This window comes from Peromyscus californicus, unplaced genomic scaffold, assembly GCF_007827085.1.
Source record: "Peromyscus californicus insignis strain IS unplaced genomic scaffold, ASM782708v3 Scaffold_15__1_contigs__length_86483966, whole genome shotgun sequence".
In the NCBI taxonomy this organism is placed as follows: Eukaryota; Metazoa; Chordata; class Mammalia; order Rodentia; family Cricetidae; genus Peromyscus; species Peromyscus californicus.
In genome coordinates this window covers 82,260,365-82,548,722 of record NW_026294447.1, presented here as the reverse complement: position 1 = coordinate 82,548,722, position 288,358 = coordinate 82,260,365, and the positions used below count along the sequence as shown (strand labels likewise).

The window sequence follows — 288,358 nt, the reverse complement described above, 5'->3', positions numbered from 1 at the left end:
TCTCCAGACCCCAGGGAAGGAATTTGGAAAGACTAAATAAACTCATTTTGTCCCTTCTTTCTTGCTCTTTTGCCTACCCACTTTTGTATCCTTTATTTATTCTTTCCCCCTTGGTAATGAGTAGCTCTGGAGGATTGGTATGATTTTGCTCACATTTCCTGCCCTGTTCTAACCATCACTAACTGTGGACCACTCTTTATCCCATGAAAAAAAATGCACCTGATCTTCCCTAACTCACTAGTGTTTGACCTTAGCTGTGTCTGCAAAGCCCCCGGTACTGATGGTGTGGTCACTAGCCTTTGGTACTATTGAAGGGAGGCAAACCCAGTGAAAGGAAGTTGGGTAATGTGAGAGTGCTTGCAGGGATTTGGGGGACCCTGCCCCTTTCTTTGCTGTAGCTGGAAGTTTTCCTGTGTCCCTCCTGGGCCCTGTGGACAGTGTGAATCTCTCCCATCTGCATCCCACAGCTGCTTGGTCCCAAATAAAAACACAGAGCCTTATAATATTTTAAAACTATATGGCCTAATGGCTCAGGCTTCTCACTAGCTAGCTCTTACATCTTAAATTAACCCATTTCTATGAATCTATACTTTGCCGCGTGGCTTGTGGCTTCCCGGTACTTTTACATCTTGCTTCTCCTAGCGGCGGCTAGCAGCGTCTGCCCCGCTCTCCTTTCTCCTCTCTCTATCTCCCTTGGATTTTCCCACTTGGCTCCATCCTGCCCTGCCATAGGCCAAAACAGCTTTATTTATCAACCAATCAGAGTGACATATATTCACAGCATGCAGGAAGACACCCCACAGCACTTTGCCTTTGTTTACTGGCCACCACAAGGGAAGCAGCCTTTTGTACTCTCCACTATGACATTCTGCCTTGTCACAGGTCCAGGACAGAGGCCGTGAGACTATGAAAGGAATAAGTATTTCCTCCTTCTAAGTTGTTTATCTTAGATATTTTTGCCACAGTGATGGAAACCTGACCAACTCACTGGCAGAAATCCTGCAGACATTCTAATAGAATCACACTGCAGGAATCATGCTGAGAGCCTCACACACACACACACAAAAATGAATTAGAAAAATCAAAAGCACTTCTTTGGGGAGGGTGGGTTTTTTCAAGATAAGGTTTCTCTGTATAGCCCTGGCTGTCCTTGAACTCACTCTGTAGACCAGGCTGGTCTCGAACTCAGAGGTCCGCCTGCCTCTGCCTCCCGAGTGCTAGGATTAAAGATGTACACCACTGCCACACATCCAAAGATACTCCTTTCAACATTTCTGTGTAGTGACAATCATAGACTGATCTGCAAAGCTAAGAGGCAATTTGGATTATCTGTAAGTGGAGAGAGATCATGTAGCGAAAGAACATGGAGGAAAGCTCCAAGTGTCAAAACAGGGGCAGCCTTTGCAGCACTAGACTGCCTTCCTTCCCCAGTGAAAACCAGAGGGGTGGGGACCAGAGATGGAGCTCGGCTGACAGAGTGCTTGCTTAGCATGTGCAGTGTCCTAGGTTGAATCCCAACACCCCAGATATGGTAGCACATGCCTATAATCTCATCACTTGGGAGACAGAGGCAGGAGAATCAGAGGGTCAAGGTTATCCTCAGCTACATAGTGAGATCAAAGACCAGCCTAGGATACAAGAAATACTAACCCCTCCAGCTCCTCCCCCCCAAAAAAAAACAGTAGGGAGCTAGGGGGTGGTTCAGTGGTTAAGAGCATATACTGCTCTTGCAGAGGACCTGAGTTCAATTCCTAGCATCCCCATTGCGGGACTCATAACCTCCTGGCACTCCAGTTCCAGGGAATCCCAGGCTTTCTTCTGGACTCTACGGTCACCTGTATTCACGTGCACATGCCCACACACATATATACATACATACACATCATTTTAAAAATAATTCTTAAAATCTTAAAAAAAAAAAAAAAAAAGTAGGGCTTGCAAAATGGCTCAGCAGGTAAAGGTACCTGCCTGCCACCAAACCTGTTGACCTAAATTCAGTCTCTGAGATCTACAGAGTGGAAGAAGAGAACCAACTCCCACAAGATGTCCTTGGTTCCCTGTCCGTGTGCCATGGCACACAACGTATACACAGACCAAATATACATGCAAAAAATAAATGTTATAAAAATGTTCGAAACAACACCAAAAACATCATTATCTGCAGGGCGTTTACCCACCAACCCCACAGTTCCCCAGTTTTCTTGAGTGTGAGCAGCAGGAAATATTAGATAGAAGGATTTAGATTGTGGAGATAAACAGATAGAAAATAAAGGATAGCTTCGAGAGGGCCTGGAACCTAGTCCAAGGGGTCCTGACTGTCTCTGCTGCAGGGTATTTATAGAAATGCCAAGGGGTGGAGCAAAAAACCTCCCCCTAGCACAGCCAAGTGCAGACCATCTCAGACACCTGCACTCAGGCCCGTGGTCCTAATCATCCTCTCTATGCAGATCTGCTGGGTAAAGCCACGAGGAACCTGAAAATGGGCTCCCACAGTTATCCAAAGGATTCTCTGGGAACTGAAGCAAAACCAAACCAAAAGTGAGCATCTAACCCCAGAACGAATGTTTCCCAAAGGTTCTCAAGGAATTACAACTGCAGTCTTTTAAGAAAACAAAACATAGCTAGACTTGAGGGTATAGGCCGGAAATTCCAGCACTTGGGAGGCTGAGGCAGGAGGATTGTGAGTTCAAGACCAACCCTATCTACATAGTGAATTCCAATGCAGCTTGAGCTAGGGAGAGGGAGAACAAGCAGAGAAGGGAATCCTTTCTTGAGACAGAGTCTTACACTGGAGTCCAGACTAACCTTGAATCCTCAGCAATCCCTCTGCCTCAGCCTCTCCAGTGCTGGGATGACTGTCATGGGCCGCCGTATGTAGCCTAAATAATTTCTAGAAGCAACATCTCACATGTTTTGCTGAATTAGCACCCTTATAACCACGCTTCTTCTGCCATGCTCCCCACATTCTAGTCCATAATTCTAATCTAAATGAATGCATTCCGACCTGAAGATAACTTTAAGATAACCACTCTCTGGTGGTCATCTCTAACAGAGCAGGGATGGTATTTCTGGCTCGAGCCTGCTGGATTTTAAGTTCTGAGCACTCCCCTTCAACGTAAGTTCATCTAATTAATAACTGGCAAGTTCCCACCATGAGAAGCGTACACAGTAATCACAGCAAAATAATGACATACAAGTCTTTGGCTACCACCAGAATCTGTCCACATTTGCAATAAGAAATAAAAATCAATAGAAAAGTAACTGTTTTCCTGTTTTTGTTTTTGTTTTTTTTTTTTTTAAAGCCTGCTCATTTGTGAAACAAATAAAACTTTCTATGGGCTTATGTGGTTCCTTGCTCTCGTGGGTGATACAGCTGTGACAGCCCTAGGAAGAATCCAATGGGGTCTACTTTTTTTGTATTGAACTAGTAGACGCACTATTTTCTCATCTGAGACCTAAACTGGTGACATCACTTCTTATGTGACTCAAAGACGCTTACAACTTAAAGTCACCATTCCCCCAAACGAAACTACTGTTTCTTCCACTCCTCGAAACTTGGCCCTGTTCCAGCAATCTCAGAGTGCGTTCTTCCACATCCCTTCAGTTCAACAATTCTGAACCCTGTGTATGTTTAGCCTCGCCCTCTCACACGCTACATTCAATATCACCAGACCCTGTTCATTTACCTCTTAGTGTCCCTCCAGCCAGCTGCCCAACTCTACCTCCACCCCTCCTACCACCCCAACCTGCTGTCTCTCCCACGCATGGCAACAGTGGCCTCCAAACAATCAGACCACACCCACTCTGGCTCCATCAGACAGCTTTCCACACTTCAAATTAGTCACCATTTCGGAACACAAGGCCGACTGTGTCACACACATATCTTGTTTAAAACCCCTTTGTCTTTGCTTTGGGGTTCAGAACAAAACCTCTTGGCATAGTCCGAGACATTCCAACAGTCTGGTTCCTGTTCACCTCCGCAGCCTCAGTTCACATGCTCTGCACTTGCTAGGAAGAGAGAGGAGAGAGCACACACATCAGGGTGTGATCTCCCGAAGTGACAACTTCCCGGCCATCTTCTTTCAGGAAATGTGCTGACAAGAGCCATGATGGCTGCTGTTGATGAAAAGAGCCCAGCAGACAGAGTGTGCGCTGTTGAAAGCCCCGCACAAGCACCTCTGGGAGCCGCCAGCACACTTCTGCTTTTGCTGTCCCTGTCCCAGCCACACCCACTCCCTTCTCAGGGAGTCAAACCATGACTTGTGTGACTTCTAAGAGAGTGCACTTTTTACCATTTCTCCTTGTCAAGAACTGTTTCTCCATGTGAATTTGGGCAGAAAAACGGAAAATCCTAGACATAATTAAGCCTCAGTACTGGAGAAAAGCTGGAAAATGTGTCTTACACTCTGTTTTTTTTTTTTATGAAGTTTCAAACACACATCAGAATAGAGAGCATACACAGTGAACTGCCATATATACAGCATCTATACTTCATCTCCGACAATTTGTCATTTTATCTATTCCTTTTTCTTTAGATTTTCTTTGCTGAGGAACTTTTTAAAGAAAATATGAGACAACATATGACTTTATCCTTACCTGCCTCAATGAATGTGCCCAAAACTGTAGACATTTTTTATGTAACCACAAATCCATTAGTACATTTAACAAAACTAACAATAATTTTATATGTATTTTAATTGTATTCATTTCTTTTGTTTGTATGTATGTTTTGCCTGCATATGTGTCTATGCACCACATCTGTGTTTGGTGCTAGAGGAGTCCAGGAGAGGGTGTCCGATCTCCTGGAGCTAGAGTTACAGATAATTGTGAGCTGCCATGTAGGTGCTAGGAATCAAACCCAGGTCCTTGGAAGAGCAATGTTGTGGAATAATGCTGTTGTACACTGGTTTAATAAAACACTGATTGGTCAGTAGCCAGGCAGGAAGTATAGGCGGGGCAACAGACTAAAGGAATTCTGGAAGGAGAAAGAACAGAGTCAAAAGTCGCCAGCCAGACACAGAGAAAACAAGATATAAAGACAGAACTAACAAAAGGGAACCAAGGCACAATGGCTAAACATAGATAAAAATTATGGGTTAATTTAAATGTAAGAGCTAGTCAGTCATAAGCCTGAGCAAAGGGCCAAACAGTTATAAATAATATTAAGCCTCTGAATGATTATTTTATAAGCGGCTACAGGACCACGCGTGAGAGAGATTTGTCTGGACCGTGCTGGGCCAGGCGGGACACAAAAAAATATCCAGCTACAGAGCAACAAGTGCCCTTAACCTCTGAGCCACCTCTCCAGCTCCAAACAGTAAAATGTTAATATCATTTATGAAGAATTAATTAACTTATTATCAGTTGTCAACTTGACAGTGTCTAGAATCAGCTAAAAGACGATTCTTTTTTTTTTTTTTTTGGTTTTTCGAGACAGGGTTTCTCTGTGTAGCTTTGCGCCTTTCCTGGGACTCACTTGGTAGCCCAGGCTGGCCTCGAACTCACAGAGATCCGCCTGGCTCTGCCTCCCAAGTGCTGGGATTAAAGGCGTGCGCCACCACCGCCCGGCTAAAAGACGATTCTTTAGACACGACTGCTGGGTTAGTTGAGGCTGAGAAAACAATTCTTTGGACATGCCTGCTGGGTTAGCTGAGGTTGGAAGACTCACACTAAATGGGGTAGCATGGTTCCACGGGTCCTGGACTAAGTTAGAAGGAAAAGTCAAACTGAGCATGCGCACTCATCACTCTCTGCCTCACATTCCCGCCACCGTGACGCCCCACCATGACGGACCATATGGACCCTCTATCTATGAGCCACATAAATCCTTTCTTCCTTAAATAGCTTTCATCAGGTATTTTGCTGTAGGAACAAGTAACTAACACATCATCCAATTCCACGCTATAATCAAATTTCCATCATCGTTTTTTAAAATATACTTATAGGTAGTGTATCTAAACCACAAGCCCAAATGTGAAGTAATTGTCTCTTAAACATCTCCGTTTCCCCACTACCAGGTCAGGGTGCACAAATGTGCACGCCATAGTATGATGTAGAGGTCAGAGGACAACTGCACCATATGGGTCCTGGAGTTAGCACTCAGGTCATCAGGCTTGATGGCAAGCACCTTTACCCAATGAGCCATCCTGCGGCCTGGCTTTGTAAGTCGTATTATGAACTTCAAATGGCTTCTTATCAGGAAAATCACAGGGCTCATTGCCCCACGTCTAATGATACTTAGTATTGTTTTGTTGTTTTGTTTTGTTTTTTTTGGTTTTTCGAGACAGGGTTTCTCTGTGTAGCTTTGCGCCTTTCCTGGGACTCACTTGGTAGCCCAGGCTGGCCTCGAACTCACAGAGATCCGCCTGGCTCTGCCTCCCGAGTGCTGGGATTAAAGTTGTGCGCCACCACCGCCCGGCATTAGTATTGCTTTTCTTAAGCCATTTCTTACGAAGAGTCATAAACTGAACAAAAAATAAGTACCTGCATAAGCTAGGTTCCTTTCCAGGTTCTCAGCCTAAGGAAAAAAACAAGAGCACAGATTCCTACTTTGACAATGCTTCTCTATGTTATGATTTCGTTATCATCTTACTGATTGCACTACATGCTCTGTAATGCTACTGTTCCTTTAGAGTTTATATTTAAACAGTCTGCAGCCAGGCAGTGGTGGCACACACCTTTGATCCTAGCACTCAGGAGGCAGAGGCAAGTGGATCTCTATGAGTTCAAGGTCAGCCTGGTCTCCACAGCAAGTAGTTGGGACAGCCAGGGCTACACAGAGAGACCCTGTCTCAAAAAACTAATAAATAAAATAGTTTGCATATAAAATTTCTATATTTGCTTACATATGTGTAGGAACACAGAATTTAGGTCCTCCTCAGTGAGAACTTCTTTCTTCATGCATTTGTATTAAAACGTCTTCATTGTTAAGAATGTAGCTCAGTGACGGAGCACTTAGCTGACATGTGCAGGACCTGGACTTGATGCGAAGCACCACAACAAATTTTTTTAATACTCGGGGTCAGTAAGACGTCTCAGCAGGTAAAGATGCTTATTGCCAAATTTGACAACCTGAGTTTCATCCAAGACCCACATATGAAGACATCAGACTCACGCAGGCTGCCCACCTCCATATCTCTGTCTGTCTATCTGTCTCTCTGTCTCTCTTTCCTTCTCTTCTTCTCTCTCCATCTCTCCCTCCATATATCTCTCTCCCTCCTCATTCCCATCTCTCTCCCTCTCTCTTTCTCTCCCTCCCTCCCTCCTTCCTCCTCTCTCTCTCTCTTTCCATCTCTCTCCTCTTCTCTCTCCGTCTCTCTCTCTCTCTCCTTCCTCCTCCTCTCTCTCTCTATCTCTGTCTCCCTCTTCCCTATGAGTAGAGACACTGCAAAAAGGTAGAAAAGTGGCCTGGGTTCTAGCAATTTCCTAACCTCTGGTTCTTTCCTTTCTTCAAAAACTAACTTTTAATTTCTCCTTGCATTTCATAATCTAATTTTTATTATTCCCAATTACTTTCTGTACCTGGCAAAACAAGCAAACAAAGCCCACTTTAGTTAAAGTATAGAGTAGAACCAAACATGAACAAAAAGATCACATCATTGTCAAATAATTTATTTTTTTTAAAAATTGTTGATTTTTATTTTATGTATATGTGTCTGTCTGCCTGCTTGTCTTTATATATACCACATGAGTGTGGTACCTGTAGAGACCAGAAGCAGGCAGTGGATTCCCTGGAACTGAAGCTACAGATGATTGTGGCTGACTGATGTGGATGCTGGAAGCGGAGCTAGCTCCTCTGCAAGAGCAGCGATTGCTCTTAATGACTGAGCCGCCGTCACTCAAGGCCCTGGACAGACTTTCTCAACACCACGAACATGAGTCTCTGCCCAGCACTGCATGCACATGGAGTAATCTGCAAGTCACCAAGCCAACTGGTGATTACTACAATCAAGGCCACACCCACCAAAATGCCCCTACCACAGCCGCCAGGATGTCTCCATTCCTCCAACTATAAATCCTCATCCCTCAGTCATGTTTTGATAGAATAACAAAGATAGAGGCATTATCTTTAGATATCAGTTAGTGTTACCATCCAAAGGAAGGGACTTTTCAAGTCACCAAACTCCCTCTACATTTCTTAAATCTTGAGTACCAGGCCAATAACTTTTTCATGAGAAGTGGGAAGACGGAGAGGGAAAGTGTGTATGTTAGTTACTTTTTGTGTGGCAAATAAGGAAGATTTTGACTCATGGGTTTAGGGATGGCAGCAGTGTGAGACAGCTGGTCACATCACATGTGAAGTCAGGAAGCAGGAAGAGATGAATGCTGGGGCTCAGCCCACATTTTGGGGTATAACTTCCACATCAGTTACACCTCTCTGGAAATGCCTTCATGAATGCCCAAAGGTGTGTCTCCTAGGCAAATCTAAACCCTATCAAGGTGACCATCAGGATTAAAAATCACAAGATGTCTGCAACAAAAGAGTAAGGTATAAAATTTGTCTGCCCATATCTGTTAGGAAACTGATGCTCACTGAGTTGAAGTAAGAGCATTCAAGGATTTGAAAATTATCTATTGTTTTTCTGCCTCATCAGTTCCCCTTCCTTTCTCAAGAGACTGAGTATGTTGCCATCAATCACCAGAGTTTGGTTCTCCCACACAAGGGGTGCCACTGGGAGATGCATGGAGAGGAGGAAGTGGAAAGAGAAGGAGGAAAAAACAAAATGAAACACAAAACAATGAGGAAGGAGAGGGGGAAATTAGGGGTTTCTAAAAATTCTTTTCTGCTGTTTTGTGACAGATACTCCCTGAACGCTCACTCTGTGGTCTTCCCTTCTCAACCCCCCAAATAGCTGGGATTACAGGGGTGCACCACAAGCCTGGCTTGTGAAGACATTTATACTAGAGGGATCAGGCTCACAATACCCAAGCATACCAATCAGCTTTAACCACTAGAAGCCAGGCATCCTAACACCATGTGCCTTAGAATGTGATATAATCAGGAAGCCCATGGTAACACCCGAATCTACCAAATTCTCCAGCTAGAACTATCATTTTACAGGAAACCTAGGAGGTAGAAAAACCATTGATTATAAGACCATGCTATAAGAAAACCATCAACCAAATCCTGGCTATCAAATACTCTACTGACTGAATGACTTGATTGTAGAACTAAGTGTTAAACAGTCTTATTAATAAAAAAAAAAAACCCGGAGCCAGATATCAGGGTTAAAAATTAAGATATTAGAGGAATGGTAAAAGCCACAGCTAACCTCACCTCACCAACATCGCAGCATCCAAAGAGAGCTACTTCCTGTATATCCACGCCTATATGCCTTTCTGTTCTGCCAACTCATTTCCTCTCTCCACCCAGCTATATTACTTCCTCTTCCTGCCCAGCTCTGTCACTTCCTGTCTGTACAGACCTCCAGACCTTTAGGATTAGTGCTGGGATTAAAGGGATGTACCACCACGCCTGGCTCTGTTCCCAGTGTGGTTCTGAACTCACAGAGATCCAGACAGATCCCTGCCTCCCACGTGATAGGATAAGAGGCGTGTGCTACCACTGCTGGATCTCTATGTTTACTATAGTGGCTGGCTTTTTCCTCTGATCCTCAGATAAACCCTATGGGGGGACACAGATAAAATATCACCACACCTGGTATCTTAGCGTTCTCTGGAAAATCACTTCTGAGACAGAAAATCACGTGCAGGGGAAGTTATTAGTGATACAAGAGGGGAAACGTCCACAAGGGAGTGAGACAAGTGTGATGGGCAAAGAAAGATTAAACTGAGTGAAGAACTCAACCAATCTGCCTGGGAATGCCGATCCTTCAAAACTAACTTGTGCAGGGGTCAGAAGAATAGCCACGCTGTGCAGGAAAGGGGCCAGGGCATCATTGCAAGGGTACACTCTGACCAACTCCCTGCAACTTATCTGTGTCCTCTCACCCATGTGTTCTGAGTCCCAGACAATGCCCTGATGATTAGTCTTAATTATCGAATTGATCGGATTAAAAGGCACCTAGGGGATTAGTTGCTTAAGCCTCTGGGTCCGCCAGCGGTGAAGACTTCTCTGGAGACAATTAGATGATGAAGACATTGTCTTGAGAGTGATTTGATCTATTTGGGGATTCAGATTTTGGCTAGAGGACTGGGGAGGTGGTGGAAGGATAGAAGGCAGGGCCTTGTTGGAAGACGTAGGACCTGAAGGTCTTGTCTCTGGCCCCTCTCTGTTCCTGTGCTCCTCTTCTTGTCCACGTGTGACGAACAGCTTCCTCCTCCACTGGCTTGCTCTCTCTGCTGTAACGTTTTACCTCACTGTGCAGGCTAATGTTATGTCATCTTGACACAGGCTGGAGTCATCTCAAAGGAGGAAACTCTAGTGAGAAAATGCCTCCAGAAGATCCAGCTCTAAAGCCTTTTCTTCATTAGTGATTGAAGAGAGAGAGCCCAGCCCATTGTGGGTGGGGCCATCCCTGGGCTGGTGTTCCTGGGTTCTATAAGAAAGCAGGCTGAGCAAGCCATGGGGAGCAAGCCAGTAAGCAGCACCCCTCCATGGCCTTTGCATCAGCTCCTGCCTCCAGGTTCCTGCCTTGTTTGAGTTCCTGCCCTGACTTCCCTCAGTGATAGACCGTTACCTGGAAGTGTAAGCTGAAATAAACCCTTTCCTCCCCAAGTTCCTTTGGTCATGGTGTTTCATCATAGCAACAGTAACCCTGACCAGGACTTACACCATCAGCCCAGTATCCACTGAGTCAAAGGCCATGGACTAACACCTCAGAAACCATAAGCAAAACCAATTTTCTGCCTGTATGCTGCTCCCTTCAAGTATTTCAGTCATCATTGTGCAAAAATACCTAACACATGCTGCCACTGTGTTATAGTGGATTGCTGTGGGATGATGCTCTCGTACACTGTAAAGATTTGTCACTCCTACTGGTTTAATAAAATGCTGACTGGCCAGTAGCCAGGCAGGAAGTATAGTCAGAGTGAGCAGATGAGGAGAAGGCTGGGAAGAGGAAAGATAGAGAAGGAGTGGCCAGCCAGACGCAGAGGAATTAACATGAGAATGCTGGACTGAGAAAAGGTACCAAGCCAAGTGGCTAAACATAGACAAGAATTATGGGTTAATTTAAGCATAAGAGCTAGTTAGTTATAAGCCTGAGCAATAGGCCAAACAGTTTATAATTAATAAAGTTAACAGTTTATAACTAATACAATATAAATAATATAAGTGTTTATTTGGGACTAAACGGCTAGGGGACCGGGAGGGTCAGAAATTTCCATCTACAGTGGATTGCTTTGTACCCTACCAATTGATCTCATAACTTGATAATCCTGACAAAACTCAGCTCTGGCACAAGATCATTAGATAACCCAACACTGCAGGGCCTGGGAACTTAGAAGTGGCTGTTTTATGAATGATATATCATGCTCTGCTACAATGAACAGAGCCTTGAGCCAGAACCCTAGAGACATGTGCTGTGATTTTTTTTTTTTCCTGAGAGTTTGCCATACATTCTTTGCGACATCTTTTCCTATTTTCAGCACTTCCCACACTGTGGGTACAGGGCATATGCCCCAAACAGGGCTGCTTTTCCTAATCTGAACAATGCTGCAGATTCCCTCTACTCTCAGAGCCACAAACAAGCCAGGAAACCTCCGTGTTATTCAGCAAATGGATCAAAGCAGTGTTTCTACACATAGACTATCTGTTCCCAAGAACCTAATTGACCTATTAAATGTTTTGCTTCTTTCTTAGCAGGAAGAAGATTAAAATGCTATCATTTGTCCATCACCTGGGGAAGTGGGGGGATGTGCTAGCATACTCCTGATTTCTGGACATTTCTTTGAAACGGTAGACCCTTGGATATTTGTAGGGATTATCTTCTATCTGCCGGAAAGCAGGTGTCTTAAGCAAAGTCCATAAGAACTTGTCATTTATTGATCGTTCAGTCCAATTAACGTGTCTCTGATAAATTGTTGATATGCATTCTGAAGAATTCCTAGTTGGTCCTTGTCCCCTCAAGCTATGTAAGAGAAGTTACTTCTGTAAACAAGGGGAGACTTAGCTGTAATAGAAGGAAAATGATCGTTTCTTTAGGGCCAGCCAGCTCAGGGGAACCTGGAGATTTCCTTTCTCCGGCGCATTCATTCAGACACAGGTGCCTCCAGCCCCAGTCACAGGGAGCAACTTCTTTCCAGCCTGGGTCTGACCTCTACACCACAAACTTGCCAAGGTGACACCCCAGTCTTTCTCAGACTCATACTACCCTTCCATTTAAGTCCTAGATCTGATAGCCATTTCTGCCCCCTGGCTACAGGAGATAAGAAACCCTTTACCTGCAACCAAGGAAGCCCCCTGGTGACTGATCAATCAGCCTCAGATTTCCACTGTGTCGTCCCCCCCATTCCCCCCCTTTCCCCCCTCTCCACTGCATCAATAGCTCCCAGCCAAAGCCATCCAAAGTGCCACCTTTGTCATGCTTCCTATTTCCCTCTACCAACCGCCGCCGAGGCAGTCCTTACCAGCGCATCCCCTTCCACGGTGCCCTGTGACAGTTTGTCCTCGTTTGAACTTTAAAAACAGGACCCCTGTGCCCTACCTGAGCTGCCAGGATTCCACCTACCAGCAGTGGCATTCGTACTGCCAGTTGTCGGGTGGACTACCCCACTCCAAAATCCCATTTTTGGATTCTGCTTGCTAGAATCACTCCTGGCAGGCACTCAACTAGGAAATAAACTCTGTCCCCAAGACTTGTGGTCAGGAGTTCTCTGAGAAGGAGCCTCGGGAAGATGTCCCAAGGGGAGTGAAGGAAACAGGACCAGGAGGGGGAAGAAAGCCAACTGATGCAGTCATCTCTGACATCTCAAGTCACCTTGCAGAGGGCTTGGGAGTTAAGCTGTCCTTTCTGAGTTGTTTCAAACTGAGGCAAGAAGGCCCGGCGTTTTTACCCTCTGAACAACTTCTTGTTCAATGTATGAGACCTAAGGAGCCCACACTTCAGGCAGCTGCAGAGAAGAGCACACTGGTCATGAGGAAGAGACCACATTGTAGCAAACCACAGCTCCCAATGGTTTAGAGGGAAGAGAGGGCAGGGCTGAGATCATAGAATAAGAGCAGTGAGAACAGATCAACCAGAGGTAGTGCGTTGGTTTGGCTGTGATCCCGGCCCATACAAGCCAGCCTTAAAAAGGAATCTTGGAGATAGAGAAAAGTTCACGCAGACTTCGTGTTGGCTTCTATTACAGAACCGTCGTTACTTTGGTTATAGGTTATAATGGCAGAGGAGCTATGTAAATCAGCCTTTGCCCAGTTGGAATGCATACTGAAATGTAGGTGAAAAGGCATGATGTCTTAAGATGTTTCTGGGAAATACTGGAGGGAAAGATGTTTAAAGATTGATTTAGGGGCTGGAGAGATGGTTAAGAGCATGTACTGTTACTGCAGAGGACCCACACTCAGTTCCCAACATCCACATCAAGCAGCTCACAATGCCTATAACTCCAGTTCCAGAGGATCCATTGACTTTGGCCTCCTCAGGCAATTGCACTCATGTCCACACAGCCACACACTGGTACACACACACACACACACACACACACACACACACACACACACACCCCACAGGATAGGGGGTAAAAATAAAATAAATCTTTTTTAAATATTAAGTATTGATAATTACTGATGTTGAATGACAAGTAGTAAACATTTATTGCGACATCTTTATTTTTTCTTAAAATTTCTCTACAAAAATAACCAGGTATGGTGGTTTACACCTGTAACCCACATACCTGAGAGGCTAAAGAAGGAGGATTCTAAGTTCAAGGGCAGCCCTGGTTACATACTGAGACCATGTCTCAAAACAATTTTTTTAACTTAAAGATGAAGACTAGATAGTTATAATTTTCCTTAGTTATGATAAAAATAAATTAGATATGAAACTTTAGAGTCACAAAGATAAAATAGATGACAGAGTATTTTCTTTAATTTTGCTAAATACAAATAGACTAAATATTGTAACTGCAATTCTTGTTTGATAATTGTTTTGTTATATGTAATTTTACTATGTTAAAATGAAAACCTTCCTTTTTGATTAGACAGAAAAGGGGAAGTGCTGTGGGGTGGTCTTTCTGTATGCTGTGAAAATGTGTTGCTACCATTGATTAATAAATAAGCTGCTATGGCCCATGGCAAGGCAGAACAGAGCCAGGCGGGGAACCCAAGCAGAGATACAAGGAGAAGAAGACAGAGTCGGGGAAATGCTGAGTGCTCCTGGGGAAGCAAGATGTAATGGAACATGGGTAACGCCATGAAGCCCCATGGCAAAACATAGATTAATAGAAATGTGTTGAATTAAGCTGTAAGAGCTAGATAATGAGAAGCCTGAGCCATAAGCCAAACAGTCTGTAATTAATATAAGCCTCTGTGTGTTTACTTGGGACTGAGCAGCTACTGGACCAAGTGGGACAGAAACTTCCGTCAACATAAAGACATATGATTGGCCAGGCCTGGTGGTGCAGGCCTTTAATCCAAGTACTCTGTAGGCAGAGGCAAGTGAATCTCTGTGAGTTCGAGGCCAGGCTGGTCTACATACTGAGTTCCAGGATAGCCAGGGCTGTAGAGAGAGATCCTATCTCAAACAATAATAATAACATAATAATGATGATGATGACACATGATTACTAATTGTGGCATGTCACTAGTCATTCCTTATAAGCGTCACAAAGCCTATTGCTGCCACTCAAGTCCCAGGTTCCCTTTCCATGGTGTTTCCAAAGATAGAAAACTAAATCCCAATTTAAAACACTAGAAATTAATTTCAGGGAGAAGCCAACTTTTTAAAATGCAGCTGGAACACTGAAAAGCTGTCTAAAGGCAGACATCTTTTTGTTTATGCTCAATAAATTATACTCAGAGCCTAGCACATGATTTAGCTCAGGGTAAATGATGAATAAATGTTTGTGGAAATTAAAATGACAGAAATATTCCCTGGGCTCCCCTTCTTTGTCACCGTCCACCACTCCCTTAGTTGATTCCTACGCTTTAGGTTCCCTAGATTCTGCTTGGGCTCTGTACCCAGTGGACCAGGGTCATGTGTTTCCCCAGCTTGTTTTTGGCCCTGTGTGAGCACGGGTGCTTGGTGTGTAGCTATTATTCTTATTGCTATTATCAATATGATGCGCTCCCCTTAAAACAGCCCCTCCCCCCGAAGTGGGCGCTCCACAGCAGAGAAGAACGTGATATGTAAAATGTGCTTCAGAGAAAGCAGGAAGTTGAGGAGGGAAAGCTGAGCTCCAGGGCAACAGGGTAGAGAAACAGGGTGGGAGGAAGTGAAGGGAATCAAGCCGATCCAAAAACCCCGAGGACTCGTGGGAAAAAGTGTCAGACTTCTGGCCAGGAACTGAAATGTGTGTCTGAGAAATATGGAGAGCTGCGCCACTGACCACTTCAACCTCCCAACATCCTCTCCCTGGGCCCCTTAAGAGCTGTCCTCCTACATCCCGCCCCTGCCCCTTCCCCCAGTAAAGTCCAAAATCAGCAATCAGTGTTGACATCAATGGCAAAGGGCTTACAGCCCCAGGTAAAACAAAAGACGCCTGCAAAAAAAAAAAAAAAAAAAAAAAAAAAAAGGCAAATGAGAAAAGAACCCAAAGAAAGATCACGATGGAAAAATAAACACAGGCAAGACAAACATCCACAGAGAGGAGAAAGAGGGAAACCAAAGAGACAAGATCAGCCAGAAAAAATAAGAACAAAAACAAGGAGAAAGGCCAAGAACGGGGGAGGGGCGAAGGGGCCGACTAAAATAAAATACAGACCATAATCCTCTGTACAGAACCCGAGAGAAGGACAGAGAGAGCGCCCGCCGGGCACAGGCCTCAGCACTTCCGCATACACCGCCTCGGTTAATGTTCGCATCAAGGCCCCAAAGTAGATAATGCTACCCATTTTCCAGGGTGAAAACAGAGGTTTACTAAGTTATAGTATAGGACGAAATGGTAGGGCAGAGTCTAAACACAGCTCTGCAGGATTCCCAAATGCACTGTCTCTTGCAGTCTACCCTAGATTTGAAAAACGGGGTAAATATGATTTCTAGTCTTAGTTGATTATGTTCTTTAATACTAATAATCATATGCACAACTATTTCTTAATTTTGTAATGTGTTGATGAGATCAAACCCAGGGTCTCATGCATGCTAAGCACGTATTATTCCACTGAGTCACACACTTGATCAATAATTTGGATAATCTCTTAAACTTAATCCTGAATGCTTTCATTTCATTACTATTATTATTATTATTATTATTATTATTATTATTATTACTATTTTATGTGTATGGGAGTTTTGCCTGCATGTATGTCTATGTGCCTGGTGCCCATGGAGGCCAGAAGAGGGCGTCAGATCTCCTAGAACTAGAGTTACTGGTGGTTATTAGCCACCATGTGGGTGCTGAGAACCAAACCCAGGTCCTCTGCAAGAACAGCCAGGACTGGGAACCACTGAGCTACCTTTCCAGTTCCGGTTTTATTTCTTTAAAATCACTATCCTCCTCATCAAGCTCGACGACCTCCCACTGTGAATCTCTTCTATGTGGACATGCCACCTAGCTACATCTAAGCAGCTAAAGGAAAGAGAGAGAACACTAGCCACCTACTCAGGCGATTCTGAGGTTACCAAATACATATATTAAAAATATTATATATATATATATGTATATGTATATATATAAACATTAAAACAAAAACATTTCCTGATTTGAAAGAGTACAAGGTACCATGTAAGGGAGACTACCTCCAGTATGAAAATATCTCTATAGGGCTGGAGACGTGGTTTAGCGATTAAGAGCACTGGCTGCTCTTCCAGAGGACCTGGGTTCAATTCCCAGCAACCACAGGCAGTGACAACTGTCCATAACTATACATTGGAGCCAATGCCCTCTTCTAGTGTGCAGACATACATACAGACAAAACACCCACATACGTTAAATAAATGAATCGAGAGAGAGAGAGAGAGAGAGAGAGAGAGAGAGAGAGAGAGAGAGAGAGAGAGAGAGAGAGAGAAAGGAAGGAAGGAAGTATATCGTGTGTCTGGTGTGTGTTGAGGGCCCTGAGTGGCATATCTCTTATATCTGGATTAAATCATAAGCTCCAAGTGGGCAGAGACCACATACTACATGTTTATCTTGTACAAAATAACACACTATCTTAAATCCGGGTCTGATTACCGTGTGAGTTAGGGTTATGGTAAAATACTTCCTTTTCTGCCAGGCGGTGGTGGCACACGCCTTCAATCTCAGCATTTGGGAGGCAGAGGCAGAGGCAGGTGGATCTCTGAGTTAGAGGCCAGCCTGGTCGATAGATCGAGTTCCAGGACAGCCAGGGCTACACAGAGAAACCCTGTCTGGCGGGTGGGGTTGGGGACGCTCCTTTTCTTGAGCTAGGAATGTAGGTTCAATGGTAAAGTGCCTGTCTACCAAGTATGAGGGCCCGGTTAGATTTTTGGCATCAAAAGAGAAAGAAAGAGGAAAAGAGAGAAATCAGAGTGAGACAGCCAAGTTCCAGAGCTAAACTTTTCCGGCAAGGGAGGTGCCAGATGCTTCGGAGCAATCAGAGAGAAGCACTAACCTCTCGGCTACCAGCACCCCGCCCCGCGGCCCCGCCCCTGTGGCTTTGGGGCATCATCTCTTAGGTCTCTTCTCTAGGAATGGTTTGGGTTTCCCACCTCCTAGATTCTACACTTAGCTGTACGGCCTGCATGTTCCTGTTGGAGTTCCTCAGCCCGTGGCTGTTCGGATACAGAGAAGTCCTTCCCCTTCAACATGACTTTACAGGCCCCTCCGGTTTACTGGCTGGGTTCTGAACACCGTGTTGATCTTCCTGGTTCATAAAGCCAAGCAGGGTGTCTGCTTGCCAGACAGGTGTGTTTGTTTTTTGAATGATAAGGATACTCTCTTGTGCTGTTTAGGTTAATAATAAGCACTTCAGAAATCCTTCTAAGTCTGAAAGCGGAAAGAATTAAAAAAAAAAAAAAAAGAAAGAAAACAGAAAACCACTTCAGCAGCGAAGTCTGTTAATGGAGTCCTTGTCTTCAGAGAACATAGGGTCTCGGGCCAACGCTGGGTGCTTGCTGGCTGACCCTGCTGGCAAGCAAACCCCATGAAATATTGCCTTTGAAAGCCCTCTTCCATCAAAAGAACCCTCAAATTATGTTTAATGGGTAGTTCCACAGTAAGGAGAAAACAAATAATAAACACAAGTGTGGTGGCCCCAAAGAGACCAGAGGAGTCTGCAGCAGGAGGGAGGTCCTTCCTCCTTCAGCCTAGTGGCCTCTGGGAGGGGACGCTCGCTGAAACCTAAACAGCAGCCAGGAACAACAAGTATGGCGAAGGGCTGTTCCAAAGAGCTGCCGAGAACAGTCTCCACTGTCCTTGAAGCCTCCTAAGACCCAATGTTGCAAAAGAGAAAGCTTATAATAGGACCTGCCTGCAAGTCGCTTTCACAGCCCTCCGCCTTGGTTACCAAAGCTGTGGCGGATGACTTCCAGGGTCAAGTTGTCACAGCACTGAAAGAAGGGGTCCAGCAGCCCGAAGGCAGTCCCCCCCCCCCCCCGGGCAGGGATGATGTCATCCCCCCTGGACTCACCTTGAGGGAGCTTATGCCTCTAGTCTCAGATCCCCCCTTAATTCTTAATCAAGTTCATTGTTATTGTCTCCACCACCACACAGAGGATTCAGTCGGATGAGCCTCCAAGTCACTAGCTGCAAGTTGACCCTTCTGAGCTCTTGTGCTGAGATTATCTTCGTGGAAGAGGCACCAGCTCGGCCCCACTGCTCCTCCGTGGCCTCCCGAGATGTCTGAGATTGGCACTCAGGACTGGCCTGCAGTGATGATTCAGCTCCTTTATCAAGTAAAACTCGTGAAACTTTGACACCCAACACACACAGATACACACACATACACAGCTAATACACACACATCAGCTCTTTCTCCGAGACAAGCATGAGAGAGTTATCTGGTCTCTTAGTTAAGGTTATCACGGCAGTGATGAAACCCCAGGACCAAAAGCAACTTGGGCAGGAAAGGGTTTATTTCACTCACATTTCCATAGAACAGTTCATCATTGAAAGCAGTGAGGGCAGGAACTCATACAGGGCAAGAGCCTGGAGGCAGGAGCTGATGCAGAGGCCGTGGAAGAGTATTGCTCCTCGTGGCTTGCTTGGTCTGCTTTCCTATAAGATCCAGGACCACCCTCTCAGGGATGGCCCCACCCACAGTGGGCTGGGCCCTCCTCCATTAATCATTAATGAAGAAAACGCCCCATAGGCCTGTCTGCCTATAGCTGGATATTAGGGAGGCATTCTCCCAACCGGGATTCCCTTCTCTCAGATGACGCTGGCTTGCGTCAAGTTGACATAGAAACTAGCCAGCACAGCTTGCTTTGTTTCTCTTTGTGTGTCTTCCTCTTCAGGTTTTTGGAGTCTCTACAAATCAAACCAACCCTTCTGTCCCCAGTGGTTTGAATTTGTGTTTGGAGACAGGCCTCACTTCATAGTCAGGAAATCACAATCCATCTGTCCCCACCTCTCTAGTGCTGGGACAACTGGCGAGTGCCACCATACCTGTCTTATGTGGTGTCCTCTTTAAGGATGCTTATGTAATTGTTCCCTGCCTCATAGATTCCTCTTGCTTAGATTTCTCTATAAATCATCACTTTTTCCCCCAGGGTTTCTTTAAACCATGTGATGGTCCAATCAAACATCTAAAAACGCTCAAATATTGAGGGGCAAGAGATTGCCACCTACTTAAATAGCTCAGAGTCACAGATAAATAACATATATGTGTGTATATATATATATATATACACACATATATATATACACACATGTGGATACATCATACACATAATTATATGACTTTGGTTATCTAAAAGATAAGATAAAATGAGTAAACTTTTAAACTTAACGAGAAGTGTACATAGTCATTATTTCACCCTTTGTATGCTGAAACTTTTCATAATTAAAAAATTGAAAAAAAAAAAAAAATTGAAAGAACAAATCAGAGAAAAAAAAGAGATCAAAAGAACAGAAGGAAGGAAGGAGAGAAGGAGAGAAAGAAGACGAGTTACTGGCACAGGCCTGTAACCCCAGCACTTGGAAGTTGGAGGCAGGAGGCTCAGTTGTTAAAGACAAGCCTGAGCTGTAAGGGAGGGATCGGAGGAGGGACTGCTTCCTTAAGACAGACAGCCCTGAAATACGTAGTGTTTAACCTATTTACTTCTTCTAAGGCTGCTAATGGTCATAGTTGACAATAGCCTACATTTTCCTTGAGGACAGGATCTCACTGTGTATCCCAGGCTTTCATGGAACTCTGTATGTACACCAAGCTGGCCTCGAATTCATGGATATCCTTCTGCCCCTGCTGGGATTAAAGGTGTGCATCACCATGACAACAACATTACATTGTATTCACTTATTTATTTTATGAGTTTGGGTGTTTTGTCTGCATGTCTGTGCATCACTTGTGTGCCTGGTGCCCACAGAGGTCAGAGGGGTGTGTTGGATGCCTCAGAACTGGAGTTACCCATGGTTGTGAGCCACCCATGTGGGTGCTGGGACTCAAACCTGGGTCCTCTGGAAGAGCAGCCCGTGCTCTTAAGCACTGAGTTATTTCTCCATCCCAAAGCAACATTACCTACTAAAAGGCTCGTGTACAGTTATTGTCTGTGACACAACTGGGCTGGGAAATCTAACTCCAGTCTCACCGGACCTTCACCGAGAACCTTTCTTAGGAGCATTCCCTGAAATTTAGCTGTGACATGCTTGTGGCCATGCTTACGTCTGGCTTACAGCGGAGATCTTGCCTTGGCGTGAGCATGTGAAGTTGTAGGGTGCTGTGGATGAGCTAGTTAAGGCAGGCTTTGCTTTTTACATTTTTTTTATTTACTCCTTTGTGTGTGTACGTATCATGGCATGGGGGAGGAAGGGGTCAGAGGACAACTTGGGAGAGTCGCCTTGGGAGTCAGGGGGATGAAACTCAGGTGGCCAGGCTTAGATGCAATGCCTGTGCCTGCTGAACCACCTCTCCAGCCCACACAGGATACAGGAATTTCTGACTGGATGCTCCCACTTGGCCACCCAGCCCTCATCATCCTGTGGGAAGCATTTGTTCTTACAGTTCCAGCCATTATATACTACGTGTGACAACTTGGCAGTTTGCTGACTGTGTTATCTGGATAAATTCTGATTTTTTTTTTCCTCCTCAAATGAACGCTTCCTGTTAAGCCTTCATCCTCTATCTTTCTCTTTCTATTGCCGGGGATCAAACCCAGGGCCTCACGGCACTAGGGAAGTGTTCACCACTGAGTTATATCTCAAGCCCCTGCCTGTGGTGATATTGTGTTCCCCAAAATATTGTGCACCCTAATAAACTTATCTGGGGTCAGAGAACAGAACAGCCACTAGATACAGAGGCCAGAAAATGGTGGCATACACGCCTTTAATCCTATCACTTGGGAGGCAGAGATCCATCTGGATCTCTGTGAGTTCAAGGCCACACTGGAAACAGTCAAGCATGGTGACTCACACCTTTAATTCCAGGAAGTGATGGCAGAAAGCAAAAAAGTATATAAGGCGTGAGGACCAGGAACTAAGCCTGTAAGCTTTTAGGCTTTTGAGCAACAGTTCAGCTGAGATCCGTTTGGATGAGGACTCAGAGGCTTCCAGTTTGAGGAAACAGGATCAGCTGAGGAACTGGCAAGGCGAGGTGGCTGTGGCTTCTTCTGCTTCTCTGATCTTCCAGCATTCACCCCAATACCTGGCTCCAGGTTTGTTTTCATTAATAAGAACTTATAAGATTTGTGCTACACCTGCCCACTGACATTTAGTGCCTTTTCCTTCTGTCTTGAAGGCAGGCGTGAGGTCTAGAGCTGTAGCGGCCATTTCCAAAAGAAGAATAACATCGAAGCAAGTTCTGTGTTCCTGATCGGAAGGCCTGTTGAGATGAACACGGTAAGGCCAGAACCACGTAGAAGAGCTTTGACCAAAGCGTAGCTAAAGCATAGCCAACTGATACGGACTTTGCCAACGTCTGAAAGGCACGGTCCTGGTATAACAAGTGTCAGCATCACACCAAGCATGGATGAATTGATACTACCCACAAACTATTGAGGGCGTGAGCGTCTCACATGTCACCTTTCCCAAACTGCATTGGCAAATGACTGTTTCTTTTGTTTTCTTCAAATCCTTAATACTACCAACAAACAGACTAAATAAATAAATAAACAATAAGATGTTTTCACGGGTTTGGGGTTTATTTACTGATTTTAGGTCACTGGGTGATGTCCAGTTCCTTCAAACTAGGCAATATTTACCTCTAGAGAGTAACCCAAATATTGGACCAAAAGAATTGAATATTGCTTATGAATCCTAGTAATCACAGCCATGAAAATTTTCAAGAAATAAATCTTCCCGTGGTCTGTAGAAATGTCTAGAGACTCTGGGAGAAAGAATGCTGGCCTTCGTACCAGACAGAGAGACGGAGAAAAGAACATGATTTGTTCTTCCCAACGTCCCAAGAACAGTTTAAGTAAAAAGTGTTTCAGCCGGTAACTCTGTAGATAAAAATCCTTCGCCTTTGGCGCTGTTGAAGTGCACACCAAGACAGAATCAATTTCCACTACCCCTAGTCCCCAGGCCTCAGCTTTGTACTGGGCCCCAAAATAGTTGTGTTTTGGAAACCCCGAACCATGCAAAACTCAACAGGCCTGGTGTTTGAACGTATGAGTAAAGCAAGCCAAGTTTCCGTCTGACCTTGGCTGACCTTGAAACCAATCGTTCTTCCAGTGCTAGCCCAGTCAAGAGTGGAGCTTGTGGTTTCATCTCGGTTTTACCACAAGACTTCGTGATGAAACACTCAAAACCCACTGAGATTTCTGCTTCCAGGCCTGTCTTGTTTCAAGCTCTTTTTACAGAACCCGGTGAGTCCTCAGGTCTACGACCACAGAGCTCTGTGATTTCTGTTCCACAGAAGAGAAACAAATTTCTGCTCAGTGATGAAAACACCAGAGAATAACAGCCAGGCTTGGTGGTCCACGCTTGTAATTCCAGCCCTTGGGAGGCAGAAACAGGAGGATTACGTTGTGAGTATGAGGCCAGCCTGGGATAAATAGAGAGGCCTTGCCTCAACACCTCCCCCACCACACACAAAAGGAAATGCAGATAGTATTACTAAAATCCATTCAGTATAAAAATCACAGATCCAACACAAATCTACATAATAATATTATTAGGCCAGACGAAACAGGAACTCAAATAATTTAAAAGACACGGTGTGAAAAATTGCTGGGGGTTTGGTCTTCTGAGTAGAAGATCTAGGGGAAGGAAATGCAAGAATGGACAGTTTCACCCCAGAGTAGAAGCACAGGAAATATTAAGTGAGGATAGCAGCCTAGAGAGGCCGGAGACAAAGAGCAAGTGAGGAGTTAGCCTTCTGTGGACTAGCTAGCTCCCTGTTCCCAACTCTGGAATAAAGGAAGAGTATTTGCTTTATCCCAGCGGAGGTTTTTGTGAATTATGCGTTATGTTTTTCGGGAACGGGAAGTCATAGCAGGAAAAGGCACACCGCCAGTTACAAGAACATTCTAGAAGCAGAAAATTAGTCTCATCATGTTAAACGTGTGATAGACAGCCTTCACATCGGTGGTGGTGTAGGGAACAACTCCTAGAACTTTAGATTGTCTGCAAAAATGGCCAAGAGTGACCCAAAGAATGGGTGGGGAAGGCAGAGAGACGTTCCCTAGCATGCGCAAGGAAAAGCCCATGTCTGTTCCCTAGTACCAAAGGGAAAGAGAGAGAGTGATGTCAGTATTCAGGAGGCTGAGGAAGTAGGATGGATGTCTTCGGGTTTCTACTGCTGTGAAGAGACACATGACCACGGCAACTCTCATGAAGGGAAACATTGCATTGGGGTGGCTTACAGTTCAGAGGTTTGGTCCATTATCATCATGGCAGGAAGCAAGGCAGCATGCAGGCAGACATGGTGCTAGAGAAGGAGCTGAGTTCTCACATCTTAACTCACAGGCAACAGGAAGTGGTCTGTTTCATTGGGCACAGCTTGAGCATATAGGAGACCTCAAGGCCCACCTCCACAGTGACACACTTCCTCCAACAGGCCATACCTACTCCAACAAAGCCACACCTCCTAATAGTGCCACACCTTATTAGTTAATGGGGAGGCCAATTATATTCAAACTACCACCATGGGCATAGAGCTCAAAGCTAGCCTGAGGCACATAGCAAGACTTTATCAAAAGCAACACAAAATGAACAAACAAATAAACAAAAACACCAGCAAAACAAGGAGAAAACTGAAGACTGCCCTTTACCAGGGCCCACCTGGTGTTACACATTTTTTCACTGATCTGGTAGACTATGAAGCTGTTTTTTTGTTTGTTTGGGTTTTTGTTTGTTTGTTTTTTGAGACAGGGTTTCTCTGTATAGTTTTGGTGGCTGTCCTAAATCTCACTCTGTAGACCAGGCTGGCCTCAAACTCATAGAGATCTGCCTGGCTCTGGCTCCTGAGTGCTGGGATTAAAGGTGTGTGTCACCACCACCCAGCCTTCATGAAACTCTTTTTTTTTTGGAGCTGAGGATCGAACCCAGGGCCTTGCACTTGCTAAGCAAGTGCTCTACCACTGAGCTAAATCCCCGACACATGAAGCTCTTAATAAAGCAAAACATATACTAATTTCCCTTACAGTCCATTTCTTCCTTCTTGGCCTCAATGGAAGTTTGGAGTTGACCAGTGATCCTTGATTCCTGTGTCAACTGGATTGCCCATAGTCCACAGGGGATGTCATCTCTTCAGAGCTCACGGTAATGGTACACACCTTCCCTAAGCACCAGCTGGGACCTGTGGCTCCAAAACCAAGATTCTAAGGCAAGATTACATATTTGGCTTTGAAGCCAACACATGGTCACATAAAAAGGGGCCACTAATTTTCTACTCTTCTGTAAAACACATATTCAGGCTCCCTATGGTAAGCAGCCACCCACTAACGGCCTATGTCACTAATATATAAAACCCAGTGAGCTCGTAAGATAAATAGAGGACTAGTTACCAGCTCCACGGCACTAGTGCAGTTATAAACAATTGCTCAGTGGAATAGTTTTGCATTTGAGTTTGTTTTCTGAGTATGTTTTTATTATAAATCTGCACACTTAGCCAAAGACCACATTATTCACTAGGATTTACTGCTGTCCTTGTGACCTGTCACTTGGGCACTTCCCATTAAAAAGTGCCCATTGGAGCTGCAGTAGAGGTCCTGTGTATCCAGCAGGGGGCACTCACAGGCAAGGTTACGGGCCACTTCCACTGTTCACAAAACTTGGTTCATGAAGGCTCTGTGAAGAGTGGATGTCCTCTTTGCTGGGGGAAAAGATGAACTTTATTCTTAGTGTCTTAAGTGGAGTTTTGATACTAGATAGGAGTAAGACTTTTTCCCCCTTAATGTAATCCAAAAGTGGAGAAATTCCATACCGAAAATATGGTTTTTATGAGCAATGGCAATCAGGCTAAGAAATATACCTATGTCTGTTACATCTTTCCCAATTGGGCAATATTTGGAATTGGATTAAGAGCTCACACAAAACCCACCTCACAGGTGAGAGCTAGGGATAAAACCCATCAGCTTCACCTAGGATGTCTAGGGTGAGCAAGGCCTTAGATCCCATCCCCAGCCCTGCAAAAACCAAACAGGAAACTCACATATTGGGGCTGGAGAGATGGCTCAGTAGTTAGGACTATTTGCTGCTCTTGCAGAGGACCCAGGCTTAGTTCCTAGCATCCGCATGGTGGCTCCCAACCCTCCATAACTCCAGTTCCAAGTGATCTGATGCCCTCTTCTAACCTCTTCGGGTTCCAGGTATACATGTAACACACATATACATGCAGACAAAACACTCATACACCCAAATTTCTTCAGATCTTTCTCTAAAAACCTCACATGTTAATTTGAATATTTTGAAAGCAAGCCAAAACTATTTTGGATAAGACTAACTTGAGCAGAGAAAAGAAGCCAAAAAGGAATCCTTTTGTGAAGAAGCTTCCTCCTTTTTTCTTTCTTCTTTTTTTAAATTTTTGTTTTGTTTTGGCAGTTGGGTTGGTGGGGGAGACAGGCGAACAGGATCTCCTCATGTAGTCTAGGCTGATATGGAATCGAAATCCTCCTGCTTTTACCGCTGAGATCTGGGTTTACAGGCATGGAGCATAACATTAGGCTAAGGCTATCTTAATAGATAGTAGCCACCGTTTTTAATTAATAGTTCATAAAGGCCCACAAGGTATTTTGTAAAAGGGGTGACAATCTCATAACCAGTAGGCTGTAACTAGAATTTACCCTTGAGTCAAATGTACTAATTATTATTAATAATCCATGCGCCTTGAACAAGAAAAATCAATCATTCTATTATTTTAGTAAAGTACATGGAAATACAATAAGATTTTATTGGCTATATAAGACCATGCAAGCTAATAATGGCTGACTCTGCCATTTACTGAGCACTTAGATACCATACGATGAGAAAAATCTGCAACATACAGCAATTTCATCATTACGACAATCCTTTAGGGAAGGTAGTCCAGTTAACTCCGCCTTACCAAGAAAGGAAAATGAAGTTTAGAGGCAAGTTTGAAAATATATATATATATACACCTCATCACCTCATTATCTGGGTATGAATAACAGTGAAAATGTGACTTCGGCTTATGAGAATTGTCCCTACAAAGCACGTGGACTATATTTTCTTTTCACTGTGACCAAATAGAAGACATGGAGCGACTTGGAGGAGGAGGGATTTATTCAGGCTCATGACTGGAGTGGGTACGGCCAGACAGGGCAGCGAAAGCACAGCACTGAGGAAGGACTCCAGTCTGTGGTGCCAGGAGCCACCTGCTGCTTGCCCACACCTCTAAAGAGAGACCAGGGGTGGGGCTCAGTGACTAAGAGCCCTGGCTGCTCTTCCAGAGGTCCTGAGTTCAACTCCCAGTAGCCACATGGTGGCTCACAATACAGTAGGATCTGATAACCTCTTTCCCATAAAGTTGTACATGCAAATAGAGCACTCATATACATAAATAAATTATTTAAAAGAGAGAGAGAGAGAGAGACCAAGGGCAGTCAGGAAGCTGGGGGGCTATAGAGCCCCAAGGTCTACCCCTTAGTAACCCACTTCCTCCAGTGAAGTTCCACTTCCGGTTTCCAGACCTCCCCAAACAGCACCACCTCGCTAGGGGCCAAGTCTTCAAACATGTGAGCCTGTGGGGGCAGTATCACTCAAATCCCCACAGGCAAGTGAACATAAATCTTGCATGATTATGATTACAGTTACTGTTGCTACAGGGCTTTCTAAGAGTGTTTATTATTATTGTTACTATTTTGAGGCTCTTTGCTCAGGATCACAGACAGCACATTACAAAGTCAGAATACGAATTAATGCCTATATGATTTCAAACCTTCAACTCACAGCCAGTAAATGATGCTTTCAACTGACTAAACCGCGGAGACCCTATCCCGAAACTAGAAACATGGAAATCCTCTTCCTATTATTGGAAGAACACACAAGAATAGTCTTCAAGCCACAGAAACCGTCTCTTCCTCTTCCTTACAAACCCAAATACACATATGAACGAAGGTTTCCCCGCCCATCTTGTGGGTAAGATGACCTTTTATCTACTTGAACAAATATGTTATCTTAATGGTCATAAAATTGCATCCCTCTCAAGAGAAGAGGGAAAAGAACTAAAATTCCTGGGGTGAGCAAGAACTCCAGCCTTGAGCCAGTGTAACCACACCACAGAACGGAGAGCCAAGTCTTTAGCCTGGCTTACCCAGTATCGGTGACATGACGTGGTGCAAACCGTCGTCTGGGATCACAATGATCTTGACATACGGCATTAAAAGAAGTGTCTCTGAACAAAAGCCTTAATAAGACAGGGTGACAGTAAGTATTTTGGATATGCTCTTTCAAGTTCATCCATCTGGTCGATTTTACTCCTGTACTATTCCTTGAACTACTAGGATGTTCATGTGTGAAACCGTGTGCTAATAAACCCCATGAAACCTCATTCCCAGTTTTTTCAGTGAGTTGATTAAGTATTTTGGGTTTCTGATGCTCAAGATTTCTCTGTGTGTCTTTTTTTTTAAGCTATGATTTATTGAACACCTATTATGGGCCAGACACTATGCTTATATGTCATGTAATTGAATCTTTAAAAAAATTTTTTTTTTTTTTTTAGTTTTGTTGTATTTGGGATCGAACCTAGGACCTCTTGCCTGTGAGGTGAGAACTCTTGTCTCAGTCTCGTTTTACTTCCTGTTTTGAGTCTCAGTAAGTTGCCTGGATTGACTGAAGTTTGCAGTCCTTCCTCAGTCTCCAAGTAGCTGGGATTATAGACCTGCACCACTGACCCCATCATTCTTAGAACATTTACTCATCAAATGATTCTTCTAGACCAGGCATGGGAACCCAGGATGTAGGTGAGAGTATCTATGCATTAGATGAGGGGAAAACTCCACGCATACTTTAGTTAACCTCCCCAAAAAAGTAACATTTTTTTTTCTATCAATGAAGCCAGCAAACCAAATGCTATTCATAAAACTTGTACTTTGCCACGGACAGAAATTGAAGATGTTTTCAAGTCACAGTTTTAAAAATCATCTCAAAGTATCTTTTATGCCCATCACTATTCAAAAATAACTCTTCATGCCTATGAATCCCATCAGTATTATTAAAATCTAGTTGTGTGGGATGTTGGTGACACCCTCCTTTAATCCCAGCACCTGAAAGGAAGAGACAGGCAGATCTCTGTGAGTTTGAGGCCAGCCTGGTCTACAGAGCGAGTTCCAGGACACCTAGAGCTGTTACAGAGAAACCCTGTCTCGAAAAACCAACCAACCAACAAACAAACAAAACACATAAAAAAAAAATCTAGTTGTAATCAATAAAAGACAGCATATATTACCAAATTAAGTAATTTTGGTAAGTCTGGCGCTTTATAGTTGATTCCAGTGGCTTTTTTTGTTTTGTTTTGTTTTGTTTTTCGAGACAGGGTTTCTCTGTGTAGCTTTGCGCCTTTTCCTGGAACTCACTTGGTAGCCCAGGCTGGCCTCGAACTCACAGAGATCCGCCTGGCTCTGCCTCCCGAGTGCTGGGATTAAAGGCGTGCGCCACCACCGCCCGGCTTCCAGTGGCTTTTTAAATGTTATATTTATTTATTTGTCTGTCTGTCTGTCTGTTTGTTTGTTTTACATCCCAACTGCAATCTCCCCTCCCTTCTCTCCTCTTATTCCCTCCTCCCAGATTCCAGTGGTTTAAGGCTAAAACATTACTCTGGGGAGGCTCTGGATTTTTACAAAACTGTCCAAGGCACACGAAGTATGAAATAGAACAGGAACCTGTAGTCGGGATCAATAACAACAACCCCCTCCCCGCCACTGACTGGTGTATGGGACTCCATTCTAGCCAACGAGACATGAAAAGTCTGCTAGAGCGGGGGCCTCTGGGAAGACTTCTTCCCTCAGGGAACGCCAAGAAGTTACTTCTATCCCTCTGCATGCAGCTGAAACTCGATGCGGTGCCTGGAACGGCTACAGCAGGCTTGCAGCCAACCTGAGGATGACATCAACACAGAGAACGTCTTAGCCTTCAGCAGGCTGCCTGATGGGTAACACCGAGAGCCAGCTCCCTGTCCTATCTAGTTTGGATTATGGTTTCAGAATCACCTCTACCCAATGCTGCTATACTTAGGCCTTAGAGAAACGTTCTCCCCGAGAACTTAACCCTTCAGCTAGGCCAGGAGAGAGCAGGGTGATTGTAAGAGTCAGAGGAAAACTGGCCTGGAAAGTCCTTGAAGAGTGAAGGACTTCAATCTGTCTAAAGAACTTTTTTCAAACTTTGGCAGACATTGTGGCGTGCACTTTTTTTTTTTTTTTTTTTTTTGGTTTTTCGAGACAGGGTTTCTCTGTGTAGCTTTGCGCCTTTCCTGGAACTCGCTTTGGAGACCAGGCTGGCCTCGAACTCACAGAGATCCGCCTGGCTCTGCCTCCCGAGTGCTGGGATTAAAGGCGTGCGCCACCACTGCCCGGCGTGGCGTGCACTTTTAATCGCAGCACAGGCAGGTGGATCTCTGAGTTCAAGGCCAGTCTGGTCTCATTGGACTGAAGTGGAGCATGAAATAAGACAAGAAATAGATCCTTGTGAGAAGTTTACCCTAAATTCTAATGTAATGGGAAGTTATTGGAGAATTTAAAACACGTAAGCAGGTAAGTATGACCCAAGGCACAACACGGTCCGTGGCTCACTCTGGCTGTTGCTCTGTGGAGGTTTCACAAGAGAGAGGTAGTATAACCGTGGGGGACACAAATGGCGATTGTAGGAATCCAGATAAACCACGAGGCCTGTCCCCATCATTCGTTGAGCCTTGTGTTTCCAAACTTCATTCTTTTATCCCTTTAGACAGCCCTCAGGAAACACTGCCTAGGAGCTAGGCACTGAGCTGGGCACTACTCACACCAAACCGAATAAAAACAGTTTCCATACCATTGGTGCTTATCTGTTTCCTCTCTCTTCCCATAGATGCCACCCATGATACATAGCTTAACACGGATGGAGAAAGGCAGGAATACAAAGAGAAATTGGGTTCTGTAGGAAACAGTTGCAGGAGAATGCTCAGGAAGACCAGCCAAGTACAGAGCACATACCTGTAATCCCAGGCCCCCGGAAGTGGAGGCTGGCAGATCGTGACATGAAGGCCAGCCTGGGCTACTAGGAGGACACTAAATAAAAAAAAAACTTTGGCCGGGCGGTGGTGGCGCACGCCTTTAATCCCAGCACTCGGGAGGCAGAGCCAGGCGGATCTCTGTGAGTTCGAGGCCAGCCTGGACTACAGAGTGAGTTCCAGGAAAGGCGCAAAGCTACACAGAGAAACCCTGTCTCGAAAAACCAAAAAAAAAAAAAAAAACTTTTAAATAACAAAACACCAGAGCTGGGTGTGGTGGTGCATACCTCTAACTTCAATCCCAGCACTTGAGAGGCAGAGGCTGGGGGATCGCTATGTATTCAAGGCCAGCCTGGTCTACATAGTGAGTTCCAGGACAGTCTATGTAGAGAAATTCTGTCTTGAAAAAAAACAAAAGAAAAGAAAAAGAATACAACGCCAGAAAATACGAGGCTGATAACACCCTCCTCAGGTCCTCCAGGACGAATGGTTCCCTTCCCTGAACCTTAATGAACAGTTGGCCCCTGTTTCAGAACCTCGGGCAATTCAAGAGAACTCCAGGAATGTTGATTAAATACTCAGAAAAGAAAACTGCTTGTCTAGTTGTTTACAAACCTCTGGGATTGAGGATTTCTCCCCGAGAAAAAGAAGGACAAGAAACTGATGGCATCTTCTGAAGCTGACCAAGGCAATGGTCCAAAGCATCACACACCGATCCCATCTGACGTGAGGACCATTTAAGAATCTTGAGATACTATTCGGTTTCAGCCTGGGCCCTCGCCCTTTGAGGTTTAATTAATGTGCTCAACCAAAAACTTATCTGCACCCGTCCTGAATTAGACTCGAAGGGTTTTATAGAGAGAATAATAGCTCCTTTTGTAAGTAACACTAGAAAGTCTTTTCTAAAGGCTAAACATGATAGTTCTGAGTGGGCCTGGGAGCTGGCAATAAGTTTTATACATATCTGCATAAACCCTTTTTAAACAACTGTAATTCAGCAGGCAACTTGGGCTGTCCTCATGGGTTACCTAGAACATCAAATGTGGACTCCCTGCTCCCCCAACCCCTAGTCACTCCAAACTTCTAACAAGAAAATAAAAAATATATATTAGATGGTTGTAATAAAAGAAATTAATGACAGTTTAAACTAACTTTGCCAAGGTATTGGGCACAGCAAGGCTTTTAGGCTGCTAAAATACGTGTTGGCAAATCTTTGAGGAAGACATGGTTCTGATTAAGAATATAAAATATGGCCAACAAATTAACTCCATGGGCAAAGACACTTGCCTCCAAGCCTGACCGCCAGAGTTCAAGGCCTGGGACCCACATGGTGGACAACAGAAGCAACTCCACAAAATGACTTGACTCCACATGCCTGCCGTGTGGCATATGTACATGCACACACACACACACACACACACACACACACACACACACACACACACCACACAAATAAATATAAGCAAAATCTTTTAAATATACATAAAATGGAATTTTTCATAACAAAATATAGAAAGAAGCCACTGTGGTCCGAGAGTGTTAGTGTGCCTTAGAAAATATCTGATTCACTGGAAAGAAGGCATCTGAAGCTGTCTGCCTACTTTAAATTTACAAACTAAGTCTGAAGTGGTGGTGCGTGCTTATTAATCCCAGCATCTGGGACGCAGGCAGATCTCTGTGAGTTCAAGGCCAGTCTGATCTACAGAGAGAGTTCCAGGACATCCCCAGGGCTACACAGAGAAACCCTGTCTAGGAAAAAAAAATTACAAACTATTTATAAGATTGGAACATGCATAAAGCACAAAACAGTTTCACTGTACTCAGGTAGTGTTTTATGGAACCATAACGCTCCTTTTATGTAGGCACAGCCTTAGGCACTTGGAAGAATCTGATATGACTTTCCTGGTTTAACATAGAGTAAAACACCAGTAAATTCACTGGATCAGATTAGATCTGATCTCTCTTTCATTACTTCACAAATATTTCCTATGGCTAACACCTTTCCTGGGGCACTCAGACACCGTTTTTGTTTGGAGTGTTTTAATGCACACTGTGCCTTGCAAACGTCTAACTCTCTAACATAAATACCCTCTTTTTAAGACTTTTACGCTAAAAAACATTGATCATCCTCAAACATAAATGATAGTCTTATTATGTGTCACTCAGTGAAGCCAGCCTGCATCTTCCTTATAAAAATGTGTGATGCTTGCTGGACTGTGCTTCCCATTTCTCTAAGGCTGCCTGAACAGTTTTCAGTTTCTACCAGCACGATATTGTCAAGATGGTCAGGAAGACAAGGCTACCCCATATACAGTTATAACTGAAGTCCATGGCCAAATTCTCACTGCTGCGTCTACTTTTGACCCAAGAACCATTTTGTGGAATACTCTTGATTAATTTTTTTGTTTTGTTTTGTTTTTCAAGACAGGGTTTCTCTGTGTAGCTTTGGTGCCTGTCCTGGATCTCGCTCTGTAGACCAGGCTGGCCTCGAACTCACAGAGATCTGCCTGGCTCTGCCTTCCGAGTGCTGGGATCAAAGACATGCACTACCACCACCTGGCTGATGAATATTTTTTCAACTATAATTCCTCACTCATGTTTGTTTGTTTGAAGACTTCTTTCTTTATACTCAACTGGTCTACTCTTTAACATGGGTATAACCTCAGCTTTAACTCTGTGAATTAGTGAGTGACCACAGGCAGATTCCTTCTGAGACAACCAGCTTAAATCATACAACCAGGGGGACAAAGAGGCCTTTCAAAATCATGGCTTTCTAACCATTGTCAAACTCTCAAGGTAGAAAAAAACGTTCCCATAAGAGCTAAACAAGCCCTGGATATAGCTTAGTACAACGTACTTGCCTAGGCTGGGCGATGGTGGCAAGTTCCTTTAATCCCAGCACTCAGGAGGCAGAGGCAGGTGGATCTCTGTGAGTTCGGGGCCAGCCTGGTCTACACAGTGAGTTCCAGGACAGCCAGGGCTGTTACACAGAGAAACCTTGTCTGGGGTTAAGGTGGGGTAAGTACTTGCCTAGTATGTTCAAGGCCCTGGGCTGGATTGCCTGCACCCTAAAAATGGAAAGGGGTAGGATAAAAGGAACCAAAGATACACTCCTTCCTTTTCCTCACATTTATCACGAAGACAGTACTGAGTCTAAATTTTCCCGAGACGCTTCCTGATGTTTCCTGACATTTCTTGCACATACATGGCCAGCAATTTCACTTTTCTTGAACTTTCATTCTTGGCAAAATGTCTAATTTAAATGCAACACTAAGAACATATCTAAATATTTGGATTCATTCCTGGTGAAAACAAAAGGCACAGAAGTTTAGCAGAGATCTCTGTGCCGGCATGTCTAGGGTTGGGGAGAGGGGTGTTTTGTTATGTTTTGTTTTTCTTTCTGACATGTCTGCTTCCCACATGCAAAGCCATCAGTTCAAGCAGGCAGGACAAGCTCACTCAATCATCTAATCCCTTCTAGCATTACATTTTGCCTTTTTCAAATCCTTGGCTCATTATAAGCACAGCTTTATCAGGAAAAGAGAAAATATTTGCTTTTATGCGCTTTAATCCAACTTCATTACCAACTCTAATGTTGCCTCCCGCTAGGCTTGGTTTAGCTACCCACTACTGATGAATGAATCAATCATTCAATAAAGATGGAGTCTGAAAGACAATTGCATCCATTCTACCTCTCACAAGTCATTAGAATGTGTCCAATAGAAAGATAACAATCAAATAAGGGATATAGAGTGTTAGGAGAAGATTTGATGGGTCAAACTGCTGAGGAAATAGGGACCTCTCTCATTTGCCTGCTTTCCAAAACTGTATTCCTTAGGAACTCACTGCTCATCGGATTGACTGTCTCTAAATAACCGGTTTAAAATAAGACTTTCCTTTGACATTAAGCTGACCTATCTACAAGTTCTACAGAGATGGTCCTTCATCTTTCATAACCCACTGGTTTATACAAAATCCAATCATTGATTTTTTTTTAACTAAAGTTTTACTAAAAACATTAACCAATAGTCACAAAGACACGTAGTAGGTAAAATGACATTAGTACCAGAGTCTCAATAATTCACCCAAATTTATTAAATACCATATTTTCTCTAATGGAGATATTCATGCGATAATTTTTATTTACTCTTTAAAAGTTATGCCAAGGAAATATATCAAAAATAGACTGTCTTCCATGATCAGCCATTAGGGTGACAGCCTGCCCCCAGCCCAGCCCACTAAAGTCTAGAATAGGAAGTAAAAAAATACTACTTCTAGTTACAATTGGAACATAAGTGAACACATGCAAGGTTTTACTCTTAAATTCCAACCGGGATATCAGATTTATTGATATCTCTGTCAAGAGAATAAAGAAACTACAGGGAATTGTCTCATCAGGAATTGAGCTTTTATCTCTCAGCTAAGAAATATGACCAGCTACAACTCCCTTAGTCTATAAAGAACTATAATTCTAGCTTTTACCAGTCAGTGTACTGGGTCAGAAAGGGCCAAAGATGAATTTACAAGTAATGTCCAATATGAAATTAGTCAATACAATATAGACTGTCCTGATAACCAAGGAGCTACAAATCCTGCTCTGGACCTCCTCCTCCTTCTTCTTCTTCTTTCTCACTCTACCAAACAGGGCAAGCAACCACCAAAAGCATTTCCCACAGGAAACCACAAACCCCAGTGCCCCTGGTACCACCTGCAGCCCTCCTGTACAATGCTTGGCCCACCCCAATTCTCTTTAATTCTCCAGAGCCAACGGGTATACAACTGCACCAAACCACTGCATTTCACAATGTAACCTGAGACAAACTGAATCTGAAAGGCTATTTTATGGGTATTTTGCCTCCACTCCTGCGGGTAATACAATCCATAGTACACCCACTGGCTTGCAGTGTTTGACTCTCCTAATCCTCATTACCATACTTCCCTTGGTTTCCCCTCTCAAAGGAAGTATGGCTGAGAGGACCAGCTAGGAAAATTAGTCTTTCTTCATCATTGTGTTGTTCATAATGGAACATAATGGAGGACTAGATCGATCTTTAATTTTATTTGTGAGTTTTACCTCAATCTTCACCAAAAAGAATGGCTCTTTTGTTTTTAATGCATTTTCATCGATTCTTAAGTAATTGTTTAAATCAAAGTCTTCATTATCTTGAAGTTGTTCATGATCTGTTAGTAAGAAGGAGGGTGGTCTCAAATCATAGCATTTGTCAAGTGAATCTTTTGACTGCAATTTTGCCACTACCTGGATACTGAAAGTTCAAAATCTGAAAAATAAAATTTGGGCTTCATATCTGACTTTGCTCAGCTGACTAAAATTGAAATTTTGGACTTGTCATGAAACTGTGATATTCGTCTGTCATTTTTTGGTCTTAATCAGAAGGAGGGGGGAATACAATCAGTAGCTGAAGGACTACAGGATTATCTGCAATTGACCCATAATTAAAATGATAAAATGCCATGCATGAAATATGCTGAAGGCAGCTTTGTTATCTTGTAAGCGTTCCATGAGGGCTATTTCATTTTCTTTATAAGCAATTTCCAGTAAGAAGAGAGTGACTATATTTCTGAGCATATCGACAAAAAAGTCTTTCAGTTTCATGACAGCTGACTGATTGAGCAGGAACTTCCAGCCTTGGCAGTCATGGGCAAGTCCTTTAGTCTGAAAAGGGGGCCTAGATTGCCACATTCACTTTATTTCACTACGATGCATCTGCAGAGTGGAAACAAACTCCCAGCTTTATCCAGCCTTCAAGTTCAGTCATATATTTTCTATTTGAAATGAACTGATCCTGATTTAGAGCGGACATGCCTTTTGGAATGCCCTAAGGCCTTTCGTTTCTTGAATGATATGCTAAGGCTTGGAATCTACCCAAACCTCCCTGAAGCACCCTCTGCAAAGTTTAATCTAATTTAAATGAACTTATTCCTCAACACAAATGATCTTTCTTGTTTCTCCTTGTTTTTTCAGTGAGCACAAGGACATATTTTTGTGTTTCTAAACATGTGGATGCTGAAACAATTCAGAAAGAGAAAAAAATGCTACATATTTCTTTACTCCAGTCATGTTAAGAGCAGTGGCAGAAAAACATAATTCTAAAAACTCTTGGCCCTGGCACTGTGCAAATTATTTCACAATATGCAAAGGATTAAGCAGCAATATACTCATAGTTCCTGTCAAATGTTTCTCTAGTATAAGTAATTCCGTAAATTCTGATAGCTCACTTTATCTTTTACTTATTTCTGTACAGTGTTTACATCCACATCTTTACAAATAAAAGTAACATTACAACATGCCCAGATATGCATGCATGTAGATAAATGTAATCATATATGCACAAGACACCATATAGGTTTTGATATATTTAAAAATATTCATCTCTACAAGGAATATGGGAGTATAACATAGAATTTCATAAGCAAACAGAAAAGAAGTGTTGAATTCTTCTGAACACATACAGGGTGTCTGGTTGTAAATTTGATTTTCTAAACCAAAAATTCGAACATTTACAGTTTTTAGTTGACCAGGATTCTTTTGAAGGAATGAAGATACTGGAGAGGGGGGAAATGTAATGTTTAAAGAAGAGATACAAAAAGTTCCTTCTAGTAAAAACAATGATGTAATTGTGAAAGATCACTGTGCAAGAGGCTCCTCCTTAAGGTCAACTCTCTCTCTCTCTCTCTCTCCTCTCTCTCTCTCTCTCTCTCTCTCTCTCTCTCTCTTTCTCTCTCTCTCCTTCCCTGCCTCCCCTTTCTCCTTTTTTCTTCAAGCAATTTTCAGCTAAGTATTTTGCTTTCAGTAACACAGGGGATGAGAAAGTCCTTGACATCAGAGAAGGTGTGTTTTATATGTTGAAATGAGCTATTCATCTCCGTTGATCATTAGAAAATGTCACCAGAGAAGAAATGTACCCAAGAGGGCCTTGCAAAACTCCAGCTCTGGGAATTCTGTTCTATCTGAAGACTTTCCATCGTCTCTCAGCAGTCCATTCATTTACTCAAAAAATATTTATCAGGTACCATGATACCCAGCACTGTGTTAACATCAGCAAGGCATTAAATCTTCAAAGTAGTTTCTTATTCTACACTTATGTTGACATATTTAGGTGGGGCCTTAAATTCTCTATTCAGCTGAATGCCTTAGTTCCCCTTCTAAGTAATTTGTCATCTAAGGCACCTTGAAGAGGGTTTCATTTTTCACCAATGGAATTCTACTATGTATGATGGTATCGACGTAGGAGTTCAAATCATAAAGAATATAGATCGCAAATCCAAGTACTACAGATTAAGTATCATTCCAGGGTTGGGTTACTGGAATTCGACCTCTAGATTCTGCACTTAGAGCTTCAAGAAATATTTCAGTTTTGACGATCCTCAAAAAAAAAAAAAAAGCCTAATCAAACCTTAGTTCACTATAAAATAATTTGTTTCTTCCATTGTTCTAAACAAAAGGAGGAATGACTATAATCTGCCTTCACTGGAAACTCTAGCATCATGGGAATTTTCCCAGGCAGCTTTGTGGCAATCCAAGGAGGCTTCAAGGATCTTATGATTATAGCTACTATTCATTATATGTCTATTGTGCTGGGCATTTTATATTCAATACTCCGGCTTATTTTAGGCTTCCTTCCCCCACAGTGTATCATAATTCCTGTTTTCCCAAGGAGGAAATCAAGGCTCGGAGAAATTAGCTAACTTTCCCCAAGCCCCACAGTGCGTGCCAGAGAGGGATCTCTGACTGCGCTCTTCTGCTTCCTGGATCAGTATCAGTTCTCTGGGGCGTGTTTCTGCGCTGAAGGGGGAGAGAGGACCTCGCCATCACCGTGAAGATTCAGGAGATGAAGACTGATAATGCTGTCTGGGGAAGATTTCTTGGTGCAGAGCAGGAAAAAGAAAAAGGAGAAGAAGAAGAAGAAGAAAAACAAAATCGGGGGTGAAGGGAACAGTCGCAGCTGTTGAATTAAGAAGGAAAACTCCCCCTAGAGGGGCCCTGGCTCTGTTTCCTCCCACCTCCCCGGAGCTCGAGCCCACTCCGGGCACGGTGATTGACAGGCTCCTAGGAGCCACCGACGGAGGACCGCGTGGGGGTCGGAGCAAGCGTTCACTTCTCGGCTTCGCTTCTCCCGTTACCTCCCGCCCCCCCTCCTCCAGGCCCCCGCTGGAAGCTTCCACCGCCAGGGCCGCGAGGCCCAGAGGCAGATGGAGGCCGCTGACTGATGAGGGCGGCCGGGGCGGGAGGGTGCTGAGTGAGGCCTAGGCGTTGGTTCGCGCCTCTCGGCCTGGGGACCCAGGCTGCGGCCCCCCGCCTGCGGGGCCAGCTCGGAAGGGACGCTCAGGCCCAAGGCTTGCCCTAGGGTGCTGGAACCGTGTCCCCCGCCCCGTGCAAACGGGCATGGCAGAGGTGAGGCCTGGGCCTGCGCCATGGCCACGGGGCCTCGGAGATCGCCAGGCCTCAGGACGGAGGTGGTAAGGCTCAGGTTCTCCTCCCACCGGGGGTTGACCCTGAAGACGGATTTCACCGCGTGGCTGGCTGCAAGGAGCAGCCCACGAAGGCTGATGGGACGCAGCAGAAGTGCAGGCCCTAGGGCTGGCGGTGCAGGCCTCGGGCGCCCAGCCGCCCTGCTGGCCGCCGCCGCCGCCGCCTCCTCCTCCTCCTCGGGCTCCGGGCAAGCTTGCCAGCCTAGGCCCCAGCCTACCACCACCACCCCTCCTCCCTCCCTGCGAGCTGGGCTCCGCTTTCCCTCCATCGACTCCAGGCCGAATTCAATCCGAGAAGGCTCCTTTGAGCTTTTGTGTTGGCTGGGGGAGATGTGGGCGCAGGGGGGGATCGCGTTACAACTTTCATTTCCTGAAATGTTTGAGGGAACATCCAGGGTTTTTATCCCCACATCAGGCCCGGCCATGGGCTCGGGTTTCAGGCCTTGTCACTCAGCTGTCACCAAACAAACGAGGCTCTCAGAGCCCAGGAGAAGGAGAGCTACCTGCTATTCATGACCCCTGGAGCAGGTGATCGCTCATGGGAAAAAAACAGGTAGAATTAATCATAGGGCTGGGCTCTGCTTCCTCTCCTTTTTGGCAGACCTGGCCACCGTGTGAAACCCATCAGAAATCAAATTAACTCTTTCTTGTCGTTCTCACCCCCCCGCCCCCCTTACCCACCCTCACCCCGCGGGAACAGAAAAGACTTTTCAGAAAACTCAACATACACAAAACACCCAATGATGATAGAATGTGAGGCAACACCTTGCATCCCACCCTCCTTGGCATTTTCTTAGCCCCTAGTGTTCCCTGGATTGGGGGTAGAGTGAGACGTCTCCATGTCGCCTATTAAAACTCCTACCTATTAGAAGCCATGGGTATAACCCCTAACCTCAGGTAGATTCCATTGTCTTGTCTACCTGGATGCCATTGCTTGCTTGTACTAAAAGGGGGAAACCTCCAAGAAGAGTTTCTAAGAAATATCTGTGAGTAGATTCCGCCCCCCCCCCCCCCCCGCGTCTTTCTTCCCTCAGCCATCAGTATGTAGAGTATCCACACTGAGCTCCGTGTAAGACCAACCTCTCAAATTCTCCCCATCATTTTCTTATTAATTTATCATTTGGGAATTTCATACATGTATGTAATGTGTTTCGATCAAATTTACTCCACTTCTTCTCCCCAACGCCTCTCATCTTCCCCCCAACCCCCACCCTAGCTTCATGTACTTTATTTTTAAAAAGCCCACTCAGTGCTGCTAGTATGCCCATGGGTGTAGGGTCACCCATGGGAGCCTGAGCAACCTACTAGGTGCTGCATCCCTAAAGAAGAGTGAATCTCCCTCCCCCCCCCCCCCCATGCATTTTAATTCTGATTTGATTCTTGCTTTAGCTGGACCAAAGCAGAAAGGTCTAACATTCTTGTGCTCTTTGCAGATAATTTTTTTTTTGCTTTAAAACTGTAGTATGAATTTTAAATCATGCTATTTTATGTTTTGTTGTCTTTTTTTTTTCTACACTCCTTCCTCTCTCTAGGGGGAAATTTTTTTAGAGGGAAAATAGAAATGCATTCAGCTTTTTTTCTAGGCTATATTAATATTGGAAGAGCTAACCAGGAACTGTTAAAACAGACTGGTTTCAGGTAGAAATAGTAAGGAGTCTGTTATTATCATTCTGCCTGTTAGTTCTTCCACACAAAAGTTTTTTTTTTTTTTTGTGGGAAACCAGGAGATATACAGCATGTAAAATAATCCTCCTGATCTTTTTTTATGAAGATTTTTGTCTGTTTATTTTGAAAATAGCCATTGGTTCCAGATTCCCAGAACTGATTTTCTTAGATTAGTGATTTGTACTTAGAGGTAGAGCCCTGAGCAATATTATTCTTCAATTAAAATGTAAAAAGAAAAAAGAAAGAAAGAAAGAAAGAAAGAAAGAAAGAAAGAAAAAAGAAAAAGAAAAGGAAGGAAGGAAAAAAAGAAGAAAGAAAAAAACCTTGCCTTGGCTTCAGGGGAAGCATGTCATGTTTATATAGCATCAGCAATGCATAGAAGATATTCACCACACGTATCTGAAGGCAGACAAAGGTCCAATTGTGTAAATGTTCTCTTCACCTTATAGACACTAAGGAGTGCTGACATTCTATCTAGCTCAACCTTTAAAACATGGCTGCCCCGACTTCCACCTTTAAAGCGTTCTAAATCAATTCAGAACTAGTTCTGTGGTCCCTGTACTGACTAGGCTTAGAGGTACAATGAACTCTGCACAGTATTGCAGAGTATGCCATCTCACTCTCCAAGTGCTCATTTCTCTGTAAGCTTGTTTCCATCCACTACCACCCCCTCCCCATACCAGTCCCCACTACTGCCACACAGAAGCAGCACCAAGAGGAGCGCTGTCACAGACAAGCGCTTGCAGTAATACACGATTGGTGTGAGAGCCAACCAAAGATGTCACACTTATGTGGGCTTGATGTGTTGGATTGTTTTGTTCTTGGGTGAGGCAGAGGTCACAATCTCATTGTCTTTTTCAAGTACTTAAAACACTTAGGTGATGGGAAAGCCAAATTAGAAATTTTAGCAAAGCAGCTAAAGCCTTGCCCGAGGGCAAGAGGAAAAAGGTGTGTTTGGAGAGGGGTGGGGGGGTAGTCGAGTTTGTGAAAATACTTAAATGTCCATGGAACACCTAAAAAGTCAATTTCACAGACATGCTGCCTGGAATCTATAGATTACCAAGGACATTGGCTCCCTCTATGAGATGTATTCTCTAAGAATCTCAAGACAGGATGTCTTGTGCCAGTAAAGCTATGTAACCTGGGACTGTTGTTTAAATTCCACATGGACATCAGCTCAGATCCTGAACCACCACTTATCTCCCCCCTCCCCCTCCAAAGTCGTTTCTATTATGAATGAGTCATGGCATTTTAAAAGTCATAATCCATTTAAAGTCCCAAATTAAACTAACTTGTATGGCATATTAAAGTAAAATTGGCTGCATCAGTCCATGGTGTTCCTGTTTGATTTGACCTGTGTCAGTCTTATAAAGTATTTGGGTTTTTGTTTTAATATATCTAACTTTGAGGGAAGGTCAGAAAAGGGACCAGATAGATGTAGGTGGTATAATTTGCAGGCAGTGTTATTATATAAAGGTCCAGAATCTCTCTACTTACTCTTCTTTTCATGGCAGTCACTGATGATAAGGAAGAAGAGTGCTCAGTATCTTTCCACATTTTTAATTACAATTGAGTGATCACGTCAGGCACACTGAAGTATATATAAAATCTATTTCCCCTTTCAATAATAAGGCTTGGTTTTGATGTTCGGTTTTCCGTTTCTTTCCTACCTAGTTCTGTTCGACCCTGGAGAATATTTTCGCATCCGGTAACAGAGAATAGTGAGTACCTTTCTTTCCTAAAGGCAGTGTGGGCTTGTATTCTAACTGCTGAGAACCCGGGTCTCAGCTGTCCATTAACAAGTTAAAAGGAGATCAGAGGATTGGAGAACGGGCGCTTTCCACGCGCCTCCAGCGTCTCCTTTTCTTTGTTTTTAAATGCTACTGCGGTGTTGTTTCTCACTGTCTGAAAGGACCGCAGCGTCTAAAACCCCGATTGTCGTCCTCAGTAGGAGGACAGGTTTCCAATTTCATCAGCTGGAACGAAGTTGTGTGTGTGTGTGTGTGTGTGTGTGTGTGTGTGTGTGTGTGTGTGTGTTTTCTGAGTTTAAAACTCGAAAGAAAATGAGGCCTTTTCAGGGCAGCGCTTTTTCTGGGTAGAAGAAAAGCCAACATTTCGTACCTAATTGTTTTATAGTTTTTGTTCCCGGCTGGTTCACCTACCTCTTACCTAACCCATCCCCCTCTTAGAGACGTTTCCAGTTGGATTTTCTGGACCCAGTCAGACCTGCGAAGAAGTCTCTATGAGCGTGGGGTGCTCAAAAGTCCCCACTGGACTAAAGTAACCCAGCATGCCTATGGAACTAAGTCCTCGCTGGGGTCCCCTCAGTGCTAAACGCTCCTGGTGGCCACAGACACTGGTTCCTCTGGTTTTTGGACCGTTGGAGGAGGTGGTCTAGGAGTTTTTTAGAGCCTTCTGGGAGAAAGCTTTGGAAAAGGACTAACACACCCTGTGCCTGTCAATACCACCCATCTCTATAAAAATCTGGGTAGAGTTTGTGCTTCAACAGCCAGAACCAAGAATGCTGCGCAGCTGGGTTGGTTCTTTCCCACTGGGTCTGGGACTGGACAGAGGGAATAAGTAGCTGCCCCCCCCGCGCCCCCCCGCCCGCGACCCGGGCTTCACTGGAAGCAAGGCTACTGCCCTGCACTAAAGGATATACTTTAGAAGCCAGGTACCGCTCACTCCCCAGCCCTAGTTGACACTGCTTGGACAGCATTTGCGTCAGGCGTTTAAGCCTCAGAGCCAAAGCCGAGGTCCAGTCTAGTGGGAAGGGCCGCTGGGGAATGGACTGCGGGAGCCGAGGTCGCATAAAGCCTGAGAGCGCTGGGACACCTGCGCTGGGAGCCGCGGGCAGCCAGGAGACAAACCCCCACTTCAAGGCCAGATGCCACCCTGCCATGGAGCGTCCTGTGCCACTCGCGTGCGGCAGGAACTGATCAGAGAGGTCGAGCCTTGAGTTTGGGAGATGACCCAGGACGCCCAGGATGTGCGTTGTCCCACAAGGCTCAGCCCAAGGCCTTGTGTTCTCACCCTGAGGCCAGCCTGGCCTCCTCTGCTGTCAGGGACTTCGCAGAGGGCCACAGGACCCTGCACCTGGAGCTACCACAAAATCCGGGTCCGGGGACAGGTGCGATTCTCTTTGGAAGTCACAGGGAGCAGAGAGCTGCGCTCCAGGACCCGCCCTGGCCTCCTCAGTGCTGAGTGCCACCAACGGCCTCCGAGTGGACAGATGACAGACGCTCGCCCCGTTCTCTGCAGCCGAAGAAGCACAGGCCACGAGCTTCTTGATCCTGGGTCTGGAGTCCTGCCCGTGGGCCCCGCGGAAGACTTTCAGGCGTGGGAGGCCGTTACGAAGGCGCCTCTGCAAGCGCACGGTGCAGAGCCAGAGGGCCACTGCGCTGGGGTGCGGTGCCTGGCTCTCAGAGGGCCCTGGCGGAGGCCTGCAGGAAAGGCAACCTGACCCGGGAGTCAATGCTTGGCAAATTTGGAGCTAGCCACCCAGCACGGTCCCACTGGGAGCTTCCATCCTATCTCGAGATGAAGACTAAGCTGTCCTTGCCTAGAAAATAGTTTTCAATACCCAAGGCGACCAACTCCAGTGGTCTTGAGTCCAGGTTCTTGAATCCCTACCTGCTAAGCCAAAGACTCAGGAACTGCTGGCCAAACACCTTGGCCTCAGAACACTTAGGAAGCTTCTTTCTCAGCCAAGGGGTCACCAGCGTCCTTGTAGTGAGATTAAAGACGTTTTAGAAATCATCACTCGATTTGGTGGGTTTTTTTTTTTTTAATCTCACTTGGCAAATGCTGTGAAGTTTCGTCCTAAAACCACTTTATAAGAGGCTGCACAATTATTTTTGGCTATCGCTATGAAATCTGTGGAGGACAAACGAAAAGTGGCTCGCATTTGGTTGAACTTTGACTCCGAGAAGGTAAATTGGATGCCTCTCAACAGCTGGTTCTCGAAGATTTCCTCGAGGGAAAAAATATAGTTAGCCCCCCACCCCAACCCCCTGCCCCAATGATTGCTCTAAAATGATTGCCAAGAAAACTCAGCAATATCCAGCTTTCTTGCCTCCTCCTGCTTGTCCTGCTCTTGGGCAGACTGAGCCGAGGAGGAGAGAGGCAGATTGTGCAATTTCTTATTAAACACATCTGGAATATGCACATTCTGGATCGAGTGCCAGGGATTTTACAAAGAGTTTATGGCTATGACAGAAAACTGTCCTTTTAACGAGTTTACAAGCAGTAATCACGGGGGCTTTTACAGGACCCGCCGTCTTAGCTGCTAGCCAGACCTGCAGACTTTTCCAAGATCCACCAACCAACCCTGCAGGAAGTGGGCCGGCGCGCCCTGGGAGACAGAACTTCCACGACTCTAAAATTATGCCAAGAGGAGCTGCAAGAGTGGGGGGTAGTTGGAGTAGGAAGCGAGGGCATGTAAGAAATTAAAGTAATTGGCCCTTCCTTATTTTCCAGAGAGATTTCCGCGGTCTCTTTTGAAGCCTGTCAGGGTCACTGAAAGCTATCTTGGTGCCTGGTGTTTGTTTTGGGGAGTGAATGTGAAGAATGTGTGGCGATTCCCTGTGAGAGCCCCTCCTGCAGAGGGTGGCATTTCTCCGTGGCCCAAGACGTGGAGAATAAACACCCTAGTGACTTAAATAAACACCGACTTAATGATCCAAAACACTAACAAGGGAGATTGGGACCCGGAGCTCCCAGCCCAAAGGATGGTCTCTGAGCGGCTGTGTGCACATCTGTCCATCACCAAGGGAAAATGACTTTATAAGTAAAAGTGACGGTATTTAAAAGCACAGTGACCATCTCTTTTTTAAACACAAAACAATTTGACGGTAAAAAAAAAACAAAAAACTCATGACAGGGAGGCCTTAATTTCACACACATACGCACCTCATTCCACTCAGGTCAAGAACAATGGGGAAAGGTAAGAAAGAAATATATTAATGTTGACATTTATAGATGAGGAAAAATCAAAATTATGAAACTGTCATGTCAGGAAATAAATAGACTCTCCCTGGGGAACAATATTTTACAAAGCACAAGCCAGCCAATCCCGTTATCCTGAGTAGAATTTTAATAAATAACGCCGTTTGTTTCACTAGCCTTAAAAGCTGAATACAGAAGATACATCATTTTGCCCCAGGCATAAAAAGAACATGGAGCCTTCATGATTACTGGGATTTTTCTGGACACTATCTGAGAAAAGAGCTCCTGGTGGGCCTGCTTTTTATTTGTACAGATCAATTCATAATTTTAAATCTGTGTTCGAGTTCCCTTTTCAAAACAAAAAAAAAAAGCAGATAAATTATTTTTACTTTCACAGTCTTTTCATACGTGGTTAACAGAGAAGAGCCGAGTTAACATATGAACGCCGTGGAGAAGGAATAGTGGTAAACAAAACTGCATTTCTAAATAATAAGAAATAAATAAATACCCAAGGCTAAAGTTCTTCTCTTTTGTCCTATCATTAACCTAGTTGATATCCTTGGTTTCAGGTGATAGACTTCAAAAAAAGACCCTGCAATTCATAACTGCTACTAAGTAAGCAAGAAAACTTGTTTTTAAATAGACCCCGTGACAGCAATGCACGACTCACCTTTTTGAGAAACAGAACCGAACTCCTGGTGGTCTACTGAGTTTTAATTTAGACTGGTGTGAGTACAATAGAAAAGAAGCCTAGAAACACATGCTGTTTTAGTAACAAATACCAGGTCGCCGCCAGGATTGTTGGCACCCTTTTGCAAGGAGAACGTAGGACTGGAGGAGTCCCCTTTGCAGAGGCAGCCTGACCATAGGAAGTCCTGAGGGCAGAAGTGAGGACATTTTGGAAAGTGGGTTCCCTCCCTTGTTGGTACACTTTTAGAGTTTGTCACAAGAGGAAAAAGAAAGAAAACAATCACCAAAAACCCCCACTAAATTTGACAAAAATAGTTGTATTCCTAATGTCACTTCTATTTCTAAGGGCCTCACAGAGAGCATTAAGACATTTAGGCACTTCTTTTCCCACTAATACTGTTCTTTCATTTTAATCTACATAAAATTATTTAACACTAAATATGAAAAATGTAAACTTAATTTTCCCATCAAAACCAGCTATGATTATATTTATTTTTTTTCCTATTCATCTTAAGAATGCAGCCAGCTCCTCTCAGCCTGGAGGGTTTCTGCTTTCGTTATTTTTGACATGTCTCTCTTTCCCTTACCTTTTCCTCTTCCCTAAACCATTCCTCCATAAATAAATTAAAAGGAAATAATTAAAATCCAGTTGATTTGTATTTTTTATCTTCACTAAAAGAAAACGAAGAAGAGGAGGAGAAGGAAGACGAGCAAGACGAGAAAGAGGAGGTGGAGGGAGAGGCTACCGAAATGGATGCCTGGGTTGCCCAGGACCAAGACGAGGTGCTTTTGTCTCCTGACCTTTCTTTCAGTGGGAGGGGAAGTGCGAAGAGCATTAAGAGAGAGGAGGGGGCCTATGCTGGACTGAGATCGCTCTCGGTTGTAATTTTTAAAAAGACGTTTGTGAAAAGCCCGTCATTCCTTTATGCGCAAAGAACCCCAGAAACAAGCTGCGAAGCTGTTCCTGACTTCTATGTACAAGTGTCCCCAGTTGCCGCCACCCCCCTCCAAGGCCCCAGTACCTCCCCACTTAGGAACCCAAGTCCACCAGACTGGAGGTGAGTGGGCCCAGTAGAGAGTCCTGGAGCTGGTGCTGATGAGCCTGCAGGCCGTGGCTGGGCTGGGAGGCCGGGAGGCCTGGGAGAGAATAGTTTGAGCTCCTGGCGTGGCCCATATTGCTCTGTAGCAGAAGGACCGAGTTCTGGTCTGGACTTTGGGGAGGTGAGAATTCCTCTTCTGAGCTGGACATGAGCGGCTTGCCCCCTTCCAGAGGAGACAGTTGATTCTGTTTGTTGGAGGAGGAGTTACTGTTTTCAGTGTTCTCCCTGAGAAATAGAGGACAACACCATATGGTTAAAAAAAAAAAAAAGTGTGAGGTGAAGGGGGGACGTGGGGGGGGGGGGGGCTGGAAGGAGGAAAGGGCGTTGTGCAATCTGTCACCAACCCAAATGGAGGAGCTCTGCCTCCCACCCATCCCCAAGGGTCATGGGGGAGGTGAAGAGGCCGACTGGAGAAAGGGGAGTCTGCTGCTTGGAGACAGCCCGGTTTCTTCTGTACTCCTCAAAGTCGGATGAGCCGTGTTTATTTAAAATAATAATAACAATAAAAAAAAGTGTTTTTCAGTTTGTTCAAACAGCTATGGTTAAGTACCTATCAACTAGCCCCGTACTCCCAAGTAACTGTTTGGAAGCCCTCGGACAAATGGTTGTCTCGATAAAGAAATGACCAGGGGACAAACTGCCCAATGCACACATGCTTGCGGTGACCCAAGTCAGTGGCCTGCCACCATCTGAGGAAACAATTATATGACCAGTTTCCCGGCCCCGGTCCGGAGACTGGGGTTCCAGAGACCTAGGACAGGTCATGGGAAGCCGTGCCCAGAGCGGCCCAGTGACCTGAGTAAACACAGGGAGCTTAGCCAGTCTCTCGGATTTCATCCAGGAGTGGGCCCTCGCTTGGCTTCGGGGACCGGCCGTTTTGTAAACTTAAAGGCTAGCTGGAACCGAGCAACCTCTGGGTCGTCGCTCCAAGTTCGTTTCTCAGCCCCTGCTGCCCTCCTCTCCAGCTGCTCGCCAGCAATCCATAGCCTCCCACCCTTTCTCAGCAGGGAGAACTTCGCCGCCCCGCCCCGGCTGGGCGCCGGTCGGTCCGGGCACGGCCGTGGGTCAGTCCCCGCACCCGGTCCCGGTCAACTTCAGGACTTCGCTGCACGCCGCCGCTTCCGCTTTGCAAGCGCCGGCAGCCACCCCTCGCGGCGCGTTGGCCGGTCTGCACTCCCGGTTCCCGGCAAGGTCACTCTGGGAGAGCCCTTTTCGGTGGAATTTGGGCAGGCTCTGTGGTTTCCCACCCAGAAGGGAACTTGGAAACCAGATCTGGGGACCCGGGGCTGCTAGCGAACAAAGGACAGCCTGCGGGGGCCCCTGCGCCCCGCTCCCCAAGACCAGCAGCTCTGCTCGGCGCTGCGCTCGCCGCCGCCTGCCCTGCGCGCCTCCGAACCTCGGCTAGAAGCTCCGCTGAGAACCTCCCCGGCCTAGCAGCCGCCGTGGCTGCGCGAGGAGGGAGAAGCAGAGACTCCCCACACCCTACAACCCCCCCCCCAAAAAAAGCCTTGCTTCGGAGCTCCAGGACGCGAGAAGCCAGCGACTGGAGCCCCTCTCCTCGCCCGCGGCGGCGGCGGCGGGGCCGGAGAAAGCAACCCGGCCACGCACCGGGGAGCGCGGCAGGCGGCAGTCTTCTCCCGGCTTGGGGCCTCGGATGGGACACCCGGTAGCGACTCCCCCAGCTCTCTCTTTGCAGGGTATTTCTTCACAAGACTCCTCCCTTTGTCCAACTCAGGCGGAATGAACTCTCATCCATACGCTAGCCCGAGAGAGAGCGAGAAAAGAGCCCCGGAGGCATCGGGGGCTGGTGCTGACGTTTCAGACCAACTTCAAGCCGGAGTGAAAGGGCGGAGGTTCGGGACCCTCCGCCGCACCGAACGGCTTCCCTCGCGTACACCGAACCATACACCCGCTTCCCTCCCACCGACAAACTCCCTGGCCCACCCCCTCTCTTCGCCGCAGCCAGCCAGGCAGGCAGGAAAAACAAACCCAGAGCCAACGGTTCCCGACACTCTTCCCCCGCCAAAGAACCCCACGCGCGGGTGCTCAACGCAAACGCGGCCGGGTCCCTAGGCAAGCAACCTCGAGAGTTCGTGAACTTTCACGGCAGCGCCGCCGAGGCCGGGGCGCCACCCCCACGGACCTCTGCTCGCAGCCGGCGGGTACCGACCCGGTAGCGATGCCTGCCGAGGAGGGTGGGAGGGGGGCCGAGAGGAGCGAAGGGTGAGACTCCCCGGGGTCGCCCGAGCCTGGGCAAGCACGCCGCGTACCTTTCCTTGGCCTCGGCGGCCCGGTCTCTTTGCCTCCGGTTCTTAAACCAGTTGCTGACCTGGGTGGTGGTGAGGCCGGTGGCCTCGGCCAGCTCCCGCTTCTCCCGCGGCGAGGGGTAGGGGTTATGCGCGTACCACTCCCGCAGCACGCCCCGCGACTTCTCCTTGAAACAGTAGCTGGTCTCCTCGCCATCCCAGATGGTTCGCGGCAGCGGGAATTTTCGGCGTACCCGATATTTGCCCACGGCACCCAGGGGTCGGCCGCGAAGTTTCTCGGCCTCCACGTAGTGCGCTTTCAGCCACAGCTGCTGCAGTTTGGGGTGGTTGTGGGGCGAGAACTGGTGGCTCTCCAGGATCTTGTAGAGCTCGCGGAAGTTGCCGCGGTGGAAGGCGACTACCGCCTTGGCCTTGAGCACGCTCTCGTTCTTATGCAAGTGATCGCAGGCGGGCAGCGACCACAAGAACCTGCCCAGGCGTTCCAGGTTCCCGCCTTGCTGCAGAACCTCGCACACGCACGCCACTTGCTCTTGCGTAAAACCAAACGACGGCAGCATCGACATGGCTGGCGCTGCCGGGGCGCACCGGCCCGGGCGCACGCGGCGGAGAGAGGATCTGAGAAAGCAGGGGGGAGCGGGGGGGGGGGGAGGCCGCCGCGGGGAGGGGGGGCGCGGCTGCTCCTAACCCCCTCCCAGGTTTGGCACTGGCGAAGAGACCAGTCGGACCTTGCGGGTGGGAGGCGTAGGAAGACGAAGAGAAGTAAGGGGCGCGCTGGACTCCGAGTAGCCGGCGCACTCCGCAGCCTTCCGGGCCTCGCTGGCTCCCGCCTGCCGCCGGGTGGATGCTGCTGGTTGCCGGGGAACTTGGTTTCTGTTCTCCCGGCAGCGGCCTTAAAGCGCGCAGCGTCCCCGGCACGCTGATTGGCTGCGGGCGGCGCCTATCCGAAGCTGGCCAGCCTGCGCGCCGCCCGGCCGGGCAGCAAAGCCGCGCCGCCCAGCCGCCCCGCGTGGGGAGGGCGAAGCTGGCGAGCTAGGGGGAGATGAGGAGTGGTGGGAGGGAGAAGAACCTGGAGAGGTGGGAAGTGGGGTGGGGTCAGGAGGAGGGAACTAGGGTGCTGGAAAGGGTAGCGAGCAAGTCCGGACCTCGCAAAGCGGCGCCTTCTTTGGTGTCGCCTAAGGAAGGGGAGCCTCGCGCGTCTCTACACAAATCAATGACTGTAGACGTTCTGATGACCCTCTTCGCCATACCCCTATCCCTGTCCCTTGCAGTCCTGGCATTTCCCGGTGAGCTCATATTTAATTACCTTAATGTTGAGATGAATAAATAATGGATTGATGAATAGCTTATGGAACGCGATAAATAATACAAGAGCAGACTAGGGTTTTGGGCTGCGGGCACTCAGAGTGGCTTCTCCCAGGTTTGGCATCAGCTCCAGGAGCCAAAACTAATTTCTTCCCCTTTTTCCCTTCCTAACCCCCAATGCCTCCCAAAGGGCGCAAACACTCTGATACGGGCAACATTCCCCTCATTCTCAAAGGGCCTCTGGACGTGGCATCAGGAGAAGGGTTGGCCCTGGCACAAAGGCCGAGTGGATGGAGACAACCCGTGCTTCATTTGCAGTTTAGTATCTTGACGTTGTCGACAGACTTCTGGACTCAGTTTCCCTATTTGCACGGTTGAGTTTTTCAGCGCCACCTCTGTTGCCGATGAATGCCAAAAAGCTTTACTTGCCATTTAGCAGACATGTATTGGGAACCTCACGCAAAAGGCTCTGGATGGGGTGTAAATTAAATAAAACTGTGCCCAGCTCCAATAACCGTGGGGCTGTAACATAATCCTTGCCCTGCTCTGAGAGGGACACTGCCCTCAAAGCTAGAAGCACCGTGGCTCCAAGAAGATTAAATAAAGTGCGTGTGTGTGTGTGTGTGTGTGTGTGTGTGTGTGTGTGTGTGTGTGTGTGTTGCAAGGCTGGCCTATTTTGCTCCCAGAGAATGAGAGGCGTCCTGCAAGTTAAGTCCCATCATCTGCTATTTTCTTTCTGTGTGGAGAATGCTTAGTAAAACTACACAAACAAATGGAGCCGTAATTATCTTAAGCCTCATTTGCACACCTTGTTCCAAAGCAATTATTAAAAAGATTTTGAAAACAATTAGCCTCTCTAAATAAAGATAATCTATTGTCGGTAACTAAGACTAGCAGCAGATAAGAACAATGTGTGGAGATAAGGGAAGCCAAATGGTGGTTGGAGAGTGACTTTATGACTATACTTATCTCTGATTAGATAAGTTCAAAACAGAATTTTAAGTACACTTCAAAAATGCTTTTGATTTCAGGGTGCCCTCTTAGAGAATGGCCAGGAGCAAACTCTGGGCTCTTTAAACTTGCTTGTCTTCTTTCAGTGTTTTGATTTCATCAGCCAAAGAGACTGCACCACAGAACCTTTTGCATTCTGAGGTCTAAGTGAGAGAAGGGTTCCCCTTTGTATTATTTATGCGGTTTTAAAATAATGCACCCAGTCCAATGCGCCCCGTAACGTGCATTTCACACTCATAAAGGGTTCCCACCTCGAGGTTGCTTCCCCCGAGAGATTGCAAGTAGACAGGAAGGCTCTCCTCTGATGAGCTCCCACACAACGCTTTCTGCCTCCTTGAAACTCGGTCTATCCCATGCAATTAAACCTTGGAAGCAGATGCTGATACATCATTACATTTAGGCTTTTTTTTTTCTTTTAAAAAAATGCGTTTAATGGGTGTGTATTATTTCAAAAGAGCTGCTGCCGCATGGTATGCCCAGTGGCTTACTTTCTAAACTGAAGCCTGGCACTGCTGAGCCCTAGGCTACGCGCCTGGTAATTTTCCCTCCCTGTCTTATTTTAGTGCTCATGACGTTTCAGATGAAGTCTTAAGGAACGGCAGTGTCCTGCCAAGAGGAATGTCTCTGCTTAGAACAGTCCTTATTGACATGGCAGCTGTGTGAGGACCGGAACAAGTGTGCACCATTAAAATGAGAGGAGAGTTATAAGCACAGTCATGTCTTTTAAAAGACAAAGGGTTCGTGGAGTGGCCCATGTACTTTGTAATTAACGGTCTTTGTAGAGAAGGGAGGTATAAGGCACCGCTAACTACAGGTATACATTTACAGAGGATCACAGGAGAGAGATGGCAGTGTATGGCCACCATTTCCCTGGCATTCTCCAGATCCCCCTGGCCATTTTTTTTTTTTTTAAATCTCTGTTCAAAAGGAATCAGGACTGTACCAGACGCTGGTGACAACTGGAAAGAGGGGTGGGGTAAGTTCTGTGATAACCCGCACCCAGGTAAATGAGAGGTACTTCTCTCCCAGAGGCAGAGACACGACGGTCTCTCCCGCCCCCATTTAATCCAATAGATCACTTAACTGAAAAGGAAAAAAAGTGCTATGCACTTTGTACCAAGGAGCCTACCTGCTCTTTGGATCCCTCGGTGAAGGGAACCAATTGTTATAAATGATAATTATTGGCTTGGATATATAAGGTTTCCCCAAATGGAACCTTTCACTGAAAACCACTAAAAGAGGTAAAATGACATGAATTTACAAACCACATAAACCAAATGATCCATTTTAAATCGCGCACAGAAAGGTTTGAGTTGTTCTGTAATATAAAACCTTTGCTGCCAATGCAAATCGCATGAAAAGCAGAGATGCGTCGGGAATTTAAAGGAAACCCAACAACTCAGCCGGCTCCCTGCTGCCCTGGCAGCTTCCGGACTTGGTAGGGTGACGCTGGCGGAGAGGCTCCGGGTGCCTCTGCAGTGCGGGTAATGGTCGGGCACACAAGCAGTGGGCCAAAAGGCCACGGCGAAAACATGAGGAGCTGCTGGACTGACTTAGGCCTTTGGATCAAAATCCTGTCAGATACAAGACCTACTTGTTTTTCTCCTGGCTTGAAGCAAGATGCCTTGAGTCTCCTAGCTGGGTTTCTTGGAGTTCCCTTACCTCAAGAAGAACTTGGGGCTTCCTACCCTACCTACAGATTTGGAAGTCAAGGGCATCCTCAGTGAAACTAGGGTCATCTCAGTGCAGCCTTGCAGAGACTCGGATCCCAGCCGAGGCAACAGTGTTCATCTTTTCCCTCTGCTTTGACGGAAGCGGCTCCCGCCCGAGGGTCCTTGGGAACCCGGTTCAGATTCTGGGCGACGCACACGGGAGCTGCCGCCCACCTGCCTTGTGCTGGACGCCATAGCCTGCGAGGGCTGACTAGGCCAAGGGATCAGGAAGGGAGATTTGCGGACCCAGGGAGGAGAAACTCAAAACCAGTCCATTAGTAAATGAGTTTTGTGTTGTCAAGGTTCTTTCCCATCCACTTGCTGTTCTGAAAAATAGATCACGTTTCGTTATCTTTAGTGGGAATCTGCAACGCGACACCGGATCCGCGCGGCCCCCGCCTCCCTCCCTCCCACCCATCCTCTCTGCCTGGTTCTGCCTCGCTGAGGGGAGCCGTCCGGCCTCCTCGGCTTATTTCTGAACAATGAGGATTTGTCTGTAGCCCTAATGTATTTATGTATGGAAGTAGGGGGTGGTAGTGGCTTTCTCCTGGAAGCGGGAAGCGTGGGGACAGAGGCTTCTGCTTCCGCGGTGCGAAAAGGCCAGGCTAGTCCAGGACGGCAGCCGACCGCCGCCCCCTCCCACACCTGGACAAACAGAACCAGCTGGAGTCCTACGCCTGAAACCCTGTCCCCTGACCACCGCCGCCGGCAGCTCCAGAAAATGCCATCTCAATCTCCAAACCGTCCCGGGAAACACAGAGGGACAGACAGACATTGACACCTCCAAACACATACATCCTAAACGCTGTTCTCCACCAATCTGAGCTCCTAGCCCAGTCCCCTCCTCTCCCTATACTGAAAACACAGAGGGGAAAGGGAAGGGGTGCATGACCGCTGTGGTTGGGGGGTGTTATGGCCTGTCTCCCTGTGTGTCTCGGTCTCATTCTCTGAGCTACTCAAGGAAAAAAAAGGCTAATTTTGTCCACACCTGAGTTGTCACTCACTCCGTCCGTCACTCTCCATTCTTGCTGTCTCCCGTTCCACCACTACTCAGCATTTACCTTTCACTCCACCCCCACCCCCACTCTGCTGGCTTCTTCCTGTTCCCTCAGCTGTGCTCTGAGGAAGCTCAGCCTCGGGACACCAATGGCTTGAGTCTGAACCATAAGCTCCCATTCAACATGAGGTGGCAAATCACCTTTCTGGAAAATGAGGCGTCACAGTCACTTCTTATGAATGTAGGACACACGGGCCCCTTTCCCCTTAAATGCTACCTTGGAGCAAGTTCACAAAAGGAGAGCTCTGGAGAGTGCTTATCTTCCATTGGATTTTCACTCAGCTTTCTCCTCCCTCTCTCTCTCTCTCTCTCTCTCTCTCTCTCTCTCTCTCTCTCTCTCTCTCTCTCTCTCAACTAATGTACATCCTGAGTACCACATCTGTCTAAGCTAAGAAGAATTTCCTTTTGGGAGGTGAAAGCCTGCAGCTCCTCCTGTTCAGAGGAAAGTGCTAGTGATGGTAATGCAGGGTGACATTAAATAAACAGTTAGGGTGGACTGGCAAGATGGAGTTAATTATCCAGTGAGCTGCCTTGCAGCCCAGACCATCAGGGGCTGATTTGTTTTGGCTCTTACCCCGAGGAAGGAGACAAGCCACTCTTCTGCACATCTCTTTGGGATCCTGATCATTCAAATCTCGAACAAACAAAACAAAAACCGCTATCCGGGCACCACTGCTTCCATTACAACTCGTTTTATTACTCTTCTACAGACTGAAAAAAAATGTATATTTTGTTACCTCACTGCCCTAGAGAGAAAAATGCAAACACATTCATTCCTACGAGAGGAAGAAAACAGGGTAGTTAGAGACCAATTTATTTATTTATATTTTTTTAGAGTTCCAGTTGTAAGGAAAGCAGATAGCTTGTGCCTCTCCCCATCTCTTCTCTTTGGATCTTTACAATCAATTTATAAATCTACATGCTTATTTTTTCAAAGTAAAATGTTAGCCTGCCATATATATATATATATATATATATATATATATATATATATATATATTCATTCTCTCTCTCTTTCTCTCTCTCTTTCTCTCTCAAATCAGACTTCGTGAAATTTTAGATGCAATTAGATTTATTGTTTGTGTGATTCCCTGACTATCCGGTTCCCTCAGGTAAGCCTGTACTTATATATAAATCCCAGTAACTTAAAACGTCTCCCTCCCGAGTTTGCTCCACCACCCCCCTACACACACACACACACACACACACACACACACACACACACACACACACACACACACACATTCTGATATTAATAATCCCCGGCTGCCCCTCTTTCCGGGTCATTACGGTACTGCTGGTCTCTAATCAATCCTAATGCGATGGCAATTGGAGTCCCTGATGACTGCGGCTCGGATTTCTTGTAATGGCTCTACCACATTTTCCTGGACCTCTTTCTTCAACCTGAGATGCCAGGGGGACGAGTCCCTTCTCTGCTGCTGATTACTTCAAGATGTGGGGGCTGGTTTGAACAGAAGGAGAAAGGCGCACACAGTGTGGCCGACACAGCCTGCAGGGATGAACAGACGTCTGCATCCCAGCAAAAGCTCCCGAGTGCCTCTCACTGTTCTTTCCGGTGTCCATTGCCCAGGCCCAATTCACCCTGGAGGACCGAAATGTAGACTTTTAGACCATCTCCCTACCCGCGGCGCCTCCTCGTGTGCAGAAACCGAGCGGTCTCGGGGCTTCTCTAGCTCTAGCTGAATCTCACCTTGGCAGCGCGCTCTTTGGCTCCCGGGCCCCTAGCCAGGCCTGCCTTTTACTGCTCCCCAGCCCTCAGAACCCGCTCCCCTTTCCTCCACTTCCTCCCCAGACTCGGTATGGTTTCCCAGAAGGGACCAGATTCTCCAACACTAGTTCTCTCTAGAAGAGTTGACCTCTCTTCGGCTCCTCGTCCTGGTGTTGTCTGAAGTTCTCAACCTGCTACAGACTCAAAACCAGCTCTCAGTTTGGCCTGGTCATGTCAGGACACGAGCCTTTCTCCCCCTGAACTCTGAGGGTCCGTTGCTGGGAGACCTGAACCTTTACCGGCAAAGGACCAACTCTTCTTCTCCCTGGGGGAAAGACAGAGCCACCAGCAAGCAACCCTGTGCGTGGTCTCCTTCTCCCTGGCCGAAAGTTCCTCGAGCTGCTCCCCCATGCCTTGTCCAGGCTCAGCCCCGAGGCGATCGACACGTTCGTCGCATTTGTATTCTTCCATTTCGCAGTCTAAAGCCATTTAGAGTAACCCGAGCCCAGGATAATTGCCACGTCTCTGCCGCGATACTTTTTAAAAAACAGGGTAATGCTTCTGAACTGCGGAAGAAAGTGCTGCGGACAAATTGGGCGCTGAGCCGCCGAGATAGATGGCTTTGTTAGGAACGGCCAGTGGTTTGTGACTCAATTAGTTCTTTGCTGGGAGCCGCCTGTGTGTTCGACAGAGAGAGAGGTCACCTCGAGACGAACTCCCGCCCCCCCCCTCCATCGCTCCAGGGAACGAGAAGGAGTTCCAGGGTGTGGGATCATTTTAGGCCTGTGCATCTGTGGATGAATGCCCATGTCGTAGGAAATCTGTTAGCCATTGTTGTTTTCCTCCATTCCTACAAGAGTCGAGTTTTGGTTTTCACCGGCAGAACTGGGATGCCCTCTGTTTCTGCATGGGCCGCGCAGCATTGGTTTGTCTGCAGCCCTCTGGGCACTGGGAAAGAAAATACTGGGCAGACGGTACTGGAAAGGTATCTACCCGCCCATATCTTTCTGGGAGTCTCACCCACCCGCCTGTACTTCGACTTTGCAACACCGTTGCAGTTCTTGGCAAAGGCCTTCTGGAAGCCAGCAGGGGTAAGGCTGCCGGGAAGCACAGTGAACCTCGAGGGACGCGTTTAGGACTTGGAAGAAGGCTGTAAGATGTTTTTTTTAATCACCACCACCCCCCTCACCCACCAACACACACACACACCTCTACCCAAGTTCAGTCGCCACCCCCACCCATCACTCCTCGAGCAGGCTGGGTCCTGCATTAGGTGCTCAATTAGGTGCGCACCCCGCGTGTTTCCATCGGGACTCGCAGAGCCTGGCCTCACCGCAGACCCGGGCACCGCTGCCGTGCGGGGACGCTTCCGCCCGGTTGTGCAGACCGGGATCGGGCGCTCTAGCCCGGCGGCCGGGGGACCCCGACCCAGGCGGGCTCTCAGGTCGCTGCTCTCCGGGATTGATGGGCAATTAGTAGTAGGGCGGATCGCGGTACGGGCAGGAGGAAGGAGGAGACCCAGAGCGGGAGGGCGGGGACCAGAGGGAGGCGCCCCGAGGTCAGCCGAGCAGGGAGGGGGCGCAGGCCCACAGACTGGCGGGCGGAGAGAGAGGGCGCTGTCTTCCTGGCCAAGCAGCCTTCGGCCTGCAGGAATCGAAACAAAAAAGGAACCCTGAGGGCGGAGCGGGGAGATGGAGGAGCAGGGACCAGGGTGGCAGAGCAGATTCTCAGCCGCGAGCCACGGAGCCTGGGCGAGGGGTCTTAGAAGGTAGAAGGCCTTCCTCCCTTTATCCTTTTCAACTTCAGGCATACCTCTCCCGGGACCTGCAAGCAGGAAACCGCGATTTCTCGAAGCACCTCAGCAAATGGTCTCACCTAGTTTGGCGGCTCCTTGCCCAGGAAGAACGAAGACCGGGGTGTGGGTGTGGGTGTGTGTGTGTGTGTGTGTGTGTGTGTGTGTGTGTGTGTGTGTGTGTGTGTGTGTAGGGGATCTCTACTTTAACATCTGCTGTTGGCCCGGGCGCGCTGGTAAACATCAGAAACACCCCACATCCAGCTATCAATCACTCTCTGTCCAGAGCCATAAATATGAAAATTAGGTTGATAAATTGATAGTTTTCTGTCCCCAAAGTCCATACTTCTCTACCACCTACCGAGGACAATGTGTTCTTGTCTTCTCATAAGCATAATAAACCAAGCAAAGCAGAAGAGCAGGATCCCAGAACCAAACAGATCCCGCTTTTCAGTGAGCTCTCTTAAAAGGTCCTTCTAGGTGAGTAGATGTAAAGGACCTCCTGGTTTGGGCACAGACAACAGAACCCGTCTTTCCACCAGAGCATCTCAAGTTGCAGACTCCATTTCGATTTCCAGAGGAGACCCGACTCTTCGGTAGCCCCTCCAGCAGAATCCAGGTGGCCTTGTAGTTCCGCCTTTGGCTGGAGAGCTAATTCCTAGCAGTAACTGGGTGGGCCGCCGTCGGCCTGACTCTTCACATTGACAAACGCTTCTCTTGTGGGAACGTCTGTTTCTATTCATCCGATTTTCTAATTTCTTTGATCAGACTAAATATTTTCTTGGCAAACGGAAATTGACCGTGCCATGAATATGATAACAACCCGCTTGGAAAAGAGCTATTTTGTTTCCAAGCAGCAGGAACAAGGGGGGAATGGGGTTGGGGGTGGGGTGGGGGCTGGCTCCTAGAAATGCCTGTAACAGATTCCAGAACACACATCTTTTTTTCCCAGCCTCTGTGAAAACTGCCTCTTCCTCCTGGTATAGCGCCTTCTCTTTCTCCCCTCCCTTCAGGTAAACACACACCTGGCCTTGTAAGAGACTCTTTGATACTCTTTATTAAAAAATAGAACTTCAATGGATGCCTCTGGAAATTTTCCCTTTAAAACGCAGATGAAAGGCAAGGTTAATACAATGTTCTCTTAATCCCCTTTGCCTTCTGAGTCAAAATAAATATTTTCTTCTGCATGCGATTGTACATCCTGCCATTTGGCTGTGGCTGTGAGCGAACCAACTGGTAATAAAAGTATTTTTTTGAGGCTGTATATTAAATGCGATTGTCTTGAAATCAAGGGGGGAGGGGGAGGGGAGGAGCCTGACTTCACAGGCATGAGTTGGTGGCTTTCTGAAAAAGCTGCAAGAAAAGGACCTTTCACCTCTCATTAGTGATGCCATCAGTGCTCAGGCAGAGTGGGGCTGAGGTCATGTTACATATGGCACACAGTCTGCTCAGCACTCGAAACGTCAGCTTTGAAATTTCAGAGAGGGGAAAGGTCATCTTTAATAAGCTAAAGTCTGGAGTTCCCTTTGCCCTCGCTGCCTACTGGGTGGGTGTCCATATGCTTCAGACCCTCTGCTCAAGTTTTTTTTTTCTTTCTTAAGTTTGAATTTTAGGCTGATTTGGTTTCACATCTTCGGTTAAGTCCTAATGTTTTCAGCTATCAATACACCAAAAGGCCTCTCGTTTTTATAACAGCTCTGTCGTCTTCCCGTTTCTTTTTATGCAACCATAAAACTGTCCATTCTGAGTGATGGCTTTTTAGAAATCTAAGTTCCCAGGAGAAATGAAGTATATCTGTCCATCTGCATACATAGATCCAGACATGTGGGCTATAGGGTTACCCCTCTGAGTGGGTAATTTACCTTTCACTCCTGTACACTGCTACATAATTTACTGAACTTTACAACTTCTATGTCATGTGAAAGCTTTTATTTCTGAAAACTTCCTGAGTACTCCTAAAATGTTTCAGGCCAGTTATTGAAATTTCATTTTATTTTTACCATGTGGGAAAAAATGCTCAAATTAAAATACACTGATTCCTCTACAAGGCATAAAATGAAGGCTAATGGAAAGACGGTATGATGGTGCATTCAGGACTGAGCGAAAGTGCTAACATCCTTCTTCCTCCTTCAGGAGATATTAGGAACATTTGTGAGTGTTTAATCCTTAAATTTGTTCAAGAAGTGAAGTCAGCCGAACTCGGACAACTAAACTACCCCAGATCTCTTTGTAGCCATTCTAAAGGTGGATAAAAATAGTTTTCTGTCATAAAACTCTGCAAGGGAGTTCTCAATATGATTATTCAGTTTACCCAGTTCCAGAAACTTCTCCACATGAACCTACTGCCTGCAGCCCTCAGACGCTGTACAAGAATCACTCACTTATAGTTTTTCTTTATAATTGTTAACTCCGTTATCCATTTCTCTCTGTATACCAAATTTGGGGTATTTTTCCTGCCTTTCCTTCCCTTCCATAATAATTACCAATTTTGCTCATAAAATAAACTTTAAAAAGAAGACAACAATGAGGATAACCAACTCTAAACAAATATATTCAATGGTATTTCAGAAATCTTTCTTCCACTCTGTTGTTGAAAACACTGGAGTGGTCTTTAGGCATCCTCTTGAGCCAATCAGGAGCTGTTCCTTTGTAAAGACTGTAACAATTGTAACATGTAGAGAGCTTTGGGGTTTTCTTTATAACTATTTAGAATCTCAGAAATCCTTACTGTTGAATAAGCAAAATTTTAAAAGAGGGGTTTGTGCATAATAACAACTGAAACAAAGGATGAGCCAAATGATTTCACAACCAAGAACGACATCAAGTAAATAATTTATTTCTAATCACTCTCCTACATTAGGGTTTACTGCTAATGAGCTAGTGGACTTTGTGATACTTTAGCTAACCCAAAGCGCAAAGAAAGCACTTGAGGCTTCGATGACCCAAATGGTTTGGTAAGTTCAATCAATCTAGTCAATAAAAAGTGAAAATAAAGACGCACACTATAATCAGAGAGAGAGAGAGAGAGAGAGAGAGAGAGAGAGAGAGAGAGAGAGAAAAGACAGGGAGGGAGGGAGAATGCATGTGTTTGTGATATATATATATGCATATATATGTATGTTTGGAAAAGAGGTAATGTTGCTTGTTTTATTTAATTTTATTAAATTTTAAAGTCTCCTTCTCCCCAAAACTCTCAGGATAGTTTATGTCTCTCCAGTAATCCTGAAAAAACAAGGAGTGATTTATTTCACGCAACAGATTAATCAATGACAGGTTGACAACTCATTAAAGGCCTGTAAAAGGAATAGTAATAATTTTCTCCTCTTACAGCATCCCTCACTGAAGAACCCTTCACATTTTACAAGCCTGCGCCCATCCATCGTCTCAGATCTTTGGGGAGTATTATGTCTACTACAAAGGATGATTATACCTATTATTGGAACACGGCCGAACGGAGCATGGCAGCACATGTCTGTAATCCTAGCATTTGGGAGGCTGAGGTAGGAGCTTCAAGAGTCCGAGGCCAGCCTGGGCTACCTAGTGAGACCTTGACTAAGAAAACAAAAACATGGCAGTGAGTATATACAATTTTCCAATGGTGGTATAATTGAAAGGCAGTTTGGGGACAAGTGCTATGAATTCCAGAGTCTTCCTAATGCATCAATTCATTTGTTGTGGTCTCGAGAATAAATCCAGGGTCTCCCAAATGCTAGCCAAGTGCTCTAATTCCTGAACTTATGCTTCCAGGCCCCTCCTTGTTTAAAAAAGCAGTTTTCCATACAGAAATAAATGATTAACATTGCTTTTGCCTATTGGGCTCATGGCCGTAGCACCAGATTCAGTTTCTAACACTAAAAAACAAAAACAACAATAATAAAAAATAAATCTTATAAAATGCCTTTCTTCTGAAAGTAGACTCTGTAATACAGGGTCAAGATACCTGAGACATTTCATAAATGCTTTTAAATTGCCAGGAAGAAAAGAAGTAGCATGAAGTAGAATCGTCCCACATAGTTCTTCCATCCTGCCAGGAAATTGCTGTCGTCTTGGTGCAAATGTCACGTGGGAGACCGAGATTATGGGGCCATGAACTGTCCCACAGAGAAGTTACTACGTGTTCACAAACAGGGTCACGATAGAGAACATTTCCTTGACAAGGTCTGGTCTATTTTTGAATTGCATATTTGACTTATTGGAGAGAAAAAAATAGTGAAAGTTCTACAAAATTAAGAATCGGGTTACTTCTAGGGCAGTGCTTCTGGAACTTTGAATATGCAAATGAGACACTGATGAGAATTCAGCTTCCGGGACCCGCCCTTCCGGGGGCCCGTCCTTCCGTCCTTCCGGTGGCCAGTTCCTCATGTTTAAAGAAGGGTCCTGGACTTGTCACTTGAGCAAACACTCTAGGTAACTTGGATGCAGCTGGTTGGGGATCAATATCTTGAGGAAAAAAAAAATATATCATTCTCCTATAGTCAGAGCAAAATAAAAGAAAGGACCTCTCAAGGAGAATAAAGCTAAACTTCCCAATTTTTATTAACCCAATTTTTTCACACCATTTTGAAGAAAATTAGGTTCGATTTGTGTGTGTGTGTGTGTGTGTGTGTGTGTGTGTGTGTGTGTGTGTGTGAGAGAGAGAGAGAGAGAGATGGGGGGGGAAGACTGGGTTCCCGAATAATTCTGCAGAAATGAGAAGCTGAGCAGCTAATGGTTACATTAGTCAGTCACTGTCCTCCATCAATGATTATTCTGGGGCTGGGGGAGCCGGGTATGCTCTGGGATCGAACTCTTGTCGAGCATGTGCTTAGGCACTGACCTACAGCCTCAGAACCACAGTAGAGCTAAATGAAAATAAATGACTATTCTTGCTGAATGAGTTACTACGACTAACAACAGACCAGCAGCCACAAGAGACAAAAGGTCTCTGAGGAAAATCAAAGCATGTCTCATTATCTAAGGGACAGTGCAGTATCAGTGTCGTTTCCTAAACATGAGCATAAAACCTGAGGGGTTTTTTTGTTTGTTTGGTTTGGTTTTGGTTTTCATTTTTATTTTTTTGAGACAGGGTCTCACTGTGTAGCTTCGGCTGTTGTGGAACTCACTATGTAGACCAGGCTGGCCTCGAAGTACTCGAAGAGATATCCACCTGCTTCTCAGATGCTGGGATTAAAGACATGATGGATCATGTCTGGCAAAGCCAAAGGGTTTTGTTTGTTTGCTTGTTGTTTGTTTTGTTTTGTTTTTCTCTTTAGCACATCTGTCTGTTGTGCCTGAGTATTATAGAAGAGCATAGCTCAGTTGGACTTTGCTTCTACATATGCTAGAAATAGAGATGCTCTGGAAGGTTCTATATGACAAACTGAGTGGCAGACAGGATCTTCCAGGAAGTTAAATGTCACCTACACTGCATATGGTAACCCTTTGTTACTTATAAATGAATTTTAAATTATTTGCTATTTTTATTTATGTGTGTGTGCATATGTGTCTATGTGTGTGTGTGTGTATGTGTATGTGTGTTACTGAGCCCAGAATGCAGGGCTTCTCAAATGGTAGACAGCAGTTCTATCATTGAGATAAGCCTTTTTTTTTCTTTCTTTTTTTTTTTTTTTTTTTTTAAGACAAGGTCTTGCTAAAAAGTCCAGTTTGGCTTTGACCCATTATCTTCCGGCTCAATATGGCCTGTGCTGAGGTTACAGGGATACACTACCATGATGGGGTATACTTGCCCATCTTAGAAGAATCTGTACAAAAACATTCTTAATTCTGTTTAAAGCACTCCCATGGGGGCAGCGAGATGGCTCCGTGATTGAGAACCCTGGGTGCTCTTACAAAGGTCCTTAGCTCGATTCCCAGCACCCACATGCTGGCTCACAACCACCTGTAACTCCAGTTCCAGGAAAGCCAACGTCCTCTTCTGATTCCTCAGGCACCAGGCTTGCAAGTGGTGCACAGACATACATGCAGGCCAAACACCCAAATGCACAAAGTAAAATAAAAAAGAAACACTATCATGTTGGACAACTCATTACTTTGCATCTGTCTTGTATGCTTCCAGATTCGCCAAGACAAGAAAGATACACGTAGTGACGGCAAGTCACGTGCATCTTTGAGCCTACAGAAACTAGACAAGATGTGAGAATAGCGTGTGAGGGGGTTCCTCCAATTCCCTGTTGGTGAACTAGAAAGTTGGAGTGAACACCACTAGCTAAACCACTCTCTCAAGTTTCCATTTCAGGTCTTTCTACTGTTTGCCCACTGCCTACTAGGCTGCACCCTCACTATAGGAAAAGTAAATATTGTCATTTCAAATAAAGAACTGTTTATTATATAACAGACAGGCCGCCTTCTATTTTTGAGTCTCTGGTGAGTTAATTGGGGACAGTCGGCGAAGCAGCTGCCGGGGAGACAGTGTTTTGCAGCAGCCGCAGTGTCTTTAATGCTGACTGAGTGCGTGTTTGTAAAATGGTAATTGCGTTGCTCTTTTCACCGAAATCTCGCATGGCTTCTGCTGGGGTTGAACAAACTTACTACCTTACCATCCTATGTGACTCACATCACAAGGGCAAACCAGAAGCCAAAACAGATCAAACCCAGCCCGAAGCCTGGTGACTGTGAGTGGGAGTCAGCCCAGATTCTTCTCAATAAAAGAAACAAGGGAGGTGGGGGGGGGGGGTATAGTTCATGATTAGAGCACTCGCTTAGCAGGCACGAAGCCCTGGGTTCAATCCTTAGCAACATACAAACAAAAAAGGGAGCGAGCAAAGCAAGCAAGCAAGCCGGCTGGGAAGATGGTTCCACAGGTGAAAATGCTTGCTTTGCCAGCACGAAGAGCAGGGCTTAGGTCTCCGGCATCTACAGGACCGCCATGTCCTCCTGAGTGCATCTGCAACCCCCGTGCTAAAGGACAGAGACAGTGGGTTCCCTAGCAAACTGCTGAGTCCTAGGTTCAGCGAGAAATCCTGCCTCAAAAGGGAAGGTGGGAAGCATTAGAGGAAGATGCCTATTGCCGGACTCTAGCCTTCACATATATCCACAAGAAGGAGCACATATGTATACAGGGCCAGGGGCCAAGGAAGGAGGAGGAGGAGGAGGGTGAGGAGGAAAAGTAAATCTGGTTTAAAAGTACCTATGTTTGGGGGCTGGAGAGATGGCTCAGTGGTTAAGAGCACTGACTGCTCTTCCAAAGGACCCTAGGTCCAATTCCCAGCATCCACAAGGCAGCTCACAATTGTCTGTAACTCCAGTTCCAGGGGACCTGAAACCCACAGCAAAATTCTAATGCACATAAAATAAAATTAATTAATTAAAAAAGGAGTAGCTATATTTTGATTAGTAAAAGAATGCTATTTTGTGAATAAGTTATACCTCTATAGAAATTTTTTTTATGTTAAGACAGGAGCTTACTCTGTAGCCATAACTGGCCTAGAGCTTACTATGTAGACTCAGAGATCCACCTGCCTCTGTCTCCTAAGGGCTGGGAACAAAAGGGTGTATCACCATACCTGGATGAACTTTTTATTTATTTTTTAAGATGTACTTATTTTATTTATGTATATGAGTATTTTGCCTGCATGCACAGATATCTGTACCACTTGCAGGCCTGGTTCTACAGACCCCTTGGAACTGGAGTTACAGACAATTGTGAACTGCCCTGGGTGCTGGAAATTGAACCCAGGTCCTCTAGAGGAGCAGCCAGTGCTCTTTCTTAACCACTGAGCCATCTCTCCAGCCCCAAACTTTTTGATTTTTTAAAGGGCTTCTTACACTTGATGCTCATTTGTGAGATGGATGAGAAGGACTAATATTATTAACTTCACTTTATAAATAAATGGATACAAAGAACGGCTAAGTGGTTACCTATGGTGCCAGAAGCCAGAGGCATGCCACGTTTGTTTACATAGTTAGTTAATAGTCTTGTTTTTAATAGGACAAAGTATGTAGATGTACCTGAAGCTTTTCAATGGCTCTAAGATGCTGTGGGATGGTCTGTATGTCAAATGTGTTGCTGATTGGTCAATAAATAAATCACTGATTGGTCAGTGGCCAGGCAGGAAGTATAGGCGGGACAAGGAGGAGAATAAAGCTGGGAAGTGGAAGGCTGAGTCAGAGAGACACTGCCAGCCGCCCTGATGACAAACAACAGGTAAAGATGCCGGTAAGCCACGAGCCATGTGGCAAGGTATAGATTAATAGAAATGGATTAACTTAAGCTATAAGAACAGTTAGCAAGAAGCCTGTCACGGCCATACAGTTTGTAACCAATATAAGTCTCTGTGTTTACATGGTCGGGTCTGAATGGCTGTGGGACTGGCGGGTGTCAGAGATTTGTCCTGACTGTGGGCCAGGCAGGAAAATTCTAGTTACACTAAGATATTTCATGAATACTATTTTTTTTGCCTACAATGAACATTTTCCCCCTAGCCTTTTTATATTATAAATGAGTCTATAACTGTATTTTTTAAATGTATCTTTGAGTATGATTATTGTATAAGGATAAAAATGCTGAAAGTTAAGTTGCTAAGTCAAAGATTTCATATGTTAGATTTTTAAAAGGTATGTGTATGTGTGTAAGCCTGAGCATATGTTTATGTACCACATACAAGAAAGTACCCTCAGAGATCAGAAAAGGGAACCAGACTCAGTAGAACTGGAGTTACAGGCCATTGTGAACTTCCCAATGTGGGTGTTGGGAACTGAACTTGGTCCTCTGAAAGGGCAGTATGTGTTCTTAACTGCTGAGCTGTCTCTCCAACCCCTCACATTTTAATTCTCATATTTGTTGATAAATTGTTCTTTTTTTTTTTTGGTTTTTCAAGACAGGGTTTCTCTGTGTAGCTTTGCGCCCTTCCTGGAGCTCGCTTTGGAGATCAGGCTGGCCTCGAACTCAGAGATTCGCCTGCTTCTGCCTCCCGAGTGCTGGGATTAAAGGCGTGCGCCACCACCGCCTGACGATAAATTATTCTTAAAGAGTTTGTACCATTATGAATTTGTCTTGATGGTATACAAAACTATTTTCCCCTACATGTCTATTCACATTTTGTTGCTGTTGTCTTGAGACCTGGTCAAATTATGTAGCTCTTGATGAGCTGGAAAGTCAGTATGGAGAGCAGTCTGGCTTTGAACTTGTAGAAAAAGTTCCTCTGGCTCTTGAGTGCTCTAAATGTCTCCTTAATCTCTGCCAGTTCAATTAGAAAGATGTGATTGATTTAAACGTTTCCATTTTTATGACTGTGCAGTTTAACACCTTTTTGAACTGTGTCTAAAGTAGATACCGTGATTTAGGGAAGCGTATGATTCTAAAGAGAGCACACCACTTTGTGGCTCTTTACATCTGAATGACCATCTAAAACATGTCCATCACCCCAGGAAGCAGCCCACTTTCCCTGGCTTGCCAAGAGTTATCACTCTTCTCATATCAACATTTACCCATCTAACCTGCTCTTGAACTTCATATAAGTGAAATCAAGCTGTCTTATCATGTCTTCCCTCTCTTCTGAACATCTGAAGGATTCATCCATGCAGTTTTGTGTGAGTCAATAGTTCATATTGTTGTTATACAGGTATAAAATTCTCAAGAGTAAGGAAAAACATTTTTTAATTGTTAAGAATAGATCTTAAATGTTCTCAACACATGCACAGATAATTAAGTCATGTAGAAGATGTGTTAAGTTACTTGTAATTGCTTGACAATGTGTTCATATAGCAGTATATCATATTATATACTATAATATATATGGTTTTTGTCAGCTGAAGCTCAACACAGCTAGTGAAAAGATCGCCAAGTCCTGGAGTAGGCATTTTTTGGGGGTTTTGTTTGTTTGTTTGTTTTGTTTTCAAATACACTTATTTAGTGCCTGTGTGCCCCAGTGCTTGTGTGGGGGTCAGAGGAAAACTTTTTGGAGTCCATTCTCTCTTCTTACCATGTGAGTTCCCCGGGCTTGAACTCAGGTCACTAGGCTTGGCAGAAAATGTGTTTACTCACTGAGCAGTCTCACTGGCTCTGTACTTTTAGATTTCATAGATACTTTCAAGCGGTTGTCCAAAGTCCCACCAATCGTACAGACTCCGTTGCTGCACGTGCTTCCCGCTTTGGTACTTCCAGTCTTTTAAAAGTAGACTTTCTCGCCGGGCGGTGGTGGCACACGCCTTTAATCCCAGCACTCGGGAGGCAGAGGCAGGCGGATCTCTGTGAGTTCGAGGCCAGCCTGGTCTACAGCACGAGATCCAGGAAAGGCGCAAAGCTACACAGAGAAACCCTGTCTCGAAAAACCAAAAAAAAAAAAAAAAAAAAAAAAAAAGTAGACTTTCTCATAGATAGCCAATGTTACCTTGTGGTTTGGATTAACTGCCCCGGTGAATAACCACATGACTTCTTTTCTTTTTCTTTTTTTTTTTTTTGTTTGTTATCTTGTTTTTTGAAACAAAGTCTTTTTGTGTAGTCCTGGCTGCCTAGAACTCTCCTTGTAGACCAGGCTGGCTTCAAACTCACAGAGATCTGCCTGTCTCTGCCCCCCACCCCAAGTGCTGGGATTAACGGTGTGTGCTATGTGATGTGGCCCAACATGACTTCATAGGTTCACTGGCCACTTGGATGCTAACCTTTATGTAGTACTTATTCATGTCTTGTGACCGTTCTTTTAAAATTGTGGGTATCTTAGTCAATGTTCTATTGCTATGAAGAGACACCATAACCACGGCAACTTTCTATAAAGGAAAGCATTTAATTGGGGGCTTGCTTACAGTTTCAGAGGTTGAGTCCGATATCAGCTGGCCAAAAGCATGGGGGAAGCATGGCAGCACACAGACAGATACAGTGCTGGAGTTGCTGAGAGCTCTACATCAGGATCCTCTGGCAACAGGAAGACTCTGAGCTTGTCATAGGGTTCTGAAACCTGAATGCGCCCTACCCCCACCTCCCACCTCCTGTGACACACTTCCTCTAACAAGGCCACACCTCCTAATCCTTTCAAATAGTGCCACTCCCTGCTGACCAAGCATTCAAATCTATGAGCCCATGGAGACCAGCTGTCCTGGATCTCGCTTTGTAGACCAGGCTGGCCTCGAACTCACAGAGATCCGCCTGCCTCAGCCTCCCAAGTGCTGGGATTAAAGGCATGCACCACCACCACCTGGTTACCATGGGGACCATTCTTATTCAAATCGCCATAGTGGGCAAACACTCATACATGTAAAATAAAAAAACCCAAAATGTTATCTTATTTATTTACTTCATTATTTTATGTGCAAAATGCTTGCCTGCATGTATGTCTGTGCACCATGTGTTTGCCTCATTCCCAGAAAGTCCAGAAGAAGGCACTTGATCCCTTGGAACTGGACTCACAAACAGTTGTGACCTGCCATGTGGGTTCTGGGAATCAAACCCAGGTCTTCTGGAAGAGCATCCTGAAGGGACTCTAGCCAGCTCAAGCATGGCAAACATGGCAGGCCTTGCCTTCTCCCCCATTCCCTCTGCCTTGCTAAAAACCATTAGGTTACATTCCTAAAGCTCGCCACCAAGGTCCATTCCCTTATTTGGCCACTTCCTCCTCCTGAGGCTGACTACAAGGTCCAGCTATCAAAAGTATTGAAGCCCACCAATCAAAAGGCCCCTTTGGCTTACCTAATTAACGTGCCCAATTAAAATTAAACACCTCATCTTAACACTGGGTTTCCCCTTTTACCTTTATAAAGGCCATTTGCCTATGGGCCACGACTATCCTTCTATCCTTCCTCCCTCTGGGGACAAACATCCCTCCCCCTCTCTCTCTTGTTCCCTTCCCCTTCTCCTTCATCATCTATCACCTGTCTTTGTCTTTTATTCCCTGCCCTCTGTCCCTCTGGGGCAAATAAATCTCTTTTGCGCTGAGAACTTAGTCTTGGAGATCCTGATCACTTCACATCCAAGGCTTTTAACCACTGAGCCAACTCTCCAGCCCAACAAAATCTCAAATAAATAAACAAAATGACATAAATTGTTGAAGTTGGGCATGGTGGCACATGCCTTTAATCCCAGTATTTGGGAGGCAGAGGCAGGTGGATCTCTGAGTTCGAGGCCAGCCTGGTCTACAGAGTGAGTTCCAAGATAGCCAGAGCTACACAGAGAAACTCTGTCTCAAAACAAAATAAAACAGAAAGGAAGAAATTGTTGGGGCTAGAGAGATGTCCTCGTGGTTAAGAGGATCTGAGTTCAGTTCCTAGCACTCAAGTGGCTGAAGTTACAGGCAGTCATGAGCCGCTTATGTGACTTCCGAGAAGGGAACTCGGGTCCTCTCGGAGTTGGTTGTGTAGCAGTTTCCTCTGAGATTGAAATATTCGGTCCAGGAGGGAAGTTCCTTAAGTCAGAAGGTACACAACTCAAAGCAGCTTCAGGAATTCCCTGAAACTGACCAGATTCTCTAGGCGCCCCCTCTCAAGAGTAAACAAGGCAAGTTGCAAAGAAGACTCCAGACCAGACCACCTTCCTGGAAGAAGCAGAAGCTAACAGCGGCACCTGTGGAAGAGGCTTAGACCAACGGACTTACTTGGAAGGGACACTCTCCAGCAGTTGAGCTGCCTTCCGGCAGTGCCCTGTGCTCCAGGTTCCCAGCTTTTGTGAGCTGTCACCCATGCTGAGGTGGGCTTTGGTGATACATCTGTCTTGGAGTCATTTCTGCCCCTGTAACTAACCCCAGTAAAACTCTTCTGCTCTCCAAGCTGAGCTTTGGTGGTATCCACACTTTGGTCAGTTGTGGGTTCCCTATCTGGGGTGAGTGTGTGCTGCGTGTCCCCACAGGGAAAGGCTTGTCACACAACAGAGCTACAAGTACTCTTAATCACTGAACCTTTTCCCTAGCTCCCCGTTACTCTGTTTAAAGAACAAGTTTTGGGTTTTGAAGATGACTCTGTGCTGTACAGGTACTGTCTGTACCACTGATGATTGTACTTTATTATTTCCTTTCTCTGCTTCCAATTTTGTTTGCTCTTCTTTTTCATAGCTTCATGAGATGAAAACTTTTCTAATGTATTCAGTAAATAAAGGTCACGGATTTCCTTCTAAGCAGTTTTCGCTTTGGCTATGGTGTTCCATAAACATCCACCAAGTCAAGTTACTTATTAGTGTTTGACTTTTTTTGTCTTCCTCTTAATAATTGCTGAAAGATATACATTAAAATTTCCAATTAAGATTGTAGATCTGAAAAAAAAAAAAGATTGTCGATCTGGCTGGGCAGTGGCGGCACATGCTTTTAGTCCCAGCACTCAGGAGGCAGAGGCAGGCAAATCTTTGTGTGTTCAAGGCTAGCCTGGTCTACAAAGCGAGTTCTAGGATAGCCAGCACTACACAGAGAAACCCTGTTTTGAAAAACAAAAAAGATTGTCGATGGATTTGTTCACTATTCCCTTTGGCTTAGTTCATTTTGACTTAATGAATTCTATTTTACTTATTTACAATTTTTTGAGATTTTTGCTTATTTTTATTTTATGTGTATGGGTGTTTTCCCTGAATGTATGTCTGTGTAGCATGTACATACAGTGCCATTGGGCTCCAGAAGAGGACACTGGATCCTTTGGGACCAGAGTTACAGATTGTTGGGAGCTGCCTTGTGGGTGCTGGGAATTGAACCCGGGTCCTCTGTAAGAGGACGTTTTCATGCCGACCTCTTGTAGTTCTCTAAAATTATCCACGTCTTTGTTGCCAGAATGTTTCTAATGAACAAAGTATAATTTAGTCTTTGACCTCTTGTAGTTCTCTAAAATTATCCATGTCTTTGCTTCCAGAATGTTTCTAATGAACAAAGTATAATTTAGTCTTATATAAAAACCCTGAAATATATTTATAGAATGAGCTTTTTGATATGACTTAGTGTAAATGAATTTTCTATCTTTTTTTTTAATTGGTTTCTACTTCGCCATGTTCCTTCCCTACCTATGGAGGTGAGGAACCATAGGCAGCTCCTCATATCATGGGAAGCAGGACACAGACAATGGGGCCTGGCTGAAAGTTACAAAGGCTGGTCCCCAGTGACCTAACTCTACCAGCAGTACTTAAGTCCCAAAAGTCCCACAACCTCCCCAAACAGTGCCACCATCTAGAGGTCACTTGTTCAAATGTGTGAATCTGTAGAGGTACCTTTCAAGTCGTGGCAATCTTGATCTGATTTTATTTTAAATACGCATTGGTGTTTTGCCTGCATGTGTATCTGTGTGAACATGTCAGAATTCCTGGAGCTGGAGTTACAGACACTGGTGAGCTGCCATGTGAGTGCTGGGAATTGAACTTGGGTCCTCTGGAAGAGCAGCCAGTGCTTTTAACCACTGAGCCATCTCTCCAGCACTTGATCTGATTTTTATTATTCTTTTAGTATCATTCTTTTAGCGATTACAAAATGGTTTATCTAAAATAGTAAATCCTCCCATTCAGGAATAGTCATTTTTTCTCCCCTCAGTTTATGTCAAGTGCTCAGGAAGTTATGTGTTATCCCTGAAAAATATACATTTCCCAGCCGGGCGGTGGTGGCGCACGCCTTTAATCCCAGCACTCGGGAGGCAGAGCCAGGCGGATCTCTGTGAGTTCGAGGCCAGCCTGGTCTCCAAAGCGAGTTCCAGGAAAGGCGCAAAGCTACACAGAGAAACCCTGTCTCGAAAAACCAAAAAAAAAAAAAAAAAAAAAAATATACATTTCCCTGAAATCCTAGCATGCAATTTTATTTGGGAACGAGGTCTTTCCATAGAAATTTAAGACACCCAGAGATGAGATTATACAGGATTGTTGTGGTCCCTAAATCCAATGGGAGACAGAAAAGGACACAGGAGTGCAGAGAAGGCATCTAAGTGAAGACAGTTGCCCACACTGCCGAGGGATTCTGGGAATTGACTGAACTATGGGAAACAGGTGGAGTGGTGTAGAGATTGCTGCCCTTAGAGCTGCCGAGAGAAGCCAATCAACAAACCCCTTCCTTCCCTCAGGACTCCCGGGTTCTGAAATGAGACAGAATACCTTCTTATTGTTTCAGGCATCCCAATTGCTGGTGACCTGTGGCGGTCATAGTAACTCAATACAAAGCACCCTGAGAAAGTTTTAGAGTTTATTAGCATAAATCTGGAATTTTAAAGTTAAATTTATTCCTGATCTTAACTAGTTTTTATTGTTCTTGTGAATAAAGTCTTGGAGGGTTTTTAAATTAAAGCTGATTGTATTTTTGAGACAGGGTCTCCCACATAGTCCTGGCTGCTTGGAGTTTACCCTCTAGTTGAGTCTAGACTTGAACATCCCCCATCTCCCTTCATTCCCTTGCTAAGTGCTAAGATCACAAGATGTATCACCATGCCAAGCACAAATAAAATCTTTAAACTCCCAATCAGCCATCTGACCACTGCTGAGGATGTAGAAAAACAACTTTTTTGGGGGGCATGGAAGATCGACCAAAGTACAAGCTATCTTCGTTAATAAAGTCTTACCATCTAGTTCTTCTGGTGTGCAACAAAGAAAATTGGCAAGAGCTATTGTTTTGGACCTTCAGGGGTCTTCCAAACTAACAACTCCTAAGGGATGTGCCACCCCGTCACTGGGAATTTTGTTGAGAACCTAGAATCAGCATCATCCACCCATACAGGGTACGACTGCTCAACCTTTATATATTCACATATATAAAAATAAGCTTGTGTGCTTTTAAATATGTTTATTTATTTATTTTATGTGTATGGGATGTCTTGCCTGTATGTACATCTGTGCACCCCTTGTGCAGTACCTGTGGAGACCAGAGGAGGTTGTTGGATCCCCTGGGACCAGAGTTACAGACAGCTGTGACCTCTGATATGGATGCTGGGAATTGAACCCAGATTCTCCAGTAGGGCAGCCAGTGCTCTTAACCACTAAGCCATCTCTCCAGCCCTTGTATAACACACACACACACACACACACACACACACACACACACATGCATTCTTTATGTATTTTTTTATATATATGAAACCTCTGCTCACCCTTTCTAACTCCATCCTCTTGTCCCCATCCCCACTTAAACCTTGAGGTCCTCTCCTAAGAGAGACCTCCTCTCCTCTACTTTTTCCTCAGACATATTGTCTATGCTCTAGTATCTTACTCTTTTATTTTTACTCTATTCAGGACTCTGTGTGTGTGTGTGTGTGTGTGTGTGTGTGTGTGTGTGTGTGTGTGTGTCTGTCTGTCTGTCTGTCTGTCTGTGGTACAGACCAACCCAGAGTCTCCCATATGCAAAGCATGTGTTCTACCACTGAATACTTTCAGCCGTAATATTCCTTTTAAAATAAATTCTAGCACTGTTTCCTTTTAAAAATGTCTATTTTACCTATTATGTTGGATTGTCATTATTTGAGGATAATTTTCTTTTGGAATCTTGACCTTTAGACTAATGCAATTTATAGTGAGATTATTCTTAAATTTTTTTTAATTATTTGAAGCCTGTGGCTATAAAAAAGAGTTATGTATAAACTTGATCATCATTCAGTAGTTCTAATGTAGGTAAAAATTTATGCTATGATGAAACTATCTTTTCCTCTTTCTCTCTAATATATGTTATATATAGTAAAATTTTACATCTCATATCAAGTCTGAGGGTTGTTCATCCCTGTGTCTTTTGTTGGGCATTTGTAGCTGTTCTTCTTACCTTGGCATTTCTTTCCTAATGTGTCTGTCTATCTTTTGAAATTTTGTCTGTCTTCCCAGGAGATATTTCTGCAATTTTTCTTTTCTGATTTCTATGTACTTATTTTCTTTTGGTGACTGTGTTGTTAATCTCCACAAACCACTTTTTTCCAGTTGCTCCTTTGTCGTGATGGTCTCTTCTGGTTTAATGATCGTAGTATCTCCTCTTGGAGACACTGGTGAGAATTTCTTGTGGTTTCTCATGTTTCTTGGATTAGATTTCCGTGGTGGATTAGTTCTTTTACTGTTTATTTTGATTGTTCTCACTAAGAACAAACAGAGATCGTCCCTAGGATCCCCGGTCTCTCACTCTTCTTTTTTTCTGGGTGTGTATGAACTAAGTTTGGTTTTTTTGGTTTTTGTTTTTGTTTTCCTTTGCCCTGAATTAGAGCTAGGTGTTGTATACGTGGGTAGACAAATGAATGATGGGAGTCACTTCAGGGTGTTAGGGGCAGATGGCCCAGATAGGCTATGAGGTAGATCATTGAGTCTTTTGAGAAAAAAAGATAAAGAAATAATAGGATAAATGGGTAGAGCACTGAATCTACTCTAAAAAGAAAAATGGGGAAGATATAAAAATGACAAAAGGTAGATTATTGAATCTATTATGAAAAGAAAAAAGAGAGAATATGGATATGATAAGATAAAAAGGGGGATTATGGAATCTACTTTTAAAAGGGAACTACTTGTTTCAAATAGGATAAGTAATGACTTTTTTTGAGTTTTCAAATATTACTGGACTGGACATTGTTAATACATATTAATGGAGTTTTTGTCTGAATCTTTCAAATGTTAATTGACTACACATCCTTAGTGTAATCTTGACTGTATATATTGTGTATACTTATTGGATATAATTTTTCTTATATTAGTTATAAGCTTTTTAAAATTTTAGACAAAAGGGGAAATGTGGTGGTATTGTGTTCCCCAAAATATTGTGCACACTAATAAACTTATCTGGGGTCAGAGAACAGGACAGCCACAATATTAAACATAGAGGATAAGTAGTGATAGCACATGCCTTTAATCCTAGCATTCCAGAGGCAGAAATCCATCTGTTCAAGGATACAGCCAGGCATGGTGACTCACGCCTTTAATCCCAGAAAGCAAGCCTTTAATTCCAGGGAGTGATGGCTGAAAGCAGAAAGGTATATAAGGCGTGAGGGCCAGAAACTAGAAGCATTTGCCTGGTTAAGCTTTCAGGCTTTGAGCAGCAGTTCAGCTGAGATTCATTTGGGTGAGGAAACAGGATCAGCTGAGGAACTGGCAAAGTGAGGTAGCTGTGGCTTGTTCTGCTTCTCTGATCTTCCAGCGTTGATCCCAGTACTTGGCTCCAGGTTTGTTTTATTAATAAGTACTTTTAAGATTCCTGCTACAATAGGCATTTCCCCAAACACCAAAGCAGATGAGGGTAGTTCTTCCTGGTGCTTTAACCTCCATTAACACAGTTATGTGAAAACACCACATCCTCTCTAAATCTCCTCAGGCGTATGTCCATGTTGGTCTTAGAACAATAAGGCAGGGGAACCAAAGTCCAAGGGCTGAAAGACTCCACTTGTTCTGACAGACTTCACCAGTCCTGATGGCACACATCCATCTTTAGAGTGTGGGTCTGAGAATGGGATATGGTGGTCCACACTTGCTAGCTCAGCACTTGGGAGATAGGAGCAGAAGGATTATTAATTCAGTTCAGACCAGACTTAGTAGGAAACCCTGATTTAAATAAGCAAGCAAGCAAAAAACAGAAGCAAAAAACAGCAACATCAAACCTACAGCAACAAAGCCAAACTAGAGGTCAAGTGGGGAAGATGTATTCCTTAGGAAACCCAGTGAGTTTTGAATTGTAAATTGGTTTGCTTGTTATCCGTTATGCTGGAGATCAAGCTAGAGCCTCAGAACTTAGGGTCTCACATTTCCTAGGTGAGTACTTTATCACTGAATTACACCCCCAGTCCTCCTATGTTTTTGTCTGATGATTAAGCCAATAATAAATGTCTGCAATTATCAACAAGCATGATTGACCACATTTAATGAGTGGTTTTGGGAAAGCAGTGTGATGGAATCAGGGAGCAGCATGATAGAGTGAATCAGCTTCCTCTAAACATATTGCAGACCGCTGAAATTCAGCTAAAGAGTGACCAAATGAGTATTTCTGTCCGTTTGACTGAGGCCCCACTCTCTGTCAACAGTGAAGAGAGGAGGAGAGGCTTGAAGCAGGAAAAGGCTCTGCCTACTGTAACCACCACAGTAAGGATGTAGTTGGTGTTTCTAGAGCCCAGGGTCCTCTGAAAATCTCTGTTAAGATGAGCATATCAGGACCTGGAGATCGGCTCATTGGTTCAGAGCACTGGGTGGTCCTGCAGAGAGGATCTGGATTCAGTTGCCAGCAACCCATTACTTCAGTTCCATGACACCTGATCCCCTCTTTTGAACTCTGTGGGCACCAGGCAGGCACATGATGCACACACACACACACACACACACACACACACACACACACACACACATGCATGCAAAACATTCACACACATAAAATAAAAATAAACAAAAAATTTAAAAGAATGTAGCATAATCAGGAAAGGAGCCCATGACGGTAGAAAAGAAAATTTGGAGTTTTACAAGATGTTTGGGGCTCTGTTCACTCCATTTCTCGCTCTCCCTTCATTTGTAGAGCTCTTTATCCACTTCAAAGGCTTTCCTGAGTGCTGACAGGGAAGAAAGTTCTGCCAAATTGGAACCTTCAAAACAGATCAAGATTTTCAACATATCCCGAGCACCGTGAGATAAGATGCAGATAAACCTCAACCATATCACAATGTTGATGGGATCGCTCATTTCCTTCCGTTCTAGCGGAAGAACTGTCCTTCCCAGAGGCAGGTCAGTTGTTTAGTCTTTAACAAATGTTGTAGTAATCAAAATATAGGGTGCTCAGCTTATCCAGCTTCCCATCTGTGTCTCAGCTGTAATGTTTAATTTTCATTTCCTCTTTTCAATTGACATCTTAACCTTGTCAGGGAGGCCTGATGGGCCTTTCCAGGGGATGCTGTTACTTCCTTATTCCTGAATCAGGGTTAGAATTCCATTTGGAAAGAGAAATTATGTTGGGTTTGATCAATAACCTCAAAGAACTAAAAGTCAAGAATTACCTGTTGTCTGGCTTTAAAATGTACTTCATGTCTGTGATTTGTGTCCCTGTGTTAATTTAGGGTCATTGGTTATTTGATTATCTATTGTTAAGATCTAAAATTGATTTAAATGCAAAAAGAATCAATACTTGAGCTAACTGTTTAAGTATCAGAACACTAACAAGAGAGTAATTATTCTCTATTGAATTATTCTTTGCTTTATGAATTTTAGAAGGATGGGCATATTTTTAAAAAGATAAAAAAATCTACTGTTTTATTTTATTTATTTTCTTTTGATTTTCTTTTATTCATTTGTTATAGAGGGTCTCACTATGTGGCCCTGGTTGTCCTGGAACTCACTATGTCTTAGCCCAGGCTGGCCTCAAACTCTGAGAGATCCATTTGTCTCTGCTTCCCAAGTGCTGGGACTAAAGGCATGCTTCACCACACCTGGCAAAATATATGATTTTAAATGTCTACATCAGTTGCTTTCAATGGCCATAGACATGACAGTGTCACTGGTGGGAAGGCTACTGGTAACACGCTCTACATAGTAAGTGGTCTTGACACGCAATTCTTTTTTGAGACGAGGCCCCAGGTGGTCCAGGTTGACCTCAAGCATACTGTGTAGCCAAGATGGGTTTTGAATTCCGGATCCTGCCTCTGTATCTATCCCAAGTGCTGGAATTCTAAGAGTATGCCACCACGTCCAGCATAGCTCTCCAATTAGAAAAACGTAATGTTAATTGCAACATATTTTAAGACAGGGTTTTGCTGTGTGCTTCTAGCTGACCTCAAACTCATTATATACACCAGGCTTGACGCAAACTCACAGAGATCAACCTGCCTTTTCCTCTTATGTGCTGGGATTGAAGGTGTGCACTTCCATACCAGGCAATAGACGATGTGTTTTGTTTTGTTTGTTTCTTTGCTTGGCACATACTAGATGCATGGTACTACTATTTTATTTTTGTCGTTTAATTTTCATAACAGAACATGAAAAGAGTGATAAGTAACTAACTCAGAAAGAATATGCCTCTCACCAACTTACAAGTGGGCTAAAGGCCAGATCCACAGAGGACAGATATAAACCTATAACCAGTATGCTACGTTTAAACACACACACACACACACACACACACACACACACACACACACACACACGCACACATACACAGACACACACACATGCACACACATATATACATAGACACACACACATGCACACACACACATGCACATACACGCACATACACAGACACATGTGTGCACATACATGAACATACACAGGGCCTTACTTGTGCTAATAAATATGGTACTGCTGAGCCACATACTTCTCTAGCACAAAGTAAGATAATTCAAGTCTTGACAAATCTTTAAAACAGAGAATGCCCAAAAGTGTGATGTCTTAGTTACTTTTCCATTGCTGAGGAGACACCATAACCAAGGCAAACTGTAGAGGAAAGAGTTCATTGGGGGTTACAGTTCCAGAGGATCAGAGTCCATGATCACCATGATGGGGAGCACAGAGCCAGTCAGGGAAGCATGACACTGATAACTGAGAGCTTACATCTCATCCAGAAGCATGCGGCATCGTGAGGGGGGCAGGGAGAGAGAGAGAGAGAGAGAGAGGGAGGGAGGGAGGGAGGGAGGGAGGGAGGGATGGAGAGAGAGGGAGGGAGGGAGGGAGAACTGGGAATGGCGTGGACTTTTGAAACACCAAAATTCACTCCCAGTGACACACCCCTTCCAATAAGTCCACAGCTCCTAATCCTTCCCAAATAGTTCCACCAACTGGGGACCAGGTACTCAAATATATGAGCCCTATGGGAACCATTCTCATTCAAGTCACTATAGACAATATATTTAGATTTTGGAGTCTATCAATTACTTAGCTATAACAGTTTACCTGTTTTACTCTCTTGTTAGGATTGATGTCACCATAACTAAAAATATTTATTAAGTTTGATCCTACAATTTTAATGGTCGAACTCACAAAACATTATAATGTGTTCAAACCAGTTTTAGGTTTTCTAACTGAGGACTTTAAAGTGTGTACAATCATAGACCATAGCACTATTTAGGACTGTGCGCTCTGGGAAAGCTAACCTTAGCTGAGTGGTGTGGGCCCCTCTCGTGTGTGTGTGTGTGTGTGTGTGTGTGTGTGTGTGTGTGTGTGTGTGCGCTTGAAGAGCCACAAGAGGTAGGTAGATTGGATGGACCTGCAGCCCAGATACACTTAACACTGTCACTGCTTTGAAACAGCAATGTTCTCTGGGCTCTTTTTGTTCCTTAGAATCCCCAGGGACTTGGTCATAGTCATGCAAATGTATGTCGAGTACATCCCAAACTGGGCTCTAGTGGAAAGTGGTATAACAGAATCTTGTGAGTCTGCAAAGGCCGCTTTTATGGAAAAAAAATGGCCAGAAAGGGCATCTGTGGCTCCATATAGAGTTACCTCAAGGTGAGGGGATGTGACCTGAGGGTATAATTTGGACTGGGTGTCACCTCTAGGTTTTGTCACTTAGGCATAGAGAATGTACCGCAAGAGTCAAAATGCTTGTGCTTGAGAGGGGTAAAGGAATTCCACCAGTGCCCAATCCTGCAGTGTTCTGGGTTGTATGTAACATTTGAAGGCCTGGCCCATCCTTTCTTAGTTTAACAACTTTGAGAAGAAACAAGCTGGGGCTGGAGAGATGGCTCAGTGGTTAAAAGCACCAGTTACTCTTCTAGAGGACTTGGGTTCAATTCCCAGCACCTAAACGGCAGTTCACGAAGTCTATAACTGCTTTCCTGACTGTCTTCCAGCCTCCATGGACACCGGGCACACACATGGTGCACATATGTACAAGCAAAACACCCATACATACGAAAGCAAAATTTTACAAAGATTTTTTTTAAAAAAAGCTATGTGTGGTGGCACACATTTTTAGTCCTAGCATTTGGGAGGCAGAAGCAGGTGGGTGTCTATGAGTTTGAGGTTAGCCTGGTCTACACTGAAAATTCCAGCCCCTACGGCTACATAGCAAGACCTTGTCTCAAATAAAGAAGAGGTAAATTTTTTAAAAGAGGAGCAATATTTTAATACAAGCTCCAACAGTTCCCAAGTATGCTCATCACCCCCCATTTGCCAGGTTTGACATCACACCGATAGATTAAGTCTTGAGTTAAATTTTATTTTAGGTGAATATGCTTTATTTGAGGATATCTTAATAATACTGAAAAATATTTTTGAACTCGATTTGCTCTGTCAAAGATTATTCCAATTTTGGAATCACAAGTTCCCACCATTTTTTTCAAAAGTGTTCATTTTCATATATTTGGAACCCCAGAAAGCACTGTGTCTAGCGTTTAGGGTGGAAGCGTGGTCCCAGTCAAAGTGTGCACAAGTCCCGACTTCGGTCCTCAGTACAGCAGCAAGACCATCGAGAGTGCCATGAAACAGGCTGCGGCAGGAGGATGGAGCGCCGGAGGCCAGCCTGGGCTACATAGGAAGACCCTGTGTTAAACAAATAAAACAAAAGGAAAGGAAAGGCTTTATATCAAGTAGTTCTGGAAACCTAGGTGGAATATTCTTGACCTTTTTTTCCCCTTTGTCCATGCTTGTGTGTGCGTGTGCGTGTGCGTGTGCGTGTGCGTGTGCGTGTGCGTGTGTGTGTGTGTGTGTGTGTGTGTGTGTGTGTGTGTGTATGGTGTGTACATTCATATCTGTATGCATGGAATTACACATATAGGAATGTGCGTGCATGTGGGTGCACCAGCACGTGGAGGTCTGAGGTTGATGTATGGACTCACCTCCATGGCTCTCCCATCTTACTCAATGAGACAGTCTCTACCTCAAACTCAGAGCTCACAAGTATGGCGAGTCAGCTCACCCGGGATCCCCCTGTCTCCACCTTGCAGGGGTAGAGTTACATGGCACTTATGTGGGCTCTGGGGACTGAACCTGGGGTCCTCACCCTTGTAAAGCCAGCACTTTAATAAGTACTAAAGCCACGTCCCCACTCCTCCTCTACCTCCTCACCCCTTCTTGACTTTTAGGACAGCTCTCCTCATCCTCTGGTACATGCTGGCCATCCTTAGGGAAAGCTTTTCCAGACTGAAAAGTTTTTCTTAAGGCGTTGGCAGATTTGATTTCAAATCTTGGAGCTTCTACTCATCTTTGGGATGGGTCAGGGCCCAAAATTCTGAGTCCTAGTCTGAGTCTTCAGCTGTGGAATGGGAGGAGATGGTGGGAAGTTTGCAGCGGTCTTAGGATTTAGTGAACTACAATGTAGAAGTTTCTGCTACTTTAGTATTAGCATGAGACATATGCTGCCTCTTCCGATCATTGTCAACTTTTGCAAATTAGAATATAATTTGTCTCTAACTTCCTTGAGAACACATTAAGAGTTTTATCGTAGAGTTTAAGAACATAAGGAAGAGGAAACAAATTGGGTACCAGCTTTCAACACAGCATGGAATGATAAACAAACAAACAAACAAACAAAACAACTTCAGACAGTAGATGGGTAGATGGGTTCTGATTCCTTGTTACCACTAATAATAATAATAATAATAATAAGACAAGCTTGCCTTCCATTGATTCATGGAACAGGTGTTTATTGAACATCTGTTATCTGCTAGGAATTATTCTAAACCTGAGGAAACAGTGGTAACGCAAAGGAAGAAGTCCTTGCCCCTGACAGAGTACACTCAGAAGCTCTGGTGACAGAGCGGGCACTTGTTCTGATGGAATGGAACGCAACCCAAGGACCAGGGGCACAAAACACACGGGCAGTTGGGGTAGTGACATGAGCCTGTCACCCCAGTACTCAGGAAGCCATGACAAGAGGATTAGGAATTCAAGGGCTACGAAGTGTGTGTGTGTGTGTGTGTGTGTGTGTGTGTGTGTGTGTGTGTGTGTGTGTGTGAGAGAGAGAGAGAGAGAGAGAGAGAGAGAGAGAGAGAACACATTGTGTAATTCCACTTATGTGATGTACCTAGACTATTCAAGATAATAAAATGCAAGATGGAGATGGTGCAGGGGAAGAGGAACAGCAATGTACGAAGCAAAGAACATGCTCTGGCTCTGAGCTATAGCCCCACTTAGTTCCAGCTCCTAAACCGTACATTGGTTTGTTTTGGTTTTCTGAGATTAGTCTCAAACTTGTGGCAATCTCCTTGCCTCTGGCTCCTGAGTGCCTGAACTACAGGTATGAACCATGCCCACTTAAACAGCATATACTTTTTAAAAAAGATTTATTTATTTTATTTTACATATGTGAATGTTTTTCTTCCGTGTGTTTATATGCATCATGTACGTGCCCGGTGCCTGAGGAGGTCAGAAGAGGGCATCATAGCCCCTGGAACTGGAGTTGTGGATAGTTGAGAGCCATCATGTGGGTGCTGGGAATCAAACCCAGGTCCTCTGCAAGGATAGCAAGTACTCTGAACTGTTAAGTCATCTCTCCAGCTGTCAATTGCATATTGTAAAAAGGTTACAATAGTACATTTGTGTGTGTGTGCATGTGTGTGTGGGGGGCTGTTTTTTTCTTTTCTTTCTTTTTTTTTTTTTCCAAGATAAAGTTTCTCTGTGTGTAGCCCTAGCTGTCCTGGAACTCACTCTGTAGACCAGGCTGGCCTTGAACTCACAGAGATCCCATATGTGTGGTTTTTCAAGACAGGGTTTCTATGTGTAACAGCCTTGGCTGTCCTGGAACTCATTCTGTAGATCCTGTCTCTACCATTTTATCTAATCTTCCTTTTCTTCAGAATTTGAAATAGTCATTAACAAGGTGTCTGGTGGTATATACAAAATGTAACTAATATACACAGTGGAATTAGCTGATCAAACAAGGAAGGCAAACTCAGGCAGTACTTGTTGACCATTAGACCGGCCAAAGCAAACAGAGGTATTTTGCACTGTGAGTTAAAAGTTAATAAACAGACTTTGCCAGTTCAAGAAAAGCAGAGAAATATGGAAACAAGGGTTTGAGGAAGGAACTTCATTTCAAAATCAAGCCAGTAGCTAGGGCTCGGATAAGATCCGTGTCCATGCCTGGAAGAAACCAGCTAGTGAGGCTCGGGTACTGGAAAACAGTATTTTATCGTCAGGCCAGTTTGGGGTAAACAAGCTCAATTCCAGGTTCTAACCAGGAGGTAAATGTGACTGATTTTCCTGGTCACTAAAGGGTCTGTGAGGAAGTAGTTCAGGGCTACCACTCAGTCTCAGGGCCAGACGGAAAAAGAGAAGGGGCTGGTTTTTTACTTCTTAACACCTCCACCATTATCATAGTTAAAATTTGTTCACTGGAAAGTCCGGTGGACATTTTTTTTCTCTCTCTCTCCGTCTCTCTCTCTGTGTGTGTGTGTGTGTGTGTGTGTGTGTGTGTGTGTGTGTGTGTGTGTGTGTTGGTGAAGTGTATATTGTATGCACACCTGTGTGTGCAGGTGCTTGCCAGAGGAGAGCTTTGGGTGTTAGTCCTTCTTTACTCCCTTGAGAAAAGGTCTCTCTGGAGTTTGTTGGCATAAGCCAAGCTACTCCACAGCACTAGGTTTTCAGGCATTTCAGGGTGTGGCCACACCTGACATTTTAAAATGTATTTTTATTATGAACTGGGTGAGGTGGCACAGGTCTTTAATCCCAGCACTTGAGAGGCAGAGGCAGGAGGATCTCTGAGTTTGAGGCTAGCCTGGTCTACAGAGTGAGTTCCAGGACAACCAGGGCTATACAGAGAACCTCTGTCTCCAAAACCAAAACAACAACAACAACAAAAAAAAATGTGTGTGTGTGTGTGTGTGTGTGTGTGTGCATTATTATTATTATTATTATCTATTTATATGGATATATCAAAGGAGATAAGATAGATGTCAGATCCCCCTGGAACTTGAGTTACAGGTAGCTGTGACCTGCCTGATGTAGATGGTAGGACTTCAACTCAGGTCCTAAGAGCAATATACACTCTTAACCGCTGAGCCATCTCTTCAGCTACGTGCCTCGGTGCACGCTTGGTCAGCAGGTGCTCTTACCCGCTGAGCATCTTGCTAGCCTGACAGTCACTGTTTGATGGCTAAGCTGCTGTCTCCTAGGCACCTTACATGCTACGTGCCTCTGCCCTACCTGTCCACTGGGTGCTGCTATCCTCTCTTAAAACCTGCATCCTGGTCCATGGCTTTCTCCAACTTGGCCAGCCACAGTATCTCTACCTTGTCTGTCCACTGTGACTGGGTCATGCTTGGGATGTGATCGAAAATGGGCATACGAGGATGCACAAAAACTTGGAAAGGTCCTGAGTTATGTGCTCAGCACCACAGAAAACAAACAAAGGAATGAAGGAATGAGCAGGTAAAATGGGCAGATGAAAGTGTTTGTTGTACTGGAGTTGTTATAGTGAACACTCCCGGCTTTTTTTAAACAATGGGGAACACCTCCCTCCCACCCCCGCCTCCTTTTCTTTCTTTGGGGGGATGTCACACTTCTGATTATTGAGCCAAGGGCTTCCTATATACATGCATTCTACCACCCAGCTACATCCCCAATCCAATTCTTTGATTTTCTATGTAAAACTAGAATTTGTGACTCTAGCAGCTCCTGGTAACAGGAACGTCAGACTTATGGAGAAGACAGATCTCTCACAGCAGACACTGACCCCCCAACTCACGGAGGAGCAGAGGAGGGATAGAAGGAGACTCTGGTTCCGGTCATTTCTAGCAACTGGCCCATGAGTGTCTACAGCCATATTAATTAAAACCAAACAAAACAAACAAACAAATCCCACAAAGGGCCAGGAGATGTAATTCTGCTGATAAAGTGTTTGTCTTGAATTCATGAAGCCCTGGGTTCTGTCCTGGGTGCTGTAGTACATGTGTGCACCCAGAAGTGCACCTCAGCACTCAGAAGATGGAGGCAGGAGGGTCATCCTTAACTAGCCTGAACTATATAAGGCCCTGTCCCAAAAAGTAATTTTAAAAATTGGAAGGCTAAGCTGGGTGGTGGTGGCGCACACCATTAATCTCAGCACTCAGGAGGCAGAGCCCGGCTGATCTCTATGAGTTCGAGGCCAGCCTGGGCTATGGAGTGAGTTCCGGGAAAGGCTCCAAAGCTACACAGAGAAACCCTGTCTCAAAAAAAAAAAAAAAAAAAAAAAAAAAAATTGGAGGGCTGGGGCCATGGTTCAGTGGATAAAGCCCTTGTCATGCAAATGTAAAGACCAGAGTTCAGATGTCCAGCTATCACAGGGACCCTCTGTAATTCCAGCAGTCTGAAGGCTGAGGTAGGAGATCCCTAGAGCAATTCTGTAACCAGAACTGCTGAGTCAGTGAGTGACCTCTGGCTTCAAATGATAGACGCAGCCTCAATGAATAAGATGGGGACTGATGGAGAAAGACACCTAACATCAGCATCTAGCCTCCACATCTGTAGGCACACACATGCACCCAAACATGAGAACACACACACACACACACACACACACACACACACACACACACACACACACACAAAGTTTTAAAAAGAAAATTAGAGAATACAAAAAATATTTTTCCTGGTTTTTGTTTTTTGTTTGTTTTTTGTTTTCTTTGGTTTTTGTTCTGTTTTGATTTGATTTGTTTAGACAGGGTCTCACCATGTAGCCCTAGCTGGCCTCAGATTCACTTTGTTGGTCAGGCCAGCCTCTGCCTCCTGAGTACTGAGATGAAAAATCATGTACCACTACACCTGCCTTTTTTTAAAAATAGGATTACAAGCGTAGTGAGCCATGCCTGGCTTTATTTTTGTCCCAAAATATTCCCTAATTTCCAACAAAAATAATTTTTGAGTAGCTCTAGGAATTGAAACTAAGGCTTCATCCATGCCAGGGAAGTATGTTGTTGGGGCCCAGCAAGATGGTTGTGCTGGTAAGGACATTTGCCATGCAAGCCTGATGGTTTGAGTTGGAGTTCCTGATGCACAAGGTGGAAGGAGAGAAGGGACTCCTGCAAGTTTTACACACACACACACACACACACACACACACACACACACACACACTCCACATGTGTGCACACGCATGCACAGATAAAATGTAAAAAATATTTTTAAACTATATTTTTGTAGCCATGTAACTTGCGATCCCTATCCTTGCCGTTGGCATTGATTCTAGGGCCACATGCATGGTGGCAAACACTTTGCACATCTGGAATAGGGCCACATGCATGGTGGCAAACACTTTCCACATCTGGAATAGGGCCACATGCATGGGGGCAAACACTTTACACATCTGGAACTCTGTGGGCTCAAAAGGAGAAATTAAAAGATCTGGTGAGATAGCTCTGGGTAAAAGCTCTTGCCACGCAAGCCTGTCCACCACAGTGAGAGGTGAGAAGGAGCTCCTGAAGGCTATCCTCTGACCTCTGTACACCAAGGCCTACACACACACACACACACACACACACACACACACACACACACACACACACAACTGTTTTGAAGGAGAGAGGAAGAAAGGGAGGGAGGGGAGCGGGAAGGGGATGAATCAAAGAACCCTTGTTTTCCTACAGCTATCTTACGCTTTAATTATCGTTAGTGACTTATCTTTTCAACACAGGAATCTTCTGGGATTTTGCTAGGCTCTGGGGTGGGAGAAACTACACTGTTGTTTTCAGAAGATCCACAAGCTGGGTTTTGCTGCTTGATACCCAGCAGGAAGGGGTGTGCACAGAGAAGGAAGCAGACAAAGAATGACGTCCTCCAGGCTCCCCCATTTACCCAGCTGCTGCCCTTACAAAGGGGATGTCTGCTCTTGATTTAGTAACCCACCCCGACCACACGTTACTACAGCTTGATGCTTTGCCCTTCAAAAGTTTTCCAAAAGGCAGATTCTGCCCAGGTGGAGTGTTGGGCTCATCACACCTTAAACTGCTAAGCACCAACACCAGATGGTCACTTATGGTATTTGGGGCAGCAGGGTAGTGACCAAGGGAAGGCAGCCCCATTCAGGGGCAGGTGGATACAGGGGACGCAGGGAGATGAGTTAAAAGCCAGACCTGCTTTGCCTAGCTGCATACCTTAAATATTTCATCTCACGGAGCTACACTCATTAGCAATCATTTAAATTAATTATTTTATTTTAAATATATTTATATTTTTGTATGTGTCTGTGTGTATGCCTGAGAGTATATATATATATATATGTGCACCACATGCACGTAGGAGCCTGTGTTGGTCAGAAGAGGGCATCATATCCTTTGGAACTGGAGCTACAGACAGTTGTGAGCTGCCATGTGGGTGCTGGGAATTAAACCCAAGTCCTCCGGAAGAGCAGCCAATGGTCTCAACCATTGAGCCATCTCTCCAGTCCCCACTTATTTTCTTTTAAATCTGCTGCTGCCCTTGGTGGCTGTGCACTTCCACCCTCGTTTGACTGTCACTTCGGTGATATGCGTTCCACTAAATGTAAGGATTCTGTATTCGCCCAGCTTGGGGGGGGGGGGCGACGTCTCGGCTGGCGCCTTATTACATCATCAGCAGGCCACTGCGTCCCAGCCTAAAAGCCCGACATGCACCCCCATGCGCCTTCTCAGTTTCTGTCTCTCTCTCTGTCCCATCCCCTCTTCTCTCTAATAAAGCCCATTCTTTTTTTTTTTTTAAAGATTTATTTATTTACCATGTATACAGTATGCCAGTACATCAGAAGAAGGCACCAAATTTCATTATAGATGGTTGTGAGCCATCATGTGGGTGCTGGGAACTGAACTCAGGACCTATGGAAGAGCAACCAGTGCTCTTAACCCCTGAGCCATCTCTCCAGCCCCCAATAAAGCCCATTCTAACTCTGGTAACCATGACTCATGATTCTTCCGCCGCTGACCAAACCAGCGCCACGGTAGCCCATCTAGCGCCAGCCACCAGCGCCGTTTACCCTTTCACTAAAACCATTACCAATATACGTCATGCATACCTCCACACTGTATAGATCTCAAGCAGTCTCGAAAGAGTTGATGTCTACTTAGCACAAAACAACGGAGCCGAGAGAGATGAGCTGATGTTTCCGAAGTCCTAGGGTGAGTTGGAACTCACATTTTCTGATGCATACCTGTTCGTTTACTTTACTATTTCTCACAGATTCTGCGCGTGTCGGCTTGGTTCAGCTACTAGTACGGGTACATGCACAGAAAACGTTTTTGGAAAGTGTACCTACCTACACTTAAGTATCAACAGCTCTTCTGTGCTATTTTGAGACACTGGCCTAAGATGGCCTAGTGAGTGCATTCTTTTTGGCTAATGCTGCCCGTGTCTGTCAGACTATAAGGCATCGTCTGTCATCTGGAACCCAGCCTCAAACTTGGAAGTGAGTGAAAAAAAAAAAAAAAAAAATCCTCCGGAGCAGTAAGGAAAACAATTACCATAAAAACCATCCACTAATGCTGAAGACTCAAAGAACCACTCAGACTCTATCCCTAAATGTATTGATTGGCTTTTGAGCTTTAAAGGGTGGTAAGGGCCAGGATGTGCCTCGGTGGTATTAGCACTTGCCTAGTATATGAAAAGTCCTTGGTACTGTCCCCAGCACTGGGGGTGGGGGGTGGGGTGAGGATAGGCATCATATTTTAACTACATGGTTCCTAGTCTGTGTCAGTAAAATGACTTTAAAAGATGATGGAAATGCAGGCACAGCTTAATTTCAGAATGTTCTTAATCTCTAGAAAGAAAAAGTAAAAGAAAGGCAGACACAAATCCCTGTTTGATCTCAGAAAAGGCCCTTTGTCATTCTACATGGGAGGAGGGGGGAGGCGATGCCTCCCAGGAGATGTGTGACTGTGACGTTCAGCAATTCTTGAGACCGGGTATGTAAGGAATCTGGCGCTTCTAGGAAACACTTTCATGTGGACTTTGGGCATTGTATGCTCCCAGTTTAAGTGATATTTCTTAGGATAGCAGCATCACGGAGGCTTTAAGTTGGGTTATGTCTCTAGTTCTGAATGCTCCATCTCCGTGGAGTTGTAATGTGGCCAAAGTGAGGAGCAGATACCGGGACACCAGATAGACTCAGCAGCAGTAATTCAGCAGGGCAATGATAACCCTAAAAACAACAGGGGAAACCCTAGGAAGGGAGAAGAATTACCTTGAGGGGCCATAAAAAGGCAGACTTGGAGACTGGGAGACTCAACAGAGCCCTTTAGCATGCACAGGGCTTGGCCCTCTCCCTAGCACTGAAACATAGCGAAAAGACTTTGGGAGAAGGTAGTGTCGTTGTTCACAGGTAGGGTTAGGGAATGGGGACATCCTGGAGATGTCCATTAGGAATCTGAATCCACTAGGCTGGGTTTCAGGAGACAGCATGGCTTTGGCTTGCCTCAGCAGAGTGCCTAGAGGTCATACCATTCTGGAGACTTTTGTGAGCAAATGGCCCTCCCGCTGTTCCAGGGCTCCCGACTATTTCCTGTCAGACATCTCAGGACAACCCAGCATTAACTTCCCAGTTCCTGCCTTTTGTTCTCCTTAAGTTCATTTTCCAGAGTAGTTACACTGACATTTTAAAGTGCAAATCATTACATGACTCCTTGCTTAAAAGCCACCAACGGCTTATCAGACTCAAATCCAAAGTATCTGTCACCGATGGAGAGCACTGCCTTTGATGCGACCCTTGCATCTCTCCGAGCGGATCCACCACATGATGCCTAAAGTTAACCTTGAAATTGAGGCCTGATTCCCTCTCCGGAAGTTTAAATGTGCCGTCTGACCCTTGTGTTGGAGGAATCTTATTTTAGTTCTGAATCATATCATTCAAACATCAAGGCTGAAAGGGTTATTGCTCAGACCTTTCTTGGCCAATCTGCCTCCCACCCAATCACTCCCCACCTGCAGTTCCCTTTTTCGGTTACATCTATGGAACTGACCTTTAAGTATGTGAATGTATCTTGTTTATATGCTACCAAGGTGTCCTGGGAGTGGGTGCACAAGGGCAAATTTCCAAATATATTGTTTCTTATGGGAAACTGGAGAAGCAGGCTGGAACCAGGTAGCCAAAGGCTTTGAGTTTCTGTTGAGTTTTCTGAGATTTGCTATTTTCTGAGGAGCCACAAACATAGTTGAAACAGGGCAACCACCTTTCAAATGTTTTACAATGCTTGTTTGGTTAAAAAGTTATGAAATGTAATCACTTCACTCTGTGCTTAACTGGTTTAACTACTCCACAGAGCACTGCCCAGTGAGATGAGCGATAAGAATGTGTCTAGACATTCCACCCGACACTAACTTGATGACTTTAACAAGATTAGTAAAAGAACTGTACAATTAGTTCCCAATCTGGTTTTTATAAACATCTCCTGTGCTGTGTAGAAGAACGGGATCCACACTTTATGTAATTATAAAATTAGGACCAAACTAGATTAACGCTCAATCATCTCCACTCAACAGAAACACAGTTCTGGCTAAATATATTTGTCCAACTGGGGTATAACCACAACTCGGCTAACAGCAGTGCCCTAGGGGTGAGCAGCCGAGCTCCAATTTTAATCGAGTCAGTAATAGAAAGATCTTTGGCTCTTTCCGTGTGATCCTGTAGAGTACCTACTATGCGCCATATTCCGAGTCCAGCTCTTGGGAGATAAAAATGAGTAAGGTACATTGCCTGCCTCTAAGAATAAACTCTATGGTTTAGCTCTGAGTGTATAGTACAGCTAAGTGAGTTACCTAATTCTGTACAAAGACCAACACGCTACCTCTCTTAAACCACTCCAATTGGCCTTCTAAGTTTTTGCCAGCTGAAATATTTGTGTTTTCTCACTCTTTGCTTTTCTAGGCATACATAAATCAAAATCATTTCCCATTTCTTGTCTACTGAAGTGGGCTACTCACATTTTAAAAGAACAGTGTTCCCCAAATAATTTTTTTTTCAACACAAAGTATGTATAAATATAAAGTTTATTCAGCATAGTGTTTAGAAAAATAAGTTCACATCATTTCAGAAAACAAATAAAACACTTAATTGTCCAGGCATAACCCCCCATTACAGTACAACATACATACTCTAGATCTCTTTGGTTGGGTAATTAAGCACAGAAATGTTCTGGGACATGCTGTGTGCCATCACCTAACAGTGCAGTAGAGGCTCTGTTCCCCACCCCACATTATACATTCTGTGTGGTTTCTCTTCATGTAAGGCACAGTAAAACCATACTGAGTACACAACCGGTTGCCTCTATACATACAGTACATGCAACAAAATGGTACATTTTTTTTTGAGAAACCCTGAAAGCCAAGAGTCACATGCTATATAATTTTGATTAATAAAATATATGGTGATAATATTTAATTAAATTGAAATGTATCAGTTAGACATAAAATAACCATTAGGTTCTATCACCTAAGTTTTAGGAAGACTTTGAAACTGCCTTTGTAAAATATAATTATTTTCCCCACAGATTTCCTGAATTATTTTCATGAGGTGACCTGTGAAAACATTTTAAAGAATGAAGGACTTGTGGTTATATACTAATGCACACACATTGAGAATGTAGCAAGATAGTCTGCTACACATGCCCAATAACCCAACTTTTTAACATGCAGGATAACAAGGGTACATACAGAGAGAGTTAAGGTCAGTGTGCAATTCAACTATGGATTTTTAAAAAGAAAATCTATGGCTATAACATCTACCTGCCTTTCACAACACAAGAAAGGCACCAAAACACATATAAGTCAGTCTTTACTATAAATCTACATGAGATATTTACGCAGTACAACACACAGGTGCTTTTGCTTGTTTGGGGGGAAAATGCACCTCCTTTGAATGCTAGACCATCCTCTCTACTAGATGTAACTAAGAGCTGAATGCCAATTCTGGCTATAGAGTGCATAGATAGGCTGACACCAAAAATCCCACAGCCAGCAGCAGGGGTTGATGTTCCAAGGGAGTTATTTACCCCTATTCTGATTCCTCTTCCCGAAGCATGGGGGGGGGGGGGGGGAATTTGCAGCATCTTCAAGCAATTGTTTATGTAAAAAGGATATTCTGCCATATGGACTCCAAGGGCTCAGAGGCTGGCCCTTGGTATTGAAAAAAAAAGGTCAGTTGCAATTCTGTGCAAGGAGATCCTGGGGTTTATCTTATTCCATTCACATATACACGGGCTACATATCAAATGGCCCTTATTTTACTGAAAGAATAGACAAGAACAGTAAGTTCTTATAATGTGCGCTGATTCTTACCTGGTGGATTGTATAGCTACCTGGAGTAACTGCAAGGTTAGAAGCACATCGCGTTGGAATATGAATACATTTCCTAGGTAAGTATTTAGTTTTGTGCTCTCTTTTCTTTTTCATAGGGAGAAAAAGAGGAAGAACTCGGAATAAAAGAGATACTTTCATTAGATATATGAAAGTTTTCTAATACACACACACACACACACACACACACACACACACACACACACACACGCACACGCACGCGCATCCACACCCACCTCTCATATAACTTTTTGACTTTCCCACTTCCCTTACCAGACAGGTATTCTAAAATAACTAACTCTTGATATCTGCAGCAGTCTAGTGGAAAATATCATTTTTATGTAAACTATACTACAAGACCATGGAACTAATCACAGTAACATGGCCAGCACACATCCGGGAGAGAGATGGGGACAATCACGCTGTGAAAGCACTGGCAGAGTGGAAGACCAAGGACCACACAAAAACAACTGCCTTTGTTTACACAAAACAAAAACTCCAAAGCGAACAACCTCCGGCCCAAATCACATACTTCAGAAACTGAGGGATATTCACCAATTTCACAAAAATGGGACTTAAGCTTTTTTTTTTTTTAAATCAAAATGATGGCAAGGAATTCTTCATAGGGCTCTTTATCTAGACTGAAAGTTCCCTTTGTAATAACAGCAAATGCTAAACACTCGGTGACCCTTCCTGGAGAGGCTCAGATGAGGAGCATGCCAGCAATCAAGTAGCTCTTTCTCTCTTCTTAAAGAAAACAGGGTATGGTACCATCTTTATGCTTAACACTGAAAGTCACCTTTGAAAAGATCACACTCTCTTAAATCTGAGATACGCTGTACTAGCGGCATGAAGGCATTTGAATTGTCACATCTTGGGTTCCGAGTCCTGCTAAAACTTTTAAACACAGCCAACAACATCATACAAGAGACCATCCTGCAGAAACACAAAGGATTTGCTTCTGTAATGGAGACATGATGACATAGGACAGGCAACAGTCACGTGTCACGGTGTACCAACCAATTCAAAACATCGAGAAGGAAGCTTCAACGAGATGGAATTTTGTTTAATATAATTTAAGTATATTTTGTTTACTTTAAAAAAAATGGTTGTTTTCATAACCTGCAGAATTGATGTTTCATGGTCTGCCATGCTTTTTTTTTTTTTTTTAACTTTCATTGTAATGAAGAGCATCAAAGCTTAATTGTTTACCATTTGCATGACAAGCATTACACATGCCATTCAGTGACACTTAAGTCCTCTGCATAGGAAGGGGTTCCGCAGTAAACTTAACCCTGTCGGATGGTACAAAAGAGCCATCAACACTTCTGTTCCTTACTGCTAATAAAAAGGCCACAAGGTAAAAAGGCACATAGGAGTCTATAAAAAACATATTTAAATGAATCAAAGTTTCTAAAGAAAGAAGGATATGTCAAGAAGTACCAAAATTCCAGTATTAGGGGTTAAAAGTTCCTGTTTCAGTGTTAACATTGACCTTGAGAGCCTCTTGATACAAATCACAAAAAAAATAAAACTCGGTTGAAAACAAAGATGTTCTATTCCTGCTCAAACAATAAATATAAATTAAACAGTAAGAAAACATTTTTCTTTTCAGTTCATAGTGCCTGAAGACTAAGAGAGACATACATGGTATAAATAAAAATTCACCGTACTTACTCAAATCCTACTTATAGAACTGGCATATTTACATTCATACCCAAGTTGTGTCAGAGTTGAGTGGAGTTCCAAACTCTCTGCCACATTTATCTATCAGCAATCACATTTGGAAACTCGTAGAGACTTAAAACCAAGCCTTTCCCCTAAATGCTGAAAACGATGAATGTGTGTATGGACACACAAACACACGCATATATAAGCTACTTAATTCGAAAAATATACCCTTATAATAATCTGGAGTACCATTGTTTCTTAACCACCTCAATGCCCATGGAGTAAAAGTAAACAAACAAACAAACAAACAAAAACAACCGCATTGCTTCTAAGAGCCTGTAGCTATTATTTAATTTTCTAAGTTAGGTGTATACAGTTTAAATTTAAAATACTGTCACGTTCCATTTCAACCTTAGAATTATATTGCTGACTACATGATATATGGTGGTTTGATACTCTTCACTTGTTGCCTCGTCGCCGTATATTTAAAGAAGTGGACATGATGTGAACAGAAAAGGCATCAGCAATGTAGTTCCACTCCTGTATGCTTAACTATGATCTTCATGCAGATCAATCCAGATACTCCCACAAGTTGAGTGCTTTCCTCTAAATGAGTAAAGGCTCTTCATCCTCAGGGCTTCACAGAGGAAAAAAAAAAAAGTTGCTGCTGATGAAGGAGAGAAGGGGTATGTGCGTAGTGAATCGGGCTTATAAGTCTTGCATATCTTCATCCAACTGGACAGTTTGGAGCTTGGCCAGCTCCTTTTTATCTGTTCCCAGCTCTTCGCAGACAGTTTCAACCATGCCATCCAGGACATACTTGGATTTGGAGTCCAGCATCATTAAGTTGTTCGTTGCTTTGGTCTCAGAATTTTGGAGGAAATTCTCTTTTAGGTTGGCTGCTGACTGCAGAACCAAGCGATGCTCTCTGACAAAATCCTGGTGTACCGCTGGCGAGGCATGCCCCACCCGCTCTTCAGCTGTAGGAACAATCTCCCCCAGGGCAGCCTGAGTCATAGGGACTGACAGTAGGTCTTGACCGGTAATAAGGGGACAGTTCTGAAGGGCTGCATAGTTGGTGTTGCCGACAGATGTCCCAGTAGATTTACTTGCCACAGGTGCGGACAGGGGCTGACTCTCAGCAATGTCAGAGTTCAGCTCAGTGGGATTTAGTAGTGTAGGGGGAGACAGGGAAAAACTGTGAGCCGGGGACACGTTAACTAGCGGAGAGGCCAGGGGATGGAGGCCACTCCCGGAGACATCGTCAGGAGATAGGCTTGCATTTACTTGTGCGTTGTGACTGACAGGCATCAGCTGAGAAAAAACCAGGCCTCTTTCTAAGCCTTCCTGTTTCACAGCTCCTCCAGTCTGGCCTGAATTAGGGACAGTGTAGACCACTGCGCTGGGAGCAAGAGGGCTCAGGAAAAGTTTGCCATGCTGGACCGTGCTGGACTCACTTGTAAACGTGCCTCCATCTGAAGTGCTTGAGTTTCCTGAAATATTACCTGGGGGGGAAAAAAAGGACCAATTGGTATTAATACAAATGATACAGAAAAAACAAACAAACAAACAAACAAACCAGTTACTTCTGTAACACGCATGATGTTTCCTCAGGTATAGTATCAACCGAGAGGCGACATTTACATGTGTCGCTGAATCCAGTTTGGACACTGTAAGCTGCAGAGTCCCAGGTTCAGAACTCAGTCAGACTAACTTTCTCTCTCTCTATATATATATTTTTTATTTCTTTTGCAGTGCTGCGGATTGAACTCGGAGCCTTCTACGCACTGGGCAAAAACTCTGCCAGATGACTTCTGTGTGTTAACTCCCCATGCAATTGTCATAACCAAATGAAAGAGAACGTAAGTGTAGGACCCAGGGAGTGAGGGTACCTGCATGGTACAGGCCTTGGGTTCAATCTTCAGCATCATCAAAAAATTAAAACAAAAATAAAAGCCAGCCAGCTGATCAAAACAAGCAAGTATGTGGGAGTTGGGGATAAGGTTGAGGCAGGGAGACTGAATTTGAGCCCAGCTTGGGCTCAAAGGAAAGGAAAAAAAAAAAAAAAGGAAGAGGAGGAGGAGAAATTCTTGTCCAAGTCCTAATATTTGTCAAGTTTCTGACTTTTTACCACAGACTTACCACCTCTTAACTAGTTGGTAGTGATCACTAACACTGCCAGTTAGAACGAGAGAACACAGATACAAAGTAAAATACGTTTGCTAGGCCTGCCCGGTTACTGACGTAAGATATTAAATGAAAACGTGGAAAATACCACATAAAATGAGTTTCTCTGGAACTTACAAGTTAACCACATCAACCTGTCCAGACAAGTCGCAGAGTTTCACCAAACCACCAATAAAGCAGTCTCCAGTCAACACAGCCCTCAAGGTTTTTTCAACCCCCAGCGTTTTGTTGGGCTGGCTCTAAATTTTCAGTGTTGTAGTGATGGGAAGAATGAATGGTAACACTGAAGAACTGTTTTTAAAATACAGAAGAACACAAGGGTGGAATTAACGCCTCATTCAAAGGCGTGTGTCTTTCAAGACTCTCACTATCTCTCTGTGGAGACTGGAAGCACGAAACAGATGTTCAAAGGAGAGACTTGGGAAGATGCAGACCCCATGTCTCCATCCAATAACGCCCCCCCCCCGCCCCCCCCCCCCCCCCCCCCCGTGAGTCTTTACAAAGTGAATTGATGGCAATTAGATGACCCAGGTCCCCAAATATTACCAACGAAGGAAAGGTGGGTTTGAGGAGAGTTCTGGGGAAGAATTAGGATGGGTTACTTATCTACCCTGCACTTGAATTAGAGGTGAATCAACTCCTTTATGAGTGCAGAAAACAAGCCAATATTAAATTAAGTAATTCACCCAACATTGCCCTTTTGAATTATTAGAGTAACTGTGATTATAGTACTACCTATGTTAATGAGTGCCATAGGGCCTTTTATATGTCTTCCACCATTTTTAAGCACCTTATGTAAGCAAAAGAGTGTCTTTACAGGAGAAAAAATGAGAAAACACTATATTTGAACTCCTTTAAAAAAGGTTGAGCTGGGCAGTGGTGGCGCTTGCCTTTAATCCCAGCACTCAGGAGGCAGAGACAGGTAGATCTCTGTAAGTTCGAGGCCAGCCTGTTTTACAATGTGAGTTCCAGGACAGCTAGGATTGTTACACAGAGAAACTCTGTCTTGAAAAAAACTTAAAAAAAAAAAAGTTAATTACTAGTATGTAAGTATTCATCACAGAAAGACTGTTAAGAAAAAACACTTCTGTGTATGTTTGGGCTGTTCTCTAACTTAAATGTGTTTTTCAGGGCATACAAATGAACAGACGGCTTCTATTTTTAAACCTTTTGGCTTCAAGTGTGTTTTAAAAGTCTTGTAGGCTTCAAAACTGTAAGGGGGAAAAAGCCACAGTCAATGTTTACTTCGCTTTGTGTGTGTCTGTGAAACTGTTTACTAGCAGACCTGTGTACAAAATGGTTACTTCTTTGATAGAGTCATAAATAACACCATATGCAACATTTCTCCAATAGCTATTAAACACAGTAGACTAACATTTTGTACAGGTAAAACTTTAACGAACATAAAATGAAGGGAAAAAGAGATATATTCCAAAGGATAATTTTGACTTATTTTTCAATATGGGGGATTGAACCCAAGGCCTCACACATAAAACATGATTTTGTTGTTGTTTTGAGACAGGGTCTGTCTAGGTAGCCCTGGCTGTCCTGGAACTCACAAAGTAGACCAAGTTGACCACAAACACACAGAGATCTGCCTGCCTCTGCCTCCCACGTGCTAGTCTTCAGGAAGACATGTACCAGCATGCCTGGCTAAAACATGATTTTAAAGTATAGCTGCAGCTGAGTTACAAATGAAACAATAATTTAAAAATCATTAAAAAAAAAACCCTGAACTTAAATATCCCAGGTACAAAGTATAATTTTACAATGATGCTAGGAGAGGAAAAAAAAAACTCTTTTATTGTAAAATGAATAAAGATGGGGCTGGAGAGGTGGCTGAGAGGTTAAGAGCACCGACTACTTTTCCAGAGGTCCTGAGTTCAATTCCCAGCACCCACATGGTGGCTCACAACCACTTGTAATGAGATCTGCCACCCTCTTCTGTATACATAATAAATAAATAAATCTTTTTTTAGAAAAAAGTGAAATGAATAAAGATATAGACAGTCTGTTTTTCCATGTAACCATAACTTTTTCAGCTATCTAGGAAGACAGGACTACGTTTCTGGGCATTTTAAAGAATGTTTGGTGTAAGTTTGATTTGATTTGGTCTGGTATTTTTTTTTGGAGACAGACGCTTACTATGTAACCTGGTTTGCCTTGAAACTCACTATGTAGCTCAGGGTAGGCCTTGAACCCCCCAATCCTTGGCTTCAGTCTCCCAAGTGTTGGGATCATAAGCATTTACCACCATATCCTATCTTAGCATTTCTTTTTTTATAAAGTTCAAATTCCCAAAATGCTTTACTGCAAAGTGCAATTCACCACTACTAGGAAGGAATGTTGCCTACGGGAACCATCTGGTTAAACTTTCCGTTGGCCCAGAGAGTCTAAGGGTTGACAACCCTGTCATCTGATCTTAGCTATTTTAACTGACAATGCTATTCTTATTCCTAGTAAATATCTCACTTACAAACTAGCAATTGCCGGGTATTGCTGGGCGACGGTGCACACCTTTAATCCCAGCACTCGGAGGCAGAGGCAGGAAGATCTCTGAGTTTGAGGCCAGCCTGGTCTACAGAGTGAGGTCCAGGACAGCCAAGGCTACACAGAGAAACCCTGTCTTGAAAAACCAAGAGAAAAAAAAAGTAGAAAACAACACTTCTCCCCCACCATAAAACCTAGCTATTACTTCATAATACTTTTCTATGATAGCACTTTTCTTGATTACAGATGAAAAGCATTATTGTATTTCTCCTCTGCCAACGTATATGCTCATACTTCCCACGCAACTTTGCTGTCTAAAATGTTACAAACTACTTGGAAAAATTTTCATAAAGAAGGAAAATGGGTTAGAGTTGTAAATCACTGTAAAACTAAGCTCTTTGGCTTTCTCTAGGGCATTTGTCTCTTGTCCCTAAGGTGGATAGTGACGTGGGTTAACTCTTTATATGACCTAGAGCAATGGACATCTGAAGAGAGGATTACAAGACCATGGTGGCTTACTTTAAGAGAGACAGATATGTGGAATGAAATGCACAATCATTTTTTCATTAATGCCTCCAATCAGCTGAAGGAGATTATAGCTAGAGGAGCAGGAGTTGTACAAAAACTGACTATGCTTCAGAAGGTTAACCTTTGCTAAAAATCGGGACTTTCAGATTCGCTTATAGGAAGGCAAACATGATCACCATCTCCCGCTCCTAAGAGCTAGAGACCACGTCACTTTCAATGCCCAAGTCTACCTGTTCCTGTTTCTAGATGGAGAAAAATGACGAGTGATCTATATTTTAGTCATGTTCCTGAAGAACTAGTGGGCCAGCCTCAGGCTTGTTTCCTTTTTCTAACAGACATTGGTTAGTAAAGCCACAATACACAATGACACAGTTGTTTTCATAAATATAAACCCACATAGCTGAGAAATGAACGTACATCTAGAGCAATACAAAAATCACATATGCTTCTAAGTTTCTTTTAGGTCTTAGTATTAGTGATAGGAAGAACACAATGCAAACGAGAACAGATTCTGTCTTTTAGTTTATTCTTTTAAAACATTTTCTGGTCAAATAAATAACTGCTCGACTAATTTCATGTTCCTAGCAATTTTATTAATTTTTAATTTTAAAATGCCAAGTACCGGGTTATTTCATAAGCACTGATTGGCTTATCATATTCCTATAATTGTAGAGTTGGCAAGACCTGCTATAAACTGTTCTTTTCCATTCTGTTTGGGGAAATTAAACTCCATGCTCAGGATGGAAGAAAATCAGGAAAGCTGAAGAGTGTTTCAGGCACTGGGAATCACATCAAGGCTATTCTGTAGCTGTGGAAACCAATGAAGTATCTGAAAAAATAACATCCATCTATACCTTTCACTAAATGCGTCATTTACAGCAGCTGACCAACACATGCCCTGGTGCATTATGGTACCGAATGAGGCTTTTTACCTTGTGAAGCTGCTACTGAGACAGGAGGCAGCTGCAGAGGAGAGAATCCAACGCCTCCATTGAGGAACTGGCCGTTTGCTCCGGAATTAGGGATCTGGACAATGCCATACTGGTTAATTTGCACTGGTGTAGTAAAAGTCACCACAGAGCCCCCGTCCTGGGAGGCCACTGTCTGGACGTCTTCCCTCTTCACTTCAGTGCAGGGTATCAGCCCTGGGAACGGCACAGGAGCACTAGGGCTGTAGGAGATGGGGGCCGCTGAGTTCACAGCAGAACTCTGGAGAACTTTGAATTCTTTCACATCCTGGGAGGCAGACCCCAAGAGGTCCGACATGGCTATGCCATTGCTCACAATGTTCGAGGACATTTTTGGTGGGTTCAGCGACACCGTCTGTGTATTTCCCACGTTCAGTCCATTAAGGATAACTCCATTGTGTCCCTGAATAAAAGAATTACCATTAAGGAAGACAGGTGAAGTACTTGCAGGTACCAAGTTTCCATTCAACAAAACTCCAGAAGAGCTCAACGATATCTTAGCATTCCCAATTTGTTGCATATATATCGGTTCCATGTGGCTAGAAAGGCTGAGGTTGGTGACGGCATCAGATGCACCCGAAAGTGGGTGAGGAGACAGATCCTCATGTCCCTTGCTGGACTCATCTTCAGTGCTGGGGTTGCCATCGGATTCGCTGTTCAGGGAGAGAAGACGTTTAGAAGGTCAAGGGCATGACAAGCTATGTAGTTTGTAAAACATCCCTTAAAACCATTAAAGGAGGTATTTATGCAAAGCAGCACAACAGCCCATCTGCTGACCCTGTTGAAACTAAGAGGTTTTAAACAAATTCTGCCCAGCCAGACAGTGAAAAGATGAGTTCAGATCCTAATAACTTTTTATAATAAATTCAGAGAAAGACCAGAGGGTTGGAGAATGTAAAATGCAACTGAAATAACTTACTGCTGTGTTTTCATTCTCATAGAATTCCTGTGCTACTCCAATTGTTAAATGGACCACTACCTCTGCCATAGAAACAACTCACTAAATGTGTTTTTCCCTGTTTAGGAGAGCCGTTCTCTTCCTAAAGCCATTTTAGGTTAGTGTTATTTTGAAGGTAGATGGAATTGCCAAAGGAGCAGGAGGTGTGAGGTGTTCAGTTTTCTTTGCCAGTTAGTTAACAAGAGACCATTTTCTCACCTGCTCCCAAACTTCTACTCCGCCAGACTGACAATTCTCATTCAATAAAGTGGTTGCCCTTGTGGGAAAGACACTTGCCACCCAAGATATGCACAGTTGCCTTTGAATCCAAAGGAAGCCATAGGGGCCTATTTAACATACACCGTCCAGTGCCCTGGTGAGGTGGGAGGGAAAAGGTGAGCATCACTCAGTGGTCTCATAACTATCAGACTCCGTCCCAGACTCTGCAGTCCTTTTATTCCAGGATCCCAGGCTTAAAGGAAATAGCAAAGTTCAGGTCAGGGAGGAATGGTGGGAGTTTTCCTCATTTGGTTTGAGTCTGGGCGGGGCAGGACAGAAGCAGTTTGGAAGCATGGTGGGACTTGGTCCAGCTGAGGATCCAACATCCCAGCGAGATCGGTTCCCTTTCAAGCTGAGGGGAGGGGATTACCCGGGCTTTGGGCTTTGGGGCCAGGAGCGCAGAAAGCGCTTTGATTTACGAGCTGAGGCTGAGCAGCCGTCGCCATTGGTGAGGGTGACTCACCAGGGGTGCGGGTGGGAGGTAGATCCGGAGAGGGGCCTATACCAGGCAATTGGGCCTGGGGGTTGAGGGTGTGGACTTAATGGGGAGGAGGGTAAAGTCAGCAGAGCATGGCTCAGGATACGTGTGTGTGTGTGTGTGTGTGTGTGTGTGTGTGTGTGTGTGTGTATGTATCCTGGGAACTGGGCCGGTTCCGTAGCAAAGTCTGCAGGACAGCTGGCTTGCATGTGGCATGGGCTTCATACCCAGTGCCCTGGCCTAGCAGATTCCTTCCGTGCGCCTGCAGAGCTCTCCAGGGTAGATAGCGTCGCCTAAGCAGTGCTCCTTCTCTGGGTCGCCCCTCAAGACCGAGGAAGGGTGCTCACAGGTCACCGGGCATGTTTTGTTTATGGTTACCGAGAGCCAGAGCCAGGGCTGCACAGTGAGCCTCTCTCCTGCCTGAGGCCAGCTGTGGGCCTCCGGACTCCACCCGGGCGGGCGCAGGGGCAGAGCAGCGAGGGCGGGCTGCTGCCGGTTCTGGAATGCGCAGGGTGATCACCTTCACCTGGCCCTGGCGGGCTGGCTCCCCGGACCGCCGGTTCCTTCCCAGGGTAGAACATTTGCATTGCATTTGGATTCTTTTCTCTCCAATCCCCTCAGGGCGAGAGACACCATCCTTAAACCTTTTCCTCACTTTACCCGTCCACCACTATACACACGCACACAGAGACACACAAATACATACACACCCAAGGGGCTGGCTTGAGGGGACACACAAAAGGTGTGGGGGAAAAATGCATTTTCTACTAAAGAAGGAAAAAACACTGACAATAAAGTTAAAACCGGATAGAGTGGGGGCGGAAGGACTGAGTGGATAGCTCCCCACTTCTTTCCTGCTGTCCACCTTATGCCAGCTTGTCGCCTGTCCCCAACTGCCCCATCAGGAGGGAACCATGCTGTGTTAGGGGGCCCAAGAAACTGCCCTTCAGCCCTGCCACCTCTGAAGCACTGTAACCCGATCCGAACTTGTTCAGAATCAGGTTTCAAAACACCGCAGAGGCCAGCTGCACGGGCACCCCACGCTGCCCCAGCCGCGATGAGAACCGCGGCGGGCAGGGTGAATGATTAACTCTGTCATATTAAAGCCTCGACGTCCCCAGACCCCCATCTGGGCCACTCGTCTCCACTAACGCTCCTTTTCCTTCCAGGGCGGCTCTGGTGACCTCCAGGGCAGGCTAGGGGCTCAGTCGAACCCTGGGGTATCCTGGAGCATGTGCGCGCACCAGGCTCCGAGTGACCCGGAGGAGCCCGAGACCCCCGGCCGGCTCCGGCAGCCCCTGCGGGCCGGGAGCCGCAGTGAGAGCAGCCTGGCCGGCGTGCACACACGGCTCCCTACGAGAACCAAGGAGAGAGTGGCAACTTCAAAGGCAGCAGGATGGGGGTGGGAAGCCGGGCAGCAGTGACCAGCCGAGGTGGGGGCGGGGACTGAGACCTAGGCGGGCGACCAGAAACTTCTGGGGGCAGGAGGGGGAGGGGGAGGAGGGAGGATCCCCCCCCCCGCTCGTTGCCACCGTCGTCTCCCCCCCCCCCCGGTAGGGAAGCGAGGTGGGGGGCGGGGAGAGGTGGGCAGCCAGACCGGGCTGGTGGGGAAGGTAAGCGCCATGTTTGCGAGCGCTTGGAGGAAAAGAAAGCTGGGAAAGGGATGGGGGGGTGGGGGGGGGGAGGAAGGGGGAGGAGGAGGAAAGTTGGCGCTCACCTTTTGGACTGGGTCTCGGAGGGGTTCCGGTCGCGCTGCCGCCGGTTCTTGAACCAGTTGCTGACCTGGGTGAGGGAGAGGCCGGTGATCTTGGCTAGGTGCCGCTTCTCGGCGGGCGAGGGGTAGCGATTCTGCTTGTAGAGCTCCTTGAGCGCGTTGCGCGACTTCTCCTTGAAACAATACACCGTCTCCTCGCCGTCCCAGATGGTGCGGGGCAAGGGGAATTTCCTGCGCAGCCGGTACTTGTCCACGGCGCCCAGCGGCCGGCCGCGCGCTCGCTCGGCCTCGGTGTAGCGCGCCTTGTACCAGAGCTGCTGCAGCAGCGGATGGTTGGCCGACTCGAAGCTGTGGCTCTCGAGGATGCTGTACAACTCAGGGTAGATGCCCTGGTGGAAGGCCACGAGCGCTCGCGCCTTCAGCAGGCTCTCGTTGCCACGTAGCAGGTCGCTCTGGGGCAGGGACCACAGGAACCGGGCCAGGCGGTCCAGGTTGCCCCCCTGCTGCAACGCCTCGCACACGCAGGCGACATGGTCCGGCGAGAAGGCCAGAGGGGGCTGCGCGGCGGCTGTGTGCTGGTGCCTGCCCAGAAGTTCCGAGTGGAGTTGTACCTGATCGGCCGCTCCCGCCGCCGCTGCCCCTTCCTCCCGGCTTACCCTGGAGGCAGCCGCGGCGTCCCCCGGCTCCAGAGGGAAAGGGGCTGGAGCCGGGGGGCTCAGCCCAGCCGCCGCGCCCCCCGCCACTTCTCGGTGCGCCTCCTGTCCTTCTGAGGCGCTTTCCATCCCATTCTCCTGCTTGATGTCCGCCGCACTTGCAATCTGCCCGGTGGGGGAGGAAGAGGACATTTTTTTGTTGTTTATTTTCCTCCCTCCCTCACTCCCTCGCACTCTTTTCCTCTTTCTTTCCCCCTCTCTTACTCCTCCTTCTTCGTCTCCCTCCCCCCTCCCCCCTCCGGAAAGCCCACTCCCTCCCTCCCGGTTTCGGCTGGATCTGGCCGATCAGGTTTCCCCCAGGCCACGCAGTCACCATTAAGATAGCTGCTAGAGCAAAGTAGTGTAAACGGATAGCTGCTTTCTGCTGTTCCCCCAACGTGACTCCTCCGGTTGCTGCATACTATATGGCACTGGCCGCCCGGCCGGCCCGGCCGCGCCACCCCATTGGCTATTTCGCATTCAGAGGGAGGAGGAGACACTGTTTCTATCCCTGTCGATCACCCGCCTCCCACTCCACCCCTTGCCTTTCCCTCTCTCCCTGACCCCCAGGCACCTATACCTGCCGGAAAACACCGACATTCTTTTCTGGCCCTGCTTTTGAATGGGCAGTTACCTAGCGTCGCCTGCACACTGGACAGCTCTTTCAAAGAAAGGCCCTGTGATTCCCAAAGGAATATTAATCGTGTGCCCTTAAGGTCTGGACGGCGAAATTTTTAACAAAGAGACCACCCTCAGTATGTAGATGACAAAACTTCAGAGACTAATTCCAAAGTTTCCCAGCACCTGACTCCTCTCCTCCCCCACTTTGAGATGTCTTTATTAAGGCTGTGTATTCACAAGGGTCAAGAACACTACTAAGGAATGTTCTGAGGGCGAAGCATTGGTCGTAATGGGAATTCCAGAGGGGGAGAACTGATCAAAAACAGTGTGTGCAGCCCACTGAGAGGATAAAAGTAAGAAACATTAAAAGGAAAAAAAAGTCACCAAAAGGCCTGGAGACCCTAACTGAGATGAGCCTGATACAAATAAGCATATAGAAAATGAAACTGGACGTTTATCCTGGTTAAGTGATGTGGAAGAGAACTAAATCTTACGTTATAACGGTCTTCAAACACTAGTCTACCTACCGCTCCAAATATGTGCACCAATAACAGGTCCTCCCTTCCCCAGGGTGGTGGGTGCTCGGATGGATAGTGTCTCTTTGAAGGTGATAGGTCTGGGGAGAACACCATCTCTGTGTGCAGGCATCTTGGAGGTCAGTACAGGATCAGCAGCCCTTGCCAAACACAGACAAATGGAAGACTGGTCTCAGGGTTTGAGGCTGGAGTCATAACTCAGACAGGGAGGAGCCTGTCACCATCTCTGTGGCCACTGTGGACCAGTTAGTTGGATTTGTCTATGGCTGCTCCTTCTCAAAAATCTGTTAAATGCCTTCCCCCTAACCTCTAGTTCAGGGTGGCCTTGTATCGTTTCTGCTTCCCAGTTGGTCCTAACTGCCTATTTCAGCATATTATGAAGCAGCTGTTTGGGTCACCTGCTGTCACATCAATTTGGTGAGGTTTTCATTTTTTTTTTTTCCTACCAGGCTGCATTTTATTGTTGGTCAGCCAAGATATTTGATACAGAACCTAATTTTTCTATTAAAAATATTTATTTGTGTGTGTGTATGTGTGTGTGTGTGTGTGTGTGTGTGTGTGTGTGTGTGCACATGCACATGCCAGCCATGACATACACACATGTGGCAGTCAGAGGACAGCTTTTGGGAGTCGGTTCTCTGATTTTCTTCTTCCACCGTATGGATTGTGGGGATTGAACTCCAGTGGTCAGGGATTGGCAAGCGCCTTTACCAGTTCAGCCATCTCACCAGCCTTCACTCTTTCTTCCTCTTTTCCTTTCTTTCAGAAACACTATTCTTATGTGACAAAACCAGAAGCAACATCTTTGGTAGATAGCTATCAAGTTCAGGATAATATCTGAGTTTCAAACTTCCTTGCTTTTTTCTTTCTTTCTTGCACTGAAATACACTTTTATTTTGAAATAATTTTGACTTACTGAGAAGTCACAAAAATTGTAAAGAGCTCATTCCTACTTACCCTTCACATACTTGCCCTTCATACTGACACTTTATAGGGATACCTTTGCATGAGCGAATTAACATTTGCCTATTAGGTACCGTTATTAATTAATTCTAGATTTTATTATTTGGAGTTCATTTCTTTTTCTAGTACTCTCTGTTTTGCAGCCCCAACTACGTGGCTGTATTGCATTTGGTTCTTTGAATTTTAAAAGGATATTTATCAGAGCAAAGTAGACACGAAGCCGTGTGGTTTCGTGGAAAAGATGCATATTTAAGGTTCAGCTGGCTAGACTTGGGTTTAGTCCTGGCTCTGCCATTTACTTGAGCATAAAACAGTAAAGAAGGTTATGGTAATGATTAAATAAGTTGTTCCAAAAATAACATGATATATAATTAATCTTCTGTAAATAATTGTTATCTTCCTACTGATAATGCAAAGTTTTAAATACCTAAAATTCCTTGGGCCAGCTTATGGCATCATAGGAGTTGGCTTCAGAATTATTATCCATCAAATAGAGTGCATAACGTAGAAAAGACCATGTTTGGCTTTTGCACGTCTTCTGGATATTGTCTCTAGTGTACCAAGTACATCAGGTTATACATAAGCACCGGTGGCCCTGTCAGGTCTACAGTAGTGCATCTATGGAAACCATGGACCTTGGGGGTTTGAATGATTCCGTTCCTAGGAGATACAAGGAGTCCTGTTACAGAATTCACATTTTGTGAATTTATATACCAGTTACAAGAGAAGGTGCTTCTAGAACCAGAAATCTTAGTCTTGGGGTTTCTTGAGCAGGCTGAGCTTCAGAGCATATCCTGGCACAGTTCCTGGTAGATTCAAACCTGGCCAGTGACATAGGAATGGAATGCTGGGTTTTGTGTGAGTTGATCTTGGAACACTGGCTGCACCAAATGGTTTTGGAAATTGTCCTCTTTCACCCCTCTGCCAGGTTGCAAACATTTGTTGTGCTGGCATGCACTGTCATGCTATGTTGTGATCTGGAAGAGTGGAGGCTGAGATTGTGTGAGTATGAAGAGCAGGAGAAGACCAGGATCCTTGTTTCCCTGTCTTTTCCTTCTAGACTGACGACATTGGATGAAAACATGCAGATTTTCTTATCATCTTAGTGTCTTGAAGGAAATCTGTTTCAGTACATGCTATGTTTGAGTTCCTATGATTTTTTTTTTTTTTTTCGAGACAGGGTTTCTCTGTGTAGCTTTGCGCCTTTCCTGGAACTCACTTGGTAGCCCAGGCTGGCCTCGAACTCACAGAGATCCGCCTGGCTCTGCCTCCCGAGTGCTGGGATTAAAGGCGTGCGCCACCACCACCCGGCGATTTTTTTTTTTTTTAAACCAAGAAAGCTGAGGGGTTTTTTTTTTTTTTTTTTTTTTTTTGTTTTTTTGTTTTTTTCCAAGACAGGGTTTCTTTGTGTAGCTTTGGTGCCTGTCCTTGATCTTGCTCTGTAGACCAGGCTGGCCTCGAACTCACAGAGATCTGCCTGGCTCTGCCTCTCAAGTGCTGGGATTAAAGGTGTGCGCCACTACCACCCGGCGAAAGCTGAATTCTTTAAAATTAAAAATATATTATGGTCCTTGTTATTCTGTGTTGTTACACTCATGGGTGGAAGTCAAAGGACATGTCTGTGGAATCAGTTCTCTCTTGTCATTTTTTACACGGGTTCCATCAACAGGCTTTAGTCATAGACCTATTTCTTCAGCCCCAGAATGGGAATTTCTACTTGCAAGTTGACATTGGCTTGCTTCTTGGCAGGCTTCTTCCTCTTTCAGAGAGCAAATGTAGGTTGGGTTCTAAAGTCAACCCCCCTCCATTGCTACTTAATGTAGGTGGTTAGTACATAGTGAGCATTTCTGAAGGATCTTTCATTTAGTGGTCACTTTCTGAGTCCTGCCTAGACACAAGACATTGCATTGGGAACTGAGGAAGGATGAACCTACTGAGTCTTTGTCTCTGTAGGATGCTGAATTCTTGTGGGGAAGATACAACATATTTTTAAATAAATACACTCTAGGATAAGAGCGTGTGTGTGTGTGTGTGTGTGTGTGTGTGTGTGTGTGTGTGTGTGTACTTTCAGTTGAAGTTTTTTGTTTTTTTTTTGGTTTTTCGAGACAGGGTTTCTCTGTGCAGCTTTGCGCCTTTCCTGGAACTTACTCTGTAGCCCAGGCTGGCCTTGAACTTACAGAGATCCGCCTGGCTCTGCCTCCCGAGTGCTGGGATTAAAGGCGTGCACCACCACCGCCCGGCTCAGTTGAGTTTTTTGAAGGATGAGAAGTTTGAAAGGACAATGGTTCATTAGAGGCAAAGGGGACAGAATGGGAAATGCATGGATGTAGTTGGAAGTTTTCCTGTGTCCTGCCCCATCCCACGGTTGCTCAGACCCAAATAAACACACAAAGATTTATATTATTTTTAAACTATGGCCATGGCAGGCTTCTTGCTAGCTAGCTCTCATATCTTAAATTAACCCATTTCTATAAATCTGTACCTTGCCATGTGGCTTGTTGCTTACTGGTACTTTACATCTTGCTTCTCCTGGTGGCAGCTAGCAGCATATGCTGCTTCTCCTTTCTCCCTCCACTATCTCTCTTGGATTTTCCTGCCTGGCTCCATCCTGCCTTGCCTTAGGCTAATGCAGCTTTATTTATCAACCAATCAGAGCAACACATATTCACAACATGCAGAAAGACATCCCACAGCACACGGAGCCATGATTATTTTAGTTTTTTTCTGAAATACTAAGTAGTATTTATATAAATGGGTAGTTGGAGAGTGGTTAAAAGACAGGACATTGATGTAGGAGGCTTGATCCAAAGTTATAGGCCAGCTTGGTCACCAGCAAGATCTGGCCATGAAACAAAACAAAACAAAACACCCGACTTTGAAATGTTCAGTTTGCTGTCACGTGTGTAGTTGTTGTCTATGGATCCTATCATGGCCATTGCCATTTGGTCTAGAATGAGTACTTTCCCAAACCAAAACAATCAGAATCTTTTTTTTTTAAGGGTTTTCTATTTGTGCTAGAAAAATTAAGGTTTGTATTCGGAGCCCTGGACAAATGTTTACAAGTTCTTGGTGACCAAGTTCTCTGCCTTTGTAGTATACTGATCAACAGAAGGTAGGGCGGGGGTGACCCAGTGAGTCACATGGGTTACAATGTAGAAAAGAAATACAGACACAGAAATAATGAATTGCAAGGTTCTAGAGGTCTCCTGGGCATATAGGAATACTCCTTCCTTTTTGTAATGGTATAGATTTCTCCAGAAGCCCCAAACGCATTGAACTGGCTTCAGTAAATGAGTTAGTGACTTTTGTCATGACTCTACAAGATTTCAGACATGAACAACTTATGTAGGGGAGGAGCTGGCTTATAGTTGTAGAGGGCTCAGTCCATGCCCAATTGGCTCCATGTTTCTGGGCCTGGGAGGAGACAGTCCACATCATGACCACAGGAGCATGTGGCAGAGGCTGTCCATATCGTGACAGAGGGGAAGCAGAAAGAAAGGAAGTTTCAGGGGATTAAGTATAACCTTCAGAAGTATGCCCTCAGTGACATACTTCCCACAACCTGGCTTCAACACGTCAAGTTTCCAGAACCTCTCAATATAGCGCTACCAGCTGGGGGCTAAGTATTGATCACACAAGCTTGCAGGCATGTTTTATAGTCAAACCCTAATAGATACCAAACCATGTGAAGGTCAGAAATGGAGCTGGGTAGACTAAGACCTGCCATTCTATTTTGCTTACGTCTGCCTTCCTTCTCTACTTTTCAAAGGAGCTTTCCTCAGGAGGGAAGTTCCATGGCTCCCAATAGTTCGAGGTTAATTCTTTGAGCATCATCAAAGAATGATGCTTTTCCTTACTGCCAGTTTGAAACACTCTAGGGCGGATGGATCTCTGATGAGTTCAGTGTTTTAGGGCAACCTTTAGGTTTGAGGACCTGTGTCCTACTGGATAGGCTCAGTAGGAGCACTTAGGCTGTACTGGAGGCCTGTTTTTTTTTGTAGGAATTGGGGGAGAGATCTTATCTTTAGCCAAAGGACAGAACAGCCTGGCTCTGTCCTTCCTGAAAAGGAAAGCTGATGAGCATCTACAGCCCTGAGGCAAGGAAGAAAGTTTGCATTTAAAAAACACTGCCTAGGGAGGTAGATTCATTGCTAACTTGGACCAGCAGATAATTGGTTCACCAGGAAGCTGTCTTCAGAAAGGAGGAAGCTTGACAGGTTTGTTGTTGTTTACCAACATAGATTGAGCTTCCGCTTGAATCAGAAGTCTGGTGTTGTCGATACTTTTCTCCAAGCTTTCTTGTTGTCTTGTGTGACTGAGTGATGATGGTGTACATTTTAGACTTTCTGTTTTGTACAAGGCAGTGTTTTGCCTCTGTTACGTGAGCCCAAGTGATGTTACAATTTCATCAGTATAAGACACCTGAGAAGGAAACTCAGGTAAGGACTAAAAAATGTTTGGCTCAAGTACAGTTGTCCGATTTGAAAGAAGGTCATGCTTCTCTTCTAGTTACACTGCTCCTTTTTGATGTTACTGGTAATACATTATTACTATGAATGAGAGTCAATGGGTATAGTGTTAAGCATTTTAAATGAAACATCTCATTCAGTCTGTACAAGTGTTATCTTCAATTTATTATTGGGAAAACCAACGCTTGGGTCCTCATGTAACTAGTAAGTGATGAAGCCATCATTTCTACCCAGTTTTCTTAGTGCCATGGCTCACAGCTATACACAGCATTTTCTGCTGCATGCAGGAGCAAAGTGTCTGACAGAGTTCCAGGTCAGCTGTGGTGTCTGGGCTTCTCTGTCAGCAGCTGCCTACATGGCAGATGGAAAAGTTTCTAGCAGTTTCCTCCTACAAGTTTTAGTGTTTGCTTTTCCTTGATCTTAAGGCTTGAAGGGAAAGAAGAACAATTCACTTTACAGTGTGCTTAGGAGTTCTCTTTTTTCAAAGACTTCCTGGTGCTAGTAAACAATAGTACCAGCTGAGTGGATGGCATCTTAACTAAATCTTGACTAAATTGTGTGTCTTTCTTGGTTTAGGGACCACACTAATTCACCAGAAGCTTCCTGCTCTTTTAAAACGTAAAGACCTTCAAGTTACCTTTATGTTTTGGAGAGTTTTACTTTTGGTGATAGGTTTGCCGTGGCCCTTTTACAGTAAGTGCTGGATGACAGGCCTCCAGACCAGCACGGCTTTTCAGGGTTCTTACTTTAGTAAACTTGGATTTGGTTAACTTTTCTTAGTGAGCAATATTACGATTAAGGAGAGGATACAGTTGATAAAGGGAGTCAATGATGTTTATACATTGCTGCCAAGTCCCGAGCCTTCAGAACCTGTTTCCTCTGGAATGTGGTATGTAGCTCTTTGTCATGTTCCCCCTCCATAACATATGGAAACCCTAATTCTATTTGTAGCCTATGGAGGACTACTATGCTCAGTTTTTAAAAGGAGCTGGGACTTTTATGTTTTTATTGAAAGGAGAAAATTCTGTAGAGAGATAAAATGACTGAGGTTGGACACAGTGGGGATTCAAGTAATGTGCAAATTTGGAAAACCTTGTCTGAGACAAGGATACTGAGTCAGGAGGCCTGCGGTGAGTTAGAGGTCAGCCTGGACTACATAGTAAGTTCCAGGCCAGTGTGAGAGCCTGTCTCAAAAACCAAAACCAAAACCATACCCTAAAACAGAAGTGGGCATGTAGTCCCACCTTTAGCTGAGGAACTATTGGCATTTGATAACTTTTGGGAAGGGAAGAGTCAATTTTCTTTGATGGAGTATCACTAGCATACTCTAGGGTAGGCCCCAAGTCTAAGAGTAGTTGGCCAACACAAACTGGCCTGGCTGGAGGGGTGCTCCATAAAGAGAGAGAGAGAGAGTGGGTAAGGGGTGGACCTAGGAGTTGGGGGAGAGGGTTGAATATGATCAAAATAAATTGTGTGAAGTTCTCAAATAAGTAATAAAAATAATATCAAAACCAAACATGAAACAGGGCTGGTGAGATGGTATAGCAGGTGAAGGCATTTCACCAACCCTAAGGACCTGAGTACAGTCTACAGGACCCACATAGTAGAAGAAGAGAAACAACTCCTGTTAGTTGTCCTTTGGCCACCACAGGTATGCTGTGGCACATTAACACACACACACACACACACACACACACACACACACACACACACACACACACACACGCACACATGCGCGTGCGCATGCACACACACACACTTGTAATAAAAAAATTTAAAAACAAACCACAACTCATACAAGCAGGCAAGCAAATACCGCCCCCCCCCCCAAAAAACCCTTGTCTACAAGTTTACTTCAAACAGAATTTCAGTTAGATGGAGGTAATTACAAGAAATGCTTGGCATTAAAAATGTCCACATTTCGCTGGGCGGTGGTGGTGCACACCTTTAATCCCAGCACTCGGGAGGCAGAGCCAGGTGGATCTCTGTGAGTTCGAGGCCAGTCTGGGCTACCAAGTGAGTTCCAGGAAAGGCGCAAAGCTTCACAAAGAAACCCTGTCTCAAAAAAAAAAAAAAAAAGTCCACATTTCACTGTTACTTGATGGCCATCTATTAATTCATTTAGTATCAATAAATCCTTGTCTCAGAGATGACTAGGATGTGTCCCTTACAGTAAGAATAGTTCATTATCTAATAGAGCTTTTGAAGTCTTCTTATTAATACAGTGAATGTGGCTTACACTTCCCAAAGAGTCAGGCTGTCAGATTTTGGGATTGTTGAAATAAAGTTGTGTGGATTATTTTTTTCTCTTCTTCCTTCCTTCCTTCCTTCCTTCCTTCCTTCCTTCCTTCCTTCCTTCCTTCCTTCCTTCCTTTCTTCTCTCTCCCCCCCCCCTCTCTCTCTCTCTTTCTTTCTTTTTCTTTTTCTTTTTTTTTTTTTTTGAGACAGAGTTTCTCTGTGTAACCTTGGCTGTCCTGGAACTATTTCTGTAGACCAGGCTGGCCTCATATTCAGAGATCCACTTCCCTCTGCCTTGGGTGCCGTGATTAAAGGTGTGTGCCACCACTCCCTGGCTCGATTATTTTTGTAAAAATTATTTTTGTAAAATAATTTCCTATTCAGTATTTTTGGAAAATAAATGTACTTTTTATTGGGGATAAGATATATGAGAGTCAGGTGGTGCAATTCGGCGTGCCTGGCAGTCTTGAGGGGAAGGCTTTTGTGTGGAACAGGTGCAAGATATTATTTATAGAAGTATTCTGACATTTAGCAAGAATTTGTACTATGGGTGCAAAGAATAGCGTTTAGATAACTTTAATGAACTTAAACAACTACTTTGCCATATTTTTTTTGAGATAGGGTCTCCCTGTGTAGTACAGGCTGTAAGGAATTCACTGTGTAGCCTAGAGTGGGCTCCAACTCATGACGGTTTCCTGCTTTCAGCCTCCCAAGTGCTGCTATTATAGGTGTGGGCCACCACACTTAGTATTTTTCTAAATCTTTACATATGTGAACCAAATTATGTTTCGATTACACAGGCATAAAGACGTATGCAGTAAAGAGTCTCCAATTTTCTGAAAGAAGATACTAGTCTGTGTAATTGACTGCAGCCCAGCATAAATCTTTGAAATCATGTGGATGTTTCCAAACCACACAAGAATTTATCTTCCTAACACGAGGTGGTTCCTTGTAAAATGTAACTGGGCAAGGGGTGTATAATTTAAAAGCATCCCTTCTCCCATCCCAAGATACTGAGCCGCCTCACCTAAGGTTATGATGGAATTGTAGCGCCGGGACCTGAGAACGCGCTCCCGGAACGTTTGTGTTGCAGCGCCTGGCTTCCAGCCGGGGCTCTTTCGCGAAGGACCATTCCGGCCAAGTGCCTGTTGGTAGGAGCCCGCTTGACGTCGGGTCTGGGGGTGCTCCTAGGTGGCAGTGGTTGAAGCCGGCGTCGCGGAAAAGCCAAAGCAGAGGAGACGCCATGGACGATCAGGGCTGCCCCAGGTGTAAGACCACCAAATACCGGAACCCTTCGCTGAAGCTGATGGTGAACGTGTGCGGACACACTCTGTAAGTCTGGAGACCCTGGATTCCTGGGGTGGGAGGACAGTCCTGGGAGATTCTAGGAGGCAGCTCGGGGGGGGGGGGGGGGATGAAGGGTGTGGTTAGTTTCAACATCGAGCGGAAAAAAATGGAAAAAGGGAGCGTCGTTCCTTTAAAAGGGTTGTAGCCCCTTGCCCCGGGCGTCTCTGGCCTACTTTGAACTTAAGTTTTGATTGTGGCACGCAGGAGTTTGTCTTTCCAGCTAGTGAACATCTGGACAGTTTCCACGCCTTGTGTTGTTAAGATTCCAGACAGCTCTCTGGCTGAAAGTGTGGGGGGATTGGAGTGTTTAATTCCTTACGAAATGTTTTTTTTTTTTTAATTGAAAAGAGAAATGCTATGAAAACTTACTAAGGGTGTCTTCTGTTGCTATTGATTGAATGAGTTAATTGGAAAAGCCTGTGTATTTATACGTGTCCTGATGAATTCGGTTGGACTCTGATCGTGTAAAGGAAGAAAATACAGGCTCTAGGTAGTTATTTTGGAGATAGGTAATGGTTGGCTTTTATTGTGTGCACATTATATTCCAGGCACTGTAGCGTTTCACCATGAGCAATCTCACGGTGAGTTTATGCGGGTATCATTCCCTCATCCTAGGAAATGATCCTGAGACTTCCCAGGACCGTGGGTCTTGAGGTCTGGAACCCAGGAAGTGACTCTAGGAAGTAGGTGCATTTTGGTTGCTTGGTGGTGAAAGGAGGGAGAGTGATTTTGTGTATTTTGAAGAATAAGTGCAGAAATCGGTCCAAGTGTTTGTCAGAGTTTTATGGGGGAGTGGTTTAGTAAAAGGTGGCTTGAGATTGAAGGTACTACAAAAATTTCAGCACATGTATTCCTATAGTTTGAATCTTCTTATGAAAGGATTACAGTGTGTTAGACAAGGTCTTTAGGCATGAATTGTACCATGAGCTGTATTTATAATTGTCATAATGGGATTATTAATTTCATTAATCGGTTCCTTTTCCTAATTAACCTTTATTTTAGACAGTGTAGCTGTGACTGAATGGTTTAAGATTAAACATACAGTAAAGATAGTCGACTGGAGTGCAGGAAAATGGAAATGGGGGAATACTGTTGGTATATTATCAGGTACTTGTAAAGACTGGACCTCAATTGGTAGTCCAGGCTGGCCTTGAACTTTAAATTCTTCTGCCTAAAAGTTCTGGAATTTCAAGTATGTGCTACTGTGACTGGCAGACTATTAGATTTTTGGAGAAGTTTTGTTCAATTTCCCTGCAATTTTTCATTTAGCTTTGAAATATATATGTATATATCCATACATATTTGTGTATATACACACACACACAACACAATGTATGGGATCATATCCTTCATTACCTACTCTATTCCCCTTCTTTTCCCTTTGAACTTCTTCCCAAATACTCCACCAGTGGCTGCACCATTGAAAAATGCTCTTTCCCCACCCCCACCACCTGGACATCTCTGTCTGTGATGGAATGTTGAAGGACAAATGTCCATTGCTGCTGTACACTCAAGATGGGAGCGGCTGGGTCATATCTAGATGACAGTGTTTCATAGAACTCCTCCCCATCTCTGGCTTTTAACATTCTTTTTGCCAGTCGGGGTGTGTGTGTGTGTGTGTGTGTGTGTGTGTGTGTGTGTGTGTGTGTGTGTGTGTCTGCCTGCCTGCCTGCCTGTCTGTCTGTCTGTCTGTGATATAGCTGTCCCATTTATTTTCTGTTATACCGGATAGTTCGTGATGGAGTTGTCCTGCTACTGAAGAATCTCAAGAATCTGAATTTTGTTTGCTGACTCTCTCTGACTTTGTTTACTGTGTTTCTCTGCCCTCTGTATTATACCTGAATTGTTAGTTATATTGAGTTTTATCAGATTAACATTTTAATTAATACGTTTGTTGGTGGGACTAATTAGTAAGTGATGCTCATTTATTTTAAGTAATATATAGTAGTGTGCAAATTAGGAAACAGCACCCTCTTTGGGTAGAAAGCTTTGGAGAAGGCACTCATTCTTTGGGGTTGTTAGAAGACTTGTGGGTATCCTCCATGAGTCTCTGGTCGAGGAATTGGCTGTATTCTGAATTTCAGCCACTCCAACTTCCCCACACTTGATCTCCACCTATTCAGTAAAGCATCGCCTGGGACTGGAGCTACAGATGGTTGTGAGCCGCCATGTGAATGTTAGGAATTGAACCCAAGTCTTCTGGAAGAGCAGCCAGTGCTCTTAATCTCTGGGCTGTCTCAGTCCTTATTATTATTATTTTTTTTTTTTTTGAGACAGTGTCATGTAGCCTAGGTTGACCACGAATGTGTCTTGTAGCCAATCAGACTTTGAATTCTTGATATTCCTGCCTTAGTTTGAGTGCTGGTGTTATTAGCTATGCACCACCATGCTTACGCGCGCGCGCGCGTGTGTGTGTGTGTGTGTGTGTGTGTGTGTGTGTGTGTGTGTGTGTGTCTGTGCACCCATGTGTGTAGGTATATGCATGGAGGTCAGAGAAGGATGCCCAGTGTCCTGCTGTGTCATTCTCTGCCTCATTCCTTTGAGACAGGCTTTCTCATTAAGCCTGGAGCTAGCTAAGTGTCCCTCATAGTGCTTGGGTTACCGGTGCCTGAGGCCATGCCCAGCTTTTTTATCGGGTACTGGTATCTGAGTTCAGGCCCCTGTGCTTGAACAGGTTCTTACCCACTGAACCATCTCTCCAGCACCCCTCTCCCCACTCCCCCTCCCGGTTTTGAGACAGGACTTTGCTTTGTAGCTCAGCTGGCCTTGAACTAGCTAGGTAGTCTCGGCTGGCCTCAAACTCAAGATCCTACTATCCTGGCCTTCAGAGTGCTGATCCTGGGGCACATGCAGGAGGGAACTTTGGTATCAGAAAGTTTCATAGGGTCTTTGGCCTTATGGACACCTTTTAGGACTTTTGTTTAAAGATTTATTTTACATGTGTTTTTCCTCTCCATATGGAGTCAGATCTCCAGGACCTGGAATTACATGGTTGTGAGCCACTGTGTGGGTGCTGGGAATTGAACCTGGGTCCTCTGAGTCATTTCTGTAGTCCTCAGGGCTTCTTTTCTAGGAAGTCATATTGCCAAATTTGTGCCCTAAGCCTCAAACAGATAATAGAAAATTGTATGTTAAACCTTAAGGATTATTCGTTCAGATGCAAATTATTTTATTCTGTAAGAGTCTGACACAATGGCATATTAATCGCCTGGCCTTTAGATTATAAATACAAACAGAAATAAAATTAATTTGTTTTTTTTATCACTTCTTTCTTTAGTGGGCATGAAGTGTATCTAATAAGTATTATGATAGCCCTCTTGACTCTTAATCCTAGATTGGCTATTTAATGTGAAAATTAGTCATTCACTCTAATAGTTTAATAGTTGCGTTTACCCTACAGGGTCACTGTAAGGGATTACTTGAGGCATAGTTCAAGTAAATTTAAGAATTAATTTACTCTCACCTATAAAGAGATATTGTCAATATTCTGTATTAAAAAATAGCTTCTTGGACTGGCAGTATGGCTCATGGGTAATTGTGTTTGCCATCAAGCCAGGTGACTTGAGTTTAATCCCTGGGACTTACAGAGTGGGAGGAGAAAACCAACTCCTGCAAGTTGTCCTCTGACCTCTGAGACACACTCTTTTCCTCCAAGGAAGTAAATAAATGTAATAAAAAATGATTGGTTGGGTTTAAGTTTTAGGAGTCTGACAATTTGCTTGGTGTTTTTTTTTTTTTTTTGTTTTTTTTTTGTTTTTTTTTTGTTTTGGTTTTTCGAGACAGGGTTTCTCTGTGTAAAAATCTTCGCTGTCCTGGAACTCACTCTGTAGACCAGAGTGGCCTCGAACTCACAGAGATCCGCCTGCCTCTGCCTCCTCTATATGTCTGGAATATAATGTGCACCCAACAAAAGCCAACCATTACCCATCTCCAGAATAACTGCCTAGAGTTTGTATTTTCTTCCTTTACACAATTAAAGTCCAACTGAATTCATTAGGACACGTATGCATACACAGAGTGCTGGGATTAAAGGCATGTGAATTTGCTTCTTACTTTACTTAGCAAATAGAGCCTAAAATGGTATATGGAATGGGAATAATTTAATGAGAAGTAAGCCTGGAGATAGTTTGCTTCAATGTGTTAAATCTATTTTCAAAGACAAAAAAAAGCAAGGCTCAACAGTAATTTATTAGTTATTGCTCTTTAGTAATTGATATTTTTGCAGTCTTTCTTGTACACTCAATAAATTTCCAGGTCATTGATTCCCAGACTTGCGTCATATTAAAGAGTCATCTGAGATGTCTATTTAAAATACAGAATTCTGGTCCCTGTTATAATTTTTTCGGGGTGGGGAGAAGACCCCTACTTTGTATTACTTATCTAGGTGAATCTTGTGTTCAAATAGTTTTTAAACACTCCTAGAGTAGTCATATAACAAAAAAATGGCAACCATTGTTTCTTCCTCTGTACCCCCAACCCCCTGTGTTTTTAGCTCTCTTGAATGACGCAGAGGAAATTAGTTTGTATTTTTACAACAAAATTTAGTTGTAAAAATTTGTAATTGATGGGTTGGAGAGATGGCTTAGCAGTGAAGAGCACTGGTTGCCTTTCCAGAGGACCCAGGTTCAAGAGCACCCACCCACACGGCGGCTCACAACTGTCTGTAACTCCTGTTTCAGGGGATCCGACACCCTCACACAGACATATACAGGCAAAACACTGATGCACATAAAATTAAAAAAAAAAGAATAAAATCATTTAAAAATTTTGTAATTGAGGTATAAAAGTGGCTTTATGTTATTCTTTTAAATAATCTACTTGTTAAAAAGTATAATTTGTTGCCAGGCAGTGGTGGCACATGCCTTTAATCCCAGGACTTGGAAGGCAGAGGGAGGCAGATCTCTGTGAGTTCGAGGCCAGCCTGGTCTACAAAGTGAGTTCTGGGACAGCCAGAACTGTTACATAGAAAGACCCTGTCTTGAAAAATAAAAAAAGTACTCTTTGTTAAAGAAATAATTAACAGATACTTGCCCTATTGGCAGGTGTGGTGCCTGCCTTTAACCCCAGAATTTGGGAGGCAGAGGCAGGTGGAGCGCTATGACTTTTTTTTTTTTTTTTTTTTTTTTTTTTAAGACAGGGTTTCCCAGCATAGTCTTGGCTGTACTGGCCTCAAACTGACAGAGATCCACCTGCTTCTGCCGCCCAAGTTCTGGGATTAAAGACGTGCGCCACCATGCATGGCCTGATCTCTGTAAGTTTGAGGCCAGTCTGGTCTATCTAGAGAGTCCCATGCTAGCCAGGGCTACGTAGTGAGACCCAAGAAGAAGAAGAGCCAGAAGCTTGAAATCCTGCAACCTAACTGGTTAGAAAAAAGGCCTTTGATTAGTGGATATGTCTTAAACTGGTGAAGGTTAGCACCAAGGGAACAAAATTTTTGGTTGATTTCAAATGCATAAATGATGTACAAGTCAGCCGATGAGGGGGGAAAAGAAGGGGAGAGCCCCTTAGGAGAGTCTGACTTGGCTCTTGGGCTTAGTGAGGAATTTGTACAAAAGTACAGGCTGCAGAATGCTATTTATTTTATTAACAGGATTGACAGGGAGTTGGAAGACCTGTTAATTAGAAAATGGAAAGGTCTTACCTGTACTCCGTACCCATCCTGCTTTTCAGACACACAGGGAAATGAAAGCCCATTTCACTCTTTTGTGTATACATTTGTTAGGGATTATTCAGTTAAATTTTAATCATGTTTGCTAAATAAGATTCCCTGAAATTCTATGGATAAAGTGAAAATACCATTAAATGAAAATACTATATTATCAAGGCAAATTTCATCAACTTAGAGGAATTCTCTGTTTACATTTTATTTTTCAGGGTGCTAGTTTAAACAAACAAACAAACAAACAAACAAACAAGAACCACTGCCAACACTTTAAATATTTAGTCATGGTTTTGTGGGCCGTTGCTGCATTTTGCCACGTCTTTATCTTTGGTCTATAAACAGTGTCAATATTTATTCCATAACTACAGTTAGATGACAAGAAGGCGCAATGAGTTTTATTACTTTTGAGAGGAAGTAATTTCAGTACCTTCACTTCTTGTATTTCATTTTCATGTTGTGTATCAAGAGATACTCTTTGTGTACACACATTATATATGTACAAATATAAATGTATATTTTGTATTTTCTCTATAAATAGAAAAGAAAATGTAAAGTTTAATGAACTTCAGTAGAAATGCTTTGGAGTGTTAGATTTTTATTTAACTAAATTGAAACATGTAAAAAACAAGAATTTTGAGATGAAGGCAAATGATTACATACCCCCTTTTTTTAGAACACAAATATGATAGTGGCTAGCTACATCATTGAAAATTAATGAGGGCTCCATCAATATGGTGCAGTGTTTCTGCATCATGGATTCATATATATTTAATGGGCCTGCTATTCTAATTCCAGGTATCCGAAGCAAACTGCATCTGACATTAACTCTGATTTACTTGTAAACAACTCATCCCATTAAAATATAAATGCCTTGAAATCTACCAGTATTCAATATTGTTTCTTCATAAGTAATCCCATAGTGTTTACTTTATTGCCATAACTAAGTTGTTTTTAAACAAACAAGGCTCAAATTTTAGTATTGTTTCAGATGTTGCCAAATATGTCATATTCAATTGATATTTTAAAAATGATTACTGGGGCTCGAGAGTTGGCTCAGTGGTTAAGAGCATTTGTTGTTCTTGCAAAGGAGCAGGGTTCAATTCCTGGTACCGTATGGCATCTCACCACCTTCGCAGGCACCAGACATGCCTGTGGTGCACAGACATGCAGGCCAAACACTCATGCACATAAAACGACAAAATAAATAAATCTAAGAAAATTACTACTGAAGGGTGTTGGTGGCTTATTGCCTTTAATCCCAGCACTTGGGTAGCAGAAGCAGGTGAGTTTTTATGAGTGGTGGCCAGCCTGGTCTACATAGCAAGTTCCAGGACAGCCAGGGCCATATATATATGAATACTGGGTTAATAAATACAAATTCTGTATCTGTACTTACTTTTTGCCCAATTGATAGCAAAGGGATCTGTCCTTGACACTGATGAGCAAATAGACGCGTGTGTGTGTGTGTGTGTGTGTGTGTGTGTGTGTGTGTGTGTGTGTGTGTCTGTGCGCACGAGCGTGCTCACCTGTGCACACATGGAAACCTAAGGAAGATGGCGTGCGTCCTGCTCTATCACATTCCACTTTGTGCTCTTGAGACAGTCTCTTACTGAATCTGAAGCTAGGCTGTGGCTAGCAAGTCCCAGCAATCTCCCTCATTCTCGCCCTAGAGTTACCAGGGCGTGTAGTTGCACTTAGCTTTTTTTTTTTTTTTCAAGACAAGGTTTCTCTGTGTAGCCCTGGCTGTCCTGGAACTCTCTCTGTAGCCCAGGCTGGCCTCGAACTCACAGAGATCCACCTGCCTCTGCCTCCCGAGTGCTGGGATTAAAGGCGCACGTGCACCGCCTGGCACACCTAGCTTTTTGCCTGGTGCTGGGAGTTTGAACTCGGGTCCTTGTTCTGTGCAGTGACCACTCTTAGCTGTGGAGCCGTCTTCCCAGCCCAATAAGCAGTGTTCGTAAAGGTCAGTTCAGTTTACTTGCTGAGACATGGTGTCATGTGTGCCAGCTTAGTCCTAAACTCACTCTGAAGCTATGGACTTGGGTTCCTCTTGTTGCTACCTGTCAAGTGCTAGGATTTCAGGGGTGCACCACCACACCCAGTTTACCTGGTGCCGAGGAGGGGTTTGTGCATGTCAGGCAAGCGCTATCAACTGAGCTGCATCCCAGTGCCCGCAACATTTTAAAGACAAAAAATTTATACTTTTAGCTGGGCATGGTGGCATATGCCTGTAATTTCAGCACCAGGAAGGCTGAGGCAGAGGATAGCAGATGGTAGGCCATCCTGGATTACATAGCAAGACTACCTCAAAAAGAAAAGGAAAATAATCCTTGCTTAAGGTAATTTCAATGTATTTTAGAGATCTAAAATATATGTTGAAATAGATGTTTCTTTCTGCATTATTCAGATTATGAATGTCTTATTTGTATTTCAGGCATTCATTAATGTTTAATTTCTTTTGGAGGTTAATTGCAAAAAGCGATCTATGTAATGTGCTTCAATTAAATGCAAAGTCATACACTTTATAGTGGGAATCCTCTTGATGATAACAACCATGACTAGGGTAATTTAGTACTTCTAACTTTTCCTTGGAAAATACATTGCATTTCTTGTTTATTTTATGTGTTTTGGATTTATATTATTTGGAAAGAGAATGGAAACTAAACATACATTATGTGAAGGAGTTAGTATGTAATAAACTAGACATTATTGAAAACATGGCCCAACTAGATTGATTACTGTAGTATTTCATGAAAGAGTCTCAAGAGTAAATAAGCTCAGGGTTTATGTTTTTCCTTCTAGGCACTGGAGTATGGGTGTGCTGAGGACCTGTTCTACCACTGTGGTGGATCCCCACTCCAGTTATTGTTTCACTTACAAGATATTTGCCATGTTGAACCTGGCACATGGTAGCTAATGTTCTTTGGGCACATAATATATTATGTATTGTGATTATTACTTAGAGTGATGTTGTCAGTCTCAAGTGTTACAGAATGACTGATGTTTGCGATAATGGAAAATTCAAATACACTGAGGATTATTGGTCATCCCATGTAACCACAGGTAGCAATTTCTGTGCCTGAGTATCTTTGGGTATATGTGAGTATAAATGATACATTTCCTCCTTCCTTTCTTTCCTTTCCCTCTTCCTTTGCTCGTGCTCTCCCTCCCTCCCTCCCTCCCTCCCTCCCTCCCTCCCTCCCTCCCTCCCTTCCTCTTTTTCATAATAGTGACATACTTCATAGCCCAGGCTGGCCTGGAATTCACTATGTCATGCAGGTTGGCCTTGAACTTGAAGTAGTCCTCTTATCTTAGCCTCTGGAGTGCTTGGACTATAGGTGTGCACTTCTGCACTTGAGTTTTCTTTTTCATTCTTATGGTGATGGCAAGGTAATGTAGCTCTCGTCAAACCACGTTATCAACCCCAATAGACTATATTTCTTCTTCCCATTCTCCTTTCCTCCCCCTCCTCTCCCTTTCCCTCCCTCCCTCCTTCCCTCCCCTTACCGTCTCCTTTCTTCTTCCCCCCCTCCATCCCTCTTTTCCTGCAGCAGGTTCTTGCTGTGAGCCTCAGTGAGTCTGGAACTTGTATCTCATCTGAACCTTCCAAGTGTTGAGGTTACAGATACTCACCACTGCACCTGCCTTCAATAGGGTATATTTCCAGAAGTAGGGTGCATATTTATAGTTTCGGTAAATGCTACCATTTTTCTTTTCTTTTTCTCAATTTTATTAAGATATAATAAAAACACACATTTGAAGTACATAGTTTAATCAGTTTTTAAATATGCACCCATGAAACCATCATATTTTTTATCACCTTATAAAATTTCCTATGTTACCAGCTGGTGATGGCGAATACCTTAATCCCCGCACTCTAGAGACAGAGGCAGGCAGATTTCTGTGAGTTCCAGGATAGCCTGGTCTACAAAGTGAGTTCCAGGACAGCCAGGGCTATAGACTTAAGGAAACTCCTTTTCAGAAAGAAACCAATGAGGCAGGGGCAGTAATTAGTCAAGAATGGGTCTATTTCTGAGTTCACTCCTTACTGATTATATGTAACTTTGCCAGTATACCCAGGTTGCTTTGATTACCAAAATATTGTAGTAAATGTTGGAATCAGGGTACTGTGAATCTTTTAGCACCCCTCCTTCCCCCACACACCTGGACAGGGTTTCTCTGTGCAGCCCTGTCTGTCCTGGAACTCGCTCTGTAGCCTAGGGTGGCCTTGAATTCAGAGATCTGCCTGCCTCTGTCTCCGAGTACTGGGATTAAAGGCATGCACCACCACCACCCAACTTCTTTTAATCTTATTAAAAAAGTTTCTCTGATTATTCTATGCCCTTAGAATTTCCATGTAAAGTTTGAACCATTTCGATAAGTTAAAAAAAAGCCTGCTAGAGAATTGATTGGGGTTGACATTAACTGCTATTTAAAAAACGACTGAGTGTGCCCGCCTGGGAGGTGACAGTAGCCTCTCATTTGTTCAGGTCTTTACTTCAGACAGCAGTGGGCAGTAGTGTTCGGAGCAGCCGTCTCAGATGTCTTTTGTTTACTACATTTATTCTCAGGTAGTTTTTCATTCTACTTTTTTTTTTTTTTACATTTCACTTTCTAATATTTGATACTAATATAAGAATTCAAGTTTTCTGTAGTAGTTTTATATACTGCAGTCTTGCTGAATTTGTTCCAGCAGTTGGCCTGTAGATTCCTTAGGATTTTCAGTGTAAAGCAATCATATTATTTGTAAATATGACAGGTTTGTTTCATTCATTCTGAACTTTATTCAGTCAGGATTTTTTTTTTTGAATGGGGGTTGAGATAGGGTCTCATATCCTATGCTGGCCTCAATTTTCTGTGTAGTTGAGGATAATATTGAAGTTTTGAATCTTTTGCCTCCATTTCCCATGTGCTGGGATTTCAGGTGTGTGCCACCATGCATGCCATTATTTAGTATTAATGCAAACTACAACGGTAGGTAGAGCTCAGCAGCCACTCCCAAAAAACCATCCAGAGACTTATTATTAATTATAAATGCTTGGCCGATAGCTTAGGCTTGTCTCCAGCTAGCTCTTACAACTTAAATTAACCCATTTCTATTAATCTACATGATGCCCCAAGGCTCGTTTATCTCATCTATGAACTTCCAAGTCTGGCTTGTGACTCCTCAGACTCTGCCCTTCCTACCATCCTCTGGCTTTCCTGCCTATACCTCCTGCCTAGTTACCAGCCAGTCAGTTCTTTTATTAAACCAATCAGAAGGCGCCTTGACAAAGACTCAACTTCACAGTGTACAAAAAGATTATTGCATGACGTACAACCTCTAGCCTGGTGCTGAATGTGAGTGGTGAAAATGGGCACTATCTTCTTCTTTATCTTTGGGGTGGGGATGAAATGAAATCTTTTACCATTAAGTATGACATTAGTTGCAGTTGTTACTGGTGCTGTAATCAGACATCACATTTGCTTGTGATATCGGCAGGCCTGGGAAGATCTGCACATGCTCTTTCCACTTGAGTTGCCTGTCTCATGGTAGGGTGGCTTCCCCCAGGCTAAGTCCCCAGCATGGAAACAAGTGTTTTTATTTCTTCCTATTTATTTATTTTGTGTGTATAAATGCTTTTGACTGCATGTGTGTGCATCATTTGCATGCCTGTGGATGGTTGTGAGCCATCACGTAGGTGTTAGGAATTGAAACCTGGGTCCTCTGCAAGAGCAACAAATGCTTTGAGTGGCTCAGCCATCTTTCTAGCCCAGCAACTCTGTTTTAAAATCTGATCTTGGAGACCTGGTGTAGTTGCACACGCCTTTAATCCCAGCACTTGGGAGGCAGAGGCAGGTGGATCTCTGTGAGTTCGAGTGAGTTACACAAAACAAAATAAAAATAAAAATCTTATCTTGGACATGTCTTATTCAGTTATATGGTAGTAAGTCCCGTAGCTGGGGAAAGGATGCTGTAGAACATGTATCCAGAGGGATGGGGTTGTTATTAGTTACTTAGCACAAGGCATATCATTTCCCCAAATAGTTTATAATTTTTTTGTTTTTTGTTTTTTGAGACAGCTTTGGAGTAGCTTTGTGTAGCTTTGGAGCCTGTCCTGGATCTCACTCTGTAGATCAGGCTGGCCTCAAACTCACAGAGATTCACCTGCCTCTGCCTCCCGAGTGCTGAGATTAATGGCGTGCACCACTACCACCTGGCCTAATATTTTGAAATTTTATGTTATATACTATTGATGCTATTCTTTCTTTGAGTGCATAATAGAATTTGCCAATACAAGCTTCTGGGCCTGTGTCTTTTTTTTAGGGAAGGTCTTTAAAAATTTAATGTCTTTAACATTATATAATATAATGTTGTCTCTTGTCAGTTTCTTAAGAATTTGCTCTCTTCTAATTGTTGAATTTGTTGGCATAAAGTTTTTCATAGTATATTGTTCTTTTAATGTTTATAAAAAATCAGTTTTTATTTTCGTTTTATTATTATTATTATTATTATTATTATTATTATTATTTTTTGGTTTTTCGAGACAGGGTTTCTCTGTGTAGCTTTGCGCCTTTCCTGGAACTCACTTGGTAGTCCAGGCTGGCCTCGAACTCACAGAGATCCACCTGGCTCTGCCTCCCGAGTGCTGGGATTAAAGGCGTGTGCCACCACCGCCCGGCCTCATTTTATTATCCTTATTTAGAGATTTGTCAATTTTGTTTCTCCCTTCAAGGATCTGGCTTTCAATGTGGTTAGCTTTTATTTTCTATTATCTATTTGGCCTTTCATTGATTTCTGTCCGTCTTTATTATTTTTCTTTTATTCTGGATTTCTCCTTTTACCTTTAAATTGTTTAGAAATCTGTTTCTATGTATTTGGTGCTTTTGTACATATCTTTTGTTGTTAATTTATAATTTAATTTCATTGTGGTCAGAAAATATGTGTTATGAGATAGTTATATTAACATTTGCTATTTAGTGGCCTTCACCATTGTTTTGTTAAATACCATATGCACATGAGAAAAAGAGGCGTGTTGTAGCCAGGCAGTGGTGTCGCACGCCTTTAATCCCAGTGCTTGCACTTGGGAGGCCAAGGCAGGCTTATCTCTGTGAATTCGAAGCCAGCTTGGTCTACAGAGCTAGTTTCAGGACAGCCAGGGCTACGAAGAGAAACTGTCTAGAAAAACAAACAAACAAAACAAAAAAAGAACACAAACAAACAAACAAACAAATAAAAAAAGAGGTGTGTTGTATAGAACTGGCTGTTGTGGTCTGTAAATATAGACTAGATCAGGCTTTTCTTGTTAGTCAAATCTATAGCCTCACTGATTTTTGTCTAATTGAGTCATCAATTGATGAGAATGAAGTCTTAAGACCTTCTACTATAATTATGAAATTACGTATATCTTTAATTCAGCCAGATTTTGTCATTTACATTTTGAAGCTCTGTTAAAGCAAATGTATATTTATAAATGTTATGTCTTTTCATCAGTCTTTCCTTTTATTGAACATTCATTCCTTGGAATCTGGTAATGCTCTGTATTGAAGTTTATTTTATTTGTTTACTTTATCTATATTGAAGTAATCACTTTAGCTTTCTTAATGGAAGGCTTCTGTGTTAGTAACTTTCCTGTTGCTGTGGTAAAACACCATGACCAAAAAGCAAGTTATGGAAGAAGGAGTTTAATTTGGCTTACAGTTCCAGAGGGAGGAGTCCATCATGGCAGGGAGGCATGCCAGCAGGTGGCAGGCATGGCGGCAGAAAAGTTGCAAGATCACATCTTCAAACACAGACACGAAGCAGAGAGCCAGCTGGAAGGGGACAAGGCTATGAACTCTCAACCCTGGCTCCAATGGTACACTTCCCCCGGCAAGGCTGCATCTCCCCATAATCTCTCCAAACAGTGCCACCAACCTGGGAACTAAGTGTTGAGGTGTCTGAGCTTGTGGGGGAACACTTTTTATTCAGATTATCTCATTTCACTCCCTGACCCACCATAGCCTCATGGCCGGATCATAATGCAAACTTCATCTTGTGGACCTTCAGAAGTTCCCATAGTCTCTCATAGTCTTTAATACTGTTTAAAAGTTCAGAGTCTTTTTTGAGACTCAAGGCAAACTCTTGGTTTTTCCAGACAGGATTTCCCTGTGTAACCCTGACTGTTCTGGAACTAGCTCTGTAGACCAAGCTGGCCTCTATCTCAGAGATCTATCAAGACAGACTCTTAATTGTAACCTCCTTAAAACAAACAAGCAAATAAAGCAAATTACAAACTTCCAGCACAATGGCACAGAATATACATATTCTAAAGGAAGGAATGGCAACGTAGTGAGGAAGTTTTGGACATGACAAGAACCCTTTAAGGCAAACACCCTATCCTGTAGCTCCATGTCCAATGTCTGGGGCTTTAGTTTCAAAGGGCTCATATGACTTTGCTATTTGTGAAGTATATCTTGCTCTTGGGCTGTTTCCCATGGCTCTGGCATCTCCAGCATCTCAGGACTCCACTGTGAAGCAGGGTTCACTTTTACAGCTGCACACTGTAGCCTCTCAGGGCCTTATTCAGGGACTTCCCTGCCACACACTGCCTAGCCTCAGTGGCTCTCTGAAACTACAGAGGAAGAGTCCAGGTCCCCTTACTCTTTCACCCTTCATCCCTCTAAACTCAGCATTATGTGTGCAGCAGTTCTAAGTTCTGTTACCAACTTGGGATGGACATTTGTCCCCTGAAATCACATTAGCAGAAGCTTTTTTATTCAGTTGTTCTCTAGGAGTAGAAAATGCCATATGCTTGCCTTCAGAGTTTGGAAGCTTAGCTGGGCAGGGTCTGGCCTGAGGTACTAAAGCAGAGAAGGAGGCCTCTTCTTCGTATTACCTATCCACCTAACAGTTCCAGCCTCTTCTTGCACATACCTGGGATGTAACGTTAAGCTTCCTAGTGCTTTTTCCCTCTCTAAAGTGTACATTTTGTATTTCTTTCTGCTCCGCTTGCTCTTTTCCATTCTAGACCTGCATACATGCTATCAGGAACAACCATGCACAGACTCAACATTATGTTGTCTTGAAATTTCCTCTGCCAAAGGAATTAGTCCATTACTTTTTAATTTGCCTCAGGCAAGTTCTGAGGACAAGGGCAGAAGGTCTCTAGCCCAGTTGCTTTGAAGTTCTTGCTTCCCCTGAAACCTTTTGAGCTGGGCGTCCACAGTCCACATGGCTGTCAGCACTGCTGTCTTCCAGGCTCTTACTAGAATGGCCATTTAAAGGTCTGCTTCTAGCATTCAGCTGCCTTTCTAGACCAGAGTTCCAAAATCTTCCACGTTTCTTTAAAAAACAAGATAGTCAGGGTCTTTCCAGCAATAACCCACTCTCTGGTACCAACTTCTGTATCAGTTGCTTTTCTTTTGTTGTGATAAGCACCATGATCACAAGCAACTTATGAAAGAAAGCATTTTGGCTTATAGTTCCAGAGATATGAGTCCGTCATGATGGGGAGGCAAGTGGCAGATATGGTAGCAGGAGAAGGAAGCTGAGAGATCATATTTCAGCCACAAGCATGAAGTAGAGAGAATGATCTGGAAGTGGAGGCATTCTCAAATCCACTCCTATGCGTCCTCATTTAAGGCTGCATCTCCTCATAACTTCCCCAGATAATACCACCAACTGAGGACCAAGTGTTGCCTGAGCCTGTGTGGACATTTCTCATTCAAACCACCATGGCTTCTAAGGAAGAAGTACTTTTACCTTTTTTAAAACAGTGATTACAGTCAAACTAAGGGACAAATGAAATGTTGAATTGTATTGACGTGCATATAATACTGTATACTACATTTGTTCACTGGAAATTTGTCATTAAGAGATGATATTGGGGGGCTGGGAAAATGGCTCAGAGGTTAAGAGCACCTGCTATTCTTATAGAGGACCCAGGTTTGGTTCCCAGTGCTCACATGGTGACTTTACAACTTTTTGTAAGTCTAGTTCCAGAGGATCTGACACTCTTTTCTGGTCTCTGTGGACACCAGGTACACACAAAGTGTACGTCTATACATGCAGGCAAAACACTTATACATATAAAATAAAAATAAATTTTACAAGGCGGGGGGAGAAATGGTATTGGTTCTTGGGAAGATAGCTCAGTAAATTGCCTGCTGCATAAGCATGAAGACCTGAATTCAATTTCTAGTACCCACATAAAGGAAAAACAAAAAAATAAACAAAACTGGATGCAGTAATGTGTTTGTGTAACTCCTGTGTTGGGGAGGCAGACAGTAGGCTCATTGGCGCTCCCTGGCCAGCCAGTCCAGCTGAGTCAGCCAGCTCGAGGTTCTGTGAGAAACTCTGTCTCAAAAAATAAGATGGAGAGAGCTCAAGAGATGCTCAGTAGGTAAAGCACTTGCTGCTCTTGCAGAGGAACTGGGTTTGGTTCCCAGCACTGATGTGGCAGCTTACCATCATCCTTGACTCCATTTTCAGGCAATCCATTGCCCTCTTCTGGCCTCTGTGGGCGTCAGGCATACATACAATGCACATACATACAGGAAGGCAAAACACTCATACACATAAAATAAGTAAGTTTTAAGAAAAAAATAAACTGGAAAGTAATTGAAGAAGACACCTGAAGTAGCCCTCTGGCCTCTACATACATATGTACATATGTGAACACCAGTACACATACAGGGAAATATTACAGCTCTGTTTAGTCAGCATGAAAACAGTATATATAATGTATTTTGTTGAAGACAGACGAAAAGCTATATCCAAAAAGCTCAAAACAGAATTTCTTCATTTTGGGACATACTGTGTTTGCTCAGAAAGTTTCTGCTTGGTAATGCCTCATGAATTGGTAATGTCTCATACTATATTGTATATGAAACTGTGAACTTTTACAGCATATAATTCAAAAAGGGATTTCTTTCCTCTATTGCTAAAGAGATTGGATGTTCAACAGTGATACCCACAGGTTTCTTTAAATCATATTCTTAGATTTCACAGTGTCTTAAAGATTGTTTACCATTTATCAGTTAGAATATAGAAAAAACCGTAATGTCAGTCGTAGGCAGGTATGTTCATTGGAAATCAATTAAAATGGAAATAAAATAATGTGAAATTGAGCATTTTTAGAAATATACAGTTATTCACAAAGATGTCAAGATGTCATTTATGTATTTAATAGTTGCAACCTTGTTGCCTAAAGTTGCATGCTTTTGTGATTTTTGTGACTTAATTATTAATAGAGAAATGTGTTTATGGATTCAAGATTGGTGGTGTGTGTGTGTGGGGGGCGCGAGTGTACCCCTGTATTAATGAATGATATGGCTAAAGGACCCAAATGTATTCATCTTTTTTTTTTTTTTAAATGACTTGGAGACTTTTTTTTTTAAAGATTTATTTATTTATTATGTATACAGCATGTATGACCGCAGGTCAGAAGAGGGCGCCAGATCTCATTACAGATGGTTGTGAGCCACCATGTGGATGCTGGGAATTGAACTCAGGACCTCTGGAAGAGCAGTCAGTGCTCTTAACCTCTGAGCCACCTCTCCAGCCCCTGTATTTCTCTTTTTACTTTGGTATATGGAATCTTATATGTGATTCCATAGATTCATGGCCATTTGCTCATAAAAGGGCAGGCTCTGTCAGATTGGATCTGGGGAAGTCCAGCCTTGTAGGCCTGTCCCTCAGGTTACAAAGAGCTGACCCCTTGTCCCTGAGAGACAGCCACAGAAAGTTACAGAGGGCCGGCCGCAAGTGCAGCTCCAACAGTGTCCCCACGACCTGCAGAGACAGGAAAGAGATGGAGAGGCAAACTCACTTCATGCTGTGCTTGTTTCAACCTGCCTGGTACCTCAGATGCTGAGGAAAGTGACTATGAAGATATGGTCACTTAACCCATGGTGAATTGCACCTTGGGTCTGGGCCACCATGAGATATGAGGGGGAGGAAACTTACCCTCTTACCGCAAACCTTGTTTAGGATCGAACATTTGGGGTAAGACCCTGATGGTTTTAACTGCCTTCCTATGTTTGAAAGGCCTGTTCTGCAAGACCCAAACCAAATGGTGCATTCTCCTGAGACTCTGCCTTTCAAATCCTTTCAGGACGTTAAACAACATGTACAACCAGCCTGTGGGCCTATGGCTCTATATACTCCAGGACTTACTCAGAGCACCCTCAGTGACAATGCCTGGCCTCCTTCCGATTGGCTAATAAGCATGACAGAAATCTGACCTCAATCCAGAGGAGTGATTACTTGTCAATCAGGACTGGCTCCAGAATTATGGAAGGACCAGGCGCAGTGCACTCTAGCTCAGGGAGCTGCTGTAACTGCACAGTGCCCCTGTACAGGACCTTTTGAAGGCACGACACATGCTAACCAAAGGGGAAGAACCTTGTTGTAGCTTCACCAGGGTCCAGAAGAATTCTCCTGAGACGTTGTGCCCAGAGCTTCCAAGCAGCCCTGAGTGAGGCATGATGCAGGAGGACAACCTTACTGGTGTTTGAGTTTTTCTACTTCTTGAGAAAGAGGAGGACAATCCAGGCCAGAGGCTGCCCTGTTTTCTTTCTTTCTTTTCTTAGTCAGACTGTATTGTAGAGACTGCACAGAGCTGTGGCTGCACCAGAAATCAGGCTGCATCCGGGAACATCTAGGAAATGAGATGGGGGCGGATATGGGAGTGAGTGTATTCCTGTATGAATGAGCACTCAAGATAAGAGGTCGCCTTGTCGAGGATGCCAATGCCACAGACCCTCAGGAATGGCAAGGCCTTCCTGGTCAGAGTAGCATTGTTGTATTTGCAGAAAGTATCAACAGGGGCTCCTCCTCTAGGGGATGTGCTGCCTGACATGGCTCCCCTGCAGAGACCCCATCCTGAGAGTAGCTGACCCTCTGGGCTGAGTCTCCAGGTGATGGTCCCTCTCTATCAGAGCCTGCCACCCCCCCCATCCCAGCTTTCCTGGAGATACGTCTGTCCTTTCTTCATTTCCCGTTGCCCCAGTCAGCTCAGTGCTGACGCCCTGCAGGTGACTGCAGTGATGCCTACATCCCAGCACTTGAGAGGCTGCGGCAGGAAGGTCGCGGAGTGGGAGCAGGTCCTGCATCTGGAAGACAGGCCAGTGGGTAAAGGCGCTTGCTTGCTGCAAGGCCTGGAGACTGATCTCTGGGACCCACTGTTGGAAGAAGTGAACCTCAAGTTGTCCTATTATATCCGTGTGTGCTGAGGCCTGGGCCTGGGCACAGTTACACACACACACACACACACACACACACACACACACACACACACACACAGTGTGCATCCATGCGCGCATGCATGTCTGCACACATGCTTATACTAAATAAGTGTAGAGGCTGTGTAAATAGCTTGGTGGTTCTCTCACAGAGGACCTGATTTCAGTTCCCAGCACCCATATAGGGTGGCTCACAACTCCCTGTAACTACCCCAGGGGATCTGAAGCCCTCTTCTCTCCTCCCTTGCACTCAGGTACCTGTACCATACACAGATACATAATTAAAAATAAATCTAAAAAATGTGGAAAAAATTCAAAAGATGAACAGACTAGCCAGAGCCACATAGAGAGATCCTGTCTGGTTTTATATATATAATCATGTCTGTCTGTCTTGACAGCAGATAGTCTCCTTTGCATTGTAGTAACGCCCTAGCACCTTCTGAACGAGACCACTTGTGCTGTCACTGAGATAATGAAATGTGTCCCTGCAGCTGAAATAGTGTCTCTTCAGTTTAGATTTGACTTCTTCTTTTAAATGAAGCTTAAGTTGTCTTTCTTCTCTCCCTCCTCATTTAAATTAGCATTTTGCGTCTGTGTGCTGTATGTGTACATGTTTGTGTGCTGTGGGTTTATGTGTGTGCAGGCACCTGTAGAAGGCAGAGGTCAACGTGGGCTGTCCTCCTCCATTGCTCCTCCCTTACTTTCTGAGACAGGGTTCTAATTTATTCATTTACGTGGCTGTCAGAGGACAACTGATGGGACTCGCTTCTCTTTCCACCTGTGGGTTCTAGAGGTGGAAGTCGGGCCCTCAGGCTAGGCAGCAAGTGCCCTTAGCAGTTGAGCCCTCTCTCCGGCCTGAGTTTGGCTTCTTTAAACCAAATGTAACCATTTGGCCTGACCAGAACTTGATTCTAAGATGTCATTGGCTCCGAGTTCCCAATGACGATCTTAAATTTCACTAAGAGATTAGATTGTTTGGCTTGTCAGTCTAAAGAAATCTGTATAGTTTTTTGCTAGTGCAGAAATTGTTGAGAAACAATTTCCACAAAGCTAGACATTTCCTGTTTGAAATAGAGGTGTGAGAAGAAATTGTTGTGTGTAGAAGGGTTGGTGTCTCAGATGTGGAAATACACACTCGTCTGTCAATGTCTTCTCACTCAACTCTCTCTTCCTCCCTCTCCTCCTCCCTCCCTGCCTCCCTGTCTTCTCCCTGCCTCCCTCCCTCCTGCCTCCCTCCCTGAGGATGGAATCCAGGGTCTCAGCTATGTTAGGTTAGTATTGCGTCACTAGGTTATGTCTCCAGCTCTCAATCTCTCATTCTCATTTTATTTTTTTCAGTTTTTGGTGATTATTCCAAGCTATAGCAATTTATAAACTTAGGCCAATATGAAACTTTTTTTTTGTTGTTGTTGTTTTTTGGTTTTTCGAGACAGGGTTTCTCTGCGTAGCTTTGCGCCTTTCCTGGAACTCGCTTTGGAGACCAGGCTGGCCTCGAACTCACAGAGATCCGCCTGGCTCTGCCTCCCGAGTGCTGGGATTAAAGGCCTGCGCCACCACCGCCCGGCCAATATGAAACTTTTAAGAGTTATCTTTTCATTATTTTTGTGGTCAAATGGATTGAACCAAGGGCTTTATGCACTCTAGGCAAGTGGTCAATCACTTAGCTATCCTCACAGTCCCAGAATGATATTTTTAAAAATTAATAAATTTAAATTTATTTTTTGAGGCAGGGTTTTACTATGTAGTCCTACATAGTAAAAATGGCTTGAAATTCACTGTGTAGACAATGCTGGCCTTGAACTCACAGAGATCTACCTGCTTTTGTCTCTAGTGCTGGGATTAGAACATGAGCCACCACTTCCAGCTCTAATATGAATTTTTTAGCTAAATGTAATTCCAGATTTTATAATATGTTAGTGTATTTTCCCTTTATCATCTAAGCATGCACAGACACACCAACAGAATGTTAGATATTTCTTGATGGCCAGTTGAGATACAACCTTGAAATGTGTTATCTGGTAAAGTGATTCTCATACTGAGTTTTTAATCATAATTTTTTTAAGTTTTAAAGACAGACTTTTGTTTTATAGCTCAGACTGGCCTTGAACTCACATCAGTCCCATCTCAGTGTCTTGAGTGCTGTGATTACAGATGTGTGCTGTGATTACAGATGTGCATCACCATGTCTAGCTTACATTTCATTTTGAATTTATTTTTATTTTTGTTTTTCAAGGTAGTTTTTCTCTGTATAGCTCTGGCTGTCCTGGAACTCTTTTTTTAGACCAGGCTGGCCTCGAACTCAGAGATCTGCCTGTCTCTGCCTCCTGAGTGCTGGGATTAAAGGTGTGCGCCACCACCGCCCGACCAATTTGAAAACATTTTTAGTAGAGTGTTTTTAAGTTTTCCCACCCAATTTTGTGTTTTATGGCAAGATTTTAATTCCTAGAATATCACTCATCTTACACCTGGATGTTATCATGAAATTTAAGAGACAAAGTACAGTTTGGTTTTAGCTAATATGATTGCCTCTTGGTATTTATAGGGAATTGGTTTTAGAACCCCCAAGATGCCAAAATCTGTATAAAGTGGCATAATAGTTGTTTGTGACTTATGTATATCTTTTTCTCTGGATGACTTATGCTACCTAACACAATGTAAATAATTTGTCACTTGTTATATTGTGTAGGGGATAATGACAAGACAAAAAGTAGTCTCTACATATTCAGTACAGGTGTGATTTCTCTCTCTCTCTCTCTCTCTTTTTCCCCAAATTTATATCCAAAGTTAGTTGAATGTGTGAATGAAGAAGCTATGGATAATGAGGGCCAACAGCACTTTGAAAAAAGTGTCTACCTTTGGGGTACCAATCTTAGAAATTCTGGTGATGAGACATAGAGCTTCCTTTTTCTAGTCTCAGTCCTAGAATATGAAGATTTAAAAAAGAGAGGACCAGGACATAGAGCATGGAAGAAGCTGTTAATGAGTTCTTGCCTTCTTGATTTTTCTGTAGTTGTTTGTTTGTTTTTGTTTTTTTAAACTCTTTGGTCTTTGGGGGCCCACCACTCAGCTCCCAAATAAATTCACAGAGACTTATTCTTACTTATTAGTACCTGCCTTAGTTAGCTTGGCTTGTTTCTGTACAGCTTTGTTAACTTAAGTGATCCCATCTACCTTTTGCCTCTGGGCTTTTACCTTTCTCTAGTCTATATGTCTTTCCTTCTTATTCCATGGCTGGCTGTGTTGCTGGTTGGCTGGCCCCTGGCATCCTCCTCTTCTCCTTTACTCACTCCTCCTCTTATTTTTATTTTCTTCTATTTATTCTCTCTGCCTGGCAGCCCGGGCTATCCCTCTCCTGCCTACCTTTTGGCTGTTCAGCTCTTTACTAGACCAATCAGATATTTTAGACAGGCACAGTAACACAGCTTCACAGAGTTAAGCAAATGCAACATGAAAGAATGCAACACATCCTTGCATCATTAAACAGATGTTCCACAGCACAACCGTTTTCTTCTACTTCTTGTCCCTGAGCTGGTCCTTGTGCCTGACTTCAAACGTCCTTTCACTTAGCACTTTCTGTGTGCTAGAACATGGTGCTCAAGAGGTGAACCAAAGACAGTCTTGCCCTGGGATATTATTGACAGGGAAGCAGAGATGCCATGGCTGTGATAAGTGCTGCTGGAGTCTTCTGTGGGTTATAGTTCAGGTAGCAGGAGAGCAAGGTACCGACAACAGTCAAGTCATTACCAAGCCCTGTGTAGTCTCCTAAAATTGTCCTTCAGGCTACAGATCTTATCACATTCCTTCTGTGTCACAATCTGTGTCTCCTCTCGTGGACTGTTTCAGATGTCTCCTGTCTGAGGATCCTCTCTTTCAGTTGTACTTGAGGGCACCACTGGTCCTCTAACCCCAAACTGAGAAAATGGACAGTTGTCTTCCAACTTTGAAAAGCCATGCTATTTCCTGCTTAATCTTTTTCAGTGGTCTCATATCCTCCATCAGGTCTCTCCACACATTTTAAGTCTGGAGGACCTGAGTTCAATCCCTCAGACTGCATGTTGGAAGAAGAAAGAATCCCCTCAAGCTGTTTTCTGACCTCTACACATGTGCTCTCTCTGTCACATGCACACACATTTAAGTCACCTTTATGACAGGCGCCAGTTTTTATACCTGATTTGTCTAGAGATGTAATTTGAAGTGTCTATTTGAAAATTTCATTAAAATTTTGTAATATTTTCTCTGATTGTATTAAAACAAAAATTATTTACCTTCCATGTTCTCTATCTCCTACTCCAAACTCTGAATAAAATTGATACTTTAGGAAGATGTAATACATCATTCTGGAGTCCAGTGATTTTCATCTGTTCCTGAGGTCCTAGATTTTTCTGAGAAATTGGTTGGAGTAGCAGATCTGTATCATCCATTTCAACCAGAAAAGATTACATTATCTATGTTATGTATTAGGTTTCTGGGTAACATTTAGTGTGGAGGAAAGCTTCTGATATAAAAGAAATGTATTTTGGAAATGCTATTTTACTCCAGACCATAAGGTTCAAATGCCTTAGTTTATCATGTCTCCTGGTGTGGTCCCTGCCTACTGTCTCTTTTCCTTATGTATCCCCCTAGCTCCCAGAGCCCTTTCTAGAGATTGAAACCAGTGAAATCAATTCTGTTTGACCATAGAGTGTTAGTTTGCACAGGACTCAAATTAAAAACTACATTGCTATCGCTATCATGTCACAATCAGAGATAGATAAAGTTTTTAATCTCTGCTATATCTTGAAAAGATGAGTCCACATTGGACCTGTGTGTTTTGCAACATGAAACTATGAGTTATTGCCACCAGAGGGTAAGCCTTTTCTAGTTGGCTTGCTCGAGGAATCTTAGAGTGTTTTTAATGTTAAATATTTTAATACTTAATGTTCATCGTTAACTTGAAACAATCTATAATCACCTGGGAGCTTGGCCTCTAGACATACCTGGAGGGATTATTTTGATTACATTAAGAGTTGTGGTGACACCATTTCATGGGTCGGGTCCTGGACTGAATGAAATTGCTTTCAGACATAGTGTGACAGCTGCTTCAAGCTCCTGGTCCTTGATTTCTCCACTGTGTTGAACTGTACCTTCCCCTTGAGTTGTGTTTGCATGGATATATCATGGCAACAAGAAAAGACATGAAGACATTCATTCTATGGGTTCTGTTCCTATTAATTAGTACATGTATATATGTTAAGTATGTACTCCATCACTGAACATAGCTCAGCTGAATCTTGAAAATTCTTTTTTTTATTTGCTGCTTTTATTTTTTGAGATTATAATACAAATTACATAATTTCTCCCTTCCCTTTCCTCCCTCCACATCCTCCCATATACCCCTCCTTGCTCTCTTTCAAATTCATGGCTCCCTTTTTCATTAATTATTGTTACATGCGTATGTGCATATGTAAACATAACCTGCTCAGTCTGTGCGTTACTGGCGTGTGTGTTTTCAGGGCTGACCACTTGGTATCAGATAACCAGTTGGTGTGCTCTTTCTGAGGAAGACTGTTTCCCTCTCAGCGTTCCTTAGCTGCCTGCAGTTCTTGTGTCGGGTTGAGGCCTCCTGGACATTGCTGTCCTCTTTGGCATGTCTGTATTTGTCATCCTTGTTCAGCTCCTGTTTGCGAAGTCATTCCCAAACTTTTTTGACATTCCTGGGAGACACAATCACACAGAAAACTCCCTGATTCTTTTTGTTCTTACAGTCTTTTTGCCCTTTCTACTGCAGTGTCCCTGGAACTTAGGTTTTGGGAGTCATTTTATAGTAGATGTATCTATAGGGACCGGGCTTCACATGTCTGCATTTTAGGAGTCTTGAAAATTATTAATGCTTTGATTAGAAAGTATAAGATTAATTCTACTTTTTTTGAGACAGAGTTTCTCTCTGTAACAGCCTAGGCTGTTCTGGAACTTGCTTTGTAGACCAGGCGGGCCTCGAACTCACAGAGATCCTCCTGCTTCTGCCTCCTGAGCGCTGGGATTAAAGGCGTGCGCGACCACTGCCTAGCGACTGTGGTGACTTTAGGAATCAGTGCATTTCAGGAAGAAGTGGATCACTGGGATGGGATTTGAGGTTTCGTAGCCTGGACCCACGTCTTGTTGCCTCTCAGCTTCTTAAATGGGATGCAGTGTGACCAGCCAGCTTCCTGCTCCCCCTGCTGTGACTTCCCTGTCTGTTGCAATGTCTTCCCCACCACGGACTTGTAATCGGGAGTTTCTGTCCTGCCAGCAACTCCCAAATAATTGACTGGGAGGCTTAACATTACTTATAAATGTTCGGCCGGTAGCTCATGCTTATTACTAACTAGCTCTTACACTTAAACTAACCCATAATTCTTATCTATGTTTAGCCACGTGTCTTGGTACCTTTTCTCAGTACAGCATTCTCATCTAGTTTCCTCTGCATCTGGTTGGCGACTCCTGACTCTGTCCTTCTCCTTCCCATTGACCTTAGTTTGGTTACTCTGCCTATCCTTCCTGCCTGGCTACTGGCCAATCAGTGTTTTATTAAACCAGTTTGAGTGACAAGTCTTTATAGTGTACAAGAGGATTATTCCACTGCATGCTCTCTACTGCCCTGGAACAGTAAGTCAAAAAAAACAAAAAAAACAAAATATAAAAACCAAATCAAACCAAACCACCTTTCTCCCTTGGGTTTTATTTGTCTGTTTTGTTATTTTGGTCAGGGTATTTTGTCACAGCAACAGAAAAGAAACTCACACACCCTCCTTCACCCTCCAGGCTTCTCTGTTGTTACTGTTCTAACAGAGTCTGTACTTAGATCCTGGCAGTGGTCACAGATTTAATTGAGGGATGAATGCAGACAGAGGAGAGTGGACCTGCATTCCACTGGAGTGACTGAAGTTGAGATAAGGCATAAGAAACAAGCTTCATGTTCAGTGTGACTTTAAGTAGCTCTTAGTGCGAGCACCGAATTCAGAGAGAGTTTCTTGAAGGGGGTCACACACCATTTTTCAAGAGATACTTTCTATAGTGTTAAAGTCCATGTGTGGATAAAGCCAAGGTATGTGATAGACCTGGCTCACATACCCAGTTCCCAGCACCAGACTTTTTAAATAATAATTTTATTATAAACTGGGCGAGGTGGCACATGCCTTTGATCCAAGGGGACCTCTGAGATCGAGGCCAGCCTGATCTACAGAGTGAGTTCCAGGACAGCCAGGGCTACATGGAGAAACCCTGTCTCGAAAAACAACAACAACAACCACAACAAAATTTTTTTTTCTACCAGATGAAACAATTTATTGCAGGTATCTTATCTTGGCTGAATAATCAGGCACAAGTTAAGTAAATTAGAATCTTAAGTAACACTGCTTTATGTGTAACACTTTTCTAATCAGTGACTGAATGATAAAAATCATCTCTCCTTAGCTCAAATTTTTATATTCATTCTATAAAAAGAAAATGTTTTTATTACTCTAAGAGCAGCCTTTACTTATTTAATTTTTTTTTTTTTTTTTTTTTTTTTTTTTTTTTTTTTTTGGTTTTTCGAGATAGAGTTTCTCTGTGTAGTTTTGGTGCCTGTCCTGGATCTTGCTCTGTAGACCAGGCTGGCCTTGAACTCACAGAGATCTGCCTGGCTCTGCTTCCCGAGTGCTGGGATTAAAGACATGCACCATCGTTGCCCAGCTTAAATTAAATATTGGGAGATGAAAATGTTATTTTGAAGGAAAATAAATCTTCTAGTTAGATATTATTTAAGTAATAAATAAAAATGCACAGTGGTGCATGCTTCTAACTGTAACACTTGGGATGCTGAGACTAGAAGATTCTAAGTGTGAGGCCAGCCTGAGCTTTGTAGTAAGACTGTTTTAAAACAGAAACCAAAATTGAAGTCACTTTGGGGAGATAGAGTGAGAGAAACTGAAACGTTTCAGTTTGACTAAAATTGTGAACAGTTTTTGTATGACTGAGTAGTGTATGTATCGTAAATGGGTTTTATAAACTTAGGAATTAATGAAATGGTATGGCCATATTAGTTTGAAATTCCACAGGTAGAATCAGAGTACACCTTTTCTTTCTTTTCCTTCAGTTCTGGATCCCAAGTGTCACTGTGTCCTACTGTACATCCTTTACAGCAAGGACCAATGCTTTCCCTGTGGTACACTGTACATCCTTTACAGCAAGGACTAATGCTTTCCCTGTGGTACACTGTACATCCTTTACAGCAAGAACGGATGCTTTCCCTGTGGTGCCCTGTACGTCCTTTACAGCAAGAACGGATGCTTTCCCTGTGGAGTCCTGTAGGAAGCCACACTTTGGGTTTGGGTAGCTCTTCCTGCATTGTCTGTGAAGGAGTGTTCCATTTAATTCCCTGCAGCGACTTGCAAAAGTGTTCCTTTCCCCAGATGCTTTTGCTACACTGGGGGTTTCTCAGAAGGTCTGTTTCTGTTAGCTTACTAGGATCTCCAATAGTCTTCTAATATCTTTTGTCTTTGTATTTAGTTAGCAAGTTTCCAATGTGAAGCAGATACACAGGTTAAAGTTTTAGCTTGAAATTAACTTTCTGAGTAGTAAAACTCTGAAGGAACATTAGGAATGTAATTATGTGAAATGGCTGTTGTTGGTAAGCACCCGATCCACTTCTTATTTCTGTGATCGTGTCATATTTCAGTCACCATGGGATCTATTTTTTGGTCAGCTGGAAAGCTTGAGAAGGAAAAATGACTCTCATGACTGGAAGTAAGTACATTGTGCTTCCCGGCCATTGTTCTCCTTCAGAGGAAAATGGATTCCACACGGTGCCTCAGCCTCTTGTGGCCTTACCAGGACCAGGTGCATTATTGATTTTCATCATGGCAGTCTTGGTATTCTTATGCCAAGAAACTATAACAAATGGAAAATAACCAGACATTCCTACCTTCTGGTTGCAAGAAAAGACTTTCCCACCGGGTGGTGATGGCACATGCCTTTAATCCCAGCATTTGGGAGGCAGAGTCAGGCAGATCTCAGTGAGTTCAAGGCCAGCCTGGTCTACAGAGCGAGATCCAGGACAGGCACCAAAACTATCCAGAGAAACCCTGTCTCGAAAAACCAAAAAAAAAAAAAAGACTTTCTCTCAACTCGTCTGGTCTACTACACAGTTTTCTTGCTAGATGAACTGTAACTTCTTTGGAAAATGGGTATGATATGTACGTTACTTTTCAGGGCATAGATTGTGCCTCATGATCTACTTACTTAATTTAGACAATGAAGCTAAGTGTATTTTAAGAGTGGGAAAGATTCCCTGTACAAAAGTTTTCCACACACCAGATCTAGGAATAGTCATCTTCAGATTGTACTCTGGGCTCCCAGTCATTTGATTGACCTTTAAATCCTAATACCAAACACAAGTTTTGAGTTTCATCAAAGTCAGACATTTCAGAACAAACTTAAAGCAGGAGCTCTTTGGGGCTAGGGATATATAGCTTGGTATAACAGCACTTGCCTGATATGCCCTGGGTTTGATCTTTAACACTAACACAGTCACATGCACGCATAGACAGACAGACAGACATCCACAGTCATACACACAGAGACCAGCATACACACAAACATACAGATGACAAGCACAAACACATCCATAGACACACAGATACACAGACAGATGCACAGACATGTATAGAGAAGAGTAAGTGCTTCCTGCTTTAGGAGCATCTCTTTCTCAGGTTTATAAATTGTTTAATTAGTGGGTGAATTAATTTAGTGTTTGTGCATATGTGTATGGGTGTACATGTGCCGCCACCAGTGTGTGAAGGTCTGAGCGCAATCTGCAGTCCTGGAGTTTAGGCCACCAACCTCTGCAGAGGTGCTTTTAATTGCTGAACTATCTCTCTGGCTCAAACTCTTTATTTTTTAAAAATTTAGCAGAGTGTTAACTATCATAGCAAGCATGATTTATTTTATTTGATATTTAGTGGATTTAGGCATTACCAAGTTGTTGAAACAAAACTTTATTTTGTAAGTTTTTTCTTCTTTATCACTGGGAATTGAATCTTGTGTGTACTGTGCAAGTGCTCTCTCTAGCACTGAGCCAGCCTGAAATCAATTTCTTTCTAAAGTTGTATTTTCCTTTTATATACTTTAGTGAGTACTATTAGTGTTAAATGTATTAATCCTTACAGAATGATCTGATCTTTTGTCCTGGGTACTAGGACTCTTTGGTTATTAAATGTCACTCTTAGTAAAGTAAAAATTTTATGATTGTTTCCCTTTATTATACCTTGTTTTATAAATAGTTTTATGTGTATTGTTTAACCTATTTTTGTGTAAGTTAACAATTCTTAGTATCTAGGATATGTTTTGACTGGGATAAAGTGACCTGGTCTGTGGGTCTCATCATACAGCTCTGGCTGGCCTGGAACTCTATGTAGAACTATGTTGAACTCACAGAAATCCACCATGCTTGACCCCATAAATGTGTTAAAAAAACTCACGTTTATACGTTCCCTTTTCCTGTATTTTATTGGTTCTGTCTTTAAGTCTTTTTCCCTTTTCCTGTTACAGCCATCTGCTTTCCCGTCACAGAGCAGATTACTGCTGTAATCTGAGCCAGTAACTTGGGAGACCAAAGTTGGTTTAGAAATTTTGTATTTGGCTGGATCTAGTAGTGCAGGCCTGTCATCTTAGCTCCTTGGGAAGCTGAGGCAGGAGAATCACAAGTTCAAGACCAATCTGAGCAGCTTAGTTAAATTATGTCTCAAACTCAAAAGTAGGAAGAGAGTGCTGGCGGGGCTGTGCAGTGGGTAAGGGCTCCCTCTGAGCCCGAGGGTCCGAGTTTGATCCCCGGGACCCTCACAGTGGAAGGAGAGAACCAACTTGAGGATTTGTTCCACACTTGTGCCACACCATGGCATGTACTCGTGCCTACATTCACACATGCACACATACATAAGTAAATGAATAAAGATTTAGAATGGTTTTTAAGAGGTCAATAAACAAGGATTAAGGCTATATATAGCTCAATGTGGAATGCTTGCCTAATATACATGAGGCCCTAGTTTTAATCACCAGTAACACACACACACACACACACACACACACACACACATACACACACACACACACACACACAGGCACGCATGCACGCTTGCACGCATGCACGCACGTTCTATATCTGAACAAGTAAGACTCATCTTCATGACTTTTGAAAAGTACTTTCTTCAGGCTGGGCCATGGTGGCACACGCCTTTAATCTGAGCACTAGAGAGGCAGAGGCAGGCGGATCTCTGTGAGTTCGAGGCCAGCCTGGTCTACAAAGTGAGCTCCAGGACAGGCTCCAAAGCTACAGAGAGACCCTGTCTCAAAAAACCAAAAAAAAAAAAAAAAAAAAAGTGCTTTCTTCAGTGGGTGTCTAATGGGTTTTGGATAGCTAGACGGAATGATGGAAGTGTTTTAAGGGGCTGTATGGTAAAATGGTCCTGTATATTATGGTATGTTTTGAAAATGGATTTTACATAATTTTTCTTTGTGCCTCACCAAAAATTAAATTGTGACCACCACTTGGTCAGAGAGTTTTGTTGAGCTGGGCAGGTTCACGTCCATACAGTTGAAGAAGACACAAAGGTTGGAGCGTCTTAGTGGTACAGTGCTTGCCCAGCGTGGGTGAGGCTGAGTTCAGTCCCCAGTGCAGCAGGGAAGGGAGATTGGTTCCTAAAGATCCTAGCATTTATCAGCTCCTCTTTAGAGTAGTTTATTACTGTGTATAGACTTCATGGAACCCAAAGGCACCCCATAAATTATCTGGCTGGCACAATTTATTTTAATGGATAAGATTACAGATTTTTTTCCTTTTAGGATTTTTGGTATTGGAATTTTACGAATGCAAAGTGGTCTCTCCCTACCCCCAGTTAAACAAAATTAGTAAAGTTAAGAAATTTGCATCTAAGGAGTTAGGCTGTGTAATTCTTGTTGGTTTTAATGCAGATTCTTTTCTGGGTTCAAACAAGCACGCTTGTTTGTTTATTACTTGTCTTTACTTGTTAATTTGTAGATGAAGTGGCCATTACTTCATTGCTGTAGCTATAACCTATATCATTTAAAATGATGAATGAGCTTATTTTGCAGCATGCATAGATATTTTAATTTCTTAGGACCTTAAGCTTTCTGTGTTGGAAGAGATCACAGAGAGCATCCATTCCTTGCTCTTATTTTATGGATGAATGAAGTAGGTTACCATGGCATTAAGTGATTGGTCAAAATCTCTGGTCTAAAGCATTTTGTATGTTGGAATCCACTGACAGAGACTTTAATGCTGTCTGACTTCAGCATTACTTGGCAAACTCCCAGTTTATGAATGTGTTGGTTGATCTGGCGCTTTCATACGTCATTTAATGATCCAGTAGTGAAAACTCAGAATTTATGGTGAGTTGTAAATGAGCAGTCATTTTTCTAACCCTATTATTATCTGTAATTTAGAAACACAATGACCAGGAAGTAGTATTAGTGTAAGCATAGTTTAATAAGTTCATATTAATCCATCCGGTAGAGCATAACATTTTAACATACCTTTCAGAGCCACAGTGATGGGAAAAAGTAATTGACTTACTTATTGTCAAAACAAAACAGTGCTTTAGAAATGGCTCCTTAGGAAGCTGCTTTGCTGCATGGAAACTTGTTTGACTTAAGCTCCCAGGGATGCAGTCACATGGGCTTCTCTCTCAGTGACAGCTGTTGACTGTCTGGGTTTACAGTTAATGCAGGTGTTGGTGGGTTATGACTCTCAACTTGGTGCTTGGCATGGCAAATAGTTGTTTTGCTAGTTATATATAGTATTGTCTTTTAAGACTTGCCTTTTAGTGCAGTAAAACCCAACTTACTCTCTCTTTTAGCATAGTTGTTAGTGTCGTGCTGTGCATAGGGAACTACTGTACGTCTACTAGATGAAGAGTTTATGTGTAAATATCATTTAGAACAAGAATCTTGAAGCTACAATAGAGAGCCAACAGCAAACACTAAAGCTGCACAGTGTTGTGGTAAGTAAGCCTCCTTGCCTAGAGCACCCACTCGTTGGCAGTGTATTACTTTCTTTTCCCTGGCTTACAACTATATTTATGTCTGCAGTAACAGGACCCTCTGCTAAGGAAGCCTCCTTGTCAGTCTGTCCGGTAGCAGAGCTCAGTGTCTTTTGACTCTACCCTGTCTACTAGCTGTCAAGCAGGTTAGTAAATAGATAAAGCTTATCACAAGAGGTTAGGAGTTAATGGTCTGTTTCATTTGGAACCTAGACTCTTGGTCACTTGTTCTATGTTGAATTGCTGAGTGTGAGGAGGACATTAACTGAAGCCTGAGATCTGAACTGATGAGAGGGAGGAAGATTTGAGAGAGATTTAGGAGGTGGTTGAGATGCGCTGATTTCGTAACTATGAGAGATTTGAGACAGATTTAGGAGGTGGTTGAGATGTGCTGATTTTGTAACTATGATACTAAGAAATAGTTTAACATGATTTGTCACATTTGGCTTAGGTCTTTTTATGTAGCCCAGGTTTGACTCAAACTCTTGGCAGTTCTCCTGCCTCAGCTTCCCAAATGCTGAATTTACAGGTATGTGCCACCCTTTCCTGATCACATTTGGAATTTTGATGGTTATGTAAAAATGAAAATTTGAAGATTTAGTAAAAACCTTTCTGGAATAGGGCCAATGATATATAGGTAGATGAATAAGCAAATCCATTAGCAGCCATGGTCAGTGAAATGATATCTAAGCTGGTTATAGAAAGAGGTGTAATTAGAGAAAGAAAGTATAAATGATAGAGATCTGGCCATCTAGATCCGAGGGATATCCAAGGGCTAAAGGATTGGCAGTGCTGGTTCAGAAGGACGTAGGCAGAGTTTGGAATGTGACCCAGCAGGCTGGTGACTTCGCCAGTGCTGGGGAAGATATGGCATCAAGAACACGCTTAAACAATGAGAGGAGTCAGTGCTTCCTAAAATGATCGTTGGAGGCAGATACAATCAGAATTTGGTTGCTCATGGCTGCTGTTTATGATTCCTCTGAACTTCTTGTTGATCTAAGACACTGTGTGCTGTTTGGTTTTGAACTTTTACTTTATTGTTTGTTTGTTTGTTGCTTTTTTGTTTTTTGTTTTTTGTTTTTTGTTTTTTTTTGTTTGAGACAGGGTTTCTCTGTGTAGCTCTGGCTGTCCTGGAACTCTGTAGTCCAGGCTGGCCTCAAACTCATGTGGATCTGCCTGCCTCTGCCTTCCAAGTGCTGGGACCAAAGGCGTGTGCCACTATGCCCGGCTGAACTTTTAATGTGATTATGATTCTAGGAGAGATTGGAGATAGCCTTAATTAGTGTACAGTTCTTAAAATCTGTCTCCAAAATTTAGACTTGTGATTTGAAAAATATATAAAATCCTGACATGTAAAAGTAAAGTGATAATTTCAAAATGCTTTTTAAAAATGGATTTAATATTCCAATTTTCATTTTTATTACCTTAATTTTTTTTACATTTGTTGTGTGTATATGGGTGAATGCACATGTCCCATGGCATACATGTGGAGGTCAGAGGACAATTTGTAAGAATTGGCTTTCTCCTTCCATCATGTGGGTTTCAGGGATTGAACTCGGTTCTTCATTTGGCAGTGAGCACCCTTTAACTTCTGAGCCATCTTGTTGGCCCTGTTTTTTAAAAATTATTTTTATCTTTTTTTTGTTTTAACTGTGTATACGTATGCGTGTAAATGAATGCACACGTGTGCACATACTGTGGAGATCAGAGGTTGATGTCACTTAGTCGTTTGAGACCGAGTGTTACTGAACCTGGTGCTCCCTGATTGGCTAGCCTGGCTGAGTGGTGAACCTCTCTTGTCTTTGCTTCTTCTGGCAAACCAGGTCCTTCTGCTTGTGTGGCAGATACGTTACTCCAGCCCCAGGTTCTGTTTTTGAAGATATCCTTAGAAGACAACTTAATTAATGTACTAGTTCATCGCTTAAATAATCCGTGCTACTTCCCCTTCCTCTCATTTTCAGTGTCTTGTTTCCCAGGATCTTTTTGAGAAATGCTCATATATAGGACAAATAATAGGCTAGTGAATAGTTAATGCTATTTATTATATGATTTTAGATTTATTACATGGGGCTTTATTAATATAGTTTAATAATCTCATTATTTTTTAATGAGTTTTTACAGTGGCTTGGGTAGATATTTGTTAGAACTTCATATATAATTGAAAACTTGAAACAAAATGAGAGAATAAATATTCTTTTTTTTTTTTTTTTTGTTTTTTTGAGACAGGTTTCTCTGTATACCCCCTGGCTGTTCTAGAACAGCCTATAGACCAGGCTGGCCTTGAACTCACAGAGATCCACCTGCCTCTGCCTCTGAGTGCTGAGATTAAAGGCTTGTGCCACCAATCCCAACTAAGAATAAATATTCGTGTTTTTTTAAAGATTTATTTATTATGTATATAGTGTTCTGCCTATAGTCCAGATGAGGGTACCAGATCAAATTACAGATGGTTGTGAGCTACCATGTGGTTTCTGAGAACTGAACTCAGGACCTCTGGAAGAGCAGTCATTGCTCTTAACCTCTGAGCCATCTCTCCAGCCCAAGAATAAAGAATGGTGGCACATACCTGTAAATCTAGCATTTGAGAAGCTGAGACAGGAGAATTGCCAAGAGTTTGAGTCAAGCCTGGGCTAAAAGACCTAAAAAGACCTAAGCCAAATGTGACAAATCATGTTAAACTATTTCTTAGTCTCACAGTTACAAAATCAGCACATTTCAACCACCTCCTAAATCTGTCTCAAATCTTCCTCCCTCTCATCAGTTCAGATCTCAGGCTTCAGTTAATGCCCTCCTCACACTCAGCAATTCAACATAGAACAAGTGACCAAGAGAGCCCTTTAAGAAATTGGGCTGGAAATGTAGCTCACTTGGTAGAGTTGCTTGTCTGCCATGCACAAGGCCCTAGGTTCATTCTCAGCTCATCACCAAAAAATAAACAACCAAGGAAAAATGAGAAAAGTGGGCAACAATATGCCTGTAATATGCTTATGCCTGTAATCTTAGCACTCTTGAAGCTGGGACAGGAAGATTTCTGTGAGTTCAAACCCAGTCTGGGCTACATAGTGAGTTCTGGGCCATTCTGTGGTATAGTATGAGGGCGCTTGTTTTCACTTCCTCGCCTTGAAAAAAATTAAAAAGTAATAAGAAAGAGACGTTTTCAGATAATATGAAGGAAATAGGTTCAGTAGTAAAAACTATTTCTCAGTAAATCAAGTTTCAGAGTTTCTGCTTTAATGTGTAAGATTGTGTTCAGAGCATTGTTTCTTTTAGATGAACATTTGAAATATAGGAACAGATCAGGGCAATGGTTTCCATATGCTTCTGGAGGTGTTAACAGTGCATGTTTCGATTGGAAATGCAATAGAACCTGCACTCCATTCTGGAAGGTGAGTGAAAGAGCATGTCACAGTAATATTTACAAGTAACCCTGTGCTTCGTGGATTTGTAACTTCATTTTTATGAGTTTCTGGAAGCTGCAAATCACTCCTCCACAAAGTGTAGTCTGGCATGTGTGCTCAGTCTGGCCCAGTGTTTTCCTCCACTACATACAGTTTATCCCCCCGGACTCTCTCTTGGGTAACCTATATTTGTAGGGAGAATTTAGCCATCTTGGGGCTCAATTTTAAGAGATTTAAGATATCTAAAACAACGAGGATGATGGGGGAGTAAATAAAACCCAAGTAGTAACAACTAGTAATTTAATCTCTGAGATCTTTTAGGTTTTCCTAGTCATCTTGAAGGCAGGGACAATTGAGTTGTTTAATACTGGTGTGTGTGTGTGTGCGCGTGCGCGCGCGCACATGCAGAGGGACACAGATGTTTGTGCTGCTGTGTATGTACATGGATGCTAGATGTTGATGTTGAGTGTCTTTCTCCATTGCTTTCTGCCTTATACATTGATGCAAGGCCTCAATTGGACCCAGGGCTAGCCAGCTTCCTCTAGTTCTGTCTCTGCTTCCCACACACTGGATTGCAGGGGTGCTGCCTCCCTGCCCAGCTGATTTTTTTTTTATTGGGGGGGGGGGTCCTGAACCCAGGTACTCACAGCTGCACAACAGCTGCTTTACCCACTGGGCGTCTCTCCAGCCTCCTGTTTGGCTGATTCAAAAACCTTGCTTCATTTGTTAAAATTTGTCGTGGTCTTTATAAATGGTGTGACCTTCAGAAAGACGGGGGAAAATTGCAATAGCTTTCAAGATATGTCTGCACAAGGTTTTTGTAACTGTTTGAAGTAACGAATTTATTAAAAGGAGTTGGGACAAGAGGGAATTAGAACATCCTAGGAAGGTTTTGAAAACTTCTACTATTCCTGAAGAAATGTTTAATGTGTCACAGGTATAGTACTGAAGGTTCTATATTTACTATCTCATTTAGTATTTTTTAAAAGGATTTATTTATATTTATTATTATTTTGCCATCTTTCCCTTTTATTGAAAATAGATTTTTTTTTTCTCACATAATATATTCTGATTGTGGTTTTGCCTTCCCTGCTTCCAGTTCCTCCCCACCTCTCCTTCCATATGGATCTACTTCCTTTCTCCGTCTCATTAGAAAACAAATGGGCTTCTAAGGGATAATACTAAAATAAATATAATATATTAAAATATAATAAAATAAGAATTAACCCATCAAGAGCTGGACAAGACAGACAAACAAGAAGAAAAGAGCCCAAGAGAAGGCACAAGAGTCAGAGACCCACTTGTTTGCACACTCAGGAGTCCTACAAAACACTAAACTGGAAGCCATGATGTAAGCAGAGAAGACCTGCTGCACATAGGTGCAGGCCCTGTGCGTGCTGCCTTGGTCTCTGTGAGTTCATATGAGCTTTGCTAGAGGGCCTTGTTTTCTTGGTGTCCACCATCCCCTCTGGCTCTTATACTCTTTCCACTTCCTCTTGCCCAGGGTTTCCTGAGTCCTGAAGAGAGGAATTTGATGGAGACATTTCAAGATCTATTATTCTTTATATGGTGTCTGACTGTGGGTCTCTGTATTTGTTCCCAGCTGCTGCAGGAGGAAGCTTTTCTGATGATGGTTGAACAAGGCACAATCTATGTGTATAGCAGAGTGTCATTAGGAGTCATTTTATTGCTCCTTTTGTTTTTGTTCCTTTGGAGGGCCCCCGCCACCCAGCTCCCAAATAAATCACACACGGAGGCTTATTCTTAATTATAAATGCTCAGGCTTAACTTGGTTTATTTCTTCCCAGCTTTTCTTAAATTATCCTGTCAACCTTATGCCTTTGGGCTTTTACATTTTTCTATTCCTGTATACCTTTTCTTTCCTTCTTACTCTGTTGCTTGCTGTGTGGCTGTGTGACTGTGTGACTGGCCCCTGGCGTCCTCCTCTCCGTGTTCTTTTGCTCCTTCTACTTCTCTTGTTCCTTGATCTTTTTTTCTCCTTCCCACCCCCAGATTTCTCCTTCTACTTGTTCTCTCTGCCTGCCAGCCCCGCCTATCCTTTCTGCTGCCTCACTATTGGCCATTCAGCTCTTTATTAGACCTTCAGGTGTTTTAGGCAGGCAAAGTTACACAGCTTCACAGAGTTAAACAAATGCAACATAAAAGAATGCAACACATTTTTGCATCATTAAACAAATGTTCCACAGCATAAACAAATGTAACACATTTTAAAATAATATTCTACAACAACTTTTTTGTTTGTTTTAGAGCAGTAGTATTTTGTTTTATCCTAGGTTCCTGGGCTATCAAGTTTTTGTTCTTGGTTACCTAAACAGTGTTAGGTATGGGTTCCGTCTCATGGAGTGGGCCTTAAGTCAAATCACATGTTGGTTGGTTACTCCCACAAGATTTGTGCCAGCTTTGCACTATCATATGTTTCTGGCAGGACACTGTTGCAGGAGAATCGTCTGTCCAGCCAATCCACTGTGCCAATAAATCTAGGATGGAGTCAGCGATTGGCTGATTGGAATTAGTCTTACTGTTCTTGGAGGACTTTTTAGGGTGGCTAGAGAGGACAGGAAGAGACTTGGGAGGAGTTCTCGTTGCAGGGGGAATTTTCCAATGAGAGAGGGTCAGACAGTCGCTCTGCTTTTCTTGGATTTTTCAGGTCTTTATCTCAATTCCGACTCCCAAATTTTTATTATACCAGAACAAATTAGGTAATCATTTGCCATTACTCTTCCTCAAATGGCTCTTAATTTTAGCTGTCTGTCTCCATATTTCCTCCCTCATCCTCTCTCTCCTCCCCCTCTTCACATGATCTTCCTATTCCAGCCCCACCCATCCATCCATAAATATTTATTCTATTTCCCTTTCCTGATGAGATCTATCTGCCCCTCCCCCATACACTCTGTACCCAAACCTCCATGGTTCTATGGATTGTAGCTTGGTTATCATTGATAACAGCTAGTATATCCACACATAAGCAAATACATACCATATTAGTCTTTCTGGGTCTGGGATAGTTCCACTCAGGATGATTTTTTTCTAGTTCTGTCCATTTACCTGCAAATTTCATTGTTTTAACTGGCTGAGTAATACTGCTTTGTGCAAATGTACCACATTTTCTTTATCCATTTTTCTGTTGAGGGACATCTAGGTTGTTTCCAGTTTCTGGTTATCACAGTAGAGCAGCAGTGAACATGGTTGAGCTGATGCCTTCTGTGCTCGTATGAGACAGTTTTGTGTATCTGCCCAGCAGTCATACAGCAGAATCTTGGGTAGATTGATTCTCATCTTCCTGAGGAACCACCACATTGACTTTATAGTGGTCATACAAATTTCCATTCCCACCAGCAATGAATGAGTGTCCCCCTTACTCCTCGTCCTTGCCAGTGTGAGCTGTAAATGTCTGTTAGGTCCATGTGGTTTATGTCAGTTAGCTTCAGCATTCCCAGTTTAGTTTTGTCTGGATGATTTGTCTGTTGGTGAGAGTGAGGTATTAAAGTCTCCCACTATCAACATGTGAAGGTCAGTATGTGATTGAAACAGTACTAGTGTTTCCTTTAGGAACTTGACTGCCCCTGTGTTTGTTACAGAGATGCTAAGAATTGAAATGTCCTCTTGGTGCGGTTTTTTCTTTGATGAATATGTAATGGCCTTCTCTATCTTTTCTGATTGGTTTTGGTTTGAAATCTATTTTGTCAGGTATTAAAATGGCTATCCCAGCTTGCTTCTTAGATCCATTTGCTTGGCATATCTTTTTCCGTCCTTTTACCCTGAGGTGATGTCTGTCCTTGATGTTAAGGTGTGTTTGTTTCTTGGATGTAGCAGAAGGATGGATCCTCCTTTTGCACCCATTGTGTTAGTCTCTACTGCTTTTTTTAATGACTGGCATGTAACTAGATGTTTGCCTGACTATATTACATTTCATCTATTCTCTTAATGGACATGTAGTTATTTCCAAATTTGTTCTTCTGTAATACTTTAAATTAATTCTTTGGGGATTTTATAGATGTATACTGTTGTAGAATATTATTTTAAGGTATATTGCATTTGTTTATGTTGCATTTAACTCTGAGAAGCTGTGTTACTTTTCCTGTCTAAAACACCTGATAGTCTAATAGAAATCTGAACGGCTAAAAGCAAGGCAGGAGAAAGGATAGGTGGGGCTGTCAGGCAGAGAGTATAAATAGAAGGAGAAATTTGGGAGGAGGAGGACTTCAGAAGCCAGCCATCCAACCTTCCAGCTACACAGCCAAACATGGAGTAAGACGGAAAGAGAAGCTATACAGAAATAGAGAAAGGTACAAGCCCAGAGGCAAAAGGTAGACTGGATAATTTAAGTTAAGCCAAGTTGGTAAGAAACAAGCCAAGCTAAGGATGGGCATTTATAATTAAAAATAAGCCACTGTGTGTGATTTATTTGGGAGGTGTTTGGTGCCCCCCCCCCCCCCCCCCCCCACAAAGAGCCAAAAGAACAAAGAGTATAAAGAGTGAAAACAACCAACAACAGTTTGGCATTCCAATGTGGGGCTGGAGTAAAAGAAATGCGATGTATTTTTTATCATATTCACCCTCTACTTCTCCCCCTAACTCTTGCTGAATCCATGCCCACATCCCAACCTCATGTCTTTTTTTAATAAACTCACTGAGTTCATTTTGTGCTGCCCTTCTATGTATAGCCGTGGGGCCATCTAGCACAGTTGATCTACCAGGGCCACACCCTCCCCAGCAGCCATCAACTGTCACTAGCCCCACAGCTAGGCGTGGGTACTCGTGAGCCCTTCCACATTTTCGTTTGTTTTATAGTGTTAAGGTGGTGGTTCTAAGGTATGCATCCAGAATAAAATTGCTAGGTCATGTGATGATTTGATAACAGGAAGAAACACAAAATTGTTTTCCAGTGAGATTGTATAGTTTGAACTTCCCTATAACGATTCAGTTTTTCTATGTCTTTGCCAATATTTGCTATTGTTAGGATTTTGGGTGGGATCGAACCCAGGGCTTCAAATATGTTAGGCAAATATTTTACCTCTGAGTTACAACTCAAACCCAGACTTTTTTTTTTTTTTGAGATGTATATCTTCTAGCTATGTAGACCTGAGCTCAAGGTAGCCCATTACTTACAGTTCTCCTGCCTATACATCCTGAGTGCCAGGATTATAGGTGTATGCTAGCTCAGACTTCTTGATTTTTTTTAAAGATATTTTGGGATATGAAATGCTGTCTTACTATAGTTTAAAAATATATTTCCCCAATTGTTCACCTTTATATACTCCTTCTCTAATGCTTTTAAAGGCTAGAATCTGGCCACTTCTTAGTCCATTTTTATTGTGATCATTTTCTTCTTTGATCTACATGGATTATGATAATCACTTACAAATTATTTCACTCACTTTAGCCTTTGGCCCTATAGTCCTTTTGGTATTCTCCTCTCATGGAGTTAAAGGCACAGCCTTGTTCCTTCTGTGACTTGACTTATCTTTCCAGGCTGAGTCTTCCCTGCCCACCTTCCTCCATGCACTGCTCTCGAGTCTCACCCTGTTAAGATTCTTCACAGCCTTGTCATCTTCTCACACTCTGTAGTGTAGTTAACATTCCTGTGTTGGAATGCAGGCTTTATGAAGGCAGAGGTCATTGCTTTGGTCACTGAGGTATTCCTAGTGTTTCCAACTGTGCTAGCCATGTAGTAAGTCATAGTTATTGCATGAATTTGGTGAATAAATGCTCCCATTTATCTATCTATCTATCTATCTATCTATCTATCTATCTATCTATCTATCTATCTATCTAATCTATCTGCATTGGTGTTTTGCCTGATTATATACCTGTGTGAGGATGCTGGATCTCCTGGAACTGGAGTTACAGACAATTGTGAACTGCCATGTGGGTACTGGGAATTGAACCCTGGTCCTCTGGAAGAGCAGCCAGTGCTCTTAACTGCTGAGCCATCTCTCCAGTCCACCCCCCCCCCCCCTTTTATGGTGTAAACTTTTCCAAGTATTTTCGCTCTCTAAAGAAATAGGAATTTTCTGTAAAACTAAATATAGGAGACAATGTTATATTTGTTTTCAGTCGTAACAGACACTTTGGCTTTCCTTTGTCAGACACTTATTTAGCTGGATTGAGGAACATTTCTTGGATTTTGAGAGACAGGGCCAAATGTTCCTAGGTGGGCCCTGAACTTGTGACCCCTTTTTCTCAGCCTATCGATGCTAGAATTGTAGGTCTACCATTTACTTGACTTCTAAGCGCACGTTAACATTTTCTAACATTACATGTAAGTTAATTAATGACCGTTTGCATGTATATGTGGTGGTCAAAGCACATCTTTCTGGAGTCGGCTCTCTCTTACCTTTCCTTGGGTTCCACAGGTCCAGCTCAGGTTGTCAGGCCTGTGTAGGAAGAGCCTTTGCCCACTGAGCCATCTAGTTGGCCCTTCATGAGTTTCATGATGAGTAATCACTGCAGAATTTTACTTTGTTATATTTTACTTTGTGTGTTGTTAGAGAATCAGGGCCTACCACTGATCTAGACCATGGCCTTGGGAATTTGAAATTAAGATCAAAATAAGTTATTTAGGTCTGAAATTCAGATGCATTATTGTTTTCACTTCTGAGATAACCTTAGTTCCTGTTTGTCACAAAATGGACAGTCTTATGGTTGAAGAGTCAGGGGCCAAAGTGAGTGTGGCTCTTGTTTGTGTTGTTCCAGTGAGATTGAGGAGTCCCAGGGTACTGGCCAGAAACCAAAAGTATATCAAGTTTCCACAGTAGCAGAATAAGCAAAGAAGTAAGGGAGCCACGTTCCAAGAGCTCTAGTTGTTTACTTACTAATTAAATAATTAATTTCTGGTTGGGGTCCTGCTGTGTAGTCTTTGAACTCATGATTTTTTTTGCCTTAGCTTCTTTTGAGAGTTGGAGCTGTTATCTTTGATATAATGCATTCGAATGTTTTTATATTTTACTACGAAGGTGCTACATTCATTCACCAAATATTTGTTCTGAACTTGAGACTTGGGTTATTATAGTGAGCATAACTAGGGTGTCCCTGTGTTTGTGTGATTTAGCAGGAAAGATGAACAAATACAAAACCACTGAAATCAAGTGCATATGTAGCTCATGTCTTGTAGTCCCAGCACTTGTGAGGTTGAGACTGGAGGATCACATGAATTTGAGGTCAGCCTGTGTGCTACACAGTGAGAACTTGTCTCCAAACAAACAAACACCAAAAATTATTGAGTCAATCTTGTTGGCTCATGCCTATAAACTCCAGCACTTGGGAAGCAGAGGCAGGAGAATTGCCAAGAGTTTAAGGCCAACCTAGGCTACCTAGCATGAGACTGTGTGTCTGAAAAGTGATTTTTGTAAGTAGTTTGTTAACAACAGGATGTGTATCAGTAGGGGTTTAATCTTTTCTGACTACACCATAGCTATTTCAAGCCATTAGGAATTTGATAAAGGCGATTAAAGACTGTTAAAAGTGTAGGGGCAGTAAGGGAAGATAAACTTCCACATTCTGGAAGTCAGGAGGAACAGTTACTGTCAGTCACTGTTGTTTCTGTCACTGAAGCAGGGGTCCGTGGAGGCTGATCTGACTGCTGGGAAGGGACCCCCGTGTCAGCCGCTGCTGCCCATGTGGTGTCCAGCACTGTGGAAGAGAATGATGCTTCTGCTGTCGTTTTGTCTTCCAAGACTTTTGTAGATACTGCTCGAGACAGAATGAAAACTGAAGCCATGATGCTAGAGACTTGCTTCTATTCTAAATGGAAATGTATTTTCCAGACCTGGAGAGCACAAAACGATGGAAATGTAGATATGCCTCCAGACAGTCTGCACAGACAGCTAACAGAGAAAGTAATGTGGTCACCAACTTCAGATTGGGTGATGAAAAAGCCTACTCTAAAGTGGAGCTGTTTTAGCTACATCAATTTCTAGTAAGAGTTTTGTCTTCCTTTATGGCAAAAGTGGAGGAATTAGCTTTAATTAGGAGGAGGGTTAGTTTTTCCAATGATTTTCTGCAAAAGTGACATTTCATTTGATGAAGAGGCAGTCATAGGAAGATTAGTAGGAAGGTTTCTAACAAAGACAATAGGTGTCTAGGACATGAGTGATCTTGCTATGTTGTAAGGAAATCAAAAGGGTGGAGTTTGATAGAAGTGAGTCTGCAGTCAGGTATGGGACCTGTCTTTTAAGATCTTCAAGAATGTATGGAAGGCATTTATATTTTATGCTATTTAGCACAAGACAGTGTTGAGTCATGAGCAAGTGCATGAGTGAGCTAGTTTTCATTTTAGAGATTATTCTAGATGTTACATATAAAATCGTGGTGTTAGCAGGACTGGAGAGATGGCTCAGTGGTTAAGAGGACTGGCTACTCTTCCAGAGGACCTGGGTTCAAGTCCCAGCAGCTATGTGGTGGCTCACAATCATTTGTAACTCCAGTTCCCAGGGAATCCGACAGTCTTCCGGCCTCTGGGGGCACGAGGCATGCATTTGGTGCACAGACATACGTGCAGACAAAACACTCACACAAAATAAATAAATACATGAATAAGTTACCTTAAAAATGGGGGAGGGAGTGGGTGAGGTCTGACAGGTAATAACGTGGAAGTAAGGAACAGTTGAAACCTTTAGTGCTTCTTCAGGTGATAACTGACTGCGGTGTAGCCGCAGAGATGGCCAACACTGGGGATGTTTTAGCAGTTATTTCAGCAGTTGAGTTAATCAGGCTTTATATAAATCAAATGCGGGAAAGCAGGAGGAAAGAACCTAAGGAAGCCGTCCAAGGTTTTCCCTGGAACACGTGGGTAGACAGCGGTAGTGTTTACTGAGCTGGATACTCAGCACGAAACAGGAGGATGGAATCATCAGGTAGTCTGTCTTGTTCTTGTTGTTCTTGAGGCGATTTTAGAAAAATGGCTGTACTTGAGCTGGATTCTGGAGTTCAGGGTACCTCTGAGGCCTAGGTTGGAATCTAGCTAGAGAGAGTCAGTCATGTTTAGAACCGTTTACATAGAATGTGGTCTTTTAGGAGGAGGAAGAGTGCTAAGGGTGTAACTCTGGGACACTAACTTCCAGATTGTTTACAGAGAAGTCAGCAAAAGACAGAAAAGGAGCAGCTAGGTATGAGGGAACCTGGGTGAGTCCGAGGTCACAGTCTGTTCCCACCTGCAGGAGATGGTCAGCTACATTAGTGTTGCTCGTTGTTTGCTGTAGAGAAGAGATGATTCTTCTCCACTAATTAATCATTGGCTTTGGCAAAAGCAAAAACATTGGTAAGTTCTTGAGAAATATTCAGTGGAGGGGCAGGGGTGTGGCTCAGCGGGCAAAGTGTCTGTTGCTTGAGCTTGAGGACCTGAGTTGGATCTCCAACACCCACGTCAGAACAGTGCGCGTGCAATCCCAGCGCTAGAGTGGACAGGAGGGTCCCTGGGGGTCCGGGGCCAGCCAGCCAGCCAGCCTAGCAAACAAGTCAGTGGGAGTCCTCTCTGGAAAATAGGGGGAAATAGAGGAAGACACCGATAGTTCTCTGGTCTGTACACACACCCCACCATGCACACCCCACCCCACCCCACCCCACCCCACCCCACCCCCCACCACACACACACACACACACACACACACACACACACACACACACCACACCACACCACACCACACACCCCACCACGCACACCCCCACCACACCCCACCCCACCCCACCACACCACACACACACACACACACACACACACACACACACACACACCACACCACACCACACCACACACCCCACCACGCACACCCCACCACACCCCACCACACCCTACCACACCACACCCCACCACACCACACACACACACACACACACACACACACACACACACACACACCCCACCACACCCCACCACACACACACACCACACACACACACACACCACACCACACACATACACCACACACACCACACACACCACACACCACACACCACACACACACACACACACACACACACACCACACCACACACACCACACACCACACACCACACACACACACACACACACACACACACACACACACACACACACACACCCTACCACACCACACACACCACACCACACACAACCACACCACACCCACCACACCACACCACACACACACCACACCACGCACACCACACCACACCACACACACACCACACCACGCACACCACACCACACCACACACACCACATGCACAAGCAAAGAGTTTGAATGGAAAGTCAGGAAAGCAAAACTGATCAGAATGAGATCAAGGGATAATGGCGGGGCGGGGGTGGGTGTGGGTGGGTGGGTGGGTAGGTGGGTAACGGGGCAGGGGGAGGCAGTGAAGATACGGTATAGACTACTCTTCTTATGTAATTTTCCTCTGAACGAGAGCAGAGAAATTGTGTGGTAGCTGGAGAGGACTTTTTGTTTATTTTTTTTTAAGTTTTTGATGTTAGGGCATGTTTGTATGCCATTAAGAACAACTCAGTAGAGGAAGTGTTCATAGTGCAGGGGAAGGGACAGTTGGAAAGCTAAAGGCCTTCAGTAGTGAACGGCATGCAGGACACAAGAGATGGGAAGGGACTGCTTAGTTAAAAGTGGGGGTGCTGTTAGTGTGGACATAGAGACAGGGAGATTGACGCAGTTAGTGTTCTGACATGAAGTGATTTTTATCTAATCACATCTTATTAATTTATTATGAGGCTAGCTCACCAGCTCTGAGTGAGGTTAGATCGGGAAGTGTAAGTACGAGGAGCGAAAAGAAAGCATAGAGTATTTGTTCTCAGAGAATAGGGAAATAAATAGACATAGACAGTATAGAAGGAATGTCTGGCAGTGCTGAGTGTATGAGTTAAGTCTGTAAGATTATAGAAGGATTTTCTCCAGCAAAACCCAGCTGCTCAGATGCAGCTGGACAGGTGGGTAGGTTTGTCGGCTTCAGATGCCTATGGACAGGTGGGTAGGTTTGACGGCTTCAGATGCCTATGGACAGGTGGGTAGGTTTGACGGCTTCAGATGCCTATGGACAGGTGGGTAGGTTTGACGGCTTCAGATGCCTATGGACAGGTGGGTAGGTTTGACAACTTCAGATGCCTATGGACAGGTGGATAGGTTTGTCGGCTTCAGATGCCTATGGACAGGTGGGTAGGTTTGACAACTTCAGATGCCTATGGACAGGTGGGTAGGTTTGTCGGCTTTAGATGCCTATGGACAGGTGGGTAGGTTTGACGGCTTCAGATGTCTATGGACAGGTGATAGGTTTGATGGCTTCAGATACCTATGGACAGGTGGGTAGGTTTGATGGCTTCAGATGTCTTTGGACAGGTGGGTAGGTTTGATGGCTTCAGATACCTATGGACAGGTGGGTAGGTTTGACGACTTCAGATACCTATGGACAGGTGGGTAGATTTGACGGCTTCAGATGTCTATGGACAGGTGGGTAGGTTTGACGGCTTCAGATACCTATGGACAGGTGGGTAGGTTTGATGGCTTCAGATACCTATGGACAGGTGGGTAGGTTTGATGGCTTCAGATGTCTATGGACAGGTGGGTAGGTTTGACGGCTTCAGATGCCTATGGACAGGTGGGTAGGTTTGACGGCTTCAGATGTGGGTGGACAGGTGGGTAGGTTTGATGGCTTCAGATGCCCATGGACAGGTGGGTAGGTTTGACAGCTTCAGATGCCTATGGACAGGTGGGTAGGTTTGACGGCTTCAGATGCCTATGGACAGGTGGGTAGGTTTGACGGCTTCAGATGTGTGTGGACAGGTGGTAGAGGGAGGAGGGGAGGGAAGTACATTTGCAGAGACTGGTTGTGCTGGTAGATGGGCAATCCAAGTTTGTGTAAGTATGAAGTTAGGACCATGGTGGGGGGGATGGGGAAAGGTGGTAGGGTCATTATAGGGGAGGTCCTTGGGAAATCAAAGGTCATGCTTAGTGCAACTCATCTGAGAAAGAGGAAGAGGTATTCAGAGTGGAATCTTAGAAACAGGGATCGCAGGGGAGACAGCTACCAATGACAAAATTGAAGGTTGAAGGTGTAGATAAATGTGGTGAAGGTGTAGAGAAGGGGAATGTGCAAGAAACGCTGACATTAAGGATACTGACTGGTTCATTTGTGAGTATGCTTGAGTTGCCAAAAATGATGTTGGCAACAGTGGAGAGTGGGGATGTCATAATCCAGTACACAAAACTGTTGAGGATGGAGAAAGTGATGAGTATTCCATAACTGAGGTAAAAGTGGTGGGCTCTAGTTCCAGTACGGTACTGGTTCAAGTGTCTGGAGTGTGTGCGCGCAATCTCTGATCATTGTCACATAAGTGTGAACAGAGTTATGTGGTAGATATTAGAGTGACTGGGACAGCAAGCAAACAAGCATACCACATTGGAGACAGTTTAGGAGCTGTGTGGTGTGAAGAAACTGGGGCCGTGGGTATGGCTCAGGGCTTGAGTACTTGCCTAGCACGTATGAAGTCCTGAATTTGGTTGTCAGCACGGCAGTCTCCCCTACCCTCCAAAAAAGTTAGTACGTGAAGATATGGCTTTAGGAAACTAGCTCTCTAGGTAATGTGTGTGTTTCTTTCTTTTTATAATCCCATTGACTTACATATAACATTTTTTTTTAAAAAGAAGATAGGCACATCACTTGGAGATGATTTTTCCCTTTTTTTTTTAATTTTTATTTTTTATTTTGAAGCATGCACATGAACCCAGATACAGGCATTTGGTTTGGTATTATGAACTTTTCCATACTTGTAAGACCTTTAACATTTTTTGTTTGTTTGTTCTTTTTTTTTGTTTGTTTGTTTTGTTTTTTCGAGACAGGGTTTCTCTGTGTAGCTTTGGAGCCTGTCTTGGAACTCACTCTGTAGCTTAGGCTGGTCTCGAACTCACAGAGATCCACCTGATGGTACCGCCCCCACCCCGAGTGCTGGGATTAAAGGCGTGCACCACCACCATCCGGCTGACCTTTAACATTTTCAAATGCTATTTTTAAAACTCATTTATTTATTGGAGACAAATTCTCATGTAGCTCAGGTTGGCCTTGAATTTGCCATGTATCCAAGGCTGGCCCTGGATTCCTGTCTTCTGTTTCCTCTTGAGTAGTAGAATTACAAGTGTATGTTGTCATCCTTAGCTTTTTCACTTTTATATAATTTTATTTTGAGAGAGGTTCTCACTATAGTGGTGGCTGCCCTGGAACTTGCTATGTAGACCGGGGTGGCTTAGAACTCAGAGAAATTCACACGCCTCTACCTCCCAAGTCCTGAGATTAAAGATGTGTGCCACCGTGCTGGGCTATATAGGAATTTCTAAAATTGCTATGGTTAACCTATGATCTTCCTGCCGACCTCATTCCACAACATATATGTGGAAAGGATTATGGTTCTTTCCACATAAAAGCATCTGTTTCCAGCTTTGTTGACTGTACAATCTGTTTCTGTGTCATCAAGTATCTGCTGGAAATAAAATACTGCATTAGTAACACATGTATGTGTATTATCTTTACAAACATATTCTAGTGGCAAGGTTACAATTTGAGGCAAAGTATATGACAATAAATATAATATTCATATAAGATGGTTATGTGACTTGGTTGAATTTAATGGGCTGGGTTCCAGATGCTATCTGAGAGTTCATTCTATTGGCCGTGCCCAAGGATTACCATGTTACCATATATTCTTCAAGCTGTTTATTGGGCTCTGCTAATATGCTTTCTGACATGACAAAATACCTAAGAAAATCAACTCAAAAAGAAGAAAAGGCTGATTTTGACTCAGTATTGGAGGTTTCAGTCCATGATTGCTTGATTCTGAGCTCTGAGCCTGTGTGGCATCACAGTACGTCATGGTAGGGGTACAGGGTGGAGGAGACCTCATTCATGGTGGCCAGGAAGCCTAGAGAGGCACTTGGGAGACGGCTCAGTGAGTAAAGTGAGGACCTGGAGGTCTCTCTCTAAATTCCTTTCATTAGGCTCCACCTCCTAAAGGTTCCATGACTTTTCAGGAGTACCATGGGCAGAGGGCAAACACCCTTAATCCATAGGCCTTTGTAGGACATTCAGGATTTAACCATAGCTCAATCCTAACCTGCCAGTAAGTATGCTGGTTTTGCTTCTTTATGGAGTCCAGAGTCACTATTCAATCTTACTATGCCCACAAAGCCTTAGTGAGTTTGGGGTGCAAACCTATGAATAATGATTGTGAATAGAATGAGAATTGTCATTCAACTCTCAGGACTCAGACTTCTACTCCTCCTCCTTGTTAGGATGAGGAACTGTCGAGGGCTCAGATGAGTGTAACAGAGCCCTGACTCAAGTCTGGCGCATAGTGGGTTTCCGTTCTCACCTGGTAGTTATTCCTAGATGTGTGTTAGGATAGACATGCATGGTAACTGGCAGAAGTCTCGAGTTGGCCTTAGTAGGGAAAGTCAAGTCTTCCTCTGCTCTGCAAAGTGCAGATGTCCATGTAGTCTGAGTTCAACATATTCCTTGGGTATAGATTTGATTTTTTTGTCCACAGCCCGTGTGACTTTCTGAGGATTTACAGTGTTTGATCTTGAGTATTGCTGTTGTTACACTGTTTCTTGCCAAGAGTCCTACTTTATAGGAAAGGACTATGGCACTGAGCCTCAGTTCATGAATCTCTTGGTCTCACTCAATTTTGCTCTATCCATGATCCTCTGATTGATATAGAAGTCATATTTGGTCTCATAAAGATACAACTGAGAACCAGGCTTGGTGACACACACCTGTAATCCAACACCCAAGAGGCAGAAGCAGATAGTGAGTTTGAAGACATCCTGGGTTAAGCAGCAGGGCTTTCTCAAAATAGAAAAAAAAATTCTTTTGAGATGTTTGATTGGAGGTAGGCAATTGTCTACAAAAGTTGACAGCATCCTCCAGTATCCTTGTATATCTTGAATACATGGCCATTATATGGATGGCTATTGGGTGACTTCAGCGGATATAATACATGAGTCCTTGAACACAGGGACAAGAGTAGGAGTGCTCACCCTTGGCACCTTTCTACTTCCCGGTCATGTAACTTTAGGCTCTGTGAGTTTGTTTAGAGGTCCTGCTTCTACAAGGGGAAATGTCCCACTAGGGAACAGACACAGTGAGGGCTTCTTCAGGACATACCTGCTGTCTGGTCACCTGGGGCTCCTTGTGCCAGAATGTTGCTAGGGAAGCAAAGGAGTCACCATCCTAGCAAGGGTCGTTGACTTTCCTCATCATCATGAGGGTTCAGGGAAGAAAATGTCTGGCACTCAAGGGAGCCACTGGAATGTCTCCTGGTGCTCCCAAACGCATTACTGTGCTAAATGTACAAGGATAGCAGCCAGCGCCCGCAAAGGGGATGGGACCCAGCGTTTTGGGCTTTTAGAGATAAGGGTTTGGGTAAACATAATAGCAAGTTGCCATGGCAGCAACTGTTGGCAGAAGATGAGGGACTCTAAAGTGAGGTGATGCAGTAATGGCCAGGAAATGAACTGCAGCATCAAGGCTGGAGTTCGTTCCTCTCTTGAAAAGTTTCCTGTGGAATGAAGAAAGAGTCCTCAATAAGTTCTTCTGGCTAAAGGGATCCTTTTTTAAGAGACAAGTGTTTTTTTGGATGGTTTAATTTGAACAAGCCACTCATTTTTTCTACAGCATTTTATGATGGATTTGTAGAACCTATATATAGTCTGAATAATTGACGCACTATGGGAAAATTGTCTTGCTTTTGTGGGTAGGCTTTCAGTAGTATTGTATCCACCCTTTCACATAGAAACTAAGTTTGTATAAAATGAAAATTATCAGTCTTTTTACATGATTTAAAGTTTAAATTACCTTTAGGGAATCCTTGTCACAGTGTCATACTTATGTCTTCCAATAATTAAATAAAAAATTTAAAATTTTCTCTCTTACCTATTTGTTCACATGAAATTGTTTTGTATACAAATATTTCCCCTCATCTAGAAAGCCAGTGGTGTATCAAGCATTTAATGTGTAGTATTCCATTGTAAATTGATTATAATGCTGTCTTTCCTATGTCAAAAATCTCAGGTAGGCATGTCTTTTTTTTTTTTTTTTTTTATTCATAACCTCACCCAGGTTATCCTGGAGCTCACCATATGTAGCCCAGGTTGGTGTTGAACTCATATTCTTTCTGTCTCAGCCTTCCAAGTGATGGGATTGTAGGCATGAGCCACCCTGCCCGGCTTTCCTTATGCTTTTTAAACTGAAGTATATTTTTTCCTTGGTACTGATATTTTAGTGGTAAGTGAATCTGTACATATCTTCCTGGAATGTCAATTTTACCTAAGAAAAAAATTTAATAATTGATGTTTATTTGAAGGTGTTTTTCAGTAAAATAAACAGGACTATTATAGGGCCAAGTAAAATATTCATGAATTTTTTTAAGATAAAATATTATATTTTGTAGAAATGTTGACCTGAGGGAGGGTTGGGGAAACATTTGAGGCTGTGTCCTCAGCCTTTTTGGAAGTACATTATTATCCTCTAGTATTTCAGAGTATCCTTGGAAAGAGTAGGGCTACCTTACAGGAACTTACATTCTTTCCTTTTTTTTTTTTTTTTTTTTGGTCAAAATATTCTTTTTATTGTTGTTTTTCTAAATTAAGAACATAGTGGCCCTTATTTTTGTCGTGTTTTATGCTTTGTATTGAAATGTCAGTTTTTTGTGCTTTAAAGACTCTTCCTTATATTTCTCAAGACCCGACTCAATCAACCTGTTTCCTCTGGGCACTTTTATGTTTAGGATTCTTGCTACTAGTGTGCCTTTGAACTGTGGTCCCGATTGGTTCGTTGAGTGGTTGTTGTGATAGTTAATGTTCTCTGAGAGCATATTAAGTGCCTGGGGCATTTCTGAACCTGTAACCTATGGAAAACTTAGGGTTCAGTTAGCATGGTAGAGGTGAGGTTGCCTGGGTGCAGGGGAACAAACGAAAAGATAGCTCTGCTGCAAGCTGGTAGAGAGCAGGAGCCTATCTCAGAACGTGCCTTCTGCTGGCGCACAGCTCTGCTAGTCCCTTCCGATGGTTTCCTTTTTTGTGAAAATATTAGCTTGACTTTATTTCCCCCTGAACTTGAGATCTTCCTGTCTCAACCTCCTCAGTGCTAGGTTACATTTGATACCATAACTTCTTTCCCTTCTCTCTCTCTCTCTCTCTCTCTCTCTCTCTCTCTCTCTCTCTCTCTCTCTCTCTAAGGATCTTAATCTCAAACTCCTGAGCTCATGATCCTCTTGCATTGGCCTCCAAAGCAGGTGAGACTATGAAGCAGGTGTGACTATGAAGCAGGTGAGACTATGAAGCAGGTGAGACTATGAAGCAGGTGAGACTATGAAGCAGGTGTGACTATGAAGCAGGTGTGACTATAAGCAGGTGAGATTATGAAGCAGGTGAGACTATGAAGCAGGTGAGACTCTAAGCACATGCCTCCACCTGTGTCTGTAAAGTTTTAAAAATGAAGATAAAATTCAGAGCTGATCATGGTAACTCATGTCTAATAATCCCAGGAATTGGGTGGGAGGCTGAGGCAAGAGGGTTGCCATGAGGTCAGCCTGGGCTACATATTGTCCTCAAGACCAGCCCAGATTAGAGAGTGAGACACTGTCTTAAAAACTCCCACATAAAATGAATAAATACTAATAAATTACATAAAAGTAACCATTTTAAAATGGAGAATTCAACCGGGCGGTGGTGGCGCACGCCTTTAATCCCAGCACTCGGGAGGCAGAGGCAGGCAGATCTCTGTGAGTTCGAGGCCAGCCTGGACTACCAAGTGAGTTCCAGGAGAGGCGCAAAGCTACACAGAGAAACCCTGTCTCAAAAAACCTAAATAAATAAATAAATAAATAAATAAATAAATAAATAAATAAAATGGAGAATTCAGTGCAATTTATACACTTATGTGTTGTGCAAATATCCCCTCTCTAATTCCAAAACATTTTTATCACCACCAAAAGAAACCCTGTATCTGTTAAGCAAATTATTTTTTATCTCCAGTTCTAGTGACCAGCAGCCCGTTTTCTTGCGTGTTTTGTGTCTTGCACAAAACAGGATTGTGTAATGTGTGGCCTTTTGTAAAGTCTCACCCCTTTGACTCGGCATATGTTTTCTAAGTCCTTTCTCTGGTTGAATGATTCAATTGTGTTTACATACCACACTTAGTTCTTCTATTCATCTGTGGGTAGACATTTGGGTGCTGTCTTCCTTTCAGTTGTTGTGAACACTGCTGTTTGTGAACGTGCTTGCACATGCATTTGTTTGAGCACCTGTTTTTGGGTTTATGCTCAGGAATAGAATTGCTTGGTCATGTAATAAATCCTATTCAACTTCTTGAGGAGCCACCAAGCTGTTTCCCATAACAGGTGAACTCATTTACATCTACACTAGTAATGTTTGAGGGATTGGATTTCTCTGTATTCTTGCTGACACTTGCACATTTAAAAAATTATAGTCACCCTTGTATGAATAAAATGATGTTACAGTTAAATTTGCTTTTTCTCTACTGACTAATCATGAGCGTTTCATGTACCTTTGCTGACTTGTCTATCTATTTTGGATTTTGGTGTTTTTATTATCTCTTTTGGTCTGCATCTGTAGGATTTCTTCATCTGTTCTGGACAGCAGACCTTTTCTTTGTCCTTTCCATTTTGTAGATTGTCATTTTACTTCTGAGTAATATCTGCTGCTGTACAAATAATCTCTCTCTCTCTCTCTCTCTCTCTCTCTCTCTCTCTCTCTCTCTCCTTCCTTCCTTCCTTCCTTCCTTCCTTCCTTCCTTCCATCCTTCCTTCCTGCCTTCCTGCCTTCCTTCCTTTTTTAAGATAGAGTCTTTTTGTGTAGTCCTGCTCATCCTGGAACTCACTCTGTAGACCAGGCTGGCTTCAAACTCAGAGCTCTGCCCGCTCTGCCTCCCGAGTGCTGAGGTTAAAGTGGTGTGCCACCACACCTAGCTCCTGTGCAAATACTTAAAAAATAAAAAGATTAAAAAAATTCTGTGTCGTGTGTGTCGTGTGTGTAGGTGGCTGCAGAGGCCAGAAGATTACTTCAGATCTCCAGGGCTGTAGTTTGTGTTTGTTAGATATCTGATGTGGGTGTGGTAACTGAACTCCAGACCTCTGGAAGAGCAGCCAGTGCCTCTATTACTGAGCCGTCTCTCCAGCTCCTGCTGTACAAATTCTTAGAAGTTTGATAAAATTCAGATGACCTCTCTCTCTCTTTTGTCGCTGTGGTTGGTGCCATGAGGAAGAATCCCGGCTCACAGCCATTGACTTACCTCTGTGTTTTGCTAGTGTTCAGTGTAGCTGTTAGTGTAGCTGTTCTATCTCTGTCATTAATATGCTTTAAGTAAAGTTTTGTACATGTCTCCTCAGTCTTCTGCGTGCAAGTTTAGCTTTGCTTTTTAAAGTAATTAATATTTTTTTGGGGGGGTCAGAAACTACAAACAGTTTTGCTTTCAGCATGACTGGCACAAATAGGCGTTTTTTCTTTAGTTTCTGTCTGGTGAAGGCCTGGGTTGGCTGGGGCTGGGAGCAGCAGAGGCTGGGGCCCCACTAATGAAGCCCAAAGAAAGCTGGGCCAGGTCTCCAGGGAGGGGCTGGCAGGCTGTGGACCATCAGACAGGTAGGAGGTTTTGAGGTAGGGTTTTGCTGTGTAAACTAGCTTAAGATAGAACCTCCTAGAATATAGAGCCTCAGGTTTCCTACAGGTCGTTATGTAGCCCAGGTTGGCTCAAATTCATGGCAGTACTCCTGCCTCAGCTTCCCAAGTTCTGGGATTTACAGATGTGGGCAGCAGTCCTGGCCTCAGCTTTTCATGAAAGAAAATAAAATCTGACACTAATAAATGTCAAAGGGAAAGGGGGGCATGTCATCTTGGTCTTTAAAAAAGACAAGAAAAACTGTCAATATGTCTTTGGAAGTGCACATAATAACTGATGATTTAGATCTTTTCAGCAGTTTTTCATGTGTTCTGTAAAATATAAGATTTTGTTTGAAAGAATTCCCAGGAATGTTGGAGGCAAGTGATTGCCCACGTACTGCTGACCTGGTGCTTCTGCTGCCAGAGAAATACAACTAGCAATTTGTCAACTTTTCTTATGTTCTTTTTGTGTGTCTAGTTTTCATGTCTGTAGTCTATAAATACATAGAAAAAGAGGTGCCCACATAAACAAAACCAGCAGTTTGTTAGAAGCAAGATGCAGAGCAGAATGAACTAAAGCTTTGTTTTTCTCTGGGTACCTCACCTCCTGTTGTTTAAACATCAAGGGTATTTGCAGGTAAACTCAGAAAGAGAAAGGCTGGGAATGTCGTTCAGACAATGCGCTTAGCATGTGCAGAGCCCTGGTTTCAGTCTCTAGCCCCCAAATAAATTAAGTAAATAAGCAAATAGATAGATAAAATAAAAACAGTGTAAGAGAATTCTAAAGTAGCTTGTTGGGGCTGGAGAGATGTCTCAGTGGCCAAAAGCATGCAGTGGACCTGGGTTCAGTTCCCACTCACATGGGGCTCAGAACTGTCTTACTCCATTTTCAGGAGATCCAGCACCTTCTTCTGACTTCCGTGGACACCACACATGACCGTGCTGCACATACATACATGCAGGCAAAACATGGACACATAAATACATCTCAGAAAAAGTAGTTTTTTTCCCTACCCCTTTCTGAAGAGAGAGAGAGAGAGAGAGAGAGAGAGAGAGAGAGAGAGAGAGAGAGAGAGAACAGAGAATTGAACCCAGGGCCCTATTTATCCTTAATCACACATTTTACTATTCAGCTAACCCACAACATACTGTTTCAATTATTTTGGCGTTAAAGCAGAATTTTTAATAAACTAAAACAGCTGATAATTTTATTTTCACATTTCATCATACAAATGAAAAGTATACATATTTATCCCATTTTTCCCCTTCAAAACTATTCTCTTTGCTAGGAAGGGGAAGTCTTCTTTATCACACAGCTAGAAAACACTCAGGCTCGGCACGAGATTCCCTGGGGAAAGAGAATAAGTAAAATAGACCTAACGAGGAACCCATCTGCTCTGTCTGTCTCGCTTGGTTATTCCAGACCAAGTGGGCACTGTTGTGGGGCTAACAGGAGGTCTTAGAATTGAAGGCCTGGGCATCTTGGGCATGTGGTCTCTCATGTTTGGCCCTCTTCCAGGAGCCAGTCCCCTGGGCATCATCCCAGGAGGAAGAAGGTCCATCATTGGCATCATGAGGGGGCCTGTCATGTGGGGTGTGGGTATCATACCAGAGCGAGGAGGACCAGAGACTGGGAGGAAGCAGGATCATGACCCCTGCAGAAGGAGGAGCAGAGGATGGGACTGGAATGTCTTTCCCTGTTGAAATTCAGCTGTTGCTTTGTCCGTCAGGCTCTTTATAGCTGAAGTTTTCGTGGTCCTGCCTGGCCCACGGTCAGGACAGTTCTCTCTCACCCGCCAGTCCCGCAGCTGCTCAGACCCAACCAAATAAACACACAGAGACTTACATTGCTTACAAACTGTATGGCTGTGGCAGGCTTCTTGCTATCTAGTTCTTTTATCTTAAATGAACCCATTTCTATAAATCTATACCTTGCTACATGGCTGTGGCTTACCAGTATCTTACATGTTGGTACTCATGGTGGCAGCTGATAGCATCTCCTGACTCAGCCTTTCTGTTCCCAGAATTCTCTTCTCTGCTGTCCCGCCTATACTTCCTGCCTGGCTACTGGCCAGCATTTTATTTATACAGAGTGGTATCCACAGCAGCTCTTGGCCTGCTCTTCACCCAGTTCTGGTAGTAGTTTTTCACATCCTCTTTCCTGACACTGCAGTGTGTCTTTCTCATCGATAGAGAATCATGGGTAAGATATATATTTGTGGTGGTTTGAATAAGAAGGACCCCATAGGCTCTTAGATTTCAAGGCTTGGTCACCAGGGAGCAGCACTATTTGAAAGGATTAGGAGGTGTGGCCTTGTTGGAGGAAGTGTGTCCCTGGGGGTGGGCTTTGAGATTTCAAAAGCCCATACCAAGCCCGGAGTCTCCCTCTCAGCCAGAAGACCAGGATGTGGCTCTCGGCTGTCTTTCCAGCACTATTCTGCTTGTGTGAGTTATGCTTCTGGCCATGGTGATGATGGACTGAACCTCTGAAGCTGAAGTGTGCCTCAATCAAATGCTTTCCTTTGTAAGAGTTGCCCTGGTCACAGTGTCTCGTCCCAGCCATAGACCAGGGACTAAGAGAGTATTGCAGTAGTCACAACAAAACTTGGACAGGTTGCTCTGCAGGCTGTTGGCCACCCAGTTCCTTGCCACAAGCAAATGATTAAGGCAGATTTTTTAAACAAGTGGAAAAATACAGTTGATTAGAAACAAGCAATATATGTCTGATACATAATGACACTTTAAGAAATATTTATGCTTTATTGTTTTTTATTTTGTTTTTGTGAGTATATTATGTGTATATGTTGAGTATGGTGTATGTGTGTGTAGTGTGTGCACATGGGCACGTGTGAGTGCATACATCCCTGTGCTTGCTTGGAGATCAGAGGACTATTGGGTGTCATCTTCTGTCACTCTCTACTCTGTTCCCTTGAGACAAGGTGTCACTGACCCTGGAGCTAGGTGGTAGCCAGCAAGCCTAGTCAGTTCCCATCTCTGCTCTCCTCAGCACTGGAGTTACAGTGCGTGTGTGACCACGCCCCATTCTTGACTTAGAGCTGAACTTAGGCCCTCATGTTTGAATAAAGCAAGTGCTTCTACCCACTGATTCATCCTTCCAGCCCGAAATATGAATATTTTAGAAATATTAAGGTATTCAACATATTCTGAGTAAGTGAACTGTTAATTGGATCTAGTCTTTAATACCTTGAAATATGGAATTTTTTGAAGCTCTGTACCTTTCAAATATTTCAGATGATTCCTTGCTTATAAATGTCTGTAGTTGGTTAAAATACATCCATTTTGAACTTCTGTAGTTGAGTTTAATTTCTTCTAACTTCAAGATATAGTAGAAATGAAATATTCCTTTACCCCCAAGTTCAGAGTGGTTCCCCTAAGGTTTGGTTCATCTTGGGAATGACTGCATGATTTGTGAAGATTTTTTATCGTTAGGATTTTATATTGATTTGATGTGTGTGTGTGTGTGTGTGTGTGTGTGTGTGTGTGTGTGTGTGTGTGATTGAGAGAGAGAGAGAGAGAGAGAGAGAGAGAGAGAGAGAGAGAGAGAGAGGAGCTGGTTCTTCCCTTGGATTCTGAGTATCACACTCAGGTCACCAAGCATGGTGGCAGCCACCTCTGTCTGTGATCCATCTTGCTGGCCCTCTTTAAAACTTTTCGGAAGACCCTTGCTTACAGTTGTTTCTGTAACCAACTCTTTGTGGTTCTAAGTTTCTTGTTTGTTTTTGTTTGAAGCAAGGTCTCCTCTGTTGTCTGCAGCTCAACATGTAGCCTATGCTGTTCTTAAACTCACAGTGATCCCTCTGCCTCAGACTCTGAGGACTGCCATGAGCAACCATGGATGGCTTTGAATTCTTTTTCTAGTCATCTGTCCATAATTTCATTACAAACGTATGTGTAGATATAGATACTTACACTTTGATATTATTCCCCTAGTAATGCCCCCGTTATCTTCTCTTTTCCCTTTCTTTCTCTCACTGAATCCCTCTTCTTCCCAGAAAGTCTCCTTCCCCTTTTCATGTCTTGTTTGTTTGTAGCCCACTGGTTTAATTTTTTTTGTTTTTTTCTTTTCTTTTTTAAAAGTATTCATTCGTTCATTCATTCATTGGTTCATTCGTTTGTTCGTTCGTTCGTTCATTCATTTATTTATTTTGAGGCACTGTCTCACTATGTGGCCTCACTACTCACCATGTAGACCACTAGGCTGGCTTTGAATTCATAGATCCACCGGTCTCTGCCTCCTGACTGCTGGGATTAAAGGTGTGCCCCGCCATGCCTGGCATTTAATTAGGGCTGCCTGCTTGAGTGTGGGTAAGGGTGTTTTCTTTCAAGACATGGTCTCATATATCCCAGGCTGGCCTTGAAATCACTATGTACCTGCTATTTTTTTCTTTGTAATGAGACTATTAAGATGAAAATATACAAAGGTCATTGTTAGGATTTTGCTAACGTGTGTGTGTGTGTGTGTGTGTGTGTGTGTGTGTGTGTGTGTGTATGTGTGTGTGTCTTCCTCAGTTGTCCTCCACCTTATGTTTTGAAATGAGGTCTCTCACTGAATCTGGGGCTCACAGGTTATCTAGGCCATTTTGCTAGTGAGCATCAAAGGATCCCCTCCCTTGCCTCCCCAGTACTGGGATTACAGTAGAGCACCGCCACAGCCAGCCTTTATGTGGGTGCTGGAAGGCCAAGCTCATGACCTCATTGCTGACCGAGCCATCTCCTCCTCCCGTTTGGGGTTGAACTGGGATGCTCAGCTCGTTTTGAAAGAGACTTGACAGTGCTTTGGGAAGTCTTTTCATTCCCGTTTCTTCTGTTTCCCTCTCCTGAGTCGTCTTAGTCCTCGCTCACTTATTTACTTTTTACATCTCTGTAACTGGTATTTCTTCAGCTATCTGGGTCTATAAAGTAATTGCCAAATAAAAGCAATATTCCACAGTTCTATTTTTTGTAAAATTGTCAGCAGCCATGAAATGTTCATGCCCCAACCTCAGTCCTTCCCTGAAGGGCAGACTGTTCAAGCTTGTAGATTTGAAGACTACCTTAAATGCTATGTTTTCTGTCATTTAAAGTTTGTTTATTTTTGAGAATTTCATTCATTGAATACTGTATTTGCATCATTTCATCCCTCCCTCTTCCTACTCTAGGTCTTCTTGTCTCCCTCAACTCCCTCTGCTCTTCCTGACCTCCTTTTGTTTAACCACTATTACTACCATTGCTACATGTGTGTCTTTATAGGTGTGAGAGCTGTGTGGATTTGCTGTTCGTGAGAGGAGCTGGGAACTGTCCTGAGTGCGGTACTCCACTGAGAAAGAGCAACTTCAGGGTACAGCTCTTTGAAGATCCCACCGTTGACAAGGAGGTTGAGATTCGGAAAAAAGTGCTCAAGATGTAAGTGTTACTGTTGAGGGATCGGCCAACAAAGACAACTTCAACAGTTATTTCAATAGTCATCATTACTGTTTGCTCATGTAATTTTGAACAGCTTAGCAGGTAATGAAGTAGTTATAAATCATCTATATACCTATTTTACAAAATGTATTAAGTTTATAGTAACTGCAATATCTAACCTTTGTTAAAGAAGAACTTCCTTCATGAATTTCCATGTCATCCTTGCACAGGGCCATGCTCCTCTCCATATCATTCCAATTTTAGTATATGTGCTGCCAAAGCAAGCACAGGAAGAACTTTCTTGGTGTTTTCACAGCTTATCCATTTGCCATTTATTATTTAATTAACAAATACCCATGTTATATGTATTAGCAGTAATTAAGAAATGATGTGTAAGATAGCTATAAGCTTTGTTCTCATGAGGCTTACTAGTAAAGTAGTGTAGGATATTAGGGAGTTAGAAAATAAAGTAGTGGACAAAATGCATTTACTCTAAGGACTGAAGAGGTAACATTTAACTTTCAGTTTGAAGCTTATTTAGATAAAATATTAGCTATGCTTTATTTTTGCATGTATGTGAGTGCATTTTTATGATTTGTTAGGAGTTTTGAGGTTCATTTTATTTGCCCTTTTGCTATAAGGTACTTTATTATTTTTAAATTAATACATTTTCTTAAGGTTTTGTTTTGTGTTTTTGGTGTTGGGGGATTGAACCCAATGCCTTGGGTACACTAAGCGTATGCTCTGCCTCTGAGTCATACAGCTAACTCGTGATTGACTTTTTTTCCTCCTGAGACAGGATTTCTCTGTGTGGCCCTGGATGTTCTGGGGACAGGCTGGCCTCGAACTCAGAGATCTACCTGCCTCTGCCTTCTAAGTGGTGGGATGAAAGGCATGCCACCACCGCCTGGCTTACTTCTTAATTTTTAAAAATAATAATTTTATTTTGTATATTATCTTTCTTGTGAGTGTGTATGCATGTGTGGGTATGTACATATGAGTGCGGTTACCCTGGGAGCTAGAGGTGTTATGTTGGCTCCACCAGGAACTGGAGTTACAGACAGATGTAAACTACCAGATGTGGGTGCTGGAAACTGAACTCAGGTGTTCTACAGGAGTAGTACAGATTCCTTTTTTCTTTTTTTTCCATGTTATTAGTTTATTTACAATCTTATTTATAAGGAATTCAACAGTTTAATCCACAAGAGTTAGAGATCACACCTCTTAAACATTCTTTATATCTGTTAAAAGAGTGAATTAAACATCCTTGTTTTTTAAGTAATTGGTGTCTTACTATAAAGAAAGGTAGCAAATCCAGATCCAAAGTACAGGGTCTCATAACTGGTAGGCACTGCTTGTTTTCCACTGAAAGTGGCAAGTTCCTCCCCAGGCCTTCCCTGCCTCATGGTGCCTGCAGCAGACCTCGGAGCTGGTGGATGCTCTCTGGCTTAGCATGCTGCTGCTGGAAGTTCTGCATGGACACAGAGAAGGCAGGCGGAAGAGAGGGCTGCAACACTCCTGTTTCCTTTGCTCATGACCTTGCTGTCCTCAGCATAATACAGGCTCCTAACCACTGAGCCACCTCTCCAGCCCCTTTTAGTCATTGTTTGAGTGGCATACATATGGCTTAGTGACATCTTCCTAGATACTAAATCAATAATACTTCATCAGTGGCCAGCTGATCTTGACTTGTACTACTTCAAGAAGTCATCTTTTCCTTCTGATCGTTTACCTTTAACCTTTTCAGTTTTGTTATTATTCACTGATGCATTACAATATTTATGTATTTTGTGACCTGTGTTTTTGGTCACTATTGTCATGAAAAACTTTTTTCATTTGAGCTTCAGTTTTCTGTAATTAATAACTATAATAAATAATATAATTTTTAATGATATGTCTTAAGTTCATTTCATATCCCTGAGGCACCTTATTAAATCTCTTTCCTTAAGTCCTTTAAGAATTGTCATGTGATAGCATTCTCTTCTGATTCTACATCTTCTGTTAATCATAAGAATCTTCAGAATGGTGTTTTTGGGTTGCATGCATAGCTCCATGGTAGAACACATGCTTATTGTGAACAGAAGTCAGCCTTCCAAAACCCACAAAAAAAAACTAAAAAAAACAAAAACAGAAAAACAAAACAAAAGAAAAATCAACCCAACAAAACCTCCCTCAAACCCAGCTTGCATTCTTGGTCTAGTTATAAACTTAGCATCAAGAAAGCAATGTTTTACACAGTAAACAATCTCTTTCTGTATATCATGCATCAATTAAGTAGGGGTGAGCAAGCTGGTTATATAAAATGGTCTACAATAATATATATAACTTGGATTTTTTTTTCTCTGTAGATACAATAAAAGAGAAGAAGATTTTCCTAGTCTACGAGAGTATAATGATTTCCTGGAAGAAGTGGAGGAAATTGGTACGTTTTAATTGGATGTGCTGGCCTTGATATCTTGTGCTGTTATCTTTTAGATGCCTAGACAATATCTCAACACAAAAGGCTCGTGATGGTTTTTTTTGTGGTAGCAATGTTTACAGGTTACTTTCTTTCGCAATTGAATTACATTTGTCAAATTTAAATCATACAAAGTAAAGGGTATTCTTAAGTAATTTTGTCTTAGAGAAATTATTATAGAGGTAATACTTCATAGCTGGGAGGAAGGGTGTGTCTGTATGTACTAACTCTACCAATTCAGTTTAAGCAAAAGGAAATACTGTGACTTACTTTGTAGGATTTCTGTTAACATTGTCTGTGATAACAAAAGACAAAAATGTTTATTACTGTTTATGCTTCTGTGGAACAGCATGTTGGGAAAACTTAGAAGCATGTGACTGTGGAGTAGCATTTTACTAGTCAGTGTTTTCCAGGCAGATGTAGAATGATCTTAGTTTTCAATGTGATTAGTCGTAAGTGTCTTCCTCACAAAAATGTGTTGTCTCTGCTTGCTCCCTTTACTTTCAGTGCTGGCTAGGGATTGAGCCTTGTTTCTCTTTTGCTAAAGAGAATTTCAAAACTGTTAAATGGTATGGAAGTTGTGATACATTGATTAAAAAGTTACGCTTTTTAAAGTTGTGATAATTGGAGCTACTGAGATGACTCAGCTTCCCACCACACCTGAAGATCTGAGTTCCATTCCGGGACCCACACAGTGGAAGAGAGCCCCAGGTCCCCACGTTGTCTGACCACCACACATGCGCACTAAATAAATCATTGTAAAGCACATACTAAATTAGTAAATATGAAACAAAAAGGCACTGTATTTATTACAAAGTACAGGTTTGGAAATGATATAAGAGTGTAGCCTATGAAAATTAGACTGAAACTGTGAGGTTCAAACAGTCATCTTTTTAGTCTCCCAGTTTATAACTTTATTATTAAAACATGATTAAAAAGAATCATTAGAAGGTCTTTATATGTGGCAAATTAAAAAAATTCAAATTCTTTAGGTATTAGTATTATAATTTTTAAAAATTTCCTTCTGAGAAAGTCTAGATATCTCCTTCTTATTAGGACTTTTCTAAAGTGTCCAAGTTATTTGTTATGCCCAGTAGAAGCATGTGCAGAACATAATTTAGGATTTTCCTGAAATATTTTAGTGCCTTAGAACTGTTGCTTTCTCATTCTAAATGTCATCATATGTGCTTTATATGTATTAGCAAGCATGAGTCCCTGTGGTTTTACTGAGAAGCTGGTAGAACTGTGGATGCTGATGCAAAGGGCCTGTAGACACAGACTGAAGATGCTCAGGTAGAGAACAAGCAGGAGGATTGCTGTCACAAAGTAATGGCTTGTGTACGCACTAAAATCAGTGGGATTAGTCAAAACTCTGTGATACAAAGCAGGTAAAAGCACAGGGCAGGTTGAATACACCGTCACAGCTCTAACCAAGTGTTCTAGGTAGCTAAAGGAAATTGAAGGACAAGGAACCCGGGATGAAACAGCAGGGGCACCTGGACTTTTCATGAAGTGCTGGTTGGGCCTGCGTATGTACTTTTTTCCTGAGATGAACTAATTTGAAGGAATGAGCAGCCTGGGGCCCACAGGTTCGTGTTTAGAAGTAGGCACTAGCAACAGGACAGGGTAAGCTTGGATAGTGAGACTATACAGCATGTAATACTTTCTTCCTTTTTTTTGAGTTGGAGTCTCACTATATGGCCTTGGGTGTTCTGATAATTGTTGTGTAGGTCAGGTTGGTTTTGAGTTTGTGAAGTCTTTCTGCCTCTGCTTCCCAGAGTCCGAGATTACAGGCCCGCAGCATCACAGCTGGCCTGTAATATTTTCTCTTTCTCTATGTGCATGTGGGTATAGATACCCATGCATGTGCCCATGGAGGACAGAGTCAGTGTTGGGTGTCTTTTTCTGTTCTTCTCCACTTTCTTTCTTGAGACAGGGTCCCTTTCTGAATGTGGAGCTCACCTATTGGCTAGACCGTCTGGTGAGCAGGCCCCTGGGATTTTCCTGTCTCTGAATGCCAGTGCTGGAGTTACAAGATAAGCTGCTGTGCCTTGGTTTTTATGTGGGTGCTGGGGTCTGAACTCAGGTTCTTCTGTGGGTGCTGGGATCCGAACTCAGGTTCTTGTGCCTGTTTAGCAGGCACTTTACCCACAGAGCCACCATCTTCCCCTTTAGTACCTCACCAGATGCGAACCTACAGATCAGTCAGTGCCTTTGAACATGATCATGCCATTATGTATATTTCCTGAAGGTGTGTCTGGAGAGTATATAGAGACTCTGACCCAATGTCTAGTTAACTGTCCCACTGGACAGCTGACATTTCCCGGTCCTTCCATAGACTGCTGACTCATGCCAAAGCATAATGGTGCATAGCAAGTGCTTTCCTTTAAAAGCTGTCCTCAGGTTCGTCTCTGTTCTGCTCTCCAGTTCAGTTATGCACCAGGAATTATTTGCACCAGTGATCAAGCTTTGCTAGACCAATTGGGCTTATTATTTTATGCAGTTTAGTCCAATAATGTATAAGGCTGGGAAAATTGTGTAACTCTGTGCTTTTGCTTCCCTTAAAAAAAGTGGAGCCAGCACTGTAGATGGTAGTTACAATTTATATAAGAAAGAAGCTGAGCTCCTCTTGAAGACTAGACATTGGCTGTGCGCTATTCAGTTGGAGATTGACTGCTTGTGTTAGTTTCTTTTCTGTTGCTGAGATGAAACACCATGACCAAGGGAACTTATGAAAGATAGAGTCTAATTGGGCTCACAGTTCCGGAGGGTCAGAGTCCATGATGGTGGAGCAGAGCATGGAGGGAGGAGATGCAGCCGAGACTTGGATCTTCACCTACGAACAGGAGACGGAGAATACCCTAGAAATGATTTGAATCCCTTGAAACCTCAAAGCCTACCTCCAGTGACACACCTCCTCCAACAAGATCATCCTTCCTAATCCTTCCCAAACAGTTCCATCAACTGGGGACCAAGTATTCAAACATCTGAGCCTATGAGGGCCATTCTTATTTAAGCTACCACATTGCTGTATTAGTCAGTGTTCTTCAGAAGAACAGAATCAATAGAATGAAAATTATATTAATTTATTTTACATTTGATGTAATTAGCTTTTATTGAAATAGTAACAATAGCTACCTCACATCTGAGAGACTGCCAAACCTGTAGTTGCTTGGTCCTTGAGACTGGACGGTTTTCCAGTCAGAGTAGTCCCCAATGGCTGTCGCACACTGGAGACGTTGACAACTCAGTAGTTGCTCAGTTCGTGAGGCTCGGTGCCTCAGCAGCCCCAGTATGGTGCTGAAGACCTAGAGGGTTGTTGGGGAGCTACTGTTCTGCAGTCACTGATAGAAGCCTGGATGTGTTGGTTCTAATACCGACAAAGGAATTGCCAGCAGCAGCAGCAGTGGCAACAGGGTAAATTCACTTGGCAGCAAGCGAAAAGCTTGTAATCTTCCTTCTGCTATGTCCCTTTTTTATCTTGGCTGCCACCAGAAGGTGCCACCCACATTTGCTGTGGTCTTCCCGCTTCTGTTAAGGTAATCAGTATAACTTCTCAGGTAAGGCTCATTGCTCAGATGTTTCTAATTTGTGACAAGCTGACATTAAAGCCAACTGTCACAGCTGCATAGTTATCATGTGTGTTTTTTAAGTTAAAATAGTCTGAGGGAGGAGGTGAGGAAGGCAGAAGGGCAGAGAGGGGAAGAGAGGAGGGAGGAGAGGAGGAGATTTATCAAACTCAGAAGCTCCCCTGGGCAGAGGAGCCAACAGAGTAAAGAAGACAGTCCGCAGAAGGAGAGAAACCTTTTCAAACCGGACAGCCACTGTTACCTCCTGCATTAGTTCCTCTTCCGTTGCTGTGATAAAGAACCACGGCCTAGGCAATGTTTGGAAGAGTTATTTTGGCTTACTGTCCCAGAGGGAAGCATGGCAGCAAGCAGCAGACATGGTACCTTGAGTGGAAGCTGAGGACTCAGATCTTGAACCTCATGCCTGGAGCAGAGAGCGCACACACTGGGAATGGCAAGAGTCTCTAAAGTCTCAAAGCCCACCTCCAGTGATGCACTTCCTCCAATAAGACGCTGCCTTCTAACCTTCCTGAACAGCACCACCAACTGGGACCAGGCTTTCAAATGTCTGAGTCTGTGGGGAACATCTCATTTAAATCACCGCATCTCTGAAATGTACAAGAACTGTTGGCAGCTCAGTGGCAAGAATAACCTTACGAACAAGTCGACATTTCTCAAAAGGAAACATACAAATAGCTAACAGGTATATGCAACATTGCTCACATCACTAATGATCAGGGAAATGCAAATTAAAATCATAATTAGATATCACCTGTTAAATGGTCCCACTGCAAAAAAAGAGCATGTGATGTGACAGGTTTTTTAATTAGGTTGCTGTAATAATTCCACAAGTGTATGTACATAAACCAAACATCACATTGTACTCTATACATGTATACAGTTATTGTTTGTTAAAAAGGTTGGAGAGATGGTCATTGGTTAAGAGCACTGGCTGCTCTTCAGAGGACTCAGGTTTGATTCCCAGCACCCAGGTGGCGTCACACAGCTGTCTCTTACTCTGGTCCCAGGAGATCTGAAGCCCTCTTCTTGCCTCAGAGAGCACTAGACATGCACAAGTTGTCCAGACATGCATGTCAGCAAAACACCCATACTTACAAATACATAAATAAAATTTTTTTCAAAAGGTAAATATGAACTAAGAAGCTGTAAACTTGGCTTTCAGTAAAATTTAGTCTGTGACCCACAATGAACCAGTGAGGTTTTAAGGGACACCTCCCTCCAAGACAGGGTTCTCTGTGTATCCCTGCTGTCCTGGAACTTGCTCTGTATACCAGGCTAGCCTTGAACTCACAGAGATCCACCTGCTTCTGCCTCCTGAGTGCTGGGATTAAAGGCGTGCACCACCACCTCCCAGCAAGGGACCATTTCAGTAGTGTGGATGAGAAATAGGAAATCATAGAATGGACAGTAGTGATGGGCATAGTAAAGAAGACATTGTAGAGAGAATATTCACTGATTCGACATCCTAAGTGGGTTAGAAAGAATCGACAGATGACTTGAAATATGACCCTGAACACTTCAGTCAGGGGTGTTAATCAAGACAACGCAAGTGGGAGCGCTGGGGAAGTCGGCAGAGCGCTGACCGTGCAAGCGTGAGGACCTGAGTTCGACCCCCGGACCCAGGTGAACAGGTCAGCTGCACTGGCCTGTGCTTGTCATCCCAGTGCTAAGGAGGCAGAGACCGCACGCAGATCCATGCGGATTGAGGCCAGCCAGCCAGCCTACTTGACACTTCTTGGCCAGTGAGTACCCTGCCTCAGGAAACAAGGTGGATGGCTGTCATGAAAAGTGACACCTAATCCCAGCACTCGGGAGGCAGAGGGAGGTAGATCTCTGTGAGTTTGAGGCCAGCCTGGTCTGCAAAGCGAGTTCCAGGACAGCCAGAGCTACACAGAGAAACCCTGTCTCGAAAAACAAAACAAAACAAAAACAAAAACAAAAAACAAAACCAAAAACCAAAAACCAAAGCAAAATGAGAAGTGACACGTAAGGCTGACCTCTGTCCTCCACTGCACGCATATGTGTGCCTGCACCCTCTGCACGACCCCTCCCCCACAAAAGGTAATGAAGGTTGTAGAATCATGGTTTTTATTGTTTTGTCTTGTTAGATGGGCAGTCTGCAGAAATGAGGGATAGGATAAAGATAGTTTGGGGCCCTTAAAACGGTTGGGTGTGGTTCTACCACTTTTCATGTGGCATTGTTCTGATTGTTGCTGTAGAAATAGAACTTCTTTCAAAATCCCGTTTCTGTAGCTGCCTCCTTTGTGCTTTGTCTTTCAAAGATACTTACATGTTGTTGCCATCTGTATTGACTTTCTCTGTTAGTCAAAAGAACAAAATGCCAGTTTAATAAACATCTACTGATTACCAGAGTGAGCTGCACACACTATAATTTTCAAAATTCTAAAAGAGACAGGCATTAATAGCCCTCTTGTATATGGAGAACAAGCACCAAGAGCTCAAGTTGTGAATTGTGACTCAACAGTGTTCTGAACATACGTGACAGGCCTAATGAGTGGTTAGTAGTCTCTGTCTGGGTATGGGATGCTGAGAAATAGTCAGAGACGTGAGAGGAGCATGTGGGTTTTGGCTTAGTGTGGTGATGTATGCATGCAATTCTAGTACCCAAAAGACTGAGGCAAGTGGTCGTGAGTTATAGGCCAGCCTGGGTTGCAAAGGAAACCCTGTCTCATAAAAGAAATAAATAAGCAAATAAAAAAGACCTCACACCAGCTAACCAGCCCACCACCAGTGAGGAAGTTGTCTAGAGCTGTTTTTTGACAGGTGTTAAGGGGTTTGATTTTAGTTTTGTAGTAGAAGTGTAGCATTAAGGATGCTTAAACATACAGTGAGACTTAGAGATAGGAGGTTAGTTCAGGTCTGAGGAGTCACAGAATGAAGATGAAGACATTTTGTTATTTAAATATTATGAATTCCTTGACTAGCACATGTATAAAAATTAAAATGTGCAATCTTGAATAATGAATGATATCAAGAACTTACAATAGAAGGTACATATGAAGATGAACTTTCTTGTGGTATTAACAACAGGCCCTTCTCTGTGGGGATGACAATGGGCACATAGAACCTTTTGTTCCTCCTGCCCCAGGGATCTCCTCAAACGTTTGTTCTTAGCTTCATAATAACCAGATTATTCTTTGGGTGCAGAGAATACTTATTTTAAAAGGGTGAGAAAGCCTGAAGGGCTTTAAGTGTAAATTCTGAATGTCAAAAGACTTTTAAAATTGTACTTAAATAACATTAAATCTTCCAGAAAATACAGTAGGTTTTTTGTTTGCTTTTAATTCTTGATTAGAGTCAGGTCAACATCTGAGCCACACCAGCCAACAGATAAAGGGTCTGATGGTTGTTACAGGAAGTCAACTCCTGCCCCTTCTCTGAGGCTGCCGTCCCGTCCCGATTCACTATAGCTCAATAAGCTTGCTTCATCTGAGACATTTTTATGTTAGTAATACAATTTCATGATTCTTATTTTTTGAGAGAAAGCGATTGTATTATCTGCGATCACGATTCACCTCTATTATATTGCCAGTACCTCAATTTTCCAAGTTAAAAATGAAATAAACATTGTCTGTTTTGCTTTTATTGGGATTTATCATGGCATTTGTAATTATAAAAGAAACAAATTGCATCTAACCATATGAATTGAACTCAGAATTGACATTTACTTACTTTTTGGATTATATTTAACAGCAAGTTTAAACCAGTAATAAACAGGAACATTCTAGTAGGTCTAACAAGACATGTACATTGAAAACATTTATATAGGGTAGAGAGAAAGTCGGAGAGACTAGTAAGAAGTCATGTACTTTTGGCATTCACAGAAGGGGAACTATATCTGCAAAGTGATTCTGTGTGTGTGTGTGTGTGTGTGTGTGTGTGTGTGTGTGTGTGTGTGTGTAGGGAGGGGCGGTAAATACCAAATCTTTTATTGGTAGAACTCTGTTTCTAACTCAGAGCATGTATTTCCATTGGCTCCTGGCTACCTTCAATTTTCAGTTTTTTTTACACTCTTTTTTTTTTTTATTGATTCTTTGTGGATTTTACATTATGTGTCTCTGTCCCTTCATATCCTACCTCTGCCCTTGCAACCTCCCCCACAAAATAAAATAAAATTTAAAAGAAAATTAAAAAACCAAAACCAAAACTAACACAACAACATCAACATTCTTAGTATGGAAGCTGTGGTGTGACACAGTGAGTCACACAGTATACCCTTTAGTCCACACATCTTTACTTGTAAGTGTTCACTGCAATGAGTCATTGGTCTGGTTCGAGGCCTCTGGCTTCTGCTACACCACTGATAATGGCTTTCTCTCCCTGGGGCTCCTCTTGGATATCCTGTTGTCCTGTGTCATGTGGAGATCCTGCAGCTTTGGATCTGCAGGTCCAGCCTTCACCTGCTCCAACAGTTCATAGATGCCGTGGTTGTTGGGGTGGGCCAAGTCATAGCCCTGGTTCTGAGCCTGGGTGGTGGTTGGGTTGGCCAGCCTGCCAGCTTCCCTCATCGACAACACTAGGCAAGCTCTCCAGCATTGCCACAGCTAGCTCACCAACTGCAGCAGGCAACAAGGAGCGAGGCCCGTTCTCCTGCTCTCATGCCCTCTGGGCAACCCACCCACAACCACCCCACCAGGGCCAGCTCTACTCTTTTGCTGAGGCAGATACAGGGCCGTTCTCCCGCCTGTTGCAAGACCAGCTCTCCCATCCTTGTTCCCCCAGTTCCCTCCTTCTCCTGCCTGCTGAAGGTGGCAAGGGTTGGGGGATGGGGGAAAGGCATCCTTCCCTCACTCCTGCCACCACATGGCAGATGAGAGTGGGTGGGGTCAGCTCCCCTGCCCTCTCCCAGGACTGGCTCACTCACAGAGGTGAGTGATGGGGGAGGGTAGTCCCTCCATATGACAGATGAGGAGTGGGGTCAGATTTTTTTATGCACGTTTGAAGGGCCAGATCACCTGCGCCCCGCCAGCAAAGTGATTTGTAAAGGCACCTGTTGCAAACCTGATGCCCTGATTTCCACCCCTGGAACCCATGTGATGGAAGGAGAAAACTGATGCCCACAGTTGTCCTCTGACCTCCACATTGCACTCTGTGGAACACACACTCTCTTTCTCTTATTTAATAAATGTAGAAAACACAACCCTATAGCTGTAACGTGTGAATTAGGCTAAGTGAGGTAATTAGGTCAAGTGCCTGTGTTACATATTCCATAGATGTTTGCAATATAGAGAAGGTAGATTTTGATTTATTTTTATTAACTTTTAAGTGTGTGTGTGTGTGTGTGTGTGTGTGTGTGTGTGTGTGAGAGAGAGAGAGAGAGAGAGAGAGAGAGAGAGAGAGAGAGAGAGACTCCATGTAAGTGCCAGTGTCCGTAGAGGGCAGAGGTGTCAAAAACTCCTAGAGCTAGAGTTCAAGGTTGTCGTGAGTGACCCAATAAGATTGATGGATGATTAAAAGACATAGGAGAACTATAAAGACTGATAATCCAATGAGGAAGAAGTCAAAATGCTGAATATTTGGCTTTTATAATCACCTTAAGATTTATATTAAAACTATTTCATGCCATTGTTTCCTGTCTTTCACAGTCTTCAACTTGACCAACAATGTGGATTTGGAGAACACCAAAAAGAAAATGGAAATATATCAAAAGGAAAACAAAGATGTCATTCAGAAAAATAAGTTAAAGCTGGTTAGTTGCTAAGTATTCTCTTCTTTTGTATGAGTGACAAAATTTTTCACATCATACTCAACAAGATTTTATTAGTTCTTGGAGTGTTTCATACAATGTAGTCTAATCATATTCACCTCACTCTTTCTGATTCTTCCTCAGTTTACCCCTCCCTTCCCTACCCACCCATTTTTGTGTCCTTTTAAAAAAAGTATTTCACAAGAAATTGTGCTGCTCAAATATCCTTGGATGTGTGGTCTTCCACTGGAGAGCTACCAGCAGCTACTCTCTTAGAGAAAATTGTTTCTCCCTCTCACATCAGCTCTTGGTTGCCAATGGCTCCATGGCCAGGGGTGGGATTGTGGGCTCAGCTTCCTCTCCACACTGGGATTTGGTCTGGCTTGGGCTTGGACAGGTTTTGCACATGCTGTCAATATTCCTCTGAGGTCCTGTGTGCAGCTGCTCTGCTGTGTTCAGAAGACACTTTTTTCTTGCAGTCCTCTACTTCCTCAGGCTCTTACACTCTGCCTGCCACCTCTTCAGCCTTGGGAGTGGGTGTACAGTGTATATGTTCATTTAGGGCAGAGCTTTCTGCAGTTTCTTAGTGTTTACACCTTAGCCAGTTGTGGATCACTGTTAATCACCGTCTACTGTGCATAGAAGTTTCACAAATTAGGGTTGATAGATATGTGGATCTATGGGTATAACGCTAAGTCATTAGGAGATGGTTTAACCCTGTATCCATTTGGTGGCATAATGGTAGTGAATTCTCACTATTACCTGTCTATAAGCCATAAGTTCTTAGCCCAACAATGGTGCCAAGCATGGATTCTATCTTGTGGAGCAGGACTTACAGCCAATGAGAAAGTGGTTGGTTACTCTCAAGATGTTTGTGCCACTGTGGTACCAGTGGCTGTGTTTTTCCAGAACAGTGGTATCTCACAGGGTTCATAGCTGAGTACGACTGATGAGTAATTTTCTCTCTAGTAGTTTGCGTAACACCTTCCAGAACTATGGAAGCTGGATAGTAGGATAAAGCTTTTAGTTCCGTTCGGGGCTGATGTGACCAGGTTCTAGGACTCAGGTATGTTTCTTTGCACTGTCGAATTCTGGAAGATAACCAATAGTATTGGTAGTAGCCTGCAATGTTTGGGGTTCTGTGGGACCTCACTGGCCAGTAATTCCAAAAGAAGTAACTCATACCTGGTATGGGCTGTTTAATTGTTAACTTCTCATATTTTTTAGGGATATTGTTACCCTGTAATAGTGTAACTTAATTTTAACTCGTTATGTGTATATATATTTTATGTTTTACAGTGCTTTTATAGTAGTAGGTTTCCATATATCCTTTTTGAAAGGTCTTTAGTGTTACTTCTCTCTCTCCATGATACTTCCTCCACCCTTCCGTCAGCTCCCAGTTTAACTATTCCTAGTCCATTATTCCCTTTTAGCTCTTCATGCCAGTGCAATCTCACTGCTCTGCCTTGAAAGCCCCTCCCCATGGCCATTAGTAATGTACTGTCCTCTATGGGCATTATAGATGAAGTATATATCTGAAGAGTCAAAGCTAACATCCACAGATAAGAGAAAACGTAACAACTTTCTAGGTTTGGAGTACCTCACTCAAAATTATTGTTTCCAGCTCCAGCCATTTACCTACAAATTTCATCCGCTATGGGTCCCTCAATGTGGAGCTGGCTGTCCTGGAACTCTATATTGCTCAGACTGGTCTCAAACTCTCACAGATTCACCTGCCTCTGCCTCCTAAGTGCTGGGATTAAAGGCACATGCCATTAAGCCTTGGATTAATTTTTTTCTTAGAGCTGAATAATATTCTATTGTGGAAATATTACCATATTTTCATTATCTGATCATCAGTTGATGGGCATCTAGTGATGTCCATCAAAAACAAAATGGCTATTTCTTTTTCCTGGATATTGTGAAGAGAGCAGAAATCATCATGGATAAGTAGGTATCTTTCAAATATGATGTGGAATTCTTGAAGTATAGACCCCAGAGGGGTATAGCTGGATCATATGGTACAGCCTCTTATGGAAATCAGTGTGGAGGTTTTATATAATAGTTTAAGACGCTACCCTCCTTTTAAAAGCAGTTATATTCACAAGGAATTTAAACAGAAATTTAAATTCCTAGAAATACATCTCTACTGTATAGATACATGTAGTTAGGGGGATATTCACATTACTGTAGCAAAGACCATTTTGAGACCATTAAGTTAAACTGTACTTTTTAAGGAATGGATCTTTAAGGTAGACAGCTGTTATTGCTAGTGTCTGTCTCTTTTATTACCTCTGAGCAGTTAGGTTTGCATTTGAACACTGATCAAGCTCATTTCCATCCTTGGACTTTACCAACTAAGCTTTTTTCATAGCTCTGAGTTTGACTGTTTTATATACCTCATGTAAGTGAATACATAAAGTATTTATTGTGCTTGGTTAAGTTTCCTTAAAATTTCTAAGACTTATTTTTGATCAGTCCTGACTAAAGTTTTGTATGTTCTTTAAAAAAACTTGTAGTCTGCTCCTTTTAAGTAGAATATTTTGTGTATGTATTTTTGTGCCATTTTCTATATAGTATTGTTTGAGGTCTGTGTTTATTGACAGTCTGTTTGGATATTTTATCCATTAATTAAAAGTGGACAATTGAAATTGTTTCTTGTGTTACTGCCTAATTCTCCCTTCAATTGTCATTGTACATGCCTTATATATTTAGGTGATCTGATACTGAATGCATATATAACTTCTATATTTTCTTATAGGTTATACTTTTTATCATTCTATTATGTCTTTCTTTGTCTCTTGTGATATCTTCTGACTTAAAGTCTGTCTTGTCTCTTATTGTATTCCTCATCTCAGTGAATGGTGCTAGTGTCCACCAGTGCTGAAGCCATTGTTCAGTCTCTATGATTTGTTGATGGCTTATGTTGGAAACCTGGCTCTTCTAATTCTAGTAGTACATAGTTAAGAGGACTTTTCACAAAGTTACTTGAATGCTATTGTACCCAGTCTTCCGGTTAGCTTGAGCCCAGTTCTGTTTGTGTGCATGTCTCACTACTTCTAGTCATCTTGGGTTCTCGAATGTCTTCCCAGGGATCCTTTGGTGTTCTATAGGGAAGTGCTGTGATCTTCCTCCTCCTTTTTTCTCTAGCTCTATTGAAAACACTTTTCCATGTCTCATACTTAACACCAAACAACCTAACTTGTTTCATATCTTTGCCCTGTTTGCTTAATAGGTTGTTGTACTGTCGGGGGAGGGGTATCCAATACCTACTGTTTGAAGTTCTAAAACTATGTATTGCTTTCCTAGGGCTACCAGAACAATTTGCCAAAACCTAGGTGGCTTAGCCATTATTTTCTCACTATTATGAAGGCTAGAAGTCTGACATCCAGGTGTCAGCAGGGCCATATTATCTCTAGGCTCCAGGGCTGGATCTTTCTTAGCCTCTGGTGGTAGCCAGCAAGCATTGTCATGCTTTGTCTGTCTTCACATGGTCTTTCCCCTATGTGTCTGTGTCCAGATTTCCAGTAGGATGTTATCTTAACTTGATTATATCAGCAGAGATCTCCCCTCTCACTCCACACTAAAAAGAAAGTCATATTTATTAGTACCATGATGTCGATCTTTACCGTCTCTTTTCATGGGATACAGTTCACCACCAACACTATGAAACCCTTTCTATTTCTACTTGTAGTCCCAAGGAAAACTTATGAGCAGATCAACAGTGTCATTACTGTGTATGCAGTATCCACACCTGATACACTTAATTGCAAACACTCAGACACATTATATAGATACATCTTTTTACAGATGCTCTTACTAATCCTTCTTGACGACGTTTGCATTCCCTTCTCCACTGGAAGCTTGCATTAAAAGCACTGACTTATTAACAGGGGTGTAGGAATTTGTAAAACTGAGTGGGAGAATGCTCACAAGACTTAGCAGCTGACTTAGGGAGAACAGACAGGAGAGAGCAAACTGAATGGCTTTGAGAACGAGTTCACCTGAGGTGTGGGTTTGCTGTCGTCATGATAAGGACTACAGTGGACCTGATCGCTTGATTTTGCACACACTGAGTTCAGAGTACAGGAGCGCAGCTCCTTTTCTCCCTGAAAACTTGGTGTTTTGTTAAAGGAGGAATCTGCCCAATACATGAACTGAAAAAGAAAATCCACGATAAGTTCCATAAATTGAATGACTTTAAATTGTCTATAATAATTACAGATTACCACACCCACCCCACCCAGTATTAACCAGTTACTCCATTTCAGTTCTGGGCTTAGTCTACTTGGTTGGGTGTTTGTGATTCCCTGGGATAGTGCAGGCTCACATGAAATAATAGGTATCCTCGTTTATTCTGTGTAGAATTGTTCCGTTCTAGCACAAGTCATGCCATTGCTCTGTTTCCAGGAATACAGAGGGAGAGGACAGCGTGGATTGCTGTTGGTTGCTGAAGTCACCCATTCCCTGTGTCATTTCTGTTTAGACTCGGGAACAGGAGGAGTTGGAGGAAGCGTTGGAGGTAGAACGGCAGGAGAGTGAACAGCGAAGACTGTTCATCCAACAGGAGGAGGAGCTGCAGCAGGTTCTGAAGAGGAAGAACAAGCAGGCCTTCTTAGACGAGCTGGTCAGTACCAACGCCGACTACCCCTTGAAAACCGATCTTCCCGTGCACTTCGCTGAATAGTGGCATTTAACGGCAGTCCCGAGTGCCCCTGCTCTAGTTTACTTTCAGCTTTTCCCTAATACATGTAAATTTAAAACGATTGTTTGTTATTATGTGTGCCAGGATGGGGTGGGGTGGAGAACATGTGCATGCCATGGTGTGTGTGTAGAGGCCGGAGGACAATGTTGTTGAGTTGCTTTTTGCTTTATGTGGGTTCTGAGGATTAAACTCAGGTTGTTGGGATTGCAAGGCAAGTCAGGACCTTTATCTGCTGAGCAAACTTCTCTTTTGCTTCTGTTAGTTGGGGTTTTTTTGGGAGGTGGGGAGGAGGCTTTCCAGACAGGGTTTCTCTGTATAGCCCTGGCTGTCCTGGAACTCACTCTGTAGACTAGGCTGGTCTCTAACTCACAGAGATCTGCCCACTTCTGCCTCCAGAGTGCTGAGATTAAAGGCGTGCGCCACCATGGCCTGAAACAAGTTTTTTTTTTTGTTTGTTTCTGATAGTTGTTGATGCCATCATATATATTGTTGAATAGTAAGACATGTCCTTCAACCCCTCATCTCAAATAATTATTATGCTTACAGTTCTGCTAGTCAAGAATTCAAGTGGGCATTGTGGCACAGGCCTTTAATACCAAGATTTAGGAGGCAGAGGCCTCCTCCTCTCCCCTCCCCTCTCCCTTCCTCCTCCTCTCCCCTCCCCTCTCCCTTCCTCCTCCCCTCCCCTCTCCCTTCCTCCTCTCCTCCCCTCTCCCTTCCTCCTCCCCTCCCCTCCCTTCTCCCTCTCCCTTCCTCCTCCCCTCCCTTCTCCCTTCTTCCCCCCCCTCCCCTCCCCTCCCCTCTCCCGTCTTCCCCCCCCTCCTCCCCCTCCCCTCCCCTCTCCCTTCTTCCTCCCTTCCCCTCCCCTCTCCCTTCCTCCTCCTCTCCCCTCTCCCTTCCTCCTCCCCTCCCCTCACCTCTCCCTTCCTCCTCTCCTCCCCTCCCCTCTCCCTTCCTCCTTTCTTCCCCTCCCCTCTCCCTTCCTCCTCCCCTCCCCTCTCCCGTCTTCCCCCCCTCCCCTCTCCTCCTCCCCTCCCCTCACCTCTCCCTTCCTCCTCTCCTCCCCTCCCCTCACCCTTCCTCCTTTCTTCCCCTCCCCTCTCCCTTCCTCCTCCCCTCCCCTCTCCCTTCCTCCTCCTCCCCCTTTTCAGCTTTTTGTCTCTATTCATTTCACTTACAGATGAGAGGGTAACATTATAACTGACATAAATATAAATAATACTCAATAGATTGTTTATGTCTCTAAGCTTACTAAAACATTGTTTTTATAGCTTTTTCTCTTAATAGTTTCCCAACAAGCTGGTTTTTTAATGTATTGGTTATGTACTGAAATATAATGACTTCATGTCATATTTTTGCATGAAAAATAATATATTTGGATGAAAGGGGATTATTGTTAGAATATTAGTATTTTCTAGCAGTTAGCTCTGTATTCAACTTTGTTAGCAAATAGCACTAAGTGGCTATGGTCTGAGAAGTGGTTCATGGAATTAATACTTTATTATTGATACTTATTTTAACCCTTTGTGATACTGGTGACATCACAAGTATCATCTGGGGAAGTCTTTCTGCATTATTCTCTTTCTATTCTGTCTTCATATATTCATTTTCTATGAGGCATTTCTTCAGTGTTGACGTGCTCCCAGTCTTAATTGCTGTGTTGGATTCTATGATGGAATAAATGTAAATGTATTTTCTGTTGTGCCTTTGTTCAAAAAGCATTTTAAACCAGTTAACCAGAGGTAAAATAAAAAACAAAATTACATCTTAAATTAGATGTAGGTGAGAAAATAAATATAAATAAGAAAAAGAGGGTTAATGAGGAGTACACAAAAAGTGCTCATCCTGAAAGCCGGTCTAGGGCTGGTGAGATGGTCTAGCAAGTCAAGTGCCTGCTGCCAAGCCTGGCGGCCTGAGTTCAATCCCCAGGACCCACCTGGTGGAAGGAGAGAACTGACTTCACAAGCTATCCTCTGACATCCACATGTGCTCCATGGCATGCACATGTGCACGCGCATACACACACACACACATACACACACACACACACACACACACACACACACACACTCTAAAATGTAGTTTAAAAACCCCTCCCCACTTTCTGGGAGTAGAAAGTGCATTTGCTTCTGACTTGCTGGCCGCATCTAAGCTGAAGAACCTGTGCCTCAGCCACTGTGCATTCTGGAGCAGTCTCTCTCGCTAGTCCTCCGTGGTGTTAGGCTTGCTCAGGAGCACCGGCCGCTGCCTCCCGGAGCCGCTGCTGGCGTCCAGCTCCCTCAAATGCAGCGAGGCGTGAAGTCAGACGTTCTTGCTGTACAGTGTGTGTGATCTGGAGTTAATACCGGTTCTCGTGAGTTCCCGCCTCTCGCTTCCTGTTTTCTTCACCTGCAAGTCATTACTGCACATATTTTCCTCACTGTTTAGACCATGTAACATAGTGGTTAAATAATTCTTCGTAATTCGCTGTATTCATTATTAGTACAATACCACTGCAGTTGGGCTTTTTGATTTCAGCTTTTAAATTTGCCTTTATAGATTTTTAGTTTTAATATTTTGATTTTTATTTAAATTTTTTTTTTACTTTTAGTCCTTGACTAACTGAATTAAGTTTATTTTATCTTGATTAACCTGTATTAATGAAGTAACAATGTATTTTTCTATGTGTTTTCATAATAGAGCTTTATAAAAAAGGAAAGCTAGCATTACATTTGTAAATATGTCTAAAAGATTTAGCCTCGAATTATTCCCTGGACCACACTTATGTAAGGAGGACTTATCAGAATTCTTTTCTTTCTGTTTCTAAGTTTGGTCTTTGTGCCCAAAGTCACTTTTTAACCTTCTGAAAAGCACTGGCAGCACACAGTACTGGATGACAGGGTTTAAGGTTACAGTCTGAATGTTTATGGCTTAGCATTTGCCATAATGTTGGCTAAAAAGTCCATTTATTTTAATCCTAACTGTAAATTCAATTTTTTAATAGTTTGGAAAAAGATTTTTAATCAGGTTCTGTGTTATTAAATCTTTTTATATTCCTGTTTGAAAATTCTGTTCCGTTTATGTCTTAAATTTTATGAGTTAATGCTGTTGTCAAATGCAGTAGCTGATTCTTATTAGGAATATTGTTTGCCAGATGGCTTGCTTAAAGTCAGTTAAAATAATCTTTAAAAATGGTCATTATAAAGCTTTTAATGAGCATTACAGGCAGTCTTATTAAAATTTCTTTAAATATTAAACAGTGTGCCTTTAGGCAATTACTGTGGGCTCTGCAGCCTTCCAAGGTGGAGTGTGATGCTCAGAACAGAGAAGTAACCCCCCACTGGACCTGCATGTTCTCTGTTCTCCAGAGCACATTTCACAGGCTTACCCACTCTGGAGATACGTTTGTTATCGGAGCCCATGCTTAATTCTGCTTTAGCGCTCACAAAGGCGTCCAGGCTCCCAAGGTGTGAGCACTAAAGCAGAAGTGATGGGTTTAAAGGAAATTCTGTGGCTAGGTAGTAAGTGAGATACCTAGAATACTTACTTTTATAAAATTTCAGCTCTCAAGACATTTAAACACTCAGTTCCTTTTAATGAGAATGAGAAACAAGGATTATAATAATCCACTCTTGGTTAGCAACTTATTTGAAGTGAGCACTCTGTCTTACATTAAAATTTAAAAAATATATATGTATGTGTTTAAGTGTCTCTTTGTATGTGTGGGTTAACTGCCTGATGGAAGTTCTGGGCCAGCAAGCACCCTTAACTGTTGAGCCATAGCTCCAGCCCCATTTTCTTGCTTTTATATGTGGAATTTTGCTTTTTTTAGAATAAATTTTAGTTATATATAAGTATTTGCATTCACTTGCAAATATAAGTTAGAAGCCAGTGATTTAACTTTAAAAATGATTAATTATTTATGTATATGTGTGTGTATCTGTGTATGGGTATGTGCATGTGAGTGCAGGCACTCCCAGAGGCCAGAGGAGGGATCTGGATTCCTGGAGCTGGAGTTATAGGCTGTTATGAGCCACCCAGTGTGGTGCTGGGAACCAAACATAGGTCTCTGGGCCAGACAGATAGTTCAGTCACTAAACACTAAGACTCATGCTTTGAAATGGAGAGTTCAGTTCTAAAGCCAGGTCCTCAGGACGAACAGCAAATGCTTTTAACCATTGAGTCATCGTCTCTCCTGGCCTGGATGTGACTTTAAAACATCAATTAACTAGTTCTTATGTGTGTGGGCGCATGGCGTGTGTGTTTGCGCACGAACGTGGAGCTTTTTATTTCTTCTGTCTTTATGTGCTCTGGCGGGTTGAACTCAGGTCTCCAGACTTTTGGGCAAGCACCTTTACCTGTCCAACTATCTTCCTAACCCAGTGGTTTAATTTTTAGCCAAGAATGTTTTTTTATTTTTTCAGTTTGTGCACATGAAAAGATATATTAAAAAGGCATTTTTGGCTGTAGCCCATTTAAAATCTTCTTTAATGTTATAGATTGTTACAAAATCCCTGGTGGAGGTCTAATATTGTCGCAGGAGTGCACAACAGTGCAGTGCAAATGCTTTGTTGTGAGTATGAAATGAAAGGTATTGAAGGCTATTCTCTTATTGTTTCTTGTTCACCTTTTTTATTGCTAAACCCACGTTTAGGATCTATTTTATAAAGAAATTTGTGCCCTTACATGTTTTAGTTTTTGTGATATTGCTCTTGCAAAATTATTTTGGTTTCTTTCTTTCTCTCTCTTTCATGTGCACTGGTGTTTTACCTGCATATATGTATGTATGTCTGTGTGAGGGTGTCAGATCCCTGAAACTGGAGTTACAGTTGCTTGTGAGCCACCATGTGGGTACTGGGGATTGAACCTGGGTCCTCTGGAAGAGCAGCCAGTGCCCTTAACCATTGAGCCATCTTTCCAGCTCCTGGTTGTGTTTCCTAAGACAGGATCTCATGTAGTCCAGGCTGGCCTTGAACTCACTGTGTGGCTGAGGTTGTCCCTGCTTTTCCTATTAGATATCACAGCCTGTACCACCATGCCCTGCTATGTTATAAAATCTTGATGTTAGTGGAAGGAGAGAACCAAATCCTGCACGTTGTCCTTGGATCTCTGCCCATGCTCTGTAACATGCATATGAGGCAGATATACAAACAAACATGCAGCGATATATGCAATTAATATTGAAGTCTCAATGTGCATCTTTATTCTCAAACAATTCTGTTGACTCAAGTTGCTTGTTACTGCTTCTATGCTGAAACTTTAAAACAGTTACTTTAAATGTATTATTCAGTTAAATTTGTGTAGCTAGAGTTTTCTCCAGTCCTGCCTGGTCCACAGTCAGGACAAATCTCTTTCACCCATCAGTCCCACAGCCACTTTGACCCAACCGAGTAAACACATAGAGACTTACGTTGTTTAAACTGTTTGGCCGTGGCAGGCTTCTTGCTAACTGTTCTTATATCTTAAATTAATCCATTTCCATAAATCTATACCTTGCCACGTGGCTCGTGGCTTACCGGCATCTTCACATGCTGCTTGTCATGGCAGCGGCTGGCAGTGTCTCCTTCCGTCTTCCTGTTCTTTCTTTTCTCCTCTCTGTTAGTCCCGCCTATACTTCCTGCCTGGCCACTGGCCAGTCAGTGTTTTGTTTATTGACCAATCAGAGCAATTTGACATACAGACCATCCCACAGCAAATTTGTGCTTAACAATTATGAATGGGTTAGATTCGGGAAGAAATGAGAATCCTAGAAGGTTTGTTTTTGTATTATGAAATGTTAACAGGGGAGTTTCTTGAGGATTAAATTCTGGGTGACTGCTATTTTTATTGCTCAATACCCTGCTTTTTGGTGGACCTGTGGATTGAGTTTCAGATATGCTAGGCACAGCACTGCATCACCGAGCCGCGTCCCTTTCTCTATTTTGTGTTTTTAGATGACCTCAATAAGTTGCCCAGGCTGGCCTTGCACTTGTTGTATAGCCTTTCACGTGTAACTTCAGTATAAGAAATAGAAGAGTGGTGGGTTTTGTACTCTTTCGATTGTTTTGTCTTTGTTTCTGGATACAGAATATATATGGGAAGGGTGGGGCTGGAGAGATCCTTTCTCTGCATGTGTTTCTGGGTTCTTATTTGACTGACACCTCAGAAAGGTAAAAGTCTAGGTATTATTTGGGTTAGACATTAGCTCCACTGCACCTCAAGCATGTATGTGCTTCATGTTGAACAGGATAAATAACACTCTCCTTATTAAGATAAAGTGATTTGCTGTTCAAATATGGGTGTATACAGATTTGTGTAAACAGTGGTCCTGGGTAGTAACAATGTATGATATTAAATGTTTATCATTTTGTTACTTGATTAAAATGTGATTTAAAATTTAAAAATAAAATAAGCATGTGGTGGAACTTACAATAGTTCCATTGTGCAAAACCAGAACAAGGATTATTTGCAAACAGCCTCAGGTGAAATCTAATGGGAAACATTTCAAATGGTCTGAACTCTGGGGTGAGAAGAATGTGTCTCAGATAAACCTCTGATCTGAGTTACAGCCTTTTCTACTGCTCTTTTCCTGATTAGCTTTCGTTCTTTAATAAATGGATTGGTGGTAGATGAAATAAGACCCTATTATATTATCTTTAATGTGGATTTTATAAAACACCTGTTTGCAGGTTATTTTGATTTATGAGTCTACAGCAGCCTTTTCTTATTATGAAATGTTAGTATTCTTTTGTAAAGTGTTGTACATAAAGTGAATATCTAGCTGACATGATATGCTTCTAGAAGAGGCATACTTTAAAAGTTGTGCATTTTATGCTTTTTGTCTTAAGTTTCACGCTGAACGTTCTTACAGGAGAGCTCCGACCTCCCTGTTGCTCTGCTCTTGGCTCAGCACAAAGACAGATCTACTCAGCTGGAAATGCAGCTAGAGAAGCCCAGATCCACGAAGCCAGTGACCTTTTCCACGGGCATTAAAATGGTAAGCCTTATTTTAATCGCTAATTTGAAAGATAGTTTTCATGGCTATGCTTTTAAATTCTCTAGTAATCTCTACAGTAAAGTGAACAGTTCAGATGTTTAAGAATAGGTATGTTCTAGACCAAATGTCTGGAAATAGGGACACATATAGTATAAGGAAAGTGAAAAGTAGTACTATTCAAAGTATGCAAAACAGTTTTGTTGAGTATGCTGTGGCGTGGTGGTGGTGGTGGTGGTGGTGGGGGGTGTGTGTGTGTGTGTGTTACCAGAGATGGGACCCAGGGATTGTACATGCTAGGGAAGTGCTGTTTCACTGAGCTGCACCCTAGGTCCTGTTTTTCCTATTTCATAAACCTGGAGTTGTAGGTGAACATTCCTTGAAAGAAAAGTACATAAATATGCTTATTTAATGTGCTGTTTATCTGCTGGTATGAAATAGAGCAGTGGATTACTTTATACTTCTGCAGACAGTTATTTTCTATATAAATATATTTAAAATGTATTAAAGTCATTTATAGTTTCTATACACTCTAAGAATAGAGAGATTTGAATTAAAACATTGTTTAAATTTAGCCATTCAAAAGTAAGAATATGTTTATGAAGTTTTTTGCTGTAGTTTAAGATTTACTAGTTTTTATTTTATATAACTTTTTAAATACATCTATTTGTGTGTGTGTGTGTGTGTGTGTGTGTGTGTGTGTGTGTGTGTGTGTGTGTGTGTATGCATGCATGTGTGGAGGTTAGCTTGTAGGAGTTGATTCTCTCCTTCCACCGTGGAGGGTCTACGGATCAAGTTCAGGTCATCAGGCTTGGCAGTAAGTCACTGAATCATCTCACTGGCCTATGACTTATTTACACTTTTTATAGTAATTTTTATGCGCTTTGCATCCAGGGTCTTGAGATGCAGCTATAATAAAATGTATGATTGTTGAATGATTAAGTATATTTTAAAAGTTTCATTATAGTACTATAAAAGTATTGCACATGATGAAATTGTAGCTAAAGATTTGGACTGTGAAGTCAAGTTTGTCCCCTCATCTGTAAAATGGAAATGACAATAAATAGTTCATAAATTACCAAGGATGTTAAAGGAGATAATGTGAGACAAATGGCCAACATCATGCCTGGCTGGTGGTGAGCTCTCAATAAATGAGGGTAATTGTTATTAGTGATAGCGTGAGTTGATTACATGGATGATTATTATCATTTATTACATAATGGTTACATTCTGTTGTTATATATTGAGTTGGAATTTGACATGCATTTAAATGTTAGTGTGACCATGACCAATTTGCCTACTTTCATTCTTCTCATCTATGAAGTTAAGTCATTTACTTCTCTGTAATATTGTGCTGAGGGCTGAATAATGTGTTCCTTAACTGCTGCTTGACATTTACATAGTATCTGTAAGTGTGAAATAAAGTTAGTGTTCTGCAGTATTCTGTAATATCTTGTTTTCATAACATATAATATATTCTACATATTGTGGAGGCCCACAGAGGTTTCCTAGTGAGATCTGAGCTTGCTTTACCCAGCAGATCTACATTAGAGGATTGCTTGACCATGTGCATGGTTTCTAGGTGATTGAAAGGGTCTATACTTGGCTGAGCTAGGGGAGGTCTTTTGCTCCACCCCTTGGCATTCCTATAAAAGGCCCTTTAGAAGAGACAGGAGGGACTGGTGTACAAGGATCCAGGCCCTCCAGAGACTATCCTGTGTTTCTATCTGTTTCTCTCCCCTCTATCCTTCTATCTAAATCTCTTATCCCCCACTCCTCAAGAGTACCCTGGGGTAAAATGTGGGAGCCGGTCTCCCAGCTGGCCTCCCACAACATATATCTAGTATTTATTAATACAGCTGTACAGAATTTTTATATATTTACCATTTTTCTGAAAATATTTCACTTTAAAATAGAAAGTTCTACCAATTAAAACTTACAGATTTATAGCTGTTGTGAGATGATTTTCGTGTCTAAAATGTGTTATAAATTTTATCAAATAGAATTTATTTTATCTAGTTATGTTCTCTGTAATTTTCCTTCTTGTACCACCACTGTCCCAGTATTAATTTCCCGTGAACATTTCTTTGTATTAAGGCCTTCAATCATCATATTTAAATTGTCAGTTTGCCTTTCTTCTTTCTTTCCTCTAAAAATATCACCTAATAAGCATTCCATAGCTCTTGTTTGGAAGCTCGTTTGTTGAATGGATGGATGGAGAATAGATGAATAGACAGTTGATCAGAATTGTACCAAAGTCCATCTTAAAGAAAATCATTAAAGCTCTTAGTGAATGATATAGACTGTAAATATTTATCAGTTTGACATTGTGGTGAATGAATATTTTTTCATCCTTAAGTTAATTCATATTGCTTTAAAAATATCTGAAGTAGAACGCTGGGGTGATGGTTCATTTGGCAAAGTGCTTGCCACAGAAGCACGAGTTCTGAGTTCAGCTCTCAGAACTCATGTGTTTTTTTAATTAAATAAATTTCGTTTTTATTAAGAGATTTTCTATTCATTTTACATACCAACCACGGATTCCCCTGTCCTCCCACCTCCTGCCCCCCAGTCTTCCCCCCAACCCACCCCCATTCCCACCTTCTTCAAGTCAAGGTCTGCTGTGGGGAGTCAGCAGAGCCTGGTGCACTCAGTTGAGGCAGGTCCAAGCCCCTCCTCTCTGCACCGAGGCTGCATAAAGTGTCTCACCATAGGCACTAGGCTCCAAAAAGCCAGCTCATGCACTAGGGACAGGTTCCGATTCCACTGCCTGGGGGCCCCCTAAACAGTTCAAGCTAAACAACTGTCTTGCCTATCCAGAGGGCCCAGTCTAGTCAAAGCTAGGCATGGTGGGGTTTGCTTGTGATCCCGGTACTGGGTAGGCGGAAACAAGTGAATCCTTGTGTTTGCTGGACAGCCAGTGTAGTCCAGCCAGTGAGCCACAGACCTAAAATCAAGTTGGATAGCTCTGGAGGAATGATGCCAGAGATTGTCTTCCAGTTTCTACATGTGCACGATGCATTCACATCTGTACCCAAACCAAATATCTAATGTAATGTCAAGGAGCCATAGAAGTAGCGGTAATAGAACTGTGTAAATCAGGGCGAGCTGAGAGGATATGGTACTTGCTGAGCACTCTCAAGCATGATACTGGGCTTAGTAATGCACACCAGCAACCCCAACACCAGAGTACAGCAGGAGGATCAGAAATTCAAGGTCATCCTCGACTCCTTAGTGAGTTTGAGGCCAGCCTGGACTACATGAGCTCTTACCTCAAAGATGCAACAAAAACCAATATGTAGAATAGTCTTGCCATTGGAGTTGCTTCTCTGAGGTGAATTCTAGAGACAGAAGTGCACTCATACCAGGGTGTACTTTGCTTGTGTTGTATTTATCAGTTCTCTAAGGATGTGTATGAGAACTTGGCAGAATAAGAATCTGCTCTCCCACACAGTGAAAAGCTGAAGAAGATGGGGTGTGCTGCCTTTTGGTTGACGTTTGTCATTTTTATCATTGCATGAGCCTGAGTATTTCAAAGCTGTTCCTGAGGACATGCAATATTGAGGGGGCAGAAGTTAGTTGGAAAGACTAGTCCAGTCATTTTCTGCACGACGTCTAGTGCTTAGATAACACAAAGCAGTCACATACTCAGAAATGTCTCTCTCCCCTGCTGTAAACAGAGCATGAATGGTATGCAAGAATGAATTGCTCAAAAACGTCCAAGTATGGTTCTCATTGGAGACAACACCCTCACTTTAAAACACACAGACTGTTTCTTCTTACCCTTTGCACATGATTAAGACACAACCTTAGTTAGCAATTAAGTAGTGCTTCTGTTGAGTTTTTTCATAATGTATATAATCAGATTTGACAATCTAAGCAGAAGCCACAGAACCCATCGTAACTTTCTTCAAGTTCATGTTGCCCCCACTTGCTAGCTACAGCAACTTGAGTATCTCAGTGACTATTTCAGAACTGATCTGTTCTTCGCCCATTTTTCTTCATCTTTGCCTTCTAGGCTAGTTGCTATCAGTTGGTCTCTTCTGAGCACCCATGGTCTACTCCTAAACCTTTTGGGTGGTTCCCCACACGAATAGATAATAATAAATAATGTTGAAAAAAATTGATAACTTCCTTGCTTAATATTTTGTTGTCTCCCCAGTTCACTTAGAATAAAATGCAGAATATTAACCATCCTTCCTTCTTATATATGACAAAGTGACATTTGAACTGATAAGTTTATGATGGAGAGTTAGCCATGTGAAATTCCTAGCAGAATTAACAGAGTAACAAAAACCTGTGCAAGAAATGGCTGTTATGCAAACAAAAGGTACCAGTAACAGAATATTTCCCCTGCCCTGCTTGTTCATTCTAGTCAATTTTCGGAAACTTTTTTTCAACCTTCACTTTTTGAGACAGCATCTTAAGTAGCCCAAGCTGACCTTGAACTCTTGAGGTAGTGGGAGATGATCTTCAGCCAATCTGTCTCCACCTCCCAGATGTTTTAATTACAGGAGTGAGCCACTGCACTGAGCCACACTGAATTTTGGGTTTTCGTTTTTTGAGACAGGGTTTCTCTGTGTATCCTTGGCTGTCCTAGAGCTCACTCTGTAGACCAAGCTGGCCTCAAACTCACAGAGATCCGCTTGCCTCTGCCTCCCAAGTGCTGGGATTAAAGGCGTGCGCCACCACCGCCCAGCTACACTGAATTTTTTTGATAGTTCTGTCTAAAGTATCTTTTTTTTTTTTTTTACCCACATGCCAGTATTTTATACTGTTAAACTCCTTAAATGTTTACTTCTATGTTTAGCATATGAACTTTGCAATCCTAACACTAAGAATTGGACAGGGTTTTATGAAATGTTTTGGGTAAGTGAATGTTATACATTGTGTTGATATTGATGGAGACTAAAGATATGCAAGTACTTTGAAGCCTCTTTGTTTTTATGGAATACCATGCTTGGAATAATCTTCAATGATTGTGAAAACACTGGCTGTAGTTTATAAGCAGTCATCATATTGGTTTTCACTGAGGGCTTTGAGCGGAAGGCGGTATCCCCAGCCATTCCTCTGCATTCCAGCGCTTACCTCCTTTTGCCTCCTCTTCTGTAGTGCTCCCTGAGTCTTAGCGGGATGGTATAAATGTCTTTTGTTTATGGCTGAGCACTTGCCTTTCAGCTTCGTGCAGTAGCCACGAGTCTGTATTCACCACCACTCACTGGAAAGATGAGCCATTTTATTTTAAGGGCCTTGAATGTCCTTGGATTTTGGTGAAACCAATACCCCACAGATAAAAAGGTACAACTACATTAAGGTCAGCTTTCAAACTTTTTGAAGGACAATCATTGATTAACAAATGTATTGTAATAAACACAACACGAGGAAGGTTTCTGTCTGTATACATGTGTTTTCTTGATGAGATTAGGAAATGCAGGCCCAGCTGGCCCAGGAGCACACCTTCTCATGAGATAGGAAGAAGTCTCAATCTCTGTTCATTCTGGACACTTTAGTCAACTCCTTGAGTATGTGTGGCTGTTATGGCGAGACTTGAGTGTTTAACAGGGAGGTAATAACCCCTGGCTTGGGTCAGCAGTGTTGAAGACTCACAGAGATACCAAATACTAAAGAATGGACTCCCTGAGAGCACCATTTCTGAATTCCCATGATGGTTTGCTGGTGGAGATGCCCACTGTTTATCTGACCATTTGTGGGTGGGGAATTGTGCTGAACAGATTTCTCTCTCTCTCTCTCTCTCTCTCTCTCTCTCTCTCTCTCTCTCTCTCTCTCTCTCTCTCTCTCCCCCCTCCCTCCCTCCCTCCCTCCTCCCCTTCTCTCTCCCTCTCTGGTAGAAGCTGTGTCTTAGTGTGAATTTGTTTTTTAACCATGTCTAGCATTTACCCAAGGCTCTTAATTCTGTCTCTATAGTGCCCTGATGTTCTGTGTGCCACAGAGTGCTCTCATGTGGGGACACAAGGCAACCTACAGGAGTCGGTTCTTTCTCCACCATGGGAGTTTTGAGGATTGACCTCAGGTCATCAGGGTTGGTGGCAAACACCTTTACTTGACAAAAGCCTTTGCTTAATGACCCCCAAACATCAAGTTTGATGCACAAATTGATGTATAGCTTTCTTTTTCCTTTCATAACTCTCTTCACCCAGCTACTTTTTTCAACTCTTAAAACTGCCTACTTCATGTGTTGAAATGTTGAGGTGCCTGCTAGTTACTGGATGATAAATGTCTTGAGGGTAGAAGCTTCCTATTTAGCTTAGTTTTCTATAGTCATGAGTACATAGTACTTAAATAGCATTAAGTATTTATAATCAGTTTTAAACAGCAAATGCAGGTGATATTAATATATCCTTATGTAGTGTAAAGAAAACAGTACTAACTAAGAAGTGGAGTTTAAACTTTGGAGTCATGAGACATGATGGTAAAGGGAAAGAAAGTGGACGTGTAGAGATGAAATGGGACAAGACCCTGGCCTCCTGTAGCAGATGTGGTCCGAGGCTCAGGCACTGCTTTCTCTTCTGAGTTTGCTTTCCATCCTGAGTTCTGACAGCTTGGCATCCTCGCTGGCATCCAGTATTGTGAGTTTAAAATCTATCTTAGCTGTGTTGAGTAGGTACTAGTGGCATCACAATATGGTTCTAGGATTTCCCCAAATTTACTATTTATCATCTCTTTGCACACTTACACATACATACATACATATATATGTATATATATATAAACAAACTTGTTTATGGGTTGCAATATGATTATTTTAGTAAAATTGCTAATTCAGAACATGTGGTATTTCCATTCCTTAAGTATTTATCATTTCTTTGTCTTGGGAACATTCGGAGTCCATTCTACCTGCAGTTTTGTTTTTGGCTATAGTTACATGCCTGCAGTAGAGCATTAGAAATTGTCCCCCCTGACCCCCACCCAGCTTGCCCTGGACCTGTTATCCACCTTTCCCTTCAGTCACTGCTAACCACTCTCTGTGTCTGTGGCATCAGCTACCTAATGTCCCTTGTTCCATTCATGCTGCCGAGAGACAGAATTCCATGTATGTTTACAGCTGCTATTCCATTGTGATTATATTCCCCGTTCTTCTCTTGGTGCACACTGTGGCTGTCATAGCATGGTGAATAGTGCAGCAGGAAACACAGGCTGCTGATACACTCTTGGATGTGCTGATCTCCTTACCTTTGGGGTTTATCCGGTGGTAGAGTTCATTGCTGTCCGTTAGTGGTTCTGTGTGTAGTGTTTGGAGGACCTTTCCTGATGTTTGACAGTGGCGGTGCTGATTCATACCCTCCCCTGCTGTGTCTGAGGGCTGCCTTCACTGCACCTGCCCAGCCCTGGTCATTTGGTGAGAGCTGCTCTTCCCGGGTGCAGGGGAGGGAGGGGGATCGGGTGATGCTGACATCTCACCATGGGTTTTACCTGTGTGCCTGTTGGTTAGTGCTGCTGAGCACTTTCCATTTACTTGTTGGTTATTTGTATATTTTAAAGAAATATCTGTATTGCCTCCCCATTTCTAATTAGTTTATTTACTGTTGTTGGTTGGTTTTTATTCTATTGGCTCTTTACTCTTTGGGCGGGGTGGGGGCACAACCCAGCTCCCAAATAGCTTGGTTTTTTTTTTTTTTTTGGTTGGTGGGTTTTTGTTTTTTTTTTTTTGAAATGGGGTTTCCCTTTGCAGCCCTGGCTGTCCTGGAGCTAGCTCTTTAGTTCAGGTTGGCCTCAAACTCACAGAGCGCTAGGATGAATGGTGGTTTTAAATACATTTTTAAATGCCTTATTTATTTTTATTTATGTGCATTGGTGTTTTGCCTGTATCTTTGTCTGTGTGAGAGTGTCAGATACCCTGGAGTCAAAGTTACAGACAGTTGTGGGTACTAGGTACTGAACCTGGGTCCTCTGGAAAAGCAGCCAGTGCTCTTAACAGCTGAGCCATCTCTCCAGCCCCCTAGCTCCCGATGATCACACTGAGGATTATTCTTTGTTATGAATGCCCAGCCTTAGCTTGGCTTATTTCTAGCTAGCTTTTCGTAACTTAAATTATCCTGTCTACCTTTTGCCTCTGGGCTTTTATCTTTCTCTATTCTATATACTTTTCTTTACTTCTTACTCTGTGGCTTGCTGTGTAGCTGGGTGGCTGGCCCCTGGTGTCCTCTTCGCCTCCTTTTCTCATTGCTCCTCCCACATTTCTCCTCCTCTCTGTCTACCAGCCCCGCCTCTCCTTTCTCCTGCCTTGCTATTGGCCATTCAGCTCTTTATTTAGACCATCAAGTGTTTTAGACAGGCACAGTAACACAGCTTCACAGAGTTAAACAAATGCAACATAAAAGAATCCAACACATCTTTGCATCATTAAACAAATATGCCATACAAATGAAACACATCTTTAACTAATATTCTACAGCAATCTACTACTGTTTTTCACTGTTGGGTTGAGTTTCTTACATTATGAATATTAATCCCTTGCTGGATGGATGGATAGACTGAAGATATTTTCTTCCATTCTGTATCTGCTGTCAATTTTGTGTTTGGGTTTGCCTTTCTAGTTCCTTACTTGTATTATTAGTTTTGTAGTTGTTTTTTGATTTTTTTTTTTTAAGACAAGATTTCTCTTTTTAGTCTTGGCTGTCCTGGAACTTGCTCTGTAGACCAGATTGGCCTGGAACTCAGAGATACACCTGCCTCTGCTTCCCAGTGTTGGGATTAAAGGCATGTGCCACCATGACCAGCTGTATTACTAGTTTTTTTAAAAAAGTTTGTTGATTTTTTTCTAGATTTTTTTTAATAGGCATATCTCATCTTAAACTCACTTATTAGTGTGGCTTTTTGCTATATCCCATAGGTATCTGTACGTTGAATTTTTATTTTCATTTATTTCAAGAAGTTTTAAATTTTCCTTTACTTTTTTCATTGGTCCATTGTTCTCAGGAGCACATTGCTTAGCCTTGGTGTCTGCCCAGTTTCTGAAGTTACTTTGATAATTTATTTATTAGGAAAGACACATGATATTTTCATTGCTTAGAATTTGTTGGGACTTGTTTTGTGACCTAATATAAGATCTTTCTTGGAAAATGTTCTATCTGCTGAAGAGAAGAATGTATGTTCTCTAGCTATTGGCTACATGTTTTTCTCTCTTTTTTTTCTTTTTCTTTTTTTCTAGACAGGGTTTCTCTGTGTAGCTTTGGTGCCTGTTCTGGATCTCACTCTGTAGCCCAGGCTGGCCTCGAACTCACAGAGATCTGCCTGGCTCTGCCTCCCAAGTGCTGGGATTAAAGGCGTGCACCACCACCGCCCAGCTCCAGCTACATGTTTTATAAAAGTCTTCCTGCCACTTGGTTTAGAGTTCCTTTCTGATACCTTCTTATTGATTTTTTTTTTTTTTTGGTCTGAAAAATTCTGTCTAGTTGGGAAGTTGTGTTTTATTTCTTTGTATAATGTTTTTTTCTTCTTTCTCTTCACTTTACTCTGTGATTTTTGTTTTGTTTTATTGAGACAGGGTTTCTCTGCGTAGCCCTGGCTGTCCTGGAACTCACTATGTAGACCAGGCTGGCCTCAAGCTCACAGAGATCCACCTGCCTCTGCCTCCCAAGAGCTGGGATTAAAGGCATGTGCCACCACTGCCCGGCTCTTACTCTGTAATTTTAATTGCCCATAAGTTATCTTCCTTAATAGTTAGTTGATGCCTTGCCCATTATGTTTTTTTAGCCGTTTCTTGTATTTGCTTTGGGAGCTGCTGTTTCTGTGTGCTCAGATTCATTAATTTTTTTCTTTCATACTGCCTAATATGCTGTTTACCCACTGTCTGTTTTTTATTTCTTCATCCCCCCCCCCCCCCCCCGGAGCTGAGGACCGAACCCAGGGCCTTGCACTTGCTAGGCAAGCGCTCTACCACTGAGCTACATCCCCAACCCCTCTTCATCCTTTCTTGTCCCTCCCTTCCTCTCTCTCCCCCCTCCCTTGCTTCCTTCTTTTCTTCTCTTTTGTTTTACTTTTTGTTTGAGACAAGGTCTCTCTACAGAGCCCTGGCTGGACTCAAACTCACAGAGATCTGCCTGCCGCCTCCCCACCCCAGTGCTGGGACTGAAGTATGCACCACCTTATTTTTCATTTCATGAAGTGTATGTTTTTATTTCTGGAATGTTCTATTTGGGTACTTGCATCTTTCATTTTTCACCTCATGTTCGTTTTCCACCCTATCTTCTTGCGCATATGGAACATATTTATATTACCTATACTAGCTAGGCATAGTAGCACAGACCTGTCAGCCAGTCCCTCAAGAGGTTGACATGGAGAGTCAGTATGAGTTTGAGGTCTGACTCGGCCACGTGATGAGTCCAGCCAAAGTGAGACCCCTGTCTGAAAACACAAAACCAGACCAACAAATATACATCATCGTCGTCGTCACTAATATCCCTTTCTGACATTTCACCACCAGTGTTAGTTCTAGGTTTGCGTTTATCAGCTGTTTGGGTTGTTTTGTTTCTTTTCTCCTGGGGCAAGGTGGTATTTATGCCCTGGAAGTCTCTTTATCTCACAACTGTGATAGTTTTTAGTGGTTGGTCATAGACTTACTGTCACATCTGCTCCTGTGTATTTCATGTTTTAGAGAGAGTTTTCAAGGAATTATTTTACGTTTCATTTTCAGCTCTTTAGTCCTAGGATACGTGTGGCTTCCACTTGTTAATATTGTTATAAAGATTTCTGTGTCTGTCTTCATGAGAGATGCTGCAGTGATGTGCTGTTTCCTTTGCTGTGAAAACCGTTGTCTTGCTTTGGTGTAGTGCCTTTACAGGATGCCTGCCGTGTTTTGTCAAGTATTTTGCTTTTCTTGAAAGTAAAATCTCTTCATTTTAAAAGGAGTGTGTGTAAAATACTGACATTCTTAGTTACATTCTTTGTAGGGCTCTCCAGCGAAATCATCGAATTCTAATTTGTTTGTTTATATGCAGTTGATAAAACCTAATTTAAAAAATAGATTTAAGCTATTCAGATATCACATTTTTATTTTTAAAGAATCTGAAGATTTTACTTAAAATATCCTATTTGTTGACATAAAGTTGTTACACTCCTCAAAATTCTCTTAATGCAACTATAAGAGTTATAGTGATAAAATTTCTAAATCTTCTCTTTGAATTTTGCTGGCTAGATGGATATTAATATTAACGTGAATATGTGTGTGTGTGTGTGTGTGTGTGTGTGTGTGTGTGTGTGTGTGTGAGAGAGAGAGAGAGAGAGAGAGAGAGAGAGAGAGAGAGAGAGAGAGTTACTTCCTCTAGCTCAAGCTGGCCCTAAATTCAACCTTGATCTTCCTGCCTTAGCCTTTCAAGTGCTAGATTACATGTGAGCCACTCTGTCTGGCTCTTCCTCCATTTAATATTAATGAAGTGCCAAAGATACATAGATGATTTGATCTACTGTCGCTCTGTGTTGTTCTTCTGTCCTGAGTGCTGACGTTGTAGAGTTTGTTTGTTTGCTTATTTTGTTCTGTGAGACACATGTCATGTTGTAGCCCAGGCTGGCCTGGAACTCACAGTGTAGCCCCAGCTTGACTCACATTTTATGGCCATCTTCCTTCCATCTTCCTTCTGAGGGTTGGGATTACAGGTGAAGGCTGCTAGTCTCCTCTCTGAGTGCCATTATTGTCACATATATCTTGCTCTTAAAGGAGCAGTTACAGAATTTTATAAATTTTTTCATCTAGTGATTTATATTTAATCTATTTAATTATTTAATTTAATCTATTTAGTATCCTTTACAATAAGTTTTTTTTGCTTAGTATTCTTTGTAATGATGGTTGGTTGTCATTTCCTTTTAGCTTTTCAGATTTTTTTAAATTTTGCTAATTCCTTAGTCATTGTTTAATCCAAGCCATCATAATCATAACCCTCTGCATTTACACAGCCCTTGCTCAGACTAGACAAATATTCTGCCACTGAATTTCAATCCTAGCGCTCTAGGAATGTTTTCATTTTGCCTAGTTTGAGATATGGTTTAGTTGGGTGAAAAAAAAATGCATGGTTTTTAGTGTGGTGACACATGTCTGGAATCCCAGCACTTGGAGGTAGATCGAGGCAGGGGGATCAGAAGTTTAAGGTCATTCTCAGCAACCTAGTGAACTTAGGGCCAGCCTGGGCTATATAAGACCCTGTCTCCACTATATATATATATATATATATATATATATTGTGTTTTTTCTTTCACTGATTTGGAGATCCTGTACTACCTTCTAGCTTTAATGGGTTCTAATGAGAATTCAGTTGTTGATTTTACTGGTGTTTTCTTGTTAGTAATGAATCATTTTAGCTTTGCTATTTTTCAACATTTTTTTAAAAAGTCTTTCCACAGTTCAGGTTTCTGATTTTATTTCCCATTTTAAACTTCTAGCATATGTGTAAATTCAGCTTGCTGAAGTATTTTAAAGTGTTTTATGTGTATGAGTGTTTGCATGTATGTATGTCATTGCACGCATGCATGTATGGGCGTTCCTAGTTCCTGAGGAAGCTGGAAGAAGGTATCAGATCTCCTGGATCTGGACTTGGAGATGGTTTTTGTTTAACCACTTTAGTTGAGGGCATGAACCTGGGAGAACAGGGCCTAAAAATGAGTCGTACTAAAGTCTTACACAATAGCCAACTTTATTCAGAGCACCAGACAATTTATACTCTGAGGGTTAAGAAGAGTCACCTGAGTAAAGCATACAATCACAAGGACAAGCCACATGTGGCAAAACCATGCTTTTCCGTAGAGGCCTATGAACAAGTAACAATTGCCAACTGTAATGAATAGTCTGGAGTGAACTCACTCCTATACTCTACATGGGAAGAACTCAAAGCACATTCCAAGAACAACCCATGTTATGGAGGCACAGGTTCCAAGACACTTGTTGTTTACTTGGAGTTTTCTCACAAGGTCTCGGAAATCTCCTCATAGAGCTTCATTCATGGACCATGTTCCAACAGTTGTGAGTCACCATGTGGGCTGAGAACAGAACCTGGGTCTTCTGGAAAAGCGGCCAGTACTCTTAACCACTGAGCCATCTCTCCAGCCCCACCAGTTCATTCCATATTTTTTTATGTGTGCATGCTCTTGAGGCTCATCTGTAGCCCTACTAGGGCTTCAGTTTTTATAATTTTGTCATGTGTTTGAGGCTTCAGTACAAACAGGAATTTAAAAGTTTCATTATATTTACACTTGGAACCTAAATTCATCTTATTTGATTGCCTTTTCCCTCAAGTTTTCATAGCCATGCGATTCAGTAATATCTCTTTGAGGAGGGACAACTTCAACATCTTTACTAGTGAGAAATGGAAATACTATGTCAAGTTCTTTTTTTTTTTTTTTTGGTTTTTCGAGACAGGGTTTCCCTGTGTAGCTTTGCGCCTTTCCTGGAACTCACTTGGTAGCCCAGGCTGGCCTCGAACTCACAGAGATCCGCCTGGCTCTGCCTCCCAAGTGCTAGGATTAAAGGCATGCGCTACCACCGCCCCGCTCTATGTCAAGTTCTTGTCTTAGCACATGGTGTTTTAGTTCATATTGTGAAAGCATTTTGTACTATTGCTTTAATTCTCTTTCTCCTGCCTTACAGGATTTTGAAGTCATGGAGTCATTTTCTATATATATGTCAGATAAAAATAAAGCTTATTATCACCAAGTATAAAATGTATAAAAATAAGGTTGATAATGATCAGAAGTATTAGCTTTTCTTAAAGGTCTGTATGATATTGATTAAACATTTTTTTTAAATAAACACTGAATGAAAACATTTGAATACAAATAAGAGATACTTACACAGTGTATTATAATTGCATTAGGAAATGCATATTCCTTCAGGTGTTTATGTCAATAACCATTTCACTGGACTATATCATTGCCATGTGATGTCTAGAACTCCAGTTCCCAGCTGGAGATCTGATTCGCTGCCTTTAGCCTTTAAAGTGTTACTATGAACAATAGGCAGGAAAGGCAAGAAGGGGTGACAGATGGCAGGGAAATAAAACAGTAAATTTCTACAGCCTTGTTTGGTTTGGCTAGTTCTTGTCCTAAGCACATGGAAATACTTTGCACGTTTGAGAATTGTGAGCTGCTCATGTGCTGTTCTGGAGCAACACTAAATCATTGGTGTAACAGAAACATGATCAGATTATTCCGTTTCGACTTTTCATTTCTGGGCCTTCCTTTGTCATAAGAAAATACATTTTTTTCTTTCAAATCATAATTTTGATAATATATTTGGAGCATCAAAAGCATGAATTTAAATTGGGTGGTGCAGTTAATATAAATAAATCATAGTTTTATTAACATTTCCGTGTTATCTATGGCCTTTTATAAAAATAGATGTTGTTAATGGGAGACTTAAAACATCGACCTGAAGTCACTGTAGTGAGGTGTTTGCAACTGCCTGTGCTTCTAGATTCCTTGTATGCTAATTGTGTTAATAAATTTTAAGACTAAAGAGCGTGTTCTAGTGTTGAATACATTTCCGTGTATATATGCAATACGGGTATTATTAATCAATCCCCTTTGTTACTGATACATTCACTAAGCACAAGATATGGTGAAAGTACGAGACATCAGATTATTTGCTTGTTACGTAGTGATTTACTTTAGCAGAATGCCTCTTGTGTTCAACATGTGAAGTTTGAGAGAGACCAGTGAACACTTGATCCAGGAAGTACCATCTCTCCTTGAACAACTATAGTATGTATGGTAGTAGGTCCTGCATAGCTGTGCCACACACACTTAGCTCTTTTTAATGAATATAATTGGAATTGACAAGGATCTGTATGTTGTGGAATATTATTTTAAGATGTGTTACATTTGTTTATGCTGTGGAACATTTTTTAATGATGCAAAAATGTGTTGCATTCTTTTCTGTTGCATTTATTTAACTCCATGAAGCTGTGCTACTTTACCTGTCTAAAACACCTGATGGTCTAATAAAGAGCTGAATGGCCAATAGTGAGACAAGAGAAAGGATAGACGGGGATGACAGGCAGAGAGAATAAATAGAAGAAGAAATCTGGGAGAAGCAAGATCAAGCAACAAGAAAAGGAGGAGAAGAGGGCACCAGGGACCAGTCACCCAGCTACACAGCAAGACAAGGAGTAAGAAGTAATGAGAGGTATACAGAAGTAAGAAAAGGGAAAAGCCCAGAGGCAAAAGGTAGACAGGTTAATGTAAGAAAACCTGGCTAGCAACAAGCCAAGCTAAGGCTGGGCATTTATAAGTAATAATAAGACTCCATGTATGATTTATTTGGGAGCTGGTTGGCGGGTTCCCCAAAGAGTAAAGAGTAACAAACAACCAACAACATCTGTAAAATGATATTTTTAATTTCCATATTACTAATTTTAGTTTAGAGATTATAGGCATAGATATAATTACAATTTCTGGTACAAGGCCTGTGTTCCTTGAAATGGCAAGTGGTGTTGTACACTTTTTCTTGGCTATTTCACATTCTAGAAAAGTTCCACTACCCTTTTCTAACAGGTTATCCACCTAGTTCCTTGTGTCCTACATAGCAGTGAATTGTACCTTTCTTACAGGGGCATTTGAGTTGAGAGAGGGAAGTAGTGGAGAGTAATTATGGTCTTCTTTTATTCTATCTTAATGGTACAAGCAAGAGAACCTCATCCCCCATTTATAGAAAATAGAGTTGCGATGGCCATAAGGACTTAAGTGTCACATTGGATGGATTCAGATTCTGGTCCTGTGAGTTAATGCCTGCGGGACTTGGACAGATAACTTTGGTCATCTTTAGAATATACATTGCAATGTCATATTTACAGGACTAAATTAAGGTAGTGAAGTGCTCAGAGAGGATCATTTGAATAGTCTTAGATGTTAATTACAAGGTAAACTGTTTCCCATATTTAACTGTTTTTACATAAAGATTAACTTTTTCAAAACTTACAACAAAGATATCAAAGCAGAGTGAGTAAGTGAATAACCCCATGCATAAGATCAATCTTACACTTGAATATAGTAGGCCTTTTTTGGTGTTTGGGCATGGGCATACCGCAGAAGGATATCATCAGGTCAGATGCACTTGACAACCTGTTACTGGAGAACCATGCTGATTATATTGCCTCTTGTGACTCAAAGAAAGATGATTATGAATACATGAATGTATTTGGGAATGAGTGGTATCTAGGGCTTGACAGCGATGTATCTCATGGGGCAGCTTCATCTCATGAACAGAGAGGAAATACTGGCCTTTATCAAGTCATGTCAACATGAGTGTTTGTGTGTGTGTGTGGGGGGGGGTAAGCATTGGACACGATCCTCATCTGCATGCTCTTACTGTTGTCCAGATTCTGACTCTATATGATAGTGTTACTGTTACTGGCATAAATAAAGTGGAATGTGTTCAAAGTCTACAGAAAGAAAACAGTTCTTTTGCTGGAGATATTTGAGGAGAAATGGATAGAAGATTCTCATTTTCTGTGGTGGCAACTTTGGCTCTCTTGGGCAAACTTGACGCTATCAATGTGAGAAAGAAGGGTGATTGACTTTGTTTTGTCCTATATGAACTTTGATGATGCACTTGAGAGTGGACTGGGCTCTGAATCTCATGCTGGACAGATCTAATGTTGCTCAGGATTCCTGGTGATAACTAGTCAGTTGTACCAAGTGAATTTTGATTTATTTGGTTGGTGGTTTTGTTTTTTTTTGTTTTTTTTTTTTTATTTTTGGTTTTTCGAGACAGGGTTTCTCTGTGTAGCTTTGCGCCTTTCCTGGAACTCGCTTTGGAGACCAGGCTGGCCTCGAACTCACAGAGATCCGCCTGGCTCTGCCTCCCGAGTGCTGGGATTAAAGGCGTGCGCCACCACCGCCCGGCTGGTTGGTGGTTTTATGAATGACAGTTGACCTCAGGTTGACTTAATGGAAGACTGGAGAAGTTACCAGCTGTATGCTATTGGTGGCGGGTTTTGGCCTCCCTAAAGATAACTGGAAGCTTCATTGGATTGGTAGAGAAAGGCTGAGCAGTTTCATGTTAGTGTCTCATGATGAAGAGATTGGAGGTTTTGCAGACAGGCCAGGAGGTGTGGTGGATCCTCTTCATACCATATTTGGCTTTGCTGTGTTGGAGGATTAAAGCTGTTATACTGCCTTTTGAGTGCCTGAAGAAGTGTTTCAGAGGGTAATAGTATAAACCTCTGAGCTAGATTCAAAGATGGGACAGATGCTTAGTGTATGCTGCTGTAATCCGAATATTGATGTATGTGAAGTGCTTATCAAACCTAGAGGTGATTCCTGTTAATATTTTGTATATCATGCTAACTTAGTGATAAAGTCTGAAATTATGCATATTGTAAAATACCTATTTAGATCTTCTTCAGTGTTCTGGTCTGTACTTGAAGTTTGTTTCCGATATCTCCATAACAGCAAACTTAAGACCTAGTGTTTCACTGATGCCTCCCCATGTCCTGTTGACCTGTAATAATGTGATGGAAAATGATTTCTGCTAACAGAGTGCTAACTGATACAAGTTAAAATCATAATTTAAGTAAAAGATGCACAAAATTAAAAAACAAATACAAAAACACCAAAACTTGGATACAGAATCTGCCAGAATTTTCAGCCTTTTAGAGAGATGAGGGGAAGAAGAACCATTTGCTCTAAGTTGTAAATAGGCTAACTGTAAATGTCAGTCTTTTATAAACTATTAATGAGTTTATAAGTCATTAAAAAGATGGTATAAATAATAATCACATTTTATAGATAATTAGAATTCTAAGAGTAATTCTCTTCCTTTTTAATATGTTGTGGGACTTTCTGCTAAGCAGATATGGTCTGGTTAAATGCATAATGAGACAGACATCGGTCTGATAGTCCATTGGAATTGCTGGAAACAAAAACATGAATCAAACTATGTCGAAACGTCGGGTGAACTCGGGCTTCAGAAGCAGCCTCGGTTCACTATAGTTCAAGAAGCTGCATAAGCACTTGCTCTCTTGTCCTTTGTGTGACAGTGGTGAGGGATGCCAGCCAGTGCAGGGACACGTGTGTCTGTCGTAAAAGTCACGTCTCACGAGACAGGAAGTCTAGGTCCGCTTTTGTGAGACACTGTGGTTTTACACCTTCACCAGATATGGAGAGAGGTTTGTCTGTGCCACATAGATTTTTGTCTCTGACTGTTGAGGGGATTTTGTTTGGTTTTGTAGACTGGTGTTTTTGATTGCCAGGCGCTGAGGTGTTAGTTTGTTTGGAGACCTAGAGGGACAATCTATAGACTGTTTTGGTGCTTTGTTGGTAGGTTGTGAGCATTTAGCCAAGCACAAGGATATTGAAGAGAGAATCAGAAATCGAGACATTAGTAAGATTGGGGACAATCTTTCCTGGCCTGACTAGATTTGGGAGTCCCTGAGTGTCCTTATTTGTAGGCCCGAGTTAACCCTGGGTTTCTGTGCTCTTCCAAGCTTCCTCACAGGGTGTCTGGTCATGCTCTAAGTCACTGTGAGGAAATGCTCGTGCTCCGTGTTTGTCTTTTCCTTTTTAATAGGAAATTATAAGGACGAAAAGTAGAAAGATAATCTCTGTTGACAATTAAAATGCACAAATATTAAGCAAGACATAAAATAAATTAACAATCATTCATCTGTTTAAAAACAACTACTTCGTTTACACTGGGCGGTGGTGGCGCACGCCTTTAATCCCAGCACTCGGGAGGCAGAGCCAGGTGGATCTCTGTGAGTTCAAGGCCAGCCTGGGCTACAGAGTGAGGTCCAGGAAAGGCGCAAAGCTACACAGAGAAACCTTGTCTGGAAAAAAAACAAAAAATTATTTTACAAATGCCGTTTTAAAAACAATAATGAAATAACAAAATCCATATTTTTTTTAAGTAAACCATACAATTGGATTTCTTCCTCTAATACCTTACTGAAGTCAGGAAGTTTTTATTACGGTAGATTCAGGTTGTGGCTCAAGATCAGGGAGCAGAATAGGATTCATAGTGGCAGGAGAGGGTGTTTCTTCTTGGGATTTAGTAGTATCTTCTTGTGGAGACATAGAGTACCTGGGAAAGGCACTAGATGCTAGATGGGAATACAAAGGGACAAAGGGCCAAATGAAAAAAAAAATCTAAAGGTGAATTTTAAAGCTTTGCCTAAGGGCCAACTATGTGCCCAGGAAAGAGAGAGTAAAGTTTTCTTCGATTTCCTCCTATATTGTTCCCAGAGCCTGACTAAATTAAAGATAATTAATGTGCTTTATATGTTGTCAGTCTGCGATTGCACCGTCATCAATAATGCTCTTTCTACAGGAAGATGTTTTGAGTTGTCATTTAATTATAAACAGATTCCTTTCCTCCCCACTCTGTTTTTTGCCTTTTTTGGGAGGAGGGATGATAGACTTTTGCTGTGTTGCCCAGGCTGTCTAGGAGCTCAGTATGAAGTCCAGACTGGCTTTGAACTGTTGATCCTCTCACCTCGTCTCCACACTGAAGCAGGCTACAAGCAGAGTCTGTCAGGGTTTCATTTGACGTGTTGATGGTTGCCTGTTGTGGTGGGATATTGAATGACATGGAGGTGGTCGGAAGGATCCTCCTCCTCCTCCTCCTCATGATGTAGACGATGCAGCAGTGATAATAAAGGACATTTTCTAGGCACATTGACACTGCTGAATCATATTTTGATTTCTTAAATATTTTTATAAGCAAACTGATACTTAGAAAAAAAATCCCTGTTCATCTTTGTTCACAGCATATAGTTCAAGATAAAGGATGACCCCTCTCCCATCTCTGTCTCTGTGCCTCTGCCTCTGTCTGTCTGTCTGTCCCTGTTTCTCTGCCTCTGTCTCTACCACTCTCTGTCTCTCTCCCTCCTTCTTTCTCTGTCTCCCTCTCTCTGTGTCTCTTTCTCTCTTTCTCTCTGTCTCCCCACTCCCTCTCCCTCTTCTGTCCCTCTCCCTCTCTCTCTCCCTTCTCTCTCGGTGTTCTGGTACATTCACACACATGTGTACTTGTGGAAGTCAGAGGTAGACTCAGACATCTTCCTCTCCACCTCAGGTTTTGAGAGTCTGTCACTGAAATGCTTTCAGAAGACAATGAGTGGTGTAAGATTAAAACCAATAACAAAACAAACCTTACTTTCTTAAAGTACAGTTCCATAAGCATAGGTTTTTCTTAGTGATTTTGCTTTTACCTTGTTAAAGACAGCAAGGGATGTAATTATTCTAAGATCCGAATTAAAAGTAGTACTGTTTCTGAATACACACTAACAGACTAATTTTTACAACTTTTAGTATGTAAGCTTTATGTGCTAGCTTTTTTCCCAGTGCAAAGTGAATCTTAATATGCCCTGCAATTAGTGACAAATAAGAAACTTTGTAATTAAGAGATGATCTGTTTATTTAAGAGCTTTCAAAGGTTGTCAAAGATTATACTGGGCTATATGTGAAGAATTAATGTTGTGAAATAATGCCCCTCAGTGCCCCTTTTATAATAAATCTCAGCTGTGTGTTCTGCTCAAGGGCTCAGTGCCAAAAAGAACAGGTTCAACTTGTCCGTGAGGATTTGCACCACAGCAAAGCGTACAACTGCTTTGGGGAGGTCACAGTGGAGGTCACAGGTTTGTGCAGCGGAGTAAAAGGAGCTTAGAAGCACGGTAGAACCCAGTGTTGCTGGCTGTTTAAGAATCGGTGTGGACATCAAGCTTTAAGAGCATAGTTAGATCCTAAAAGTAAACACCGAATACAGTTCTCAGTGTGTCCCAAAGAGGCTAACGGAACTCCATCAGCACCTTGTCCAAGAATACTTTTAAAAATCTTCACAGTAATTTTATCCTAAGTTCCCTGATGCAGACAAATTGCTTCATTTGGTAGTTCTGAATGTGTAAAAACACAGTGTGCGGGGGTAGGAGTTTCTTATGGTTGTGGGCAGGGGAGTGTGGATGAGTTCCAATGCGAGATCAGATGTTATGAGAAGGTAAGAAGGTGTATGTCTGCATTAAATCCTGTTTCTCCTGATGATAAGATGATCAGTGGGGCCAAAATTTACCAGCAGCATGCTCGCTCGCTCGCTCGCTCCCTCGCTCTGTCTATATCTATCTATCTATCTATCTATCTATCTATCTATCTATCTATCTATCTATCTATCTATCTATCTATCCTCTATCTATTGTCTGTGGAGAGATGGTGAGAGCCAGGAAGCTTCGGGTTTAACCTAAGGATTCCAGAAAACCATAGAAGAAAATAAGTAGATGCAGAACCTACCTGAGCTGTGTTTTGCCTAAGGTTCTATCTGATTCCTGTCTCTTGTTTTGGTAACCATGTTTGTTTGCAGGGGTGATACAGCAGAGCAGCAGGCCGTGGTTGCTGTGGGTGGGAGATGAAGTGGTAATCTGGAGAATGTGCCTCAGCAAAGGCAGCTGACTGGCAGCAGCACCTGTCCGAGCAACTGCTCCTGTGGTAGGACTTAGCAGCGTTAAATACAAAGCTGCAAAACCGAGAGAGGCTTGAAAGTTAGCTTCTTCCTGGCCCTCTCGGTTACTGTTTTACTAAGTGTACCTCTCTTCACGGTACCTTTTTTTCTTTTTGATAAAAGGAAGACTATAGAATCAAATTAGTTTTTATCCCCCAAATTAAAACAAAAAGAAAAAAAAATACCTAGAGCAGACTATGTGACATTCTAGATGCTTTCGCGTATGTGGGACCAGCACGTCTACTGAGTGATAAGTGTGTTCTCGGATGAAAAGTCTAAAGGGCTGTGGCTGCTCTGTGCTGCTCTTCTGGTCCATAGAGTGGGCGTGCAGCACTGTCAAAGGCACAGTGAAATGCCGCAGAAAGAACTGCTTAGCTTAGTGCTCCTGGAAGGGAGTTATGTCAACATTGCTAAGAATTATTCCTTTTAGGTGAAATAGTCTTCCTGATCATATTTCAGAGTGTATACAATTTATAATGTTAAGAAAACAAGCCCTCAATTTGTGTGTTATTTGAAGAAGAAATTGTTTTTTCTTATTAAAAGACTGAACATCTAAGAAAACATATGTAAAAATTAGACTTCATATCTAAGGGCAAATGCAGTTTGCCTAAGTCCAAGTGCTTTTCAGAAATGGATTGTAAATATTTTCTGCAAATGACATTTTAGCAAACTAATATAACTTTCATTCAAAAAGAACCTATATATTGATATATAAATAAGTACTTATACTTTATGATGAATGGCTATAAATTCATATTATTGCATTTAGTTTGTTCATGTTGATAAATATTTGAAAGTAGGGTCACAGCATCACAATGCCTACCATTTCTTAAATATTTGCTACATGAGTTAAAATATTCCTATAATAGGTAAGTGCTTGGTACCTCTGGCAATGGACTGTTTAAAACCTGGGTAGGAGGTCTGTGGAGATGGCTCAGCAGTTAAGAGCACTGGCTGCTCTTACAGAGGACCTGGGTTCAGTTCCTAGCACCTACATGGTGGCTTGTAACTATCTGTATCCTTCAGTTCCAGAGGATCAAACACTCTCTCCTGGCCTCCATGGCCACCAGACATACACCCAGTGCACATTGAAACCAAACCAAACAAACAAACAAAAAAAAACCTTAAAGAATAACAACAACAAAAACCAGCTAGGCGGTGGTGGCGCACGCCTTTAATCCCAGCACTTGGGAGGCAGAGGTAGGTGGATCTCTGTGAGTTCGAGGCCAGCCTGGTCTACACAGCGAGATCCAGGACAGGCACCAAAAGTACACAGAGAAACCCTGTCTTGAAAAACCAAAAAACCAAAACCAAAACCAAAACAAAACAAAAACCCCCAAATGGATGGGGTATTAGTTATTTGTTTGGCTGCCACGATATGACACGTAACCCAAGAAATTTTTACAGTAGTTATTCATTCTGTAGTTCAAAGACCTCAACTAAACCAAGAGATTTACCATACACTATTTGGGAGGGTGAGGTAGAGGATTGGAGGGGCCATAATAAAACACCTGTCCATTCCTGAAATGAACATTCCCAGTATGTACCAAGCTCTGTATAGCTTTGTGTTATGTTTTCACTGAAATAGGGTTTTGTTTTGCTTACATAATAATGGAACATTTAGATAACTTTACATAAACCAAATTTATATTTTATTGTGATAAAAAATGTAGATATTTGTGTAAGTTATCATTATCATTGGTTAATTACTAGTTCATTTTTGGTACCAAGGTAAGAATTCTTTCTTAACAATTACTTTTATAGGGACTTAAAACAAATCAGTTAAACTGTTGTATGCCTAGAAAGCTGATTTTGGAATTTCTGGCAAACTGTTTTTCTTACAATCAACAGTCATTTTTAAGGAAACAAGTTTTGTCTCACCAGATAGTCTCCCTTGATGGTTTTCTTTTCTGGTCTTTTTATAGAAACAAACATGATTTGCCGGACGCTATGTCCTCTTGGCAACAAATTAGAGTCCAGCAGCAAGACAAGCATCGGAGAAAGACTGAATACCAGTTCTCTCAACACTGTTGTTTGTCAGTGCCCAAGGAAAAGCAAACCGAAAATAACAAAAACAAATAAATAAATTCCTTGGGTTTTACCCTCCCCTCCCTCCCTCCCTTCCTCCCCCATCCCCTTTGATACAAAGTCTTCTGTGTAGCTTGGACCTCCATAGTGCCAGGCTTACTGTGTGTGACCCCCCTACCGACTTCTGGAATGCTTAGATTATAGGTGGGCACCATCTAACCTTTTCACTTTTGAGTAAGTTTCTTTTTATTTTCAAAACTCTTTGCAGTAGTTTATCTTGTTATACCAACAAATGTCTAAAAGTAGAGTTGAAATATTATTACAGAACTTCTATGTAGTATTTGAACACTAGACGATGAGTTTTGCAAGTAGACATTGCAAATGAATTTGTATGACAAAGTACTTCCCCTATAGGAGGCAGATTGCAATGATGTTTCAGAGCTAATGTGCTAGAAACACTTTTTAAAAGTCTTGTCTTGGCCAAGAGAATATAATCTAGCTCTTTAGGATAGGACCATTCAATTGATAACAGTGAACAAGGCTTAAGCTCAGCTTGAGAATTTAGAAATTCTTTGATGGTTTGTAGCATATTTACAAAATATGAGCATTCTGCTGAGCTAGAAAACCAGGTGCTTTCTTAGTGTGTGCAGCATGAGGCCTCTTTTTTTTTTACTTTGCAAATACATTTTGAGAAGGAAATTTTCTGGGTTGGTGGCAAACATGTTTTGAAGGATAAAGAGGAATTATAAAGGCTTATTCTAGGAATATCATCATTAGAATGCTTTAAAAGTAATATTTTTCAAGTTATAGTCTACCCATTTTAAAACATTTGTCTTGTTTGATGATTTTAGTAGAGAATTGGGAAATACAGAAATGAGTTTTTTCCATTTGGGTGTTTCTTTAATATATGTGAATCAGACATCTATTAAATTGGAGGAAAATCCTGTTTATTTTTGTGATACATGGACAGGCAGTGGCTTGTTTCTGCTTAGTGGTCGTGGGTTCCTAACAGACCACCTTGCTCTCCCAGTCTTCCCCAACCGCATCATAGGCAATGTAAGGGAGACATAGGGAACTGCATTGTTTTCCCTCGGTTCATTCGACTCCAGGGGCAACACCAGCATGGTGCATGGTTCCCTTCTAGCCTTCAGACCTCCGCCCTGCATTCGTCCTCTGACAGTTACTGTCAATTTTGAAAAGTAATGGGAAAAAGTCATTTCTGTGTGCCTGTCAGAGATGGGGGATGAACTGTACCCACAACGAAATGATGTTTTACCAGGAAGTTATTACCATGCAGCTGTCTCAGTGATGACAGGCTGACATCACCCTGGAGTGACCGGAACAGCAAAGTACAGAAATTACTCTGCTTGTTCCTAAAATAAAGTGAAAATACCTGAGCTACCACAGAAATGTGACTCTAAATAAGCGATTTGTAGATAGTGCCAGGCACATTCTTTCAGTTCACTTGCTTCTTAAAACATTAAAAAATCCATACCAACACATGTATGCATATATACATGCACACATGTTTAATTTATTAGCACACTTACCAAAATAGAAATGACAGAAATACCGTATTTGATTTTCTCGCAGACTTCCTGTAGATCCTGGCTCTGGAAGTCGCCCTGGAACTGAGGTAACAGTGCCACAGAAGTGAACGGTTCACAGAAGTGAACGATTCACAGAAGTGAACGGTTCTGGGTCCCAGCTTCAGTAGCAGTACAGTGAACTGTTCAGAATTTGATAAATTTACCGTTGAGGAGGAGCTTGTTCTTGGAAACCTCCATTGTCCCTGTTCCTTCTGTGTTATTTAAATGGCCTAAAGAAATACAAGTAGAGACAATTTCTTTATGATTTGCTGAAATAAAAACTCTGCAAGGCAGAAGCTGAATTGCACGCACGCACACACACACACACACGATATATGTATAGGTGATGTCCATGAATGGTTGTGTGGGGGCATATGTGTGCCTGCACACATATATGTGTGTGTAAAGGTGTGCAGTTGATGTCAATCATCTTCCTTGATTACTCTCTACCTCACGCATTAGTCAAGGCTCTCAGTTGAACAACAGAGATATAATATGGATAATATATATCATTTATTACCCAGGTAAAACTATAGTTAATTTTTTTATAGATTTTTTACACATTTAAAAATTATTGCAATCATTATACATAATATTGTATTGATTTCTCTTCAAACAATTTAAATGGCCACATACTGTTTTATAATTTAACCAACAACTTACTTAAGATAACTCACATTTCAATATTGTTTCATTTTGTTTTTTCACAACATAGATTAAATTAAACTGTAACAAATAGACTTATCAATAAGAATTTATTGTGTCTCTGACGTTTTCTTAGGAATCCTTACAGGTGGAATTTCTACTCATTCTACTTAAAAGGTTTATTAAATTGCTTTTCATATCCATAAACGTTGTGTGACAGCATCTTGCTGTGGACTGCTGTCACATCAAACATGCTTTCTGTCTTGCCATTTGTTTCTCTGATGGAGAGAAGATGTTCCGGTATTGGCTTGAAGGGGTTTCTTTCTTACTATTTGCATTTCAAATTAGCATTGACATCCTTCTGGTTGTAGTTCAGGTTGTGTGTTCCGATCCAGTTTCATCTGGGCACTGTTTCTCCTGACTACCCTTCCCTGCTTAGGTTTTCTCACTGTCTGAAGGCACGGCACGTTGCTCTGGTAATTATACTGCTCTTCCCAGTGCATTGCACAGAGTCTTTATCCTTTGAATTCTAGTACAAGCTACACTGTTCTGTTCTTTCACTTACTGATTTTTCTATCCCTTTGATTCTCTCTTTTTAAAAGATTTCATTGTATCTATTCATTGTATGTGGTACTGTGCTAAATGAGTTTTCATCTAAGTATGGAATCTAAGTTGAGCATGCCCTTCCATGGTTTCCTTCCCACTCCTTACTGTCCTCCATCCTTGCTTTTGATCATCTGGATGGTGTCATTCCTCCTTGCACATCATATTTACATACATGATTTTATGTAAATACACATAAAATCTAGGAACCACAAATGATAGCAACCGTATGACATTTGTCGTCCTGAGACTGGCTCAGTTCATTTAAATGTCATTATCTTCATTTGTATCTCTTTTCCTGCAGATGACATACCCTGATTCTTTATGGCTGAAAATATTCCATTGTGCTTTTATATACTACCTTTTCTTTATCCATTCCTCTGTTAATAAGCACTTAGGTGGGTGCTATAACTTAGCTATTGCGAATGTGCTGCAATAAACAGTGTGCAGGCGTTTCTGGGCTTGTTGACGTAGAGTTTAGTTTAGTTAAATACTCAGGAGTAGTGTTGCTGGATCATATAGTAGATCTATTTTTAGTTTTTTTGAATCATCTTTATACCAATTTTCATAGTTCTGGACTAGTGTGTTCCCATCAACAGTTTTCTTATACAAGGGTTCTTTTTTTTCCATTTCTTGGCCAGCATTGTTATTTGTGTTCTTAAAGATTTATTTTATATATATATATATATATATATATGTATGTATGTATGTATATATATATATATGTATGTATGTATGTATGTATGTATGTATGTATGTCATATATATGTATGTAAATTGTGTATGTGTCCATGTGGGTATGTCTGTGTGAAGCAGGTGCCTGCAGAGGCCAGGAAGTCGTATCCCCTGGAGTTGGAGTACAGATGGTTGTGAGCTGTTGGGCATGGGTACTGCACTCTTTGCCTCTCAAAGAGTACACTTTAACTTCTGAGTATTTGTGTTCCTAATGATTGCCGTTCTAATGGGTGGGGTGGAAGCTCCCTGTGGTTTTAATGTATATTTCTCTTTTGACTAGTGAGCTTGAATAGTCTTTCATGTGTTTGCCATTCATTTTATTTCATCTTTTGAGAACTGCATGTTCATTTTATTTGCAGTTTATTGACTGGGTTATTTGAGTTTTTTGCTGAGACTGTAAGTTCCTTATATGCTGAAGTATTAACGCTCTGTCAAGTGTATGTATAGATAGCATATACTTCTATCCTACAGGCTGTCTTTCAGTCAGCAGAAGATTTTACTGAGGAGAAGATTTTTCAATTGCCTGGAGTTCCATTTGCCTGTTGTCGGCATTATTTCCTGAGTGATTAGAGTCCTCCCCAGCAGCCCTTACATATGCCTATATTTTACAGGCTTTCCTGCTGTTTTCTCTTAACTGTTTCAGAGTTTCAGGTCTTACACTGAGGTCCTTGTTCTTTGATTTTAGTGAAAAGCGAAAGGTAGGAATCTCATGGTTGGACGTGTGACTGTCCAGTTTTCTGGCCTCGATTTGTGAAGGAAGTTGTTTAGTGTTCACTGTGTATTTTGGGCACCCTTGTTAACAGTTAGGTCGTTGCAGCTGTGTGGGTTTATATTGGGGTCCTGTGGGCTATTCTGTTGATCTGTGTGTCTGGTTCTGAGCCTCCCATGTGCTCGTCTTGTTACCATGGCTCTGTAGTAAACCCTGGAGTTAGGGGTGGATACTTTCAGCATTGTTTGTTTTTCTCAGGCTGCTTTGCCTATCTGTGGTCTTTTGTGCTCCCACATGAATTTTAAGGTTTTGTTTTTCTGTTTCTATGAAGGATAGCATTGAGAGACTAGAGAGTTGGTTCAGTGATAAAAAGAACTTAATGCTCTTGCAGAGGACCAGAGTTCGGGTCCCAGCATCCATATCAGGCTGCTGTTCACAATCACCTGCAGCTCCAGCTCCAGGAGATCTGACACCCTCTTCTGGACTCCATGGACATCTGCATTCACATTTATGCAAACACATACATAACATGTAATAAATAGATAAAAATAAATCTTAAACAATACTAAACTTAAAACAAATGGTCTTGAAATTTTGATGGGAATTAAATTGAATATGTTGGATTGCTTTTGGTAATATAGCCATTTTGACAATGTTGATGCCCCCAGACCATGATCATGGGAGGTCTTTCCATTCGCTACTGTCTTCAATTGTCTCCTTCAGTGTTTTATTGTTTTTGTTGTAGAGGTCTTGTATTTCATTTCTTTGTTAAGTTCATCCTTCCTTCCTCCCTTCATTCTTTCCTCTCTCCCTCCCTTCCTTTCTTCCTTTTGACTTTCGAGGCAGGGTTTCTCTGTGTATGTAGCCTTGGCTGTCCTGGAACTCACTCTGTAGACCAAGCTGGCCTCAAACTCAGAGATCACCTGCTTCTGCCTCCTGTGCACCACCACTGCCCGGCTCTTTCTTTCTTGTTTTGAAACAACTGTGAATGAAGTTATTTTCCAGATTTCCTTGTTGGCATGTTACTGGTATATAGAAAAGCTGCTGATTCTTGTATGTTAATTTTATATCCTGCCACTTTAAAGTGTCTATCAGATCTATGAGTTTTCTGGAAGGGTCCTCAGGATCTTTTTTTGTGCATAAAGTGGTATCTGCAAATAAGGATACTTTATCTTCATCCTCTCCTGTTTTTGTCTCTTTGATTTCCTTGTTTTGTTGCTCGATCCAGACTTTGAAGCGTGATACTGAGTAATTGTGGAAAAAGTGGACACCCTTGTCTTGTTTCTGATTTTAGTAGAAATGTCTTGGGTTTTTCCACTTTCAGTATAATGTTGGGTATAGGTTTGTCATATGCAGCCTCTACTGTGTTGAGATGTGTTCCCCATGTTTCTTATGTCTTTAGGACTTTTATCATGAAGGCATGTTGAACCCTGTCAGGATGCTTGCTGATATCTATTGAGATAATACTGTGGTTTCTGTCCTGGAGTCCATTTATGTGGTACTTATTTGTATATGCCGATTCATCCCTGTGTCTATGGGATGAAACAACTTGAGGTGATTTTTATTTGGATTTGCAGGCATTTACTTTAGAATTTTTGCATGTATGTCTTCACCAGGTGACAAAGGAGATTCATTGGGAGATTGATCTATACATTTTTTCTTGCTCTTTTGTCTTTATTTGGTTTTGATATTAGTTATACTGGCTTTATATTTTTGGGGCACACACACCTTTAATCTTAGCACTCAGGAGGCAGAAGCAGGCTGATCTCTATGAAAAAAGTTTATATTAAATCCTTGTCTTGTTGCTGTGACTAAAACCTGACTAGAGCAATTTTAGGAAGGAAGGAATGATTTACTTTGACTCACAGGGTTTGAAGCTACAGTCCATCATGGTGGGGAGTCATGGCAGGAGGAGCTGGAGGAGGAGCTGGCCACACTGCCTGCGGGATGATGCCGTCCACATTTAGAGTGGGTCTTCTCACCTCAGCAAACCTGATCTGGAATCCTTTACATACCTGCCTAGAGGCTCTTCTCCTTGGTTATTCTGAAGTCTGTCACATTAACAATCAATTTTTACCATCACAAAGAGTAAGACTAGTGATTAGTATTGAGTTGATAAAACACCACGGAGGGAAAGGTAGATGAAAAGAGGGAACAGTAGTGACAGGGATGGGCAATGAGGGAGTTCTTGCTCGAGGTTGAATGAAAGAGAGGAAAAAAAATGGAATCAAATAACTTTTAACAGTCTCATCTCTCAGGAGGCTGAGACGTGCGGTGAGCCTCTATCAAGGCCGGCTTCTATTCTTTGGGAAAGCCTATAGAAAGAAAAGAAAGGGAAGGGGAAGGAAGGGGAGGAGAGAGAAGAGGAGGGAGAGGGGGGGAGGGGAGGGGGGGATGAGAACAGCACAGGACAGAGTTGGCCTGTTCACTTGACTTTGAACATTAAATAAAGGTATAAATATGACAGGGAGGGTATGGAGCCCTAATGCAGTCTCTTGCTTGTTTACTGCAGCTCTTGTTCCTGACTCCCAGATTGTGTGTGTGTGTGTGTGTGTGTGTGTGTGTGTGTGTGTGTGTGTGTGTGTATGTGTGTGTGATTTGTTTTAAACTTGATTAGATAGATCTTGAGTGTGAACTTGTAGATGACAGCATCAAGTTGTAGTACCAAATTGCTGGCTGCACTGAATTGTTCTGAGGTGATTGTTGACATCCCCACCACTTCAGAGAATAAATGGTAAGATACCATAACCTCAGTGACTCAGATGTTGTTGCCAATATTTTAGTACATGCTTTCCCACTGCTGTGATTTAAGGAAGCTAAAATTCACGTCTTGAAAGTACATATTTTGTACCGTCCTTGGTAAAACGTTGTCAGTTAGAGAAATGACGACAACAACCAGAATCAGAAATCATGAATTTTATAAGAAATAGAAATTTTTATAAGTCAGAATTCTTTCCCAAGCATATGATAAATATGTACATTGTATGTAAGCATGTTTCGATGGCAGAGTGGCATTTTATCTGGTATACTTGTATTCAGATGTGATCTTTAGGTACCTACCTAATAGTTCTTTCTGCTAAGAAAAATGCCTGGACATTCAATTGAATTTAGTTTTCATCATCAATTATTTTTTTACATTGTATGTGTATATATGTACAGATAGTACTCATTTCGTAAGCCTGATTTTGTTGTAAAGAAATAAAGTATTTATGTGAGGGAGCTTTGCAAAAATGATTTTATTAGCCCCTTTCCCTAGTTAGAACTGAGAAAAAAAAAAAACCAAACCAAACCAAAACACTGGTTACCAAATCTGTGAAAGTATTTTATAAAAATTGGAAAATGTAAGGTTGGACTATGTTTATATTTTGCTTGGTTCTATTGATACTAAACTGATTAAGGCAAAATCTGCATTTAATGATGGATTTCATTTTCCTTCGTTAAATTTCTTTTTCTTCATTAAAATTTCATTCTCCTTCATAAATTGTGTGACTGGATATTAATCATAAAATGCAGTTTGTGATGGTAATGCATTATACCCATAGAATAAGCCTAGTAGCTATTTTTTAATTTTTAAAAGATTTTATTTTATATTTTAAATTGTATTTATGTGTCAGTTGTGGGAATGTGCATGTACATGTAGTGCCCTCAGAAGACCAGTAGAGGGCGTTGGAGCCTCTGGCGCTGGGGTTACAGGTCGTTGTGAGTTGCCCAACATGGGTGCTGGGAACTGAACTCAGGTCCCCTACAAGAGCTGCAAATGGTCCTCACTGCTGAGCCATCTCTCCAGCCCCTAATGGCTGTTCTTTTTATTGTGAGAGATTTACTCCATCTTTAAAATGACTACAAATAACAATATGAAAATATCATTAAAATGCGTCTCCTGCGTTTCTCTTACAGGGTCAACAGATTTCATTAGCACCGATCCAGAAGCTTGAAGAAGCTCTCTATGAATACCAGCCCCTGCAGATAGAGACCTGTGGGCCACAAGTTCCTGAGCTCGAGATGTTAGGAAGACTTGGGTAAGCATCAGAAGCAGTCTCCATAGTGAAGGCTGATGTGTAGGGCTTCATGTTGCTATTTTTATTTAATTGACATTCTAACATTCTTAAGTTTTTACTTTATAGAACTTAATCCCATTTCTTAAAAATAAGTAATACTAAATTAGGTTTTATTTAATATATTGACTTTTCAGTCTATTTACTAGATTCCTGAAGTTAGGACTGGAATACAACAGTTCTCTCTGTGAGGCTATCTTTGGCAGCCATAGCTGAAGTGGATGTTTTAGCTTACTACTTGTTTCTTTGAATTGGGGATTACTGTTGTTGTTTTCTTACTCTTTTGGGGGGCCACCACCCAGCTCTCAAGGAAATTACACATGGAGAGTTATTCTTAGTTATAAATGCTCAGTCTTAGTTTCTTGCCAGCTTTTCTTAAATTACCCCATCTACCTTTTGCCTCTGGGCTTTTCCCATTCTCTTACTTCTGTAAATCTTACTCTTACTCCATGGCTTGCTGTGTAGCTGGGTGGCTGGCCCCTGGAGTCCTCCTTCTCTGGTTACTCCCCCCCCCCCCCCCCCCCGATTTCCCCTTTTATATATTCTCTCCGCCTAACAGCCCCGCCTATCCTTTCTCCTGACTTGCTGTTGGCCATTCAGTTCTTTATTAGACTATCAGGTGTTTTAGACAGGCACAGTAGCACAGCTTCACAGAGTTAAACATATGCAACATAAACAAAAATAACACACCTTAAAATAATCTATAACAGATTACCTCAGTAAATAATAGGCCAGTAAAAATATGAATTCAGTACCTTCCCATAAAAATGGTAGGTTTAATCACCATCTTTTATCTATATTGAAACTACATTTATGAGAACTGAGCCACAAAACATTATGTCATTAGGATTAATATAGGTCTGGACAGTGATTCAAAAGTCATAGTGTATGTATTCTTTTAGGAAATGAATTTGAGAGCATGGCTTTTGTGAGTAATGGAGATAGTCTCTCATGGGAGCAAATGAGGTGTATGTACACTTGGAAAGTCCAGACACAGATGAGCTTGATGGAGGAAATCATTTTTTAGTCTGGTTTTTCAATGTAAACTTTTGAATATAGGAGTCATTCAGAAGTTATGTTTAACAAGAGAAAATAATGTGGAAAGACAACAATGTATACAATGAGGCCAAGTAGTTAAAATCAAAGACTCCAGCAGCAGAGACTAGAGATAGGAAATGCATGATGAAACCTACATGTGTCCTCAAATTAAAACCAACCCCTTAAAGATGATGCACAGTATTCTGCATGTGATTATTGAGTAGGCATGGTAGACCTAAAGTAAAAATGGCTTATTATTTAATTATCTGGTATTGGATAGCTCTTAAGGATAGATAAAATTTACCCCTGTGTTCTCTTAACATCCTACAACCTCCAAATGTGAAGTCAACCAAATGGGAAAATCTAAAACTCCCTTGAGGTAACACATTCATTAAATATTTGTCCTATACACTAAAACTTAAAGCATAAGGAGATAAGATATGCAGGCGTTTTGGGGAGAGTGTGTCTGTGCACATATGTGTGCTGCTGTATGTCACTCGTGTGTGTGTGTGTGTGTGTGTGTGTGTGTGTGTGTGTGTGTAGGCCAGACGCTAGCCTTTGATGTTATTCTTCAGAAGCCATCTACTTTGTTTTTTGAGACAAGATAGCTCACTTGGACCTGAGACTCATGGTCAGGCTCACTTGTCATCACCTCCACAGTGGGTTCCTTGCTGCAAGTCACAAAAATATATGAAGTAGGATTTCAGTTGATTATGACAAAGCTAATACCTGGAAGTAGCCAAGGGCCTTCCAGAGGTCAAGCTGAGGCTCAAGGAGTCTTGGTGATACTGGCTTTTGATTACTAGCTGTTTCCTACTATGAATGTCTCATGTGCTATTGTAGCTTTTCCATCATTTATTCGGCACCATTTCCCCTCTACTAAAGGAATATTTAGATAACCTTGTGCACTGACAGCTATGCACGCCAGAACCCCAGTTCAAGCCTCCCTGTAATTATCGTCATTGGCAGTATCTGGCCAGATCCATCTCCAGAAGGAGGAAATTACCTTATCAGAGATACCTCTGTACTCTCTAAGAACAGACTTAAGCATTCAGACTGTTTGAGAAGGCCTGGCAGATGTGCTAATTTAGCTTAACTTTCTCCTTTCCAAAGTCTTATCTCTAGTTTTAGATCCACCCTTAACAATTAACTCAGAACTAAAGGGTTCCAACTTACAGGTACATCTAGCTTTGATGGAAGTTGCCTAGCCAAGTTGCCTAGCAACCAAGCCCACTCACCACTGGGAGCATAGATAGCTTGGAGAGATAAGGGTCAAAGCGATAAAAAGGCAGTTTTATTTTCAGAGAGGGACTAGCAGGAGAAGAGAGAAGAGAACAGGAGAACTAGATGGAGAACTAGAAGAATGAGATGGAAGATGAGGAAGAGCCAGATGGGGAAGAACGAGATGAGAAAGACCAAGATGGGGCAGAACTAAGATGAGAGAATTAAGACAGAACTTAGAGGGGACAGCAGATAAAGGTAGAGAGAAATCAGGCAAGAAAGGAGCTAGGCACGAGAACAGAGCTGAAGCTGTGGATATAGGATTTTATCCCAGAGGAATAAAGTAGACAGACAAAGAGCTCTGTGTATTTAGATTCTTTTCCCCAAAATAATTCTCACCATTCGTAGTTTCTCTTCTGGGACCCTGGGAAGAATATTATTAAGGCTGGTCCTATATTAATATTTGAGAGGTTCCTAGCAGGTACTACCATATCTGGATTTGACATAGGTTCTAGTGATTGAACGCAGGTCCCCATGCTCACATGGCAAGCACTTTACTCACTGAGATATTAACCTTCTGCCCCAAGAATACTGTGTTTTATGACATAGAAAAGTTACAAGTAACACAGATGTTGGGTTAGAAAATCTTTGGCTGAATTACCAATAGCCAGAACTAACATTTTTCATCCTTCCTTAGAATCTTTAATGTCAGTAAAGATTAAGTATTTAAAATAATGCTACTACCTCTATTAAAGAGTTGCACATTTTCTAATAAATTTGTTATAAAAGCTATATTTATGAGATCATAGAAATGATCATGAATAATAGCAGTGCATTCTTGGGTTTATTACATGGAAAATTAAGTTTTGGGTTAAAAAAATTTACTTAGAGAGAGAGAGAGAGAGAGAGAGAGAGAGAGAGAACACCATTTACCACGGTGTTGATAGGGAGGTGGGGGTCAGTTCTCTTCTCCCACCACATGGGTTTGAATTCAGGTCATCAGCTTTCCCACAGACACCTTTATCCTCTAAGCCACCTCAGTGTTCTCAGAGTAGCAGTAACAGGACAGGAAGGAGAAGAAAGTTTGCTGTTGTGACGTCTGCACATTGTCATTGCAGTAGGTGTTATAAAGCCAAGAAGAGCCACTAAAAGTAAAATAACAAAAGCAAAACAGGAATAATTAGTTCTACAACCCACACCAGAGAAAACAATGGGTTCGTAAAAATTGCAGTTAGGACAAGGAAGCTAGCTCAGCAGTTGAAGAGCTTGCTTCAAGAGCGTGAAGTCCAGAGTTAGGACTCTCCGATACCACATAAATGCAGGTGGGATGGTAACCCTCTTGTAATTCCAGCCTCAGAAGGCAGAGGTAAGGAATCCCTGAACAAGCTGACTAATAGGACTAGCCATATTGGCAAGCTCTGCAGTTGAGAGACTCTGCCTCATTGAATAAGGTGGAACAGTGATAGTGGATACGTTTTGACATCAACATTTGACCTCTGAATATTTGTTCACCCACGTGTAAACATACACACACACACACACACACACACACACACACACACACACACACACACACACACACACACAGTGTGCCACCCCCACATACATGAAAATAGGGAAATAAACAAAATGCCGAATGAAAGAAAGAAAGGTAGGGAAAGGAAAACAGTAAGGGGAAATAGAAAATAGAAATAGCCTGACAATAGATAAGATCTTAATGATATCGGGAGTTAAATGTATGGGTGGGAGCGATCCTCAGCAGTTAAGAGCACTGCTGCTCTTACAGAAGGTCCCCCAGTTGGGTTCCCAGCAGCCAGATTGGATTGTGAGCCCCCCACCTGTAGATGTGGTGTCAATAGGGGCTGTACACAAGTGGTGCATATATGTGCACATAACATTAACAGACAAATCTTTTTCAAAAACGCAAGTGTAAATGTCGTAAACTAGGCAGTAGGAATTTCTGTAATGATATAAATGCTTTAGATCTATACTGTCCACTGTGGTGACCACTGGTCACTTTCTATCAAGCACTTAAAATGTGCCTAATGTTACTAAAGAACTCAATTTAAGTGTTATTGAATTTCATTAAATGTTAAAAGTTTGTTTGTTTAATCTGTATTTTATTGTTTTAATTTTGCAGTGACTTCAACCATTATCCCTTCAAATATTTCTTCTTTTTTATTTTCTGTCTTTCTCCTACACCTCTGATTCCATATGTTAAACTCTTTAAATGAACGTTTTAAAGATGAGGTAACAGACATACACAAATTTTGGTGGACAATTTAGTATTGTTAAGTAGTTTCATATTGCTATGCAACCAACCATCTGAACTACCTGTCTCTAGAACTTTTCATTTTGCAATACTGAATCGGTGTTAAACATGACCCCAGTCCTCTCTTCCTTCATTGTGCTCCTTGTCTCTGCGATGTGACTGCTCTTAAGTGCCTCGTAATAGAATCACGTAGAGTCTGTCTTTAGTGGATGACCTTTTCAGGTTAAGTAATGGCGTGTTGTATGTATATACCTCTTTATCCACCCATCTCTCTGTGGACATGTGAGTTGTGTCTATCTCTTGGTTATTATGAATAGTGTTGCTGTGAACCTGAGTGTTCAGTTAGGGTGGTCAGTATAGGGGCCCTGCTTTTATTGCTTTTGGATATCTATCCAAATAAGGTTGCTGAGTCATTTGATAGTTAGGCTTTAGTTTTTGTAGAGGAACTTCCATACTGTTCTCCACAAAAGCTGAGCTGTTTTCCCTAACTAGGAATAGAGTACCAGTGTTGCATTTTTTCTTACTCCTTGCTAGTTAAGTAGTAACTATATTAATGCATGCAGGTGGCCACTCATTACAGTTGCAGTGGATGTTTCCTAAGTGATTAGTGATGTTGACTATCTTTTCAAGTATGTATATATGTTCTTTTAAAAAAATTTTGTTATTTATTATTGTATGTACCTACACACTCATGCATGTGTGCCTGCACATGGAGGTCAGAGGACAATTTTTTGAAGTTGGTTCTCTCCTTTTGTCTTGTGGGTCATTAGGATTAAACCCAGATAGTCAGGCTTGGAGGCAAGTGCCCTTACCAGCTGAATCATCTTGCTGGCCCACATACTTTACATTCATTTTCACATGAGTACATTTTTGCATGTGTTAGTGTACTTTCAGAGTATTTAAAAAAAGTAATAGCAAATAGTCTATATTTCTAGATAGTTATTTAGAGTAGTATTTAGGAAAAGCTGATTCTTAAATTTGTTTTAAATGAATTAGTTCAGATTTCTGTTGATGAAATAATTGATAGTAATCTAGAATGCCTTAAAACACTATTGCTTAAAAATGGGAATTTATTTAACAGCTTTATTGAAGTGTAATTTACACACATCTGCTTTGCTTATACATTTCCATGAATTTTGACAAATGCCTATCATGCACAGCCACTACCAAAATCACGCCATTGACTGTTTTGCCTGGTGGTGGTGGTGGTGGTGGCGGTGGCGGCGGCGCACGCCTTTAACCCCAGCACTGGGGAGGCAGAGGCAAGCAGATCTCTGAGTTCAAGGCCAGCCTGGGCTACAGAGCGAAAGATCCAGCACAGCCAGGCTACACAGAGAAACCCTGTCTTGAAAAACAGAAACAACAGCAAAAATAAAAAACAAAAAAAAAAAAAAAAAAAGAATTTTAAGGCACTTAACTGTTGCTTATATTCTAAAGTCTCCAAGGGAGAATATGACATGTTATGCACTATTTCTGGTCAAAGGCTTTACCTGCTGATAGTAAGATGTGACTTTCTCAACAACAAACAAATAATGTCTAAGTATACTTTAGTGCTGCTTATTTAAGATAATATCGTAGCTTTACAAAATCCTCAGGAGCATCATAAAGTCAAAAAATATAGGCAAACACAAAAATCACAAAATAATTGCAGTATGTGTATGTATTGACATAATTTATATTATCCTTGACTGTGATCATTGAAGTATTTCTAAGCTAGCTTGGGGCTCTCTCTCTCTCTCTCTCTCTCTCTCTCTCTCTCTCTCTCTCTCTCTCTCTCATATATATCTGTTTTTGTTGGTATTTGAATTAGAAGTCAACTCACACATCAACGTGAACCTTTGTGTCTTAGCTTCTAGTCTGGCTGGAGTCTGGTACACTTTAAGTCTCTTTTTATGCAATCATGGAAAAATATGTTTCTGCTTGAAGCAGTTGTCAAACAAGCGTCTTTCATCAGCAGTCAGACACAGGGCAGCTGAGTGAAGCTGTTTAGTCTAGAGTAAATGCTCACGAGATTGCAAGGGCACTGAGGAAATGTAATTATACAGTCTGTCCCAGAATCGTATTTTTGTAGTTAAGACCTTAACAATATTAAATCATAATGCTAATTAAACTATGTAGTGAGATGTATTCTAAAATTAATCTCAGAAAAGCAGCTCCCAATATAATAAATTATCACAGTGAAATACAATTTTTTTTGTTGTTTTTAAAAATAGTACTCCAAAGGAGCAAGTTCAGTTTACTGTGGAATTTAGTTATTTATTCTTCCCAAATCACTATAAAATTTGTTAGACCCAGTAGATGCTATAAGATTGTTTCCATTGGAAAATGAAACTTTTTAGTATTTGAGTTTTTTGAGAAGCAGTGAATTTTTTTAGCAGTAAGTTTGTTTTGTTATTTGTTTGCTTATCACTCAGCAGGTATTTATGATGTGTTTACTGTGGGACAATCACTCTTTTGGGTGCCAGTGAACAAAACAGAAGAAAATGCCTCTTAATATTCTGAGCTAAAACAAACAATAAAAATACGTTATCACATCTGTTGGTGGATGGTTTAGCCCGAGTTCTCTACTACCAAAGAACCAAACAGGACCCACAGTGGTATTAAGATGAGATCTGTTTTGGGAATTGGCTCATATGATGGTGGAGTTCCATGAGCTGCTGCTGGCTGTTGCCAGAACAATTCACTGAATCTCCCGAACTGAGAACAGTGGTGAGGTTGATCCTGTGAGTCTTGGTGGAGGCTGAAAGCCTGAGAAGGAGCAGGTGGGACATTGTGGAGGTAGTAATGGAGTTTAAGTCCTGATCTCAGACTTGAGAGCCTGGAGTTGTGACGTCTGAAGATAGAGGATGAATGTCTTAGCTCCAGCATAGAACGAACCTGCCTTCTTTTGCTTTTCTGTTATCTTTCTTTTTGGTTTGGCCTTCAGTTGAGCTGGATAGTGGGTGGGGGTGCATCTTCTCTACTCAGTGTAGCTGGAGAGCTTCTCTCCAGGTCCCACCAAGTCCCGCAGTCCCACAACCCACGTAGAAAATAATCACTCAGAGGCTTATATTACTTATAAACTGTATGGCCATGGCAGGCTTCTTGTTATCTATTTCTTTTATCTTAAATTAACCCATTTCTATTAATCTAAAGTTGCCACGTGGCTTGTGGCTTACCGGTCGGTACCTTACACCTTCATCTTTGGACAGGTACTCAATATGTATTCCAAGATGACCTCAAACTCAAAACCCTCCTGCTTCTGCCTCCTAAATGCTTCTATTATAGGTATACACCAGCTCATCCAACCTGTGTGATTCTGGAGCTCTAGGACTTTGCTATGAGACTGTCACTCTTCCTTGGGAAGACTTAGTAGTTGAAGGCTCTAGCTTTCATTGGTTAAAGTGAAGATGCTAAGGCTTAGTGGCAACTGTCCTTTTCTTGACTCTGAAAGTGGTTTGTTACACATAATTTACCCAGTCTTATTCTAAGCTTCAACATATACAGTACTGAGATATTTAAAATGATGTAGTGAGGATTTTCTTAATCATTCTTGCTTTTACATTGTAGATTATATCTATTTTGTTGATTTTTTTTTTTGAGACAAGGTCTCATGTAATCCAAACTGACCTCCAACTCTCCATGTAGCCAAGGATGACCTTGAACTTCTTGATCCTCCTGCTCCCACCTTCCAAGTGATAGAATTACAGACTTGAGCCACCACATTTTATGTTTGGGGGATCCAAGTCAGACTCTGACAACTGGACCCACATTCCAGCCAATATGCATTTTTAAAAGGGAATAAAATAGAAAGTAAACTAATGAAGGACATTAATTATACTTATGTAGTAAATGTATTGTTTTGTGAAACTTACTTTAGTTACATGCATGTGTGTGCATACCATACCCACTTACAGTGGATTTTCATGTAAAGTAAATCGTTAGTTGTGGAATGGACAGCTTGAGAAGTACAGATTTCAACAAGAAGCCCAGAGAAAAGCTTACTGCCTGGTTGTTTTTAGGTCTAGGGATCTTACTTCTGAAGTCTAAGGAAGACTGCATAAGAACACAGGTGAACGTAGTCTCTGGCAAACAGAGAAGGCCTCTGGTTTTCCATGTCATAAAGTAGACACTACAGTACTCCATGGGATCCCTATTTCAATAGGAAAAGTAGTTCGCCCTACCATATCCCTACCAATAAACCCTTTTTAAAAACTTTTTTTTTTTGCCTGAGACAGGGTTTCTCTGTGTAGTCCTGGCTGTCCTGGAACTCACTCTGTGTAGACCAGGCTGTCCTCAAACTCAGAGATCTTCCTGCCTCTGCCTTTTTAAAATATAATTTTTGAAGTTATTTTATGATTAAGTGAACAGTGAAAAACAGTTTTATCAGATAAATTAACAGGGATTTAAACAGCACACCCAGATTGTTATTCCTTGTTATGTGTGTATAACCAAAATTGTCAATACCTTTGACTCAGCCAAAAGCGACTGATAGTCATACATGAATACAAACATGGCATCCTGTATAGGCTAAGTCCAGATTTCAGATACATCCCTAATGATTTCCAAGTTTTTATTATGTAGCTCTTTTTGCATTTCTGTGTCAAGATGTGGTATGGAGCTAGAACTCCAAAAGTATAAATAATATTTAGCTTTAATTATTATCTTTTACTCTTTTGTGACATCAAAATTTGGTACTTTGAAAAGTATAAATGGTTTTTATATGTCTCAAGAGATGACTGTCATCTCTTGTTCAATATAAGACACTCATTTTTAAGTTTATGAACATGGATTGAAAGGATCAGTCCAATTAATTGCTCATTCTTACGTGATTTTCTTTATTCCAGAAGTCTATATGTACACATACCACACACTTGCCTATAGCTTCTGAAAATGGTGTCAAGTTCTTTGTGGTAACCGAGCATCATGAAAAGTAGAAGAATATTTATATACATTCCATCAGCAGGGTGAATAAGTACTACTCTTGCCTCTAATTATTGTGCAATAAAATCCATCGTGTTTAATGACTACTCAAAGCATACACTATGCAGGGTGGAGGCAGTTTGAATGGGATGGCATTTCCTTTTTGTTTTTATTGAAAAATAGACCCTATTGATTGCAGATTAGTATGTGGGATCCATTCAGGGGTGAGAGACATGCTCTGAAATAGCATTGTCATGGTTGCACAGTCTATAAATTTACCAAAAATCATTGAATTGTACACTTAAAAATATATTAGTACCCAAGAGGCAGAGACAGGTGGATCTCTGAGTTCCAGGCCAGCCTGGTCTTTGGAGCAATTTCCAGGCCAGCCAAGGCTACATAGTGATCCCTTGTGTCAATATCGTCCAAGGCCTGATATTAGTGGCCTGGAGAGGGGGCCTGGTGAGTAAGTAGAAGCTGCACAGCATGAGGAACTCGGTTTTGGTTCCCAGAACCCATGTCAAAGCTGAGCATGGCAGGGTTTTTGGGATGGGGGTATTCTGTTTTCTTGTTTTGGGGGATTTTGCTGTTGTATTGGGTTCCTGTTTGTTTTTTGAGAAAGAACTTAAAGTTGAGTGGGTAGGGAAGGGGAGGGGATCTGGAAGATCTTAGGGAAGGGGGAGAATATAATCAAAATATATTTAAATTTAGAAATTGTTTCAAATAATAAAATTACAATAAAAAGAAGGAATATTTGAGAAAGACTTTAACAGTTCAGGGTCCAAGTTAGCAAGCTCCTTTATGTGTCAAGTGCTGTAATGGCTTGATTTGTAGTCATTAAACATCACAGCCACCCTAAGGTGTGCACTCACTTTTAGCTACATAAGCTAAACATATATTCTAGCATCCTTTATAAAACAGAACAGGTTTTGTTTTTTATATAGCTTTGTGGATTGAAGTGTTAAGCAGTAATATTACCTCACATATAACAATACTTAATATCATATAAGTAACAGAAAAACAATTGAATGAGTAAAATATTTGTATGTATATTTCTCTATATCCATCCATCCATCCATCCATCCATCCATCCATCCATTCATCCATCCATTCATCTGTCTGTCCATCTATCTATCATCTATCTGCAATGTAAACTCTAATTATCTGAATCTAAGCTTAAAGCTGTTATGGTTTTATTATTACAATGACCTAAAACAGTGTATTATGACAGCAAAATACTGAATGTTGCCTTTTTGTAGAGATACACACACTGATAGGTTGAAGTAAAGATTCCCCCATTTTCGGGGGGAGGGGGGGAAGGGGGAGAATGGTAGAGGTAGATGTGTGTGTGTGTGTGTGTGTGTGAGAGAGAGAGAGAGAGAGAGAGAGAGAGAGAGAGAGAGAGAGAGAGAGAGAGAGAGATGTGCACACACACATACAATCACACACAATTAGTAATTCACTGCATCTTTTAGCTTGAGAAGTTTCACCTGGGTATATCTGAGGTGTTTACTTCTCTGATTATTTTTATCCTCATGACTATAGCTGAGCAGATTCCACTCACCTTTTTGTGTTTATGATTTATATAATAATAGTAAAATGTCTTCCTTTGGCATTATTCTTCTTTGTTGTTAGGAGCTGAGAACAAATTTCTGAATTATGTATTTTCTGAAAGCTTAAAGGAGACTTTGAAGATAGTGTGCTAAATGTCTTTATACCCTCGTAGGTGCAGTAATTTGGGAAATAAGTTTTTCAGGAAATGTAGAATTGGTCTAATTGCTGTGATTCATGTAACTGTTGCATCAACCTGTAAGTGGTTCCATCGTGCTTTGTCTCTTACTGTTTGGGCTTGTTTTGTTTTGTTTCATTTTAGCATTATGGGAAATAATTGAAATAATTCTAAGATGATAAAACATGCTTCAACCTATAATAAAAATCAGATCTCTCGGATCCCATAATGTTTCTTATGTAAATGAAAAGATCCGCTGGATTTATATGTCGATTTCAGGTAGAAGGAGTTTCATTCTATTGGAAACAGCTTTGAGTAGCTTTCCGTAACATAAACTTACATCTTTAGACACATGATTAAAGTGTAGGGTTGGGCGAGCTTTCGTAGGCACAATCAAGGGAACAAATGTATCTCTGAACTCTTAGTTTCCTGCTGTCACTTGTGATTTTTCCTTCTAACCTCTTCGCTCCCTGCCAGGAGCCCACCAATAAGCTTTCTGAGTTGTACACTCATTTACAGCTTTTGTCACTTTGTATCAATGGGATGGTAATAGATGCATTCGTTTTTGTCTGACCTGTGTGGGTCATAGAGTGTAGTTTCTTTGACATTTGTCCATGCTGCAGTGTGCATCTGTGAGTCATTCATTTTTACTGCAGAGTAGTGTCCCACCATGTGTATATACCACAGTTTATCTCTCACTTGCTGACGGGTATCTGAATTGTTTCCAAGTTTCTCTACAGTTCTGATCTTTCAAATATATCTGATAGGAATATTCATATCAGAGCATGCATACTTGCTTTCTTTACTTTGATGTGAATACCTAGAGTAGAAGATTGTGTCATGTATAGGTACTTATGTAAGTTTTTAAGAAACTCACAGCTGTTTTCTAAAGAGGTTACATTATTTTATGTCCCCCCCCACAACTCCCACCGGGTCTCTGAGGTCCAGTTACTTCATTTGTTGGCACTTGATACAGTCAATCTTTTTCACATTTGAGCTGTTTCAATAGCTGGGTGGTGGAGCTGTGTTTTAAAGTTTGTGTCCCTGGTGATTGGACACTCTGAGGATCTCCTGTGCTTTGCGGCTTTTTGTCTTTTTTGGAGGAGGTGTTTGCTCAGATCTTTCACTCTTTTTGTTGTTGGGTGGCTTGTGTTTTGGCTGAAAGGTGTTTGGTCTATTGTAGATTCAAGGTGCCTGATATGATTGGCAGACATAATTTCTCAGTCTGTGGCTTATCTTCTCAATTCCTAAGTGTTCTTTGGAAGAATACAAATTTTAATTTCAATTGAGTCCATTTTATATAGCTTTATTTTTTCTTTTATGGCTTTATATCTGTGAAATTTTTCCCTGAATCAAAGTCAAAATAACTTCTCACGTGTTTTCTTTTGGACACTTTATTGTTGTCTCTGGTTTGCCACCGTTTCGATCTGTGATCCTTTGCAGTTCGTTTTTTTATATGGTGAGAGCGATTGATGCTCTGGTTTCTTTCAGTGACTTAAGGATGTTGAGTAGTAGTTGTCCACTTTGTTGACAGCCTTTTCTCCATGGAATCACATCTGTGCCTTAATGAGAGATCAGGTGACTGTACGTGTGTGTGTGTGTGTGTGTGTGTGTGTGTGTGTGTGTGTGTGTGTGTGTTTGGTCTCTGTGTAGAGGCCAGAGGTTGATGTGTCTTCCTCAGTGATTCTCCACCTTATTTTTTGAGGCAGAGTCTCTCACTAAGCCTGGAACTCACTGATTGAACTCAGCGCTGGGGGTGCACCAGCTTTTCCATGAGTGCTGGCAATCAAACTCGGGGCCTTCTGCTGTGCAGCAAGCACTTTTCCCACCAGCTAGCTCCCCATGCCAAGCATTGCCTTTATTAGTCAACTGATCAATTCATGTATTGAGATGTTTTTGGCTACCAAACACTTGTGTGTGTGTCTTTTCCATTTTTGGGTGCCATCAGTTCAGGTTGTAGGCTCTAGTGACCATTTGCCATTGCTTCGTCATAATGTGGGTGAGTGAACTGCATTTTAGTTTCTAAGGAGGTAGAAAAAATAGAAGCTGAATTGTGGTAAGAGTCTCTCTGTGAATTCTAGGTCTGTTACTAGGTTGAACCGACAATAGGGTGTACTTTCATGAATTCTTCATTTCTTAGTTGAACGATTGGGATCAAAAACTGGGATTTAGTTGTCCATTTTGTTGTGTCTTGAAATAGTCATACTGTCTTAAGAAACACTTTCAAGTAGAGATAACCTTTTTACAATTAGGTATGTAGAAATTGCATTTCCGTTTAAAGAGACTAAAGAGAAAACTAGAAAAGGTGATGGATGGGTGGGAAGTGATTGGCTATATGTCATTTGCTGATGCCTTTAACCTTCAACTATAAACCACGCAGGTTCTTGACTATGGTGCTCTGTTAATTTACGCGTATCATGGCCTGGGAGTTTCAAATTGGTCTGTTTCCTTTCTTTCTCCTTATTAAGAGAGAATTCATTGTTTAATTTCTGTAAGTCCTTCTACCATGAGTTATTTAATTAAATGAAACACAAGAAAGATTAATACAATTATAAACAGAAATGCTAGAAACTCTGAATTTTATGTGAGCTATGGGAAATCGCCATTCATATTTTTGGAACTAGATATTATGAAAGTATAAATTTGAGAGAAGCAGTGAGCATTATGTGTCAGGGCAAGAAGCTTTTTGTAGTTACCTCGAAATCTTAAGATGGTAAAATAAAATAAGTTCATTGGTCATTATTAGAAAACTTTGATATAAGTAAGTAGGAGGAAAAATAACCCATGATGTTAGTATGGTGCCTGCCCCCACCCCCAGCCATGTGAACTCATAAGCAATGAGTGGTTTCTGCCCTGGGTAACAGTTGCCACAAACCCTTTGCTTTTTCCTTAGCGCTTTATTAATTAAGCATTTTGTGCTTTCCTTCTGGTTTGGGGTCAGCTCTGCCTTAGTCTGGGAAACTGGTGTCACCACTTCCCAAACAAGCAGCCCATAAGTGCAAACTAGGCATTTCTGCTAAGTCCTGAATCCCCAAGGTAGTCACTATTCTGACTCTGATGCCACCCCCCCCCCTTTGATTTTTCTACATAACTAGTTTTAAATGTAAAAACATAAATCCTAAAGAGTGGGAGTTGGAAAACAGGGATGGTTTTCATTTGGGACAATTTCCTGTGAAACGTGGCTCCAAACAAGACCCGTATTTACACAAGTGAATATAGTTTTATTTAGAGTGGTATAGTCAGCACAGTTTAAAGTGATTTAATTTCACATTTTAGTCGTTGGTATGGAATGTTTTCATGGCAAATGTGTCTAATAACAGTAGTTAAAGTTTGAAATATTTTTGAATAATTTTACATTAGAAACACTAGCTAAATCAACTCTGTAGTTACAAATGTCGGAAAAAATTAATTATTTTTGCTGCCACTGCAAAATCAATTGTGCAAACTGTTCTTTTTAAACTGACTTTTACATTAGTGCATTCTAAACACGGGCACTCCTGTAACTTGTCAGGAGCAGGTTTTGGTTAATAGATATTTTCAGTGATGTAATGGGAACTTTTGGCAGCGAGTCAGAATATAATGGGCTGTGATTAATGTTTTAATAAGTACTTTTCTATTGCTCATGATGTAGAGGAGAAATGGTTTCCTGCTTAAATTGATAGGAGAATAGCAGGTGTGCATACAATATTTTTTTTAAATGGAATGTTTTTCTTAGGTTAACATTAATATTTTAATGTGGTTCAATTCATTGTCATTTTGTGTGTGGGTGTGTATGTGTGTGTGTATTCACACACATACCTATATATTCACACAGAAACCTTAAATTGTTGTGGAAAATTAAAGTCTGACAATTATAGATGCTCCAATTAACATTTTAATTTTTGGACTCTTTTAACTTTAAGTTTGTAAGTTTTGTTCTTAGTTCTTAGTATAAAATCTAAGAGAATAAAGGATCTGCCTAAAGTGCATGGTTTAGGGTATGAGTCATGTGCCACACTGAGAAAAACAGTGAGTTGAAAACCACTCTCTAAGAGGCTCACTCCTGAGGTCAGGAAAACTGATCGCCAAATGAATACTGATCGTAACTGTCAACTGGAAAGACCATCAGTCCATAAACTATAAATCTATAAACACAGTACAGTTCAGAGGTTTAGAAAGTTACGCCTTGTAGATTCTGTCAGTCTTGCAGTCTGAGGAAGTGAAGACGAACTGGTGGGAGGGGTTCTGGGGCGTCATCTCAGGGCTTGCTCCACAGCTTGCTCTTCACTTTGTGTTTGGAATGTATTTTTGACAATTTCGGTACAACAGATACTGGTCATAGGTGAAGAGTCTTAGGGCTGAAAGAGTCCACCTGGGTGTGGGATGCAGATACCTTCTGCTCGATGTTTGTGTATAAAAGCGTGTTTGTTCAAATGTGTGCTTTTCTAGAAGAGTTCATGGTTTTCAGAGAGATCCTGATTTTAATTTTTAAAAAGTCTGGATTAGTGGGTCTTAAACTTTCACCTGTCTTGGAACCACTGGAATCCGATTGGTCGGCTTCACCATCAGGGCTTTTGATTTAGCTAGACTTGTATGGAGGTCCCAGAATGTGTATTTCTGACAATAATAGTGTTGATGTTGCTGATTAGGGACTTACTGTAAGTGTCACTGGTGCAGTTTTGGTAAATAGCCATCTAGAATTCTCTCATCTGTCCCCCTGATTCTTGAGGAAATGTGTGATACTGACCTGGTTTTAGATTTTCATTTTTAAATGTTGAATTAAAAATGCTTATGTTAGTTTTTGCCTGTATTTCTTGCTCTATCATTGAATGTTTATCTAGTGCAACATTTAAAGCTTTCTATGTTTTAACTTATTTGTCCAGTTTTTTATTAGACATTTAGTTCATTGCTTTTAGATTTTATTCTTATTTAAATATTCTGTTCATGTGTATGTGTGTGTGGTGTATGTGTGTGCATGTGTGTATGTTCCTAGTAGATCCAAGGTTGACATGGGAGTCTTGCTAGAATGTTCTTCACCTTTTTCATTGAGGTAGGTATCTGATTTGACCCATGGGTATGGCTAGTCTAGGTAGCTAGATTGACTCTAGGGATCACCCATCTCTTCTTCCCAGCACTGGAGTTACAGGCAGGCCACCATACCTAGCAAGCAGCTGCATTGGTGTTAGGGATCTGAACTCTAGTCCTGTGATGGCTGCTTGCATGGCAAGCAATTTAGCTGTTGAACTGTCTCCCTGGCCCTATTTGTTGCTTTTGTAAATAGACTCTTGGCCAGGCGGTGGTGGCACACACCTTTAATCCCAGCACTCGGGAGGCAGATTTTTGTGAGTTTGAGGCCAACCTGGTCTACAGAGTGAGATCTAGGACAGCCAGGGCTACACAGAGAAACCCTGTCTCAAAAAAACAAAAATAAAAAAATAAAAATAAATAAAAATAAAAAAATAACAATAATAAATAGACTCTTGATAAATACAAAAATTTGTATGCAGGTCATATCTTCAGTTTGTTCCACTGGTAAAAATCCCTTTGTTGCCGGGCGGTGGTGGCGCACGCCTTTAATCCCAGCACTCGGGAGGCAGAGCCAGGCGGATCTCTGTGAGTTCGAGGCCAGCCTGGTCTCCAAAGCGAGTTCCAGGAAAGGCGCAAAGCTACACAGAGAAACCCTGTCTCGAAAAACCAAAAAAAAAAAAAATCCCTTTGTTGAAGGGTATATTTATAAGGACTGGCTGAAGCCTGATGTTTTACATCTGGCATTTACATACTAAATTAAATATAATTACTTACTATAAAAGCAAAAAATTTGAAAAATGAAACAACAACAACAAAAAATAAAACTTGTTTGAGAAACCAAGTGTTTTTCCTTTAACTGGTTCCAGTAGTTTTTTGGTTTGTTTGTTTGTTTGTTTGTTTGAGACAGGGTCCCTCTGTCCTAGAACTTACTAGGAAGACCAGGCTGGCTTCAAACTCACAGAGATCTGCCTGCCTCTGCTTCCGAGAGCTGGGATTGAATGTGTGCATTACCACACCTGGTGATAGGTTCCAGTAGTTTTAATTTTGTTTCCAATGATGAAAATTGTTTAAGCAAATAGATTTTGTAAATTAAAATTAGTTTTTTTTTATGTTTGTAATCATAATCAAACTTCAACTGAGTAATGGTAATCTGTTTAACTTTTTAAAGGTATTTACCGTATACATTGTTAGCGTGTTACATACCCATGAAAGCTGAAGTCTGCTTCCCAGCTTTTGTAGCACTAGTTGTATGTTGATATTAAAGAGTTATTCTGGGTTAGTGCTTGTTTTTGCATGAATGTAGCAAACTGTGGTACTGGTTATGGTAAGATACCATTTCCTTTCTATTTATACCCATAGTAACCAAAGCTTTAGTTTTGATTCTTAATCTGAGCACCTTGACAGGCCACATTCACTGTTTCTTGTGTATATAATGAACTAGACATCCATGATGGTCTTTTGCCCACACAGATGCCCAGCTGTCCAGTACCATTTACTGAAAGGACTCTGTTCTTCACTGACCTCCCTTAGAGCCCTGTGTTTAATCTCTTGTCCCCAGTAACTCCTAGTGCCTATCCACAAAGCTGTGTGATAGAGTTCCCAACTTTCCTTGATCTGGGAAATTGTGCCTTTTCATTTTTAGCTTTGAGCCTATCTAAAATGGTAATAGTGAATATTCAAGTATATATTAAATCTGAAGAATTTCTAATTTTAGTTATTTCTTTTTGTTTGTTTGCTTTTTTGAGACAAGGTCTGATTATATTGTTGCCTAAGCTGGTCTCTATATCATGGTATCAACAATCCTGCCTCAGCCTTCCAAGTAGCTGGGATTATACATATGCAACATTGTACCTGACATTTCTAAGTTGAAATGTGAAAACCATAGGGAAACATTTCACTTCTTTTTGTCAATTTATAATTAAATCTTGAAATAAGTAGATTCTCAAAGAATTAAATGTTTTGATGGGAACCATACACGTTCAACCCCAAACAAGCAAACACCCAATTGTCTGCGTTTTGTTTCTTTAAACTCCAAAGTTTTGCATTTAGAGGTCAGAAAAAAATATAACAGACTCTATAAAGCAAAACTTGTTTCTATAGTTACTTTTCCAGGTCATTAGAGCCCTGTTAGTTTTGGCTGTAAGATAAATACTAAGGCCAGTCAGTTCTTTGAAAGTTGCTTAGGAACAATTCATTTTTTTTTTTAAATTTATTTTGCAATACAATTCAGTTCTACATATCAGCCACGGATTCCCTTGTTCTCCCCCCTCCCGTCCCCCTCACCTTCCCCCCAACCCCCCCCCCCCCATTCCCATCTCCTCCAGGGCAAAGCCTTCCCCACAGACTGAGGTCAACCTGGTAGACTCAGTCCAGGTAGGTCTAGTCCCCTCCTCCCAGGCCGAGCCAAACAATCCTGCATAGGCCCCAGGTTTCAAACAGCCAACTCATGCAATGAGCACAAGATCTGGTCCCACTGTCTGGATGCCTCCCAAACAGATCAAGCCAATCAACTGTCTCACCCATTCGGAGGGCCTGATCCAGTGGGGACCCCTCAGCCATTGGTTCATAGTTCATGTGTTTCCATTCATTTGGCTGGAACAATTCATTTTTAAAATTCTTTTTTCTTTATTTTTTTGGTCTTTTTCCAGCAAATTAAATCATAAGCCTTCCTCCATATGAGTATGTCTATGAGTCACTTTTGTTCCTTCCTTTCATTGTACTGCAACTTACCCCACCCTGTCACCCTACTTTACATTCTCTTTTTAAAATGTTTATAGTTGTGTGTGTGTGTGTGTGTGTGTGTGTGTGTGTGTGTGAGAGAGAGAGAGAGAGAGAGAGAACACAGAAGAACTTGAAGTTCATTCTTTCTGTCTGTCACAGTGGTTCTCAACGTTCCTAATGCTGTGACCCTTTAATACAGTTCCTCATGTTGTGGTGACCCCAATTATAAAATTATTTTCGTTGATACTTCATAACTATAATTTTGCTGTTGTCTATCTGTGTTTTCCAATGGTCTTAGGTGACCCCTATGATAGGGTTGTTTGACCCTCCCCCCAAAGGGGTCATGTCCCACGGGTTAAGAGGTCTATCATGTGGGTTCCATGGATCTAACCAGGTTGTCAGGTTTTGTGACTAATACCTTTGCCCTCTGAGCCGCTTCGTTGGCCCACTCCTCAGTTTCCTGAGGCACAGAGGATTGGGAAAGAACTCTTTAAACTGAGAATTTAGTAAGTCCAACTGGAGAGGTAGACAGTATTCAGTACCAAGTTCTTTCTTGTGAAGTACATGAAATGTGGTCATGTTGTAGGCAAGGATTATGATCTGTCAGCCGTGGCTCCCCTCTCAACAGCTGATGGATGAGAGAGAGAGAGAGAGAGAGAGAGAGAGAGAGAGAGAGAGAGAGAGAGAGAGAGAGAGAGAGACTGTCATGTAAGCAGAGTAGCATAATTCAGGAGAGGCTCAAGCAAGGCACCGCAGTCATGTAGACACAGCAGCTCTGCTCTCAAGGATGAATGAGTGCTAACAGCATGCTCAGACCATTCGTTAGAGAATGGCTGTGTAAAACCTCGGAGATTGCGGGGGTGGGGAGCAGATGTGAAAGGATGTTTTAAATTTAAAAGAAAGTTCAGTCTAGCAAGAGAACAGGGCTTATAGCAGAGAATATCTCAAACTAGTTAGGATCAGATCACAAAAACTCTTACTTTCCATAACAGTCTCTTGGATGAAATAATACTCTCTTTGCTCCCTTTCTTCTGTGTGCTAAATCAAAATAGAAATCCCACTGCTATTTCTATAACTAGACTCCAAACAAATACACTTTATGAGTGGGGAACTGTTGAGGTTGATGTGGATGGGGTAGCCAGATTTATGCTTTAGAAAGGTATTTATGGAATACGTGTTTGAAAGGCCAGGATTTAAAAAAAAAATTGCTCAAGTAAGAGCAATCGAAACACTAAGCATATATACGCTTGAGAGAATAAATTTAGGAGAGATTTCAAGTACTCCATCAGTAGGACTCAGCAACTGGCCGGGATGATGCCAAGGTTTTTGTCTTGTCTGGGTGGCTCTCAAATGCCTTCCACAGAGACGAGGCTTCCCTCAGCTCTGCACGGTCTCCAGAATGTACCACCAGACACACATCTTTGTGAGGTAGTGTGACAAACATCTGAATGACTGAGGCAGCTGCTTTGGCCTCCCTTCTCAGTCTGTTGGGACGAGCATTGCATTTCTTCTGCGCCAGAGAACACTCGCAGCTGCTGCATCCTGCTGATGCACGGTGACCACCGCTTGCCACAGCTGCTAGGCTGGATCAAAATAGGCAGATTGGGAGAGACCTTGTCCCGGAAGCTCACTCTCCCTCCACACTTGGTGTAACTCAAGGACTTGATTTATCATTTTTTTTTGTGTGTGCTTTTAAAAAATTGATCTTAGATGTGTGTTAAAGAATTATAACTGTGGAGTTGTGACACCCGGAGTAGAGTGCTTGTCTGTAAAGAGGAAACCCCAAAGTCTGTTTTCCCAAATAACAGTGAACTCATTGCTTACTCCCCAGACACCCAGTAGACTGTTTAAATTTTATATTCAGTTGTTACAGGAACTACGAGTGTTATTAGTACACTGGGTGCTTGTGTTTAACCCTTCACTGTTTCTAGAATATTTGTAGGTCTCACCAATTTTGCTGCTCCTGATTTCACGTTGTAAGGATATCTTTTCCATCAATTTTATATTTAATTATAAAGCCCCCCCCCCAGCAGACATGTTTATTTTTGCTTTGTACAAATGCCTTGGGTTTTCCTGTCTACAAAAACATTTTCTTCTTTGCTTTTCTTCATCTTGTTTTTTGATTCACTGCTGGTGATTTTAAGAGAGCAAACGTTAGACTATTTTTGCCCCAGTGGTGAGTAGACTCATCAGTTGTATTGGTTGTCACATCGTGATCCTGGTGGGGACAGGACCCTGTCTTGAGTGAGTTGTCACTGTGTTTGCTTGTGCTTGTTGATGGCCTAAGATAAACGTACCATTGTAATAACATGCTCAGTCAGTGGCATGGAATATCTTATTGTATGAGGTTGATGGTCCTTGGCGGCCTTCCATCCTTCTCCTTCTGTTTCCATGACTGGAGATTGGTATGATCTGGACTAGTTGACTAGAGCCAACCCTGGCCATGTTTGTGTCTGCAATACCCATTCCAGTCATGTGGTGCGTTTCCACCAGTGTAAGCTTATCTTAGTGTTTAAAATCGTGGCTTCATTTTGGAAAAAGGAGGTTGAATCCTCAATAATTGCCTTTAGGCTGTTGTTAGTTTTTGGTGATCAGTGTGCTGATTTTTAACCACCCTTGTCCCTTTTGTTGTTTGTTTGAGACGGGGCCTCACTAACTAGTCCTGGCTGACCTGCACCTCACTGTGTAGACCAGGCTGGCCTTGAACTCACGCAGATCCACCAGCCTCTGCCTCCCAACTCTGGGAATCATGGCGTAGCACCACCATGCTGATCCTTCATCTTTTAAATTGTACTAACCCCCCCCCCCCCCCCCGCCCCCGCCCCGTACCATTTATTAAGTAGAAAACAGGAAGGAGACCCCTCCTCCTTTCGTGGAGTCCTCTGCATTTTCCACCTCTGCTTCTTGCTTTACTGCGTTTTTAAAAGACAAATGTCTTCAGACTGCTGTGCTATCACCCCCTGTAGCAACTGGATAAAAAGAATTTCCTTACCAAAAGCATGCAGGCACTGTTCTTAGTCCCTCCCCTCCCCTTCCCTTCTCCCCCTTTTCTCCCTTGCCACTTAACATTAAGATTATTATCACTTAAAACACAACTGTTTTACTCTAGTTTTATTCAAGTCCTGCCCTGTCTGGCCTGGGAATTCCTATATAGTCCAGACTGACTCCAAATTTATAGAGACCTTCCCGCCTCTGCCTCCCAGCGCTGGGATTAACGATGTGTCCGTCCTGGCCAAGATTTTTCTTAATAACGTATTTAAAATTAATTTACCACTATTATTTTGTAAGTGTGTCTGAGTGTTTGCCTGCGTGTGTGTCCGTGTCCCAGGCACATGCAGAACCCGTGGAAGCCAGAAGAGGCATTAGATTGCCTAGAGCTGGAGTTACAGGACGTTGTGTTGGGAACGGAACCTGGGGCCCCTCCAAGAGCAGCAGGTGCTCTTAAGCCCTGAGCCACACAGTACTTCTTTTTCCTTATCAGTGAAGCTTGGAATTAGACTGACCAGTCAGTTGGATCTCATATTTCCTAAGATGTGTTTCATCTTCTAGTTTAAAAAAGCACGTTTTTAGAGATAGTTAGTTTTAGTTTCTCCTTGGAAAGCCACAGCAGCTTTCAGTTGCCCTGTGTGTTCACTGTTGTGTGTTCACCGTTGTGTGTGTGTTCACCATTGTGTGTTCACTGTTGCTGTCTTAGGACTTTCAATTGTCCTGTGTGCTCACTGTTGTGTGTTCACTGTTGTGTGTGTGTTCACTGTTGTGTGTGTGTTCACCGTTGTGTGTTCACTGTTGTGTGTTCACCGTTGCGTGTTCACTGTTGCTGTCTCAGATGTGCTGTGTCTCCAGACTGTCATTTCACTTAGTGTAGAATTTCACTAGTTTTTTAAGTTACCAATTTTTAAAAACCTCGTTTATTTATTTTGAGTGTGAGGGCACACAGGCATACCATAGCTACTTTGTGGAAGTCAGAAGACAGTTCTTTGGAGTCTGGTTTTTCCTCCTCCTCTGAGGACCTTGGGCATCAAACTCAGTTTGGCAGGCTTGGGAACAGGTACCGTTAAGCACTGAGACAACTTGCTGGCCCGGTTACTGTTTTTACAAACAAAACAGACAAACAAACAAAAATTCCCCTTGTTGTTCAAGAAAACATCATATAGCATTCAAGGATTTCAGCTGTTTGTTTTGATAATTTAGTGTTTATTCTTTAAATGTTAAGTGCATTTTAGTTTTCTGCTTTAATTAAATATGTGTATATCTCTCATTAGCATCATATGCTTAATAGTTTTATTCTGCACCCTGAGCATTAATTCTCAAAGATGGTTAAATGTGATAGGTGATTTTATTAGCTATGTTTCTGTTGCTGTCATAAAATACCATGGCTAAGGTAATTTACAGAAGAAAGAGTTTATTTTGGTTCCAGAAGGCTAAGAGTCTATCATGGGCGGAGGAAGCAGGTCTGACAGCAGGAGCAGGAAGTTGAGAGATCACATCTTCTATCATAAGCATGGAACAAGGGGAGGCTGGAAATTCCCAAAGCTGGCTCCCAGCACCAATAGACAGCACACTGACCCACCTCCCCGAGCAGCACCACCAGCTGGGGCCACTTTATAAAAGAAGAGACCAAGAGAAACCATAGTGGCCAAAACCCTGTCTCGGATTACAGACCAGCAAGGACGTAGCGAAGAGTGACCCCCACAACCTTTTAAGCGGTACTGTCTCTGATTATTAATATTTAATATATAGTCACAATGATATATTTAGCTTTGTTTAAGATTACTGTTATATTTACAAAGTCAAATTCCTAAACATATTTAGATTGTGACACAGCATGTGGAATAATAATATTAATAGTTAGCTATTTATAAAGAACTTAAAATTCTATAGTTAAAATTCTATAGTTCTGAGAAGCTCAATTTTTTTCAAGTTCTCTTTTTTTCTTTAATTTTTTAAAATTTTGGACTTGAGTCATCCTGCCTCTGTTGAAAATTTTTTTTAATAATTTTATTACTTAACTTTATTTTATGTGCATTGGTATGAAGGTATTGGATCCCCTGGAACTGAAATAATAGACAGTTGTGAGCTGCCATGTGGGTGCTGGGAATTGAACTTGGGTCCTCTGGAAGAGCAGCCAGTGCTCTTAACTCCTGAGCCATCTCTCCAGCCCTCTGTTGAGAAATATTGCTAACAGTAAGAGGGGCTGGAAAGACGGCCCAGTGGGGAGAACACTTGCTGCTTTTCCAGAGGACCCAGTCTTGTTCCCAGCACTCAGGTTAGGCAGTTCCCAGCAACCTGTAACTCTAGCTCCAAGGCATCTGCCACCCTTTCCTGGACTCCACGGGCAACGGTGCCCTTGTGCATAGACTCTCCACATATGTGCCCATAAATGCTGAGTGCCGATAACTTAATGGCTTTGTAGTTGCTTAAATACTATGTAGAGGTTTTAGTTCCGTGTTGATGGTAGTTAGTGAGTATTTCATATGGTGCCTAAATGAGAGTGGTGGATTTAGCAAATCAAACATTGAGTCAGCTCTTTAGCTGACTTGTTTCTCATCTGAAAATATTTGAGTAGTCCATTTCTCCTTTGATCTTTTAGTGTCTGTTACAGGGGAAATCATGCTTCCCAACGAATATGCTTTCTTTAAAACATAAAGTCTTGTTTTGTACCTAGAATGATGAAGCAAAACTTTGTTAAATATTTGCCCAATTGGATTCTGATAAGAGGTATTACCAGAATATTATCCAGATTACTTAATGATTCTTTGGCTGACTCAGAACAGGCATTTTTAACATTGTTAAAAGTTAATAAATGAAAATTGTTCCTATATTCAAAGATACTGATAAGTTGATTCAAATCTTCTTTTCCACACATGGGTAAAGTTATTTTAAATCTATGAAAATACTTTTAGGGCAACAGGCCCATATGTAATAAATAGTCTGTGGGTTTGAAATGGTTATCAGTAACTTTTCACTAACAGTTTAGCCAAAAAAACACTGTTTTCCTTTGACAATTGTTTCTTATTCAGTTGTCAAAGCTTAGGAACTTGTTTTTCTGGACTTCTAAAATGTGTTCCACAAGTACCCAGTAGCAGATGCTAATTATGGAGTCCGAGGAAATGGGGCCTGTGGTACGTTTTGTTTTGTTTTGTTTTTTTGAGACAGGGTTTCTCTGTATAGCTTTAGAACCTGTCCTGGAACTTGCTTTGTAGACCTTGCTGGCTTCGAACTCACAGAGATCCGCTTGGCTCTGGGATTAAAGGTGTGTGCCACCACCCAGCTGCCTGTGGTGCTTTGAATTTGATGTCCTCCCAGTGTTCTGCATTTGATACCTGGTCCTTAGTTGATGGCCCTGTTTGACGGTTCAGGAGGTGTGCCTTGATGCAGGAAGTATGTCATTGGGGGTGAACTTTTTCAGACAGACCCTCCTATGTTCTGAGTGTGCTGTCTGCGTCCTGTGTAAGATGTGCATTCTCAGTGCGCTGCTCCAGTCACCATCCTGCCTGCTGCCATGCTTCCTTCCCTACCGTGACTGTGATGGACTCTCGTCCCTCTGGAACCATAAGCCCCAAATAAACCCTTCCTTCTATAAGTTGCCTTGGTTATGGTGTTTTGTCACAGCAATATAAAAGTAACTAATACAGATCTCTATTATTCCACGTGTGCGTGCACACACACACACAGGCACAAGTGCACGCACTTGGGACTTCCCTGGCCTTGTTTAAACTACGCCCCTTCAATAGTGCTCTTACACTGCTCTTGCAGTCTTGGTTCGCCAGTGCCTGAGACCATCAGTGATAACTACCATAATAATAAAACGTATTATAGCTAACTTCATATGCTCAAGATTTTCTGATGTGGGTGGATTTTGTTCAGTTGTTTGTTTGTTTTTTTTTTGTAGTGACATTTATATTAAATTAGTAAAAATTTACCCAATTTTATGAATTAAAATGGTAATTAAAGTTTATAAGAATAATCATTTTAGATCATTACAATTGGTTTCAGATCTTGAGTTTAAAATGTGTTTAACATGTGTGTTGTATCAAGGGAGAAACTTCTGAGTGAGGCTTGAAATGAGCTTTGGTTGCAGATAAAGTTTCACTATACAGACATCAAAATTCACTCATCATAAAACCTAAGTAGGCATCCCCATCTCTCAGTCTCTGTAATGAGTAGAATAAGCCAAATAACTATGTTCTTTTTATTCTCTTCATGCTGATGTAGATTTCTCCAAGTCATTAAAGGAACATGGATGATATAATATAGTTGTAAGTTTGATGCCAATATTTTGGGTAGGGATTTTTAACATCAACCACTACTTACATAGCCTAATTGCTATACATTTTAAAACTTTAACATGTTTTAAAAATAGGTTCCCTGGGGCTGAGAGGTGGCTCGGTTGGTAAAGTTCTTGTCACACAGGTTTGTTCCCCCATGTGAATACGCTGCGGACTGTGGCACACTTGTAATCCCAGTACTGAGGAGGTAGAGACAGGAGGATGGATCCCTGGGACCTACTACCCGTCCAGCCTTGCCTGTTTGGTAAGGTCCAGGCCAAGGAGAAATAGTGTGGGGGACTCCGGAAGAACACCCAAGATTGACCTCTAGTTTCCACACGTGCACATGCGCCTGTGGACACACACAGAGTGTGTGTGAGAGAAAATCACTAGAAAACATAGAATGTACCCATCCTTTGATCATGATGGGGGCTGCTTGAAGCTGATTTTTAAAAACGGGGTTTGGGGTCTGGAGAAGATAGCTAAGAGTGGTTAAGAGCACTAGCTGCTCTTCCAGCGGACCTGGATGTAATTCCCAGTAGTTCCAGGTGGTCTGACCCCTTCTTCTGACCTCCACAGGCACTAGGTACGCACGTGGTGCACAGATATAACACATGCAGACAACACACCCACATACATCTAAAAAAAAGGGAGGGTTATTTGTCAGAAAGGTGTGCTTTCCTGTTCATTTGTAAAACTGATAGAATTTTAAAAGGTAGAACATATTAGGAAACATGCTAAATGATCAATATTTAGATGAGAAGTAGGCAGGTTTACTTTCTGCCACTTCGTGTGAAATCCCTTCCCGTTTTCCACTTCTAGGAAACAGTGCCGCTCATTTGTTAAGTGGGCCACACTTCCTTGTGTCCAGTCTTAAAGCTATTTGCTTTTCTGCCCCTTTTTTACCCCGTTTTTTGTCCCCCCCCCCTTTTTTCTTCCTTTGCTCTTGTTTCTTAGTTGAAGCAAGCCATAGATATATTGAGGTAGAGTAGAAATTGGCAATACAAGCAGACATAGGAGTTTTTAACCCCAAAGCTTATTTTATAGACTTTAACATATGACAAATGCAGACCTCATGCTATGTTGAATGTGGGCTTCGGTACAGAAACAGCATGTTGTGTTTGTCTTGGAGGGAGAGCGGAGCCCAGATCTGGGAGCTTTTACAAGAGATGCTGCCCAGAGTGGTGGAAAGGATGGAGGTATTGCCAGGTGCTTGGAAGGAAAGTCATCTAGCAGGAGAAAGGCGCGCAGTAGCTCAGCAGCCTGGCCTGGTCCTAGATCAGGTTCCAGGAAATGCGGCGTTATTGCTGGAACAGGGGCTGCTCAAGGGATAAGAGGAGAGGAACTTTGAGAAAGGCTCGAAAACCCGGTTTGGAGTTAAGGGATTTCTGTGTCCTACTGGCAGGTTTACATCTTATTACTAAGGATGTAAAGGATGTTGAGGCAGGGGAAGAGCGCGATGAAGTTCCTCTTGTTGAGAAGTGACCAGTGTCAGGGGACCGGGGTGTGCGGTGACAGACTGAAGTCAACGGGTTACCAACCATGAATGTTCCTGACAAGTCTAACGTCCAACGTGATCCTCAGGTAGGAGCTTCCTTCCTTCTCTCAGGGAGAAGGCCAGCCTGGGCTAAACACACCCTGGGAGCTGCCCTTCTTTGTTCTTTTTACTTTAATAAGACATTTGAATTTGAAGATGGGAAGTTTTCTTCTTTAGAGCTCTCATAAAAAGTCCTAAGTGATTTGTTACCCAAAATGAATCCACTTTCTACAGAGGAACAGATATGCAGATACCACAAACATTTTCCTTTCTAGGCATAAGGAGGACTTTTAAGTGCATACAAACATACTAAATCTTAGAGGATTGTTATAGCTTTTAGGTTTTCTCTCTATTCCTGCTACTGGCTTATAGTTTAGATTTATGAGTTGATTATTAGTAATATGGCAAATTAGTTTCCATTAGTACTTGCATGTATGTAGAATTTTTTAAAATCTCATTTTCCTCTGGGTAGTTTTACCTTGTATCTCTAGTCAATGCATTGTTACTGGACAGTATTGGTAGGAATTACACAGCCACTTTGCATAAATTGCTATGGAATGTATTAATTTAGGTTTTAATCTTAGTTCATGGATTTGGTTTTGTGAATCAGTTGATTTTTATGTAAAACAGGAATAATTTTCTTTTTTTACTTTCCAACTCACAAGTAGAATTCAGAGTCTCATCCAGGCTTATGAGTGACATCCTCAAAGCACATAAAACTGATGTCTTTAAGAATAACGTGGCACTTCGAATGAGATGTCCCCCATAATCTTCTCCACAGAAAGTCATTGTTCTTTTTATGACAGCCCTCCTTCAAACCACTCTCCCTTTTTGGGGTCTCAGAATAGTAATTGTTTTTGTCCTACATGGCAAATCCCCTGCTGCCACCCTGGGTCACATTCAGCTCTGTTAGGGTTTCTGTATGGATTTTCTCCCGGAGTCTCGTGTGTTGAACACTTGGGCCCCAGCTGTGACACTGAATTGCAAGGAGGTGGAAACTTTAGGAGCTGGTGCCTACCTGAAGGAAGTAGGTTCCTGGGGACATGTCCTTTGAAGGTTAAGCCTCTCTGATTCTTGGACACCTTATGGTGACTGGCTTCCTCCCCTACACACCCGGGGGCTGTGATGTGTCTTTGCATCAGGTCCAGAAGCAAGAAGCCACATGACCGTGAGCTGAGTACTTGTAAGCTGCAGTGTGAGGGATTGTCAGTGTTGAGAACAATGCACTAGCCTTTGAATTGCTTTGAATCTTTACTTCTCTTGATGGTCTTGTTTGAAATCACCTCCCTCAGGTTACTCCTCATAGAGGATGGTATCTCTTTCATTTGAAAGTGTAGCCAGTACATGTAGCACAAATCTTAATCAAACCTGAAGCCAGGTATTGGGGTAAATGCTGGAAGATCAGAGAAACAGAACAAGCCACAGCCTCCTCACCTCGCCAATTCCTCAGCTGATCCTGTTTCCTCAGACTGGAAACCTCTGAGTCCTCATCCGAATGGATCTCAGCTGAACTGCTTCTCAAAAGCCTGAAAGCTTAACCAGCCAGTTCCTGGTTTTCACGCCTTATATACCTTTCTGCTTTCTGCCATCACTTCCTGGGATTAAAGGCGTGAGTCACCATGCCTGGCTGTTTCCAGTGTGGCTTTAAACTCACAGAGATCCAGATGGATCTCTGCCTCCCAAGTGATAGGATTAAAGGCGTGTGTGCCACCATTTTCTGGCCTCTATATCTAGTGGCTGTTCTGTTCTCTGACCCCAGATAAGTTTATTAGGGTGCACAATATTTTGGGGAACACAGTATCACCACAAGTACATGATCCAGGGCCTAAGTTAGTGATCTCTTTGTTATTACATTATTTTGCTTTTCATCTCGAGCTTAACCCTGACATAATGTACCTCTTAAACAAGTACCTCAAGGTTTGAGGTCATTGTAAGTAATAGTGGTATTTTAAATGTATCATTTCCAGCCTTGAAGTCTGACATGGGATGGAAGGACTCTGAATCCCTCGTGTATTTACACTGTATTTTTTTAAGTAATATATTGAGGTGAAACTCATGTATCACAATTACACATTTAAAAATGAAATTTGAGGTTGGAGATGTCTCAGCAGTTAAGAGTACTCACTGCTCTTCTGGATGATTTGAGTTCAGTTCCTAGGATCCACATGAGGCAGCTAACAACCATCTGTAATTCCAGTTCCAGGGGATCCAGGCCCCCATAGAAACATGAATGCAGATGGTCCATATAAACTCTCACACACACACACACACACACACACACAAATAATAATAAATAAATCTCTTACAAACTTTAAAAATATAAATCCGTTGGGTTTTAGGACATTCACAATGCTGAATAGTGATCACCTTCATGTAGTGCAGTGCATTTCACACAGTAAGGTTTCTTTCTAGTCCTTGGCCTCCCAGTCCCTAGGAATAGCCAGCTTGCCTCTGTCAGTATTGTTATCCATCTGTTCTGAATATTTCATGGAAATAAAATCATATCGTATGTACCCCTTTTGGTTCTGCTCATTCATATAGCATAATTTTTTGAGGCTCAGTACTCCATTGATTTTTTTAAGATCAAATAATATTTTGTATGAATATGATACAATTTATTGATCTATTATTTATGGATTGGCATTTGACTGTTTATACCTTTAGGCTACTGTGACTAACACTGCCATAAATGTGTCTACCTATATAGTTATTTCAGATGTTTCATTTCTGTTATTATATGCAGAGAAGTAGAATTGTGAAATTATACTATGATCAAATCTGGTTTGTCAGTTTTGTTATTGTTGTTTAACTTTTTTTTTGAGACAGGGTTTCTCTGTGAAGCCCTGGCTGTCCTAGAACTTACTCTGTAGGCCAGGCTGGCCTCAAACTCACAGATAGGCCTGCATCTGCCTCCTGAGTGCTGGGATTAAAGGCCTGCATTACCAGACCCAGCTCATTTTGTTGATCTTTTTAAAGAACTAACTTTGGTTTCATTGATAACTATTGTGTTCTCTATTTCATTCATGTTCATTCATTATTTTTTGCCTTATTCCAACTTTGGGTTTAATTTACTCTTCTTTTAAAATTTCTTAATAATATTGGGTTATTGAATTTAATTGTTTTTTTTCCTTTTCTTTTTTTTTTTTTTCTTTTTTCTTTTTTGGTTTTTCGAGACAGGGTTTCCCTGTGTAGCTTTGCGCCTTTCCTGGAATTTACTATGTAGCCCAGGCTGGCCTCGAACTCACAGAGATCCACCTGGCTCTGCCTCCCGAGTGCTGGGATTAAAGGCGTGCACCGCTGCCGCTGCCACCACCACCGCCCGGTCTTTTTTTGTTTTTCAAAACAGGGTTTCTTCATGTAACTGCCCTGGCTGTCCTGGGCTCTGTTTACCAGGCTGGCCTTGTACTCAATAAGATCCACCTGCCTCTGCCTCCAGAGCACTGGGATTAAAGGCCTGTACCACCATGCCTAACTACAAAGATTTTCTTTTAAGTGTGAGATTACTGCTATAATTTTCCCTATAAATTTTGGCATGGTATTTCTCTTTTCCGGTGTCTTCATGACACACTTTTAGGCCCATTATTTGTTGGGTTTTTTTTTTTTTTTTTTTTTTTTTTTTTTTGGTTTTTCGAGACAGGGTTTCTCTGTGTAGCTTTGCGCCTTTCCTGGGACTCACTTGGTAGTCCAGGCTGGCCTCGAATTCACAGAGATCCGCCTGGCTCTGCCTCCCAAGTGTTGGGATTAAAGGTGTGTGCCACCACTGCCCGGCTCCATTATTCGTTTTTAAGAGTATGTTTTTAGCTGGGCGGCGGTGGTGGTGCATGCCTTTAGTCCCAGCACTCAGGAAGCAGAGCTAGGCGGATCTCTGTGAGTTCGAGGCCAGCCTGGTCTACAGAGTGAGATTCAGGACAGGCACCAAAACTACACAGAGAAACCCTGTCTCGAAAAGAAACAAAAAAAAGTATGTTTTTAAGCTTCCGCATACCTGTGAATTCTCCTTTATTTCTAGCTCCATCCATTGTGATTGGAAAAGGTGCCTACGTGAGGTCTGTCTTGTTTTGTGACCTCACACACACTATTTCTTAGAGAGCACGCCAAACATGCATGAGAAGTGTGCATTTTCCAAGTCTTGCTTCCTAGGCTTTGTTGGTAATAGTCTGCTATGCTTTCTTGAACCAGAAACTTCGCTTACACACTGGTTTCTCAACAGCAAAGCCAGGGACGGCATGAGGCAACGGCAAACAAGAATGCCCATCACTTCTCTGACATTAAAAGTGCCCTTTAAACGGAATTCCCAGAATCTGGAGGCTTTCTGCTTGGCTGTTTTTCAGGGTTGCTTCAGAGGGTGGGGGTTCAGAGTCACTTCCACCATTCTCCTGAGACGCTGGCCTCACGTTAATTGTTTTGTTTTACTTTGGTAAGACCACTTGGCATGCGGTGACTTGTGTGATGATGTTTTAGGAGCGGCTGAAGTAGTGCTGTCTATAGGTTTGGGTCTGTGTGTCAGAGCTCTTGAACTCACTTGTTTTGCTTAACTAAAACCTTATGCCCTTTCGTTGGCTACTCTGTCTCCCTTCTCTATTATTCACTTAAAAATGTAAAATGTTTGTCTCTTATGTCCATATGTATGTGTGCACATGCATATGTGCATCACACACATGCTACAACAACACACCTATGAAGGTCCGAAGACCATGAGTAGGCGTCAACTCTCCCCCCACCATCTGTGGTCCAGAAACTGAAGTCAGGTCCTTAGGTCCCTAGGCCTTGAGGCCTAGTCCCAGTATTGTTAGTCTGCAGCCTTTCCTCACGGAGTCATCTCTCTGACCCCTCATTCCTTCACTTTTATAATCTTACATTTATGTTCTGTGACCACAGATCTACAATTACTTTATGGATAGTTTTGCTCAGGTCTCTGTTAGCCTCTCCCTGTCATCGGAGGTGATAGTATCTTGAGTGAATCTTCTTTGAGCTTTGACTTAACGCTTTGTAGTTGAAAATATTTTCCTTCACTCCTGGATTCTTACCAAGATGAAACAAGAACATGCATATGAAAATATTTGGAGAGCTAACCTAAGATCTAATCTTTCCATGTACCTTATTAATGCCTTGTATTTGTTTGTCAATTGAATATGAGGGAACTGCTGAGAGCCGCAAGTAGTAATAAGATGAACTGAGTTCTGACTCTACTCTCTATTTCACATAGTTTTCAGTGTCTTGTGTGTTATGCCTGTGTCATGAGCCCCCCCAGAGACCACCAGGAGTCTGAGTTCATATGCAGAAGCAAAGAGCCTGCTGAGCAGTGGTGGCGTATGCCTTTAATCCCAGCACTCAGGAAGCAGAGGCAGGCAGAGCTCTGTGAGTTCAAGGCCAGCCTAGGTTACAGAGCGAGATCCAGGATAGGCTCCAAAGCTACACAGAGAAACCTTGTCTTGAAAAAAACCAAGAAAAAAAAAAAAAGCAAAGAGCCTTTATTACAAGCTCAAGCTTGGGCTTCCTGTCCATTCCAACACAGTGGTTGGGCTGGGGAGAGCATTGAGTTTAGTTATGGCAGGGTTTTTTAAGGAGTAAAGAGTGTGTGGGGAGGGGTAGAGGAATTCTGGATTCAGATGGGAGTTGAACTCCTGATTGGGCAGGAGAGAGGTAACAGAAGTCTTGTCAAACAGGGATTGGTACTGGCATTGCTGCAAGGAAATTGGCAGCTTTATACAAGTGATGTAAGCTATCCTTTATATTCTAGAGCATTAGTACTTGTTTGTCTCAATTCTAATTGGTCCCCTGCAGGGTACAGTCTGTGACTTTTCCTTTTGTATTGTATTGTATTGTAATGGTGAGGCCTAGTCCCAGTATTGTTAGTCTGCAGCCTGTCATGGCTGCACTTATGTTAAGTTAGGCCTCTTCAGTGGTCATAGCAGAATATGCATGCTTTGGGGACTCTCTGCAGTCTAAAATGACTGCCTTGAGCAGAGTGAAATGAGAACAAGCCAGGGGGAAGCTACATCATTAAACATTTTTCAGCCTTTTGCGGTTAACTTTGTCAGTTGTAGTCTTGAACATTTCTACTTATACTATTAAAACATACATTTATTTAGAAGTTTATTTTCTTTCTTAAGAAATCATGCTCCTGTTATCTTTATACATATATAAATTTCCCTATTCTTGGTACAAGACCCAAGGATAGTCTCTCAGCTGTCTGAAAGTATTTTTTTTTTATTGGAAAACACAATGTTAATGGAGAGATGAGGTATAGTTATATTTGTATATAATTATTTCCTATTATAGCATATTGTTGCTTTTGTAATTTAAGTCTCCTTACTTTGCAAATTAAAGATATGAACTACTATGCAGAAAAAATACATCCCTACATTCCTGTTAAGCCCTACTTAGTGTGCTGTCTCTATGTCTATCTTAGGCAGTGGTAAAACACATTATATAATTATTGCTATACTGTAACTATCAACACTTCACTATCTTGATTGTTTTAAACATTACTATTTCTAGAAATATAAAATTATCCACAGACCGCCGGGCGGTGGTGGCGCACGCCTTTAATCCCAGCACTCGGGAGGCAGAGCCAGGCGGATCTCTGTGAGTTCGAGGCCAGCCTGGGCTACCAAGTGAGTCCCAGGAAAGGCGCAAAGCTACACAGAGAAACCCTGTCTCGAAAAAACCAAAAAAAAAAAAAAAAAAAAATTATCCACAGACCATCCCAAACCAGTTTTAATGTATTAGATTTCAGAGATTAGGATACTAAAAACCGTGCTCATAACACACATCTATCCATTTGTTTATTTATTGTTTTATTCATTCATTCATTCATTCATTCATTCATTCATTCATTCATTCATTCAAGGGAAATCATGGGTGTGCCCATGCCATGGCACACTGTTCAGGTCTTGGGACAAGTTTCAGGAGTTGGTCCTCACCCTCTGCCTTGTTGAGACAGAGCCCTCCTGTTTTTCCTGATGCTGTGCTGCTTACGTGCACATCTGGGCGGTCCTCCTTTCTCCACCTCCCATCTTGCTGCCAGCGCTGGGATCCCCGACATAGAAACGATCTCACGATGTAGCCCTGGATGACCTAGAACTTGTTATGTAGACCAAGCTGCCCTTGAACATAGATCCGCCTGCCTCTGCCTGCTGAGTGATGGGATCAACGGCATGCATCACTACACCAGGCCCTGCCTGTGGCTTTCTATGTGGGTTCTGGGAATCTAACTCACTCATCAGGCTTGTACAGCTAGTGCTTTTACACTCTGAGCCCTCTCCCAGGCCAAAACCCATGTTCTTATTTCGTGTGTGAGATTATATTTAAAAATTTTACATCTATTTAGTGTGTGCATAGCACATGCCATGCACATGCTTGTGTGCATGATGCATTGTATGTGTGGTCAGAGGACAGCTTTTGGGAGCTGGTCCTCTCTGTGCCGTGTGGATTCCAGGGCTTAGAGTCAGGTCAGGTCCTCGGGCTTAGTGGCAGGCATCTTGACCTGTTGAGCCATCTTTCTGTCCCCATTTGTTACATTCTTTTATTTACTGGCCAAGTATAGTTGTTTAAATCATAGTATGCATAGTGGTTTATTATAATGTTTACAGTGGATTTGTGTTTTCAGATTTCAACTGGAAATTGTCCTGTGATTCTGTCAGTCAGTCCCAGAAACTGAAATACATATAGAAAAAAATGCCATAGGCAGCAGTGTGCTATCTCAGTGTACAAGAACCGTTGATTAGGTCATGTTAAACTATTTTACAATTACTAAAAGTGGCAGATATAATATCTTATTTAGATAGGTCTAAGATGCTTGGTTAAGTCAGTGAACATGTATGTCTATTTTTTAGCTTGCAGGATACCAGTAAAATTGCATAAAATAAGTCTAAAAAGCTTCTGGTAAACAAGCACTTTAACTTTCATTTCTACAACTCATGGTGTTCTATGTGAAATTATCTCTGGTTTTCTGACTGGTTCTGAAAGTGACTTTATATCATTTCATAGGAAAAAAAACTAATAATGATGACTCCAAGGAGTTTTCTTGCAAACATAAGTATTAAAGAGATTTAAAACCTTTGTTCATTCTGAGGAAATAAATGCATAGAAATGTCTTACTGTAAATACGATTCTAGCAGTTTCCCAAAGCCAATAAAATAAGTAAACGGTCAGCTAATGAAAAATTCAGTTGGTGCAATTAAGTACCTAATGTAGTGCCACGAGTCAGCTTCAGCGCTGCTAAGAAAGCCTTCAGGAGCATCATGCAGGCCCAAGTTCTTTCACTCAAGTCACTGTGCACTCATTTCTTGAACAAGGCCAACTTTCAGACTATTTCCCAACCCACAGCTCCTTCCTCTGTTTAGAACAGTTTTCTTGAGAAGGTAGCACTCCCCAGACTTCTCGGTTTTTTTTTTAAGACATGATGCCATGTAGCCCAGACTGGCCTCTGACGCACTGTGTAATCCAGGTTATTCTTAAACTCCTGATCCTCCTGGCTCAGCTTCCCAAGGGCTGGGATTATAGGCGTGAACCACTGTACCTAAATGTATCCTAAGAAACTTTACAATGGTAGAGAGGCTGAGGGGAATTTCCATTGAAAAGAAGTACAGATAGTGAACATCCTTGTCTTTTTCTTGACTTCAGTGAGATTGCTTCAAGCTTTTCTGCATTTAGGATGATGTTGGCTGTCGGTTTCTTATATACAGTTTTTATTATGTTGAGGTATGTTCACTCTAGTCCTATTCTTTCTAGAACTTTTATCATGAATATATGTTGGATTTTGTCAAAGACTTTTTCAGCATCTATTGAAATGATCATGTGATTTTTGTCTTTAAGTCCATTTATGTGGTTTATTACATGTATTGACTTGAGTATGTTGAACCATTCCTCATCTCCAGGATAAAGCCAGCTTAGTCATAGCGATACCCTTTTTGCTGTATGTCAGTGTTCAGTTTGCAGGTATTTTACTGAGCGTTTTTGGATCTGTGTTCATTGGGGATACTGGACTGTGTTTTCTTTGGTTGTGGTCATCTTCTGGTTTCGGTATTAAGAGTGATACAAGTAGAAGGAATTTGGGAGCGTTCCTTCTCTTTCTATTTTTTGAATAGTTTAAGAAGGACTAGCTATAGATCGTGGAATTTTCCTGTGACTCCATCTGATCCTGGACTGTTTTAGTTGAAAGCTTTTTGTTACTGTTTCAATCTCCTCATGTGTTATGGGTTGATATAATTATTGATAGCTTCTTGATTTAATTTTTGTGGTTTGTCTGATACTAGAAATTTATTCATTTCCTTTAGGTTTTCCAACTTAACCAAATACACGTTTTAAGACTATTCCCTTATGATATTCTGAGTTTCCTTGCTGTCTGTTGCAGTGTTTCCGGGTTCATTTCTGGTTCTGTTCATTTGGGTCCTGCCTGCCTTTTTCGGTTAGTTGGGCCAAGAGCCTGTCATTCTTGTTTATCTCCTGGAAGAACCAGCGCTTAGACACATTGGTTCTTTGTATTATTTTGTTTCTCTTTCATTGACTTCAGCTCTGATTTTTATTATTTCTTGGTGTCTAGTGGGTTTGGGTTTTGTTTGTCCTTGTGTTTCCAAATGTTTGAATCGCACCATTAAGTCAGTCAGTCATTTGTGTTCTTTGATTTTTTAATATAGACACACTATAAATTTCCCTGTAACAGGACTGCCTTCAGTGTGTCCCAGAGGCTTTGTTTTGTTGCATTTCCATTTTAATTTGTTCTAGGAAAATGTTTCTCTTGATTTCTTTTTGACTCATTCATCATTCAGTAATGAATAGTTTAATCTCCCTGAGTTTGTGTACTTACTAGAAATTTGTTTGCTGTTAATTTTTTTATTGTGTTAAGGGTTAGATAGGATACCAGATGTTATTTGAATTTTTCTGAATTTGTAAAGATTTGTTTTGTGCCCCAGGATGTGGTTTGTTTTAGAGAAGCTTCTGTGGGCCTTTGAGTAGAATGCCAATTCTTACGTCTCTGGGTGGAATATTCTATAATCTATTAAGTCCATTTAGTATATGATGTCACTTAATTCTGATGTTTCTCTGTTTACTTTTTGCTCAGATAACTTGTCTATTAGAGAAAGTAGGGTATTCAAATCACCTGCTATTAATGGATTTATGTTAATCTGCATTTTTACTTCTACTAGTACACTTTTTATGAAATTGTGTGCACCAGAGTTTGGTAAATACATGTTTAGGATAGTAATGTCTTCTTGGCTAATTGTTCTCTTTATTAGAATAAAGTATCCTTGCATATCTCCTCTGAGAAATATTAATCTGAAATGCATTTGATTAGCAATGCATGCTTGCTGTCTGGTGCCGTTGGTTTGATTGCGGTACTTTGGTCCATCCTTACACTCAAAGGCGGAGCCTGCGTTGAAAGCTGTAATTCCTAGAGACAGCAGATAGATGGAGTTCGTTTCTTAATGCATTCAGCCAGCCTGTGTCTTTTGATTGGAGAATTGAGACTGTTAATATTTAAAGTTATTACTAAGAGGTGTGTTTTGATTACAGTCATTGTGTTGTTGAGTTTTGGGGGTGGCTTTTGTGCTCCCGGCGGTACTTTGTGTTTCAGTAATTGTAGTTTTATTTTTACTTCTACAGCCTCTTGGCAATGTTCATTCCTCTTTTCAGCCCAAAATATCACCTCCTGTATTTTTTTTTTTTTAGGTTTGATCTGTTGGGTGTAAACTTTTTTTTTAGGCTGTTTCTATCATAGAAAGCTTTTCTTTCTCCTTCAAATATGGAATATAGTATTTCTGGGTGCATTAGTCTATGTTGGCTCTCATGGCCTTTAGGACTTGGAATACATTTCTCCAGGCTCTTCTGGCTCTCAAAGTTTCCACCGATAAACCAGCTGTTATTCTGACGGAGTTTCCTTCACATGTGACTTGTGGTTTTTCTCTGGCAGCTTCAACATTCTTCTTTGTTCTATATGTTCAGTATTTTAGCTCTGGTAATGCTGCAGGAGTCTCTTTTCTGGTCTTGTCTATCTGGTGTTCTTTGTGAGTATGTCTTTCCTTACTTTGAGGGACCTTTTTCTTTTGTGTGGAGGATCTGCTCTGTGTCATTAACCTCATCTTTGCTGGGACATAGAAGGTATGGTCTTTTCATGGTGTCCCACATTTCCTGTATGGTCCTTTCCTGTGTTTTTACAATTCTTGGCATGTTCTTTCCTGTTTTGTTTAGATCCTCTGCTCTTTCTCTGAATCCTAGTATTCTGTCCTCTGCTTGATGCATTCTGTTTGTAAGGAGTTCCTTCCTCACGTTTCTAGTTGTGTAAGTAGGGTTTTCAGTTCTGTCTTCATTTCAGCTTGAATCCTCTTCGCTGTTTTTAATTCTTCATTGAGTCCTGTTTTCAAATTCTGTATTGTCCTCATGATTTCCATCAGCCTTATGCTTGTAATTTGGGGGGCATCCTTCAGGTGTTTGTACTCTTTAAGTTCTTTGAGCTGTTTCTTGGTGTCTTCTTTAAACCCCTTGAATTCTTCTCTGTCTGTCTGTCTGTCTGTCTTTCCTCCTTCTTCTTCTCCTTTTTCTCCTCCTGCTCCTCCTCCTCCTCTTCTTCCTCTTCCTCTCTTAAGCTCTATAAACCAGACCTGCCTCTGTCTCCCCAGTGCTGGGATTAAAGGTGTGTGCCACCACCGCCTGGCACTGAGGTAATTCTCATTGGTGAGCATTTCTGAGGTACTGATGGATTCAGCTGAGGTGACTTTTCATACTGTTTGTATTTTTTCAATGACATATGGGCATATGGTGTTCTTCTATTAGTTCTGTATCTGTTATGGAAAAAGCAGGTTAGGGTAGAACATAGGATGTGCAGGCCAGTTTGGGCCTCAACATTGAATATGGCTTAGGTAGACTAAAATCAGATGGACATAGAGGGATGGCCTGGTGTGCAGGATGTGTGTCCTCAAGTTTGGTGGTAGATTTAGGAGATAGGGAGGGTGCATGGAGGGTAGAATCAGGTAGACTCACCTGGCTGGACCCTGTCAAAGGATATGCAGGATCTGGCTGAGCAAGGAGGTTGGAGGGACCGGTAGGTTGTGGGCAGGCAGGGAAGGCCCTGGTGGAAGCCTAGAGTTTGGGAGTGGTGCAGGCAGAGGTGTTCAGTTGGGGCACTGGTTTGGGACCGGGACTAAATTGGGAGCGGGGGATTGGGAAGGGTACACAGAAGGGAAGATCAGGCAGTCTCACCCAGCTAGACCATGGTAAAGAATGTGGAGAATCTAGCTGGGCAGAAGAGTTTGGTAACATGTCATTCAAAAATAGCATTTGAGGAAATAGCAGTTTTTATATCTTTTAACCTTTTAGAGTAATGAAATAAAGAATCTACATTTTAAACTACAAGACATCTATAATGTATTGAAGCACATTCTGTGAAATCGAAAATTTTAAATTCATGATTTGGATGGTGTCCTAGTTCGTTTTCTGTAGCTGTGATAAAGACCATGACCAAAAGTAGTTTGAAAAGGAAACGGTTTATTTCATCTCCCAGATTGCAACCCATCGTGAAGGGAAATAAAGCAGAAGCCCAGTGCAGGAACCTGGAGGCAGGATTTGAAACAGATGCCATGGAGAAGGGAAGCTGCTTACTAGTCTATTCACCAGGGCTCACACAGCTTGCTTTTTTCTATAACCCAGGACCACCTGCCTGGGGATGGCACCACCCACAGTGGACTGAGCCCTCCCACATCAAGAAAATGCCCCCACAAACCTGCCTGCAGTCAAATCGGACGGAGACATGTTTCTTGGTTGAAGTTCCTCTTCCCAGATGACTCTTGCTTGTGTCAAGTTGACAAAAAGAATTTAACTGGCGCAGATGGAAAAGTCATATGGAACTTATTAGAGGGTGCTTTAAAAATGATATTCTAGTAACATGTGTGTAGTTTCAAGGCATTGCCAGAAAAAAATGTAATCTGGAAACAAAATAGAACACAAAAGTAATGGTATAATTTTTAGAATCTGATATTTAACTAATGAAGTGACTAGTCTGTTTACACCTCTGCTCCAGCCAAGCTGCATTTGGGCCAGTGCTTACGTTAGCACATCCTAACTGATAATGGGCAGAGACGTCTCTTTCCCCGAGTGATATTGTGGTTTTACTCTTGGAAGAGTGCAAGTTTTGAGTGTGTAAGTATTAAAGCCGCACCTTCATCAGACGCCACCATTTACACTTGCTATGCATTATGTGTCACGCTTGCAGCCTTTTCAGATTTTTCTGTTGCCATTGCTGTTTTGGAGAGCTAGCTGCTTTGGGAACTTGTTTTCCCTTAATGAAAAATAGAATTGTTAAGAGTAAGCATCAGTTATTTTCTTTGCTTGGTATTGCCTTTCCTTCTTTTCCATTGGCTTATCTAAGTTGTTGCCATCACGAGATTTCAGAGTATGAGGAAGAGCTAGGACAGGGGCTCTGAATGAGAAAACTACTCTCTCCCTTTGGCTGTTGGAGCCCTGCCTGGCTTTCTTGTCTGTCTTTGCATCCATAGTTATATCACATCATGCTATGCAGTTTTAACTTAAAAATTTTGATGAATGCAGTTAGTTTAGCTTACATGGCAGAATAAATTAAAATCTAAAGGTTTTTTTTTAAAATATACATAATTAAGAAATGTATTTACATCTTAAAGGAAATAATTTTACACTGTGTTCCACCCCATTTCATGTCTTTGTTAGGGGTGCCCCCTGATTTCCAGAAACCTTCTGTTTTTCTTAGTGTTGATGGGTAGCCTGCCCTCCGTCTAGTCCATTTCTGCCTTTTCCTTGCTTTACAGTTTCTGGTGACAAAGTTTTCCTCCCCTCTTGTTTTAATCTGTCAGCTGTTAATCATGGCCATAGTGTATGTCTGCATCTTTGCTAACCAAAACCCTGGTGTGTTGTTTTAAATTCCGACTAAAAGAGGATGATCCTTTAAAAATATTTTTATATTAATTCTTGTGAACTTTGTAGATTCATACAATGTATTTTGTTCATATTTATCCCTCCTTCTCTTCCTAACTCCTTCCGTATCCACTCTCCTAGTTCCTACCCCTCCTAACTTTACGTCCTCTTTTTTTTTAATTAGCCCACCTATGGGTGTGGGTCCATCAGCTGAACATGGTGTGTCTACCTGGGGCCATGACTCTTAAAACAGCCTGCAGGTGCCACCAGCTGTCATGAGCTCCTCGGGTAGGGGTAGAGCTTGTGACCCTTCTCCTCATGCACGAAAGTTGATTGGCTGTCTTGTGCATGCAGCCACAGCCACCATGAGTTCATGAGCACATCAGCCTTCTGATGACCAGAGACACTATTTTGCCCTATTCCTTCATGCTTCTGGTTCTTAAAATCTTTCTGCTCCTTGTTGGATGGCATTCTCGGAGCTTTGTGAAGAGGGATTATGAACAGATATCTATTTAAGGCTGAACACGCCACAGACACTTCTTCTCCACACTTTGACCAGTTGTGAGTGTCTATGTTAACCACCATCCACTGCACAAAGAAACTTCTCTGATGAGGATCGAGAGGTGTAGTAATCTATGGATATAGACATACTTATTTAAAGGGTAGTTTGATACTGTGTCCATTAACAAAATAATAATAGTAGAAGGGTCACCCATGAGGCCTATGACTTCCCATGGTATAATAATATAGTATCATGATATAATAGTACCAGGCATGTGGGGTTTTTTTTTCTGTAGAGTAGGCCTTAAATCCAATCAGACAATCATTGTTTACTCCCATAACATTCAAGCAACTATTGTGCCCAGAGGCCTAACTGTCTAGTCATTATTGTAGCTTTCAGGGTTCACAGTTGGGTAGGACTGTTGATTACTCCCACACCCCCTGCCCTGGGATGTGTATAATAGTACCTCTGGTATTAGGAAAGCCAGCCAGCAGTGAGCAATCTTGAAAGTCAGCAAAAACTTGATTTCTTTTTTCTTTGACCAAAATGTCTTCAACAATAAAGACTTACCATCAAGTTCTGGTAGAAAACCAAGAGCAATGGTAAGTCTGTATTATTTGGGATGGGTTTCTGGAGCCCCCTTGATGAACAATTTGAGGGGAAGTATCCCACATCTGGTACTGGGTTTTTTATTTTGGTAACCCATGGCATTACCCCCTATGTAGGATAATTCCAATTAAGTGTGTGTGTGTGTGTGTGTGTGTGTGTGTGTGTGTGTGTGTGTGTAATAGTAGGTTTCCACTATTTTTCAGATATACTTAGTGCTATCCTCCCCCAACCTCTCTGCTCTACTGCCCCCTCCCCCTCCCCACTTAGCCCTCTCTTCCCTTTATTCCCCTTTCACCCAAATGATGAGTGTTGAGTGAGTAAATATCTGTCTTCTTACCAAGCAGCTTGCTAGAATGGGATGTATAATGCTTACATCATGCACACAAGAGGTAGAGAGAAAAGTGTTTTGTGAATTCTGAGTAGGAAGTAGGGATTCTGCCTAGACAACCAAAAGGGGTATAACCTGAAGAGTTGCTGAGTATTTCAGACACTAGAGTTCAGAGGGTAAGAGCAAAGGCCTGTACTACTTCTGCCGTCCGGAATTAGTGACTGCTATTCTGTAAGTCTCTAGAGTCACTGTCACTCCTCCTCTTGAAGAAACAGCCGCAGACAGCTGAGCCCCACTCACACTTGAGTTTCTCTGGCTGCTTTGGTACCCGTTAACTTCCTTGTGTGGGGTCACTCTTGTCCCCTTGGTCCTGGCCTCCCGTTAGCTGAATGTCCTTGCTGAAGCAGCTCTTGAATGGTGCTTTCACCTTGACCTGTATTTTTATCTTTATGGTTTTTAGCTCTGTTATATCCTGTGTTCTCTGTATCTATTTCAGTTCATTTTCTCTCCATCTGTGGTAACCTTCTGTTTCACTTGTTATTTGAGCTGCTTGGTTTTTTCTTTTTTAAGTAAAGGCTTTGTATTAATTTTTTAAATACCTGTTTTTTTCACCTTGTACTTCCGTCAGCTTTTGCTGTCTATTTCTTCATCTCCTTTGACACAGATGCTCCTGTTTCTCTCAGATCGCTCTCTGACCCGTGGTTCTGGTTGTGTGTCTTGCCATTCATACTCACCATGTCTTTTGTGTTGGTTTTCATTGCCACGAGTGACAATGTTTTTGTGATTTCTGTGAACCTCTTTTTAGTGGGAATAGTTTTCCACAGGCCCTGGGTATAGACATTCACATTTGCTTCTGCCAGAATTGGGCGAACTGCGCTGAATCTGGACCAGTTGGTCCTAATTCTTGGAGGTGAGGCAGCCTTGGCTGTTGTTTCGCTCCTGCCCCAGGTGAGCTACAAGCTTCATTGCGAGCTGCCTGGGGCTGCCTCTGGGCTGGTGAGTGTGTCTTTTCTATTACTGGCTTCACAGATCAGACAAGAGTTTATAGAGATCGGTATGTGCAGAGAGCCAAGGCCAGTCCCAGCCTTTCCTCTGATAGGCCTGAGGCCTGTCTTCTGTCTCCCTGTGGAGAGTGAATGTGGTCCATAATGGTTAGAAAGCCAGACCTCAGCTAGGAAGTTAACTGCCCGTATTTTGACTTCTAGTCTAATTCTGGTACCTGAAAGATTTCTTTTAAGATTATTTTACTTGGGGACTGGAGAGATGGCTAAAATTTTGTATTGATTTTGCAGAGGACCAGAGTTCAGTTCACTGTAACCATTAATGGTGGCTCACAACCACCTGTAACTCCATCTCCAGGATTAATGCCCCTTTCTGGCTGGCATCTGTGGGCACCGAGCTCATGTGCATACCCCCAAATACATAATTCAAAACACTTCTTAAAGATTGCTTTACCCGATTTGTTATTATAGTCATTGCTGTGGGGGTCAGGGTTGCTTCTCATATTTGTTCAGAACTGAGTGGCTGACACTTGAACTGTGGTGGTGTTATAGTAAAGTTACTCTCTAAGATTCCGAGACAAGGAGATGTCATGAGTAAGGGTACAGAGTGGAAGTTAGGAGGCTTTAACAGAGAATAACAGAACACTTCCTGATGGACTTTGGCTTTGCTTCAGGATAATGGAGATGATTAATTGGAAATATGTTTGGAAATGTGAATTAGAGTTGAGTATAATAGACCATGAATGGTAGGCTGAGGAATCTGGAGCTGATTCTTCATAGAGCCTGGAGCCAATTAGTGTCTACTTATATGAGAGTCGTGTAGACCTTTGTCCAGAGAAGAGTAATTTCGTAACCATGAAAAGATTGAAATGGAATGTGCATAATGTATATCAATTCTGATACTTAGACAGTAGTCCATGAATGATGATAAAGACCCTCTGTGGTGCTGCACACCTGCAATCCAGCATTTGGGAAGCTGCGACAGGAGACTCATGGCCAAGGCAGCTTATAGAAGGAAGAGTTTACTTGGCTTACTTTCTATCATATATCTACATATAACCTCATTATTTATACGTATATGTATATATGACAGTTTATTTACAAATTAGGTAAATGATTACATAATAACTAATAATGAAATACAACACAGCAATATTCTTTAATCAAAGAATATCCTTTCAAAATATAGTTTTCCTTCTTGAGAGCTCAAGGATTATTCTCTCTGTACATTATTTAAGGAAGGAAGACTATCTGGCTTTATCACAAGCCCTTGAAGCTTGCTACATAGTACCAGACTGCATCTGTCCCATGTTCTATGGCCTGGTGCTTCCTTTGCACACTTCATTTCCAAGGTTAAGTTGTTACCTTAGTTACCTTCGGACCGCTCCTCCTTCCTCTAGTCCACATAGCTTCTCACTGTCAGCATTGTTCTTATTTCAGATCTTGACCATCTTTGCTGTTTGTTAGTTTTATTGTTCCGTTCTGTTTTTGAGATGTAGCCCAGAATAGCTGGGATTCACTTTGCAGCCCAAGCTGGTCTATCATGATAGATTTATTTATATGATAGAAAGTTTTATGTATCTTATGTATGGAGTTTTGTTTTGGCTACAGTTTCAAGTTGGAGATCTTATACTAAAATTAGCCAAACATGTAACAATTTGTTTTTTTATAAATACCTTCTGAATTTGTGAAGTATTTTCAATATTTATCAAAAATCATTTGGTCTCTTGGCTATTGTGTGTATTCCCGACTTATCCAAGTTTATTTTATAGTGCCTGTATTAATTACCTTTCTGTTGCTGTGCTAAAACACCAGGCCCGAGGCAGCTTTTAGAGGAAGAATTTATTTGGCTTATGGTTCCAGAGGGATAAGAATTGATCATGGTGGGGAGGTATGGAAGCAAGTGGTTGTCTTAGCTTCCCAAATGCTGGATTGCAGGTGTGCAGCCCCACAGTGGACCTTTATCATCATTCATGGACTACTGCTAATAGTGTCAGAACTGACTCACAGTAGTTTACTTCAGCTGAAGTTAGAATCTATGTTGTGGCATGTGAATGGTAAATCCTAGTGTATATGTGGATATCATACGGTCTTTACTTTCCATATCTAAGCCTCGCTGTTCAGATGTCAAACATTTGGCATACTTGCTCTCTTTGTGCCTGAGTATGTTGGTATAAATGTGAGACAGCTTTACTATTTAGCTTATTCACCTTGCATCCTGATCCAGTGGCTAGGCCATAAGGAATACTGTGATGAGTGTCCATGGAAGTGGTTTCCATTATAGTGTTTTTGTTTAGAGTTCATGAAGCCATGTGTTTTTCTAATCAACTACCTGCAGAATTATGACTAGTATCTGAATCATAGTGCCTTCCCCATTTTCCTTAGCTCATACAATTACCCATTCATTGTTATTCTACTGTTGTGATTAGGCTAATTTAGTTTTTAGAATGTCTTATCTTAGCAATAGTTGTCTGGGTACCCTATTGCTCAGGATTTTTTTTAATTATGTTTTTGTAAATGTATTACATGTGTATATGTGGACATAAGTACACCTGCATGTACATGTAGAGGCCAGTGTGTTATCTACAGGAATATCATCCACCTCCTTTGAAACAGGTCTCACATTGGCCTGGTTCACCAGTTAAGCCAGGCTGTCTGAACAGTGAGCTCCACGATCCTCCTTTCTGGACCTTCCTAGCACAGGGATTGTAAGTATGGGCCACCACACCAGCCTCTTTATATGTGTGCCAGGTGTTGAACCCAGGCCCTCAGCTTGCATAGCATGTACTTTACTGACAGAGTTCTCTCCCTGGTTCAGTAAAAATATTGTATAGCCATGGCTAAATATTGAGGTGGGGGTGGGGGGATAGTGCATGGAACTGAAACAAGGACCTTGAACATGGCAGTCAAGTGTTCTACCACCAAGTAACATCCTAGCCCATGGGATGAAGTCCCTGTCTTCTAAGAGTTCTTAGTCTTGACATCAGAAACACAGAACTGTTGGGGGCAGGTCTGTTTAATGCACGATGGCATTGCGCACAACTTCAAATGGGTTTCCTGCAGCTTTGCACAGTGCAGTGAGCCTGTAGACAGGAAGATGACGAGCTCAGGAGTTTGAGGCCAGCCCTAGAAATACAGGGAGACTGTCTCAAAACACAAGGCATGGGGAACGCTCACCCTGGTTTTGAAAAGCAGGTCCCATTCTCCAGGTTTCACTACCTTTCTTCCTTTGAACCGGCGCCGAGTGTAATTCTTCACAGGGCTAGTAATTTACCAGAGGAGCAGCTAATGTGAACTCATTTCTCTTTCAACACTGAAACTTGTAGATTATTTGGAGCTGCCTTGTCCTGGGGTTGTCATGAAGAGGCCCTGCCTGGCTGGTGCTTGTGTTTGTTGGTGCTGAGTCCCTCCAGGCGCTGCCCCTTCCTGAGGGTGCTGTTTGAGAAGCACTGAAGGAGCTGACTGCCAAGTGGTTGGGGCAGGGAAAGGGCGTAGTAAGGGTGGTCCCAGAGCTGCTCTAGCCTGTGTCGGGACCTGAAGAGGTGAAGTCTCTCTGAAGCCAAGTGTAAATTATACCACCTACTGGGGAATACAAGCTGCTAAAAATGAGAACAGTGACGGTGCTGATCCAAGTCCAGGAAAACCACAAGTCTAAATGCCCAGCTCTTTTCTTCCCTAAGGTCCACTGTTCCTTTTTCTTCCTCCGTCTCCAGAGTCCACTAGTGATTCTGATGCATAGGGGCAAAGGAAGGCAACTTTAGGCAGAGCATAAATTAAAGTTCAAGCTGTCCTTTGTGTAAGAATTATCTTACACATGTTTTTGAAAACATGCTGTTAGGCTTTATTAAGAAAATAATGATTTTTTGAAATCTGAATTTGGTCTGTTTTCAGTAAAACTAATGGTATACTACCAAAATAAGCGACCCCACACTGGTTTCTACTTACAAGATTTATACATCATGAAAAGCAGAAACAGCGTCTTGCCGTTGGCTAAATAGAGCTGTTGTGTCCAGGCCCTAATACCTGACTTCTGGAAATGAGTTTGCCGAAGATGCTTTCCTTGTTTTGTTACATAAAGTATACATAAAATGATGCTGACCTCTGCCCTAGCCCCAAGAGATGCCATTTAATGATTACAGAAGAATAACCATGGGTGTGGAGGAAGGTGGAAAAGGAGGCAACAACTAAATTCTAGATGTCTGGTTTCAATGTGGCAGATCCTTAAAATGCGTTGGCATACCACAATAATTAAAGGGTTTAAACAGTGAAGGAAAACACCTAGAAACAAAATCCTACAACTGAATAGTAAGAATGAACCATATTTTTAAATAGAATCAATACAGATTTCCTTGGTTCAAATATTTTTAAACACTTAACAGTAAAAGTTTTGTATAGCCCTCGAGATCAAAAAGAGCAATATAAATAGGGAGGACTCTCAAAGACCTTAGTCCAGACATGCTTAATGTAGATGACTGGAGAAGGGAAATGCGTTTTCTTCAGTGCTACGCAAAGAAATTTTAATTGACTTATTTTGGCAGTGAGAATCATACTACCTACCATTAATAACTCAAATTTAACAATATTTGCTCATTGCTTTGGATTATGACTGTGTTCAAGAAGTACTATTTTCAAACACTAATTAATCATTTTAGATAAACTCTTAAAAAATGCATTTATGGCCTCAATGAGTATGACTGTTTATTACATTTTCCTTATAAAAGCTGAACTGTTTTATATACTCTTTATGGAAACAGTGCACAGTCATAAATTAGAAGATGCAACTGTTTTAGGTATTTTCCTGGCCCTGCGCTTGCCTGCCAGCGGTGCAGCTGTTTCGGGTTTCTCGGGATAACATATAAAAAGCTGTGTGCACACTGCAAGTTTTTACTGGACCTGCCAAGCCAGAAATGGTGTGACTCAACTTTCCCAGAAGCAAGCCAGACCAAATGCAATGAATCAATAGTTCGCTGCACATTGGTTTTTATTGCAGCCATGAAACCAATTCCATTGGTGATAGTTGTCCTCTGACTGTTGACCAGTACTGTGGGGCCTGTATTCTGCTGACTGTGAACTGATGGAACCAGAAGGCCACCTTTCTTTTGAGGATCTGAGGAGAGTAAGGTGCCATCATCTGGTCAGAATGGAGTATTTAAATTCAGTTTTCCTGTAAACTATTACTTATTTGTGTGATTATCATTATCACTGAGTTTCCAGGGATAGGAGGCGAGTTTTCCTCTCTGAGCTAACTCACCACCACACCTTGTTTCCTTATTGGTAGGAATCCTTTTTTGGTTTCTTGTTTGTTTGCTTGGGGCTTTTGTGACAGGGTCTCACTTTGTACCCCTGACTGACCCAGAACTTGCTCTGTAGACCAGGCTGGCCTTGACCTCAGAGATACACTTGCCTCTGTCTCCTGAGTGCTGGGATTAAAAGTGTGCATCACCAAACCTAGCTCGAATCTTAACAACTGACATTTTATTGTGTTCTGGGAGGGCACTAAGAAAATAACTTTGTGGTCATGTGATAGATTTAATGAATTCCTCTTTAATTCCTGTGAGACCTTAGGCCCTACCTGGAATTCATCAGTGACCCTTAATGATGTTAGTTACTGAACTAGGAGGCATCCTCTGAGACATATGTGATGACATAATCAGTATTTTATCCCTTCAATTTTTTACTTATATACATTTCATAAGATACCATAGTTGTATATAATGTGTATAATTATATTACATAGAATATCCATTATTAGTATTCTATATAGCATGTATAAGTTTTGAGGATAGATGTTCAAATAACTTAGTATGCTATAAATATACTACCTACATAGTTTAGATTGTTGCTCAATAAACATTCATTTATTTCTCCTTTGACTTTCACCCTTGGCAGAAAAGCAAAGATTTGAATTAAGACCATGGTCTGTGCAATGTGAATAAATTATAGCCAATTCCAAGAGCCTGGCCGTTTCATTTGACAGGCTTCTTCTATTTGGTCCCTTAAATTGCCATATATATTTTAACCATACAAGCTTATTAAACATAGATACAAACAAAAAACCTGACTTGTTATTATGTTAGAAATAAGAAGTTGCTCATGCATTAAGATCTCGACACACAGGAAGTTTGAATGAATGAGTAGAAAAGGTTCCAAGCTATTAAAACGTCCTGCTTCCTGATTTATTCATCTGTCGTACCTGTAATTCTGAAGGCGGGTGAAGCAGCTTTGTTTCCAGGGACGTTGTGGCTTCCTACAGAGACATGAAGCAAGGCTGGAAATACTCGTTTTCCTTCAGCGGTGATGATGGTCATGCTGACCAGTCATTCATCAGGCTGGATTGTCTTATTTTTTAAGGCCTGTTTTGTCTATTTTTATGAAGGCAGAAATTCTTCATTGGTATAAAGACTGAGATTGAAGAAACATTGTTATCCTATCTTTTGAAATCAGTTCAATTCTTCTATACCTACTTTAGATTTCTTGCGCATGTAATTTCTAAGTTTCTTTTCCTGCAAGGAAGGAGACAATATGCTTCTGGAATACTGAGGTGATTTTGAACTATTGTGTGCTCTCTCCCCTGCCCCATTTCTTTTCAGTATTGAAGGGTTTGCTTTAAAACGCGTCTGTAAAAATGTTCGTAGCATAATAATGTCGTGATGTGTATTGATGAAGAGCATGCTGGAAAGGACAGCATTCATTGCTGTCTAAACAGCAGCCAGCAAAATGAATCAGCACTGGAAACTGTGAAACAGTGAACATTTTAGTATTTCTTCAAAATGTGAGTTATAAACCTTCAGAACCATCCTTAGACTTCACTGTCCTTTGTAGCCGAGTAGTGGTTAGACACTCTGTGTATACAGTTGGCATGTTTCCTTTTAAAAGGTTCATTTATAAAAGCCTGAACATTTTACTGTCAGAATCCCTTTTAAAATTTGGGTCAGTTTTATACTTGCTTTATAAAATGTCACCAACTTATATGTTTTTCACGTCAATCTACACTTTTTGTTTTCTCCTAGGTATTTAAACCACGTCCGAGCTGCCTCTCCACAGGACCTTGCTGGTGGCTACACTTCCTCTCTAGCTTGTCACAGAGCACTGCAGGATGCATTCAGTGGGCTTTTCTGGCAGCCCAGATAAACCTGTACTTCCTCATTTATAAGATTTGGATCTGGGAGCCAAACCAAGGAGCTTGCAAGAAAGAGATGTGTAAAATCCCAGCACACAGCTGCCCAGGCTGCACCACATCTAGCTGCTGTGCTCAGATGTTTCTTCCAGTCTGAACCAGGCTGGGAAATGTGCTGCCTCTAGATTCCTGGAAGAGCTTTATTTTCTACTTATGTTCCTCAGAGAGGATTTGAAGCATTGAACCTCATCTGACAGGAAAGGAATAAAGGATTTCCCTGTGTATGGACTTGACAGACGTATAAAAGTTTTTTTAAATAAAGCTTGACTTTATGGTACGTTTTGTGGTTTTTCTCTTCTTATAGTGTTTTTCTGGAACATGTTTCCAAATGCCTTTTTTATTATAACATTCAGTGTTAATATCCAAGTCTATATTTTTCCTATAAAACTTCTCTTTTTTTCCTAATGTCTTCTCACTAGTGGTCCAGACAAGTGGCCATATCCCCTCCTGCCAGCAGGCTGTGGCAAGAGAACCTGACAGGGATGATGCTTCCTCGGCCTGAGAAACTCAGGGCCTGTATTGTGCAGTGCAGAGTGAGGCCACCCTAATATGGTTCCCAGCTGTGAGCCACACTCAGGATAAACCAGAGCCTGGCATTAACCTGCTTTAATGACAGATTCAAAGAAGTGAGCTAATAAAATTTAATACATCAATGGCACCTTTCACTGCCAATGTGAGCTCATTTTATGATGAGATGTTGAGACTGGAAAAGGCACCACTTAAGTGAAATTTCTCTGCATAAATTGTAGACTGATGTAGTTTTCCACCCAAACGTCAAGGGGTTTTATTGTACTCATGGTTTTGCTTAGAGTTTGGATGTGGATAGGATAGATACACGTAGCATCCCAACCTTGTGTGAGTCTGTCCATAGGCCCCTGGATGAGGAACATAGTTTTTCAAGGAAATTGAAAGATTGTCTAGCAAATCTCTGTCACAACAGACGCTAATCCTATGGGTGGAGAGTTAAATGAATCAAGACTTATGGTGACGTTAGAGCATAACAGTCATCTGTAACAGTGCCATCTTATTTTACTAAGTGGGGATTCGGTTCAGTGCATCTTGTGGTACCCCATTTCTTTGCTCGTGGTCACAACACTTCTCATCTTTGATAAATGAGAAAACGAAGACATTGAACAAGCCAAGATTATATATGGAAATCAGTAAAAAATTAGAATTAGACCACAGGTTAGTTCTCAATCCAAATCCAGTGCTGACCACTCTGCAGTGTGTACAGCATATTCCTTATATTAGGTTTTTGCTAATTGAGAATTCATGCTTTTAAATCCAATCTGTAAATCTGATGAAGTGATACGATGAACCTATGGTTAGGGCTTCGCTGCCCTTGGGTGCAGAAATTAATGTACCTAAAGGTAATGAGCTAATTAATGACCGTTTCAAAGGCTTTCAAGCTTTGTTTTGCATCTGCCTTAGAAATCCTTACTTGACGCTGTTAGGTAAGTGAAATAGAAAAGGAGTGTGTCAGTAAGCAATGGGAATATCCTAAATTGAATCTTGTACTTCTTTCTCACCCTCCCAGTGAGTTCTTCCTAGAGGCAGAGTGTACAAGTCTCTCATCTACTTAAGCGTCTATTCTGCAATACTAGTACAGAAACAGCCAATTGACAACTTTTGCCCCACGCACTGTACTTCATGCTTCATGTATTTTCTTTTTGTTGTTGTTGTTTTGGTTTGGTTTTTTGAGACAGGGTTTCTCTGTGTAGCCCTGGCTGTCCTGGAACTCACGCTGTGTAGACCAGGCTGGTCTTGAACTCAGATTTTCCTGCCTCTGCCTCCCGAGTACCGGGATTAAAGGTGTGCGCCACCACTGCCTGGCTGTATTTTCTAATCCTTACAACAATCCTATTATCATCTCTTCTGTTTTAGCAGATAGAGATGTAAAGTAACTTGCCAAGAGCATACACCTTAAAAACTGTAGAGCCAAGATTCAAACCCAAGTTGTAAGGCTCCGGAGGCATGCTCTAGAACAGTGGTTCTCAACCTTCCTAATGCTGTGACCCTTTAATACAGTTCCTCATGTTCCCCAACCATAAAATTATTTCATTGCTATTTCATAACTGTAATTTTGGTACTGTCATGGATTGTAATGTAAATCTCTGTGTTTTCCAGTGGTCTTAGGTGACCCCTGTGAAAGGGTCATGGGACTCCCTAAAGGGGTCGTGACCCACAGGTTGAGAAGATCTGCTCCAGTGGTAACCAATTTAGAAACGTCAGCTGTGCTAAAGCTTAGGTAATCACTCTTTAGGAAGACTTCAGAAGGTTTTTTTTTTCTTTTTTGGGGGGCGGGGGAGGAGTTTCAAGACAGGGTTTCTCTGTGTAGTTTTGGTGCTTGTCCTGGATCTCTCTCTGCAGACCAGGCTGGCCTCAAACTCACAGAGATCCGCCTGGCTCTGCCTCCTGAGTGCTGGGATTAAAGGTGTGCGCCACCACCGCCCTGCAGACTTCAGAAGTTTTACAGAGCTAGTGTCTAACTTCTTTGTGGGATATAAACGATGATCTTGTTGATATCCTGAGGGTTCTCAAGTTACCAGACAAAATGAGTTTTACTAACTGCATTGCTTTAAGAGAATAATAATGGTCTGCAATACACACACACCACAAGACGCATTGGTGCGGGTCCTGAATCACGTGACTCGGTAAGGCTCTCCTCTAAGAGCTCCCAGGAGCCATCTTGGGCTGTCAACAGGTGCCACATACTGATTTTAAAATCCAAATAAGTGACAGAAAACTCATCAAAATACTAATAAAGTTTAAACGTTGTACATTACCGAGCATCCCAGCTATGATTTTCTGCTGGATTCATCAAAAATCCATATCCTCGGAATCGTCAGTAAAGGTTAGGGTAGCCCTGGATATAAGTGATCATTCACTTAGATTACATGAAAGGGGGAGACGGGCTCAGCATTTATAAAAGTAAGTAAATATTCTGTGTCATTTATAATCATATTGCATATTTTGTCTGTTAGAGGATAACTAAATGGAGACTGTTCTTACCACTTTATACATATGAATGGATAACCTATATGTCATTTATGCTTCATAACCTATATCACATGTGCTTCATGACCTATATCAGTTTATGTTACTTGGGTTATTTTAGAACAGATTGTATTTAAATGCGTAGAGATATACAAATATCTTTTTAACTTTAACTTACACGCCCATATACTTCTTACCATTTTACCCACGTGTTCACCTATTACCTCCTATGCTTCTCACCATTACCATTGGCTGCCTTGTCCTATTTACATTTGCCTGCCAGGCTTCTGAAGTTTGTAATGAATGTTCTAGATCAGAGGTGCACACAGCAAATATTTCAGGCCTTTCCGGCTCAGTAACAAATTAAGAGCACTATGTGATACTTTCATAATGAGATTAAAAAAACTTTCCACAATTTTATTGATAAGTCAAGATATAATTAAGCATAATTTTTATGATAATGCCATTAATTGGAGGTCTGTTTCATGTTATCAAAATTAACATTGATTAATCATCTGTAATGAGGGTCTACACACTTTACCTTTACAACTATCTTTAAATAGGCAAATTCCTTCAAATATTGGTCTCGGTCCATGAACATACAATATCAACTATGATGGTTGTTAGCTTTCATGTCAACCTAGGAATCACCTCGGAAGAAGTGTCAGTGCTGAATTGTCTATATTGGGTTGGCCTATGGGCACGTCTGTGGGAGGAGCTGTTTCAAGTTAATGTGGGAAGCCCCAGCCCCGTGGGTGCAGCACCCTTGCCTAGACAGGAGTCCAGTGGGAAGACCAGGGTCAGTGCAAGCAAGTACACACACATTCATTTCTCTCTGCATCTGAGGATGTCAGCTAGCTACTTGAAGTTCCTGCCTTGACTTCCTCACAATGATGGACCATAGTCTCAAAGTATTAGCTGAAATAAACAGCTGCTTTCTGTCATAGCAACAGAAAAGAAACTAGAACACCAATCATATTCATAACTTGAAAGATATTTTAAAATGTATTTTTATTAATTCCTTGAGAATTTCATACATTGTATTTTGTTCATATTCATCTCCACATCACTCTTCCTAGACCCACCCCTGACCTCCCCACCCTGCCCCAACTTCCTGTCTTTTGTTTGTAATAACCCACCACATCCGGTTTGTGTTCACCATGTGCTCCTAGGTGTGGGGCCATGCACTGGAGCATGGTTGACCTACCTCATCCTTTTAAACCACTCAGAAGCCACCCGCTGTCAAAAGCTCCTCAGCTAGGGGTGGACACTCACGCTACCTCCTCCATCTTAGAACGCTTACTAGCTTTATCTTGTGCAAGCAACCACAGCTGCCCTGAGTGTGAGTGCAGTGGTCCTATCATTTGCAGACAACACTGTTTTCCTCTAGTCCCCCCCCCCCATCTCTGGCTCTTAAGTGATGGTCCCTGAGCATTTGGGGGGGGGGTGATATTGATGTCCTATTTATGGCTGAGCAGTTGTGAGTTTCTGCCTTAATCACCACTATACAAAGGAACTTTTCTGCTGAAGGCTGAGAGCTGTACTAATTTATGGATATAGAGATATGAATTTAGAATGCAGTTTGATATTACGTCTGTTTGGCAGAATAGTAGGTTCACCCTTGGTACTCATGACCTCCCCAACCATGGGTCCTTGGCCAGATTTATAGTGCCATTCATGAGTTTGCTCCTGTGGAGCAGGCCTTAACACCAATTGGAAAGTAGTTGGTTGCCCCCATAACATTCATGCTGCTATCACACCTTTGGGCATATCTTACCAACCTGGTCCTTATTGTTCACTATCACACCTGTGGGCATATCTTACCAACCTGGTCCTTATTGTTCACTATCACACCTGTGGGCATATCTTACCAACCTGGTCCTTATTGTTCACTATCACACCTGTGGGCATATCTTACCAGCCTGGTCCTTATTGTTCACTATCACACCTGTGGGCATATCTTACCAACCTGGTCCTTATTGTTCAACTCTAAGTAAAACTGTTGACATCCCCCCCCTCCACCCACAGTGGATTGTATAGCTATGAAAGCTAGTCAGTAAGGAGGAAGCTCCCTGGTATCAGCTAGACCTCTCCATGTCTTATGACCAAAGTGTGTAGTGTCTCTAGCAATAGTCTTACCATCAAGTTCTGGTGGACAGCCAAGAGCAGTGGCAAAAGCCTGTACTGTTTTGTGGGTCTCCAGCACACCTCTGATCAACAACTCAAGGGGAGGTATCCCACACCTGGCACTGGGCCTTTTATTTTGCAACCCCTGGCTTCTGGGAGGAGTAAGAAGGCACTTTTAAGAGGATTAGATTCTTTTCCTGGTATTTGTCAATACAGGGCACATGAGTAGGTTCTAGTTTTACTGGTGGAAACTCCTTAATTGCAGTAAATAGTTTGATGTGGAGACATTCCCTTGGCATTTGCAACAATACCCCAACATACTGAACTTCTAAAAGACATCAAATCCCAAGTCCTCATGAAGTTCATTTCTGAAGTTATTCAGTATTCCAGAACAATGTTTAAGGATGGTTCTTCTTGTTGAGAAAAATCTGTATTGGGTCAGAAGCTAAAAATGTATAATCTTTAGGGCCAGTAATAAAGCTCAGCATGTTTTCACCTCGAAAGCCTGATGACTTGAGTTCCATCTCCAGAAACCACATAAAGGTAGAAAAACCAGCTCCATGAAGTTGTCCTCTGACCTCCACAAGTGTTCCATGGCGAGTGCACACGGGTGTGTGCACACACACAAACACACACAATTTAAACCATTCTTTTAAATTACAAACTTTACTCTTGATAAACAAATTAAATTAGGTGGTACATGTCAGGGTAGATCTCAGCCTCAGTTGCTGACAGAACTCAAGGAACGGGTGGGTGGACTATTAGTCATGAAACAAATGAGGTTTCCCACAGATACAACTGGTTCAGTCA

General features: G+C 42.4%; 3 protein-coding genes, 1 non-coding gene and 1 pseudogene across 4 annotated transcripts; 2 read left to right on the top strand and 3 right to left on the bottom strand.

Annotated features, from left to right (window-relative positions):
* Positions 1-46,051: 46,051 nt before the first annotated feature.
* Positions 46,052-50,524, bottom strand: Six1 (SIX homeobox 1). Its single transcript, XM_052738244.1, has 2 exons — positions 49,944-50,524; positions 46,052-47,898 (listed from the first exon to the last, which is right to left on the bottom strand). The coding sequence occupies exons 1-2, from the start codon at positions 50,501-50,503 to the stop codon at positions 47,604-47,606; spliced, it is 855 nt and encodes a 284-aa protein (XP_052594204.1). The 5' UTR covers positions 50,504-50,524; the 3' UTR covers positions 46,052-47,603.
* Positions 50,525-92,199: 41,675 nt separating this feature from the next.
* On the bottom strand, positions 92,200-105,615 carry Six4 (SIX homeobox 4). Its single transcript, XM_052739601.1, has 3 exons — positions 104,774-105,615; positions 101,327-102,015; positions 92,200-96,694 (listed from the first exon to the last, which is right to left on the bottom strand). The coding sequence occupies exons 1-3, from the start codon at positions 105,613-105,615 to the stop codon at positions 95,898-95,900; spliced, it is 2,328 nt and encodes a 775-aa protein (XP_052595561.1). The 3' UTR covers positions 92,200-95,897.
* Positions 105,616-115,419: 9,804 nt separating this feature from the next.
* Mnat1 (MNAT1 component of CDK activating kinase) lies at positions 115,420-282,701 on the top strand. Its single transcript, XM_052739600.1, has 8 exons — positions 115,420-115,621; positions 175,870-176,022; positions 178,371-178,444; positions 187,677-187,780; positions 192,264-192,404; positions 199,312-199,437; positions 231,071-231,192; positions 282,258-282,701. The coding sequence occupies exons 1-8, from the start codon at positions 115,533-115,535 to the stop codon at positions 282,376-282,378; spliced, it is 930 nt and encodes a 309-aa protein (XP_052595560.1). The 5' UTR covers positions 115,420-115,532; the 3' UTR covers positions 282,379-282,701.
* LOC128111292 (U6 spliceosomal RNA) lies at positions 176,208-176,310 on the bottom strand. Its single transcript, XR_008218558.1, has one exon. It is a non-coding gene; the product is annotated as a U6 spliceosomal RNA (small nuclear RNA).
* Positions 215,317-216,701, top strand: LOC128111233 (geranylgeranyl transferase type-2 subunit beta-like; annotated as a pseudogene).
* Positions 282,702-288,358: the final 5,657 nt, after the last annotated feature.

Bases quoted from the DNA above. Each gene is read 5' to 3' on its own strand.
- Six1 (XM_052738244.1), bottom strand. From the start codon at position 50,503: ATGTCGATGCTGCCGTCGTTTGGTTTTACGCAAGAGCAAGTGGCGTGC. The intron at 47,899-49,943 runs GTACGCGGCGTG...TCTATTTCTCAG, and splicing joins GCCGCCGAGGCCAAGGAAAG to GGAGAACACTGAAAACAGTA.
- Mnat1 (XM_052739600.1), top strand. From the start codon at position 115,533: ATGGACGATCAGGGCTGCCCCAGGTGTAAGACCACCAAATACCGGAAC. The intron at 176,023-178,370 runs GTAAGTGTTACT...TTTTCTCTGTAG, and splicing joins CGGAAAAAAGTGCTCAAGAT to ATACAATAAAAGAGAAGAAG. The intron at 178,445-187,676 runs GTACGTTTTAAT...TGTCTTTCACAG, and splicing joins GGAAGAAGTGGAGGAAATTG to TCTTCAACTTGACCAACAAT.
- Six4 (XM_052739601.1), bottom strand. From the start codon at position 105,615: ATGTCCTCTTCCTCCCCCACCGGGCAGATTGCAAGTGCGGCGGACATC. The intron at 102,016-104,773 runs GTGAGCGCCAAC...CTCCCTGAACAG, and splicing joins TCCGAGACCCAGTCCAAAAG to CGAATCCGATGGCAACCCCA. The intron at 96,695-101,326 runs GTAAAAAGCCTC...TTTCCCCCCCAG, and splicing joins CTCAGTAGCAGCTTCACAAG to GTAATATTTCAGGAAACTCA.